Source organism: Ictalurus furcatus, chromosome 25 (genome assembly GCF_023375685.1).
Source record: "Ictalurus furcatus strain D&B chromosome 25, Billie_1.0, whole genome shotgun sequence".
Taxonomy (NCBI): domain Eukaryota; kingdom Metazoa; phylum Chordata; class Actinopteri; order Siluriformes; family Ictaluridae; genus Ictalurus; species Ictalurus furcatus.
The window spans coordinates 7,218,432-7,505,068 of NC_071279.1; the positions used below are offsets into that span (position 1 = coordinate 7,218,432).

The 286,637-nt window shown below is 39.0% G+C and overlaps 4 protein-coding genes across 10 annotated transcripts; 2 read left to right on the forward strand and 2 right to left on the reverse strand.

The window, feature by feature from the left end:
* Positions 1 to 415: 415 nt before the first annotated feature.
* daam1b (dishevelled associated activator of morphogenesis 1b) lies at positions 416 to 79,996 on the forward strand. Of its 5 annotated transcripts, none has more exons than XM_053613591.1 (27): positions 416 to 886; positions 1,615 to 1,739; positions 39,762 to 40,059; positions 50,872 to 50,961; positions 57,364 to 57,435; positions 58,610 to 58,704; positions 59,211 to 59,544; positions 59,638 to 59,748; positions 60,159 to 60,262; positions 60,360 to 60,426; positions 60,518 to 60,635; positions 60,880 to 61,018; positions 61,140 to 61,198; positions 61,320 to 61,507; positions 61,644 to 61,949; positions 63,286 to 63,393; positions 64,550 to 64,579; positions 64,776 to 64,873; positions 70,037 to 70,121; positions 70,401 to 70,507; positions 73,140 to 73,228; positions 74,277 to 74,445; positions 74,631 to 74,738; positions 76,251 to 76,311; positions 76,463 to 76,594; positions 78,844 to 79,014; positions 79,358 to 79,996. In XM_053613591.1, the coding sequence occupies exons 3-27, from the start codon at positions 39,877 to 39,879 to the stop codon at positions 79,568 to 79,570; spliced, it is 3,237 nt and encodes a 1,078-aa protein (XP_053469566.1). In that variant the 5' UTR covers positions 416 to 886; positions 1,615 to 1,739; positions 39,762 to 39,876; the 3' UTR covers positions 79,571 to 79,996. The 5 variants fall into 5 exon arrangements, with proteins under 5 accessions (XP_053469566.1, XP_053469568.1, XP_053469564.1 ...); XM_053613593.1 differs by having other exon boundaries at positions 1,615 to 1,721; XM_053613589.1 differs by lacking the exon at positions 1,615 to 1,739.
* Positions 79,997 to 80,395: 399 nt separating this feature from the next.
* LOC128600872 (trans-L-3-hydroxyproline dehydratase) lies at positions 80,396 to 86,046 on the reverse strand. 2 transcript variants are annotated; one of them, XM_053613596.1, is made up of 6 exons: positions 85,615 to 86,046; positions 83,147 to 83,632; positions 82,871 to 83,040; positions 82,663 to 82,785; positions 82,331 to 82,468; positions 80,396 to 81,704 (listed from the first exon to the last, which is right to left on the reverse strand). In XM_053613596.1, exons 2-6 carry the CDS (start codon positions 83,625 to 83,627, stop codon positions 81,579 to 81,581), a joined length of 1,038 nt encoding a protein of 345 aa, XP_053469571.1. In that variant the 5' UTR covers positions 83,628 to 83,632; positions 85,615 to 86,046; the 3' UTR covers positions 80,396 to 81,578. The 2 variants fall into 2 exon arrangements, with proteins under 2 accessions (XP_053469571.1, XP_053469570.1); XM_053613595.1 differs by having other exon boundaries at positions 85,543 to 86,045.
* A 2,172-nt stretch (positions 86,047 to 88,218) lies between these two features.
* Positions 88,219 to 214,699, forward strand: LOC128601584 (uncharacterized). Its single transcript, XM_053614887.1, has 110 exons — positions 88,219 to 88,474; positions 94,615 to 94,751; positions 97,545 to 97,606; positions 100,494 to 100,589; positions 100,682 to 100,759; positions 100,942 to 101,034; positions 101,525 to 101,718; positions 101,868 to 102,067; positions 102,281 to 102,381; positions 102,903 to 103,016; positions 103,414 to 103,551; positions 103,667 to 103,831; positions 103,929 to 104,041; positions 104,354 to 104,522; positions 105,284 to 105,380; positions 107,627 to 107,808; positions 108,315 to 108,479; positions 108,623 to 108,763; positions 110,622 to 110,723; positions 110,845 to 111,021; positions 111,103 to 111,261; positions 111,346 to 112,296; positions 113,057 to 113,191; positions 114,182 to 114,453; positions 115,430 to 115,651; positions 115,913 to 115,982; positions 116,521 to 116,651; positions 119,724 to 119,850; positions 120,459 to 120,601; positions 120,708 to 120,861; positions 121,339 to 121,940; positions 122,770 to 122,925; positions 123,040 to 123,190; positions 124,097 to 124,255; positions 124,383 to 124,550; positions 127,922 to 128,023; positions 128,138 to 128,341; positions 128,492 to 129,022; positions 129,710 to 129,891; positions 130,336 to 130,516; positions 133,070 to 150,142; positions 151,124 to 151,309; positions 151,661 to 151,816; positions 152,189 to 152,424; positions 153,260 to 155,312; positions 155,651 to 155,982; positions 156,511 to 156,655; positions 156,780 to 156,980; positions 157,106 to 157,359; positions 157,462 to 157,612; positions 158,175 to 158,324; positions 158,611 to 158,751; positions 159,880 to 160,062; positions 160,729 to 160,866; positions 164,264 to 164,449; positions 164,698 to 164,820; positions 164,935 to 165,117; positions 167,125 to 167,214; positions 167,461 to 167,568; positions 168,333 to 168,410; positions 168,512 to 169,015; positions 169,454 to 169,531; positions 169,643 to 170,122; positions 170,257 to 170,372; positions 170,499 to 170,628; positions 171,017 to 171,139; positions 171,333 to 171,467; positions 171,554 to 171,745; positions 171,826 to 171,927; positions 172,054 to 172,254; positions 172,560 to 172,721; positions 173,396 to 173,527; positions 174,278 to 174,462; positions 174,739 to 174,862; positions 174,942 to 175,124; positions 176,180 to 176,326; positions 176,483 to 176,659; positions 176,750 to 176,905; positions 177,016 to 177,171; positions 178,034 to 178,204; positions 178,392 to 178,525; positions 181,068 to 181,272; positions 182,096 to 182,278; positions 182,394 to 182,507; positions 183,211 to 183,365; positions 183,845 to 183,992; positions 184,229 to 184,323; positions 185,469 to 185,694; positions 186,080 to 186,274; positions 188,213 to 188,329; positions 189,853 to 190,008; positions 192,246 to 192,407; positions 193,405 to 193,571; positions 195,632 to 195,794; positions 196,440 to 196,627; positions 196,719 to 196,869; positions 198,448 to 198,630; positions 198,996 to 199,133; positions 199,716 to 199,910; positions 200,430 to 200,685; positions 203,265 to 203,333; positions 203,930 to 204,066; positions 205,375 to 205,504; positions 207,253 to 207,458; positions 208,073 to 208,273; positions 208,710 to 208,838; positions 210,031 to 210,222; positions 211,774 to 211,830; positions 212,085 to 212,119; positions 212,236 to 214,699. The coding sequence occupies exons 2-110, from the start codon at positions 94,664 to 94,666 to the stop codon at positions 212,444 to 212,446; spliced, it is 37,794 nt and encodes a 12,597-aa protein (XP_053470862.1). The 5' UTR covers positions 88,219 to 88,474; positions 94,615 to 94,663; the 3' UTR covers positions 212,447 to 214,699.
* Positions 214,700 to 216,228: 1,529 nt separating this feature from the next.
* esr2a (estrogen receptor 2a) lies at positions 216,229 to 237,542 on the reverse strand. Of its 2 annotated transcripts, XM_053614083.1 has the most exons (10): positions 237,239 to 237,542; positions 229,752 to 230,447; positions 228,240 to 228,406; positions 227,543 to 227,659; positions 226,120 to 226,437; positions 225,100 to 225,238; positions 222,853 to 222,986; positions 222,023 to 222,206; positions 220,581 to 220,810; positions 216,229 to 216,523 (listed from the first exon to the last, which is right to left on the reverse strand). In XM_053614083.1, exons 2-10 carry the CDS (start codon positions 230,138 to 230,140, stop codon positions 216,486 to 216,488), a joined length of 1,716 nt encoding a protein of 571 aa, XP_053470058.1. In that variant the 5' UTR covers positions 230,141 to 230,447; positions 237,239 to 237,542; the 3' UTR covers positions 216,229 to 216,485. The 2 variants fall into 2 exon arrangements, with proteins under 2 accessions (XP_053470058.1, XP_053470060.1); XM_053614085.1 differs by lacking the exons at positions 229,752 to 230,447; positions 237,239 to 237,542 and adding an exon at positions 229,542 to 229,559.
* Positions 237,543 to 286,637: the final 49,095 nt, after the last annotated feature.

Here is a 286,637-nt window from a genome sequence, read left to right on the forward strand (position 1 = left end):
TCATTTAGAACGGATCATTGAACGAGTCCTTTTTGACACTGGGGACAAAAGGTAATGCTGCAGGTTAAATTATGAGCACTGTTTGAAACTGTTTTTTGACCTCGGATGCATGTAAATCTATTGTATGAGACCTTTAAAAGAAAATTTGGCACATTTCAAAACCATAACAGGTGCATTTTAAGACATTGCTGGGGGCGTTTACTATTTTGCATACACTGCCTCAGCACTAGCGCGCGCCGTGTGTGGGTGTGTTCACATCAACCATAATTAACTCAGCCAGGAGAAACTGCGCATCTCTTTAATTTCATAAAGATTACATTAGAATTTTCGTTTTTAACGAGGATTGTTTTATTTAAAAGTAGACATTTCAAGCTTTCTTTAGACACATGCTTCATGTTTGTGTGAGAAGTATTCGCTGAGTTTCAGTTCATTTTTGCGACGTATCTCAGAAAGATTCTCTCCTGTTCATTTTCTTTCTTTCACAAAAGCACGAGGTTTGGTTGTTATTGTGAGTGTACACAAATAAAAGTAGACCCTTTTATAGTTCCTAATGATGTCTTACACTCACCTGTAGGCCCCAAAATGACGGAGAATTGTAACTGGGTGTAAAATGTAACTGCGTCAAAACAAACAATCGGCGCACACCAGAGCTAATACAAACAAAACAAGAAAACAAACAGGTGTAGACTTTAGAACCTACCCGGACACTACATTTCCCAGAATGCTGTTGGGGAGCATGCGCACTCTGTCCTCGCCTAGTAAAAAAAGCGAGAACGATGATGTCAACTTTCATTCGGCTTGGTTCAACACACACACACACACCGGCCGGGTTTCCACATCCAGAAACAATGCAGCGTTTAGGAGGCGCAATGAATCAACACAGGAGGTAAATTCTGATATGCAGCATATGGTTGTGTTTAATTCAGTAAATTCTTCATGATGTGTGTGTTTATGCATCAGTGTGTGTGTGTTCTTCGACTCTGCGCTGATCTGTATCACTGTGTATCAGTTACTGATTGTAGTATGCATGTTAGGGCGATAGAGTCAGTGTGGATTCAGTAGGTTTTATGTTGTCCAACCTGCCCAGACTAGGATCTCTGAGAAGGAGCATTCATTTGAAATAAACGGCGAACCTGTAAGGTACTAGTCAACTTACTGAACAGCGATCGTTAAATCCTTTCCCCTATTTTATTCCGATCAGTTTCTAGCAAACAAACAGTATGAATATGAATGTGCTCGGTGATAATGCAGCTACTTCCGCAGTACTGCACCATCAATACATGCCCGACATTAATGTATCTATAACCAGACATTAATGTATCTATAACCAGGCATTAATGTTTCTATAACAGACATTAATGTATCTATAACCAGACATTAATGTATCTATAACCAGACATCAATGTATCTATAACCAGACATTAATGTTTCTATAACAGACATCAATGTATCTATAACCAGAGATTAATGTATCTATAACCAGACATTAATGTATCTATAACCAGACATTAATGTTTCTATAACCAGACATTAATGTATCTATAACCAGACATTAATGTTTCTATTAACAACAGTGGTTACTTGGCATAACGAAACGAAACGCTTTCTCTGCAGTGCTAGTGTTCATGTGCTGGCGGTTCAAGAAGATCTGTGATCGTCTCTTCCTGCTGGAGAATCATCCGAAAACATTAACATGATCTGTTTGCTCATGGTGCTTCTCTGTGGGTTTGTAATGCTGGGTGTGTTTTCCCTGTTGTGTTGTGTTGTGTTGTGTTTCATGGGGTTCAAAAGTCACACGTTTATTGCTGGGAGTTTGTGTGTTGTAGGTTGGGTTTCCATGGGAATTTCATAGACATAGTGGGAAAACGTTTTAATGAAGACAATTACGGTCATTAGGAAATGCAGCTATTATTAGGAACACCTGTACATCAGAATAGAGAGAGAGAGAAGGTGATCTTAGTGTTTTTAACTGTGGCATGGTTGTTGGTACCAGTCAGGCTGGTTTGAGGCTGGGATTTCCACAGATAACAGTCTGTAGAGTTTACACAGAATGGTGCAAAAAAACAAACAAACAAACTAAAATACACCCGGTGAGCATAGGTCTGTAGGTAGGAATGACAGAAAGTCTATGGTAACTCAAATAACCACTTTACAACCATGGCGAGCAGAAAAACATCTCAGAATGCACATCATGTCGAACTTTGAGGCAGATGGGCTAAAATGCCAGGAGACCACATCGGGTTCTTCTTCTGTCAGCCAAGAACAGGAATCGGAGGCTACAAGGAGACACGGGCTCACCCACACTGGACGTCCAAACAGAGATACACACACTGAATCTGTTTATGATATTGTTTAAAGTGCCATAAACAGTTGCCCGCTAAAGTGAGTGCTTTTAATTGATTGCCGATATTTATTTAAAGAGCGGCGCCGGTGATGTCGGGTCCAGTCCTGAGGTTCCACAGCAGTAGCACTGGGTGATCAGAACTCGGGTTCATATTCTCTGGAATAGAGCAGCCTCACTATGGGTGATGGAACTTCATATATAATATTATAAGCATGTGGTATTTCTGCCTTGTATCCAACCTAGGGCTAGACAATGAATCCTTTGTTGGTCATTATTGAGATATTGACCATTGCAATGCTAATATTATAAAAGAAGGCAATATGCAGATTCACAAATTTTATGTACTGTGAACGTCCCTAGCCATTGTGCATGGTACTTCAGTTCAGTGTTTCTGCATGTAATGAATTATGGTATTAGTTTGGTATTATAATTACTTTCAGTCGGAATAATGTTAATATATAGTGATCTGTACAGTGCCCTCCACTAATATTGGCACCCTTGGTAAATGTGAGCAAAGAAGGTTGTGAAAAATCGTCTTTATTGTTTAACCTTTTGATCTTTTGTTCACAAAATTCACAAAAATATTCTGCTCTGATGGACATGAAACAAATACAAACAAAACACAGGTTTATGAAAAAAATATCTTTGATAAATATGTGTGCAACAATTCTTAGCACCCTTTTACTTAATACTTTGTGCTATCTCCCTTTGCCAAGACAGCAGCTCTGAGTCTTCTCCTATAATGCCTGATGAGGTTGTAGAATACATGGCAAGGGATCTGAGACCGTTCCTCCATACAGAATCTCTCCAGATCCTTCAAACACTGGTGGACTCTCCTCTTCGGTTCACCCCACAGGTTTTCTATGGGTTTCAAGTCAGGGGACTGGGATGGCCATTGCAGGACCTTGATTTTGTGGTCAGTAAACCATGTTTGTGTTGATTTTGATGTATGTTTTAGATCAATGTCCTGCTGGAAGATCCAACCATGGCCTTTTTTAAGCTTTCTGGCAGAGGCAGTCAGGTTTTTATTTAATATCTGTTGATATTTGATAGTCCATGATGCCATGTACCCTAACATGAGGTATGAGGTACCTTTCCATATGGCTACCTCTCTGTGTGCTCCAAAACCACCTCTGGTGTTTATTGCCAAAAAGCTCTATTTTGGACCATAGAACCTGATCCCATTTGAAGTTCTAGTAGTGTCTGGCAAACTGAAGATGCTTGAGTTTGTTTTTGGTTGAGGGTACAGGCTTTTTCTTGAAACCCTTCCAAACAACTTGTGGTGATGTAGGTGACTTCAGATTGTAGTTTTGGAGACTTTCTGACCCCACGTAACCCCAACTAACATCTGCAGTTCTCCAGCTGTGATCCTTGGAGATTTTTTGGCCACTCAAACCATCCTCTTCACAGTGCGTTGAGACAATTTAGACACACGTCCTCTTTCAGGTTGATTCATAACATTTCCAGTGGACTGGAAATTCTGAATTGTTGCCCTTATGGTGGAAATGGCCATTTTCAATGCTTTTGTGAAGCTCAACAACCTTTTGCCGCACATCACAGCTATATTCCTTGGTCTAACCCACTGTTATGAATGACTAAGGGAATTTGGCCTGTGTTACCTCATATTTATATCAAGTCATGGTTGACCAATTGCCTGTTCCTAGTCACCCAGGTGTACGAATTTTTTTTTTTTTTTTTTAAAAACCAATGGAAATATATTTGAAATATATTTTTCTCATATGAATTCATAGTGGTGCCTATAATTGTTGCACACCTATATTTAACAAAGATATATATATATATATATATATATATATATATGTGTGTGTATGTATGTATGAAATATATTTTGTAGAAATTGTTTGAAATCCATGAGAGCAGAGTATTTTTGATTTTTTTTTTTCTTACATAAGATGAAAATGTTAAACAATAAAGACAATTTTCACAGCCTTCTTTGCTCATATTTACCAAGGGTGGCAATATTAGTGGAGGGCACTGTAGATATGACATCACAGTAATTATCACAAGTATTATTGTTTTTGGCATACAGACTGACTCCTCTGTTACTTAAGTAGCTTATTAACTACTAAAATCTGTCTTTGTTCTGAATGTTTAATTTTCCCTCCTTTTCCATGTAATATAATAACATTATTTCATTTTCAGACGTTAAGTAAAGGTATACCTCAAGTTCATACTTCAGTATTTTTTCACACGTTTCTATAAATCCACCACTGTTCTGCTGATGGCACCCTGTTTGTTAACTTAAATATTGTGACACTTATGTCTTATGTCTTTAAGTAACACACCATGGTTTCAGCAATGTTTGTATTCCATTATATGTTGCAATATGATTACAATATAGCATGTGTAGCCCTAATCCATGTTGAAATGGTCCACCCATTCCATAGACTCTTTGTTTGCCATGTGAGTTTGTTTAGCCAAGTTTGAACAGTTTACACACTCCCGTTGTTTACTTTTTTGACCCTTTTACAAAGGAATATTGTATTGAATTTCTGAAAGGTCATAGAACTCTGATGAGTAAAGTTTAACAATAAGACATGTGGGTAAGACATCTTTCTCTTCTGCAACTTCAGTCCCTTACATTCACTTAAATTCCATGCCTTCTGATACACTTGACTGCTGTGGTGCAAATGTTTTCGGTGATATTCAGTAAGGTGTAGCCCATTGTGATAATGCACTGCCTTGCCTGGTGTTCCAGCCAACTCCTACTCTTCCAGTCACTCAGAGCAAGGTCTAGTGGGAGGCTGTACCAGTGCCTCGGCTCAGGCGTGCAGTCAACCCCCTTCCCTGAGGGCTTTTCTGCCAGAACGATGTGTTTGTGAGGAGGCGGCATTCCTTGAAAAAAAATCGCAGGTCTCATGCTGTAACAGCGAAGCTGAACAAGTCCTCTAATTAGGAAGCAGAAGACTGTGATAACATGATGAGTGCAGAGGAATGGGGGAGTCTTTGTAGAACTGTAAACTGACAAACTCAGGCTGTAGATTCAGCACAGAATATACAGAACTGACAGAGGTAAAGATAGACATGGTATCTTCTTAACTAATGTATGGTCTTAAAGGTTGAATGACATTATTCAAACCCCACACATACAGTTGCAATCAGAATTATCCGACTCCCAGTGCAAATCAGGTTTATTGTCAACATTTCTGTCAGACTTTCAGCTGTTTGTAACGAACAAATCAAACAAAAACAATTAAGATAGTTCAACACAACGAATGCTTCAATTGGTTTCCCCGAATTCAAATGGAAATGCAACTGATAATGACTTCTCCAGTTTCAAAATTATTCAACCCCCTGAATAGAATCCCTCAGAGCAGCACAAATATGCAAAACAGGTGTTGTCTCAAGCTACACCTGATGCAACTAATCAAGAACTTCATTAGCTGCACCAGGTGTGCTTGAGCTGGAACACATGAAATACCTGGCTAGGGGTAGAAAATGTAGGAAATACCTGGACAAGGCAGGAAAAAGGAAGCAATTGCACAAAATTGTTTTGCATGGCCTTTCGCAGTGACGTTTGTTGGTAAATGAGACCTTTTAGCTGTACTCATGTTCGACACGCGTGAAACGTAGAGGGCTTTGGCTGAATGCGCGTTGTGATGACATCACATGCCACCTCTTGGCCCAAATCTGCAGAAAATCTGCGGTCATTTTGAAAAATCACAAGCTTCTCTGAATATTGTGGAATTTCCTTGGTTTTGCGTTGATTTCTGTGAACACAGTCCTGGAGAGACTGTTAAATGCTGTATTCAGATTCAGTTTTGAGTGCTGTTTTTGCATTAGAGATAAAACATGCCAATAGCTGTAGTCTAACAACTTTAATTGTTGTTTTATGTCTTGTTTCTGTTGTAACTTTCCCTCCAAACGTATGGATAACGGCTGTTTAAGGTAAAGTATGATTGAAAACTTAATTGTAAATTTAACTGTAACTAATTACAGTTTCATTTAAAGCAAATTTAAATGAACTGTAATATTTATATAGGATTTAGTATATAGGATTTTTATTTATTTTTTTTACATTATACAGCTTCCCTACATTGTTGGTCATCTGTTGACCTTTTAGGGGGAAATGAGCAGTAATCAAAAGTGTGCTAACAGTACCCACAACATTGTATAGGGTTATTATGTGTAACGTTTACTCTTCCTCTTGCAGTCAGACCTACAATGCTCTCATTGAGACGGTGTGTGCAGTTGTTAACCACATGACAGATGGAGCTGTCTCTGGCTTTATTAATCTTAGTCTTCCCGGGCTCAGTGCTGGTATGGAGATTCTTTTCTGGTAAACAGAGGAGTATTTTGGAAAACCATAGGTTTTTAACTCTGTTACCACTGGTAAGAAAAAAAATCTGAAGTGAAGCGTTGTGATGTGTGTGTGTGTTGTGAGAAAGGCCAATTTAATTAGTCAGGTGTTGAGTTACTCTGGCTTGTGCCGAACTGTCGCTGCGTCAGTAGCTCATGTTTGTAAATGAGGTGAGAGGAGAAAGGCGAGACGCCGCTGGGAGTGATAATTGTTTCCGATGTTGATAGGGTGGTCAGGGGACAGCTGGGATACAAACAGCCAGCCATCATGGTCCACCTTCTGCACACATTCATCTCTACTGGGATTAGTGGGAGTGCAGAGAAGTAGAATAGCAAGTAAAGCCAGAACCTGTGAGCATAATATTTTTTATGACCATTCCACCTGAGTTTAAGACACAACCAATAACGCAAAACTTTATTCTTGCTTCTCTCTTGCCATCGTGTCACCTCTCATCTCTTATGTGAAATTTTCTTAGATTTGCTTATAATTTTCCTTCCGTCTAAATATGCTCTTCATTTTTAATCTCTGCCTTCTAAGATCATCTTTGATCATTTTATATTATGCAATCATCAGTACTTTTACCCTAAGTGCTTGCCTGGTAAAAAGCTAAGTTATTCGATTTTTGCCGAATGCACGGATGCTCAAGAGAATGCCTTCTCATTTCAAAAGGGTCTCCTCTAGTTAGGGTGCAGTACCGTGTTACCGAGATCCAGTATTACTCTTGGGGTTATCTGCACCATTCTGTGGAAGTGTATGGGGCACAATTACAGCATTTGTTTGTTTTGTTTGTTTGACTTCTTTTGGACTGGATAAGAAACCCTTTGGTTCAGGCCTTATGAGAGATCGTGGCATGGTAATGCATTGCAGCAGGAGGCAAAGAGCCTTTTTGGTTCTGCCAAGCTTTGAGAGATCGGGTCCCACCCAACCCGCAATGACAATGGGCCTGTGTGGCTGTTTGAATGTCCTATTCTCTGACTGTTGTGGTTCACTTGGAGCACACAATGGTCTCATTTAACATAATTTATTTTCAGAGGCCCTGCTTGTCACCAATCTGATCCTGTTTACTCCTTCAAGCATTTCCCCCACACCTGATATTTCAATTTTGATGACTCCATAATCTATAGTTCCTTTTTGACCCGCATAGGAGAGGAGAAGTGAAACACGCACGTTTCTCTGACCAATACTTTATTTCTTTTACAAGTATACCACAAGCCTATAAAAATTTGAAAGAAATACCAGTAGGATGGTAACGTAAATAATATGTTAAAAATCTAAATATTAGATAAAATATAAATGTGGCTGGGTGTCATGCCTGGAGATGGATCCTGAGATTTGTTGGCTAATGTTTGCCCGTTTTTTCCCCCCACAAAGCCGACATATGGCTTCATCTAAATTTATTGTTTCAGCTCGAATATAAAACGTTCCCAGATTGCCGATGTAACATTTGGTTTCCCAGCAAGATCCATCGCAGCAGCAGAACCCGAATTGAAATCGCAGAATTCGCCTGACTGGATTCTGCCGCGCCCAAACAAACCCGCGCCAAACTAACAGGCAACACCATATAAAGTTTGATTATGATCATGTAAGTTGTGTATTAACACAAAATCTCCCGCTATATGATAGGCTATAAATACAAATTAATATCGTAACTGTTATTATTATATAGTATACAAAATGTTGTACTTTGTATACGATATAATTTTAAACTCAAGCAGAAACATTAACTACCACCGCAGTGGTGCGGTTGTCATGGCCACCCTCACAGCCCTAGCCTGCATACATATTGGAACAGTCAGATATGATTTTCTTTTTGTTTTTCTTGTTTTTTGCTTTTGCTGTGGGGGTAAGAAGATTATGTGCATGGTCTGGTGACTGTAATTACTGCTGATCTCTGCCCTGCCTCATGTTTCTCTTTATTCTTTGTTTTTCTCTTATTGCGATTGTTCTCGTCTCTCTTCATCATCAGGTCCTGGCCTGTATGGATTTATTAAGATTTTCATCCACCCTGCATGCTTGCAAATGTGGGCTGGTTTTTATGGACCAAACATATTAAGACAACAAAATAATTCAGGTTATTCCAAAATAATACTGGCTTCTGAATTCAACACGCACTTCTCCAAGGTGCTGCCTCATCCAAGTCTGGAGAAAAGTCTACTTTAGGAGAATTTGAGAACAGCGGTGCTGCTTTCAGTATTTTAGTATACTGGCTCTAGAGGTGAGTGTTGGAAAGGTCAAATTTCTATTCCTCTGTACCTCAGAGCAAGGAATCCTCAAACTTTGCTGGTGTGTGGTTTCCAGGATGGGACATTGGGAAGCATTTATGTTAAGGATATTTAGTAGTGTGTTCACTCACCATGGCCTTCAGTGTACTGAAATCTCCTCACAGGCCCCTTAACCTACCCTATTCCTCTTGGGTCAAGGAGCAGGTCATTTTCTGCATGTGTTTGAATAGAAGAATTTTCTTAACTTATAAAAGGTTGCTGCTGGTTTCCCCCTTTGTTTATTCCTTTGTATTTCATACAAACACAAGTTTGCTGCTTGTGTTGGTCACTTGTTTTTTTCAGTGAGACTCGGACTTTCAAAGCCCCCCCCCCCTTTTTTTAATTACTTTGTGTTATAAAGTGAAAAGACCTAGCACATGAATGGTGGATCAGAATGATGGATTCAGCCTCTTCCCAAATTCAACCCTGACTGATTTCTTCCAGATTTTTCTTTAAACCATTGCATTGTTCTGAGAGTCAGATTGCTAGGCTTTTCATTCATATCTCTGTGGACCTATGGATTAAGAGGGAGTAGTCAGGTCGGGTTCTTTTGACATGCGTTTTCATATCCTTTTAATAACTCTACAATTTCCTAACTTCGAAATTCCATACTGTTATAGTAAAGTAAATATTTCAGTAGCATTAATCCAAACGTGTCACACCATAAAGAAGTATGCATTTTGTTTAATTTTATTAAGTGTGTCATGTTCATCACTGTTATTTGAATTATAATTTTCATGCCTCTGCCACTAGGTAGTGGAGGTATTATGTTTTCAGGTCATCTGACCATCTGTCCGTCCATCTGTCCACGCATGAGGCCATCAGACATACTTGTTAGCATGATATCTCAAGAACTAGTGGTTGAATGTTTGTAGGATTTATATGGAAATATGACTGTAACCAGCAGATGAACAGATTAGATTTTGGAATTGATCCAAACAGGGTCAAGATCAAATGTCTGAACTAGTTTTTCTCCAATAGGTTCCTTCCAGTTTGAAGGCTATTGTAAGGATATTTCATGCATACAAATTAGTAGCAACAACAACTAGGTTTGTGGCAGAGACCTCCCCGTTAACACCATTGGTCTTGAGTTCTACAAAATTTATTTTAGTTCAAAAGGTAGGTCAAAGTTGTTTAACTTTAATTAACAAGTTATATAATTAACAGACTCTCAACTTACTAGGCATGTTCCCGTTTTGCTGTGTTATACTAAAGGTTAAACGTGTAGCTTCTTGCTTTGTGGCCTTTTCAACAATGCCAGGGAATGGGGTTGTGTTTTCTTGGCTTAGTCCTGTTGATTTAACTATCCTGGCCACATCGTAGTTTTGGTTTCACCTCTATGAGCAGAATCAGTTGGGTTAGAGTAGGGACTCCTGAACATTTGCTGGTATTGAATTTCCAGGTCTGAAGTTGAAAATCATTGATATGAAGGATATTTAACAAGCTGCGGGACTGGGTTTGTGAATTTAGTACCTGTGTGTCCACTCCGTGGTTGTTGAACATGGCCTTCAGTGTACTGAAATCTGAGAGATCTAACCTAACTGTGGGAAGATGGATGGATGCTGTGCTTCCTCCTTCGTCAGCACTGTTAGGGCTGATCAGACAAAACAAGGCAATGGGCCAAAGAAAACAGAGTCATCATCTTCCTTTGAAGCATCGTAATGCCGTACAGTATGCCTGGAAAGCTCAGACACCCTCAGCCATGACAAAAAGCTAGTAAAAGAAGGGAAAGAGAGACACGGATATGGGTTCAGCAGCCAGACCGGTGTTTTGGAAAGTGCCTCATGGAGCATTCCTCTGAAAATTGACTACATGCATAGGTGTAGAAACTGTACAAAAGCCCACTGTGTCCTACCGGAGAGTTTAAAAAGGACCACTTATCCCAGTTGTTTTCAGTTGAGTTATTTTTCAAGGTGTGTTGCAGTTGACATGAGGCTTTGTTTAGACTCCATGCTTTCTTGGCAGGTCTGAACCAAATCTTCTTAATAAATGAAAGTAGCACTTGTTCTTCAGAGATTGCTTTTGGCACACAACTTCATTCCACTGCTGTGTCCGACCTGTCAGCCAGGATCTCCTGAAAAACCTTCAATTATGTCTCGGCAGAGAATTAGGGCCTGTCCAATTCCATCATCATTCAGTCTTTCTGCCATACAGCACATCATAGTCAATCACCATGCTCTCCGTGCTTGTATTTTTCCACTGTTAAGTGACACGCAGCTGTTTTGTCTGTTCTTTTGTTGCTTATATCAAGATAACATAGCCTGAGCATTATCACTAGAGAAGCCTAGGTTGACTGGGTGGGCCAATGCAAGCCCTTGGTGGAATATTTAATGTCAACACACATCATAATAAGTGCACTTTATGGCTTAGTTTTGGAACTGTGAATTTCAGATATTGTTCTTTGTTTGACCATATCCTGAAGCAAGTAGCAACAGAGGGTTAATGAAAAGAAATGAGCGCAAGTGCAGGGGCAAAGTTCAGCTGTCAGGAGAAGCTGTAAAGAAATACGGAAATTCTCTTCCTGAGCTGTGTTTGTGAGAGTCCCATGTTTTATCTTTCTTGAATATTATAGTCAGTGGTGAGTACAGAATGTCAAGCCTTCTTAGTTTGAAAAGGAGGCTTTTAAGGTCAAAAGAGCTCTTGGATATAGTCATTATCTTTCCCTCTAATGGCAAACATTTTTAAGCTAATACAAAAAAAGGAAAAAATCGTAGGTGTCCTTGAACGGATTGCTCTTGCTACGTCAGTCTCTCAAGTTCCCTCAAACAATGGTTGTGGTTCTAATTAAGCAGTCAAGTCCAATAAAAGTTTTCAAACGATAGTATCAGCTGGTTCTGATGCACCAACGAGCTGATACTGGTCTTGCAAGAACTCATTTTTGGCATGGCATTAACTTTCAGTGCAAATGAGATACAAATGACTAAATGCTATATCAGATCCAGTGTCCATGTTGCTAGAATGTAGCCAAGTTTGACAGTCTACCATTTCTGATATCAATGCTCGAACACTGCTCAGATTCCAGTCCAATCAGTTCCACAGTGAAATTGTAGCAGTTCCAGATGTCTTCATAAAACTCAATATGGATAGAATTGAGACCAAGTCCAATGATGTCAATTCAAAATTGAGTCCAACCACAGTTAATGACTCCAGATATAAGACCAAGAAAGCCTTTTTATTGCCTATTGAAATGCTTCCTGGTTCAGCTGGAAAGTTTGGTGACATAAAATTCTGATTGTATTACAAAGTTGCATAGAGCTAATTTGCAGTATGGAAGTCACTGTCAATAATGATTATCATTATAGTTGAAGTTTTTCGTACATTCTTTGATCTCCGCTTGCGCTCGGTTGTTGTTTGTTTGTATAGACATGACAGTTGTGCGGATAACTGACGGGTTTTTCCACTTTATCTTGTGTAGCTTCTGAGTCACTTGTCTCAAATGATTAGAGTGTTACGCCAAACCTGCAGGTCTGTCATGAATTCTGCTTCTCATATTTTTAATTTACAGTCATGTGAAAAAATAAGTACACCCCATGGAAATTGTTGGCTTTTTTTTCTTTTCTTTTTTTTTAAACACATTTCAACAAGTAAACATTTGATCCTCTTTCAAAACAGTGTTTATTAATAAAGGTGATGCACTCTATCAAATGACACAACATTGTAAGTAAACCCCTACATTTATCACATCTTCAAATCCATAAAATTAGAATCAGGTACTGAAGATATCCCTCTCATATCTAGTGTATGGTGTTCCATTTTATTGTAGTGGTTTGAGGTGTTAGTTAGCACATTACTGCATTTTCCTGCAAGGGTGTATTTACTTTTTCCACAGAAGAATATCACGTCTATTGATATTTCTTTTGAATAAATGATTGAAAAAGCTCATTTTCCTTATGGTTTTGTTCAAGTATATCAACTTTATTAATAGGCGCTGTTTCAAAGATGATCGAATATTTGCTTTTGATCAAAAATGACAAAAAAGGCAACAGTTTTCGCGGCGTGTACTTTTTTTTTTTTTTCACATGACTGTAGGTCCTCAACTGGGTTGCTTGAGACGTTTTGTGGAGGTGTCCTTGAGTGTGAGCACATGCTGTTCCATTTCTGTAAAAGGAGCAATTTTTTTTTTTTTTTTTTTTTTTTTGTGCATCTGAACAGAATTTGGGTCTGTGATGTCCTGGGCTGATTTGGAATCACAAATTTTGCAATTAGACATTGTTGACAACTCAGCAAGAATGCAGTCTCTTCGCAAAGTATGCTTTGTATATTTAGTTGGGGTCAAGTGTAGCATTTTGAAGGTGTACCCTGTTTTTTTTTTTTTTTTTTTTTGGTTATGATGGCCATTTAATGTTTTTCTAAACAAATAGAAATGAGTGTTTATTGGGGATCTTTATATGAGCTCTAACCACATCTGCACTCCTAATGTCAAGCTGTCCTATTTTCCCTCCTGAGTTTCCACATGGCCCTGTTTCTCTTTCTTTCCTTTTCTGGAACAAGATTAGCATGATAAGGATGGCATGTTCTCATGAAAGTCTGCAGAGCCCGTACCTCTGATGAGGATGCGGCTAGTTAAGACCAAAACTAAGCCTTGGGCTTTGGCTGTAAGATTTCGTCTGTTTTATTATGTAACCTGTGTAAGTACAGGTTATTGACTTGACTTTTGACTTTTTGTTCTGTTTTGCATGTTGCAGTGTGCTCCTAATAGGACACCCATTGAACACACTGCCCTATGTTCAGGAAGTAAAGCCAGATATGACATATTGGACATGTGCCAAGTCCTAGCGCTGCTGTATGCAAGACGCTATTCTTTAAGGTGGATTGTCTGTCAAGGTTGCATGCCAATCTTGGGTAAATTCATTTTGGTTTTGGAAAAAGGGATTATATATGGCAATGCCTGAGCTAATTTGTAGCTCATACCTCAAAGAAAACATAAATGTTGCTTATAATTCAACAGTTTGTGCTGCTCAGACAGGTTGAATCTGTTGCGTTAGATGCGATCCCCCAGTGCTTTTTTTTATTATTTTTTTTTTATCCAAGTCAAACCCCTGAAACAGGTCTTGTGTAAGAGTTTTGGTCTTGTGTAAAGTGCGTCATTGTTCTTCAGTGTTTTATATACTTAATATAAGTACACAGTGTTCTGTTTCTTTTTTTGTTGTTGAATTTAATTATGCTTTAAAGAGACATTTACTCAGGACAAATACATGTGCCTTTTATAAAGAGTAATCAAAGGGCTTGGGTTAATTAATTTTTTTAATGCACGTTATGTTTTAGAATGAAGGTGATGTTTTGGTTCATATCCATAGAGCTGCTGCTGGTTGCCATTCTGGCATAGCAACAAGACAACATGCAGTCCTGCACACTTCTCCTTAAATGACCTGACACCTGATGCAGTCTGAAGATTATTGCTGCTTTCGACTTGCCTTATAAAGTGGTCATTTCCTGGTGGTACGACGTCATTTTCCACCTTGGGAACGTTCAGCTTGATGCCTCCATGTTTGTCTTCTGTTATATTTTCCTCCTCAAACAGCGAACTGTATTGTCAGTGCTTGTATAGTCATTCAACAAGCAAACATGTCTGTATATTGATTGATCTAATGCAGATAGTTGTATATACAGAACTCATTTAAAGGTAAAGGAAGTGCTGCTGTGTTTATTCCTGATGCCGTGCGCAGCCATGTTGATTTGACGTCGCTCGGTAAATGGGGAACGAGCTTGGTTCGAGTTGAGAGGGTGTTTTCATTGGCTTCTATTGGTTGGAGGTGAGGAATTACAAGTTGCGAGCTCACGATGAACGCCGCATAATTGCTGCAGATTGTGCTAAATATGATTGACATTCCAGTCAGTCTGGATATTCTTCTTTTTATAAGCATTACATGATGATGGATACAAGATGGATCCTCTTCTGTTGATCTTTGTTCAACTCACCTGCTTTACTTACTCTTTCTCTCTTGTTAATGTGCCTGTGACCAACTCAAAAGGAATTTAGCTTTGAAGAGTAATCTGATTAAGTATGTGCCTCATATGTCTTTCCTCTCAAGTATTTGTCAGATTCTGAAGAGGACGTGCTTTCAGTTTGTGTGCGTCAGCATTAGTGTGACTGGTTTGTTTGCCACTTAATGTCTCAGGGTGCTGACACACTGAAACACAGCTGGAATAAGCAAGTAGCCTGTTCCAAAACTTTTACATGTAAATGTACTTTCTATAGAGTTAGCGCACACTGTCTCATTTAGTTACTTTAGTGTGAGTGGGTGCTTGCAGATTATTCGAAAACGGAGCAGTATTTTTCTTAATTGGTGTGACACTGAGAAATCCTAATACCTAAAATACCTACAGTTGCAATCAAAATGATTCAACCCCTACTGCGAATCAGGTTTATTGTCAAAATGTACAGACTTTCAGCTGTTTGCAATGAACAAATCAAACAAAAGCAAGTGAAATAGTTTCACTTGAAGAACGCTTCAAGTGGTTTCCCCGAATTCAACTGAAAATGCAACTTATAATGATTTCTCTAGTTTCAAAATTATTCAACCCCCTGAATAGAATATTCGTTGGGGGTTGAATGATTTTGATTGCAACTGTATCGGCATATCTCATTCTGTAATCTGCAGGCACTGAGGCTAGGCTAAGTGGGTAAAGCACTGAGCTCTTATCAGCTTTGCATACCCAGAGATGAGACTGTGGTTAACATGGCGTGGCAGAGCTGCTGACGTGCCGTTCCCATTGCCAGAATCCTGTATGCAGAAGATTAGTCTAGCGAGGGCTCTGCCATCAAAAAGAAACAGACACATCTGGGGATCAGTGAGTTAAACCAGAGACATTAACCCCCAAATTCCAGTAATCTGTCGTAAGCATGTCTCTAACAGCTGCAGCATTTTCTCATAGCATTCTTTTAGTCTTTAGGTCCTTCAGTCTTGTAAATGGTGGGACTCTTCAAAATTGGCTCACTTGCCCGATTTATATAAAAACTCGACACCTAATGTGACTTTATTGATGTGTTTAACCTTGGATCTAAATTTAACTCCACTGCACATGATCTACATTTGTAGGCTGGACTGGATTTTGTTGGGCAATTGAGGTAACGATAATGCGGTTTCAACATGGCACTCGGTCAACATCATGGCGAAATGCTGCAGATTGAGAAAATGATGTAGGACGTTTGCTCCAAAGCAAGTCTCTTTCTGGCTTCTTTGAGAGGGTGAGGAAGAGGTTAGGTTGTCTATGACGGTTTCACAAGCCTTTATGTCTTAAAGACAAGTAGAGACAGCTGAAGACACATTGGAGTCCAGATCAGATTTTGTTACATTTGTTCATTTCCTTTTTGCTTTTGTTCTCTTTTCATGTCATCTTTGTCCCTTCTTTGCTGGCTCTGTTACTCATCTTATCATATCATTTTTGCTTCCACTCCATTCCACAGTTTGGGATTGTACTCGCTCTAGAAGGCAGGTCCTGACATTATGAATTACTGCTAATACCATTATTCATTTTTTAAATTCTTTTATTCATCATTTTACTTTGGGAGGCATCGTGTTTGGGATCTTCAGAATCATCCTATGTCATTTAAAACACAATCAGACTAGTGTTAACTAAGTAGCAACTAGTGGATTAACTGCACCTAACTTATTTCTGTACATAAGTTGGTAGTACAAGTTGTGAGGTGGTTCATTTTAACTACGGAATGACTTATCAAAATCCTGTGAGACAAATTAATATTATATTTCTTAGGGGACTTTCACATTCAGTTTAGTCTGAAACAGGGTAAAAAGCACACCATGGTACCGAACCCGAACAGGCCATGTTTACAGTACAGTAGTGCATTTTTGTTATAAAACGGTGTTTTAAAATGAAAGCGATCCTCGTCCACACTGGCGTTTCCACTGTGTTTCAGAAACGATCTCCGTCCACACTACACGAAAGAATACGCATGTCACATGACCATTCATGCACACTGGGTATGCGCGTACAAGTGTAAACAAGAAGTTGGTTGCTAGTCACCGGCAGGCACAACAAACCGGAGTTACATGTAGGACTTGAAATGAACGCCGCGTGAAATGAGATTTGCTGCTGATTGCTCCAATCATAGCTCGCCACTTGCGCATGTAGGCAGCTGCAGTATTATAAAATACAGAATTTAACTGCATAATAGCTGCTAAGAATGACAACAAAGCCAGCAAAGTTTGCGGTTCGGTCTCTGTGTTGTTCTGTATACGATCAAGGTAGTGTAATAGTCATATGGTAAGGGCTTGACGAATCAGAGAAGGATACACAATGATCCAGAAGACCCAATCAGGGAGCGAATGTGGGTGAAGCCACGCCTTCGTTTTCAAAAGTCTTCGTTTTGGTCTGTTTACACTGAAACGTGAGCCCGGAATTTTCTAACTAAAACTTCTGCGTTTCTAAAAGTCTCCGTTTTCGAGGGTCGACAACGCCAGAATAGTCTAGATGACGGGCGTAAAAGTTATGCGTTTTAAAACGAAAAATAACTAGTGTAAACAGGGCCTACCTGTAGGAGGTGGTCTGATTTCGGTTGCACTGTAACCTGCTAATTAACCAATTCAGCTAATTAACAGCCTTTCTTGATTCAAAGGGGGTTTGTTTGAGCAGGGAAAACACTAAAGTGTGCAGTATGGGGTACTCCAGGTCCGGGGTTGGGAACCTGTGTTAATGTTGACTGACTAAGAAACAAACAACTTGCTCACATTTCTGTAACATGACTGTTGAAGCAACAGTGACTACGTTTACATGGACAGCAGTAATCTAATTATTGACCTTACTCTGAGTAAGATAATAATGTGATTAAGTCATGACATGAGTCATTTTTAGAATACTCCTTTCATGTACCCGTTTTACACGTTATAGGACATAATTAGATGAACAGCCCGCGTCATTACGTCGCCACGCCGTCCGACATCCCTCCAGAATTTCACGTATCAACATACAGTTCGTCCTCGTTATGGGACCGTATACAGTTTTGGGTGTTTTTATTACATTTTTCTACAGACACTTTAAGTGCGGTTAATCATTTGTCATGCTGTACGTGTTAATAGACAACTGCTTGAAGCCGTGGGCTGCGTCCCATACCGCGTACTTGCCGTCTATATAGTAGCCGAGATGCATGTATTTTTCCCCTCTACAGGCCTATAGTAGGCAAGTACGTGGATTGGGACGCAGCCGTACTCTCTTGTTCGCCGTAAAATGTTGAGCACTGCCGTGTGTGATCGTGTCCTGTCGCAAAATGCGGTGAAAACTCTCACACGACGTTCGTAATGGGATTAAGGCGTTTACATGTCTGTAATACACGTCCATAATGCGACTAAAACAGGAATACTCCACCTGTCTTAATTCGATTAGTGCTTACTACGAGTATGACCTTAATCAGATGAAGGTAATTAAAAATAGCTGTTTACATGGTAGTTTCTTAATCACAGTATTGTCTTAATCGGGTTAATAGTGGATCATTGTTGTCCATGCAAACGCACTGTGTTAGGTCCTGATCAGACTTATGGGACTGTGTATACACCAAGAACAGCACTATGCTACACTATGCTATACTAGCTTCAAATTAGCCACAATATGGCCTCTCAGTAGGCAGGTAGTCTCTGATCGGTACAGAACTACCCAGAAACCTGCATATCCGATTAGGAAGGACTGGTTCACGTATACTGGGACCCCTGTGCTTTGTTTAACATAAACTACACCGGTCAGTAAGCAAAGCACCAGTATCCTGATGATAATGTTATAAACACAGACTTCTGAATGGGTGCCTTTTATTAAATGAAGCCCATGTACAGTGTGACTTTTGAACATTTGCAGTTCCATATGTTGGTTTAACAACCGAGATGCTGACACATCGTAAAAAACATCTATCAGTTTTAACTAGTCCGGCAAGTGTGCTGAACCTGCAAGTTTATTCTTTTGTAAAGCATCTCATTTGTACTGAACAGTTCCTCCCATGCCAAAAAGGCTTCATCTTGCACCAATACCAGCTCGTTGTTGAATCAGATCTAGCTGATTTTATTACTTTAAAAAAAACAAACATGAATTTATTGGTCATTGGATCTGACTGCTTAATTCAACAACATGGCCAAGAGGGAACTCTGAAAACATTATCTGAAAAAAATGTCTAGTGGAAGGATAATTTATATCCGTTTGCTAGGAGGCATTCTGTTTCAAAGCACTTTTTTGTGTGCGTGCTTCTATTGAACCCTTTTATGCCGAGGTGATTTTCTAACTTGGGTATTTGATAACGAAATTATGTATCTAAATTAGATTTCTTACTTAGTACTACTGCCTCTTTCCTCAAAAAAAGCTTAACATAACAATAACCTTTAATGACTTCATGTACTGTGCGCAATATTCAAGTTATTACGCATAATATATGTAATATATTATGCAATTAGGTCTCCATGCAATAAAGGTTATAGTTACTTCAATTAATGAATATGTTGGATGTTAAAGAGCTAGTTTATTAATTTATTGAATATTCAGACCACCACATTGTTACTGTCATGTATGTATGCTACAGTTATTGGAGTAGTGGTAGCTCAGCAGTTAAGACATTTAACTTCTAATCAGAAGGTTGTGAGTTCAAATCCCAGCACCACCAAGCTGCCGCTGCTGGGTGCTTGAGCAAGGCTGTTAACCCTCAACTGCTCAGTTGTATCAATGAGATAAATGTACGTTGTTCTGGATAAGGGTGCCTGTTAAATGCAGTTTAAAAAAAAAAAAAGTTAAACAGCACTGGTCGGTCTTGTTCGAGTGAGCGAGAGTGTTTTGAGGACACCAAAGATTGGGGTACTATAAGAAGAATTTTTTTTTTTCCAATTCAATTTATTTGTATAGCGCTTTTTCCAATGGACATTGTCTCAAAGCAGCTTTACAGAAATATATCAACACAGGATACAGATTTTAAATGTGTGAATTTATCCCAATTGAGCGAGCCGATGGCGAGGTGGTGAGGAAAAGCTCCCTAAGATGATATGAGGAAGAAACCTTGAGAGGAACCAGACTCAGAAGGGAACCCGCCCTCATCTGGGTAACAACGGATAGTGTGAAAGTAAAAGAGAGTTCATTATGGTTTAATATGAAGTCTGTTTGTTGAACTAGTCCGCTGTTCAAAGGAGACCCGAGTGCAAAACTGCGTGTTGTAATTGCAGTCCCGGGGCTTTAGAAGCAACCGTAGTCCCAGCAACCACAGAGAGAAGTCCATCTGGAATTGGGAGTTGATGAGAGCTCCATCCAGAACTAGGGCATCCGAACGGTTCAGGCAGGTCCGGAGAGCAGAAAGGATCAGGATCTCTAGTATCTCCATAAAATCATGTATCTGATGAATCCTGCGCTAAAAGTTTTGGGATGCCGGGCTGTGCCTTTCTTTTGTGGTTTCTTTTGCCTTTCACAGGCGCCTAGAGCAGAAAGAAACTTTTCCATTATTTGTGGTTTTTGTGGATACGACTCATCCCAATCATTCCATGCTTTTTGACTTTGTTTGCATGCACTACATAATTGAAGGCCTTGGGCAGAAAATATGTTTTTGATTGACTGAAACCGAAAACGAAATAAGAAAACTGTTGGTTGGTTATTGTCATTATACGCCTTGAATTGTCAACAGTGCTTGTATTTCTGCCACTGCCACCACCGAGAATTAAACTGGATTAAATATCAGAATGCATTATACAGCGTTTGTGGTGGCCGCAGACGCGATGGGACCACAGCCGTCACATGGTTTTTGCTTTCATCTCATTTAACAAAGGTTCTAGCCTTTACATTTTTCCATCTCGTTCATGACTGCTTGGTTTGTAGAGGGCTTTCATGTATCACATATATCAGATGGCTGTGACTCAGCTGGCTTACAGACATGAAGCCCATAAAAAAGAAACTAAACCCGTTCTCCACCCAGGGGCTTCAGCTGGTGTAGAGCTGTGTACTGCATATCCAGGTGCTCTTATTCAGTATAACCAGATAGCGATCTTTTGATGTATCGCCCGGACAGCACGTCTCAAAACTGGTTCTGCTTTGAATTTGTTATCAGCTACAAAACTGCTGGCTGTGAATTATTTATATGACTGCAGGTAAATTGCCAATTTCTATGTTGCACAAAAAAAAGCGCAGCTAAATCGGCCATGTTGAAATACCGATGTGTTGTGTGATTCCATATTTCTCTGGATTTTTCGTTCTACTGGAAACATTGCTGGCTTTGTGATGACTGTGAATAAAAGTTTTGATAAATTTCATAAATTATGGGCATGTTCAGTGAGATTTCCACAGCCTCACTACCTCCCTTCAGCAGAGCTATTGAAAGTCGGTTGTCCATTCAGAGTCAGATGCTAAAAAAAAACTTGTCTTTTCAATATACCCATTGCAATTTATCTTTATAAGTGCAAAGAAGTTCAAATAATTATGGAACCAACTATATGACAGACATGTATGAAATATCAGAGTCCTCTTTCAAGACACTTGAATGGCAGTGTGCATCCTTACATACATTTTACTTTGCATCTGGGGACCACATCTGCATACATATGCTGAATTTGTAACCTAGTGAGGAAAATACATTTTTTTAATTAAATGTAACTGGAACAGGGCAGGGGGCATGATGGCTTAGCGGTTAGCACGTTTACCTCCCAGGGTTAGGGGTTTAATTCCTGCCTGATTGTGCCCTGTGATGGTTTGGCACCCTGTCCAGGGTGTCCCTCGCCTCGCACCCCGAGTCCCCCATGATAGGCTCCAGGCTCCCTGTGACCTTGATCAGCGATATAGGAAATGCATGGATGGATGGCTTGAGCACGGCAGTTAGCTTCAGAAGTTGTTAGTTAGCTATGTTGATTTAATTGTTAACTACGTTATATGCTAATTTGCTGCTTCTATGTTAAGTCTTGGGCATGTCTGTAAAGTTGTCTCAGGGTCAAGCTCGCACCACCTGCTGCTACACTCGCACATCTCATTAGAAATAAATTGGGGAAGTACGATTGTCTTCTCCCTTGTGATAAACCCTTAACGCAAACAAAATCCCATTTATGTTCAATATGATTCATGTTCAAATTATGTTATATTGGTAAGAACCGACCATATTTAGTCTGTGAGCTTCTAATAGATTAGCCTTGTTCTACAGCATTGCCTGTATTACTTCAGTTTCAGACCTCTAACTGTGGTTGGCTATAATGGGCATGTAGGAACATATTGTAATGCTGAACTGCTGTTACTTCTGTTTTGACAGTGGTATTGTACATAAAAGTAATTATTGCAATTCTCGATTTGTAATCTTTATTCATAAAGTATGGTGACCTCACGTCTGCTGAATGATCTCATTCACCGCTCAACCAGCTGTTGTTTGGCTTAATTATGATGATACAGTTGCTTTGTAACGCGTGATGATGGTTTTGATGTTTACTAGCTGTCACCGTAGTCTTTTTATAAGACAGATACCTCATCTGTAAAACACCCACGTAGGCAGGGGTGCAGATGCTCACATTTGGAGGCATGATGGGACCTGCTTTGACCTTGGGTATGAGTTAAAGGCGTGCTGATTCAGGAAAAGCCTCCTGAAGGTAAATGCTCAATAAAACAACTTTAGGGGAAATTTTAAGGTTCCTCTGTGCCTTCTTGCTCACTGCAATGTAGAATGGTGGTATATTTGAGAAGCTAATGAACTATTACCAAATCTTGCCTTTAGTTTGGTTTGCATTTGCATTGTAGCCTTGTTAGAAACTAGTGTGATGCACAAGGATATGGGAGACCTTTTGCGCTAGAGTCTGTGCTCATTCCTGCACTTGTCTCTGCCTGTTTAAGAGGATGATTCTTTATTCCGTCAAGACATTAGGACACTACATGACTTTCAAAATTAGAATTGTTGTTTTGCTCACACTGCAAGATTATCACTTGTGATCCCTTGTTTTGTGGATGTTGTGGTGTGCACATGTAGTGGTAGGCTCGCACGCTACATCAACTTTCGCCTGTAGAGATCCCTGATGAAACGCACCTGATCCCATCCATCCATCCATCCATCCATCTTCTATACCGCTTATCCTTTTCAGGGTCACGGGGGAACCTGGAGCCTATCCCAGGAGCATCGGGCACAAGGCGGGGTTCACCCTGGACAGGGTGCCAGTCCATCGCAGGGCACCTGATCCCTCTTTCTCATAAAAATAAACACAAGAGCTGCTGATCATGTGACTTTTTTTTTTGAGCGCAACAGACTGTGGTGGTTGTTTCTGTGTTGTTTTGTATAGAAACCAGAAGTAAGAGAAATATGTGGTGGAAAGATTGGTCAAGGTGATGCTGGGAACCTTTTTATATTGTGAATCTCAATGCATGTGATTTAAAAAAAAAAAAAAAAAAAAAAAAATTATTATTCCATATATATTTTGCTATTCCTAACAACCATTTCGGTGAAAATACAAGTCATATCTTATTGAACCATTATCACTGTGCTTACATTTTGCCTTTGATATATATGATATGACTGGATTCGGAATGTCCTCTCACACTCTCGCTGTCTGTTACTCATCGCTGTTTTTGCCACTTTTCTTCGAGGTGCTCACACTGCAGGGTTCATCACCAAGAATATCAAACATGCATAAAAATATCGAAGCTCTCAGACCGAGAAAATTGCATCAGTGATACGCTCACGCTACATGAGATCACCGCAGGAGCGTGCAGTGAATAGTCGGCATGCTGGTGGGGATATCGCAGACCCCCATTAGTCTGTAATGAGTCGGCAACAGGTAAAGCACGGCTCAAATCATGTAGCGCACACTTAGCATTAGTTCTGCAGAAGGTAGGGCAGTTGATCCAATGATTGACAGGTGTCACAGTTGCATCATAACCTCCCTGAAAGTGATTTCAATTTTAATGACATCTAGTCAAATTGGTTAATATAAAATGAATTTTGCTGAATTTGGGTAAAGCATTATGTACCAAATATATTCTAATTAAGCTTGTGAAGAGCTTTGGAACACATTGTGAACCCTTGCTTTCAAATGGGTTTAGGCTGGAACAGGTGGGATTAGTTGAAGGGCTTGTATGCATATTCCAGCCATCTGCAATATCAATACTGCAAAGACCAATATTTCAATAATATACACCCATCACTCATAACATCCAAACCACCTGCCTAATATTGTGTAGGTCTCAAAAAAGCTCTGACTCCTCGAGCCATGGACTTCACAAGACCTCTGAAGGTGTGCTGTGGTATCTGGCACCAAGACGTTAGCAGCAGATCCTTTAAATCCTGTAAGTTGCGATGTGGGGCCTCCATGGATTGGACTTGTTTATCCAGCACATCCCACAGATCCCTGATCAGATTGAAATCTGGGGAATTTGGAGGCCAAGTCAACACCTTGAACTCTTTGTCATGTTCCTCAAACCATTCCTGAACAGTTTTTGCAGTGTTGCAGGGTGGACTATCCTGCTGAAAGAGGCCACTGCCCTTAGGGAATACCGCTGCCATGAAGGAGTGTACAGTACTTGGTCTGCAACAATGTTTATGTAGGTGGTACGTGTTAAAGTAACCTCTACATGAACGCCAGGACCTAAAGTTTCCCAGCAGAACGTTGCCCAGAGGATCACACTGCCTCCGCCGGCTTGCCTTCTTCACATAGTGCATCCTGGTGCCATCTCTTCCCCAGGTAAGTGACGCACATGTACCCGGCCGTCCACATGATGTAAAAGGAAAGGTGATTCATTAGACCAGGCCAGCTTCTTCCATTGCTCCCTGGTCCAGTTCTGATGCTCATGTGTGCTTTTGGCAGTGGACAGGGGTCTGCATGGGCATTCTCACCAGCAAGCTGCGATGCACTCTGTGTCCTGACAACTTTCTATCATAGCCAGTATTAACTTTTTCAGCAATTTGTGCTACAGTAGCTCTCATGTGGGATCGCTCAGATCCTTACACTTGCCCATTTTTCCTGCTTCCAACACATCGACTTTGACAACCGACTGTTCACATGCTGCCTAATATAACAGGTGCCACTGTAACAAGGTAACGTTATTCACTTCACCCGTCAGTGGTTTTAATGTTCTGGCTGATCAGTGTATATACACAATAAAACAATATATTGTGCGACCTCAGAAGATGCAACATGGTAGCAATATGTAACTGAGGCAGTGTATTATAGTAGATGCAGAGCAATAAGAGTGTTAATGTGTGTTGCTGGCTCTTCTCCTAATCTGGATCAGTGGTAGGAAACAGTAATATTCTCTGCACTCCACTAAGCAGCCTGCATGTTAGCCATGATTGAGCGGAATGAAAAACAGATTGTGTGGAGAAACTTTTAGCCTTTATAGTAATATGAACCCAGTTGGTCTCATTTATATTATGAAAGTTTTTCACTTTTCTTATGATGTACATTATCAGGTCTGGGTCTTGTTCTAAATGTGACCTGAAATCCCCATCTGGAAAGTTAGGTAAGTTCTAAAGAAGAATTGAAGATAGCAGTGCACACTTGGTGTATGCTGAGAATTGGCTATGCAATATGTAAAGAATAAAACTGTTTGTGTGATGTGATCCAGTACATAGTTAATTCTTTTTTGATAATGGCACGTCCAGAAGAATTTTATTCTTATTGAACCACATCAAGTTGTTAAGTTGTAGACAATTTGGGCAATGATATGTCGTACATTTTATCTGCTTATATTTATGTATAATGTTGTGGAACATCTGTGAAACAAATTGGTTCTTATCACATATAAGATCTATAAACAGTCATGCCCTCACACCAGCCTCTCTCTCTCTTTTTTTTTTTTCTTCCCCCCCTCTCTCTTGAAGTTAATAAGACAAATACAGTGCAGCTTGTCCTATTACCAAGAAATCACAAAGCCTTCTGTTACAAACACTTTTTCCTCACGGCTTTCGCTCACTGGAGATTCCTTCAACGTGAAACATGTCTCCGTACAAAAAATCTCCACCATATCAACAATTACACGTTTTAAAACATTTTCGTGGACCGTCTGCCTGTGTACGTCGTCACTGTTGAAGTGATAATATATTAGATGAGCGCCTTAATATGAACTTGATTTGTGTTTCAGCAACTGCCAACGCCATGCTGTTATAGAAAATGAATCAACACCTTCTGACCAATCAGAATCGAGAATTCAACAGCGATGTGTTTTTAATGTATCTGTAGGCGGCCTTTAGTTAGCATAGCGATGCGCAGAGAATATTAGCCCAGTGTTTATTCTGCCACTGATCCAAATTGGGACAAGAGCCAGCAACAAAGATTAGCGCTCTTATTGCTCTGTCTCTCTATTGCCTGGGTAAGGAGAGAAGTATTAATTCTCCACACTCCGAAAATAAAGCCTGTCCTGTTTAGAAGCTGTTCTGACTGAGGAATATGCTCTGAAATGTTGACTACCTGTCTTGTAGCTCGTTAAATTGTATACGTATTTTTGTAGCTTGCTAGTCATTTGATTAGTAACATTTAATTGTAATTGGAATGCACAGGCAACATATAGAGTGTAAATAGCAGAATACCAAACGACATACTACAGACTAAATTGTACGTCTAAATAGTAAAGACACGTTTGGTTTACTAATGGTATTTAGTATGTGATATTTGAGTAATTGCAAATCAGGATGTAAGTACTTGTAGGTATCGTTGCTTCCTAATAGTTAGAAGGTGACAAAGTAAACAAATACTAAGATGAGCTGGCTAGATCTCTGCTATGAGCTCTTTCTAAAGCTGGGCTTGTTTCTAATATTATGGTATATGACGTGTGTGTCTGAAAACTCCAAATAAATTGAACTCAAGCATAACGTATTGTGAATTGCTGTTACAGGAGTCCCAGGGTGCAGGTAACAAACACCATGTTAGGACATACAGTGGATATAAAAGTCTACACACCCCTGTTAAAATTACTGGCTTTTGTGATGTATAAAAAATGGCACCAAGATAAACCATGTCAGATCTTTTCCACTTTTAATACAATATAGCAACCAACAATATTCAAGTTAAAAACAAATCTAAATATGTTTTAGGTGGAAGAAAAAAAAAAAAACTTAGAATAACCTGGTTCCACAAATGTGCACACCCCTTAATTAATGCTTTGTTAAAGCATCTTTTGCTTGTAATACAGCAGTTGGTCTTTTGGGGTAAGAATCTACCAACTTAACACATCGATTTTATTCCACTCTTCCTCGCAAAAATGCTCCAGATCTATCCCATTGTGAGGGGATCTCCTGTGCCCCGCCCTTTTCAAGTCATCCCACAGGTCTTTGATAGGATTTTGATCTGGACTCTGACGGAGCCATTCCAAAACATTGATCATCATCTTCAGAAGCCATTCCTTTGTTGACTTGGATTTGGCTTTGGGTCGTTATCATGCCGGAAGGTCAATTTTTGTCTAACAGAGGCCTGTGGGTTTTGTGCCAAAATAGAGTGATATTTGGAGCTATCCATGATTCCCTCTATCTTTACTAGACCCCAGTCCCAGCTGAAGATAAGTAGCTCCATAGCCTGATGCTGCCACCACCATGCTTCACTGTGTGTATGGTGTTCTTTAGGTGATAAGTTGTATTATTTTTGTACCAAACATTTCTTTTAGAATGATTAGTGTTCTACCTTGATCTCATCAGACCATAAAACATTTTGCCACATGGTTTGACGTGCTTTATGCAGGTTTGGATTTAATTTTTTCATGAGAAAAGGCTTCCGTGTAGCCGTCCTACCTCGTAACCCAGACATGTGAAGAATACGAGAGATTGTCACATGCGGTGAGCAACCAGTAGATATTTCTGCAGCTCCTATAATGTTGTCTGAGGTCCTTTGGCAGCCTTCTTGGTAATCGTCTTCTTGTCCTTTCGTCAGTTTTGGAGAGACGTCTTGTGCTTGGTTCATTGTGGTGCTTAATTTTCTCCACTTGTTGACAATGACCTCCTTGGTGTACCATGCTATGTACATCTAATGTTTTGGAAATTCCTTTCTACCCCTCTCCTGATCAGTACTTTTCAACGATGAGATCCAGTACATGCTTTGTAAACAGATCATGGCTTCAGGAATCAGATGGGAACAATAAAATCCTACAGAAACAGCTGCTTTTTGGGAGGTTAATTAAAATGTGTTAATTGATTGATTACATGTGTATGATAATTACATTTGATCATAAGTTTGAATATGATAGGTTAATTCTGATGCCCCATTATAAAAAGGTGTGCACACTTGGGCAACCAGGCTATTGTACGTTTTTGTTGTTGTCGTTTGCTTGTTTTTGTTATTACCCTAAAATGTTTCTATTTATTCTTCTACTTGCATCTTGTTTTGCTAGATCACATTAAAGGTGGAAAAAGTTCTTGCATGATTTATCTTGGGTTCATTTATTTATAACACAAAACCCTGCAATTTTAACATGGGTGTGTAGACTTTATTTTATTTTATATCCACTGTATGACATATGCGTCTGAGATATGACAGGGTGCAGCTTACAAACACCATGTTTTTTATTTCTCCAAAAATGTTTTTGGAGAAATAACACAGTGCAGCTTTAAAAAAAAAAAAAAAAAAAAAAAAAAAAAAAAGATTAAAAAGATGAGTGCATAGTGTTTTTTTTTTCCTAGGCTGGTGAAATTACAAGTAGGCATATATCAAGTGTAAACAAATGTATAGAACTTTTTCGATTCAAGATGATCATGAACTGTGAGGAGAAAGTACATTTTGAAATATAAACATTAAATATTGGCACATGCCTCTGAAACATGTTCACCAGTCCAGTACCCTTTCACATTTCCCATAGAAAGTATTTCCCCACATCAGATCTCCACCTGAGCTGTTAACACTACAGCAGGAGGCCATGAGGGTGTGAACAGAAAAAAAAACAGAGGAGCAGAACGAGAGAACAAGCGGTGGGCTGCGATTCCATTCAGCTGGCATCCAATAAGGAGGCTGGGTGATGAAAAGGGGCGTGTCCTGTTCTGAGTAACATCTGTGTGTGTGTGTGTTTGCAAGCCAGAGACATAAGGAGGTTGGAAGGGCGTTTGTTTGAGAATGCTGGCAGCAGTGTGAGGGGCTGAGAGAACCGGTTGGCTGAGGAGGGAACAGCATAGATGTGAACATTTTGAACACCTTTCTGGATTTAGAAACACCGGAGCTTCATTTCAGCGAGTTTGCTGTGCAGCCGATCATGTTAACTCGAGAGGGATGCCTTTGGCAGATGGAGTCTGAACAGAGATGCAAAGGGTAAGAAATGACGAGCGAAGTCTGAGAGTGAACAGTGACAGGATTTTGTCTGCACTTACAGTAGCAGTTTGGAATGTGTGATGTCTCCAGCGTGGTCTTATCTTCATCGGAGGAGGTGGGGTCTGTCGTCCGTTAAGTGGTGAATGACACATGTGTATTCTGTCTCTGGGATGAGTTTGAGGTGTCTGCTTCTGCAGTAATACTGGGAGGGGATTGATGGACGCTTCAGTGGGTTGTCCATGCTGTCTCAACACCCAGTATTAAAAACCGGCATGATGCAGTGACTTGGTGCTAGTAATCCACCCCTCCTCCTCTCGTATGATCTGTGTATTTGCTCCCCAGAGAGGTGTGTGTGTGTGTGTGTGTGTGTGTGTGAGGGGGGGCTGTAGGCATCCATTTTAGTGTGCATTATTTGGACAGGAGGGAGATGATAAGGTCAATCAGAAGGGACCTTGAAAATGGATGGCCTCGTTTTGCAGCTCACTCTGGCTTATCATCTGTTTTTCCATCAGGGTGTCACGTGCCACGTGGGCTCTTGATAATACACACTGTATTATCTACCGCTGTTTCTGTCTCCAAATTCCCTTTGCTCTTTTTTTTCTCTCTCTGAGCTAGCTGTGTCATCATTCATTCATCTTCAACTACCTTTTTGTTTTTGCTTTCAGGCTTTTTGCTTATACCTGAATTGCATTGCCTTTTCCAGTACCTGAATGGTTTGTTATATTAATAATAGCTCAATAGTCTTTGGTCTCTTGAATATTTAGGAATGCACTGATTTACCTGATTCGGTCCAAAGCAATCACACTTTAACTAAACACCGCTGTCAGTCTTATTGTTTAATCAGATCATGAATGGTTATAACAAGCTCAGCTGACCTGCTTCTGTCTCATTAGCGCAGGTTTTTTTCACAGGGTGTGGTCATTTTTAATTTTTTATGAATTACTGGAATTTGTCACTGCACTGTTTCAGCATTTTAAACAGTGCAGGCGTTTAAAATGTGTCTGATATTTTATCCTGTTGTGCCACAAACAAGAAATCGCAATTTGATGATCTGACACTGATCTGTGAGATCTGATTTTAAAAAAAAAATAAAAAAACAAAAATTTTTTAATGGTGGTCCACAAGCCGGCATCGCAGGTGATGGTCGCTATGGCAACAGCAGCCAGAGGAGGGATGGCCAACTCATTTGCTGTGGCCTCTTAAAGCCATTTCTACACGTGTTCATCTAGACCTTCTCTTTCTCCCGGTTGCTTTGATGAGTATCCACTTAAAATATTTGTTGAAATGGCGTATTTGCTTTCTCTTTCCTCAACTGTGCGCTAGGATTTGTAACCGGGGTGGTCAGTGAGTCCACTCAATTCCTTTATCAGGCTCCATTTCTGATGCACTTCCAAACTCTTAGTCACTTCCATACTCTTAGTCCACTGGATATAATCTGTTTCCTGCCTTAATGGCTTTAAGTGTTTCAGGTATGCAGGCGTAGCATGGAGTTCACACATTCATCTTAGTTATATTTAGGATATATTTGGGATTTTTCTCATTTGTTTTACTGATTTTGCCATCGTGCATGGACGCAGATTGTCTAAAGAACTGCACCATTGTGCTTTTGACATAGTAGAGTTGCTTAAGTAGATGTCAGTATACTGGTATAGTATTAGATATTGAAAAAAAAAAGTGTGATCAGTGCATTTGCAGATAATCAAATGTATGTTCATTAATAATCTAGTAATACCAAGTAGAAGCCTTTCTCATTTTTTTTTATTCATATATTTTTTGCAATTGCATAAACTGAGTCATTTTCCCAAGCGAAAGTTTCTGTTTTAAATGTTATTATATTTGCATCCCTGTACGTGAACAGCGAGCAATTCATTAACTTCTATATTTTTGCTAATAATAACAACCCACTGAACCCATTCTGACCTTGCTTCTCAACGGTGAAGTGTGTGTGAGGGACGTTGTGTTTGGGTGGGTCAGTGGCGGGTGTATGTGTGTGGCTTGTGCAAACGTTAAGTTGGGGGATGGGGCTCATTGTCTGCTGAACACGTTTGACAAGCCATCTGTTTGCAAGAACAGCTCTCCGACCGCTTTATCTTTTTTTTTTTTTCTTTTTCTCTCTCTGCGTTTTTCTCTCAAAGTTCCTGAAGACATGACTGAGGGAGTGTGGAATTTGAGCCTCTCTGTGGGTTCACCTCAGGGCTGGTTGTGTTTGGATCATGCCGCTACTTTAGTTGTGGAGCGTTTGTTGGTCAGCTCAGTGGTTTGTGAGGTTATTATAACACAAGCGGGACACCCAATGGCTAGCCCTTGAGCTACCACCGCCTGGGTGATTAATGAAGGACCTTTCTCATTATAGGTCCGTTACTCAACACCTCTTTTGTAAAAACGCAGACCTTATCTCATTCTTTAGACTTGCCTGCAATCCCCACACCGGGAGGAGCTACTAATGGTTCCCTAGCGGCCTGCCGTAGTCTGTTGATTCAAGAAAGTTATTTTAGGCCTGCCCAGTGTCAAAAATCTCTTATCTGTGTGTGAAATGTTTTATGGGTGTTTTTAAATAAGAGCTTTGGAGTACATGTGGAATTATGATACATGCAAGGAATTCTGAGTTTAGAACCACTGTATTTAAGGGATTTTGTGCTTCCTTCCACTCGCCGGGGCACGTATAGCAAACTGGCTTTCTGACTTTCGTGCCTCAGAGAGACTAATAAAAATACAGACACTAACATGAAATATATATATCCAGTATTAAATCCTAACGTTAACCCACACTATATGTAATCAGCCTTCAGCTACATTCACACACGTATTATTTTACATGGCATATCAATGTTAATTAATCAGGGAGGGGTTAAGGATGAATGAAAGCCAGAATCAAAATCATGGGATGATTTGATGTGCATGTAGAAACCTGACACACCTTTGAGGCGGCCGATTTAAAACATTAGCACAGTGAAGTGACAACAGTAGGATATGCCTAAAGTGAACAAGGTGAGGATGGGGGTGATTTCAGTAATTAAGGTGCTGAGGATAAAATTCTTTGTCGAAAGAATGACATCCCAAGATGCGGTTGTTTTCAAGCATAATTTCCATCCAATGTGTGATTGATTTGATCGAATTAATTCATTAATTCATTCATTTTTAATGTCACATCCTGTTACCGTGAAACAAGATTTTAGGCTGCAAGTTCAAATGATGCAAATTTAAAGATATGTCAATCATGCGCCAAGTTTTCACTTTCCCCCCCTCATACTCTTACAGTTTTCACACTACACATGAAACGGTTGTTCCGTCAGTGAGGATTCACACGGTCACTGCACCATTACCTGCCTTAATCCTCTGCTGTCCGGACTCCACGCTCGATTGCAATGCACATTCAATAGCAGCCATATTGCTTTCTGAAACACCACATCTTTTTTTTTTCTGCACTTTATCAATATTTACAGCCAACTCAACAATTCTTAACTACAGTAACTACAGCAGAATGTGTGTGGTAATTAATGTATGCAGCATACTGCTTATTTACTCGTTAGTTGTTCATCAGTAGCCATTTCAGGGAGAAACTTCTGTCATAAGTAGAACAGGTCTAATGCTGCTTTTAACTAAAGCTCGTAACTTGTAACACCAAGGAAAACACCCCCTCGACTTCGAATTCGTACCCGGAAAGTCGGGAACGTCTCCTTAACCTTGAGTTCAACATAAGACATCACGTCAATGCCCACACTGTCAAGAGTAAATAAAATATTACTTCACAACTTTTAAATGAAGTTTAATGTAGTATTTATTATAAATCAAACATAGACATATTAGTTGGTTAAATCTATAACACTGACCATACAGTATGCTGCTTTGAGAAAGTAAATCCATCATAAACTCTATCATTGTTAGCTGGCTAGCTTGTTGTTCACAAAACACGCCTTTTCGTTGAGATGTCTGTGTTTTATCCACAAATTGTGGCTCGAATGTGTCGAGCTCGAAAAGCCCATAGTTTCAAAATGACGCAGCCTTCCAAGTTCATAATTCATCACATGAATCAGTCAAAGGTTCGTGTTTTTGTTTTCTATTTACTTCCTGCACTGTCGTTAACCTCATCTACCACTGGACTTCTTCCTAATGCGCTACGAATTTTGCTTGTTTTATTTGACAGTGTTACGGTTGTGCCAAAAGCACACATAAGAGGTCCATGGTGAGTCTAATATTCCAGAGAATTCCTATTAAAATAAAGGAAATGTTTGGTGTGAATCATTTATCTTAGAAATAAAGTGTACATGAGGCAGAAAAGGAGCAAGAACACTGATGTGGTTTTAAAAAAGGGAGAGACTGTAGGTCAATATGGACTGGTTTATTGTTAGTGCGTGGGCACTTCTGTGTGCAGGAGACTCTCGCTTGTCACATCGGATAAAGTCATATCGCAGCCAGTGCAGTATTCGTGCTGACACGCACGTCCCAAATGTGAGGCTAAGCTTGGTGTCTTGCTTGTATCTCTTTGTATGCCCACTGTATTTTGGTTTTTCCAATGTCATAGACAACTTGACCAAAAGGATACACGGAGATTCTGCAACCTTTTGAGAAATCCTGAACGAGAATCTGGAACCATGAGAATTTGTGCTTTAAGCATGAGAAACATGGGAATATGAATGCTCAATGCATTTAAAGTATTGAACGCTGCTACTAAGTACCATGGATGGATGCAGAGCAAAAGCTAGCCAACGACTGAAGCTGATGCATTAACTAGCTAGCATATCGCCAAGCAATTATTCAAACAATTGTAATTGGAGAATGACAATGGAAACAAGACAAAACCATTGGGGATATCAACAGCTTCCTCAGATGTGTTCAGTTGAGTAGAACTGGACCAGAAAATTGTATCAGTAGGAAACTGAACATTGATTGGCTGCACCATACTGAGAAACATCAGCATCACACTGCAACACTTGAACTCAGAAGTTTCAGCTTCAGCCATTGTGAATAAAACAAGCTTGATTTGTTCATATTTATCTTCTCATAAACAACATGCAGTTAAATGCAGCAACAGGTTCTGAACAGCTTCCTGGATTGGGGTTCCAAAACAAAGCAGGGTTTGTATTATGTGAAATAACAGACGTTACATTCGTTGAAAGCTTTGAATATTCAAATGGTAATATGAACTGTTGTGCACGATGCACGGTGGAAAGGTAGACAATGGAAATTATAGTAGGGCTTTATAGTAAAGAGGGGACCGCAATTGAAATGTGTAAAATGTATTTTATTAGTAAACCTTACTAGAGGAGTTATCACCATTTGAATTTATTTTGCATTAAATAGTAGCACATGGAGCCTGTGAGCCAATGAGTGTGTTTGATTCGATTAGAGAGTTGATTCATGGAGACTACAGGGTAAACTTTGAGATGAGAGTAGGTTTGTGGTTAAAGCCAGCTGGCTATGTGTGGAATGTGTAGTGTCGAGACACACCTGTGGGACAGATTAGGGCCTCTCTGGGACCAGAAGTAAGCCTGGAAGGAAGTCCCTGTGAAACAGGAAGTCATCATTGAACAATTTCCTGTTCCTAGTCACCCAGGTATACTAAATGTAGAAATGTAAAATATCAAGGGGAATATACTTCAAATATATTTTTCATATATGAATTCATAATTGTTGCACACCTATATTTAACAAAGGGTTTTTATTTTTTATATATATAAACCTGTATTTTGTTTGCAATTGTGTGATATCAATGAGAGCAGAATATTTTTGTGAATTTTGTGAGCAAAATATCAAAAGGTTAAATAATAAAGACACTTTTTCACAGCCTTCTTCGTTCATATTTACCAAGGGTGCCAATATTAATTGAGGGCACTGTATGTCTTGATTTTGAAAGATTTTACAGAGTAAGTTCTCAATATGATGTTAATTGGTGAATTTATGTTCGATTTTTACTATGATTTATGATTTTAGTTTTATTAACTATGCACATGTATCCATGTTTAATTAGGAGGAACATTTATTTGCAAAAGTAAAACAAAACAAAAACTTTTTAAAAAATAATATAAATAAATAAATGATTCTTGCAGAGGACGAATCAGATTGCTGCCTCTAAGATTCTGAAACTTGTGGCCAGAAAAGAGTACGAAATATATGCTGAGACTTGCATGCACTAATTACTACATACTACTGATTGTTTTAAATATTGCCCACAGTCTTTAGACATAAAGCAGTAGTGTATTTGCTGATGGTCAGACAGTGCAAAGTCGCCATTAGATCAGATTTGTTCATGGTATTGGGAGGATCTACAGTGGTGTTTATCTGTGTGTCAAAATTACCATGTAGAACTTGTATGGCCGGTTCTGTACCCTTCATATTAGAAAGTTTCTGCTTTCATGAAATGTTACCCATTGGCATGCTTGTGTTAAATAAATAAATTTATATTCATAACATAAATCAGTATTGCCCAAAGGACGTTTTGGTCACTTTGTTTTAATATTTGTGAGCTTTGGGTAAGTGAGGAGATCAAAAACTTTGTTCTCTTTGGCTTAATGTTCTACTCTTCACTATTGGCCAACACCAAAAATAACTCCAAGAGTCTTTAAGTTATTGAGATACTTGATTTATATGAGTGTGTCTAAGCATGCTGTAGGAAGAATCGCTCTTGAGAGGGAGGTTTAGGGTTCAAGTTATGAGGTTGATGGATTATGTTTCTTTTTTGGAATTTTTCCCCATGGCAAAACTACTAACCAGTGTTCACAGGACAGTTTGTCATCAGGTTAATTTCTGTTTTTCTCAGTTTATGCAGGTGAACAAAAATGTGCTTTCTAGATGTAAAATGTAAGCTTATATGTTTCATATTAGTTCTTTCTATTTGTCTAGTAACCATTGCTTAATCAGTGACTTTAGTCTCAGACTTTCTTAAACGGGTTCATTTTTTGCTTGTACGTTCCATAGGATGCTGTCTCTTTTTGTGTTTTGAGTACCAATACAAAATGTGAAATGCTTCAGCTCCTGCGTAATTCTATGGAAATAAAGGTTCTTTTGTGGTTGCCACATGTATCCAGAAACCTTTAGGCTCTGTTTTGAGGGAAATCAGAGAACAGCTTGGTATGTGGAGATTAGGTGATACAGTATCTTTTGTTTAATGTATTGCAAAGAAATATAGCTTTGCTTATCAGTGCATATCTGTAGGTGTGCTTTTATTATCTTAAGAGAAGTCAGTGTTGGAGGTTGTTGCTCTTAATGTGAAATTATTTTCCTCCTAATAGCCAAAGAAAATAACACTTGCTGACATGGCCTCCTCCTCTTCTCCGTGATGGGGAAATTAACCGCGAGTGTTATTTTTTGCTGATTAATAGCAATTATTTGTAATTAGACATAAGAAATGTGATGCACCTTGGAAGAATGACTAACAATAATTAATATGCGTATGTGGATGTGCTGAGCGTAATTATGGTTGGACTAAATTTTCCGAACCAGAATAGGACCTATCCCTAGTGATCATGAGTGAACAAGCTGGCCTGATTTGAGACTTGTAGAAGACATCAGCTGTTAATTTAATATTGAAATATGTCATACATCTGATGTCTGGTTTGAACATTACCTGAAGTTCTTGAGCCGTATCTGCATGCTTTCATGCATTTTACTGCTGCCACATGATCGGCTGTTTGGATAATTGCATGAATGAGCAGGTGTATAGGTGTTCCTAATAAAGTGGCCATGAGTATATATATGGTCTAAACAGCAGTTTCTCAGTCCAGCCCTCCCAGCAATTGAGACAGGCTGTACCATTCTCTATACTGATTTTGGCTCAGGAGATTGAACTGAATGAAAACAGACTAAAGTGGTCTAATGACTTTATTGGAATCCTCTGCTTTAAAGAGTACCTGTATTTGGTCTCTATTGGTAACCAACCCATCACTTCACTTACTCACAGGTTTCAGCATATATAACCGACCCATGGTTTTCTATTTGTCTAGCTAGATTCAAGATTCAAAAATCAAGAATTTATTTGTCACATCTTGAAAAATGTCCATCTTAAACTCTGTAGCGAATATCTTTTCTTTTTATGCCGAATCCCAATGCTTTTCCTCTCCTTCTGTTGCTCCTTCTGTTTGTTCTCTCCTGTCTAGTTCTTAGTCAGCCACTACATTCTACACATTCTAAGCAATGGATAAAAGCGATGTAAAAAAAAAAAAAGACATGAGCGTCCATAGCTGATTGCTAAATGCAGTGTTTTAGAGCTTTTAGAGCACAAGCATGAGTAGGCTTTAAAAAGCCTCAGGATGTGACGAGTACGATGGTTTGAAAAACAATCAAGGTATGCGGAATTGAGTCCTGTTCTGGAGTCAGGACACTCCCCAGAGTCCCGGGATAGCCTAGCTAAACTTGAGTAGCATTTGCCATTTGATCTGGTGCATTCATTTAGATGAAATCTACAACAACATACTATTCCACTTTATTGGGAAATAGATCACTTATTTATTGTCTCACAGCAATTCTAATACTACCCCCATGGCCTGGACTAATGTGATCGGCAATGTAACCTGATCACAGACTCAGACTCCGAGAGAGGCAAGGCAGCTTGTAAACCGTGAGGCTTCATACTACTTTGTTCTTTATCTGCGATGATGAGGGCTATGCAGATATCAACTCAGAGAGGCACCTCATACCAATCTATTGCTCCACAGAGAAGAGGAATGCAAGCATGCTCATGTTCTCTTGCCTAATCTGGGGTTATCTACTCAACCAAACCTCAGAACCTCTGCCTTACTGTGTATCTCAGTTTGTCTGGTCTTACAGAATCCGTGCACAAACATTAGGATGGAATTTGTACTTATCTTAAAATGAGTTTGCCTATATTCTTCATGTCAGGGTTTAGAACCAAGTGTAAGTGAATGAGAAGTTGGGACCGGATTATCTCAGCCTTTTGGGTTGGGCTCCTCAAGATTCCTTGGTGGCGGCAGACGGGGTAAAATGGTTAGGGTTCAGCTTTGCTCCAGCTGTGTGGATTATATTGGTAACCAACAGCCAGCAGATGGGGGTCCATACCCCAGTCTGTTATTTAAAAAGTGCAAGGAAATATTTCACAACAGTCCACCCATGTTATTTTTGACTTGCTAAAAACACCGCCCTTTTTCACTATATACAAAAGATTGCAAGTGTGTGGGGTTTTTTATCAGTGTGTCTTACATTATTTAAAGTCAGCTTGAGCAAGGTTATAGATTTTCCCATTGTTTATCTGTGGGTCTTGAGAGTGTCCAGCTGTGATAAGAACACTCATAGTCAGCCTGTAACATAACCGGTTCTTCACATGCAATATAGAGGTTTGTGCTGTCCCAGCATGATGCTTCCTGATATTTTTGGAGCCATTTATATCAGTATACGCAGTCCATTGCCTTCTTTTACATCATTTACACTTCTAGAGGTATGTTCTGTGAGTTAGACTATGGTTTAATGAAAGCATATCATCATATTTTCTATTTTATCCTATTGTCAGGCATATCATTTTTCAGACTGGTCTTGATATTATGGTGATTATCTATTAGTTGTAGGGGTTCACTGGTGATGACTTTTGTCTCTGTGCAAACTTATTGTATACTATTGCAGAATAGAGTCTAATAACATAATGGTGCTACAGAAGGGAAAATCTGATTTGCTGCGTTCCTTTGACTAACACCTTTTGATACCAGATTTTGATGAATCACACCCTACTCTGCACTACGCTCCCTTTGAGCTTTGAGCATGGCTCAAATGAACAAACACCCACCCCCCCCCCCCTTTTCTCTTAAGTTACCAGGAAGACATGCATCAAGACTCTTCTCTCTCCTGGCAACCAGGTGGTGGAATGAACTTTCCCTGGCTGTCTAAACAGCTGAGTCACTGGCTGTCTTCAAACTCGGACTAAAGATCTACATCTTCACCAAGCACTTGAATCAGCACTTATTTCATTTCTTTCTTGTATCGTTTGTTTTCTTCTTATTCAGTACTAAATTCTCTCTAATGGTATTCTGAACTTGCATGAGGATATGTTTTGAGAGAGACTATAAAGCATTTCTGTAAGTCCTGCTGGTTAAGGGTGTGTTCTAAATGCTGTAATTGTAAATGATCAAAACAATAGTAGGCTTATGATTAGGTCAGGTAATGTTAAGGGCTGTGATCATTGTTTTTACATTAAGTGGACTCCACTTTGTGCGATTGCAAGCTAACTGAATTGGAGGGACAAATCAGCTCAGGTCCACTCAGCCATGTTCGCACCATTTAATGAGATTTTATATCTGATATGAGACACTAGCACCTCTATTACTTTTCCATCAACCTTTATAAATGAACCTGAGCCAGACCAAAGTCAACAGGACAGTACCCCCTCTGTGTATGCTTAGGATGAATTGTTTGGGACTTCAGACTGGTATATGAATTGATTGTAATGAAACAGACAGTAATCGTTAAGTAGCTCTGAAGAGTTTCCAAGCTAACGGCTGTCTTCACTTCCTGTGCTTCACATATTCAAAACAGCCCTGTTAAGTGATCAATGTGTGGTTGTAAAGTGTAGTAATGCATCCTCTGTAATAGGATAAGGTACACTGGTGTTTCTCAAGTTCATTCATGGACTCCACTGAAACTGACACACCTTTTGACTGGTTTGTGTTATTTTAGATTTACATATGGATTGACCACTGATCAACTTTTTTTTTTGTGTGTAATATTTCTTATCTTAGGTCTTTGTGACAGAGACGGGTCTAGATAGCTGAGGCACTTGAGGGAGGAACACCAGCCCCTTACCCTTTATCCCTCACCCTTGACCCTTACCCCTCCCCCTCCCCTCAAGGAGCCATGGCGCCTCGTAAACGTGGTGGTGGAGGTCGTGGCGGATCCTTTATCTTCTGCTGCTTCCAGAGCAATGACCACCCGGAGATCACCTACCGGCTGCGGGAGGACTTTGTCCTGCAGACCATGGAGCCCACGCTCCCCATTCCCAGCTACGATGAGCTGGACTGCATGTTCTCTGAACTTGTGGTGAGTGTCAGCATGCAACCGAGAACATATCTCCATTCCTACAACTGTGACTTAATCATAACCCTCCTTCTTCTGACGTTTTTTTTTTTTTTTTCACAATACTATATGTTTTCATTTCTGTTCCTGATTATATTGTTGTAAAAATAAGCTTAAAGGCATTTCTGCCAATGTAATGTTGATGAATTTGAGTGCTGATTCTGGGTGCAGTGATACTTGATACACTCCTACAGAGGACAAAAGACGTGAACACAACCCCATAAAAGAAGGACTTTGAACATAATCATAGTTAGAAAGGCAGGCACACTGTGTGTCCGCTATAGTACAGGTCTAACTTCAAAACAACCTGATACAACTTACAGAGTACAGCAGAGAAAATTGTTTGTGTTTAAATGGCAGATTGTTAAAGCCCTATTCAAACAGGAAAACTGAGCTCTGTGTTTTGCAAGTGAAGTGAATAACATTGATTATCTCATTACAGTGGTGCCTGTCGGTGGGATACTGTATATTGGCCAGAAAATGAACTGTCAGTTCTCAAAGTTGATGTGTTGGAAGCAGGAAAAATGGGCAAGCGTAACGATCTGGGTGACTTTGACAAGGGCCAAATTGTGGCGGCTAGACAACTGGTTCAGAGCATCTCCAAAACAGCAGGTCTTGTGGGGTGTTCCCGGTATGCAGTGGTAAGTACCGACCAAAAGTGATCCAAGGAAGGACAACCAGTGAAATGGCGACTTGGTCATGGGCGCCCAAGGCATATTGAAGCATGTGGGGAATGAAAGCTAGCCCACCTGGTCCATTTTCACAGAAGAGCTAGTGTAGCACAAATTGCTGAAAAAGGTCATTCTGGCTGTGATAGAAATGTATCAGAACACACAGTGCATTGCAACTTGCTGTATATGGGGCTACGTAGCTGCAGACTAGTCAGAGTGCCCATGATGACCGTTGTCCATCACGGAAGCCACCTACATTGAGCATGTGAACATCAGAACTGGACCTTGGAGCAATTGAAGAAGATGGCCTGGTCTGATGAATCACGTTTTCTTTTACATCATGTGGACTGCGTCACTTACCTGGGGAAGAGATGGCACCAGGATGCACTATGGGAAGAAGGCAAGCTGGCGGAGGAAGTGTGATGCTCTGGGCAATGTTCTGCAGGGACACCTTAGGTCCTGGCGTTCATGTGGATGTTACCTGTAGGTGATGCTCACCTACAAGACTTTGTCTGGAACAGCACCTTCCTACCTCAGCTCTCTCCTGAAGGCTTACGTTCCCTCACGCAATCTGCGATCAATCAACGACCGACGCTTAGTAGCACCTACTCAGTGTGGCTCAAGGTCCCTTTCAAGAACATTCAAAGTAACTGTTCCCCAGTGGTGGAATGAACTTCCAACCTCAATCTGGACCGCAGAATCTCTCACCATCTTCAAAAAACAGCTAAAGACCCACCTCTTCCATGAACACCTCACCAACCCATTAAAAAAAAAAAAATTACTCTGGCACTTACACCTCTACTCTGCGCACTTTGCTTCTTCTGGAACTCATTTAACAGATCTTGTATGGTAGCACTACTTGTATTGTTCGCTGCTTGATATATTGGATAAAAGCGTCTGCTAAATGAATAAATGTAAATGTACTTTAATATGTACCACCAACATAAACATTGTTGCAGACCAAGTACTGTACACTCCTTCATGACAACAGTATTCCCTAAGGGCAGTGGCCTGTTTCAGCAGGATAATGCGCCCTGCCACGCTGTAAAACATGTTCAGGAATGGTTTGAGGAACATGACAAGGAGTTCAAGGTGTTGACTTGGCCTCCAACTTCCCCAGATCTCAATCTGATCCAAGCATCTGTGGCATGTGCTGGACAAATAAGTGCAATCCATGGAGGCTCCACCTCACAACTTACAGGACTTAAAGGATCTGCTGATAATGTCTTAGTGCCAGATCCCACAGCACACCTTCAGGGGTGGAGTCCTTGGCTCAATGGGTCAGAGCTGTTTTTGTGGCACAATGGGAACCTACACAGTATTAGGCAGATGGTTTTAATTGGCTGATTGGTGTAATATAAAAGATCTTGTTTAGAGTCATTTGAACTTGCAGTACTGTCCCACAAGGAAAAACTTAAATAGGGTTTAAATAACAAATGCTGCATCATTATTAGTCTCCAGGAGATTAGTCAAGAAAATCATGACGGTGTACGTCAAGCAGGCAAACTACATCTGCAAAAAAGTATATGGTTACAAGCAAAAAGCTCACGGATACGTATCCATGGATATATCCATATGTATAAATGGACGCTTTACAGAATAGTTAATTAGAAAATTAGAATAGAACAGGAGAAATTTAATAGAAAAGAAAACGATTAATAAATCAGAAAATTGCATTTAAAAATGGCCACAGAATTTCAGCAACAGCTGTTTGACCAGCTCCAGTAAACATTATGCATTAAGAACCTCAGAAAGCTTGAGTTACTATTCAAACATTGCTTAGTCACTGGATATTAACGCAGAACCTGGCGTAAGACACAAACAACCTAAAGCCTCTGGTATGTTTTGTTTTGTTTTGCTAGCGTATGTGCACAGTCGTACACATAGCCTTTCAAAGTATACTCCATTTGACATGTACGTGTACACAGGCGGTCGACACATGCACTACCTCTCCTGGCCTACAAGAGTCAGTACAGAGCAGTAAAGCAGGTCTTCTGGTGTGAAGGATGACAAGGAAGAAGAATCACAACACCATGAAGAGCAATGTTTGGGCAATCTCTCGCCACAATTAGCACCCATATACAAATCTTTATACTCTTATATTATAGAATTATACAATTTTTTCTAACCTGCTCTCATTTCTGTCTCTTCTGTTTTATTCCATTTTTTTCTTCAATTACCTTGAGAATCAACAGCCCTGGGTCACTGTTGCCACCTTCTGGAACAACTAAATAGTGCAAAAGAATTAAATGCGCACATGTAACCTGCGTGTACAAAGTATGCGCGGTTAGATAAATCGTACTCTGCTGATGAGGAAATTTGCGTCACGCGTACTGTACGCTGTTCCTTGCGTACGCGTAAAAAGTGAAGCGTACTTTCTGCTTAAGAAGCAACTCTGTCCATTTTCTCCCCACACATTTTCCTTACTTCTGGATGTGTCTATGTTTGGAGAAAGCCAATGGATGCCTTCAAATACAATATATTTTACCAACCATTCGATCCCGTTGATGGATGGAGGGTTTTATAGTGAATTACATGGTCGGTATCCAAGACAAGATCAATCCTACGATGTAAACTTGTGAATTTTCAATTCTGTTTTATAGTTTGGCAATGCCTTCATACAGACTGAATCTTTCTTATGACTTGATATGTTTATCATTGAATATTGTGGTGTATATTGTATGAAGTAGATTTCTATGTCATTTGTCCCCCCCAAAGAACTGAGGGTTTTTTTTTTTTTCTAGTTCAGTATCTTTGATGTCAATGATATATAAGCTATTTTGAAAGCAAAGAATAGCTCTCATTTAATATTAATATAGTAATGACTTTTTCTTATTATGCCCTGACCACATACAGAGTTAATGAATGGGAATGTGCCGCGCCATGGTGAATTTATTCAGTCTCAAAGCCCCCACCATCCCCGCCCCCGCTGTGAAATTTGAAGTAATTATAGCAGCGTGCCTAAATGAGATCAAATTGAGATGGCTTGAGGAGGAATAACAGTACCCTGCCAGGACTGGCAATTTATTTCCTTGTCCCTCTCTATCTCTCTTTTACTCTTTCACTCTTTGTTCTGTCTTACACTTGCCTCGTTTCTTCTTTTTTTTATCCCCTGTTCTTCCTTGTTCTTTCCTGCTCTCTGCCAACCCCTGTGGTCTATTGGCTTAGCTTACACCTAAAATGTTGACCCTCTTTGCATATAAATGGGTCCTATTGAGTGTCCTTATGTCTTGGCCTGCTCTGTAGACTAATTGCTTGTTTTTTTTTTTTCTGGCCATCTCTTAAGCCTGCTTTGGTTTTGAATTGCTGTACAGGACAGCAGCTCCAGTCAGTCTTTTCACAGTCTTTACAGAGGCATTTACGGCCTTTGCCACGTGCTGTGCTTTCACGATGCAAGTCAATATGCAGAGTGTAAATTTCATAAGGTTGTTTAGAGAAGGTTTCCTATCAGGTGAAGATCTCTAATTAAATTGTTAACGCAGATGACTATCCACAACGTTAATGCTTCACAAAGGGCTGAAAACGTTTCAAAGAAATAGAACGGATCATTTATAGTGCGCTGCCAATGTGATGCAGCTCAATGTATCCTTGTGATATTCTTAGAGGATACACAACACGTTGATTACTTTTATTTTACTACAATCTAGTGTTCATGCTAAACCCCAAAGAAAGATTGTCCTTTGTCTAATGACTAAATGAAGTTAGAATCAATCAGAGATTGATTTGCAGAGAGTTTTTGGCAGAGCACTAGGCTATCGCTTTCAAAAAGAACTCTTTGTTGTGGGTAAATTCATACTGCAAATTAAAGGCAATGGATGACAGACTACTGTTGATAAATTATGTGCATGATGTGAGAATAATATGTTGCATGTGAATGGAGATTTTTTCACTAAAGGTTCATTTAAGATTTCTTTTTAAAGAACTGAATGGTCTTTGTAATAGTACTGGGTACATACAGGACATTATGTGTACCTAACAATGCTGGGAGCAGACAAAGCCTAATGAGAAACGCTGTTGATTTGATCCTAGGGTCTTTGTATTCCCTTATATGGCTTGGAGATGAAGGTGTAAACCATGACTAAGAAGGCAATGCCATAGAAGGATTCTGTGATGATGTCTGTGCCAAACTGTGTTTTACTTACCAAGGCCATTCTCTTATAAACTTTGCAACTCTAATCACTTTGCACTCAAGTGCATGAACACCAGCTTCCATTAAAGAGCAAATATTTGAACAACTTTTTATTTTTATTAGATAAACAAAAATGGACCGAGAAACCACTTGAATTTTTTGGGCATGAACAATAACGTGTGTTGTGTATGAATAATTTAAATATAAATATAACACATTATTTGAAGCTTAACAGTAGATTACACAAACACTTCCACTGTAGTTGTTTTGTCTCTAGTGCATACCACTGGTGACGTTCTTTCCAGTGCTGGATTGTGATTGAATAGCGGTTATCCAAGCTGGATCTCCATTTTACTTTGCATGCCTGTGTGGCAAGGCACTGCTTTCGACGACTCTTTTAGCTACATCACAAAGAACAAGTAGCAGTAATAAGTAGTACGAAATGTGTGTGGGTATTGCATCATCAAATGTAAATATGCACTCATCAGCCAATTAAATAGCATCACCTGTACTTCTGCTCAATCATGCAATTATAATAATTATTATTATTTTCCTAATCGGATGATATTTTTTTCGATTAATCGGATAAAAAAAACTTTCAATACCATTTTCTCATTTATTTTAAATAAAATTCAGAATCACACCAACTGATCGATAATGAGATTCTTTGACAATGATTTTCATAATCGATTATTTTATCGATTAGTTGTTGCAGCTCTACAATGATCCAATTAGCCAATAGTGTGGAAGCAGCACAATGCTTAAAATCACGTAGATCATGCAGAACTGCTTCAGTTCATGTTCACGTCAAACATCAGATGTGATCTCCGTGACTTTAACCATGGCATTGTTGTTGGTGATGAGTATTTAAGAAACTGCTGCTTGCTTGGGATTTTCTCACGCAAAAGTCTCTTGAATTTACACAGGATGGTGCAAAAAAATAAAAACACACCCAATGAGCGGTAGTTCTATGAGTAGAAATGCCTCGTTGATGAGAAAGGTATAATAATAACAATAATAATCCCAGGAGTTTCTGAACTAAGGAAACCAGCTCATCTAGCTCCAACAACCATGCCATGTCCCTGAGATCACAATGTTCCCCATTCTGATGCTTGATGTGAACATTAACTGAAGCTCCTGACTTATATCTGCTTAATCTCATGGATTGTGCTGCTGCCACATGACTGGCTGATTGGATAATTACATGAATGAGCAGAGGTACAGGCGTTCCTATTAAATGGCTGGAGAGTGACCAATGAGTCTTTTTTCGGTCTAGTATTGTTTAGTTATACACGCTTAAGGTGGATATTTGTTAGCAGGGCGTTAAGGAGACTGACAATGGTGCAGTCCTTAGCAGTGATACAGCTGCTCATGGTGTTCTCTATTGAATGGAGTGAGAATAAAAAGGTGGTTGTAGGTTTGATGAGACTGGTTATAGTCAGACTGTGCAGCAAATGGAGATAATGCTGAGGGGGAGAAGAAAAAAATGGAGCTCTTGACTGTCTCCACAGTAGAGTTGAGTCACCATGCCATTTTAAATTGTGCCCTGGATCTGTTCATGAAAGGTTTATTGAGCTTCTACGTTATGTGGGTTTGTTTCTTGGTAAATGTAGCCATAGCTTCTTTTTTTTTTCTTTTTTTTTAATCCCTGTGAGAGGGTTATGTTTCCTGAGACCTTTCAGGTAGGAAGGAGTTACCCCCATTATAAGCTGTTTTCCATTTTAGGATGAGGATGACGTAATGCCACACAAAATGAAGACAGACTTGACATGTTGTGAAGGCGCCTGGGCAGATGTGTTTAGGTATAAATGCAAATCTCTCATGTAATACAGTAGAGTTAAATGATCTTTATGAGTAACAATGTTTCTCCTAAAACTCAAATAAAAGTTCAATATCATCTTCCTATTTCCACATATAAGCAAATCCTTATATCACCAAATATCTATTTTAAAGAAAAGCTTTGATTTCATAAGTGCATTGATAATGTTCTTATTTCCACATAGAAAATGACACTAAAGTGCTGTGTTCACCATTTAGGAGCTCACTATCCTTTTAGCGAAGATAGCGAGGAAAAACCCTACAGATCAATGTTATGGCCCTATGGATTAATGCTTGCTATGTAATTGGAGTTTGTGTGTGTGGTGAGGATAGAACGCTGCCGAATGCTGAATGTGCATCTCATTTCCGATGAGAAGATTCACAGGAAGAGGAATGATACGGCAGGAAAAGAGATGAAGCCACTCTTCCTTTCTCCTCTTGTCCCTGCTGGTCAAAAGAGACGTTACTGTCACCAGGAGCCACCAGACAGGAAAACATTAGCACCGCTCTGTAGTTGCTGATAAAATTACTAAAGCAAGTGACTGTATGGGAAGGCACGCAAAGATTCCCCACAGGGATTTACAGTATTACAGTGTAATAATGGCAAATTTAAAGGGAGGTTACATGGAATTTTCATATGAACTGAATATTATTTGGGAATAGCTACTGGTACAGCATGATGGGAAGTAAAAGCAGAAAACTGGGCCACTACCTTCTAACACTATCGAAAATGAGAGTAATGTTCTCGAAGTATGTTTATATGTACAAAATAATCTGATAACTGCAGAAGAATAAGAATCTTCAAACAACGTGGTTGTATGCATTTTAAGTGATTTTGCTATAGGTTAGCTCGGTCATTTTCAAAGTGGGGGCCACCTCAACAATTTGGTGTGAAAAATAAATAAATACATGATTTTTTTCTTTCTCACTCTCAGACAACCACACGCATACACAAACAATTCCTATTGTGATATAATGCAAAGCTGTAGTTATTAATAAAAAAAAGGGGGATATATTCAGAAGTCTGTATTTTTAATGTGTTTTAAAGACATCTTGCAAAAGGTCGGCCTCGGTCAAATGTTAATGCCATTTGGGGGGCCTTGCCCTGGAAAAGTTTGGGAACCCCTGGATTAGCTAGCTTTTTTTGAAATTCAAAATCCAGACAGTGTTCTCTCGATAGCCACACCCCCAAAACACATGCTGCTTAGGCCAAAATGCCCAAAATTTAGTGCATAAATGACTGATGGGCAAGTGGAGACATCATCTTGATATGAGTGGTTGGATGCTGGTGGTCCGCATAATTTGTTTTATCTCAACCATAAAGAACTGATGTTTTTATTTTCCCTGAGGAGATATTTGATTGAGAGTTGCCAAAATATGATGAAAACATTGCCAAATATTATAGTCACTGACACCATCTTAAATCATCTGGTAATGAGAAACTCTGATGTATGCGATACCTAATGTATTATAACCCACTAGTGAACCCACTGAAGTGAAAGAATGTGATGTTTAAATTCCAACAAACAAAAAACTATTTGTCTTTCAATCCAAGATTTAACATGAGTACTGAAAGACTCTGGTAACTGCCGAAGTCTGATAATGACCATATTAATTGGGTACGTGGTAACACACTTAATATTCTGATCCTTTATATGCTGCTCTACTTTCGACTCACTTGCCTCTGTCCTAGAAAAGGACTGACCTGGTTTAAAACAGGTTTCTCCTTCCCAAAATTCCCAGACCTGATTTGGTGGTGTGACATGTCTGAGCCTAACTTCCAGCCTCGAACTGAGAATGATTGAATGATAAAACCCAGACAAACTGTTTTGGAGGAAGATAGTGTAAATGTTAAGTGGATGTACTTGATAAGCAATGCATGGTGACATGATTGAATCGAAACCACCTGGGCTGCACTTATTCTCATAAAGCAGCGTCACACTGCTAAAACATGCAGATAAAGTAATCCAAACAGTACACATCTTAATTTAACATTTGTACAGATTTGTGACCTATTACTCTCCAAGTGTGCCACACAGGAAACTTTTTTTGTAGCTGCTCCAGCATTTGGGCTCAGGGTGTGATAAACATGAGAAAGGCATGTTGTTGCGATTTTAGGAGTGTGTGGAATGGTATGTAAAGGCATGTGTGAGGGGGGGTGTTTATCCCGAGGCCTCTGGAGGGAGTGACAGAATGAAGGAAGGTGCTGCAACACATGTAAGCGCATAGGTTTACTCCAACAGTCGTTATGATAGGAGTGGAACTAAAGTGTTATGCTTATGTGTGTGTGCATTATGTTGAATTCAGATGATTGGAGAGTTCCAGAGAAACTATGGTTGTGGACACAAGGGCTTTCTCACAGTCAGACCAATTATCGAGGGCCAAACAGTGTTTGTTGTGGGTGTGCTATTTCCAGGGCTGAATGAAAGGAAATTGCTAGTGAAGATGTTTATTGGGGGACTTTATTGTCAAAAGCATTACAGTGTATTGTGTGTGTGTGTGTGTGTGTGTGTGTGTTTGCTCACACAGCTATGTGTGTGAAGTAGGTGGAATTGCTGTGTAAGTTCTTCAGCATCTGGTGGTCTGTATAAAGTGCTCATGTATATAGACCCACTGTTGTGCAGGACAGGTGTTCAAAAGGCAACTGTATTCAATTCAATTCAGTTCAGTTCAGTTTCATTGAAATTCAGATGTAGATTTAGGTGCGTAATGAGCAAGCCAGAGGTGACATTGGCAAGGAAAAACCTCCTGAGACTCCCTGAGGAAAAACAGACTGAGTGACACCAGATAGTGGAATTAGAAGAAGACGACGAAGCCTTTATTTGTGATATATACATTACAGCAGAGTGAAATTCTTTTCTTGTTAGGAAGTTGGGGTCAGAGTGCAGGGTCAGCCATGATATGGTACCTCTGGAGCAGAGAGGGTTAAAGGACCTTGCTCTAGAGCCCAACAGTGGTAGCTTGGCGGTGCTGGGGCTTGAACCCCCGACCTTCTGATCAGTAATCCTGGGCCAATTATGGACATTACAGTGTAAAGTTGTAGACGAGTAAAGACAAACACTACTAAATGTATTAAGATATGTTCAGTATGTGTAGGTCATTAATAAGAGTCTTGGAATGAGCATAGGACAGGCTTTACAGCATTTTTTTATTTTTTTTTACAGCAGTATTCTTAGGTACACATTTACAATGCACAGGTGTGATTATCCCCTGAAGCAAAGGTGTATTTCACCTTCTGTCTTGTTCCTTGCACTTTCTGTTCTAATTGTGGGTCCACTGATTTCCATGAAGTACTACGCACATGTTAAATCAGAGCGCCTCTCAGTTTGTGTTCATTACAGTCAGAGCAATGGTGTAAATATTACACATTACCGGTGCATCTCTAATATTTTCAGATATTTGATGTCCATGAGCTGTAAGCCGTAATCATCAAGATTAAAACAAAAACTGCTTGAAATATTTCACTTTGTGTGTAATGAACCTAGAATATATGAAAGTTCCACTTTTTTATTAAATTACGGAAAAAATGAACTTTTCTATGATATTCTAATTTTTTGAGATGCACCTGTATATTACACATTAGCTGTGCTGTAAACTGTTTGCCGCCGATGGCAAATGCAAAAATACAACTGGATGGTGAATTTTTAAAGCAAAAAACCTTAATAGTACATTTTTGATCTAATCCTTTTACAAATCAGCTGTAAATATCCACATGGCTGACCTTTCTCTCTGTTCTCTGCTTCTCTGTTAATATATCGCGATTGGCTTCCATTATCGATCTTCCATTTTCTTTTGGAGAAAAACAAACGCTTTGCATATTTTTAAGTAATAACTAGCATATGTTGATGTTAAATTGCAGAAGCCCTACACAGAAATACACAAAGGGTGGCAGGTCTGGTAATGTAATATAATCAGACTAAACAGGACTGGGTACGGTGGCAGTGTAACGTCATGTAGAGACATTATTAATAAATCAATATTTCTTGCAAGCCTAGTGCATGTCATTCATCATCATGGTTTATCAATCATTTATTTATCAGTAAATCAATGATGGGGACTTTCTACTTGTATCTTTTGAGTTTGCTTTGGAAGTCAGAAAGAAAGAACGACACTTATTGATGTATGTAAACACTGACACTTTCTCTTATCTTATTCCAGGATGAGCTGGACCTCACAGAGAAGCACAGAGAGGCCATGTTTGCATTGCCTGCAGAAAAGAAATGGCAGATCTACTGCAGCAAGAAGAAGGTGAGAACAGCTCAGTGCAGATGTGTGTCTGTGTGTAAGATTAAAAAAAAATAAAAAATCTGTTTTATAAACTTGTATGCTTTTGCTTGAGCTTTAATACATTGATACATTTTCTAATATGATGACAAGTTCATGTTCGCCTCAGGTGCTCCGACCGATTGGCCAAAAGTGGCCACTTTTCATCCAAGGTCTGCATGCTAATAGAGCTCCATCTGCATAATGTGTGTTTTTTATGGTCAGCCTTTGTATACATTAAGCCTGTTTTCTGCTTTCTGAAAAGGGCAAGCACAAAAAAGGCTCTTTAGAGGTCCTCTTTTATCCAGTTTAAATGCTAATTTATTATCCAATTAAAAAGTGGCCGTGGGAGAGCGTGCTTTGGAGATCCTAGCTTTTCTATTAAGTGCTCTTTTAAGAATTCAACAGCTACAACACTATCCCTAAATAATGCCATAGAACGTGGAATTTTTGGTCAGACTTTGAGACTTCTCACACGTAGTTAATAGGTGTGAACCCAGCCCTTCTTTCCCATTGCAGTTGCTGTGCTCTTCAACTTTGCATCCTGAACCTCACAGTGAATTTTCATAAGTCTCTCAGCAAATGAGACAAATGCCCTTTTCATACATGCTGAGAATTTCAGTGAATTGTAATGATAAAAATACATTTTTCAGGCCTTAAGGTAACTTCTAGGCATTGTCTTCTGTTATACCATGAGTTGGCGAAACTCCTGCATTTCTTTTTCCTAATTGAACTTGACGTACTTTGGAGAATGGCACAAAGTGCAGTTGCATTATGCCTCTAATCTATTTTAAGAGAAGATTATCAACCACTGACAGATTAACCTCAGTTTCAGCAATCAGCTTCACTAGACGTCCATCTTTTGTTTATCCAACTGGATCAATGTCCGGAGAAAAATCACTCCATGCTCAAGTTGTGACAGTGGGATTGACTTTTCTGTCTCCCTTATGTTCAAATGGGAAAAAAATTCGAAGTAATCATATGTCATGCCCCATATTGGAGACTAAAAGGAGCCGGCACCAGGTTGGTTTCCATAAATCTTGTTGTTTTAGCCTCAAACAAAAGGCCTGCCTCGTGCCCTTGTCACACAAATAAGAACAAGCAGGTATTACTAACCTGTCTGTGATTTAGAAGGAATCCGGTGAGTGTGAGGAGAAAACCATGTGTGAACAAAAGAAGAGCTTGCTCATCTTTACTCTGCTTCTGATTTGTTCATGAGATTTCTCATTCCCAGGTGAGGTGAACCATTGTTATCTGCACCAAATTGAGATGATTTGTGATTAGCTGAGATGATTAATGATTTGTGGTTCATGCAACCTGTAGATGTTTAATAAATCCTGCTTGATACATTTCAGAGAGTGTGGTATTTACTTAGCCAAGCTACATATGCTGTGTCCCAATTACAGACCTAATTTCTTATTGCCCTGGGTATTTGGAACTAAAAAGGGTACATAGATCACCTAGAATAGACCAACCGACGTTCTTATATTTTCTCTCATGCAAAGAACGTTTTTTTTGTTTGTTTTATTTTTTACTGTCCTCCTGTTTTATTTGGAGTACACTACAAGACAAATCTAAACATAGGGATAAATCAGCCAGTTCTGCTTTTCATGTAAATTAATTTGGTGCATTGCTAGTTCAGCATAATTTCCCAGCTTGGTTTATGAGGATAGATGGATTTTCAGAGTACAAGTGGACAGGACGGGTCTTGGCAGTGTAGCATCAATACTGCTAACTCAGCAGAGTGGCCTGCCCAAAAGTGCAAAGGCTTGGCATGGCCTCAGTTTGGGAGAGTTGGGGGTGGATGAGAGGGCATACAGGAAATGCTTCCCAGTCCAAGACAAACAGGAAGATCTCTCTGCAGGTGCAGCCTTTTGTTTCTCAAAGAGGGTGCAGATCCATGCCTGGGCTGCCAAGTTGGGAATATGAGTGGGGGGTGGGCGGTGGACCTTCTCTTTCCTTATTTCCTCCTTATTTCCTCCTTCTGTTGCCCTCGACTTCTCTCCCACATCATTAAGCCCGGTTCATTCAGAAGCAGGGGTGTCTGGAGAGACTTGGAGCCATTCTTGTGATAGTTTCACAGAGCTAATGACAGTTGGTTGTTGCCAGCTCTGGTACTGGAGCAGAATGAATGGCTTGTGTTTGCATTGGCCCTAGACCTGAATTCAGCACAGTGCAGGAAGTCATGACAGAACTGACCTTTTTTCCCACTAAGTGATTCCAATGGTACAGGCTTTCCTTTGCAGCTTAGCAATACCCTTAAACTCATAGTTTGAGCAAAACATGAGTCACTTAATCTTGTTGTATTTGTACAATGACAAAAAGGTATTTGTATTTAACCCAATGCTTCTCAAAACAGAAATTTACATTTTTTTAAAGGTAGTTGTTTTTTTGTTTTTTTTTTTATAATTTTTTTCCTCGTTTTAATATCACTAAAATGAACATATTTAAATATGCACCAGGACAGCAACCGAATACAAACGATTCAGAATGAACAGATATAATGTTCTAAACAGATACGAATAGGAGGCTTTTCTTCTGGTTGACGGTAGTGGCGAAGCTCCACACCCAAATTTTTTTTCTTCTGATCTTGATCTTCCATGTAAGATGCTTGTCTGCTGGCTGTGGATTGACTGTGCACAAAAGCTTATCTGCTTTCGACAGTGGCAGGGATGTTTGCTCTGTTCTGCTTCTTTAACTCTGCACTTTTTGGTGCCATCGTTCTGAGTGGTCTAATGGGGGTGGCTTAATCCTCTGTGTCACAATGTGGCAGTGCTTGCTTTGTGTAATGGTTGTGCAAATATGATTTCAGTTTAACGTTTCTTTTTTTTCTTCTTCTTTTTTTTTTTTTTTTTTTTTTTTTTTTAAACGTTCCCCCGTCAGTTCGCTGCAGAGCCACTGCTCCAAAAAGCCCATGCAGACCACGTTCTGTGCACAGATGAGCATATATCTGTTGGGGTCTCTCAAGTTTATTTGATTAATTAAAAAAACATTAACTTGTATGCATGCTGCACTTTGTTGTTGTTGTTGTTGTTGTTATTCATCATTATTAAATGAAAATAATAAAATATACTATAAATAATTTCTTGTTATCTAACATGTCTTGATGAAACATTAGATTGTTTTTCAGCAGCCTTGTTGTTTGGGGCATAGTGGTAGAGTTCACATCCAATTAAATGGAAAAGAAAAAAAAAATCTTTCCGGTTTAGGCCATGCCCACTTCCAAATCCAAGAGCAGATACAGTTATTTGGAGCACTAAACAAATACAGATAATTGTGTTACACTCCTTGTCTGAACAAATCCACATATCCCCACTTAGCCCATATTTATAAATGGCCACTTACTTTGCCCATCCATTCACAAAAAAATTGTTGTTAGTCAAGAGACAAATTATTTTATCCATACATCACACAGCAATGAACGTTAAAAGGGTTTTAGTCTTAACAGTTTATGCTTAACAGTTTGTTTATTTCATTTCAGCCCAGACATACAGCTGTAACCATTAGTAATGAACCAGTTAGCTGGCTAGTGTTTGCTAATGTATTTTCGAATACCACACACATTGTATCCGTGATGGCCTTAATATTAGCTTCATAGTGATTATATATCTCACATTCAGCTTTGATTAGCAACACCATCACTCTGTGAGCAGGACTAGCCACCCTGAATTCCATTAGCTAGCAAGCTTCACGTTGTAAAATTTCTGCAGTCTTGGTTCTACCTCCTTTAACTTCTCTATGAAGGACAAAGGCTATTTTAGGTTTTGTCCACAGCCCTTTCTGCTGACGTCTCTCCTTGTTCTGTCAGTGATTATTCAGCCTCCTGGTCCCACTGCAGTCAGGTGTGCATGCTACTCCTGGATCTAGGCCATGGCTGGATGTATCAGCTGTCCTTGCCCCGGCCAGGGAGGATTAAAAAAGTTTTGCTTCTTATTTGGGTCCTTTGTGGGGGTGATAAGTAGATGTAATCAGAGCTTTCACATCGCTCTCAAATTAAATATTTAATGTTGTGACACATCTTTTTATGCTCACAATTGTGTTCTGGACTGATGAGATCTTTGGCTTTGGAGTAAAGCTGCTTAATGAAGCTAGATTTCTGGGACATAACTGAAGTTTTTATTGTGTAACTATTGAAGTTTATTCTTTGCTATTTTAACCTGTTTGTTAAGTTGAATGGCCAGATTACATGTTATGCTGTGTCATTTCTCTACATCTTGCTTGGATTGTAATGTTTCTGACAGAACAGGTGGTCTTCAGTGTCATTTTTTTTGTTCCCCAGAGACACAAGCTGGAAACCAGATTCTTATACTGTCAGTGTTGCATGCACTTGTTTAGCCCAAGTTTCTTGGCCAGCTGGCCAAGGAATACAATGGCTCAACACACAAATCCACATTGCGATAAAGCAGACAGTGAGGAGATGGAATGAACAGTCCATATTTTCTCTTGAAACATTACTCATTGAATGTTTGAAATACAGTTCATCAAACATACAGCTGTATTGCGATTAGCCAAGATCTCTAAACATGGTGTGTTCACTATGGACATTTGCTCTAGTCCGCTTATTTTTCCAGAAACACTGGTATGTTCCCCATCATATTAAATGTTTGCTTTTAAGCCTTCCCTGATTAGTCTGTTGTTTACTTGAACTATATTCAAGTGCACCCTGCCTTTGAAATGCAGGGTTAAATGGTTAATACCTCAAATTAATCAAAAACATTAATTTAACAAGCAATTATGTTGATTTATAGCTATTGGCACAAGCTTTTGGCTAAGCTATCTTGTCTTTTGAATTGTTTCTTCTCTTGTTTTGTCTGAATATCCATCATTCTGGGACGAATTTGCCAAATATTTTGATCCTTGCTTGGGTTTCTTGACCTCTGGTAGTCATTACACAAATGCTAGAAAGGATTTCGCCAAGTGGAAAATTAAGATCTCCCACATTCAGTTCCAATGCTGGGTGTGGATTGGGCAGGTGCAGGAGGGTGTCTGGGGTGCTGTGTGCCTTTGGCGCATATCCCAGCATGTCTCCTCTCTCCCCTAATATGCTCACCAGCTGGCTGGCACTGTTCCCCAGAGACCTAGTAGATCTGGGGTGTGAAGTGGCCCTGTGCTGTCTGCAGATTCTTCAGCACCGTGCCAGGATTCTCCCCTCCAGCCTGTTCAACAAGCAAAATATTAATTAAGAGCTAGTTGAACTGCATGGAGGAGAGGAGTGGGTGCTTAAATGCCCTTCTCTCTGCTCCCATAGTGGTCTTTCATCTTCTTGCTTTTGGATGGGGAAGTGTTTTTCATACTTCACCCAGCCCAGTACAGTTTGTTTCTTCTCTCTGAAAATGTTTCACACTGGCTTTGTATTTGTTTTGAGGCCTCATGTTTCTGCCTTCAGAGTTTTGTTATTGCAATATTGCAATCACATTTTTTTGTGTTCTGTTAGCATTTTGAACGATCTTGGATGTTACAGATTTTCCCTGCTGGTGATTTGTTGAATCTACTTGAATCAAATTAATACAGACTAACCTTTAAGTTTAAAGTTCACCCATTTGCTTTAATGTAATTCAAGGTTTATCACACTGGAAATTTGTAGGAAAACATTTGGAATATGCTATTTTGTTTATATTGTCCACTCATAATGGGCAGAATAATAAAAATGTCTCTAGCTTGTGTATGTACTGCTGCATTTCTACATTTGTGGCATTTGCCAGACACCCTATCCAGACTGACTTACATGCATATCATTTATACATTTGTGCAGTTAAGGGCTTTGCTCAAGCGCTCAGCAGTGGCAGCTTGGCGGTGCTTGGATTTGAACTTCTGGTCAGAAGTCCAACGTCTTAACCACTGAGCTACCAGACCTTTCACTGGAACTAAGTGACCAAATATGTTCCAGAATGGCAATGCACCTGTGAAAAAATTGCACTCTAAAAAGACCTGTCTTGCCAAGGTTGAAGTGGAAGAACTTGAGTGACCTGCACAGAGCCAATTATGACACAATACACAAGATTTGCTCAGATTTACTGGATATTGTGATCTTTTTTTATTAATATTTAGCATTAAAAAAAAATCTATATTAAGCAGCTGATTTAATGTTGATACAAATATTTTAAATATAATTTTTGTTTATTATATTTTAATTCTTATAAATATAAAAAGAAATATAAAAATGTATCATTCTTATAAATATAAAAAATAGAAATACATTTATTTTTGTAGACCTTAAACAAAGTGTCATCAAATAGGTTTTTTAATGCAACAATTTGGCAATTTGTTTGCAAAAATAAACATTGTGGTACATATGTATCATAGAATTGTCTATGGATAATACTGATAATATTAAGATACAAGTTTTATCCATACCAATGTGCATATATTCTGTATCTGTTTTTCCAGGAGCAAGAAGAGAATAAAGGTGCTACGAGCTGGCCGGAGTACTACATCGACCAGCTCAATTCAATGGCAGCTGTAAGTACATCACAGCAAAATCTAAACTTGGATCTGTTTTATTGAATGAGGACTTTTATGCATTTTTAGCTGTATTTTCTGCACTGTTTACCGAGACTTTTACAGATTTTGGTCCATTAAGTGCGAAACCATTGTCAGACCCTACTGTGGTGCCAGGAGCTGAACTCTAGTCCAAAGTGGTGGTATGGGTTCTCTTCAAGTGAAATCTGGTGTGGAATACACCATGTAGGATGTGATCCATTCCTGTGGTTGAATTTGATATATTACTTCTCATTTGAAGCTTCTTACTTCATGGTGAGGTCTGCAGATAGACTCTTGATACACAGAATAATAATAATAATTTTTTTATAACCCTCCCAGAACCCTCCAGAAATGAATCCTGGGTACAGACTTGAAATCAGACTAAGTGTGAAAGTGCCCTAACATGCCTTCATTGCTTTATTATCCTCTTTCACCTCAGACTAAGGAGTTCTTTCTAAATTTGTCTGGCCCTTAGAGTCTTCTGTTTTTTGGCCAAGTTTGAAGATATCTTACTATTTAAAAATAAACCAACTCAGAAATTGTCTTTTTGAGCAGATTAGAAATGGGGATTTGAGCCCATAGGAGAAAAAAAATGCAGCGAGTCCAAAAAAAAAAAAAATGCATTAGTTGATAATAATCTTGTTTCCTGCCAATCATAATGCAGTGGGCTCTAAACCTAGAGGCTTTGTTTTGGGTTATAATATCACCATAATGTGTGGCTTGGCAACTCAGGCAGGCTTTTGGAAAAGACCCGAGATGGTAAAGTGATATCAGAGTGATGCCTAAACCAGGGGAAAATCTCTGAAAGGCCAGCCTCCATCATAGACCTAGACAGAACCTGCTGCACTTGCACATGAACCACAAGCCTCAATAGATGTTGTGCTCACAGAGTAATTTTCTAACGCTGTCAAGATGGATAGTCTTTCCATCATGCACTCACATTTGCCTTTATGATTAGCCTGCTGTCGTGTTCTTTGCACTGCTTGGAATACGGCTATCAATGTGTATTTTTGTAGACTCCAATTTTTATATTGTGTTTCACTTATTTGTTTTCAGATCTTGCAAAAGCAGACTGAATAATGTGTTTTTGTGTAGGCAATTCATAATTTGGCAGAGCTTCCAGGCCTATAGCAAATTTTCGTTTACTCCACAGAGGAAGACTCTTCTGGCTCTGGAGAAGGAGGAGGAAGAGGAACGCAACAAGACCATAGAAAGCCTCAAAACTGCACTGCGGACACAACCTATGAGGTCTGCTCACATTACTGCGTTGGACGTAATAAATACAGATCATTTTACATACAGGACATTTAAAATATGAAATGAAAAACTTGGTTTATGGCAGTTATTAACTTTCACTGATGATAAACCAAGCTTATAATAACTGTTGCTGGAGAATAAAGTGAGATATATCTCTTAGTCATAAATAATATGAGCTCACCATCAAAAGATTTTGACGTTTGTTGGCGTTGACTGGCGTTAGTAATGTGTAGTGTAATGTAATGTCATTAGGTTTTTCATCTATTGAGCAGAACATGGCTGCTCGTGCAACATACCCGTGACCTTGGTCTACTCTCTGGGGCCTGTTTGACAATAAACCTTGTGAGGAATACATGCATTTATTTGCTGACCTTTTGACCTCTGGCTTATGTCATTACCGTTTATTCCTGCTCAACATGGATTCTGATATTCCCATTGACTCTGTCAATATAAAAATGTTGATCTAGATTTAAAGACATTTGATTGTTTTATTGCAGGTTTGTCACTCGTTTTATAGACCTGGACGGTCTTACCTGCATCCTGAACTTCCTGAAGAGTATGGACTATGAGACCACGGAGTCCCAAATTCACACATCCCTCATCGGCTGCATCAAAGCACTGATGAACAACTCGCAGGGCCGAGCTCATGTGCTTTCTCACCCCGAGAGCATTAACATCATTGCCCAGAGCCTGGCCACCGAGAACATCAAGACCAAGGTGGCCGTGCTGGAGATCATGGGAGCTGTGTGTCTGGTGCCCGGAGGTCATAAGAAGGTTTTAGAGGCTATGCTGCACTACCAGAAGTTTGCTTGTGAACGGACACGGTTTCAGGTGGGCCATGTTGGAATTTTGTGGCTTCTATAAATGGCGTGATGCTGTATTTAATTTACGTAAGCATCATTTAATTGATTATCCTATGTGTAGATGCTTCTAAATGATCTGGACCGAAGTACGGGGCGGTACAGAGATGAGGTTAGCTTGAAAACAGCCATCATGTCCTTCATTAATGCTGTTCTGAGCCAGGGAACTGGAGAGGTGAGACAATTGCCTTACACACCTTCAGTAACGCATCTGTGAGGTTTACTATGTTTAGATAACTCGCTCTCATATCTTCTGCTCATTATTACAATATAATATTGTGTTCATGATAAAGGATGTGCGTCTACATTTTTCTGAGATATTGCAGGCATTAGTCTTTTTTTTTTTTTTTGCATACAAGCTCTGATTGGAAGCAGGTGATTAGATGTAAAAAATAAAAATTGTACTGAATCTTTAACACAATCTGCAACACTACTGTTTTGCTGTCACACTGTTAGCAAACTTCTATATTGTGATACATATTGTGTAATGTAGAAATGCTTTTGTGTAATTCTTCATGTCAGGAATGGATTGATAATACACTTTCTATACAACTTTGCTTATATATGCATGTTTTTAACCCATAGACCAGTCTTGAGTTCAGGGTACATTTGAGATACGAGTTCCTCATGTTGGGGATTCAGCCAGTCATTGATAAACTCAGGTCACATGAAAACTCTACATTAGACCGGTAAGGTTCATGTGTAAATGATAACTTTGAGTCATTTATTATCACAGCGCCTCTGGTTTATCCTCACATCCCTGTGTGTTGCATTTTAATTCCTTAGGCATTTGGATTACTTTGAAATGCTGAGAAATGATGATGAACTGACTTTATCCAGACGCTTTGAGAGTGTAAGTGGACCCAGTGATCATTTGTGTTTTTCCTTATAATGGTTGGCTGATGTGTAATGAGTTTTACTGATTTTTTTTTTAATGCTTTTAGATACATGTCGACACTAAAAGTGCAAGCCAGGTGTTTGACCTTATACGCAAGAAGATGACTCACACAGACGCATACCCGCACTTTATGTCCATACTGCACCACTGCCTGCTAATGCCATGTGAGCATTTCTTTCTTGCTTCTTTCTTTTTTCTTCATTCCTTCCGTCCTCTTCTCTTATTCCTTTTCCTTCTTTACCTTCTCCTTTTCCTTTTGGTTTCCTTCATTACCTTTTCATTTTCCTTCATCTTTTCCTATTCCTCATCCTCGTCCTTCTTTATCTTCTCCTATTCCTTTTCATTTAAAAAATAATACTGTACATCAGAGTTTTCCTGTCATGGTAATAAAATTATACGTTGTTGCAGATAAGAGGAGCGGGAACACAGTGCAGTATTGGCTGCTTCTTGACCGCATTGTCCAACAGATGGTCCTCCAGAATGACAAAGGTCATGACCCTGATGTCACCCCTTTAGAAAACTTTAACGTCAAGAATGTGGTTAGAATGTGAGTTTTACTGGGGGGGGTCCTCTCTTTTAAGCTTTTTTACCATCTTGCACATGTATTTAACATCTGCCAGTGTTTTCCTATAATGTGATCCAGCGATCTAAGCTTTAAATTTTTTTAGGCTCGTCAATGAAAATGAGGTCAAACAGTGGAAAGAGCAGGCTGAAAAGATGCGGAAAGGTCTGTAACCTGGGGTTTATGAACAATTTAAAAAAAATAAAAAATTCAAAGGATATTCTGTCAGAGGTGCCACAATTATTTAAATACATTTAGTTGAATTATTTGGTCTTACTTTTGGCAGACCACCACGAGCTTCAGCAGAGGTTAGAGAAGAAGGAAAGAGAGTGTGAAGCCAAATCCCAAGAGAAAGATGAAATGATGCAGACGCTCAACAAGATGAAGGAGAAGCTTGAGAAAGAGACTGGAGAACATCGACTGGTTAAGCAGCAAGTGGCAGAGCTTAGTACCCGTCTTCATGATCTCAGCACGGTAAACAGATCTCATCTTATCGGTAGTTTTCAGTCTAATCTGTTGTATTTATTGCATCCACAGTGCAAACAATTCAGCTATTCATTTTACTACCTGGGACACCTTGAACTGATGTGGATTTATCTTCTTTCTAAAGAGGCAGGCAGCTGTTGTACCCGGTGGTCCCCCAGTCGTCCCCGGACCCCCAGGTGGTCCTCTCCCCCCACTTCCTCCTCCACCCCCAGGAGGAATGATGCCACCTCCTCCACCACCTCCTCCCTCTGGTGCCATGATGCCCCCACCGCCACCTCCTCCACCTGGTGGCCCTCCACCTCTCCCTGGACGCCCTCTTGGTGGCCCACCGCCTCCTCCAGGAGCCCCTGTAGGCCCAGCTCTCAAGAAGAAGAATATTCCCCAGCCATCAAATCCACTGAAGTCCTTCAACTGGTCCAAGTTGTCTGAGGTGAGGTTGCGTGAGCCATCTGGCCCGGGTGGTTCTCAAACGTTTTGCAGCCAGGAACCCCTTTAACAGTAAAATAAATTCCCTTATTTTATTGATCTAATCTAGCCATTCAGATATTAAATTCATTATTTAAATTTGTACAATAATATTCTGGCCGTTTATTAGAGCCATGGAGCTTTTTATTCCTGAACTTTCCACTGACGGAGCACATTATGTCCAGTGTTATTATTTATAGGGCTTGCGTTTTGGATTAAACCCATTCATTTGAAGTGACCAGTCAAAAAGGCGAATAACTATAAGAACTTGGTCATAAATGTAACAGCATTGATAATGGTAGGTTGTGCTTGAGCGACCCCTGAGGGTTCTTAGACCTGTCTTTTGAAAATTGCTAATCTAGACTCTCAGTAATGGTTGGGTCATTCTAAATACACGTCAATTACACTATATGGCCAAATGTTTCTGGACACCTGACCATAACACCCATATGTGGACTTTCTACAAACTGTTGCTGCAAAGTTGGAAGCACACAATTGTCTTGAATGTCTTTCAGTGACATTCTCAGTATCATTACAATTTCCTTTCACTGGAATCATGAGGCGCAAACCTGTTCCAGCTTGACAGTGCTCCTGTTCACAAAATGAGGTCCATGAAGACATGGTTTAACAAGGTTGGAGCGGAAGAACTGGAGTTTCCGGCATAGATCCCTGACCTCAACCCCACTGGACACCTTTGAGATTAACTTAAACATTGACTGCACCCCAAGCCTCCTCACCCAACAACAGTGCCTGAACTCACTAATGCTCTTGCAGCTGAATCTGTAAATCTCCACAGCCACACTCCAAAATCTAATGAAAATCTTCCCAGAAGACGGGAGGTTATTATAACAGCAAATGGGGACTAAATCTGGAATAGGATGTTCAAAAAGCAATTCAATTCAATTTTATTTGTATAGCACTTTTTACAATGGACATTGTCTCAAATCAGTTTTACAGAAATATATAAACACAGGGTACAGATTTTAAGTGTGTGGATTAATCCCAATTGAGCAAGCCGGTGGCGACGGTGGCGAGGAACAACTCCCTAAGATGATATGAGGAAGAAACCTTGAGAGGAACCAGACTCAGAAGGGAACCCGTCCTCATCTGGGTAACAACGGATAAAAAAGAAGAACATATGCTATAAATGCTATAAATGTCAATCATAAATGCATGGAATGGCCCTGTTCTCTTAATCCTCTTGCTGTAATTATTCCAAAAGGAGAAAAAAGAGGCTGAATAAATATGATTCGTACAGTATTTTGTAAAGCACTTGTGTAAACATGTTCTTATTCCTGCAGAGTAAGTTGGAGGGCACAGTGTGGGCTGAAGTTGATGACAACAAGGTTTTCAAAGTCTTAGACCTGGAAGACATTGAGAAGACCTTCTCAGCATACCAGAGACAACAGGTTACTAAAAAGAGGACTATCCGTCTGTCTCTCTCTTTCATTCAGGGCAAAATGAGAAAGCGTTTGCAGTTACTCATGCATGAGTATGTGATTTTAATGCTTGAGTTGTTTGTTGCTGTGCTAGCCAGCAAAGTATTACAGAGTATGAAATTCTCATATGTTTACAATGGATAGTAGCCTTCATGATGTCATCAGGCAAAACGGAAAGGTTCTTAATGGAAAACATGCTCTGGTAGTCCTCTTCTGCTGTGCTTATTTGCTTTTGAAAAATCTGGACATGCATACCAAACCAAGGGCACCCTTTTTGTTTTGTTATGGCCAGTGGAGCTGCAGTATGCTTTATTTATTTATTTTCTAATCACCATGATTAAGCTACATTGTACATTAATTTGATCAACTGACTGTTAATAACTAATGCAAATCCATACGCTGTGTGCTGCGTCTGAAACTGTGCCCTATTTACTATACAGTGCACTTTAGTGTCCAAAAATATATTAAAAACATATTTAAAATGCATCCTTGCAGCTATGTAATACCCACAATGCATTGCGTTATTTGGGTTGATTTGCACACACCTTCAATGAGGAACATAGCAAGCTAATATGGCAATGTCACTTCAGCCTTCCTACAAACATGAGCAAGAGATTAATTGTTTTGTAAAGTCATTTCTTTAGTCACGTGTCCTGCATGTTGTGCAGAGTACTGTGACTACTGACGCAGAGTGATGAGCACATCCATGCAATGTGCGTAAAATGTATTCAGTCACGTAGTCTTTTCCCTATAATAGCATTGTTCGCAGTGCTCCTGATTTTCTAACGTAGGGAATAGTGTCTAGGGTACTATTTCGAACACAGCAATAACCTAGCATGTTTAAAAAGTTGAGTTACATTCCGTTCCGTTCTTTATAATCAGTAATGCACTGTAATCGTGTTGATTCATAGTAGAAATGTTAAATGTTAAGATGATGTATTTATTTATAGAACAAAAATGCATGAAACTGACTGTGAACCCCATCATGCACTTCTGCTTTTGTGCATCTTCTCAATCATTATCAATCTCATCTCTTCCACTAGTCTGTTTTGATTTGGCTGAATTCACAAATCACTGCTCTTTCTAACATGTGCTGCATCTACTTTGCTTCTTGCTTGCATTTTAGGACTTCTTTATGATCAATAACAGCAAACAGGTACGTGCTACTCTAGAGAAATCAATTTATTTTGCTTAAATGTTACCTGATCAGTGCTTGATATACTGCCGATAGCATAAATTAATGCGTAGATTAACATCCGTTTCTCAGTATCTGAAGTCGAGTTGTATTGTCGTTGTGCAAAGTGTCATGTGTGTTTGGATACTGTCTAATACATCTATCATTGTTACTGCAGAAAGAGGCCGAGGACGACATGCTGAGCTCAAAGAAAGTCAAAGAGCTCTCGGTTATAGATGGCCGACGGGCACAAAACTGCAATATACTGCTCTCACGGTGAGTCATGCTTTTATCCTTGGCTGTAAGTTTAACTTACGATTCAGTGTCTCCGGAACCTTATGGCTTCCAGACATGAGGTCATATCCTGTATGTAAAACTCACACTTGATTTTATTGTCTCTCTTTTAAGGGGTCATGGAAGCACCTTGCCTTTGCTGTGTTATTTCCTGAGAAAGACTCATTTGCCAGTTCCTTTACTGATACGGGGTGTTTTGCTTAAATTCTTTGTCGAGCAGTTTAATGGTTTGTCTAATAATTTAATGGGAAACTTACCTCAGCATCAAAAAATTCTATATTTATATTTTTATCATCCTGTTCACACAGAGACATAATTGGTTAGACTTGACAACATGCTAGTTTCAGCCAAGAGTGATATTTGAGCTTTTGATGAGGAATAACTGTCATTTCCTCCCCTGGAGCTGTTTTACAATTTCTCACATACACACACACACACTATATAGAGGATAAAAGAAAAGCAAACGTGGATGAAAGATGAGCGAAGGTGTCGTCCATTCATTTTCTTCTTTTGTAACTTCAGCGTATACTAAGTTCCTTCATAGCTTGCCTCCACTCTTAGATGCATTTATATACATTGCCCTCCACTAATATTGGCACTCTTGGTAATATGTGTTGCCTCATATTTATACCCCAATTTCCTGTTCCTAGTCACCCCAGTGTACTAAAAAAAAAAAGAAGTAAAATATCAGTGGGAATATACTTCAAATATATTTTTCTCATATGGATTCATAGGGTGCCAATAATTCGTGCACACCTATATTTAACAAATGTAAAGTAGTGAGTGTACAGCTTGTGTAACAGTGTAAATTTGCCGTCCCCTCAAAATAACTCAACACACAGCCATTAATGTCTAAACCGCTGGCAACAAAAGTGAGTACACCCCTAAGTGAAAATGTCCAAATTGGGCCCAATTAGCCATTTTCACTCCCCGGTGTCATGTGACTTGTTAGTGTTACAAGGTCTCAGGTCTGAGGATCTGAAAAAAAGAATTGTTGCTCTACATAAAGATGACCTAGGCTATAAGAAGATTGCCAAGACCCTGACACTGAGCTGCAGCACGGTGGCCAAGACCATACAGCGGTTTAACAGGACAGGTTCCACTCAGAACAGGCCTCGCCATGGTCGACCAGAGAAGTTGAGTTGCTCAGTGTCATATCCAGAGGTTGTCTTTGGGAAATAGACGTATGAGTGCTGCCAGCATTGCTGCTTGAACGGGTGGGGGGTCAGCCTGTCAGTGCTAAGACCATACGCCGCACACTGCATCAAACTGGTCTGCATGGCTGTCGTCCCAGAAGGAAGCCTCTTCTAAAGATGATGCACAAGAAAGCCCGCAAACAGTTTACTGAAGACAAGCAGACTGAGGACATGGATTACTGGAACCATGTCCTGTGGTCTGATGAGACCAATATAAACTTATTTGGTTCAGATGGTGTCAAGCGGGTGTGGCGGCAACCAGGTGAAGAGTACAAAGACAAGTGTGTCTTGCCTACAGTCAAGCATGGTGGTGGGAGTGTCATGGTCTGGGGCTGCATGAGTGCTGCGGCACTGGGGAGCTACAGTTCATTGAGGGAACCATGAATGCCAACATGTATTGTGACATACTGAAGCAGAGCATGATCCCACCATGTATTCCAGCATGATAACGACCCAAAACACACCTCCAAGACAACCACTGTCTTGCTATAGAAGCTGAGGGTGAAGGTGATGGACTGGCCAAGCATGTCTCCAGACCTAAACCCTATTGAGCATCTGTGGGGCATCCTCAAACGGAAGGTGGAGGAGCACAAGGTCTCTAACATCCACCAGCTCTGTGATGTCGTCATGGAGGAGTGGAAGAGGACTCCAGTGGCAACCTGTGAAACTCTGGTGAACTCCATGCCCAAGAGGGTTAAGGCAGTGCTGGAAAATAATGGTAGCCACACAAAATATTGACACTTTGGGCCCAATTTGGACATTTTCACTTAAGGGTGTACTGACTTTTGTTGCCAGCGGTTTAGACATTAATGGCTGTGTGTGGAGTTATTTTGAGAGGACAGCAAATTTACACTGTTACACAAGCTGTACACTCACTACTTCACATTGTAGCAAAGTGTAATTTCTTCAGTGTTGTCACATGAAAAGATCAATCAAATAATTAAAAGATAATCAAATATTTACAAAAATGTGAGGGGTGTACTCACTTTTGTGAGATACTCTGTGTGTGTGTGTGTGTGTGTATATATATGTGTGTATATATATGTGTGTATATATATATATATATATATATATATATATATATATATATATATATATATATATATATATATATATATATATATATATATATAAACCTGTGTTTTGTTTGCAGTTGTTTGATATCCATGAGAGCAGAGTATCTTTGAGAATTTTTTGAACAAAAGGTTAAGCAATGAAAGACTCTGTAGGTGTGATTGGATCATGAGAATGAGCTGGACTCATGCTTGTTTCATTCAAAGTTCGAAACTTTTACAGAGTTGCCTCAGAGTGATTTACACTTTGGCAAAGTGTAACTTGGGCTTCTGCTATACGAGTCAACTTTCTCAGAGCAAGAGTACAGGTCTGGGATTACTTTCTCCCCTTTATGCTCAATTATAGATACTTGGATATGTTGGATCAGCACTGTAAGTGGTTTAACACATTATAATCATTCATTATTTTTCAAGCAAAAACTTATGGTTGTCACTCAGAAGCGGCTTGTGGTGTGAGAAACTAAAGCCATGAAAGTGTAACAGTTGGCTGCTCTCAGATTTATGAAAGCTCACTAATTGAATGTGGTTTGGCCTCATCTGGAAGCAGGAGGTTTACTCTCATGAGATTTACTCTCAAGTCAGATGAAACAAACCAAAATGGCACTTAGCATTTCCAGTCTGCCTTTTTTTAGGGGGAACAGGATTCCACATCAAGGAGAGGTTTTACAGAAATGGGAAGGACTGATTAGATTGTACCAGTAGAAAGTGGGATTACGGAGTATACGTGTGCACATGCTGGTGCTATTATACTGCACATTACCAAAGGGAGAGCAGATGAACAAGGACATGTAGCAGACTTTACTGTTTATTGAGTTTAATGAAAGTCTGCCTTCAGAAAACATCACCATGTCAATGGGTTAGATGTGATTTTTCACTTTTGTTACTCTGTTTATTATTAGACTTGGATTATGTGGAACGTCTGCCATACAAAAACCCTGTGAATTAGCAGTTACTATGGAAACTATGAGTAAAGTAAAAAATAGGCATATTACAGTGTGCTACTTCATCTTTAATTATTACTACATTAATAGTTTACTAATGATTATTTCTCAAGACAAATAATCAACAAGCTTACATTTTTGGTTCTCTGGACTGTAATGGATGTTTAAAAAGTGCATTTGAATCCACTGCCTGTTGTCACGGAGACTACTACAGAGATTTGAACAGTTTAGGCCATTTCTTATTCCTGAAGTGTCATTCATGGTGTCTGTGTAGTTAAAGTGAAGATATCTTACTAAGGCACCAGAGGAATGAATAGTTGAATAGATGAATAGGATAATAGAATAATTATTATTCTATTAATAATTATAATAGAATAATAAGATGAATAGTTCTCACAAACTGAATGAAATTTATTAGGAAAATATGTCTCAGCCTTCCAGATTGGGTTTCAGTTACTAATGTTTATTGAAACTTTGACTAACTACTCGAAGCATGAACAAAGTATAGCTTGTAATGGCAATGTAGTTTCATGCCATGTGCATTTGTATATACATGTTTTATCATTAGGGAAGATTTTTGTAAAGATTAATGTGTCTTGAACATTTATAAGGAGCTTAAGACCATCAGAGAGATATTTAGATTAGCATTCATTTGAGGTTATAATCATCAATGCTGGAAGTAATGGAAACGGAAATAAATGTGAGCCCAAACACTTTAGAGAAGCCCAAACACACTTTTTTGCTGTTATGCGTTACCATCCTGAAGTTCATTTATTTATCTTAAAAAGCCCATCGTGAAGTGATATAAGAGGTATAAAACACAGCAATCAGCCAACATTAACATATTTTTTTTTATTCATTATAGAATAAACATTTTCATCCATTAAAATATTTTTGCTCTTGACTTTATTAAGACAAAAAAAGCATAGTTTTTAATCCTATTTACTGTTAAACTTAGATTATGTGGAACATCCGCTGTGCAAGTCCCTGTGAATGAGCTCTTACTCTATAAATGATAACGTATTACAACCGGTGCTTTTTTTTTGTGATTTGCCTTGCAGCCAGAACTACTGTCAAACCTGCTGTTATAGCAAATTAATCAATACCTTCTGACTAGTTAGATTTGAGAATTCAACAGCACTATGGTAAAAAGCATGGTCTGGAGGTGTTCCACATCCTGTTGGTGGTTCCCCATCTTCTTTCTCGGTCTCTGGCAGAGGAACTGAGAGTGCTGTCCAATCCAGAGCTCAGGCCTGTCAAACACCTGTTGTGTTTGGCACGTTCACACATGAAGCTAGCCCAATAACAGCAGCACTCCTCACGCTGATTGTGAGCAGTGTGTAGTCTAGCGGGACTGGCCGTGCTGATATACTTTCCTCTATAATGTTGTGATAGCATGGAGCTGTCTCATCATATCATCTTGCTTTAATAAGAATCATTATCGTCAATGGAAGTAGTTTAAATAAAGAATAAGATTCTGTATGTATACTGGTACCATTGCTCTACATGTTTAACCGAGCAGTTCTATCCAGTCATTGTGGTTTATGGGCATACTCGAGTGAGATTCCTAATGCAATACAGATGCCAAACCATAATTATGAACATTGATTCATTAGATGTGACATGAACTCACCTGAGGGGAAATTTGATACCTTTTCTAATTTCTTTTGCTCCAAGCATGAACCGAAAAATTGTTCTGGGAATTGAGGTTATGGTTGGAACAAATATTCATGGGTAACCGCGATAAAGAACATGCATCATTGCTTTATGCCAATGGGGCATGTATTGGTTTTGGAATACCCACATCAGGATTTGAGTGGTCTAGACTCAAGTCTGTACTTAAAACATGTACACTTTTGGTTTTATTATGAGTTCACAGTGATTTAGTGATTCATTCATGTCTGACTGGTTTCTGTTTCCTGTCATTTTATTCAGCTTGAAACTCTCCAATGAGGAAATGAAGAGAGCTATCATGACTATGGATGAACAGGAAGATCTTCCTAAGGATATGCTGGAGCAGGTATGCACCATGGCAAATTTGAATTGTAAAAAGAAGTAAGGAAATGTTCTGTTTCCTGACTTGGAGTAGGTCTTTCTTTAAACAGAGGCTCTTACAGAAGCAATTTCGTACTTTTTCAGTAAATGCAAATTACACTATCGGTTACAGATTTAAATAATTGACTCTAGACCACAGTGGTAGTAGTGCTTCTAATGAGAAATGTGCATGATGCTGTGGAGAGTGCAGCTTTTGTATTGTAGGGGTGATGCTCACTTATTTTGGAGGCTTTCTATCCTGCAGATGTTGAAGTTTATCCCAGAGAAGAGTGATGTGGATCTGCTAGAGGAACACAAACATGAGCTGGACCGCATGGCAAAGGCAGATCGTTTTCTCTATGAAATGAGCAGGTGGGAAAGTTACTAGAGTCAACTGTTTTCCATGGTACAGTGATTTGGTCATTAGCACTGGACTGTAAACACTGATACAATATTGGCTCAAACCACGTAACCCACATGTTAATGATTTAAATATTAAAACTGATTACTGACGCATTAGCTGGAAGAAGCCAAAAAGCAATAAAACTGGGCATTGCTAGATTGTGTCCCTTATTAGTGTCCCACTGGTTTCTGAGCAGTGTTCCTACGTAAAGCTCAGTCTCAGTTAGGTCATCCAAGTTCAAACATGCTTTTGATTGGATCATTAAAGCATAGAGTTAATCAGCTGTTGCTGATCACGTCATCATGTCCTCTCTTGAGAGCCAATATTCCAATGGAAATGAGGCATGATGGAAATCAACACATCAAGTATAGATTTTGAACTGAAATGAACTGCAGTTCTGAGGAAAACGTAACACTGCTGTCTAAAAAAAAAAAAAAGTTTGAAAAAAAATCAGAAGATTATGTACGTGAAAAGATGCCTAGGGGATTAATAAATAACAGGAGCTAATAAAAAGCAGCATAATCCTTAACTTGTAGTTTGGTAATAGTATTTTAACCAGTATGCTCATTAGTAAATACTATACTTAGAATTATTAAACATTTATTGGTTGCCATAATTCATAATTATCATCAATCATATCAATATAATCGCTAAATACTAGTTCATGCTCATTAATTACTGCTATAACCTTTATATATTAAGCATTTGCTTACATTCTAACAAATAATTCTCAACATTTATGCCATTATAAATGGTTTAGTTCTCTTCTTATGTTGATACTTTTTTGTGATGAATAAATTTTTCAAAAATGGCCATTAAATACTGGTGTAATAATAATAATTCATGAATAGTGGTTCATTAATATTTACTATAGCTGATATTATATGTAAAGGTTAATAATACAACAGTGAAGTGTTTCTCTCCTGATGAATGGGTTAAACCTTCCTTTCGCTATCCCTGACGCCTACATTCTGAATCCTCACAGATTTAACATGGCAAAAGTTTCAATTTGGCACTGAATTGGCGTCATGCTGTTCAGCTCACACTACAGCACTAAGTTTCGTGATGTTGGCTCACTATGTTACTGTATATGAATCCAGCCGCTACAAAAGAGCATTTCTCATCCATGACGACCACCTGTGACTTTATAGCGCCTTGTATTAATCTAAGAGTCTCACACTGTACCTCACACATGTAGCTTTCGTCTGTGAATTCTTATTCCTGTAGCAGTAAAGCAAAGGGAATCCCGTGTGACTGAGTCTGGTCTCAGGAGAGTGTTTAGCATTCATATCTGTTGTATCTAAATAAGCACGGTCTTTTTGTATGTACGTAACATTGTCTTGTATTCTGACTGAGGGAAGTGAAGCGAACAAATCTTAAGCAGGTGCCAAGGAAAATGTGTTTTTTTTTTTTTTTTTTTTTTTTTTTAATGAGGCCCCAGTAAAAGTGCAGTTTATTTGCTTTCCACTCTATGTCGATGTGTGGCCTAAGCGTGAGAAAGCAGTTGCGACCTCCAGCTAGGGAAAAAAAAAGCAGTGTTTCTCTAACAATATAGTGCAGTGTAGTCTTTAATTATAGTTGCCAGGGTGACATCCCTGCATCCTACACAGAAGTGCCGAATGCAACACGGGGGTGCTGTGTTCACCGTTCAGGGTTATGATCTGTTTGCTTTTCCTGTAATAATCAGTCATGTCCTTTGCCTTATAAACTTCACGTTCAGAGCATGAGATGGAGGGGAGCAAGTGCGGAGTTCTTTCTCTTTGCTATCAGGGCGTCTGTGCTTGTGCCATTTTATGGTCATATTAAGCTCTTATTGTTTGAGATATGGATAGATATTTATTTTGTAGGCATAGTAGTTAAGGTTTTTAATCTAGGATTTGAATATTGTGCCTTCAAATATAAGGACAAGACCCTTAACATTCGAAGGACATGATTAGATTAGATTATGAAGAGTACATTTCACACAGAGAATTGCATTAGCAAATTATAATGTATTAATATTAATATTTATCAACCACCAGTAAATCCACACATCCACCGAGCAATACATGTTTAGATCAATTCTTCAGGAAATAATGTATTTATCGGGCGCACGATGGCTTAGTGGTTAGCACGTTCGCCTCACACCTCCAGGGTCGGGGCTTCGATTCCCACCGTGGCCCTGTGTGTGTGGAGTTTGCATGTTCTCCCCGTGCTGCGGGGGTTTCCTCCAGGTACTCCGGTTTCCTCCCCCAGTCCAAAGACATGCATGGTAGGCTGATTGGCGTGTCTAAAGTGTCCGTAGTGTATGAATGGGTGTGTGAATGTGTATGTGAGTGTGCCCTGCGATGGATTGGCACCCTGTCCAGGGTGTACCCCGCCTTGTGCCCGATGCTTCCTGGGATACGCTCCAGGTTTCCCAGCGACCCTGAAAGAAGGATAAGCGGTATAGAGGATGGATGGATGGATAATGTATTTATCAGTGAATTTATTCATTTTTATTCACGGATTAAATAGATCAAGGATATATTTAAAGATATTTGATTAATATGATATTTTGTCACTATAAATGATTGGACACTTCTGCTCTCTTTCTTTTTTATTTTCAACTTTTGAACACAGAATAAACCATTACCAGCAGAGGTTACAGTCTCTGTACTTCAAGAAGAAGTTTGCAGAGAGAATCGCAGAAATAAAGCCCAAAGTTGAAGGTGTGTGTTTCTCTCTTCCTTCTCATATTTGGATGCATTTTATGCTGCTATTTATAATACCCATTGCTCATCACTTGGCTCAGTGATGTTTGTGTACCAAAGGCTAACACAATTATTATATAACCGTATAATCACAAGCATTTGAGCAGATCAAGGTTATTCGAGGTGATGATGATTAATCATTAAATTAATTTTATGGTTCCATAAAAAAAAAGTATGTAGTTGGTAAACACACATTTATGGTCAGTTAGTTTCTTGATATAATCATATCACTAGACTATCATATATTAATCTTAATTTTTTTTTTTTAATTAAGAAAGAAAGAAAGATTTGATGCAAAAGTCATTGTAGATCACAAAATTTTATGTGTTCTTATAGAATAGTACTTTATTCATTCTCATAGTTGTAGCTGGTTTCTATTCATTTGCTTGTTCTAATATGTTATCATTTCTATAGTAACATTTGTTTGGTGGACATTCCATAAACCAACTTTAAAACGTGTATAATTGTTGATAACATGAAGGATTCTGTGAGGAGATATTTAGCATAAAAAAAGACTCCAGTGTCAGTGCATTGTAATAGTCAGAGGTAATGCTGTAGGCTTACATTTTCGCTAAAAGTTTTAAAGTTTAAAGGATATTTTTTGTTGAATATTTTGATCTTATTAACTTCAAGAGAGAGAAAAATGAGGCTGTTGAGGGAGCGACTACAAGTGATAACAGAAACTAACTTCATAGATGTTCCACATTATTAAATGCAACTGATAACAGACAAAATGTATAACCTGTTATTCTTCAGTAAAGAAAAATTGGTTAGTGTTGGCAAATTGCCGTGGCATAAGAGGTGAATACACTTCAGGCTTTTATCAGGCTGCATCACACCACCTCATCGTTTGATTCTTTTCCTATAACAACACACCCCATTTTGTCTTACACCTTGCCTATTTCAGTAATAGTTCACTTTGGTGTTTTTTTTTTTTTAAAACTGTCTAAAAACTAAAGCAATAGTTGAATTTGTAAGTGCACTGAATGAGTGTTTTGTTCTCCAGCTTTAATTAAAGCCTCTAAAGAGGTGCTGCACAGCCGAAACCTTAAGCAGCTCCTCGAGGTTGTTCTGGCATTCGGAAACTACATGAACAAGGGTCAGAGAGGGAATGCTTATGGTTTTAAAGTATCCTCGCTCAACAAGATCGCAGATACCAAGTCTAGCATTGACAAGTAAGAGAACTTTGACTACAAAAATATGACGTCTGGTTTTAATCACTGTTCGAAATATAATCGACAAATATTTCTAACCTATAACGTATTTCTCCGAAGGTTTTGATGTGTGTTCGTTTATCTACGTATTCAGCATCACGTCAACTTTGTGATATTCTAAAGGTCCTTATCTCCACGTTTCATAGGAACATCACTCTTTTACACTACCTGATCACCATCCTAGAGAAGAAGTATCCAAAAGTCATGCAGTTCCAAGAGGACCTCCAGAACGTGCCAGAAGCCGCTAAAGTCAAGTAGGTCTAGAGGCAGATGGGTTAGTGTGCTGAGCTGAGATTTATAACTCCTGTAGGTATAAACACAATAAATGGATTTCAGAAATGGTTTTCTACGGTCTCGTTGCCTTCCTTTTCGCCAGGCTCAAATCTACCCGGCGCTCACATATGCAGAGTGAAGACAAATTTATGTCATGAGGAAATTAGGCCCCGGCCTCGGCTCGCGAAGGCGCTGAAATGTGGAAGTGTTCTCGAGAGGGTTAGCAGTGCTGGAGTAATGCAGAGTCACGGCCACCAGGGCAGTGACGAAAAGGCTTCCTGGTCAAAAACACCATGAGTTGAACAGAGATTAAGACCAAATCCTAGCTATTGGACATATGAGTCGTATGAGTTAGAACTTGAATTGTGTCCAGAAACTGTGAAAAGCCCCATTCTAGCAGCTGCCTTAACTCTTTTGGACTTCATGCTTCGGTGCGTCCGTGCTCTCAGCGTAGATCAAATCAAACCAAGTGTGCAAGAAAGCGATTCAATCATCAGTAGAGCTCTAACCCATGGAGCCAGGGTGACTAATGTGATAACGCATGCTTCTCGAGTGAAGTGGTCACAAGACTGCCCACGCTTGATCTCATTTCAGAAACTGGAGAGAGATCATTCAGTGCCTCTCTGTATCAGTTTACCCCGGGCAGAGTGGCCATTGTTCAAGAGATGATGACAGGGTTCTCACAGACTCGCATTAGTCTATGTTCTAAGTGACTCTCATTGCCTCATTTAAACGTGCCTCTCTTTCTACTAAGAGCACTAAAGCATGCACATTAAATGTGCTGATTAACAGACATGTGAATGTAACTGTGTATGCAGGATGTGTTTGCAGTTTTGCATCTGTATGAGACTCTTTGTATTTCACTAAAGTTCGTTTGTATTTACACTAAAGTGCAACTGTGACAGAGGAAAGTCACTAGTGATTGGCCCTGAGGCTCTAAAAGACAGCAATCTGTTCCAAGCAACAAGAAAATGAAACCAAAGAGACACTGTAGACTTGGCAGCTGAATTAAAACCTAAATGTCCTTCTAGGGATGTCTGCACCTGAAGGGGAAATGAATGATTTGAAAGAAAAACAAAGGAAAAAAAAAGATAAGAGACAGAGAGCAAAGTTGATAGGTTTCAGTTTTTAAATCTAATCCAACTGTAATTTTAATAATAATAATAATAATAAAAGATGCTTATACAAATTGGTAACTGGTTTAGGTGAGCTCTACTAAATAATATAGTGCTTAATGCCTAATGCACTTTCTATTTGAATACTTGAAAGTATGCTGAGTTGTAATCATAATGATGTCGACAATTATTAGTGCTCCCTGGCTGAAAAATGTTAAACTTCCTGTATCAAATCAAATCATTGTGGTACTAAATTTTGGGGCTTTTTCTCTCGTTATATTGTACAGTATAGACCCCAATATCAAAGACCTCTTCTAATAACATGCATCTCCCTTCTGTCGTTTTAAATTTTATTTATTCATTTATTTACATTTATAGTATGACCGAGTTGGAAAAGGAGATCAACAACCTGCGCAGTGGCTTGAAGAATGTGGAAAGTGTAAGCACTGATCAGTTGTACTACATGTTTTTTGTTATCTACCAAAAACGTCAGTCCACATCTGTTTCTTGGATCCCAGATCCTATTTACGTGCCCATAAACATGTTTATCTCTGATGAGTACATATCTCTGATCTGTTTATCATGTACAGGAGCTGGATTTCCAGAAAAAGCGTCCACAGGAGGTGGGAGATAAGTTCGTGTCTGTGGTCAGCCAGTTCGTTACACTGGCCAGTTTCAGCTTTTCTGATGTAGAAGATTCCCTTAATGAAGCCAAGGAACTGGTGAGTGTGTGAGTGTGTGCATGCATGTCACGTGTGTGTGTGTGTGTGTGTGTGTGTGTGTGTGTGTGTGTGTTGTGTTGAGTGAGAGGCGATGCAGAGCTCTGTGTGCTTCCTTCAGAGGCCAGCTGTAGAAACAGGCTGCACTTCTGCCTGCTGAGTGCAGGAGCTGACCTCTGACCTCTTGCTGTGAGCACTTCCTATGGAATAACCCTGGCACTCTTCTCAGTCCTTGGAGGCTCTACATGACGTAGAACCCTAACAGGACACACACCTTGCTTTGAGTGCTACATCTGTGCTGAAGGAAGTAATAATACGCTGTTCGTAATCCTCAGACACAGCAGGCTCAAAAGATGTCTAGAACCACAGAACGCAAAATCATCTCAAAATGGGATGAGTCTGATTTTGGCGATAATTCGATCGTCAGTCTGTAATTCTGTGTCTTTTAATAGTTTCACTACTAAGCTGTTGGTACCAGACAATAGTTCAGTATCCCTGAACATGTTATTTTTAAACCATTAAAAGATTCTGTGTAGAATAATAAATTGCTTCATGTCCAAGATCAATGGTCTACTGTTCCAGTCATTCCAAATGGCATGCCTGTGAAAATACATCAAGATGCAATTTGAAAACACTCCTCCACCCCTAACTGCTAGCCAGCTAGCTAACTTGTAGCAAACTATCCCGCATGTGTAGACATGTTTGGGATTTAGTATTATACAAACTCAGACCCCTGAAAAGGACCTAGTGTGAAAACACCTTTAGAGTGTGCCATCATATTTAACTTATTTAATAGTTCAACCTGCCAAAATGATTTTGTTCATCACTAAACTTTAGCAGGCTAGCTATTTGCTACTAGCTACAGGATAGTAAGTGAACACACATTTGTCACAAAGAGGCAAGAGTGGGATTGCAGAGTCATGACAATTTTACAGAAGTAGCCAAACCTGTATTTAAAAACAAAACAAAAAAAAAAACTATCACCATTTTTCACAGCAATTTAAAAAATCTTTTTTTTTTTTCTCAATAGTTTAGGAGCACTTTAAATTATTTTTGGAACTAAACAGAAGAGTACACAATATATAATCCATTATGGTATGTATATCTTTGTCAGTTGGTTGTCTCGAGGTTATTTCTGCTAACAATTCTCAAACTTTTTTTATTTGGTAATATTTTATGGTCCCAAATTTGCATAGTGTCCTCTATTTGGATCCAAAGATGGATCGCAACCATACTTTTCTCTATCCTGTAATGTTTATGCGCCTGTGCAGTAATAGAACAATGAAAGATATCAGATTAACGGTACACATGTACTGAATAACCTGAATATTGACCTAATTTCTACTTGATATCCATTAAGTTGTAGTGTGCTGTCCACATGGGGAATTGAATAATGTTGTAACTACTGAAAGTAACTGGATTATGTTCGTCCATGTAAACACTCACTTTGTTAATAACTTTGGTGCTAAATTCACTTCTTAATCATTTAGTTGAAGCGCTGATGCTCAGTTTAAGTACTTTAATTTAAAACTGTACTGTCTTGACGTTCCTACTAACTTTCTACTAAGACTTGTATAATGGAGGCATTTCCCAGTCTGTACTGTATGCACCTCAACCTGGGCCTCCAGTCTACTGAAAGTGATCTTAAGATAGAAGGAGAGAGTGCGTGAGGGAGGGAATGAAATAAAACCATGTGATATTCTCTGGCTCAGACTCGTGCTGCTTTAGAGAAGGTTAAGCCCATATGGCTGTGATAAAAGCACATCAAAGACATGGTGGGTTGGCTTGGTCTCCTCCCCTGTAGAGAGGCACCACGAGGTATACTGATGCCATGACAGTGTCCCCGTCGTCCTTTCCTCACGCTTTCCGCAGGGTTTTTAAGCCACTGGTAAAATCTGAGCTTAACAAGACTACCGGTACGTGAACACCAGCTGTGCGTGATGGGATTTATTTACCACATGTACATTAGACCCCTGCTGACTGTTCCTCTAATCTGTCAACTCCACTTTAGTTTGTTTTTCTCGTGTTTTACCTGTCCTGTAGTTTCTAGTGTCACTTGTTTAGCGCCGAATTGCACTAAATTGACAGTGTAAACATTTAATAATTTTTTTTTTTATTCAAATGACTCTAGACTAGTGATGACAAACTGATGAAATATTTGTTGAGGGGTCTTGGTGTTTATTTCCTTTTGTTGTAAGAGTCTGAATACATCAGCGATGTCCAGAGCCTCATCTTGTTTACATATTCTACAGTTCGATAAAGCGGTGAAGCACTTTGGTGAGGATGCTGGGAAGATGCAACCGGACGAGTTCTTTGGCATCTTCGACCAGTTCCTGCAAGCCTTCACAGAGGCTCGGCAGGAGAACGAGAACATACGGCGACGCAAAGAGGAAGAGGAGCGCCGGGCACGCATGGAGGCACAGGTGAGAAACTCACCTTGCTCATTATTCAGACTGAGAACATGAAACCTAGAATAGTACAATCATATGAGGTTTATGAGAACAGAATTAAAATTGGTTATGTGTGGTTACTTCACATAGTATCATGATGGTTATAAACAAGTGTACCTCTTGTCTTAACTGGCAAAGAAATGTCTTCTTAGGAAAAGCCAGTGACTGTACAAAAAACCTGTAATTACTGCGGTCTCCCAAAGCATGCAGTTCCTTTATGCAATTGAAAGGGCTTAACTTCCTGTTACACAGTACATGCAAAACCTGTTTTTAAAATCTGTTTTATTCAAGCTCTGCTCTTGTCCCCATCTTGCAGCTAAAGGAGCAGCGAGAGAAAGAAAGAAAAGCCCGGAAAGCCAAAGAGAGCGGAGAGGATAACGGGGGTGAGTTTGATGACCTGGTGTCAGCGCTGCGCTCCGGTGAGGTGTTTGATAAGGACCTGTCCAAAATGAAGCGGAACCGCAAACGGATCAACAGCCAAACCACAGACACGGGCAGAGAGCGTCCCATCACTAAACTCAACTTCTGAGATATGTCCACTTTGGCCATCCACAATGCTTAACCTTCTCACCTAAGGCCCATTCTTTCATATGTGCTATCCAGAACTGTTCTATTCCTTCACTGGACAATACTGCCTCATGGTGGGGGATACTGGAAGAGCACTCATTTGCAACATTTGGAAAGAGGACTTATTGGCCTAAAGGTTTTGCCCACACATTTTGCCCCTTCTGACTCTGAGGACTGAATTGGGGGTACTGGTTATAAAGTTGAAAGATGAGTATATAAATTCTAAGACTATGCTGGTGCACCAAGACTACAGAATTGCAAGACAAGAACAAATTGCTAGTCAAATCTGGATTTAACCCAGGAAGAAAACAAAGCATGGGTACAACAATCTTCATTCATAAGTAGACCGACCTCACATCTTTATTTAAAACAAAAACACACACACACACACACACACAAAAAAACAACCCTATAATTGCAAGAGTCCAGTCATCAACTCATCAGCAAGAATGAGTCATCAGCTCATTCTTGAAATTGAGGCATGGCATGCAGGATAGAACTTTATACGTGTCTGGACCTGTTATCTGGAAAGCCTAGTACATACGTTAAAAAAAAAAAAGACCTCCAGTGGTGAATCCACTGGCAACATAATGTGCTCCAAGATAAAACATCATAAAAATCTTACTGCAGAAAACAGACCTGAAGAGTCCAACACAACAGTTAAATGGCAATGCTTTTTTTCTTTTATTATTAAGGACCATTTTTATATAGTATGCTTTTATTGAATACTAATAACAGTAACCAGGGTTATGGGGTGTTTATGTTGTTTATTACATCATTATAGAATAGCATTGGATATCAGACACAGGCTGGCTGAAGATCATTTTTAAAGTTAAGTTTTAGATAAGGAGTGGAGCCCAGGCCCACGTCGTTTCAAACACTGTGGATGCTCCTTTGTGCAGATTCTATGCAGTGATGTTATTGGATCTTTCGTCAGACACTTTGCAGACTGTCATGTGAAATCTGTAGGCTTATTTAAAAAGAAACGTACCAGTAAGTAAATCAATGCAAGAGACTCTCCCTCAGCTCTTCCTTCATCACTGGATATATTCCAGTATTTTTATCCACAGTGTATGTTGTGACAATGTGATATGCCTACCTTGAACATTTGTAATTTAAAAAAAAAAAAAAAAAGCCTTCCATTGTAAGATGGAGCTTAAAGGAGAATAAATGGGGGAAAAATGTAATATTTTCTGTTGAGTATAAATGTTTTCCAAAATGGGCAACACACTATTGCCTATTTAAATGCTAAACAGTGTGCAATTCAACATCACCTCTGAACGATAAAATTCAACTAGTATGAAGTTTTAACCTTCAGATTGAATAACTCTTGCTAAACCTAGTGGTCAACGGATGTACCTGTTAAAAAGAGAACAAAAAAAAACCCTCTGGTTAGGAATTTAACATACTTCAACAAATAATCAAACAGCTGTTGAATATTAAAATCCATTAGAACTGACAGATTTTCAATTTTTCAAATTTTCAACTGTCATAGGAAAGTAATCAACACTGGGGTGGGGTGGTGTTATTCACATGTCCTGAAGTGTTTTAATCCTCTTCTAGCCAACATCACTTTCATAAAGTCAGTAAGAAGAAAAAATCTTCTTGTCATGTTGCTGAGAAAGCAGAAAGTGCAAATTCCTCCGTAGCAGACTCATGAGATTCCTTCTGTAAATATTAAATAAATTTCTCCACAAACATGGAAACAGCGGATACGTGAACTAATTAAAGAGTTGCAAAAGGATTCAATGTGTAATGAGTTAGCAAGCCTTGTTCTGTCCAACTTGTGCACAATTTAACTGTTACAATATGTAATTGCCATCTTCTGACAAAGGAAATATAAAACAGCGCTAACGTGCATCCCAGCAGTTATGAGCAATCATGAAACACGGAAATGCACTGCCATGATAACAACAGATTTTTTTACTTAGTCCAGCTTGTTAGATCTCTGTTTTAGCATTTAGGCAGGCTCATCGGAGGAGGAAGCCATTCTTCAGGGGATCCTCATTCTCCACAGTAAAACTGGCCGTACCACTGTAGTAAGCATGACCGGCAACCTCCACCACCACTGCACTGAACTCCCCACACGTGGTCTCCTTTAAACACAGATCATTCAGTATGGTAAGGGTATCATACAATGATTGCACATCTAGAAAATCTAACGGGATTAGTGATTTCCCACTTCGGATTCAGCTCAAGAATGCCATTGAAATGATTGAAATGCCCCTTCTGACTCTGAGGACTGAAATGGGGTACTGGTTATAAAGTGGAAAGATGAGTATATACATTCTAAGACTATGGCTACCAAGATGTTCTTTCTATGAGGAAGTTATGAGTTAAGAATGCCACTGAAATGATCTGATTTTATACCTAAAAGATTTTTACAACACTAAGTGGTGGAAGCACTACATGTTTGGGATGTCTGAGATCCTTATGCGATATCTTAAGAATGGTGGTTGTTTGTTTCTGTAGAGTTTATATGGAATTATCATTGTACCAGCAGATGAACTGATTAGATTCTGGAAATGATCTAAACAAGTTCAAGGTCAAATGTCTAAAATAGTTTTTCTTTAATAGCTTCTTTCATGTTTAAAGTATATTTAAAGGTTATTTCTGGCAGGGCTAGTCAAGTTGGTGGCAAAGGCATCCTCATCGTCGCCATTGGTGTCGAGTTCTTCTTGTTTTAAAATTTGTTGGATTAAATACTTTTGGCTTTACATACCTGTACTGCCTTGCCTGTAAATGTAGTTCCTGTGGTTCCGCTCCTGAAGCTCCTGGTCTTGTTCAGCTGGATCAGACCTTTGTGGTACTGCAGAGCAATGCGTGCAGTCACACCTGAGCCAGTGGGGCTCCTGTCCACCTAAAACCATCCAAAACACTGTTGTTTTTTTGACATGGAAGCCTAAAATATACAAGTGACTACACAACCTGAACAGCGTTCCTTTAAAGTGGAATGGAATCGTTACTTACAATGGAATCTTTACGAAGGGTGTATTTTATTTTAGAAGATCTAACATCAATTTAGATGTAGAAATGGAAGATGCAGAGTCCCACCTGGGCATCGGCAAACACACACACATTGGCTGTAGGCTCTTCGGAGAAATCATCTTTACCATCCGTGAGGATGGTGCCATATAGGAAAGCCAGATCTTCACTAACAGGATGGTGGAGCTTCACCTGTCATAATAATGGAAGCCAAAGCACCATTTTCTCTCAGTATAACCTGTGTTTTATGTAAATGTATCTGGTGTTTGTGCTGTACCTGAGATTTGACTGCATTCGTTACAGCAGTGGCTGCATCCACCAAATCTCTGGTTCTGGATGTATTGACATCCAGTCCAAATATTTCAGCATTCACAAAAGCATAGAGAGCTCCTCCATAGCTTATGTCCACTGTGATTTCACCATATCCTGGAACAGTGACTTTCACATCTATAAAGATGACATTTTACAATCGACATTTTAAAATTGTTACCTCCCTCAGAAATGGTATATAACAAAGCCGTTCCTCCATCCCAAGCCTAACAGAAGGTGTCACCTGTGGCGAAAGCAAAAGCTGGGACGCTGTGGAACCTCACTGCTCCCGTTTTACCATTGCTATACTCCACAAAAGCCTTCACCAGGCCGCACGGACAGTGGATGTTTATTTGGGTCTCGGGAGAAGTTGGAGTCTTTACCAAACTGTAGTCTACAGCAAAACGGCCAAGAGCAATGACAGCATGGCCACACATGGTGCTGTAACCCTCGTTGTGCATAAACAGAACCCCGAGATCTGCTTCTGGTATCTCACTTTCAACTAATAAAGCTCCGTACATATCATAGTGGCCACGGGGCTCGAACATTAGCACTTTGCGAAGATGATCGAGATGGTCTCGTACGTACCGCCGTTTGGTGAGTACAGTGTCCCCACTCACAGTAGGGAACCCACTTACGATGACGCGTAAAGGTTCTCCTCCAGTGTGCATATCAACCACAGACAACAACGGTCCATCATGAGGTGGCAGTTTTGGAAAATCCATTTGACCTTTTAAAATAGATCAGTAAGAAGAACGCCGTTACTATGGTGAATCCACTCAAGGTGCTTTTAATTTAAATTCTATGCTTACTGTAAATGTGCTCAATGAATATTACTACTTTTTTAAATATTTGCAGACCACATAAAAAACAAACTACAAAATGCATTTTAGACGGCGCAAGAATCTGGCCATTTTCCTTATAAATTGAATAAATGCTTACATAATAGTGATATTATTAATCATCTTATTAACTACACTTATCAGGTGGTAGTAGTAACCATGTAGTAGATGCATAGTTCTAGGTATACTGACCTATCTGTACACACTGCCAACCTCTCTAAACGGTAAATGGCGCACTTATATAGTGCGTTTATCCAAAGCGCTTTACACTGTGTCTCATTCACCCATTCACACACACACACACACCAATGGTAGCAGAGCTCCCATGCAAGGTGCTAACTTGCCATCGAGAGCAACTTGGGGTTCAATCTCTTGCCCAAGGACACTTCGACATGTGGAGTCATGTGGGCCGGGAATCGAACCGCCAACCCTACGATTAGTGGACAAGCGGCTCTATGCCATCAGTCAGTGGAAAGAGACCAGCAATGACGAGACATTATGTGGGTGATGGACCACTCTCAGCATGTGGTCATTTTTAAACACTGTGTGTTCTTACTGGACACACACCTACCTTGTACATGAGGCTATATACACTATATGCCCCAAAATCTGTGACTTACACACACACGTGAGCCCTCCCCAAACTTTAGCCACAAAGTTGGAAGCACAGAATAGTATAGGATGACTTTGTATGCTGTAGCATTACAATTTCCCTTCACGGGAACTAAGAGGTGGGGCACTGTGGCATAGTAGTTAGTACCTCACACCTCCGGGGTTTGGGTTTCGAATTCCACCTCTGCCCACCCTGTGTGGGCGGAGTTTGCATGTTCTCCCCCTGCTTTGTGGGTTTCCTCCCGAGTCCAAAGACGTGAGTTGTAGGCTGACTGACATTTCCAAATTGTCCATGGTGTGTGAGTGGGTGTGCAGTTGTGCCCTGATGGGCTGGCACCCCATCCAGGGTTTCCCCCAACTTCTGCCCTCACCTGGGGCAGGGATAAGCAGTACAGAAAATGGATGGATGGAACTAAGATGCTCAAACCTGTTCCAGCATGACAACGCCCCTGTGCACAAACCATGAAGACATTCACCAAGGTAGGTGTGGAAGAACTTGAGTGTCCTGCACCGATCCCTGACCTCAACTCCACTGAACACCCTTCAGATGAACTGGAATGGGATGGGGTGCATGGTGGCTTAGTGGTTAGCACGCTCGCCACACACCTCCGCGGTTGAGGGTGAACCTTTGACCATATAGTGTATTTATTGCATGGACAATTTGTATTCATTGTCATCTAGCTTTCCATAGGTGTCAGATTTTGACCATAGTAAAGCATGCTGTTCTATCTGGTGGACTTTTCCCACCCAGTAGTGACAATGAAATGTTTAAAATCCCAGCAAGATAAACTCATGTCAACATCATACACGCACACAACCACGTTGGTGTTGATCTGATAATGATCTAACACTCAAATCATGTGTTCTTGGTAACTTTCTATTGATAGAAGGGGCAAAGGGTAAGAGAAAATCTGTGCATTTACAGTATATGTTTATGCAATAAAGTGAAGACGGGTCAAAGGTCAGCTCTGTAAAGTACAACAGGGCAAAGTCAGTGTTACTAATACAGTTATAGTTCAACCATAAAACATGTTCGAAATGTTCTGCACATTCCCAGAAGTTAACTAGGACATTTTAATGTTGTTTTGAAAGATGGGACACTCGCTACACTCACCACTGACCTGCACAAAATATTGTCAAAGCACATGAACAAACATTTATATTACACAAGAGAACGGTTGCTTACCGTTACTGGTTATAATACTTCAACTAGAATATCAAGTTAAACTTCTGCCTTGTTTTTAAATTCTTGCCTTACAGACGTCGTAGATGTGTTTGCCACAGGCTAAATCCCAAATAGCTCCCTACTTCCTAAAAAAAACAGTTCTCTACATCAGGTATGAATTACTCTAAGGGTTTCTACACACTATGAAGTGCACTATAAACAATCTATTTGGGATTCAGTCTGTAACAGAAGTTCTTTGCTGCCCCCTGCTGGCTTGGATGTAGTGAAAATGCCACCTAACGACAGTCTGCAGCGGCCCCTAGTGGATTTACTGTTTATGACATTTAGTTATTCCTGCTTTACTGCCTCCATGGATGTATGAATAGTTTTGTGAGCTCGTTACTGAATCTTGAAGATATATTTTCATGCATGTAAGCACAGAACAGAAAACATGTATACCAGTAGGCACAACTGACAACAGACGACCGTTCATGTAGCCCATTGTTCATAAACATTTAACTATCAATTAGGTTAAATAAACATTACATGCGTTTGATTATGACGTTTTATTATTTGCTGTGTCAAGCATTTCTGTCTCACTTCTCTTGCAAAACAGAAAGCCTAAAATCTTCTTGTTTTTTTTTTAGGAAAGTCACGTCTGCTCTTAAAGGAGCAACAGTCGATTTTTTAATACCTTACTTTACAAATAACCTGGAAGATGCGTAGAACAAGCTATTAAAATAATAATAATAATAATAATAATAATAATAATAATAATAATAATAAGGGGGGTTAACTCGTAGCCTTAGCAAAAAGTGTACTAATCGTTGGGAGAAACCATTCTGGGAAACAGATTTCCGGCCGGAGTGGTTGAATGTGTTTGGATGTTACTCCTGTCACTCATTTTATAGACACTACAGGGGCCACTGAAGATCTAAGGGGGCGGGGCTTCGTGACCTTGAGCGAGAAGCATTCCAATCAAATTGTCAAAGCCACCTAACCTTTAGAGCCCTAATCTAGAAAAAACAAACAAAAAAAACTAATCTTGCCTAATGCACCATTAATAGGTAACGAAACATGACAGGGCATACATTGATAGGAAAATAATCAGCGGCGGTGTGGTGTGATGCGAGTTGCTCTTACAACCTCAATGTTGATTATTCTACAATAACAGCACATCTAAAGTGTTTTACTCCTCTTATACCACAGCAAATCAATGTGTACAAGTTGTAATTTATTATAAACAACATGTGGTTCTTTTTAATGGTTTATAGCTGCAGTTAATGCTGTGGAACATCTGCAAAACATGTTAATTCCTCTCATCACTTATGTTAATTATAGTCACAGTCATTTCCCCACCAGCCTCTTTATTTAATTAAATAAGATTCATTTTATTTTATTAGTCTGTCCTGAAGACTCTCCTGTGATGGAAAACTTTCTGGGTGTAAACCTCGGGCTTCCAAAAGATACCATACGATTTTAATCCTTAAGGCAGTGATTAAATATTTCACAATACTACTGAATCTGTTATGATAGATATATTATATGATACGATATGATTTGATTTATTAGCTCCAACTTTTTATTTGTAAACTATTTTTTAAAAGAAGGTCTATTTTAATCAATTATCAGAGCTACAGGCAAATCACCTTGCTAGCCTATTGACCCTACACATTAGTTAAAAATATGAATTATTTTTTTACACATCAACTGTCTGTCATTTTTGCATAGTAATCGATTTACCATCAGTTACAATTGATAATCAATTTATAATAAATTATAATCAGTAATAATCAGTGTGATTGTTGCCTCAAGTCATTTCAATCGTTGCCTTTTATGGATCCAAGTTGTCTGATCGTTACACCTCTAAAAACTATTGACTGTTACAAAGCTCTGACACTGGAGACTCCGTCCATAAATGTTAAATAACATCAGTAATGATACATAATATGTAAAAGAACACTGTTTTTAATTTGTTTATAACTAGCATTCGAATATGTGAAGTGTCCGGTGTACAAGTCCCAACTAGGTGTTCCATCCATCCAGCCCTCTTCTATACCGCTTAATCCTTTTCAGGGTCACGGGGAAACCTGGAGCCTATCCCAGGGAGCATCAGGCACAAGGCGGGGTACACCCTGGACAGGGTGCCAATCCATCGCAGGGCACACATTCACACACCCATTCACACACTACGGACACTTTGGACATGCCAATCAGCCTACCTGTCTTTGGACTGGGGGAGGAAACCGGAGTACCCGGAGGAAACCCCCGCAGCACGGGGAGACCATGCATACTCTGCACACACAGGGCCACAGTGGGAATCGAAGCCCCGACCCTGGAGGTGTGGGGTGAACATGCTAACCACTAAGCCACCGTGTGCCTCCTAGGTGTTACTTTAAATAAATAAATAAAGAAAGAAAGAAAGAAAGAAAGAAAGAAAAAAATAAAGTGGTAGAGTGAGCGCAGTAATAGGTTATACACCAGTGAGTTGAATTACAGCTGGCACTATTGTCAGAGCTGCTGGTCTAAAAATGAATCAATACCTTCTGACCAATGAGACTGGAGAATTTAGCAGTTAAGTAAGGTGCATATTTTATTTAATGCATATTTTTTCTCTAAACTAAATTCATGATGTAGAAGGTTGTTTGGGTTTGGCCAGACTGGACTGTGTCCAACCCAACTGGCTATTTTAATCACACTGGACTGGAAATAACTTGTCATGGATTTGGGCTGAATTAATTGGCATGTTTACAGTTTGGACCTGTTTGCAGTGTGTGAGCAGGCTGGAATCAGGTGATCCAATCTGGCAACCCGGTGTGAACGTGTGTGTGTTATGAAAGTGAGCTGAGGTGTAGTCTGAGCTTCATTCCTGCCTATCACAGCGCAGATCTCCATTCAATCTCCACGGGACCTGTTTGTAAATAACTTTCTGCAGCAGCGACTGACATTTTCTGTAAGTAGACTTGATGAAACTGGTTCACTGCTTTGCTCCGGGAATCTTTGGGGTAAAGTTTTGATGCAGTTTTATTGTCAGGTCCGGCTTTGTGTGCGGAAATGAAAGCGGTTAGTTTGTGTGCAGAGACAGTGTCATGTTTGTCCATAATGCATGCTTAAGTTCAGCTGGCACGGATATAATAGTACAGGGAGAGTGACACCTGAATGGCAGAGGACACTATGTCCATTTGTCATAACATTAGACTTTCCATGTGTGTCAGATTAGAGCAGCTCGTGCACATTATTATTATTATTATTATTATTATTATTACTACTACTGCTATTATTATATTGTTGTTGTTGTTTATAGCATGTGTTCAGATATCTGCAGCCAATTAAGACAGAATTGTGCTGTTTACTTTATAACTGAACAAGAGCAGTTTCTTGAAAAATAAGCATATATTGATACATTGTGTACAAAAAGCGTTAAAAGTTAATTAATATTTATTAATACTGCAAGTCACAATATTAATTAACAGAATGTTAATGTTAACACTGTTCAGACCTAACTACAATCTTTGTTCAAGTGCACCTATTATGGCTTTTCAAATATGACCTTTCATGTAGTGTGTTATAGAGCTGTTTGTGAATGTAAAAAGTCTGCAAAGTTTCAAAAATCAAAGCGCACGACAAACGGAGTTATTGACTCCCAAAAGAAGGAACCGATTCTGAACAGCTGAATCGAGTCGTTAGTAATTCCAGACTTTTCTTCCTGTACTAACCTACATAGGTTTGTAACTAAAAGCCCCGCTTCTGGTGCATTTTAGACACACGCTGACAGTGGTAGACCAATCACAACAGACTGGGATATCTGACCAATCAGAGCCGAGTATGCTCTCTGAAAGGAGGAGTTTAGAATGAATCAACTAGAACGGATCGTTTAACGAGTCGTTTTTGACACTGGGGGGGAATGTAATGGTGCAATTTAAATGATGAGCACATTAAAGTGTTTTTTGACCTTGGATGCATGTAAATCTATTGTATGAGACCTTTAAAACAAAATTAGGCACGTTTCGAAACCATAATAGGTGCACGTTAAGGAATATTCATGTGTGACGGAGAGGCTGTTAATGTATTTGCTTCAGTATTTTCTGATGTGCTAAGAATTAGTGCGTGCATTCATTCATCATGTATTAATAGTATTAATTCATTCTCATTTGTGGATCTTGTACACTATCTGGCCAAAAGTTTGTGGATACCTGACTATCACATTCATATGTGCTTGTTGAACGTCCCTTTCCAGATTTATCCCCCTTTGCTGTTATAATGAACTCCGCTCTTCTGGAAAGGCTTTCCATTAGATTTTGGAGTGTGGCTGTGGAGAATTGTTCATTCAGCGACAAGAGCGTTAGTGAGGTCAGGCACTGATGTCAAGTGAGGAGGCCTGGCATGTAGTTGGTGTTCCAACTGATTGTAAAGGTGTTCAGTGGGGTTGAGGTCAGGGCTCTATGCAGGCCACTCTAGTTCTTTCACTCCAACCTTGGCACACCATGTGTTCATGGAGCTCGCTTTGTGCACAGCGGCATTGTCATGCTGGAACAGGTTTGACCCCGTGGTTCCAGTGAAGGGAAATTGTATACATATAAAGACATTCTAGAAAATTCATTGTTTCTAACATTCTGGCAACAGTTTGGGGAAGTATCACATATGGGTTTGATTTGGGAGGGTGCAGTACAGTGGCTTAGTGGTTAGCACATTTGCCTTGCACCTCCGGTTCGAATCCTGCCTCCAACCTGTGTGCGTGGAGCTAGCATGTTCTCCCTGTGCCTTGGGGGTTTCCTGCAGGTACTCCAGTTTCCTCCCAAGTCCAAAGACTGTAGGCTGATTAGCACCTCCAAATTGTCCGTAGTGTGCGCAATTGTGCAGGGTGTGCAGGGTGTCCCCCGCCCCGTGCCCCAAGTTCCCTGGGATAGGCTCCAGGCACCCCTGCAAGATAAGGAGTATGGAAAATGTATGAATGGATGGATATTTTGTGGGAATGTTTAACTGCACAAACAGACACAGCTCACATTTATGTGTCTTATCTGTGCAGTAAAAATGATTCAGGGGAGGATTAGCAGAATGTACACAAACATCCTAGATTATTAATGAAAGTTTATGATCATGGATTAGCATAATGCATGCCAAAATGATCACCCACCTATGTGATACCGGTTTTTAAATTAGACAAGTAGCCTACACAGGTAAGTCCTAGCGTAAGATTTGGATCGATTTAAAAATCCATGCAGCAATCATAAACTGATTATTATGTTTATGCAGGTTATGCAATTGAGGTAGACTTAGTTTGGTGTCCTTGTAGCCACCTTTGTGAATGCTGCAGTATGATTTTAAAACAAGCTGTTGTGTATCAGATTGTTATTATGTCTAATTTTTCTGCATTATATCATGAACGAGCTAAAGATTTACCTGGGTGGAGTATTTAGCTCACCAGACCTGATTTAAATGGTGACCTTTAAACTATATCAAAGCAGGCATGATTATTATTCATTTTTGTCCTAAAAGGTCATGAAAGATTTAAACACATTGCATTGCATGGTGTATTGGGTAATCTATTGAATCGTTCACTGTCTGATTTTTAATCTGCCTCGACATGCCTGGCTTGAACGCTGAACGATTAAGAAGCGTCCTTTGAAGCATGATAATCTTGCGTCCTTACCCATGGATCGGTCCTGCCACACCTACAAGACTTTAACACTAATCTAGTGTTGGAATAGGTTTTCCACTAAGTACTAATCACATACCATCAGTACGTGTTTCGTAGATGTATTGATCTCGACGTAGACGTGCTGAAACGTGTTTTTGTTGGAGGACTGTGGGAATTCTGACTTCAGAAAGCGTGCAGTGGTTTAAGGAGTATAACTACAATGAAATTTTTGATGTTTGGGAAAGAGACTAGTACTGTATTTAGGACTGGATGTCTGAGTGAGAAGAAAATTGTCTCTATAAAATAATAACCCCTCCACACTTCTCAGACAGAAGCAATGTGATTTAATGCAGTTTTATTTTTATTAGTGACCTTGAATTTTAGGAGTCTTTCAAGTTGTGTTAAATGTGCAGTTTGTAGTGTTTGAAAGTGTTCCCCCAGTCCAAAGACATGCGCTGTAGGCTGATTGGCATCTCTAGATTGTCCGTAGTGTGTGAATAGGTGTGCGTGTGTGTGTGCGATTGTGCCTTGTGCCTTGCGCTGGGTTGGCACCAAATCCTGAGTGTCCCCTGCCTTGTGCCCCGAGTTCCCTGGGATAGGCTCCAGGCTCCCCACAGCCCTGTGTAGGATAAGTGGTACTGTAGATCTGGCAAGTTTTTTTTAACTTTCTGCCTGTTTACATTTTTCCGTCCCAGAAATAAGCTCCACCCCCAGAACAGATCTTTTCATTTCTGTCACTTTTCCTTGAAAGGCAGCTTATAAGGTATATGTAGTTTCACCATATAGTTTGAGCTTGGTTGTGGAAAAGGTAAAGACTTGTTTTCATTGCAATTGCAGTTCAGCACTCAGGCAGCCAAGGGCACTAAAATTACAACCTGAACCTTTAGCCTGTCATAATACTAAAGAAATGGTAATTACGCATACATATTCGTGATATACAATTTCAATACAATACCCCTACAAGCACAGGTCAGAAAAGTCATTTGACATGATCAGATCTGCAGTTACACAGCCAAGTTGTACTTTAGCTCTGAAAAAAATCAAGCTGTACATGTATATACTGTACATACTTGGTGAGTTTGGCAAAAGTTTAATCAAATGAAAATAAAAATGCTAAAAGTAAGTAGAGTATAGGTGAAGGTGATCCAGATTCACAAAACACACAGACACACACAATTATTGGCTGCCAGTCAGAGTGCATGTTGTAGACCAATCCTATTTTCAGACTCCACAGATTCCTTCCAGGTCTCACTGTTCCTCTGTGTCTCAGCCTGACCTTTGTGTGTGTGTGTGTGTGTGTGTGTGTGTGAGTGTGTGTGAGAGAGAGAGTGCATGGACTGCAGGTCATAAGGCGTCATGAGGGCTGCATGTGTCCTTGAGCAGTTTTGCCCTCTGATGTCATGGAGCTTGTACTGAAAGGCTGGTAGAAACTGAAGAGTCATCTACCAGACCTTTCCATGGTGACTTGGCAGTACTTGGTTTGTTTAAGTCCCAGGCTACAGCTGGTATGTGTGTGTATGTGTGTGTGTGTGTGTGTGTGTGTGTGTGTGTGTCTTTTAAATAAGTGACCCTATTCTAGAAGACTCAGCACTACTTTCAACTGACAGTGTAAAACCTTTTTTTTCCACCATCTTTTAGAGCCTAAAGGTGGTTTGCTATTAATCTCTTGCTATAAATTAATGCTATTAATTATGTCATGTGACCTTTTCACTCACCTCAGTTCCTAACCCTTGTGAACGTTTTCTCATATGCAGTGTGGCAGAGCTCTGTGTGAATATTGCAGTGGGGTCATACAGAACATACTTCTCTAAGAGCATTCATTTGTTAGTGTTTCAATGAGGATTTAAAAAAATAATTACTCTGTGTTCTGTGTTTACAGATGATTCAGTTAATAGATAAAGTTTATCCAGCGCATGGCTTCATGCACACTCGTACACACATTCATACACTCATTCATATTTAGGGCCGGTTTATCTTCGCTATAAATCTACTGCCATGTTTGTGGGAGGTGGAAACTGGAGAAGCACCACACAAACAGGAGCCTGAGCTCAGGATCAAACCTGGGACTCTGGAGCTGTGAGGCGGCAACACTACCCACCGCACCCCTGTGCTGCCCCTATAACCTACAACCATTTCACCGTATAAACCTATAACCGTTTCTGGCATCAGCCTGCACTTCTATATATGAAGTACACCAAGTGTTTCTATTTAAAATAACAGTATTTACAGACTAATTTTATTTTTTTTAAATTAGTTTTATGTGTGCCAGTTTCAAAATATTCTACACTTGATTTAGCTTTGCAGCATTGTTTCGTAAGAGTAAACACAGAAGCTCCATGTTGTGGTTTGTTGCTTTATTAATAGCTACTTCCCTCCCAAACTATTTTGTGAGGCAGTCATACTTATCTACATAATTATGTCTCATTTTGTGGTGCAGCAGCATGTTGTAGTACATGAGTATGAGTATATAAGACTCCAAGCTGTTGGTTTTTTGAGTGATTGATTTATTTTGTCTTGATATTATTTTCTGTGCAATTACTTTTTTTTCACAGATTGTCACAGGAATCAAAGCTGCACACTGACTCAAAGAATTGTGTATTATTGTATGACCAAATAAAAGGTCATATCAAACACTGCTGGTATTTAATGTGGTCAAGAAATATAATGTAAACGTACTGTAAATCCTAACTAATCCTAATTGTGATCTCAATACTGAATTTACACTGTTTTACACTGCTGTATAGCTGAAATGCTTTTATTTGAAAAGTTTTCTGTCATTAAGGGCAGTTATTTAATGCTAAGTACTGTATATATGATTGTATATATTCTCATTAAAGTAAAGTGTGCTCAATTTGCTAGTATAATACTTTGCTTTTCTCTATGCCATAGAAGAATCGGTAGATGTTTTAATATAAATTTTAATATTAAAACTAATGAATAAGAAAAGCTTGTCTGACCACCTAGTTATAGTAAATAAATCTACTAAATAATATACTAAAACTTGTTCAACTTAATTAATTCAAGTTAGTTGCCAAAAATGCCTTAATTTAAACTGTGCTTTTTCATATTGTTGGCAGCCAGTAAAGAAGTTGGGCTCCCCCTTTTTCTAAATCCAAATTTAACCTCTGTGCATGGTGTTTTCTGTTTACTGAGATCAGATGCAGTTAACGTACTTACTTTATTTATAACTGTGTAATCTCATTTAGAAGTTTGGGGACTTTCTGTCTTCAGCGTGAAAGGGTAATTATTAAAAGAGGGAAAGAAGGCAGGATAAAACACATCCACAAGCACCCATGCGTGCACTTACAAGAGTCTTTCCTCCTGTAGGTCGCTTCCTTTTATTAAGGAATTTCATAATACATAGACCATGTCTGTTCTTGCTGTTCTGTCTTTTCCATATTGAGTTCTGAGAGCCTAAGCTTTTATTAATAATATTTTTTGTTGTTAATATTCAGTATCCAGATCACCATGGTGCATAGGCTTAAGGCCTGAGTGCTTTAAGTCATGGCATTGCAGGGTGGCTCAGATGCCCCCGCTGCGGATGAGAGGGGCGTCCCGCTGGATATCGACGATGTCCACATACTTCTGCAAGGTCAGGATCTTTCATACCTACAGATCTGTTGATAAACTATGATTGCAGAGTAAAGCAGTGACATGTTTTAAATCGCTGGGAGGGCATGGGCTTGTCAGGTGAAAAACTAATTTTTTGTACATATTTAGTGTTTTGTACTAGAGAAAGTTGTTGTGCAATCGGTACAAAACTTTTCGGCACAGTATGTACTTGATCATAACAGTGTGTTCTTGATCGTAGCAGTGTGATCTTGATCACAACAGTGATCATAACAATGGTTATGTATTTGATTCTTTGATTCGTCCTTATTTTCCTTGCCCTCCTCCTTTAGTGTCTGACTCATTGACTCACCTGTAAACGACTATTTAAACAAACACTGCTGAGGGTGCGGCTGCAGTTTGTGTGAGCTGTGTGTATTTGTTGTCATTCTGAGCTAGCTGGATATCACTTAGCAACAATCTTGCCATTTTATTCATGTGCATGTAATAAAAACATAAAAAACTAGTATAATGTAGCTCTGCTACCATTGGTGTGTGAGTGTGTGTGTGTGAATGCGAAACTGTGTAAAGTGCTTTGTAGAACCGCTAAGATTAAAAAAAAAAAAATGAAAGAGAGAGACCTTCAAGACTGTGACATCCTACAGCTTGAATATGGAGAATTTGGCTTTTGTGTCTTTAATTGCAAGTGATTATTTTACAATAAAAGCATGTCCAGAAGAGTTTTATTCCTCTTATAACACTGCAATTTGCTAACATTGATATTTATTATATTGCAGAACAACAGGTCATGTTATTTATTCATTTATTGTTACATTAAATGTTGTGGAATGTCCAAGAAGCAAGTTAAATCCTACATTTTTTTTCTCTTTCTTGAGGTTAATAAGACAAAAAAAATGCAGCTTGTCATGTTATTGAGAAACCGGAAAATGCAAAGCCCTTAAGCAATGTCCTTAAGGCTCTCCCATGTTAGAAAGCCTAAGGCAATAGTCTTACCATACCTTACAGTCTTACCTTACCTTACAGTCTTACCGTACAGTCTTACCCGTCACTGTTACAAGAAACATTGTGGCATTATGTTGCTATACAGTATAATGTCACAAATCTGAAAAGACCGTGTATAGCATGGCTAAAAAGAGGGCTAAAGGCCTGTAAGACTGTGACATCCTACAGCTTGAATATGAAGAAGTCAGCCTTGTTTCTTTGTGACTCTGAGCCAAATGAAAAGTGTTTGAGCTGAGATCAAACTGAAGTTAATCAGTGCATGCTTGAGGGTGAATGAAAGTATGTAGTAAGTCATGTTAAATAGACTTCAAAATAGACTTCAAGTTAAACTATAATGAATTCAGAATGACTCTGATGCTCATATTCATAAGTTGCTCATAGGTTCCTGGTTACACAATTGCACTTTTTGATTATATAGTATACAGTTATAGAAGGGAAATTATTTACAGTTACACTATCCAGTATTAACCAGATGAGGATGGATTCCCTTTTGACTCTGGTTTCTCTCAAGGTTTCTTCCACATGTCGTCTCTGGCTTGCTCATTAGGGATACATTTATGTATTTAAAATTTATATCTGGAATTGATACATTTCTCTAAAGCTTCTTTGCGTCAATGTCAATGTTAAAAGTGTTATACAAACAAAATTGAATTGAATAGAATTGGCTATTACAATGGCTTGACTTTTATTGTTATTAATTCATTTATTTTTCCTAGCTATTTGTTTTCCCATGAATCAATAACACAAATCAGATTAATCAAGTCTTCTTTGAATTCAGTCACCATTTGCTTTCAGTTTATTCTGGTCTTTTAGACCCATCTGCCAACGCTAGCTGGGGTCAGGACACACAGTGAATTTAAGCTAGACATGGTTGGTGTTTGCTTTGACTACAGGAGGGACAATAAAAAAAGAGTGGCTATTTCAGGTGTGACATCTATACTATTTCTGTCTGCTACAAGGTGCAGTGTTTCCCCAATGCTAGATGAACGACGCAAAAAGATACAACGCTAAATACTGCACTTGAACCAGTGCTATGCAATTTCAAGCCTGATTATTTGAACTTCAAGAAAGTAGAACATTATCGTGTTTCTTGTCTGCCAGTTTTTTTTTCCCCCATTCTAAATACCGTATGCAGGATAAAAATACACTTTCACGCTGTGCTGTGTGTAATTAATGCTTTTAGTTGGCCCACCCTAGTTAATAACCTGTAATACAGGTGCCCAGTGTTTATAATGCAACAATTGCCATGTATCAGTGCTCACTGTGTCTTTTGTTAGATGGGTGTTGCTGCTTTAAAAATCTTTTTTTCTTCTCATTAGAGTACACCATGATTGATTTGAATAATAGCGACAGTTTTATATGACACATTGAAACAATTTACCCTTGGATGTGAGCTAGCTTAATTATTTAATTATTTGGTTTAAAGAACCAAAAACATACAATGAGTAGTTACATGTAGCTATTCAAACCTATTCAAAGCTGAAACATTGCAGGGTGTGATGCATGTAGCTATGTGTTTTGGTTTGAGCTATATTTGCAGCCATTTCTAATCTGAGCTTAAAGTTAGTTACTGCCTGAAAGAGCCACTGAGTTCTTTAAACCACAAAACCATAAAATTCACGTTTGGCAAGATATCTACATATTTCTACATGGATGTATTCCATTTTTGTGACAGGATGAAGTTGTTGTAGAGAAAGCCTACAGAAACTGTTTAGTGTGTTCTGCATTTACAGCTTTGGTCATCTTGCTCTGTCATGGTAGCATGTTAGTTTTGTCCTAACTGTGCTTGTACCATTTTTCTTTTCTTCTGCAGTGGAGCAGGAGCAGGTTCAAAAGAGGACATTTACTAACTGGATCAATGCTCAGCTTTCAAAGGTAAACCTTTTAAAAAGCTGTAAATCTGCATAGAGATGTATTTATTAGGGCTGCAACTAACGATTATTTTTCATAATCGATTAGTTGGCCGGTTATTTTTTAGTTATTTATTAATCAATTAATCGAATGGAGGCTGGGGCAAACTTTCAGTACCTTTTTATTTATTTATTATTATTTAAAATAAAATCCACAAACTGAGTGTTACAAATATAAACTTCAGACTAAAACTTTGTCCAATTATATAAAACTGAAAAGAACCCAATACACACAAACACACACCAGAATATATATATTATTAATTTAGGACTGTAATTTATATATATTATATTATAAGCTTATATATAAGAATTTATGCATTACATTTTATGGATGCACAAAAAAAACTGAATAAAACTCCAGTCCTAAATTAATAATAAAAACTCCCTTTCACTGCACCTTGTGGTTTCTGTTACTCGCTGCCTTTAGGAATTTTTTTTTACTACTGTTTACTTTTGATCATAGTGTTTTAATTAGACATTACAGATCTTACTCACACTACACTCTGTATCAGCGCGTCTACACTGCGTGTGAGGAGCAACACGGCCTCGTTACTAACACATCACTTCCGTTATAATAAACGACAGAAGTTACACTGCAGGCGCGCAAATACAGCATATAATTACAATAAACTTCAATTAAACTAAACCTTTTAAGCAACTTGCACCAGTTTCCTGAACCCCATGCACACAGTGGAGCATTTTGGGTACAAACATAGGTTTGTGGTCGTGCATGTCGTGTTTCCGTGCTACACAAACTCCACTTTATAAAGTTTGATCTTCTCCGTGGTGTTTAATATTAAATGCTTCCCTGCCTTAGAGGACTTTCTTCCTCAGTCACATGACGATTTCTCCTCTGTCTGATAGTGACTGAGGTCATGTTGGGTATAAAAGATAATGTTGACATAAACATTAAATTGAAGAAATTCATTGTCGTTGACTCTGGGTATTAGGCTAATGCTAGCTGTGTCACATTCCGTGCGTATGACGTCATGTGCCACTGACTGGGAAATAAAAAAAAGGCTAATGTTCTATTTGAGACAATATCACCTTTCTAAAATTCACACACTAGACCAGGGGTGGGGAATCTTATCTGGAAAGGGCCGGTGTAGGTGCAGGTCTTCATTCCAACCAAGCAGAAGCCACAGCTGAAACTATTGAAAGCCAAGATCAACTGATTACACAGGTAGAATCAGGTGTGGCTCCTGCTTGGTTGGAATGAAAACCTGCACCCACACCGGCCCTTTCTGGATAAGATTGCCCACCCCTGCACTAGACAGTAGAGTACACAGTGAATAGTGTAAGTGTACAGTACATCATTTGAGAGACAACTTAAGTATTTACTCTCCAATGCGTGTTTTCGGTACAGAAGTAACATAGTGAGTAAATGTACCCCATGCCGACTAATCGATAATGAGATTCATTGACCACGATTTTCATAATCGATTATTATCGATTTTATTGATTAGTTGTTGCAGCTCAAGTAGTTATACAGAATTAGTAGTAATTCTTTTTTGGGCTAATCTTGCAAAAGCAATCGTGAATATGGGAGTGTGAGGGGTGACTTTCTCATCTAATTCTTGGTTAGTTAATATAAAGTTAGATAAAAACTAACTAAAATACTAACATGGCAGTTAACCTATTGATTTTTGAAATGGTCATTCATCCAAACAGTTTACCAGTATATAACATTAACATTAATGCCTACATGAAACACAAAATGCAGCTAATTCTGTGTCCAGCTTTCGATCTTACAAAAGCTACAAATATGGGTGGCATGTCTATAAAATGACTGACAGCACTTAACTCTTGAACTTGACTACAAAGTAGGTGTACAAACCTCAGGTTTCCATGCGATGTGATACAATTTTGATTCTTAAGGCAACAATTCAATATTTGACACAACCACTGAGTCTGCAACAATAATTTTGATTTATAGTGATATGCGAGCACCTTTGTTTGAACTCTGGCAATTCACCTTGCTATCCTACTTACACATCAATTAAAAATATTTTTTAAAAAAATTTTTTACACACTAGTTGTTCATTCTTTTTTTAAATTATTTAAAATTGATTCATAATAAATTCTATTTCATGATAATTGATTTATAATCAAATATTATCAATTTATGTTTGTTGCCAAATAGCCTGATGATTACACCCCTACTGCAAAGCACTTTTTAAAGTTAAATTTAGAGCTACATGCTGTGTATGTAAATGAATATGCAGTAAACACAACTCAAGGAGTCTAGAGCAGAACTGTTATTCTCAGTTGCATGAAGGATGAAATATTGACCAGTGCTCCTTGAAGGTTATTATTATTAATGGAATAAGATTTACTCCATAGCATGCATTATCACACTGTTCATTCAGAGAGCAAATGTTGGCCAATACTAAACAAAGTAGTTAATTCAGTCATTCATTCATCTTCAGTAAGCACATTATCCTGGTCTGGGTCACAGTGGATCAGGAGTCTATGCCTGGAATACTGGGCATGAGTGTAAAGTCAGCTCCTCTCACTATGTTAAATGAGTGATCCATTGTGATGGGATATAACTTTGTAATGGCAGCCTCATCCACCTCGAATAGACCCAATTTCAGCTTGCTCTGAGTCTGCAGCTGACTTGAGGTCTGCAGAAGCGCTGCTTCTATATTTTAGCTTTGATCTCAAGCAACAGAACATTCTTTCCAAATGACAGATGTTTAATGATTTCATCACAACTAAATTTTCTCTATTTGTTTATTTATATCTGCACTTTGTATCAGATATTCTATTTCACTGAATTTTTGAAATCCAGAATGCTGTTCCCTCTATGGACTACATCTTCATGATGCAATGGTTGTGTTTTCCAGAGGATCTGTCCCTCCTTGGTGCAGGATCTATTTTCAGACCTCCGTGATGGAGATCGATTGCTGGACCTGCTGGAGGTCATGAGTGGCCAGCACTTGGTGAGTGTCATACCCCCCTTGAATATGTTTGCTAATGCCAATCAGTGTAAGTGTAAAATATTTATTGCCACATTTGTTTGATTTCCCCACAGAAACGAGAGAAAGGCCATGGAGTTTTTCAGCAGAGGGGAAATGTTGAAACGGCTTTAAACTTCTTAAAAAATAAATCAGTGAGGGTTTGGTTATGCCTTTGTTCAATCATATTGAATCAGTGTACATTCTTACTCAAGATCGGGGAGAGTATGAATTTTGATGATGTTTTTAAAGGAATAATCTTCTACTACTACTTCTATTAATATTAATAATAATGATATGAAATATTGTTAGCTTGTTAATATTTTTTTCTTTTTAGATTAAGCTGGTGAATATAAACATCCCTGATATCATAGATGGGAAACCTTCCATTATTTTAGGCCTCATATGGACCATTATTCTACGCTGTCATGTGAGTATCACATCAGTTACAAAGACCTCACATTTGTCTGTGTGTATTTCGGGTATTTTCACATTTTACTTCTATGGATCCAACTGTGTATTTGAATACCACACCATACCATTGTGGTGATGTTATATTAAGCAATGGGGTGAATTTGAAACTCCCGCTGAAATGGTTGCTTTGATTCAACCAAAAGGCGTATTGTGATTCATCCCTTTTAGTGGCATAAATTGGGTCAGGGCACTTGGGATATCTGCCACAGAGAAAATATGCCTGTACTTTATCAACCACAGGAAGGGCATTGAAATGAGAACAAAATAGGTTTTCAAAATAGCGTAATGAGGATTATATTGTTCATCCTCTAAGACATTTGTGTGACATCATCAGACTGTTTGAAAAACTGTCACACCTTTAAATAAAACCTGAACAAATTCATTATGTTTATCTGTGTTGAATTTCATAAGCAGCACTGTAACTGAAAAACTGTGACTTCCTGCAGATTGAGGAGTTAGCCAGCACTCTCTCCTTTGGATCCCGTTCGTCATCTCTGGATTCCCTGTCCAGTGTGGATTCGGCTCCTGGAACCCCTCTTCGAGGCAGCCCTGTTCCACGGAGAGCATCACCCCTCCATGCACGCTTTCGCCTGTCTGCTAAAAAAGCCCTGCTCCTCTGGGTGCAAGACCAGTGCCAGAAGTGTGTTTCTGCTCCTCAGTTCACTGAATTTTATTTGAAGTGGTTTTACTTGTTTGTTTGTTTTTTGCCAGTTTGCACTGACCTACATTACATTTTCTCCATTATACTTAATTGATCCTATAATTTCTCTATTATTCTTCTTTCATCAGAGTGGGCTCTTCAATCAGTGTGAAAGATTTCAAATCGAGCTGGAGGAGCGGTGTTGCATTCCATGCTATCCTCTGCTCCTTGAGGCCAGACCTAGTGGACTTCTCCCTAACCGAGACGAGGAGCAACCTTGAAAACTTAGAGGAGGCATTCCGCATAGCTCAGCAGGATCTGGGAATACCCAGACTGCTTGAACCTGAGGGTGTGTATAATTTCTTCAAGATCTATCAACTTGTAGAATTTCACAAGTTTCATCCAGTTAATTAAAGCATTTATTGAACAGTAAAGAGACGTGTGTTGACACATTATTCAGCAGAATGGTGTATCTAAAAATAAGCATGAGCAACCTTCTTTTCAGCAGGTTTTAATCCTAATACAATCACATGCCACTAACTTTTTATGTATCCAATATCAGATATTGATGTCAGTAACCCAGATGAGAAGTCCATAATGACGTACGTAGCCCAGTTCCTGCAGTACTCCAATGATATGCCTTCAGTTGATGATGATCTTGAGGTGAGACTTCCAAAACTCCAGACAAGCAGAAAAATATTTGCATACACAACGTTCTAAATGGGAACTACTGAGACAAAGCTGTTGTCTTGTAAAATCCCATCTCAAAATCTTAGATGATGCTAGATGTTTGCTGGGTTTTGCTGTTCTTGTAAATTTTTTCCCCTTCTTTTATATTTCTTCTTTTGTGCCTATAATTATAACTTCTAATTCTATAACTATAACTATAACTTCTAATTCTAATCTAAACCTGTTTCTGGTTCTCCTGGCTCACTCCTCCTGTTGTCTGTTGGGCGTAGCTGCAAACTCTTGTTTTTCCTACATGCTTTTCTCCTGTCAACCTTCCAACCTACTGCACACCTGCTGTTCTGGCTTCCCCTCTGCATCAGGTACAGATGCCAAGCTTAATTTATGGTACTTCTACAACACAGTGGTAACCATAACAAATCTGAAAATGCTGTCAAGATGTAGACTTCAACCAATTCAGTCTAACGCTCTGTGATTCTGCTGATATATGTGCATAGGCATCACCCAATCAGAAGGTCAGAGAGATGACTTGTTGGCTTCAGCGAACCTATCAAGAATTGTTGGATGTGTGGTCCTCCACAGAGAAAGAGGGGTATAGCAGACGGTATAAGGTGAAATCAGGCTTCAAGCCTCTTTAAATTTCCTTTGTCAATGTGTATTTTGATTTTGTAAAAGTGGTTTATACACTTTTTTTTGGCAGTGCTCTTAGTGCATTTGGTGAATTTCCATACTCCCCACTCTCCCAAACAAATACTAACTTCTGCTAAGAATACGAAATGTACACACATAAAACACAATACATATTTGACACAAATACAAAATAACAATGGGAACAGCATCCTTGCTGACAACTGACACAAATCCATATTATTGGTAAGCATTTAAGTGCCATATTATCTTGTTCTTAGCGTTGGCTACATAGTAAAGCTATTTGTACTCTTAAATACACACACACACAAAAAAAACAAGTTTGCTTGACCATAACAGGACTTTTTGGATCTGTTATAGGCATTCCAGACATTTGTGGGGTCATTCTATGAGCAGAGGCGTCCAGTGATTCCAATGCTGAGTGCAATGAAACGTAGCACCAAACTCAGCAAGGAGCAGGTTGCCTTAAGACAGGCTTGGGACAATATGGAAGGCAGGGTGAGTTGCAGCTCTAGGGTTAATGTCTCGTCTATAAAAGAGAGGAAGAGAGACAGAGATCTTTGCATTGCACTGTATAGTGTGTCGGAATATAATGACATCCTGTCTCATACAGTTGCATAGATACAGAACTGAGCTGGATGTAGCTTTGCCTGCTCCTTTACACACTTTGGCTCAGTGGCTACAGAGAATGGAAGCAGTACTGGCTGAGGAACAAGGTGATGCTGATGACCACGCAAGTGCCGCCCGAAATGTCAAAGACAAGCAAGAGCAGCTCAAGGTTTCTAAACCATGCCGGTTCAGCCACTTTTTCCCCAGAGTTAACTATTAAGGTTTATTAACACAGTAAATAATAATTAAATAAACATTTCCTCCAGGCATTAATGGTGGACATGAGTGGCCATTTGGATACACTTCATTTGTTCCACAACACAGATGATGATGGTTCCTCTCAGATTCCTGCTGAAAAACTTGATGAACTCAAGAGACGGTGGGCATGTAATTTTTTTAAATTTTATTTATTTATTTATTTATTTTAGCCAGAGTACCTTATTTTAAAAGTAATCCATAAGAAAACACCCTTTAAGTAGACATTTTTAAGTGTCTGATATTATTTGTCCATAAGAACCAAAAGACCATTTGATATTTACATTTACAGCATTTACATTTTTTATTTATGGCTTTTTTTTTTAAGGTGGTAAGGTGAAAATTGGCCGAAATATTTGTACTTGAGTAAAACAGAGATTTTCCCAGAATTTATTTAAGTCTTTAGCATATACTAAGGTAACTATGATTCCTGCAGTTTCACCAATGCCAGAGTGACAGCAAAGTACCATGGCATCAAGTTGGAGTACTTGGAGCACTGGCACCGCGTCTGTGAGCTTTTAAGCCATCTCAAGAGCAAGCTGAATACCTGGAGAGGACCGTATGGCTCTCAGGAGTCTGTGCTGTCCCTGCTTCAGGACTGGGATGTAAGTCATATTGCTATGCTGAACATACAGCTGACACATTTAAGGAAAAGTAACAACATAAAGTGTCTTAGTAAGGTGTTGGGCCACCACAAGCCTCCAGAAGAGCTTCACTGCACCTTGGTATATAGTCTGCAAGCATGTGCTCTGGATATGTACTGGAGCAATGAACAGCATTCTTCCAAATATTCTCTCAGTTGGTGTTTTGATAGTGTTGGTGGAGAGCATTGTTTTAAAACTTCAATCCAAAACTAAAAGTCCCATAATTGTATGTTGTATTGTGTTGTGATCTGGTGACTGGGTATGGCCACCGAATATGATCATTTTCAGTGAGCCCTATGATCTGTAGTTGTGGATGTTGTTATCTTGAAAGAGGCCACTCCCATCCGGATAGACATTTTTCATTATGATACAGGTGACCATTCAGAAGAACTGATTTACAGTGATTAAGAGGATAAGTGGGTCCAAAAGCATACTAACAAAATGCCCTCATAGCTTAAGAGAGCCACCAGTTTTTCCTTTCATTTTCATGCATCTGTATAAGTCCTTTTGTATTCTTTGTGTAGTAAAGATTAGACTACAGTAACAATTTGTTCTTTCCTTGAGAGAGGGAGAGAGGGAGAGAATTAAGACAGAGTATATAACATACTATAATAAACGGACTAAATAATATAAACAGAGTGTATAGATGAAAATTGAGCCTAATCTTGCCATTAGAGTTATGTTAATGACTTAAAGTATTTATTCTTTGCATACTGCATTAGGATACCATAGAGAAGCAAGGCCTGGTGTCCATCTTGAAAGCAACACTCCACAAGCTGAAAGAGACTGCTAGCACATACACTGGCAAGGCAGCCCTGTGTAAGTGAATCCACTGCAGATGAACTTCAATTAAGTCATTTTGGCATCAATTGTCATCAGCACAAACACTTTTAACATTAGACCTCTAGTTGAATACTCAACTTAACTTTATGTCCTGCATTTCTATATGATTACCACAGAAAATATGTTTCCCTGTACTGCAAAAACACATTTACTTGAAACACGTTCAAAGCAAGCTGAGACAGATCTACTGTTATTATTATTATTATTATTATTAGTAGTAGTAGTAGTAGTAGTAGTGTAGAACAAGGATCCATAACTATACATTCCAGACATAAGCTTGAATTCTGAAGTAGTACAGATTTTTCTTCTGGTATGCATGAGACTGAAGCACTTTCATGTTATCTTTGAGCTACAGTGACCGTGTTATAAAGCATATCTACAAATTCTTTTATCTGGAAAAAAAACAAGTTAGAGCAAAACTAGATTTTGTTTGCATGTTGTTATTTTTATCTTCTCGACTAAGTTATCTTCTTGATTGAGTAAATGCTTCTTTTATTCTTCTGTGCAAAAAGTAAGTACACCCTTGACCTCAGAAGCTAGTATTGCCCCCTTTAGCAGGAATAACGTCTTGTAAGCGTTTTGCATAATTGTCCACCAGGCTTGCTAGAATTTCTGACCACTCTTCCATGCAATATCCTTTCAGATACAAGATGTTTGAGGGTTTTCTTGCATTTACGGCGCATTTCAAATCCCAACAACATTTCAATGGGATTCAATCCAGGCTTTGACTAGGCCATTCCATAACCCTCCATTTCTTCTTTTTGAGCCATTCCTTGGTGGATTTACTAGTGTGCTTAGGATCATTATCAACTTCAACTTTCAGACAGATGGCCTCATTATCTTCAAGCACTCTTTGATATGATGCAGAATACATAGTTGAATGCAAGCTGTACAGTCTCTGAGGCAGCAAAGCAACCCCAAACCATAACATTTCCTCCACCATGCTTCACAGTTAGTATGAGGTGCTTCTCCTGAAAAGCTGTCTTTGGTCTGCGCCAAACATGTCTGCTGTTACTGTGACCAAACAACTCTATCTTTGATTGTCTGTCCAGAGCACATTATTCCAAAAGGCCTGGCCTTTGTCTAATGCTCATTGGCAAACTGTAGTCTTGCAAAGGCTTTTTCCTGGCACGCCTCCCATGCAGGTCAAATTTCTGTGATCTCTTTCTGATTGTAGAAGCATGCACTTTGACACCAACAGTTGCAACACTTACTAGCAGATCCTGTGATGAAATTTTGTGGTTCGTTTGCATTAGACGGTCTGCACTTGGGCTGAATTTGCTGGGACGGCCAGTCCTGGAAAAATTGGCATTTGAAATCTGCGCCATTTGTAGATGATTTTCCTCACAGTGCAATGATGCATTTCAAATAATTGGAAGATCTTTTTAAATCCCTTGCCAGACTCGTAGGTATCCACAACCTTTTGTTTCTGAACCCTTATAGAACTCTTTAGATCTTGGCTTGATGACACCACACACCTCAATAGATATGAGAGGGGAATAAATAAGACAGGTTCCACCTGCACTCCCTAAGCAGGTCCTAATCACTGGCTAAACACCTGATTCTAATTATATGGATTTGAAGGTGTGATAAATGTAGAGGTGTACCTACTTTTTCCAGGTGACTTATCTGTTTTTTTGTCAATTTAAATTGTGAAAATTACTTCATAATGTCAGTTTTATGTGTCATTTGATATAGTGCATCACCTTTATTACCATTATTATTTATTCAAAAAGGATCAAATGTTTTCTTGTTCAAATATGTGAAAAAAACAACAATTTCCATGGAGTGTACTTATTTTTTCACATGACTGTATATGGTAGATTGAGAGTAGATTGTACACCTCCAGACTGTTCCTCCAACTAAAGACAATTTCCAAAACATTCCACTGGTTTTCAATGATCCACTGAATTGTAGGGAAAAGCCAAGCCTTTTTTGGATAACATTCCCTTATATGGATAAATTTGTTATGATTTACAAATACCTAACTTGACTCACCTGTTGCAAAAAAGATTGCAAAATAATTCTACATTCAAATGCAATATACAAAGGGGCAGTAGGTTGTAAATCATTGCTGCACACATGTAGTCCTTTTTGAGGTTTGAAGAAAAGTTTCATGATTATGATCAGTTAGTGATAGTGTTGCTTCCCAGTGCTTTCCCTATAATGTGGGACAAAATGTCTTCTCTATAAGATTCACAATGTTTGTATCCTCCCTGCAGCAGAGGACTCTGGGACAGTGAACAGACAGGTGAAGGAGGCTGAGAGTGAAGTGGCAGTGAGCACAGAAGAAGCAGACACTTTAAGGGGCACTTTGGACCGTGTACTGGCGGCATGGGAGTTATACAAACACCGCTTACACCTACTACAGGTCTTCTTGGGCCAATCACAGGCAGGGAACAAGGTAAAATCAACCAGTACATAGACTATACATTTCTTTGGTGATTCTGAAAGGCTTCCAATTTAATACATGTGCATACTGCATAGGGGATAACCTAAATGTGTTTGAGATTAAAGTTTGACATAATTGACACTCATTTTAATAATAATGTTTTTTTTTTTACATTTATATTTATGGTATTTAGCAGATGCCCTTATCCAGAGCGATAGATGTGCTTTGTAGTCTCTATCAAAAACAAATCCTTCCCCTGCTAGTTCACTAGGTCACTGACTAACTACATACAGTATCAAGAAAAAAAGAGAAAAAAACCCCACAAGACAAGTATTTTAAGCAACATAAGCATATTTGTCCCGAAAGTTTTGAAAACTTGTGTTACATTAAATGTGTTAAATGACTAAAAATATACAATACTGTAACAACTCATAGGGTCAGAGGTGCAGGATTATTTGGATTTGGACCAATCGATAATGTTATTTAACTTGCTTCTGTCATGCTCTTGTGTCACGCAGCAGGTCCCTGATAACCTGTCAGAATGGAGCTCTCTCCAGGCCCAGCTGAATGAAACAGGAAACTTTTTGATTGAGATGACGGACAGCTCCACCAGCTCCTCTCTAGCAAATGAGCTTGGTAAACTTAACAGAAGATGGGCAGATTTCATCAAGCAGACCAAGTTTGTGAGTACACAGGAAGTGATCTGAATATTGCCCATTGCAGATTTTGTCTATCATAATAGACCTTTAATATATCATTTGATATCAGTATCTGATGTGGTACATTTTGTGTGAGCAAAAGCCTTTTATTCTTCATTTATTGTCAGGCGGTGCCATCGCAGCAGGTTAGCAGCACAGCCCCGTGTGCTCAGGCCGCACAATGCCTAGTGCAGGAGGCCGGTTGGACACTGAGAGAGGCCATGGAGGTGTCCTCTGAAACACTGCACGCATACAGGAAGAGACTGCAGGTACATCAGACCTTCAATCCTCATCTAACACGTATCACACAAAACCCATTTCTAACAGTTTGAAGAAAAAAGAGAGACACGTTTGATGTTTTTTGAAATTATGAAACAACCATGGGTTGTGGGGCGCATGGTGGCTTAGTGGTTAGCACGTTCGCCTCACACCTCCAGGGTTGGGGGTTCGATTCCCACCGTGGCCCTGTGTGTGCGGAGTTTGCATGTTCTCCCCGTGCTGCGGGGGTTTCCTCCAGGTACTCCGGTTTCCTCCCCCAGTCCAAAGACATGCATGGTAGGCTGATTGGCATTTCCAAAGTGTCCAGAGTGTATGAATGGGTGTGTGAATGTGTATATGAGTGTGCCCTGCTATGGATTGGCACCCTGTCCAGGGTGTACCCCGCCTTGTGCACGATGCTCCCTGGGATAGGCTGCAGGATTCCCTGTGACCCTGAAAAGGATTAAGCAATATAGAAGATGGATTGATGCATTGTTCTCCACTATGCAGATAAATCTCACTGTGAATGCCAAGTAATACGCATTCAGAGAGAACTCAGTGTACCAAACCACACAATGCACACTATGTAGTATACTTACTGTAAATAGTAATATATTTGGATGTATTTATCGATAGAGAACTCAAAGCACTTCTGTAAGTCATTCTGGGTAAGAGCATCTACTAAATGCCATAATATGTAAATGTAATGACACCAATAGTGTACTGATTAATTTAGTGCAGTAGTATGTGGTTTAGGATATGGCCCACATAGTACTCTAAGGATGTAATTATCTATTGCCATTTCCTCAGTATTACAAAATAATTGTAAGGATAAAATAAAATGTTATTGTGCACATCAGTGTGGTAGTTAATGATTACCAGGTGAAAAAGGAAAGACTCTCAGTTGCTCTGTTGTAATGTCAGTGTGCTGCTGTGTTGGCACAGTCTACTGTGTAGGTTTGGGTCTATCTGCATCAAAGAGGACACTAAACACAAACTAGCCCACTCTAGCTAGCTAGCTAAAATAATCTGTAGAACGCAAAACTATCATCTTTATTTGCTTCCGACGTGTGAACTTTAATTGCCCTGTTTGTGTTCTCTGTGTATTTTATTATGACTTTAAATATATGAACAAGGGCAAGCAGACACCGTGGATGACTCACTTTTGCCTACAGATATGACAATATAGAGAACCTCTAATTTTTTAATAGCTGGCTGTCATTAGTTCTAAACAACTTCACAACTAGGTAGAAATACAAAAAGCATATATTGGCTCACTATCAGTCACTAGGTCTGCGCCAAATAGTGAACAAATAAATGCTTTACCTGTTCAGCAAGAAAAAATCGAAACTCCACCACCTGAATCCATTTTACTCTTACAGCATGATATCGAACTGTCTCACTCCCATTTGGATTGTTTACTCCCTCACATTCTTACTCCTGCTCTCTCCGCTTATTGGGTGCTGTCTCTGGCCTTTCGCTGTGTAGTCGGACTTCTTTTATGCCTAAAGTTGGGGCATGCTGACAGTTGATACATCTGTGTACATTTTTTCCACCAAGTCTGACGAAGTTTTTTTGCACTTGACTCAATAATAATGTTTTTTCCCCCTTTTTTTTCTTCAATTTTTAAAAACATTTTTTCACAAATAATTCTGAGAGTTCTGCAGCCTCACAAGATGATATATAGTGATTACAGAACACAGGAGATAAATAGGAAAGATTCTCAGTGTTAATTGCAGATAATATGCTGGTTATTATAACTAAGTGAATGCTTTTATGTTTTCTTCAGATTTATGGGTGTAGATGCCCAAACCTTGTTTTATTTCTCTTTTGTCATTGTGCGTTTGTCTTTTCTCACAATCCATACAGGCCATGGTAAAGAAAATTTCAGCCTTAGACCTGGACCTATTATCTCCATCTCCAGGATTTACTGAAGAGACACTGCAGAAGCTGAAACACACACTTCCAGAGGTGATAGCAGCTGCTTTTGAAAGACTTCCTCACACTATTGAAGACTCTCTTAAGGTCAGGGTATGATTTAAATAAGAAGCATCTGGCATCTGAGGTTTTGTATGTATATGTGTCTGTACAGATGAGGCAGGCTCTGAGCGAGGCAGATAAGGCATGTGGGGGGCTGCAGAAGACAGCATCTCAGCTGGAGGGTAGACTTGCTGAGTTGGATCACTGGAGCATGGAGGCCATGGAAGTTTGCCAACATTTGAGAGAATGGCAACACAGGGGCCACCTAGGGCCTCACCCTAGAGCCAAAGTGAGTATGCAAAGCACATTTCAGTGCCAATAATACGCATTTCTGATTAGAAGCTTGATTGTGATGTGCTCTGGTTCCCAGTCACTTCTTAGCAGAGGGCTGCAGCTGGAGGCACAGTTGGTGACGGAAGGACAGGATCTGCAAGCTTTGCTGGAAAAACTGCAAGAGAACTCCACCCTGCCCTTTCTCAGTGTGCATGCCCTACAGGGCAGAGTGAAGCACACTGCAAAAAACTCTAAGGTAACCACAGAATATAGCTGTCAAAGCAAACAGATCACATCTTCTGTCATGGTTCCAACTAATTGTGTCTGTCCTGTCTGTTAGGAGATCATCGAGATGCTTACTCCTATAGGACTAAAGCGTGAGGGAGAGACTGAAGCTGATCAACCACCTCCAAAAGTTATTGTTCGTGCTTACAATGTACCAGAGCCCCAAGCAGGAACCTTCCATGAATATGAAACTCATGCCTCCAAACCTAAGAAACCCTCACAGAAGACACGAACACAATCTCAGCACCAACAGAGTCCTGGCTGTTCTCGCCATACAGCCAAAACTGGCATTAAATCCCAGGTGCTTTTGCAGGCTGATCCTCAATATCAGCCACATGGTCAGCATAGTGTCCTGCTGAGAGCTGAAGACATAGAGATCATACAGAACCTGCCATATCCCCCTGGAAAAGAGATGCAGATGGAGCTTCAAACTGAGGATCAGGAGTTAACTGTACACCCGAGTCAAACCAGGACCAGGACGTCATCAGAATGGCCTCAGCAGTTATCAGAGTCATCCAGCAGCACTGTCATTAAGTCAGTTACCTTACACCGACAGCATCCTGCCTCTGAATCTAAAGCCAAGTGTCAAGCTGTAAGTGTTAACCCACAACAGCATTATGGGCTCCTGGCCAAGGCTCATAGCCTTCCTCAGTCCCTGGAGACATCACACACACATGTCAAGACACCAGCACAGGCTCAAATTCAGCTGCACGCACAGGGAGACGCACAGAGACACACCCAGCTTGCTATATCACCCCACACTCCACAACAAGCCCAGGCTTTGCCCAAAGTTCTTATCACAGGCATACATCAGAGACAACAAGGCCAAGGTAATGCCCCAAATCCTCGCCACGTCCCTGGGCAGAGTGAGGTGTTTTCCCGAGCTCAGGCTATGGCTGAGAGCAGGATGAACAAGGCCAAACAGCATCTGAATCAACACATAGAGGAGGTCATCACCATATTCAGCAACAGAATCATATCTAAAGAGCAGGCCAGGAGGAAGCAGGTGAATCTAAATATATTATATATTCATTTTCTGTTCATATTTACTTATCTGACTTAATTGTTATGCTCAGAAATAGAATCACAATGACAAAAGCAAGTCTTTTCCCTAACTGACCCCACTCTCTCTGTTAAAACTATGTATCCTTCTTCATGTTTGACTTCTTAAGTAAAAAGGGCAGATTCGAGCAGCTCTTTTCAAGTTTTGGTGCAATGATAATTTCTGGTCTATAAAATATAATCAGATACCTGAAACGAATAAACTGACTAGCTCATTTACATGGCAATATAGCCGTGCTTTTTTTTCTAAGATGTCTTTAAATATCTATAATTATTTCAGATCTAAAAACACTATAAACATTACAAACTGTACCTTTTTCTTCAAGACTGAGCAAGTAAAAAGGAACTGTGCAAATACCATCACTGTATGTAGTTTTGCCCCTCTGTTTGTTGTAAAGGTTAATTTATACTGCATATGCAAATCTGTGAACATGTGCAAGCAGCATGTGCAGACATTTGCATAGATGTCTGTTTAGTTACTTGCAGTGGGCTGCTAGCTTTTGTACTACTAGATATACCTGATTCAGAGCACCTCAGATGCACATGGCGTTTAGTTGAGATTATGGTGGTGTGCACATTGGCTCCTCTCTGAACCTCTGTGAGCCATGCTTACCCATAAACCCGCTCTTTACACTTCAGTACAAGTACATTTACCTACATCTTAGCCTTAATGTATTGTGAATCTTTTTTTTTTTTACTTCTAGGGTGCATTACGAAGACTTAATCCAACAGTGCTAGATGAATTCCTGGGAGCTGTGGAAGCCCTAGGGGCATTTTGTTCTGAAGCCCAGATCCAAGACCTGGAAAAACTTTCTCTGTCTGTCAGAGCCCAGTGGGAGGTAGGCCAAAATAATAGGCCTTACCTGACTGAGCGTTTGGTATCTGCATGTTGCTCCTGACTGTCAATAATAGAGTACTTTCACTCAGTGCTATGATAAATTTCTGTTTTGATATAGTGGAGCTCTCACATTTCTGGCAGCATTGTTTATACTTATTAGTACAGTGAGAAAGCAACTTCTCTTTTAGGTTTCTCTAACTATTATTTATTTGTATAGGAATTTATGAGAGTTGTATATGAAGTAGGTATTTCTCACATTGACGAAGCACACAGTTTCTCCAACTTGCTAGAAGGGCCTTTCAAGTAATCTTACATATCTGATGAACAATGATGTTCATTTTTCTTTGGGAGCTATTACAGAGCTATTACATGGGAGTGTTTATGTAATGAGCCCATTCTAACCAAATGGTTCAAAAGGGTGACATACTAACTGACTGAATCTAAAGTGGTCAATAGATTGTTGTGATTGGGTTAGGTTTTGTATTTGTGACTAGATACTATTGTATTATTGTACAGTACACCTAACTCTATGATGTCGTGCCTCAATGTTTAAGGCTTTGGGCGACTGCTCAGAATGGTGTGGGTTCAAATCCTGGCCCTGCTAAGCAGCCACAGTTGCGTCATTGAGCAAGACACTTAATGTTCAGTTACTCTGTTGCATTCCCTCTCAATTTTAAATTCCTTTGGATAAAAGCATACAACAAATGAGTAAATGGAACTGTGAAAGGCCCTTAAAGCAAGAGGTGAAGGAACCAGCGCAAGCTGATGGTTAGTTGAGTAACATGTCTCAAAACAGTTACATAAAACATTAACACTGAGACTTCCCAGGTAACCATAGAACCCTAAGATTGATTCTGGTCTGTACATCTCCCAATGTGAATGGGAGAGACCTGCAGTAGCTATAGGTTGCTGTCATGTTTATTTGTATAACTCCCATTAGCTGGATGGTTAGGTAAGTCTAAAAGTCTCTACTATATGTCTTACCACCTAGGATGTCTGTTCAGCAATAGAGTCCTTTCTGCCTGAGTTGTGGCGAGAGGTTGAGCGAAGGCAGTCAATTAATGTGGCTCTTGTGAGGCATGGCATAGACACTAACACAGAAATCCCAGCCTGTGATCCAGACAAAGTGTGCTGTGAACAGGTACCTCTAACACCACACTCCCTTATCTGCATAACCCTGTATGTATGCATGGCTACAAATATTCACCCCCACTACCTCTCCCTGCTTATTGATTTAGTAGGAGTACATGCCAAAAAATGCATGTACTATACATGCATGTATCGGCTTATTATAACCTAAATAATACAATCAGCATGATTATTTATTGGGTTAATTATATTCTTCACAAAACTGAAGTCATCCTTCTCACCAGTTAATAGATTGATCAAACATATAGAAATATTAATGTATAAGAAAAGAAGTAAGAACAAAAGTTTACATAGCTTAAGAGTAAATGAAGAAAGGAAAGAAATTTATACCAGCAACACTTGCAGTGTATTATGCTTAACGTCACCAGACTTTATACACTGCCGTCTTCATGCCAGGTCTGTTTTCTTGTTGATCTGGCCTTATTTTTTGGATAGTGTTGTTGTTGTAGGATACAGTTACATTTCATTTTTAACTGCTTGGAGATACATTTACAAATTGAGGTATGTTTCAGTTCTTTTCACTGAAAAAAATAAACATTAGGTGATGCAAACGTTTGCACTTTATGTCTGAATTCTTCTTTTTGAGTGAAGGAAGTATCAAAAAATGAAGTATGAATTAAAAAGAAAAAAATATTTATGGGATACCACATGAAGCTAATCAGTTTGGTATAGTTCCAAGAGATTTCTGATGTGTTCAATCATGCAGTCATAAAAAAAAAAAAGAATCAGTGCAGTTATGATTCATGGCTGTTGTGCATGTTTGGGCAGCCTGCAGGGTGTAACCATAAGGCGTTGCCTCTTTGCAATGGTAAATGCTTGAGCATTGCTTTCATTTGGAATCACTTTTACTAATACATGGTCCTACTGCCTGTAATCAGAGCTTCACCTAGCGTGGAAGAAAAGAAATGCATGGTTACGACATAAAATGAGATGCATGGAAATGAGATCCTACTGCATCACCATGACTTAATAAGGAGATATGAGGGAACAAGATCATAAAGTTATGGCCACAAGTTAGTAATACAAGTTCACAAGCAAATTAAGTGCAGCAATATATATCAATAAGGTGTGATAATTGTCTAAATTGCAGATTTCATAATGTATATATTGTGCTATGCTCCTATCTCCAGGCATGTTCCTTAGTAGTTGAGCCTCAAGAGCGTCTGAATGCACTTTCTCAGCTCAGTTATACTCTGAGATCCCCAGCAAGCTCCTCTGTGACCACCACCCAGTTGACAGAGTGTGATGGCAAACTGGAGACTGTCCACTACCAAGTTATTCCAAGCAGCAACATACCACCTTGGCAGCACCGGTGAGTCTTGAAATTGTGTTTTAGTTTTATACTGAGTAGTACTGAAATTGTTTTAAAGAGAAAATGAAACACTTGAATGCTGTGACCATCACAGCTGACAGTGATTCTATGTATCATTCCTACACAAATACCCTTACTGTTCTTTCCAGTTCTGGTTATGCTCTCACTTGCACTTTGTTATGGTCTGCTTATTTCTGATGGCCTTAAATGCTTAATGTGTGTGTGTGTGTGTGTGTATGTGTGTGTGTGTGTTCTTATCAGCAGGGAGGGAGCACTGAGGAGAGAGCCTGAGCTGCCTGCTGACCAAACACTAAGCCAGGCTTATTCACAGGTACATGTGCATTAGCACTTCAGTATACTGTACATACGTGTGTGTGTGGTGTGTGTGTGTGTGTGTGTGTGTGTGTGTGTGTGTGTGTGTGTGTGTGTGTGGAGGGGTTGAATATGTATAAATCTGACGCTTTTAGGATCCACATGTTTTGATCCAGACCAAAGCCTTTTAATTATCCTATTTTTAATGTACACAAAGCAAAGAAACCTTTTGCATACATTACTCTTATATTACTTTTTATTACTGTATTATTTAGCTTATAATACTCAACATGTTTGTTAGCTTTGTGGCATAGGTCTCAGTTTGCTGTTAGAATATGTAATTATATGTAGACCGCTTGTCTCCCAGTGTCCAAACACTCTGTTGCACCTTCTTTTGATGAATTTACACTTCTGATTGGCTGATGTTGCTCCTCTTAAGCTTAGTGGCTTGGTGAATTTAATCTGCTGTAATTGGAGGGGAATGTTGAGTAGCACACTCGGGTGCTTCAGGAGTCAGTGACCCTGTAACACAGCCTCATCTCTCATTACTCTTGCAGGCCATTTTACATACTGACCGTGTGGAGACCAAACAGACAGCAGAGAGGACGGTCATCCACACTGTGGAAAAACCGGAAGTGGAGGAATCCCTACAGGAAGTGGGGGAATCCCTACAGGAAACTCACAACAGGTTTGCTATTTTGGCATCATGTCTATATGCACCATACATACTTTTTAAAATAGCTTGTGTTTTAGTTTTATTACTAGTATGTATTCTCACTGTCCACTTTAATAGGAACACTTGTACACCTACTCATTTTTGCAGTTATCCATATTATTCAATCAAGTAGCTGCAGCACAGTGTATAAAATCATGCAGATAGAGGTCAAGCACTTCAGCTAATGTTTACATCAAACATCAGAATGGGGGGAAAGTATGATATCTGTGACTTTAAATGTGGCATGGATGTTTTTGCCAGACAGGCTATTTTGAGTATTTCAGACGCTTTTCTGCTCACCCTGGCTCTAAAGAGTGCTTTTTTGAGTTACTATAGACTTCCTGTCAGCTCAGAATAGTCTGGTCATTCTCCTCTGATCTTTCTCATCAACAAGGTGTTTCAGACTGCTGACCCTCCGCTCACAGGATGTTTTTTGTTTGTTTGTTTCTTTGCACCATTCTGTGTTTACTCTAGAGACTGTTGTGTGTGAATATCCCAGGAGATCAACAGTTTCTGAAATACTCAAACCTGCCCATCTAGTACCATCAACCATGCCATGGTTAAAATCACAGAGATGAATTTTTTCCCCATTCTGATGTCTGATGTGAACATTGCTCTTGATCTTTATCTGCATGCTTTTATGTATTGTGCTGCTGCCACATGATTGAATGATTAGATAACTGCATGAATGTGTAGGTTTAGAGGTGTTCCTATTAACGTGGACAGTGAATATATGTATGTATGCATGTACAGTATGTATGTATGTATGTATGTATGTATTTAAATTAATTTAAGTGTTCAAAGTTTCTCTCGAAATTTGGTCATTTGGCAATTCCCACCTACTAGCCAGCTCTCCCCTATCACACAACAGCTACCAAATATCTTAACCCAGAGGTTCTCAACCTTTTGTAACTAAAGCCCACCCCCCAAGCCCACCCTATCATGTGCCCCCCCCCCCCTATTGGAGGAGACCAGGTATAATGATTATCTAATATATAAAATCTATCTATATATAACCTAATTTATCATCTGTTTTTGATAGATAGATAGACAGATAGATAAACAGATTTTTTTGCTTTTGTTTTTTTGTACTTTTTTAATTACTTTTCATAAGTTATGATTTGTTTTAAATAACTTTTATAAAACTATATAATGGACAGGTATGGAACATGAATGATATAAAATGTTTCTGAACACAATAACTAGTTTGAACAAGAAAACTAGGCTGTAATAATGTGGACTATTTTACATGTAAAACCTGTTGCACTACATTCGTCTTGCGTTCTAAAAACATCCACATAAGAATGATGTACATGTGGATGAAGGGCGCGTTTCGTTATCCATGATATTGTTAAATCTCCGTCTCTCAGTCCCTCACTGAACAGAGCAGACGCAGAGAGAGGTGAGAGTGCAGCAGGAAAGCAAGACCTCGCGCTTGCAGGATAGCACTGGTGACATTTGTAAAGTTCTAAGGTTTGTCCAAAAAGTCACTAGATTTTTCGCTAGGCGCTTAAGTCACTTAAGAGGTCTGAAAAGTCACTAAGTTGGCAACACTGGTTTGCACTGACCAGTGATGTGTCGTACATGAACGATTCGTTCATTTTGAACGGATCTTTAATATGGTTCGGGAGCAATGAGTTGTCTCAGAGAGTGATTCGTTCATTTTGGACCACGCATGCGCTGCAACATCCCCATAGGTTCTGTACCGAAACAGAACTGATTAGTTCACCTCTCGAGTCTTCGGGTTCGAATCGTTCGTTCTTCCGGTGACCGAATAGGCAATGCACCATGCAGTACCGGAAACGGGATAAATGAACGACTTGAACCCGAAGACTCGAGACGTGAACTAATCATTACTGTTTCCGGGGAACAGACGTGACAAATGTGACGTGACACAAGAAAGAACGACTCGGCTCAGGAGGTGAAGTGAACTAACAGACTGCATACCCTGAACACCCAGCTAAGCTATTAATGAATCATTTCTGTTTCTCATAATTCAGCGTCGGCTGCATTCGCCTGTAGTTTATTGTATAGTTTATTAAGTACTAGATGTGTTGGGGAATTTAACATGTAACATTTTAATTATATTTTGCTGAAATGAACGAAATGATTCGAAAAAAGATTTTGTTGAACGAGATTCAAATATCAGAGTCAGTAAAATGATCCGAACTTCTCATCACTAGCAATGACAGCTAGGTAAAAGGCAGGCTAAGCTCCGCCTCTCCCCAGAAAAAAGAAAATGTAGAGGGAGAGAAAACATGGGGTTTTTCAATAAAATACACCGAGTACCCAAAAGATGCCCTGTCTGTGTTTTTCCCTTCCTATCTCTCCGCGCTTCCTGGGTTGAGAACCACTGTGTTAACTCATGCTTCCTCAGAGACATGTAAAGACATCTACTGTATCTTGTTGAACTGCTGCTCATGTTTTATCAAATAGCAGCTGAACACACTTGGATAAAAAAAAAAATCTAACTGCCCTATTCTGCATACTTGACTTTACAGATGCCTGTGATTGGCTAGTGTAGTGGTGATTTGCAGGGAAAGAAATTATACCATCCTCCCTCACAGATAACACAGACAATTTTGCTCTCTAGGCCTCTAGGAATGGCTGTGGCATTGTCGGAGCTGGTGCATATTTGTAGTTTTACCTACATTAAATTCCTAGGACGCAGGTTCAGACTTCATCTCCTTCATTCTTAATCTCCAATTAGCACGCTCAATCTCATAATGACTTACATTTCCTACGTACATTAGATCTACAGTAATTTCTGAACAATTTGTAGTGGTTGCTGAATAATATGCCCTCATTTGAACATCTGTATAATAACCTCAAATTTTAAGGAATTAAATAACGTCATCCAACTCAAAATAAATTCAGTTAACTCTGAGTCGGTTCCCTCTAATGATGATATTTTGATTGCATGATATATTTTGTTTGCAATGACAGTCTATGAAATCGCAATTGGACCTGTTTTATGTGTGAGTTCCTCAGCAAAATCCATGTGTCTTTGGTTTTGTTGCAGTGGTTTCTTTGTTTTTATCTTAGTTACACGGCTTCCCGCTCAGCATTCAAGCAGCAGCTGCAGAAAAACAGTGAGCAGCTGAGTGCAGATTTCTTTACAGGCTCCTGCCTCTCACCTGTCACCATGAACAAACACCTCCAAGATCTCCAGGTGAGTTTCTGGTCTGTGTTCACTCTTTTTATGTATTTTTACAAATAATACCATTGGTTTAATGATACAAATAGAAGCTTCTGTATATTTATCGAATTAGGAATTTAGTCTATGTTTGCAAGTATAGTTCAAATGAATTAATTTGGCCTTTTGTTTAAAATTAATATTGTAAGGTTTTCGATAAAATCTCTCTTTACAGTATTCTCAGCTTATAGACGTTTATTACGGATAAGACATTAGAGATACAGAAAACCTGGTGACTTAACTCCATTTACAATGCAACTATATATCTATATAAGTATTTCACTTGAACAATAAAGGTCTGAGACTGAGAAACTTCCATATTTATGTGTTTGTTGGTTGCACATAAAAATTCTTCCTTCTGAAAATGTAGTCTCCAACAAACTGGTTTTCTGTTGTTGCCCAAGTGCAGAGAAATGTTTATTCTTGTCTATAGTACTCAGACATTTGCTTGCTGTTAAGTGTAACATAAAATGCAGAAGGAATCTAGTCTTACTTACACTTTGACTAAACCGTTTAACGTTAATTAACTGCAGAAGAAAAAAAAAAGTCTTTGGGATTGTTATTGAGTGCTGTGGTGTGTTTAGGTCCTGAGGCAACAGACGGAAGTTTTATGGTTTGAATTTGAGCTCCAGAGCTCTTCACACATGGAGAGTGGCAACAGGGTTGAAACAGACAGGGTAGAGCTCATTGAGCAGTGGAGGGGACAGCAGATCTGCCTTCATGCCAGGTTTTACACTTACACACACACACACACACACACACACGCACATATATCATAATGGCCAAATAAACTCTTTTGCATTTCACTGCTTAAACTGTTCTTGATTATGTAGGATGAGGTCACTCAAGCGTGCTTTGGAGTTGTTAGAGCCAACTGATATTCGTATCAAACGGATCTCTGATCAGCTGGACCAGAACGTTATAAAAACTTTGGACATCACAAGCTTTGCCCCCGCTGATCTTAGAGCAATATATGGAGACGCAAAGGTATTTTATGTTTTTTTAAAATATTTTTTTATTTGACTTCAAATGTTATTTGGGTCAAAAGCCATTTTACTCGACAGATAATCGATATGGGTAAAATTTTATCAGACACCAATAGTTTAATTTGAATACTACTATGAATTTGATTTACTAATATCTTCACAGGAAGTAAATCACAGAAGATTTCACAACCTCTCTCAAACTCTCTGGTGGTTTCTTAGTGGTGTAACTATATAAGAGTTTCGCTTAGCATCAACAGTTGCAAGTTTGAACGTCACAGCCGTCCAAGATGCCACAGCCATGCAAGAGAGTGTAATTGCAACTTACAAATGAATTAGCTTTTCATGAGTTATTAGCAATAGACATCAAATCCTAATACTATGTGAACTGTGTGTGTTACTACCACTATGTAGTCTTATATCCAATATTCTTTGATATACTGATCATTTACTGATTGACTTACTGATTTGATCTCATCAGCTGGTGGGGGAGAACATTCAAAGAGAACTAACGCTCCTTTCTGAGATGGAGAGTAAGGTGGCCATCTCTGCAGACCTGACTGAGACTGAGCTTCAAGCCCAGCTGCCTCTACAGCAGATCATCCAGAGCTGTACACAGCGCCTGCAACTGCTGAATCATAGACTGGCTGGAACACAGTCAGTGCTCGGTGCTCTGGAACGCTTCCTGAGTAGTTTACACCAGCTGAACGATGAGGTTTCCACAGCTGACGGTACATCTCCATTAACAGCAGCACTGGACTCCACGTCCAGACTGGCATCCATCAGGGAGAAGCTTCAGCATGCTACAGAAGAAGCTGCACAGATTGATTGTATGCTCAAGGATGCTGGGATGAGTGTGACTCTGGACAAGAAACCAGGCTGCTGTCAGGATTTGGTGGCCAGGTGTGCAATAAAGATCAAGGCTCTGGAAAGTAGAGGAGTGCAGAGCAGCAAAGAAGAGGAGAACAGGGCGCGGGTGCTGAGGAAGAAGAGGAAAGCCCTGCAGGTCACACTGAATGAGTTGCAGAGATCAGTGGAAAGACAGAGCCTGAAGGAGCCCACTCTTCCTGCCCTTCAGCACAGGTTAGAGAGAAGAACGATGGAAACTGTCCTTTATGCCTGTTTTAGCGTTTTACAGCATTGCAGAGGCAGGTAGAGTAGCCAAAAAACATGCTCAAGTAGAAGTACTGTTACTTAAAAAGAATAATGGTGAAGCAAAAACTATTTCAGTAGAGTAAGAAAGTATCCAGTAAAAACGACCAAGGGGATGTTATTGTTATGCAGGATAAATGTGGACAAAATGAACAGTTTTAAAACCTTTTTAAACTTATAGTACCTTTCCCATTAGCCTGACTGTAGTTACAAAATAATTCATACTATTTGCTGAAGAACATGATGGGGAATAAATGACTAGATATTTAGTCTATATATATATATATATATATATATATATATATATATATATATATATATATATATATATATATATATATATATAGTATAATAAATAGTAGATATTAAATGACTTGAGATGTTAACAAAAACAATAATACTTTGTTCAGTATTCAACAAGGAATACCCTGTCTCCACTCCATAAATTCATCCATCTTACTGATCCAATTTTGTTACCTTTTTCCACCAGTTACAATTGTTTCCCAAACTATTTCTAAAAGGCATATAGATTGCGCAATAAAACTGCACAAGGAGTAAAAGTGATGTTCTCACATAGCTGGGAATATTTGGGAATAAACAGGTTACTTCTGTTACAAATAATTTATAATGTATTCAATAAAGCAGCTAATGTAAATGCGATGTGTTGCTACCTATCTCTGATTGCACATATTTGTATTCATCCTGTCTCCTTTTTTGTCTGTTTTGTTGAATATGCTCTTTACCTATATGATTCTTCCAGATTGCGATGTTTGTCAGACATGGAGAGTAAACTAGCTGCTGTGCACTCAGACATCCGGAATCTGCGGGACACATCTGCTCAGGCAAACACTTCAGAGGAAGGCTTCAGAGAGCTGGAGGACCAGTGGGAGGAGATCCACAAAACACTCAGTGAAAGGTGAGAACGCTGTGGGGGGGAAAAAATTCAAATGGTTGGTACAGTATGAGTATGTGAACAGTAGAAGCTGTCTCTGTTTATAACTAATGCATGTTTATGTCTTTGGATTTGTAGTCAAGAGGAATGTCTTTCCCTGACCGAGTTGCTGAAAAGGTTTCAGAGCTGCCGTACCCATCTTAACAACACCCTGCTGATTAGCGAGCAGACTATAAGTGAGCAGGCCTCCTATATGGGCAAAGAAAATCTTCAACGTCTCATCTCCAGGGTATGAATTTACAAATGTGCTGTAAATTCGTGTGTAAGGACAGTAGATGGCAGCAACATGTCAAACTTCAAGCTCTACAAGCCCTGTTAGTGTATTGGAGCAGTCAGTGTGTGGTGTTCTCTGAAAACCTGTTAGATGTCAGTGTGAATTCTGGAAAACAGCCAAAAATGGCATAATATTGGGTTTTGACCTAAATTGACATTTCCTACCAGAAATATAATTTGACATCTTGACTTTAGAGAAAACATATTTCACCACAACAACATGGAAATGTTTTCATTTAGGCTACTGCCTGCAAAAATCAACAAAGATTTAAACGATGTTGAGATATGTGCAAAAAAGCCACCAATATCAGTTCAGGAAAGTATGTCACTTTTATATATAGTAGAAAATTTTGAAATTTAACCATGTGGATATTTTGTCAGGCCCCCACAGATACAGTATATAGCAGTATAAACCAATGACATTGGCAAAACTTTGTAAAGAGAGAAACAAAGCAAGATATGAATTATCTAATGGTATGGACCTGAGGACAAGTTAGTAGAAACCCAGCCAGAAATGGGGATGAGCTGGGATGTGACGGTTAATTGCGGAGGACTAAAAGTGATACTTATTGGCCCTTATGTACCATGGCCCCTTAATAATCTCCATCCCTGAATTGGCTACATCACTCTCCTCTCCGCCAATAGCTGCTGTGTGGTGGGTGTTCTGGTGCACTATGGCTGGTGTCACATCATCCAGGTGGATGCTACACACGTGGTGGTTGAGGAGATTTCCCCTCATGCTATGTAAAGCACTTTGAGTGTCTAGAAAAGCATTATATAAATGTAAGGTATTATTACTACTATTATTATTGCTTTTCTGATGTCATTATTTCCTCCTGAGTCTTTGTGCATGTGTATGCAGGTAAACAGCATTAAATCAGACCTGAGTGCTCTTGGAGATGGTGTGGAGGAGTTTAGAGCTGTGTGCAGACAGCTGCACTCTCAGATCCGAAATATCCCAGACTGTCCAGATGCTCCATTCGAGAGTGAGGCGGATGCACTCATGGACCGCTGGCTAGATGTACGACTGTTTATTTGCAAATCAAAACTAATAGTATTACTTACCTGTTAAGAATGGCACTGCTATTTGGAATGACTTACAATATGGGTAGGGTCTGAGAATGTGTTTATTTTCATGTGCTTCTCAGGTGAGTGAGAGGACAGACTGCCACTTTGAGAATCTGCAGATTGGGCTCTCGCTGTGGGATAAACTTCTCTTGTTGGCTAGGGAGGTGGAACTCTGGACTAACAACAAACTGAGGACATTTGCACAGTCATACTCATTTCAGACAGAACAGGAGGTTCTTGATATGCAGGTAACTTTTTCAGACATTAGTGATGAACAACTAGAATACATATGCCAGTAATTTAGATAGTTCCAGAGAGACCTAAAGACTTTTTTTATTGTTATATATTACATTTTAATGTGGCACAAAACACTGCATCTGAATATGTAAAAGTACCCAAATTCTTCAATGGAGTAAATAAATACTTATGATATACAGCTTCAAATTCTTCACTTACGTTAAAATTTACACACATTGCTTTTAGTTACTGGTAGTAAATTAGTGGCCCTTTCATCAAAATCCGTGTATTTTTTTTTTCTATTTTCACAAAACTCTGCGCCCTCGGCCTGAATGCGTCAGAGAAAGCTTTTATTTTTATTGGAGTGTTTGTGCACTTTTGTTTTTCCCCCTCGGAATAAACCTCAAAGACGGAGGGGGAGAAGACTGTTTCGGGGGCACCTGCGGAACAAGGGCCACTCTCCTGTGCACACTGGACACTGAACCGTGTTCACATTTTTCACCCTTCTCCTTTTCCCCGGAGAGGGGTATCTCTCTGGAAGCTTGAGACAGAGAAACCCTGAGTGTTGTCTCTGAACCCTTCCTGTTGCCCAGGCGACGTCTTAGGTCACCCGCCTCTTTTTGCTGCCCTAAGGGTTTGTCGGCCGGTACTTTGCAGCTGCAGCAGCGAAAGACTGTTTTGGCTGCAGAGCCGTGTTTTTTCTGACTTCTGTGATGGAGGAGGGTTAGAAGGCAGATATTCAGACTGTCCTCCTTTCCTGGAGGGCCTGAAATACGGCCAGCTTGGATGATAAGGCCGAGCCCATGGTTTTCTGGGGAGACAAGCTTCGAATGCCTCTCCCTCCTTCTTCCACAGGTTGCTGTTACTGTTGTGCCTTCGCCTTCTCGGAGAGTCCTGACAAGCTCAGCCACAGTGACCTCTCACCCATAACTGCCAAGCCCATACTCTGGCCACAGCTTTGAACTGCTCCACAAGATGTGCGCAGGTTTAAATCTGCAATAACGCATATCTTCTCCCAGAGAGTTGGGTTGGGAAATCCGGAGTCTAGCTGATGACCCATTTCCTCCAACAGCTCCAACAGATAAGCTGTGTGGAGAGACGTCGCATTCAACGCTCGCAATGCCGAATCTGACAATTTATAAATCTTCTGGAAGACAGAGGCAGCGACGCACTCTGTCTTTCCTGGCAGCAAGGCTCTGGCTAAGAGAAGGCTGCTCTACAGCTCGGGTAAAGGTGGTGTGCCACCGACATTTCAACAGGGGGAGGGACCACCATCCCTAAATCTTCCATTCCCTAAACGTCAAGCCTCGAGAAACCCTTGACGGGCACCCGGTGAGAAATTGGCTTGTCCCAAAACCTCTTCATTTCACCCACACAGGCCAGGACAGCCAGAGTAAGCTGTCTTGCTGACGGGAGCCTTTTTCCTTCATATATATCCCTCTCAGACCCTTTTCCCGCCGGCTGGGAAGGCCAGTCGATGGATAATCTCGCTGCGGCCCTGCGACAGACCTCGAGCAGGTCCATGTCTGTCTGCACAGTCATGTCTGACTCCTCCTGCATGCTTGGCGGCCGGGACTGATTTGGGGGAAGGATAGCGTCTTCGTCGTCATCGAGAGGACCTCATCATCCTCATCTTCTTCCTCTCCCTCATCAAACAGAGGGAGGAGGATAGGTGGCACACTGTCCATCATCTCTCCCCATGTGTTTGGGGCTTGAGGACACTCCATGGGCTCCTCTCTGGGTTGAGAAGAGTGGCATGGGTCCTTATTTCCCGCGACTGCAACTCGAAGTCTTCATTCCCAGGTTTTAGTCAAGAAAGAAGCACACTGGGGGCAACCGTCAGGGTTAGATAGTGCTGCTTGGGCATGTTTAGCACCCAAGCAAGAAATGCAGTCGCCGTGCGAATCCTCGCCTGAACTCGTTAGTTATCCCATTTTAAGCCTGACTCTCAACAGACCCAAAGAAGGAATAAATCGTGTTCTGATGTTACCGTGAGGCTCCATCTGCAAACTGTTGAGCAATAATTCCCAATGAGACTGCTGAGGACAGCATCCAAAATCTTCCTCGGAGAAGAGAGCCAGAATGACAAAGCAGCAGGCAGCGGCGGCTTATATTCAGTGAGGCAGGATTCCCTGATCGCTGCAGTGATTAGTCTGCCATATCGGCAGACATAGTGTCATTGGTGCTTCCCCAATCGGTCACGCCTGAGGCGTTCCCATAGTGCGATACCGAACGAATGTTAGTAAGAGAACCCAGGCTTAAGTATAATAACAAAGTAATTGTACTTCAACCCTTCCAATGTGAAATTAAAATCTAAAAATCTAAAAACTTTAGACACTCTACAGATAATAATGTGTCACATTCAAAATACATTTGGTTGTGCCATGAGTGGGAGGGTGTACTTTCTCCCTTGTCAATCACAGCCAATCGTGATCATATGTTAGTTCATCTACGCGGCAGAAGACACCCTCTGCCCTATGTTTTATCATGAGCAGCAGTGCAAAAATATGCAGTAGCTGGCTTCACATCTTGGAAGAATCATGTGGAAATCTTCACCCTCCCTAGTTGGTAGCCGTTGTGGGGGAGAGCTGGCTACTTTGTGGGAATTGTCAGGTGACTGTATTCGACCAAAAAAGTATTGTGCAAAAGTCTTAGTGCACCCTATTTTTTAATATAAACTTTGTTATAGATTTTTATTTCTTGTCTTCTACATTATTGCGTCAGTACAAAAATTTTTTCTAAACATTCATTTTCCAGCACAAAAAAAGTTCGTATGTCAGTAAAGAAACGTAAGCAACCACTTTTCAGACAAAAAAATATAATGAAGGCTGGATTTTGCTGCAGAAATAAGAAGGGAGTGCAACTCCAGAGCAAGTCTCCAGAAGAACCGTGGCTGGTTCTGCAAGATGCTCAGTAAAAGTTACCAGGTCATTTCTTTATCAAACTGCACAAATTGTAACTGAGACCATGTGTTTACATAAATGTTGAAACTGCCCTTAGACATTTGTTATCAGTGAGATTTGGGTAAACAAGTTTTCTTTCCTTTTCTCAGTGCAGGGAATCCTATTGAAATTGTGTGTGTTAGTCACAAATATGCTACAAATGTAGTAGAAGGTTGAAAAAAGGCTTTCTGTTAATCAAAATAGTAAAGTCACCATAATAATGAAAACTAATTATGTAATTTATTAATTTATTCAAAACATATTCTTAGTTACCATTAGTAAGTTAAAGAGACCCCTTTAAGAAAAAAGCTAGAATTGGTAGAAAGTATCATTAAAAAAAAAAAAAATCCCCCCTTTTGCTTTGGTCTATGGCTGGCCAGGGATCTCCTTATTTTACAAGTAGCCTGTTAATATCTGAGGCTTTATCATTGCTTCAACAGGAGGAGTTGAGGAAACAGGAGGAAAATGTGGAACATATCCATCGCCGGTCGGCCGAGATCAAGGAGATTCTGCACAGCAGTGAACCCCCCCTGGAGCTACAGGTAAGTCTGCCTGAGTTTACACACACATGCACAGAAATGCTTATTTCCTGCTCTGTTTACTGTGGCTAATTGCACTATGCCTATACCAACTATGTATGCTGTTTTTTGTTTCAGGTGATTGAGAGTCAGCTGAGGAAGAGAATGGAGGAAGTGAAGGAGCTCTTCACTGAAACGAGTGATGTCTTTAGAGAGCTGGGGGCTGCCAAGGCTCAGCTGACAGCTAGGATGACAGAGTGCGTGTCTTCCATACAGATGATAAATGATGCCCTGAGCACACTTGCTGCATCTGAGGGCCCTCAGCTCATCCGGGATATCCAGGTGACTATATAAGCAGAAACGTTGAGAATGCAATAAGGGTTGTTCAACATATATACTGTATCATCGAGTGATTTAAATAGTGAAAGCATAATCTGAAGTTGGGATTGGATCCTTGTGTTTTGACTGCTCCCTGACTGTTTTCTCCTACAGGTCTTATCAGAGAAACTACAGCTAGAAACTGAGCAGGCAGACACTCTGCTGCATCAGGTTGCCTTGTTGGCCAATGTGGCCAGACCAGAGAGCTTGTTGTCTCTTATTGAGGATGGGGCTCAGCTGCAGGAAAACATATCTGCCATCAAACACATGATCATTCTGAAGAGAGAAGAAGCAGAGAGCCTTAATAAGACACAACAGGTCAAATATGCTCAAGTCACAGAGTCAGAGGATCTTCATTCCCAAGTCACAGTCCAGAAGGTCCAAGATCCTCCACCAAAGAAACATGATGTCAGCAACAGTCAGGGACAGCAGGGTCAATCTTCATCTCACATCTATCCCAAAGCAAAACAGTTACATGAAGATGTAGCAGACCGTGAACACTTGCTTAAAGATTTAGAGAACTTCAGACACCTGGCAGAAATGACAGAAGAATGGCTTAAAAGATTACAGCAGTCGATTGACACTCAGGAAACAGATACTCAGAACATCCCTGCTACAACTGAGGAGAGACTGCAGGAACTGCAGGTGAAAAAAAGAGATCTATGAATAATGCTTAAATTAAATATCAAGGAAATAAATAAGGGAATTAACCTTTAAGTTCTTTTTTTTTTTTTACATTTTTTTTTTTTTTACAGCCAGGTCTATTTGTATACTTGCTATCAACATGCAGGATAGTAGGGCTTCCCCGGCTAATAATAAATAAATGAATAAGAAAAAAAAGATCGCCCATCAAGGTTGATCACGGAGCATTGTTATTTTTGTAACAGTCAGAAAAAGAGCCTTGCAAAAAGGTGTCCCAGTTTTGAACTGGTAAAAAAATAACTTGAACACATATAGACCTTACTTGCCCAAGGAATGGCACTAAAATGGCCAATTTAATACAAAAGATGAAATTGCATTGAAAAGGTTGAGCACATGAAAAGCCAAGGATTAGACCCACATCTAAATTGCATCTTAGCTCTTTTTTCCCCCCCCTTTAAATTTTGACTTCCAATTTGCCAGCCCCTTTACATTACTGCTCGGATTGATTTGCAGCTGGCTGTTTAAAAGAGCTAAAGATACTGGCAGAAACGTATTTCATCTCCCAGTTCAGGATATTATCACTACCATAGTCATGTCAAAATTGGATTTCAAAGATGATTTCTATCACCTGCCTCACATTCTTATTTCTGTTCATAGTCTGTTCAAATGTAATGACTGATGTGTGCTCAGGTGGTGTTGGACCTGAGGGCTGAAGGAGACAGCAGGTTGGAGAAGCTGAAGGTCAGAGGTCAGTCACTCCTCCAGAGACACAGTGAGAGAGGGGGAAGAGACTTACAGGATGTCCTATGCATACTTAGGGATGCGGAGTGCCAGTGGGATTCTGTGTTGCAGTCTGCAGTTAAGCAGTACAGGTACAGTATACAGTACATGAGCACAGGTCACGGATCACATGTCCATATAGTACAGTATATATGTGTGTGTGTGTGTTTAAGTATATGGCGAAATTTTATGCAAATAAAATTATGCTATCTGTAGGACTGGTTTTCATTTGCTTTTGAGAAGAGGGATTTTGACAGTTTGTCTCCATAAATAAGATAAGATTAAGGTTATGAGTGCTAAATCTCTTATTGCTTATTGCTCAATAATTTGAAAAAGTATTCATACTTAGTTTTTAAATTTGCATTATTTTAATAAAGGGTTTCAGTCATTTAGGCTAATCGATTAGTCAAGGTGAATGGATTTTTGACTGCAGGTTTTTTCCCTTTTTTTTCCCTTCAGCCAGTCAGTTCCAGAATTTAATTTAATTCAAATTTGATTTGCATACACATTATAGACAGCATGTCCCTGTGTTTTAGATTTCTACAGGGTGTTATGGAGCCCTTTTCCTCCATTCAGCACCAGCGACAACTGGAAGGTCAGACAGCCCTGTCTCAGGATGTTCAGACTCTGCTCAATAAGCCGACAACGCTTGAGAAGTCCATTCACAAACAGCTTGATCATTTACAAAGCCAAAAGGCCAGAGAAACGGGTTTTGAAGTAAGTTTTTAAGTTATTTAAGATCCTGTGTCCTAGTGAACGGGGCACCTATAGATAGCACTTCTTTGGAATAAAACAAGCAGCATGACAGATTATAATCTTACCATTTGTTATATGATGTAACTGCAATGGTGTCATATCAATAGGGTGTGTGCTAAGGAGGCCTTAGGCAAAAACGGTCCTAGCACCTTGTTTTGTGCTCTTTTCCTTTAGTGTGATTTGAATAAAAATAAATTTTATTTGAAATAAAGCCAAAGGAGGTATCTTAGTCAAACTTAAAGCAGGATTTCACTCTAAAACTATTAATGAATAATAATAATGAAATGATCTAAACCACAGTTCTGAGGTGGTTATTGAACCTTTGTATACAACATTGTAGGCTTCTTATTTTTGTTTATAATTTAGCACAGCAAAGAGACCAGACAGAGCAGGGTTCATTTGTTCATTTGCAGAGTTGATTCACTACATATTGTAGTCATGCAAGTCTGTTACCATGGCAGTCTCAGAAGTACACAGTGTAATCTTCTAAATAACACAGCCACTTTAAATGAGTAACTCTGCCATTAACCTAGACTGCAGTTCAGCCCATCAAGGTTAAGTGCTTACGTTGGTTGTCCATTTGGAAAATATGACAAAGATTCCTACATGAGGCTTTACTTAGAGATCACCTGTAACATAATTTATCTAAATGTTCTATAGTTCCTGTGATTTCTTATTCAGCATTAAACTGATTAGAATATATATATATATATATATATATATATATATATATATATATATATATATACAGTATCTCACAAAAGTGAGTACACCCCTCACATTTTTATAAATATTTGATTATATCTTTTCATGTGACAACACTGAAGAAATGACACTTTGCTACAATGTAAAGTAGTGAGTGTACAGCTTGTGTAACAGTGTAAATTTGCTGTCCTCTCAAAATAACTCAACACACAGCCATTAATGTCTAAACCACTGGCAACAAAAGTGAGTACACCCCTAAGTGAAAATGTCCAAATTGGGCCCAAAGTGTCAATATTTTGTGTCAATATTTTGTGACTTGTTAGTGTTACAAGGTCTCAGGTGTGAATGGGGAGCAGGTGTGTTAAATTTGGTGTCATTGCTCTCACACTCCCTCATACTGGTCACTGGAAGTTCAACATGGCACCTCATGGCAAAGAACTCTCTGAGGATCTGAAAAAAAGAATTGTTGTTCTACATAAAGATGGCCTAGGCTATAAGAAGATTGCCAAGACCCTGACACTGAGCTGCAGCACAGTGGCCAAGACCATACAGTGGTTTAACAGGACAGGTTCCACTCAGAACAGGCCTCACCATGATCGACCAAAGAAGTTGAGTGTACATGCTCAGCATCATATCCAGAGGTTGTCTTTGGGAAATGGACGTATGAGTGCTGCCAGCATTGCTGTAGAGGTTGAAGGGGTGGGGGTTCAGCCTGTCAGTGCTCAGACCATACGCCGCACACTGCATCAAATTGGTCTGAATGGCTGTCGTCCCAGAAGGAAGCCTCTTATAAAGATGATGCACAAGAAAGCCCGCAAACAGTTTGCTGAAGACAAGCAGACTAAGGACATGGATTACTGGAACCATGTCCTGTGGTCTGATGAGACCAAGATAAACTTATTTGGTTCAGATGGTGTCAAGCGTGTGTGGCGGCAACCAGGTGAAGAGTACAAAGACAAGTGTGTCTTGCCTACAGTCAAGCATGGTGGTGGGAGTGTCATGGTCTGGGGCTGCATGAGTGCTGCCGGCACTGGGGAGCTACAGTTCATTGAGGGAACCATGAATGCCAACATGTACTGTGACATACTGAAGCAGAGCATGATCCCCTCCCTTCAGAGGCTGGGTCGCAGGGCAGTATTCCTGCTTGATAATGTCTGTTGCTTTGCTAAAAATGCTGAGGGTGAAGGTGATGGACTGGCCAAACATGTCTCCAGACCTAAACCCTATTGAGCATCTGTGGGGCATCCTCAAACGGAAGGTGGAGGAGCACAAGGTCTCTAACATCCACCAGCTCCGTGATGTCGTCATGGAGGAGTGGAAGAGGACTCCAGTGGCAACCTATGAAGCTCTGGTGAAGCTCATGCCCAAAAGGGTTAAGGCAGTGCTGGAAAATAATGGTGGCCACACAAAATATTGACACTTTGTGCCCAATTTGGACATTTTCACTTAGGGGTGTACTCACTTTTGTTGCCAGCGGTTTAGACATTAATGGCTGTGTGTTGAGTTATTTTGAGGGGCCAGCAAATTTACACTGTTACACAAGCTGTACACTCACTACTTTACATTGTAGCAAAGTGTCATTTCTTCAGTGTTGTCACATGAAAAGATAATCAAATATTTACAAAAATGTGAGGGGTGTACTCACTTTTGTGAGATACTGTATGTGTGTGTGTGTGTGTGTATGTATATATATATATATATATATATATATATATATATATATATATATATATATATATATATATATATATATATATAATGTATATATGTATGTATATATTTATATATGTATGGTAATATTCTATGCAGATGGTTGCTCACACTATAGAGGATGGCAGTGAAAGAAGAGATACCAGAATTACACCTAATCAAGTTAGCAAAATGGAACAGCATATGAAATGTTCATCAAGTCAAACTGAGCATCTCCTGAACATCATGAAAGACATGACAGATTATGGACAGTCCACTGAGCTAAGTAGCTTGCCCACTGGTGCAGATCGTCAACACACAGCTGCTGCTCCTAAACCTGTGTTTAACATTGTTCTGCAAACTGAACTTTCTACATCCAATAAAGAAAGTTCACTGTTCGATTCTGTAGATTCTATTTCTCAACAAAATGTAACCAAGCCTATTTCATTTATTGCTATACATTATGATGAGGCAACTAAAAAACAAGAGGAAATTGTTAAACACAGTAATGACATTACTCTAGAGGGAATGCAGTCATCCTCACGTACAGAATCAATTCATACCAGAAGTTCTCTTTCTCCACTCAAAATCATTGTTGGTGCAGAGAGTTCCTCTGGAGATGCAGATGTGTCAAGTCAACAGACTTCTACATTACACATGGACAGTGACAAGCGAAGTAGTACTGAGACTGCAAAAGTTTGTAAAACTGTTCTGGATATTGATCACTCTATACTGAAACCTCATGGGCAGCAGTCAGTGGAGTCTCCCAAAGCTGGAGATACCAATGTGCTCAGTTCTGACATGCCCACTGACAATGCAATAGACTCTAAATCAAGAACAACAAACAGTGAAGAGGATCTTGTGAAGTCACTGGACTGTCTAGAGGAAATCCAGCCAACCTCCCTTACAGAATCAGTGCAAACAGGTCAGCCTGAAAATGCTTATTTTCAACAAATCCAAACCCCTGTTTGTGCAGGAAGTTCCACTGGAGATGCAGATTTGTCAAGTCAAAAAGCTTTGATGTTATCTGTCAGGCATATTACAGACATGGATGTGCTGCAAAATCAGGAAGTTGATACAATGACAGAGATTAATGCTAGATCTGTTTCCTACCAAAAATCTCCTGCATCTCCAGATCAGCACCAACAACAGGGACAGGAAAGAGCAATTCCAAATGACAGAAATGAACCAGATACTGAACAGGCAAAATCAGAAGAAGACTCTTTTGGGTTCAGACAGGGAACTGAACACACACAAGGAGAAGTTGATTTTTCACATACTGCAGTAGCAGATGTTCATGAAAATACTACAACAGAAACTGACTTGTCGAATCAGACACCTGTTGTAACCCAGCCTGATTCCTGTATGGTACACATGGACAGTGACAACCAATGTAGTGTTGGTGCTGCAAAAGTTTATACCACGATTCTGGATGTTCTTCAACCTGTATTAAAACCTGAGACGCACCAGTCAGCTGATGATAAAGAAATTGGTACTGAAAAGTCTACTGCTAAATCAGAGGACTTTAAATCAGAAAGAACAAAATATAATGAGGCTCTTATGCAGTCACTGGACATTCTAGAGGAAATGGAGTCAACCATACAGACAGAATCAGTGCAAACAAGTCAGACTGAAAATGCTGGTCTTCAACCCCATGTCCAAACCCCTGCTGGTAAAGACGATTCATGTAGAGATGTAGATGTGTCACATCATCAAACTTCTACATCATCAGACAGAGATTCTATAATGGCAGATGTGCTGGAAAATCAGAAGGTTCATACAAAGGAACCTAATGCACTATCAATTTCCTATCAGCACAATACTGGATCTATAGATCGGGGCAGAAAAGAGAGACAACTGAGAGCGATTGGAAATGACAAAAGCACAAATGAACTGGACACTAAACAGGCCAAAGCAGAAGATGGCCATTGTTCCAAGCATTCCAGTTCTATTAAGAAAAGAAAGAAGAAAAAGAGGGTGCTGAACACAGATCAGATAGTTACTAAAGAAGACCAGAAGAGTGAAACAACAATCTCCAAACAAATGAGTGAAGGCAGATCTATGCATCATCAGACAACTAGCACAAGGCACCTTGATGCCACAGACACAACACAGGGTGCATTCACAGAAGAGGATGTGCTGCAAAATCAGGGAGTTGATACAACAAAAGATCTTGAAGGCAGGAGTGTTTCTTACCAGCTACACACTGTATCTATAGATTGTGGCACAGAAGACAGACAAGAGACAGCAAACCCAATTGCCAAAAGCACAAATGACCCAGAAACTGAACAGCCAAAAGCAGAAGAGGACACCCTCAAGTTCAGACAAGAAATTGAATCCACACACACACAAAGTGATATTTCACATGGTCCAGTACCAGAGGTTCTTCAAATTTCTAGAACAGAAATAGACCAGAGAGCGGCAAATACAGAAGAAGATTATATTACATTCAGACAGGGAACTGAACCCACAGACAGAGAAGCTGGTGTTTCTCATGGTCCAGTATCACAAGTTCTTGAAATATCTACAACAGAAATTGACTTGTCGAATCAGACACCTGATGGAGCCCAGCCTGAATCTAGGACACTACACATGGTCAGTGACAACCAAAGTAGCACAGGGATTGCAACAGTCTGTCAATCCATTCTGAATGTTGATCAACCCACACTGAAACCTGATGGGCAACAGTCAGTGGAGTCTCCCAAAGCTGGAGATACCAATGTGCTCAGTTCTGTCAGTCCCACTGACAATGCAACAGACTCTAAATTAAGAACAACAAAAAGTGAAGAGGATCTTGTGAAGTCACTGGACTGTCTAGAGGAAATGCAGTTATCCTCACTTATAGAATCGGTGCAACCAAGACAAGCTGAAAATGTTTGTCCTCAGCAAGTCCAAAACCCTGCTGATGTAGAAGATTCCTGTGGAGATGTAGATGTGTCACATCATCAAGCTTCTACATTATCAGACAGAGATTCTATAGAGTCAATTGTTGTGCAAAACCAGGCAGTTCATACAAAAGATCCTGATGCCATAACCATTTACTATCAAGAACATGCTGTGTCTGTAGTTCAGGACAGAGAAGAGAGACAACAGACATCAACTGGAAATGACAAAAGCACAAAAGAACCAGACACTGAACAGGTCAAAGAAAAAGATAGCCATCGTTCCAAGCATTCCGTTTCTGTTAAAAAAAGAAAGAAGAACAAGGGGTTGCTGAACACGGATCAGACAGTTACTAAAGAAGACAGCAAGATTGAAACAACAATCTCCAAACAAACGAGTGAACGCAGCCCTCTGCATCATCAGACAACTAGCGCAAGGCATCTCGATGCCAAAGTCACAACACAGGGTGCATTCACAGAAGAGGATGTGCTGCAAAATCAGGGAGTTGATACAACAAAAGATCTTGAAGGCAGGGGTGTTTCTTACCAGCTACACACTGTATCTATAGATTGTGGCACAGAAGACAGACAAGAGACAGCAAACCCAATTGCCAAAAGCACAAATGACCCAGAAACTGAACAGCCAAATGCAGAAGAGGACACCCTCAAGTTCAGACAAGAAATTGAATCCACACACACACAAAGTGATATTTCACATGGTCCAGTACCAGAGGTTCTTCAAATTTCTAGAACAGAAATAGACCAGAGAGCGGCAAATACAGAAGAAGATTATATTACATTCAGACAGGGAACCGAACCCACACACAGAGAAGCTGGTGTTTCTCATGGTCCAGTATCACAAGTTCTTGAAATATCTACAACAGAAATTGACTTGTCGAATCAGACACCTGATGCAGCCCAGCCTGAATTTAGGACACTACACATGGACAGTGACAACCAAAGTAGCACAGGGATTGCAACAGTCTGTCAATCCATTCTGGATGTTGATCAATCCACACTGAAACCTGATGGGCAACAGTCAGTGGAGTCTCCCAAAGCTGGAGATACCAATGTGCTCAGTTCTGTCAGTCCCACTGACAGTGCAACAGACTCTAAATCAAGAACAACAAAAAGTGAAGAGGATCTTGTGAAGTCACTGGACTGTCTAGAGGAAATCCAACCGACCTCACTTACAGAATCAGTGCAAACAGGTCAGCCTGAAAATGCTTATTCCCAACAACTCCAAACCCCTGTTTTTGCAGGAAGTTCCACTGGAGATGCAGATTTGTCAAGTCAAAAAGCTTTGATGTTATCTGTCAGGCATATTACAGACATGGATGTGCTGCAAAATCAGGAAGTTGCTACAAGATCGGAGATTAATGCTAGATCTGTTTCCTACCAAAAATCTCCTGCATCTCCAGATCAGCACCAACAACAGGGACAGGAAAGAGCAATTCCAAATGACAGAAATGAACCAGATACTGAACAGGCAAAATCAGAAGACTCTATTGGGCTCAGACAGGGAACTGAACACACACAAGGAGAAGTTGATTTTTCACATACTGCAGTAGCAGATGTTCATGAAAATACTACAACAGAAACTGACTTGTCTAATCAGACACCTGTTGCAACCCAGCCTGATTCCTGTATGGTACACATGGACAGTGACAACCAATGTAGTCCTGGTACTTCAAAGGTTTATACCATCATTCTGGATGTTGATCAACCTGTATTAAAACCTGAGACGCACCAGTCAGCTGATGATAATGGATTTGGTCCTGAAAAGTCTACTGCTAAATCAGTGGACTTTAAATCAGAAAGAGGAAAAAGTAATGAGGCTCTTGTGGAGTCACTGGACAGTCTAGAGGAAATGCAATTAACCTCACTTACAGAATCGGTGCAACCAAGACAAGCTGAAAATGTTTGTCCTCAGCAAGTCCAAATCCCTGCTGATGTAGAAGATTCCTGTGGAGATGTAGATGTGTCACATCTTCAAGCTTCTGCATTATCAGACAGAGATTCTTTAGAGGTAGTTGTTGTGCAAAACCAGGCAATTCATGCAAAAGATCCTGATGCCATAACCATTTCCTATCAAGAACATGCTGTGTCTGTAGTTCAGGACAGAGAAGAGAGACAACAGACATCAATTGGAAATGACAAAAGCACAAAAGAACCGGACACTGAACAGGTCAAAGAAAAAGATAGCCATCGTTCCAAGCATTCCGTTTCTGTTAAAAAAAGAAAGAAGAACAAGGGGTTGCTGAACACGGATCAGACAGTTACTAAAGAAGACAGCAAGATTGAAACAACAATCTCCAAACAAACGAGTGAACGCAGCCCTCTGCATCATCAGACAACTAGCGCAAGGCATCTCGATGCCAAAGTCACAACACAGGGTGCATTCACAGAAGAGGATGTGCTGCAAAATCAGGGAGTTGATACAACAAAAGATCTTGAAGGCAGGAGTGTTTCTTACCAGCTACACACTGTATCTATAGATTGTGGCACAGAAGACAGACAAGAGACAGCAAACCCAATTGCCAAAAGCACAAATGACCCAGAAACTGAACAGCCAAAAGCAGAAGAGGACACCCTCAAGTTCAGACAAGAAATTGAATCCACACACACACAAAGTGATATTTCACATGGTCCAGTACCAGAGGTTCTTCAAATTTCTAGAACAGAAATAGACCAGAGAGCGGCAAATACAGAAGAAGATTATATTACATTCAGACAGGGAACTGAACCCACACACAGAGAAGCTGGTGTTTCTCATGGTCCAGTATCACAAGTTCTTGAAATATCTGCAACAGAAATTGACTTGTCGAATCAGACACCTGATGCAGCCCAGCCTGAATCTAGGACACTACACATGGACAGTGACAACCAAAGTAGCACAGGGATTGCAACAGTCTGTCAATCCATTCTGGATGTTGATCAACCCACACTGAAACCTGATGGGCAACAGTCAGTGGAGTCTCCCAAAGCTGGAGATACCAATGTGCTCAGTTCTGTCAGTCCCATTGACAATGCCACAGACTCTAAATCAAGAACAACAGAAAGTGAAGAGGATCTTGTGAAATCACTGGACTGTCTAGAGGAAATCCAACTGACCTCACTTACAGAATCAGTGCAAACAGGTCAGCCTGAAAATGCTTATTCTCAACAACTCCAAACCCCTGTTTGTGCAGGAAGTTCCACTGGAGATGCAGATTTGTCAAGTCAAAAAGCTTTGATGTTATCTGTCAGGCATATTACAGACATGGATGTGCTGCAAAATCAGGAAGTTGCTACAAGATCGGAGATTAATGCTAGATCTGTTTCCTACCAAAAATCTCCTGCATCTCCAGATCAGCACCAACAACAGGGACAGGAAAGAGCAATTCCAAATGACAGAAATGAACCAGATACTGAACAGGCAAAATCAGAAGACTCTATTGGGCTCAGACAGGGAACTGAACACACACAAGGAGAAGTTGATTTTTCACATACTGCAGTAGCAGAGGTTCATGAAAATACTACAACAGAAACTGACTTGTCTAATCAGACACCTGTTGCAACCCAGCCTGATTCCTGTATGGTACACATGGACAGTGACAACCAATGTAGTCCTGGTACTTCAAAGGTTTATACCATCATTCTGGATGTTGATCAACCTGTATTAAAACCTGAGACGCACCAGTCAGCTGATGATAATGGATTTGGTCCTGAAAAGTCTACTGCTAAATCAGTGGACTTTAAATCAGAAAGAGGAAAAAGTAATGAGGCTCTTGTGGAGTCACTGGACAGTCTAGAGGAAATGCAATTAACCTCACTTACAGAATCGGTGCAACCAAGACAAGCTGAAAATGTTTGTCCTCAGCAAGTCCAAATCCCTGCTGATGTAGAAGATTCCTGTGGAGATGTAGATGTGTCACATCTTCAAGCTTCTGCATTATCAGACAGAGATTCTTTAGAGGTAGTTGTTGTGCAAAACCAGGCAATTCATGCAAAAGATCCTGATGCCATAACCATTTCCTATCAAGAACATGCTGTGTCTGTAGTTCAGGACAGAGAAGAGAGACAACAGACATCAATTGGAAATGACAAAAGCACAAAAGAACCGGACACTGAACAGGTCAAAGAAAAAGATAGCCATCGTTCCAAGCATTCCGTTTCTGTTAAAAAAAGAAAGAAGAACAAGGGGTTGCTGAACACGGATCAGACAGTTACTAAAGAAGACAGCAAGATTGAAACAACAATCTCCAAACAAACGAGTGAACGCAGCCCTCTGCATCATCAGACAACTAGCGCAAGGCATCTCGATGCCAAAGTCACAACACAGGGTGCATTCACAGAAGAGGATGTGCTGCAAAATCAGGGAGTTGATACAACAAAAGATCTTGAAGGCAGGAGTGTTTCTTACCAGCTACACACTGTATCTATAGATTGTGGCACAGAAGACAGACAAGAGACAGCAAACCCAATTGCCAAAAGCACAAATGACCCAGAAACTGAACAGCCAAAAGCAGAAGAGGACACCCTCAAGTTCAGACAAGAAATTGAATCCACACACACACAAAGTGATATTTCACATGGTCCAGTACCAGAGGTTCTTCAAATTTCTAGAACAGAAATAGACCAGAGAGCGGCAAATACAGAAGAAGATTATATTACATTCAGACAGGGAACTGAACCCACACACAGAGAAGCTGGTGTTTCTCATGGTCCAGTATCACAAGTTCTTGAAATATCTGCAACAGAAATTGACTTGTCGAATCAGACACCTGATGCAGCCCAGCCTGAATCTAGGACACTACACATGGACAGTGACAACCAAAGTAGCACAGGGATTGCAACAGTCTGTCAATCCATTCTGGATGTTGATCAACCCACACTGAAACCTGATGGGCAACAGTCAGTGGAGTCTCCCAAAGCTGGAGATACCAATGTGCTCAGTTCTGTCAGTCCCACTGACAGTGCAACAGACTCTAAATCAAGAACAACAAAAAGTGAAGAGGATCTTGTGAAGTCACTGGACTGTCTAGAGGAAATCCAACCGACCTCACTTACAGAATCAGTGCAAACAGGTCAGCCTGAAAATGCTTATTCCCAACAACTCCAAACCCCTGTTTTTGCAGGAAGTTCCACTGGAGATGCAGATTTGTCAAGTCAAAAAGCTTTGATGTTATCTGTCAGGCATATTACAGACATGGATGTGCTGCAAAATCAGGAAGTTGCTACAAGATCGGAGATTAATGCTAGATCTGTTTCCTACCAAAAATCTCCTGCATCTCCAGATCAGCACCAACAACAGGGACAGGAAAGAGCAATTCCAAATGACAGAAATGAACCAGATACTGAACAGGCAAAATCAGAAGACTCTATTGGGCTCAGACAGGGAACTGAACACACACAAGGAGAAGTTGATTTTTCACATACTGCAGTAGCAGATGTTCATGAAAATACTACAACAGAAACTGACTTGTCTAATCAGACACCTGTTGCAACCCAGCCTGATTCCTGTATGGTACACATGGACAGTGACAACCAATGTAGTCCTGGTACTTCAAAGGTTTATACCATCATTCTGGATGTTGATCAACCTGTATTAAAACCTGAGACGCACCAGTCAGCTGATGATAATGGATTTGGTCCTGAAAAGTCTACTGCTAAATCAGTGGACTTTAAATCAGAAAGAGGAAAAAGTAATGAGGCTCTTGTGGAGTCACTGGACAGTCTAGAGGAAATGCAATTAACCTCACTTACAGAATCGGTGCAACCAAGACAAGCTGAAAATGTTTGTCCTCAGCAAGTCCAAATCCCTGCTGATGTAGAAGATTCCTGTGGAGATGTAGATGTGTCACATCTTCAAGCTTCTGCATTATCAGACAGAGATTCTTTAGAGGTAGTTGTTGTGCAAAACCAGGCAATTCATGCAAAAGATCCTGATGCCATAACCATTTCCTATCAAGAACATGCTGTGTCTGTAGTTCAGGACAGAGAAGAGAGACAACAGACATCAATTGGAAATGACAAAAGCACAAAAGAACCGGACACTGAACAGGTCAAAGAAAAAGATAGCCATCGTTCCAAGCATTCCGTTTCTGTTAAAAAAAGAAAGAAGAACAAGGGGTTGCTGAACACGGATCAGACAGTTACTAAAGAAGACAGCAAGATTGAAACAACAATCTCCAAACAAACGAGTGAACGCAGCCCTCTGCATCATCAGACAACTAGCGCAAGGCATCTCGATGCCAAAGTCACAACACAGGGTGCATTCACAGAAGAGGATGTGCTGCAAAATCAGGGAGTTGATACAACAAAAGATCTTGAAGGCAGGAGTGTTTCTTACCAGCTACACACTGTATCTATAGATTGTGGCACAGAAGACAGACAAGAGACAGCAAACCCAATTGCCAAAAGCACAAATGACCCAGAAACTGAACAGCCAAAAGCAGAAGAGGACACCCTCAAGTTCAGACAAGAAATTGAATCCACACACACACAAAGTGATATTTCACATGGTCCAGTACCAGAGGTTCTTCAAATTTCTAGAACAGAAATAGACCAGAGAGCGGCAAATACAGAAGAAGATTATATTACATTCAGACAGGGAACTGAACCCACACACAGAGAAGCTGGTGTTTCTCATGGTCCAGTATCACAAGTTCTTGAAATATCTGCAACAGAAATTGACTTGTCGAATCAGACACCTGATGCAGCCCAGCCTGAATCTAGGACACTACACATGGACAGTGACAACCAAAGTAGCACAGGGATTGCAACAGTCTGTCAATCCATTCTGGATGTTGATCAACCCACACTGAAACCTGATGGGCAACAGTCAGTGGAGTCTCCCAAAGCTGGAGATACCAATGTGCTCAGTTCTGTCAGTCCCATTGACAATGCCACAGACTCTAAATCAAGAACAACAGAAAGTGAAGAGGATCTTGTGAAATCACTGGACTGTCTAGAGGAAATCCAACTGACCTCACTTACAGAATCAGTGCAAACAGGTCAGCCTGAAAATGCTTATTCTCAACAACTCCAAACCCCTGTTTGTGCAGGAAGTTCCACTGGAGATGCAGATTTGTCAAGTCAAAAAGCTTTGATGTTATCTGTCAGGCATATTACAGACATGGATGTGCTGCAAAATCAGGAAGTTGCTACAAGATCGGAGATTAATGCTAGATCTGTTTCCTACCAAAAATCTCCTGCATCTCCAGATCAGCACCAACAACAGGGACAGGAAAGAGCAATTCCAAATGACAGAAATGAACCAGATACTGAACAGGCAAAATCAGAAGACTCTATTGGGCTCAGACAGGGAACTGAACACACACAAGGAGAAGTTGATTTTTCACATACTGCAGTAGCAGAGGTTCATGAAAATACTACAACAGAAACTGACTTGTCTAATCAGACACCTGTTGCAACCCAGCCTGATTCCTGTATGGTACACATGGACAGTGACAACCAATGTAGTCCTGGTACTTCAAAGGTTTATACCATCATTCTGGATGTTGATCAACCTGTATTAAAACCTGAGACGCACCAGTCAGCTGATGATAATGGATTTGGTCCTGAAAAGTCTACTGCTAAACCAGTGGACTTTAAATCAGAAAGAGGAAAAAGTAATGAGGCTCTTGTGGAGTCACTGGACAGTCTAGAGGAAATGCAATTAACCTCACTTACAGAATCGGTGCAACCAAGACAAGCTGAAAATGTTTGTCCTCAGCAAGTCCAAAACCCTGCTGATGTAGAAGATTCCTGTGGAGATGTAGATGTGTCACATCTTCAAGCTTCTGCATTATCAGACAGAGATTCTTTAGAGGTAGTTGTTGTGCAAAACCAGGCAATTCATGCAAAAGATCCTGATGCCATAACCATTTCCTATCAAGAACATGCTGTGTCTGTAGTTCAGGACAGAGAAGAGAGACAACAGACATCAATTGGAAATGACAAAAGCACAAAAGAACCGGACACTGAACAGGTCAAAGAAAAAGATAGCCATCGTTCCAAGCATTCCGTTTCTGTTAAAAAAAGAAAGAAGAACAAGGGGTTGCTGAACACGGATCAGACAGTTACTAAAGAAGACAGCAAGATTGAAACAACCATCTCCAAACAAATGAGTGAACGCAGCCCTCTGCATCATCAGACAACTAGCGCAAGGCATCTCGATGCCAAAGACACAACACAGGGTGCATTCACAGAAGAGGATGTGCTGCAAAATCAGGGAGTTGATACAACAAAAGATCTTGAAGGCAAGAGTGTTTCTTACCAGCTACACACTGTATCTATAGATTGTGACACAGAAGACAGACAAGAGACAGCAAACCCAACTGCCAAAAGCACAAATGACCCAGAAACTGAACAGCCAAAAGCAGAAGAGGACACCCTCAAGTTCAGACAAGAAATTGAATCCACACACACACAAAGTGATATTTCACATGGTCCAGTACCAGAGGTTCTTCAAATTTCTAGAACAGAAATAGACCAGATAGCAGCAAATACAGAAGAAAATTGTAATACATTCAGACAGGGAACTGAACCCACACGCAGAGAAGCTGGTGTTTCTCATGGTCCAGTATCACAAGTTCTTGAAATGTCTACAACAGGAATTGACTTGTCAAATCAGACACCTGATGGAGCCCAGCCTGAATCTAGGACACTACACATGGACAATGACAACCAAAGTAGCACAGGGATTGCAACAGTCTGTCAATCCATTCTGGATGTTGATCAACCCACACTGAAACCTGATGGGCAACAGTCAGTGGAGTCTCCCAAAGCTGGAGATACCAATGTGCTCAGTTCTATCAGTCCCACTGACAATGCCACAGACTCTAAATCAAGAACAACAGAAAGTGAAGAGGATCTTGTGAAGTCTCTGGACTGTCTAGAGGAAGTCCAACTGACCTCACTTACAGAATCAGTGCAAACAGGTCAGCCTGAAAATGCTTATTCTCAACAACTCCAAACCCCTATTTGTGCAGAAAGTTCCACTGGAGATGCAGATTTGTCAAGTCAAAAAGCTTTGATGTTATCTGTCAGGCATATTACAGACATGGATGTGCTGCAAAATCAGGAAGTTGCTACAAGATCGGAGATTAATGCTAGATCTGTTTCCTACCAAAAATCTCCTGCATCTCCAGATCAGCACCAACAACAGGGACAGGAAAGAGCAATTCCAAATGACAGAAATGAACCAGATACTGAACAGGCAAAATCAGAAGACTCTATTGGGCTCAGACAGGGAACTGAACACACACAAGGAGAAGTTGATTTTTCACATACTGCAGTAGCAGAGGTTCATGAAAATACTACAACAGAAACTGACTTGTCTAATCAGACACCTGTTGCAACCCAGCCTGATTCCTGTATGGTACACATGGACAGTGACAACCAATGTAGTCCTGGTACTTCAAAGGTTTATACCATCATTCTGGATGTTGATCAACCTGTATTAAAACCTGAGACGCACCAGTCAGCTGATGATAATGGATTTGGTCCTGAAAAGTCTACTGCTAAATCAGTGGACTTTAAATCAGAAAGAGGAAAAAGTAATGAGGTTCTTGTGGAGTCACTGGACAGTCTAGAGGAAATGCAGTTAACCTCACTTACAGAATCGGTGCAACCAAGACAAGCTGAAAATGTTTGTCCCCAGCAAGTCCAAAACCCTGCTGATGTAGAAGATTCCTGTGGAGATGTAGATGTGTCACATCTTCAAGCTTCTGCATTATCAGACAGAGATTCTTTAGAGGTAGTTGTTGTGCAAAACCAGGCAATTCATGCAAAAGATCCTGATGCCATAACCATTTCCTATCAAGAACATGCTGTGTCTGTAGTTCAGGACAGAGAAGAGAGACAACAGACATCAATTGGAAATGACAAAAGCACAAAAGAACCGGACACTGAACAGGTCAAAGAAAAAGATAGCCATCGTTCCAAGCATTCCGTTTCTGTTAAAAAAAGAAAGAAGAACAAGGGGTTGCTGAACACGAATCAGACAGTTACTAAAGAAGACAGCAAGATTGAAACAACCACCTCCAAACAAATGAGTGAACGCAGCCCTCTGCATCATCAGACAACTAGCGCAAGGCATCTCGATGCCAAAGACACATCACAGGGTGTATTCACAGAAGAGGATGTGCTGCAAAATCAGGGAGTTGATACAACAAAAGATCTTGAAGGCAGGAGTGTTTCTTACCAACTACAGACTATATCTACAGATTGTGACACAGAAGACAGACAAGAGACAGCAAACCCAACTGCCAAAAGCACAAATGACCCAGAAACTGAACAACCAAAAGCAGAAGAGGACACCCTCAAGTTCAGACAAGAAATTGAATCCACACACACACAAAGTGATATTTCACATGGTCCAGTACCAGAGGTTCTTCAAATTTCTAGAACAGAAATAGACCAGATAGCAGCAAATACAGAAGAAGATTGTAATACATTCAGACAGGGAACCGAACCCACACACAGAGAAGCTGGTGTTTCTCATGGTCCAGTATCACAAGTTCTTGAAATGTCTACAACAGAAATTGACTTGTCGAATCAGACACTTGATGCAGCCCAGCCTGAATCTGGGACACTAAACATGGACAGTGACAACCAAAGTAGCACAGGGATTGCAACAGTCTGTCAATCCATTCTGGATGTTGATCAACCCACACTGAAACCTGATGGGCAACAGTCAGTGGAGTCTCCCAAAGCTGGAGATACCAATGTGCTCAGTTCTGTCAGTCCCACTGACAATGCCATAGACTCTAAATCAAGAACAACAGAAAGTGAAGAGGATCTTGTGAAGTCTCTGGACTGTCTAGAGGAAATCCAACTGACCTCACTTACAGAATCAGTGCAAACAGGTCAGCCTGAAAATGCTTATTCTCAACAACTCCAAACCCCTGTTTGTGCAGGAAGTTCTACTGGAGATGCAGATTTGTCGAGTCAAAAAGCTTTGATGTTATCTGTCAGGCATATTACAGACATGGATGTGCTGCAAAATCAGGAAGTTGATACAATGACAGAGATTAATGCTAGATCTGTTTCCTACCAAAAATCTCCCGCATCTCCGGATCAACACCAACAACAGGGACAGGAAAGAGCAATTCCAAATGACAGAAATGAACCAGATACTGAACAGGTAAAATCAGAAGAAGACTCTATTGGGTTCAGACAGGGGACTGAACACACACAAGGAGAAGTTGATTTTTCACATGTTGCAGTAGCAGAGGTTCATGAAAATACTACAACAGAAACTGACTTGTCTAATCAGACACCTGTTGCAACCCAGCCTGATTCCTGTATGGTACACATGGACAGTGACAACCAATGTAGTCCTGGTACTTCAAAAGTTTATACCATCATTCTGGATGTTGATCAACCTGTATTAAAACCTGAGACGCACCAGTCAGCTGATGATAATGGATTTGGTCCTGAAAAGTCTACTGCTAAATCAGTGGACTTTAAATCAGAAAGAGGAAAAAGTAATGAGGCTCTTGTGGAGTCACTGGACAGTCTAGAGGAAATGCAATTAACCTCACTTACAGAATCGGTGCAACCAAGACAAGCTGAAAATGTTTGTCCTCAGCAAGTCCAAAACCCTGCTGATGTAGAAGATTCCTGTGGAGATGTAGATGTGTCACATCTTCAAGCTTCTGCATTATCAGACAGAGATTCTTTAGAGGTAGTTGTTGTGCAAAACCAGGCAGTTCATGCAAAAGATCCTGATGCCATAACCATTTCCTATCAAGAACATGCTGTGTCTGTAGTTCAGGACAGAGAAGAGAGACAACAGACATCAATTGGAAATGACAAAAGCACAAAAGAACCGGACACTGAACAGGTCAAAGAAAAAGACAGCCATCGTTCCAAGCATTCCGTTTCTGTTAAAAAAAGAAAGAAGAACAAGGTGTTGCTGAACACGAATCAGACAGTTACTAAAGAAGACAGCAAGATTGAAACAACCACCTCCAAACAAATGAGTGAACGCAGCCCTCTGCATCATCAGACAACTAGCGCAAGGCATCTCGATGCCAAAGACACAACACAGGGTGTATTCACAGAAGAGGATGTGCTGCAAAATCAGGGTGTTGATACAACAAAAGATCTTGAAGGCAGGAGTGTTTCTTACCAACTACAGACTACATCTACAGATTGTGACACAGAAGACAGACAAGAGACAGCAAACCCAATTGCCAAAAGCACAAATGACCCAGAAACTGAACAGCCAAAAGCAGAAGAGGACACCCTCAAGTTCAGACAAGAAATTGAATCCACACACACACAAAGTGATATTTCACATGGTCCAGTACCAGAGGTTCTTCAAATTTCTAGAACAGAAATAGACCAGATAGCAGCAAATACAGAAGAAGATTGTAATACATTCAGACAGGGAACTGAACCCACAGACAGAGAAGCTGGTGTTTCTCATGGTCCAGTATCACAAGTTCTTGAAATGTCTGCAACAGAAATTGACTTGTCGAATCAGACACCTGATGCAGCCCAGCCTGAATCTAGGACACTACACATGGACAGTGACAACCAAAGTAGCACAGGGATTGCAACAGTCTGTCAATCCATTCTGGATGTTGATCAACCCACACTGAAACCTGATGGGCAACAGTCAGTGGAGTCTCCCAAAGCTGGAGATACCAATGTGCTCAGTTCTGTCAATCCCACTGACAATGCCACAGACTCTAAATCAAGAACAACAGAAAGTGTAGAGGATCTTGTGAAGTCACTGGACTGTCTAGAGGAAATCCAACTGACCTCACTTACAGAATCAGTGCAAACAGGTCAGCCTGAAAATTCTTATTCTCAACAACTCCAATCCTCTGTTTTTGCTGAACATTACACTGGAGATGCAGATTTGATAAGTCCTCAAGCTTCTAAATTTTCCAAAAAGGATATGACGGACATGAATGTGCTGCAAAATCAGGAACTTAACACAACAAAATTGATTAATTCCAAATCTGTTTCCTACCAACAAAACACTGTATCTGTAGATCAGGACAGAGAGGACAGACAAGAGACCACAAACCTAGATGACAACACTGAGCCAGACAATGAAGACGCAAAATCAGAACATGATTATATATCCAGACTGGGAACTGATACAGCACACAGAGACACTGATATTTCACGTTGTCCAGTTACAGAGGTTCTTCAGTCAGAAACTGACTTGTCAAATCAGATACCTGATGCAAACAAGTTTGAATCTAATATGCCATGCATGAAGAGTGAAACTGAAAGTAGACCTGGGACTGATAATGTCTGTTCTATCATTCTGGATGTTGATCTGCCCATGCTGAAACCTGACGGGCAGGAGTCTATGGAGTTTCCTAAAGCTGGAGATGCTAATGAATTCAGTTCAAATTCCACTGCTAATGCAAACTACTCTAAATCAGGAACAACAAAAAGCAAGGAGGATCTTATGAAGTCATTAGACAGTGTTGTAGAAAGTCGGACTGGAAATGATCATTCACAATCCCAAACCTCTGTAGATCCAGAAAGTTCCTTTGGAGATGCAAATGTGTCAGGTGATCAAGATTGTATGGTGCTATGCAAGGATATTACAGAAGTACATGTTCTGCATACTGAGGGTGTTGTTACAATAGAAGAGCATGACGCCACTAGTAAAATTATTAGGGCGACGAAAAATTATTTGGGTGGGGAAGACTGGCAAGAAACCAAAAATATAAATGAAGCGCACACTGAACTAGCAAAAGGAGGAGATAATGAGTGTCTGAAGCTTTCCAGTGCTATAAAGGGAAAGAAGAAGAAGAGGTCTTCAAACTCAGATCAGACAAATGATGATGAAGAAAAAAGGAAGACTGAGACATCTAGTTCCAAACAAATGAGTGAAGCCAGCTTTCTGCATTATCAGACAACTACCACAAGGCATGCAAATGCCCCTGACACAACACTGAGCACATCCACAGAATATATTCAGAAAGATACTCCCAAATCAATGCATGTCTTTAGTTTAGATGGGAACGCGGTGGATGCTATAGAAATCAGAGATGACTTGGATTCCCCAGAGAATACAGATAGACAGCTGAGTGATACAAGTACTGCCCTTGTATGTACTAGCCATGCCAGTGCCATAGGCAGTCATTCTACTTATATAAAATCAACAGACTTTAAGTGCACCATTGAGAAGCAAGTTCCTAATTCAGGGGACATTTCAGAGACATCCAGAACTGAGACTGAGTCAACGATAACCACTGCAGTACCATTACAGCTTGAGTTCAGCATCCATGCAAAAGCAGGCTCAAAGGAGCAGGCTGAGGATCCGGATAGCAGTGACTGCTTACAGGTATCTTCACATGCATATTTTTTTTCTTTGCTGTACATTGCATTAATTCATTGTCAGTGTGGTCCTCTATGACACAAGTCTAGAATAGTTGTGTTTTGTCACTGAGTGTGGGATCAGACTCATGTCAGCACTTCATGTTAACCGTTCTGGGTAAAACTTAAAAGCAGTTTTTTCAGAGCACAGAAAAATGTTGCCCTTTATTGGTTTGACATTTCTAAGTCTTTTTTTTAAAAGTCAGAATTTTATTAGGTGATGCTGCAGCTACTGTATATTTGAATAGTTTTCTGAAAAGGTCATTTGCAATAAATTACAAGAATTTAAAGCATGAATACTCATTTTTCAGACGTTCACACGGAACTTCCTATTAAAAAAATCTCTCATTGGCATTTCTTGTGGTAGTTTGGCCATTTCTCACTGTGTCACTGATAATGCCAAATATAAAAGTATAATGGCTTGATATTTAATTTGTAACAGTTGGTAAAAGTAGAAGGCGCATGCCTGAGTTTTTCTTCTCTGACGTGCATAATTTCATGTATTCATTCTTTCAATCGTACTCCTTTTCTTTTCTTTTCTTTTCTTATCTTTTTTTTGGTTGTTTTGCATTTCTGTATTATGTTTGTTGTGTAAACTCATGTGCTTGTCACATGTTTTTACTGTAGCATGCATTTGATAAAACAGTGCTCAGTTTAGTGTTTGTTGTGACTTTGCAGCTGTCAGGTATTTTTTTTTATGTATTATATTGTATGCAACAACTAGTTGTACAGACCTGCAGCACAGCTGCTCTCTAGGTTTGCTCAAGGCATACCACGCCCCATGGGGAAGAGCCAACTCTCAAAAACGCTTCATTCCTGTTTTGGTTTCAACGGGAATATACTGTACGCATTTACACGTGTTGAGCTGGGACATGATTTTAACCAAAAACAGCAATGAACTTTACTGTTTTATTCAAACTGTTTACAATTATTTTTTTTAAATGCTTAGCCAAAAGAAATGTCCAAAGCCAATACAAAGGTGTCTGGAAGTGAAGGAGATGAATGTGAACATTTCAAGGACAACAGCAAGAAAACGAGGACAGCAAACCAGCCTGCCCAAGCATCAGCACTGGACACCTTATTGGATATCAGCACAAATGTTCACACTGTAATGGATACCTGTGATGTTCCCACAGTAAGTGTGAAGGACTGTTGTAGAAACATAACTATACATTAACTATTTTCATTGTGTTATTACACTTGTTTTTCATGTTTGCATATACGTACTTAATATATCCTACAATATACTAATTTGTTTTGCTCTAACATATTGTAATGAGAGGTAACATCATGATGTGGTTATCAGATAACACTGGCAGGCTTTGAAATGTCTGTATTATGATGATTACATATCTACTTGTAGCTCTGGGAAGTAGACTGCACAGGAAGTAAATTGGCACTGATCAAAGATTTCCTGACTCAAGTAAATTCAAGATTTCAGTAGCCATGTTTGTCATTACATTTTGAATTTTTGCTGTTTTCTCAGGGATATAAGCCTAGGGAGGTAACCTCGCTTCTAGAGTCACCACTTACAGAATTGGAGAACCAACTAGGAAGGGCTGTTCTTAGGATTCTGAAATGTCGATATCAGCCAGCCCAGCTTAGCACTGAACTAATGAGCAAGCAGCTTCAGGAAGCAGAGGTATGCTTGTTTATGTCATTTTCTTGTTTGTAAATCAAGGATGTGATAAGACAAGGCAACTGGGAATAGTAGTAAGAAGCTCCTCCTTGCTCTGCATGTTTCAGCCTTTGTGTCATTTGATAGAATTACCCAAAGTACCCAGTACTGAAAATCGAGCTTAGCCACACAGAGAGGCAGCTTAACTGGTACAGGCAGAGTTGTGCTTTACATATATAAGGTTGACCTCTTTTAACAAGAAAATCCTTAACCAGTTACAACCAAGCACAAAAGTTGTCACTTTTAGTTTGTTCATTGATGCCCCAATTAGTGACCAATGTTATATTTGGTATATCACTCTAAATGTTGATTTCACATTTTGTTGTGTTTCTTTAGAGCTGTAGACAGTATGTTGGGGAGCAGTTGGCTTCACAGTCTCAATGTGGAGGCTCTGGTTTCTCCCAGGTTAACCAAAGTATGGTGGAGAAATGGAGTTCAGCAATGTTGGATGCTACAGCCACAGTACAGGTTAAAGAGGCCCAGCTCCAACAGGTCACAAAATATCACCAACAAATACAGGCCCTCCAAGATGTACTTCAGGAACTGGAGGAAGAGTTGGAGTCACTGAGCCTGTGAGAGATTATATAATGTTCAAATAATGTATAGATGCTTGTGCATTCATGTGAAAAAATAAGTATACCTCATAGAAATTGTTGGCTTTTTTGACAGATTTGGTCAAGCAAACATTTGATCATCTTTGAAAGAGTGCCTATTAATGTGCCTATTAATACATTTGATATACTTGAACAAAACCACATCGAAAAATATATTTTTCAATCATTTATTCAACAAAAATAAATAGTGATATTCTTCTGTGATAAAAGAAAGTACACCCCCCTTTAGCAGAAATAACTTCTGGTAGGCGTTTTGCATAACTGTCCACCAGGCGTGCTGAACATTTGGACCACTCGTCCATGCAATATTCTTTCAATATTCTCAGTTGCAAGATGTTTGAGGGTTTTCTTGCAGGTACTGTCCGTCTGAGGGGGTGGGGGTGGGAGGGTTTGTTGCCAGGGAAATTTATATTATTATATAATATAATATAATAATTATATATAAAATTATATATATATATATATATATATATATATATATATATATATATATATATATATATATATATATTGTGTAGTGTTTTGCTACTAGGAGTAACCAGGCAGGCTCTTTCTCGTTCTGAGACTTTATTAAAGAACCGCATGGTTACTGTTTTGGCTGTACATAACTACAAAATGTCAATTTTGTGTCATTTGATAGTGTGTCAACTTTATTAATAGGCACTGTTTCAAAGAGGATCAAATGTTTGCTTGCCCAAAAATGCCAACAATTTCTGTGGGGTGTACTTATTTTTTCACATGACTGTAGATGTATCATGAAAAATCTTTTTCCTCTATTTCTCTACCTATATAGAGTTTCTTTGGAAAGCAGTGCTGTTCAAGCAAAAAACCTGTGTGCATTTCTCGAGCACATGAAGCAGAAGAAGAGCATGCTGGAAGAACTGATGACCACATGTTGCCATGTGTCACCCTATTTAGGAGAGGCTGATGGTCCAGTGGCATGCCTCATCCAGGTTAAGAATTTGCAGAAAAAGTGGCAGATTTTGGAGTGGACAGCAGAGAGAAGCTTAAGGCATGCCAACCACTGTATGTCAGAAGTGTCTATACTAATGAAGGATGCTAAGGCCCTTCTGGTTGAAGTAGAGTTTCTGCACACAGCTTCTTTCTCACCTTCGACACAGATAAAAGACTGCCAAAGGGCAATACACAATATGATAACATTCTTTCAGTTTATGGAAATAAATGAACGATACCTGTACCTCCATGAGCTCTCACAGGCTCTTTTCCAGTGTCCACTAGGGGAGAAAGAGAAGGAAGACATTAGCAATGTTTTCCAAAATCTGAAAGCTCAATTGGATTGTGCTCAGGAGAAACTTTGTATTGATGCTACCTGTCCCAGAGACCACTTACTGGCAGAAATCACTGATACTATGAAAAGCTGGTTTGCTTGGGCAACACAAACAGAGAGCACAATCACCAGGAAAAAGAAGTTATCTCTTTTTCCTGAGGAAGCCAGTCAGCAGGTTAACAGCATGAAAAAATTGCAGTCAGAAATATCCTCCAGGCAATTAAAATTGCCCTCTGTGGTTATGAAAATAAAACAGGAGATTGCAGGACTTAGCCAGGTGGAGCCTTCTCTTATGTTATCTGCACTCCAGACCTTAGAGAACATCTACAGTAAGATCTCAGAGAAGGCAGAGCGTGTTTGTGCAGATCTGAACCAAATGTTGCATGCTAGACAGAGACTGGACATTCAGATTACAGATAATAGCACATGGCTGGCCTCACTCTTCGAGAAAGAGTCCAATAAAGCTGCAGCAATCCTGCTTGGAAGCTCTATCACAGACTTGCGAGTCTGCCATCAAAAGCACAAAGCTACTTTAAAAGAAGCTGAGAAGCGGCTATCTACCATTCAGACACTTCTGGATAACACAAAGGACATGATTCATGATCTTAGTATTATAGACAGTTTCCATCTTATCAACAGACTTACCACCTTACAAGAAGAGATCAATGGGGTTCTAAAATATAAGCGAACCACATGTTGGGAACTAGAGGAGATCTTGCATGCCCAGGAATCTTCCACAGAAGAATTTGCTACCATCCAGAAGAGTTTACGTCAAATAAAAACTGACCTTGAGAAGCAAAGATATCCTGTAACACGAGACTCACTTGCTGCTTTTGACCCTATAAGACGTATGCTGATGGATCATCTTTCTCAAGTGCTGGAAGTTCCGCATTGCCAGGAGAACCAGAGGAAAGAACTTCTACGGACCATTCTGAACTTACAGGAGAACATGAGGGTGCTGGATTGGCAGAGCATGGAACATGAAGAATATCTGACATCCAAAAAGCATTTGGGAACCCACTTTGAGGCAGTGAAGATGAGAGTTCTTGAGATGTCAGATAGCAGCAGAAATACTGATAAACGACTCCTTATGGCTCAAACCCTGCTAGTGAAGATACCCCTGGTGAAGATATCCTTACAGAAGACAGCAGCGCAACTGGAGGCAATTTCTGGTGACCTCTTCCCATCACAGTTGAACTCAGAGAGGCAAAAGATTCGCAGCATGCTGCAAAGTCTTACTGCCTGGGAAAGTATTGTTAGCAGTGATGTTAAAAACCAGGAGGATTCCCTATTTACTAGCAGCCTTAACAATCTAAGGGACTTGACTCCATTAACTGAACACTTTATGAGAGTTGAAGAACTGCTAAAGCAGAACAGCTGCTTGGATCCAAGTGACCAGGCCATTACCATAGCACTACAAACATGCTTGACACTTGAGAGGTCAGTGGCATCTGGACTGCGAATTTTGGAGAGCTGCAAAGACTGTACAGCTATTGAAGGCCATGGAAAAACCACCAACATAGGAAGAAGAATTTTGAAAGACTGTAAAATGCAGATGGTAAATGTTTTTATATTATGCAGAGATTAACTTTAGTCTTTAATGTATTATGCTACATATTGCTTTTTATTTTATGGATTCCATGTACCTGTATTTGTAGCAGCATGTTTTATGTGTGTATTATTTAATTTGTGTAAATCTGGGTTAATTGCACTCAGTGGCCAGGATAATAGGCACACGTAGCTTATAACAGTTTTGTTAACAGTGGTCCTATGGTGGTCCCTTACCACTAATTTGAGAGTGGATAACACATTTTGTGTAGCAGCAGATAGACTACGGGTAATATTTCCCACGGAGTATGCAGTATATTGTGTTCTAATTTGTGTGTATTTGTTTAGGAAAACCTTCTCGAGGCTAAGGAGGCCCTGAAAGAATATCACAGTGCTGTCCGACGAGCTGTTGGTTTCCTTCAACAGATTGAAACTAAACTCTTGGTTCCATCTGCCAGCTTCAAAGACTCTAAAGAAGAATTTAACTGTACTGAACAACTTAAAACTAGTCTGACTAAAGGATTCCAGGATCACATGAATGAATTACAGGCCATATTGCCCTCACAAGCATGTTTTTCTCCGCAAACTAAGAAGCTCCATATCCAGGTTGTCAGCTACCTCCACGTGACTGATGCCAAATTGGAAGCACAAGCTCAGCTCAAATTGGAAGCCCTTCAGAGGTAACAACATTGTTTCTTTTTTGTTACCTTAGATTTATAAACTGTAAAAATCTACCTATGATTACAAATGATTAAAAAGATTGAGCTAAATGTTATTGCATAATGAGTTAATTGAAACAGAATGGTTGACAGGGCATCGGGTTGATATTAGGGATGTGTGAGCAGGAGGTTTTTACTTAATGATAAGGTGTGTGTAGGATACGATAAGGTGTGTGTACCTTAATGATAAGGTGTGTGTATGTGTATATACAGTGTGTATATATATATATATATATATATATATATATATATATATATATATATATAATATAAATCTTCTGGTTTAGGCCATTCAATTTAGAGTTTGGGTTTAACTTCCATTTCAAACACAGATATGGATATTTGGAGCACTAAAGAAATACAGTACAAATGCAGATACAGATAGTGTCATTGTGTATGGCGGAGTATTAGAATGAATAACACACCCATGTTTGATCACAATCCAATTGTGGGTATCTATAATTGTTGTTGTCTGGGCCTCATTTTCAGGTACTTAATGGAACAGGCCACCTACACTAAACAGCATGATGACATGAACTGCCTTCTTCGAAACTTTGATTTCCAACTTTCAGACAGCTTCAGTCACAAACCGATTTCTGTAGATGAGTGCAAAGACCAGCTTGAAAAAATCAACGTGAGTTAAAATTGGTTTTTAAGCTATCAAAAATGAACATTATCCAGGACAAGCTATTCAAAACTTGTGTACAGAAAATGATTGGACAAATAATGTATATGTGGAATTTCACTTAAATCTGTAGGCGCTTCAGGAGGAGCTAGTTAACATGGGTACAAGGCTGGAGGAGCTGAAAGACAAATGCCCATTGCTGAACTGTAATGTAGGTGCAGAGAAGACACTGGGACAACTACAGAGGCATTGGGCCTTGCTGCAGCAGCGGCTGGACACACTCAAATCCAGAGTAGCCCATACAGAAACACAGTGGAAGGAAATTATGTTAAGAGTGAGTTCCAAAAGCAAAGAACAATGCAAAACTATCTTAATAATGTTCTTAATGCTTAGTTAAAATTCTACTTAAAGGAGTATTAGTATTAATAGTACTGTGTTGACACGAGTTTTTGCTGTTAGACCAAGAGATCCAGGGACGCTCTTGATCATCTTCAACATAGCATCTCTGAGATCTCCAAAATGAAGGGATCTCTCGGGAAGCTTCAAGAGATCCTGGGACAAACCGAACACCTCCAAAATGAACTGGACCAAGAGCGACTCATTTTAGTCTCTCTTCAACGCTATGCATCACGACTGCTGAGTGCCTCAAACCTTCATAAGACGCCTAGTCAGATAAACCAGGAACTGCAATCACTTCTGAGTCGTTGTCGAAGGTAGGGCCATGCACAACCATACATGTTTCACAACAGTGTAAAAGTTTATTACCTATAAATATCACAGTCAAAATAGTGCCTGATGCACATTTGTATCCCCAGCTTAAGAGAACAGAGCAGTGAGGTGAGACATGACCTGCTGTCTGAGATCCAGGAGTGCGGTCGCTCTCAGGAGGAATTGAAGGGATTGCAGCAGAGCGTTCTCTCTCTGCTGTCTGTCCTGCAGGGCCAGTCAGATCCCAGTCATATACGGGTTAGTGTTCCCTTTGTGAATATCATTCTGCTGCTCTAGGTTTATGTCCACTCTAAATTTGTAACAGCTCAACCACTATATAATAGTACACAAACCCCCATATATACAGAAAATAAACATTTATCTTAAAAAAAATAACCATGCAGTTGATTAGGCAAAACATCAAATACCTTGTCTTTATACATTTTTTGTTTAAATACAATTGAAAGAACATTTACAAATCACCCCTTTTTGTTTTTATTAGCATTTGCCATACTGTCCCAACTTTTTTGGAATTGTTGTTGTAATTTATGGTGTGGAATTACTTTATACAAACAGTCATTTAATACAAGTGGTAATTACTTTGTTAACATTACTTAAAGCATACTGGTGTTGAAGTTGATTTGTTAATATTAACCAATGACATGAACTGTTTTCAGGTTTAGATGAAAAAAATTGTTTCTGATTCTAAGATAAGATAAGATAATACTTTATTAATCCCCAGATGGAGAAATTAGGGAATCTGTTCATGGCCAATTCTATTGATGGCCAATGCTTCATCTGTCTGTCTCACACTCTGTAGGAGGTTAGAGCAGAGGTAGACTCTATGAAAGTCAGACTGCAGGACATTATGGACAGGGTGAGGATGAGGATGAGGAACAGTGACCCACCTCAAGAGATCCAGAATCTATATGACCAAGTCACTCTGTCCCTGAAGGAAATTAAGGACAAGGTATAGTGAAATCTTTGTATCTTTATGCTTATTTGGGAGCCATTACCCTATAGATGATTGCATGCCTTTTGTATTAGGTACAATTTTAGCCAAACTGTCACTGTAATGTGGAAAATAGTTTTAAAATCATTAGGTTATATCCTATACAGTATATAGAAATAAACATTTTTAAAAAATGATTTCTGGATTGTTCATGTGCTCAACAGTGCATATCCTGTATAGTCAGAGACATGGCTAAGGTTACAGTTAACAGAACAGAAATCATTCAGGGTTTTTGGTATTTTAGGTGGGACAGGCTATGGAGAGGAGTGGCTCTCTTCAGAAAATGAATGAGCATGTGTACAAAGTGACTGAGGGTTTAAGCCACGTCAAGGCCTTGCTGCAGCAGAAGAGTCCCACTGTAAAAGAAGCTGAGAGCATACTGAAGGTGTGTGGGGTGTGCTCATTACATATTAACAAGCAATTCAGCCTTATAAATAATACCTGAAATGGTGAAATTACACACTGGAAGGTAAGTTATATAAACTTATGGTGCCCATCCAAAATAAAGGTGTGTTTATACAGTGGTGCTTGAAAGTTTGTGAACCCTTTAGAATTATCTCTGCATAAATATGACCTAAATCATCATCAGATTTTCACACAACTCCTAAAAGTAGACAAAGAGAACCCTATAAGCCTAGAAATATTTTGGAAGGACCTGAAGCAAGTAGTTCATGTGAGTAAACTCACCAACATCCCAGAGCTGTGCCGATGTGCAGGACTGATCCACAGTTACCGGAAACGTTTAATTGCAATTATTGCTGCACAAGTGGGTCACAAAAGATACTGAAAGCAAAGGTTCACATACTTTTGCCACTTACAACTATGTAATATTGGATCATTTAACTCAATAAATAAATGACCAAGTATAATATTTTTGTCTCATTTGTTCAATTGGGATCTTTTTATCTACTTTTAGGACTTTTGTGAAAATGTGATGTTTTAGGGCATAGTTATGTAGATGTATAGAAAATTGTAAAGGGTTCACAAACTTTCAAGCACCACTGTAGCATATAGTATGTGAGACGGTCTGGGAAAACCTGTCGGATGTCTCTGTGGCTGAATTCTGGCAAAGGCAAGCATAAAAAAAAGTAAAAATTAGTGTTTTGGCCAAAAGAAGCTTTACTGTGACACCTCACCTGCAACAAGAAACCTGAGATCACCTGAGAATCAAATCAGGTTTGAAGAGGAAAATGATGAGGAAAAGTGAAATAAATAAAAAATAAAGTGTCAGACAGACCATTTATGTTCAAGACTGTCATTGATATGAGGACAACAAGATAAAAACTTATTTGTAGAATAATGAGTGAATTAATAAATAAAATAATGAATTTGTTTGTAGCTTGCATATATATTTATAGTTAGATTTGTGGTGATAAACATTCGGCTACTAAATTAGTTAAATTATTTTCAAGCCCTGTACACTAATATATGAGAAATCACTCAAGCCAGTTATTCATGAATATATTTTAAGCATGTGGGCATGTGTTATGTGGATGTGTGTCTACATGTACAGCGGGTATGGGATGAATTGGACCAGTGGCACTCACGGATCACTGAACTAGAGGCAGAGGTTCAGGAGCTGGCTGAGGAGCAGCCTGAGAGAGCTCACATACTGATGGATGAACTCACCGAACCCCTGCAGCTCTACCAGGCTGTAGCCAAGCAGGCAGAGCAGAGGACTGCCTTCATTAACACAGTGAGTGCAGTTACATCCTGTCCTGTCATTATCCAGTACTTCAGATTTCTCATGTCTCAGAAGACCTTGTTGTTACAGTATTTTATATATATATATATATATATATATATATATATATATATATATATATATATATATATATATATATATATATATATACATACATATTTTATCATGGAATTTTTATTGGAAAATCGCATTTTATATATTATAAGACCCCATCCAACAACCCCACCATACCCGGCCCCAACAAAATAATCACAGCCAAAACCAAAAGAAAGGGGGCAACAAAAAACAACAACAAACAAACAACCAGAAAAACAAAAACGAACAAACAAATAAATAATAATAAAAAAAAAGGTAAGATGATTAGTATTTACCGTCTACCTTCCCTCAATCCTTCCCTCAAACCTCCAGGGTGCGTACATCATTGAAGTAGGTAATAAATTGTTGCCATTTTCCCAAAAATTATTCACCCCTGCCTCTGATGTTATACTTGATTTTTTTAAAGTTTTAAAAAGAACATTAAATCTTTAAACCAGACTGATATAGAGGGGGACAGGATTATAATTTAAGTGGTTTCTTCAGCATTACTCAAGAAAGGAACATTGACATGGTGTTTATTTTTTAATTATGTGTTAATTTGTGTCCGTGTGATGGATTTAGATCCCTACATGCCTCCAAGAGTATGAGGACATTCTGCGTAACTCTACATGCTGGCTGGCTGAGACTCAGTCCTGGCTAAAGACTCCTCAGACCTACACGACTGCCAAATGTCTGCACAGCCATGCCAACTCCCTACAGGTCAGACCACTGGGACATTTAAAGTGCCTTCTGGTTAAATTTTCTCAAGGCATACATCCAGATATGTCCATGGGTATTCCACTAAAATTTGTGCTGTTCTAGCTACCAAAATGGTTTGGTCTGGATTAGCAGCTAACATGACTGAATGTCAACAGCATATATCTTTTAATGCTTAATGATTAATTAGTGGCTATAAATTGATAAGCATCTCTTTTGAAGTGCTTATGCTTTGTTTTGCATTGGTGCTTCATATTACTCCTTTTGTATAACACCACAGACTCTGAACATCTGTTTTACATATGTAGAATATGTATACTTCTCTATGCAGTCATCTTTAAACATTCTGTTTTAGTCATCATTTTTTTTTTTGTTTTAATAAGCTATGTTATCATTTCCCTAAACAGTTTAGAGAGTGTAAATGGAAAAAAAAATTCTCTAAGTCTGTGCACTGCAAAAATGTGATTAGAAAGTGAAAATATCTTCAATATAGACCAACTTATCTAATTTTTCTTATTATAATGTTACAGTAAACCAAATATTAGATTCTTTAAACTATTTCTCAACATTTTTATCAATGTCATGCTGTGAGATTTCTTATTCAATTGGCAGATAATTTTGTTTCTAGAAATAAATGCTAAAAATTAGCAAAAATATTTGGCAGTAGAGCAAGACTATTTCAAGCTTGACATTAATAAATAGGGCTAGAAATGGGCTTAATATTCTTATTGTTTTGGTTTATTATTATCCTACAATAGAAAATAGGAGATACATATGACTATATTCAGAAGATTTCCACTTGCTAAGATGTAATGTTTTGTAGAAATCTTTTCTTTCCTTATGAGTGAGCTGTCTTCAGTTAAATAATTACATGTGTGTACGTGATTTGGCTACAACAGAAGATTTCCTACATTTTACAACGGCTCATTTAACTGATAATTTTATCTGAAGCAACTTGCAATTGAAATAGGATATAACTGAGCAGATGAAATTTAAGAGTTTTACTCAAGGACCCAATCATTGGTGGTGCTCGGATTTCAACTCACAGCCATCTGATCTGTACCTCATCGCCTTAACTGAACCACCACTTCTCTTGTCTATCTGCCACAGAACCTGCAAAGGTTCATATTTAAAAATCTAGAGTCACTGAACTACAGTGGTGCTTAAAATGTTCTATATATCTGAATAAATATGGCCCAAAACATCATCAGATTTTCACAAAAGTCCTAAAAGTAAACCAAGATATCCCAATTAAACAAATGAGACAAAAATATTATACTTGGTCATTTATTTATTGAGGAAAATGATCCAGTATTATATATTTTTGAGTAGCAAAAGTATATGAACCTCTAGGATTAGCAGTTTAACTGGAACATAAACTTAGAGTCAGGTGATTTCAATCAATGGGATGACAATCAGGTGTGAGTGAACACCCTATAATAATTAAAGAACAGGGATCCATCAAAGTCTGATCTTTACAAGACATGTTTGTGGAAGTGTATCATGGCATGAACAAAGAAGATTTCTGAGGACTTCAGAAAAAGAGTTGTTGGTGCTCATCAGGCTGAAAAAGGTTACAAAACCATCTCTAAAGAGTTTGGACTCCAAAAATCCACAGTCAGACAGATTATGTACAAATGGAGAAAATTCAAGACCATTGTTACCCTCCCCAGGAGTGGTCCACCAACAAAGATCACTCCAAGAGCAAGACGTGTAATAGTCTGTGAGGTCATAAAGGAGCAAGCGTAACATCTAAGCAACTAAAGGCCTCTCTCACATTAGCTAATGTTTATATGTCCACCATCAGGAGAACACTGAACAACAATGGTGTGCATGTCAGGGTTGCAAGGAGAAAGCCAGTGCTCTCCAAAAAGAACACTGCTGCCCATCTGCAATCTGCAAGCTCACGTGGACAAGTCAGAAAGTCATTTGGAAAAATGTTTTGTGGATAGATGAGACCAAAATAGAATTTTTGGATTAAAAGAGATGCGTTTTGTTTGGAGAAAGGAAAACACTGCATTCCAGCATTAGAAACGTATCCCATCTGTGAAACATGGTAGTGGCAGTATCATGGTTTGGGCCTGTTTTGCTGCATCTGGGCCAGGACTGCCATCATTGATGGATCAATGAATTCTGAATTATACCAGCAAATGCTAAAGGAAAATGTCACGACATCTGTCCATGAACTCAAGAGAAAGTGGGTCATGCAGCAAGACAACGATCCTAAACACAGAAGTCGTTCAACCAAAGATCGGTTAAAGAAGCATAAAGGTAATGTTTTGGAATGACCAAGTCAAAGTCCTGACCTTAATCCAGTAGTACTGTTGTGGAAAGCAGTTAACCAAGCAGTCCATGTGAGGAAACCCACCAACATCCCAGAGATGAAGCTGTTCTGTACTGAGGAATGGACTAAAAGTAACACTTATTTTTCCAGCCTTTTGTTGCCCCATCCCAATATTTTGTTGTGGCCAAATTCAGAATTGCCTTATTTTTTTCTTAAAATTTACTCAGTTTAAACATTTGATATGTTTTCTATGTTTTATTGTGAATAACAGATAGGTTTATGAGATTTGCAAATCATTGCATTCTGTTTTTATTTACATTTATTTATATTTTACACAGTGTCCCAACTTTTTTGGAATTGGGGTTGTAGAAAATTCTACTTTCAAGCACCACTGTATGTTCTTTCATACGTTGATCGGTTTTGCTACTGTACACTATTTTTAATGCACTTGGTTCAGTCTGTGGAAAGCCCTCACTGGGCCACTAAGAAATCTTCAGTATAATTTAGTGATTAGTCAATCCAGCAGATCTCATGCTGCCATTGCAGCACAGTGAGGGGCTTAATTTTTTTTCTCACACATGCTCATTTAGTCATTTAATGTGAGCTAAAAGGTTTTTTTTCTTCTTCTTCTTCTTCTTCTTCTTCTTCTTCTTCTTCTTCGTTTAAATCTCACAGCTCATGCTCTCAACACAAAGTGCTATTTGTATTTGTGCTATTATTGCATAAATCAAGGCAAAATAATGATCACGCTCTACTCCTGCTCACAGTGACTGGCATATTTTGAACTTCCAGAAGTAAAACTGCTTCCACCCACTAAAACCTGTTGATCAATGGTGTATAATTGTATTATTGTTTAATCAAACATGTAAGGCATTTTTTCCGGTCCCAGTTAATGGTGTAACAGTTAGTGTCATCATTTTGATTCTCCTTTTGGAATGTTTGTGACTAGCATGATTTTTTTTTAAATACATTTTTCTTACTTACATATGTAATTTGTAGTATCAAAAATTCTGTGAAGGCCCCCAGAAGAGAGTTTTTGTCTGATCACGCTTGGTATGGAGGAAAAATATATATTTTCTCATCAAATTCTAATGTCTAATTTTTTTTGGTTGGCAGATGATGCTGGATGAGTCAGAAGGTATGCAAAGGACTCTGGAGGCTTTTGGGCCTTCACTCCAGGAGATATCAGCTGTATATGACACCAGTACTGAGGAGCAGAATCTTTTCCAAATCCGCACCAACATTAGCCACATGCAGCGCAGTGTTCTCGAGCCACTTTCTCAGCTCCAGCATGCAGCAGCAGTAAGCACCAGAGTCACTGGTTACACTTTCATAAAGATTTAAGACTGATTTAAACAGCATACTTATATTAATATTCAGCAATTAATTACGGTGATATACACGCAATGGAAACTTTATTAGGAACATCAGTACACTTATGCGTTCATGCAGTTGTCCAATCGGCCAATCATTTGCCAGCTGCGCAGTGCATAAAATCATGACGATACCAGTCAAGAGCTTCAGCTAATGGTTTTCTGTTGCCTGTTTAGGAGATGGATGCAATTGAAGCAGAGGTGAAGATGATGGAGAAGAGTATCATGAAGATCAGAAGCATCTTATCTACTGTAGAGACAGAGCACATACCCCCAGAGGAGCATCTTCTAAACAGACAGGCAAATCCAGTCACAACTATAAAATAATAGCAATAGCAATGTTTATTATTTCTAGTGAAAATGTGCTCCCTACTCAGGATATCTCCTCATAATGATTTTCATTTTGATTTTCAGGTAATCCTAGAAAACCTGCAAGCCATGCAAAGGACCTTAGCTGAGATTGAGAGGTGCAGGGATGGCCTGGGTCTGCCTACAGGAGCCGAACTTAGTCTCTCAGTCTTCCACAGAGCCGAGCAGCTTCATCCCCATATCCATGAGCTCCAGCAGCTCACTGAGGAGCAAAGCACTGCATTCAGGGTCTGTACCATTCTACTGATCATTGTGTGTGATTCCTAGCGGTGCAAAATATTATTTGTTTGGCACACTATGGCTACATTTATACGTTTAATCTGGTCATATTAGATGGGAGAGAGAAAATCTAATATCTATAAAATGCTTGATTATTAACTATTAAACATTCAAGCCTGTAAAGCTTTACTGGGTTCATGCTCCATTTCCTCTGGATATCTAACACAGTAAACAGCTCTATTACTCCATCATTTTCATTCTAACAAAAAACACTAAACTTCCAGTTTTGTCATCTGTTTTTTTGTGTAATAACTGTCAACTGTTAGTTTTGCTTCCAAAAACATTTTAGGGGAAAAATATGCAGGAAAGAATCCTCTTCTTTCACATTACACCCCAACTGCGTCTGTAACACGACTGCTGATCATGTATAGCAGAGCCTCACCAAAGCAGGCTTAAATATATTATATTATATTATATTATATTATATTATATTATATTATATTATATTATATTATATTATATTAAACAGAATGGAGATCAAATCTAGGAGGTGCGAAACGTATCATGTAATGGGGTTGGAGACAGATGCAAATGCAATTTTAAAAATAATAAATCGACTGTGTGATGTGTTACTGTAAATATTGTGTGTAAAAGGGACCTTAATTTACAGTGTTACCCTTTTTTTTTTTCCTGTTAGGTTGTGCAATTATCCTTTTAATGTGATCTATGTCTGACACCAGTCTGAACAGTTCACACTCCTACTGATCCATATGTACAAAATAATGATGATTTTGGCTAGAATAGCGCTGCAGTGTAAAGAGCGATGAGGAACTGAATGTTTAAAAAGTGCCTTGAAGTGTGTGAAACAAGTGAATCACTTTGTTCTAAAGTCGCGTTGAGTTTTTAATGCGTGAAAATTTCACAGTCTCTGTGGCCGACATATATAAATCATGAGAGCTTTGGTTTTTTTGTTTTCTTTTGTTTTTTCACTTCACAAATCAACAAAATATGTAATTTGCTGATGGGTACCCAAACTGTGTGTATCATACGGTACATGATTCAACTGATACCCTATTGTACTGATTAATCATTCGGCTGCACGTGCCATTCCTGCTCATTATGGCACAGTGATTTTAAATACAGAACTATTGGGCGTCTTTATTAAATGAAATATCCCATGTAAAAAACAATATTTAATTGCATACAAATTTTATATTGCACAATTCCACAGTTCCTCTGCCAAAAGCTTGTTAAGTCACTGGAGTAATTTCAGCCCATTATTACAGATTCTGACGAATATAAAACACTCTATGATAATGAAGCTCTGAAAGGTCATAACTTTTTTATGTTAACTATGTTTATCTGTTGGCGTTAGCTCAGACCTTTAAACCACATTTCTCTGTTCTTGGCAGTTTTATAGCTGCTGGTAGTGTTTGAGTCTCTTATCGTACATGAAAGCACTTTGGAAAGCTCTGTCCTGAGGGCTTTAATAATGTTTTTCGGCCATTAATGCATGAGTGATTGAAGAGATTCAGTGAAGCACATCTCTTACAGCAATGATAATTACAAAATTACCATGGGAACCTGGTACGTAATATCTGGTATAATCATTGTTAAAAAACATTTAGAAATTAGAGACCAAAGTGTTTGTCTGTTCTTTCAATAATAATAGCTCAAATGATCAAGTCTGTTATCAACAAATATCTGAATCTACCATGTTCCTCATGACCTTTAGCTCTGTTTGACATGTTGGGCCATGGTATATCATCTGATGAAAGTACATAAAATGTCTCAACGCTTAAATTTACATGTTATTCTAAATCTTTCTCCAAATCTTTTATGTCTGTGGGAATAAGAGGAATGAAGCTTCCCTTGGGCTCAGAACAAGTTTAGTGAAAAGAAATCTGTAGGAATTAAGAATATTTGCTGGAGTACGCATTTTACTTATTAAAATTGATGTGATGTTATCCTACTTTGTTCATATAATAAACCTTGTGAGCTGTCTTTTTCTCCTAGGCTGCTATTGGTCACTCTGTGGATCTTATCTCTCCCACTGATGGAGGAATGGTGTCCAGTCTTGCCCTTCACTGCTCTGAGGATGTGATGGTGAGTTCAGCACCCAGTGTCACACATCTCAATCAAATGCATGGCTAAACACATTTCAGATATTCTCAGATGTGCTTTGAATAGACGAATACAAATCAAGTGCAATCACAAAAACTCAAAAAGCAGAACAATTTCTGTGAATTGACTTCAAATGATGAGATATTTTAGCTTAGGGAAAAATGTAAGACACTGAGGTTGGTGAACCAGTTAAACTTTGGCCGCAAAAAAATTCTTGGAACTGTCAAGCAGGTGCCTATGGACACAACATACTCAAAGGAAGAGGATGATGATGATTATGAGGATGAAGGCAGTCACTCTTCGTCCTCTGAGACTCTCACTTGCAGTGGTCCAGAGGTACAGGAAACATCACTCTTTATGTTGTGCAGGGTGGCTCTAGTTTCTCCGCCACACCTAACTAAATTGCTAAATTGCTTTTCACTTTCTAGAAGTCTTCCATTTTTCACTGCAAGTTCTAGACTCCATTACACTATTCAAGTCTGAGTCGGCTTTTTTATGCTTATATTCTGTCTATGTGGGTACATAAAATAATACTTTATATTAATGTCTATTCCTGCTTAGCTAACAATCAGATGTACATATGCTGTCTTTCTCTTTATACGTGCACATCCCTTGTATTAATTTGTTTTTGTCAAGTTTAAAAAGGTCAAGTGTACTCTCAGACTTTTTTCCATCTCTTAAGAAGAGATATTACATTTGAACAAATTGCATTTCTTCAAAAATATGATTTATACATGATTTATCACTAATATACTGTAAGCAGAATAGCTAATGCTACTTTTTAAAGCCATGCATGAATTTTTAAAATCTTTTCCGACAGCCTTCCTTTGCCTCCCTTTAAAAGATCTCTTCTTGAGTATCACTGTTTGAATTTAATATATGCTGAGACTCATTTTGAATACTATTGTGTGTGTTGTTTTTTCCTCACTTACACCAGTGATTTGTGATTCTAATTACTGGTGCTGTCAGATTCAGATGTTCAGCTCATCTCTCTGAAGTATTCACCACTTCAGAGATTTTCCAATCTATATTCTCCCATTCTAGCAACCTGTTTCAATTGTATTGCTTTACTTACTTCATCTAATTAATCCTAAACCCAGGACCCAGATGAAATTTCATTGGGTGAAGATCCTGGTGAAACCAGTGCTACCACTGTAGTCCAAGTGTCTGTCACTAAGGTAGTTCTCATATGAATTGTGTGTATTGAATATTATCACCTCTCTTGTAGAGATCTGGGTTATGTGCTCTTAGTCTTAACTCCTGAAACTTCAATCTACAGGAATCTTTACTTGGAGCAACAGAAAGGCCAGTGGAGACCAAACTAGAAAGTGTTACTTTACTCACACAGCGTCAAACTATTTCAAATACAACAAACAGCAGGTCAGCTGATGATGATACAGCTCATGTACCTGTGATAACTCCAGAGATGTTATTACCACTAACAGTTGATCCTGCTGTGCAACTTAAAATACCAACCAAAGAAACTGAGGACATTAAATATACAGAAACAACAGAGATGCCAGAAGGAGTGACACATAAAAATGAACTACAACCAGAGCAGATAGGGACATCTGCTGTAAAGCATGGACCGGTTTGTAAAAACGACAATGTTGTGGACATGAGGACTGAGTCCGGCATTCACGAAATATTAACTGAGCAAGTCGAAGAGTCCAGATCCAAACCTACTGAGGAAGAAAACATTATATGTGTGGACCATAAGGCAGTTGAGACTACAGTCTCTACACTGGACACAGACACTGTATCTCAGAAGGACAAAGCACTGGTAAACTATTTTATTACAAGCACCTTGCAGCTCTTACTGTCTGACTTATTAATTTAAAAGCTTCTACATAGAGTGTGTTTATTGCTAAATTATTACTCTTGGTCCAGTCTGTGACAATAAGATACAAAATCGTACTGAATTGCTCATATTAAAAGACAAAGTCAGTGCAAAGTCTTCAGTCTCAGTTTTAATTACTATATTATTTTGTAATAAATGGCAACAGAATAACATTTTTGTTAGTGTTTCATTTTCCTTCATTATCTGACTGTAGACTGCACATACAACAGTAATTTGCTCTATGAAAAAAAAAAAACTGCTTGGAGATGTCAGATTCAGCTGTGCAGCTCTCCTGGACACAGGAGACTCTTCAAGAGCTCTATCTTCAGCCTTCCAGTCTGTTTTTAACAATCTATTACTGTTTTATTCCATTTAAACCAGGACTCAGATGAGTCTCCAGTGGATGAAGCTCCTGCTGAAACCACCGCTGCCACTGTGGTCCAAACATCTGTCACTAAGGTACAGGTTACCGTCTTTTTTATATTGCATTAATTGAATAATAATTCATATCTTTTAGAGAGCCCTGTGCTCTATGCTTTCACATCTGAAATTCAGTTTTCCAATTTACAGGACTCTCCTCCTAAAGAAATCGAAAAGTCAATGGAGTCTGTACCTTTGAAAACTGAGACTAAACCTGAAAATGGTACTTCATCTAGACATGAGTCAGTTGCTAAAGATGCTGGTCCTGTATCTGCCACTGTTTGTCCACAATATCTTGATGCATCAATACCTCTGACAACTGATCCTGCTGTGCAACTTAACATACCAACTCAAATAACTGGTAAAGAGACTGAGGAAACACTGAAGGACATCAAACCAGCACTAAAACCAGAGCAGACTGGGGCATCTACTGTCACACCTGGACTAGTTAGTAAAGACAAGGAGATTGTAGACATGGAGTCAGACCTTCAGGAAATGTTGGAAGAGTCCAAATTCAAACCTATAGAGAAAGAATCTGCAGTCAGTGAAGACCAACAGAGAGCTGTCTCCTTCTTGGCTGCAGTGCCAATATTGGACACAAACACTAGTCCTCCGGAGGATACAGTGCTGGTACACTAATCTATTACATATAATATCTCTGATATACCAAGACATTAACATGTACTGCATTGCTTATAGTAGAATACTTTAATTACAGAAATTACGAACATATAAGTAATCTATTTCTTCTGCTTTTTCTACAGCAGGAGGTGCAGAAGGAGCTACAAGAGCAGAGAGATCTGATAGAGGACATTGCTCGCCAGAGCAGTAGCTCTGATCTGGAGCAGGAGAACCAGACACAGTCTCAGAAACCAACAGGGTATGACACCAATCTATTCCCTTTCCAAACCTGTCACATGGTTGCTTGGCTATTTTTCCTACAAGCTGAAGAAAGGTAGATCACTGTGGAACCACATAAACAACAATTCATGTTCTCTGTGTTTAGATCCATTGGTGGGAGTCTGTATGTTCCTCAGCAGCCAGCGGAGATGGAAGTGACCTGGGTCCAGCTTCTTCCGAGACTAGACCTTCTGCTTGACTCAATAAACACTGAGCAGGACAGAACTAGATCAGAGGTCAATGTCAGTCCTATAGAAAAACTCTAAATGTGTGGAACCCTAGACTGGTTAGGTTGTAGTAAGACCACAATTCAACCCTGATTGGACCAATTTGAGGGACGTGGACCCCATATTGTCTGTGCTGTCTACAAACATTTGTTTACATTTCCTGTTCAATAAATGAAAGACTTAAGCTTTTTTCAGGTCTGCTAAAAATTATGCAGTGTTAAACTGAATTGGTCCATAGTAGAAAACAGAAATAAAAAGTATTATTTTCACTTATTTGTACTAGGCAAACAGACTAATTTGTCATAAACCAGCATGAGCACAAATTTAACTGTGTTTTTACTAACTAAAAAAAAAGCTGTTGTGTAGCTAAGGTATTATTTTGTGTCTTTCTCTACAGGTGAAAAGTATAGCTGAGGATGAAGTGGTTAGTGATGCTGGATCTTCTATCACCCAGGAAATTAATGGGCATACTAAGCGACTTCAGCTTATCCATCATAAGCGACTCACCCTGGCCACTCCAGTGAGTTTGAGACTGTCCCATCGTAGAGCTAAGAACAATGTCATAAATTATACCTCATTAAGGGGACATACGATCATTTGGATTGGGTCTTAGTTGGGTCTTAGTCAACTGCATACCTCACACTTGATTGCATTTGTTGGATTAGATATGCGATTATGTTCATCTGTAGCAAAATTCTGATTATTCCATTCAGGCTGGTATTGTTCAGTCTGAGCTGTGTGAGGCCTTGACTGGTCTGAGTCACTCACTCTTCAGAATCACACACACACTTCAGTCTCCATCAGAGATGAATAGAGAGACCAGCCAGCTTCATCTGCTCAATAATAAGGTATCATGATACCATCTCAGTTCTCCCAATTCTACTCAAAGTGTTATTACCATATTACTGTAGTTTGACTCCACTCTACTTTTCAGCGTCTGTCAACACAGCTGGCTTCTTTAAGCAGTATGATAAGCAGTATGGGCCCAGAAATCACTGCCTCTGAGGTCTCAGATGCAACTTCCTGTCTAGAGCGCGTCAGTAGCTGCATATCCTCCATTCAGAGAGCCTTGTCATCACAAATGTTGCTGCTGAGTAGGCAGCTAGGGCATACTCCACAGCTTCAGGTTTGTCCCTGACAAGCACCTACAGTGTTTTAGAAGTCTATATGCTTCAGTATGAGTAATTTCTATTCCATTTCATATAGATTGCAGAGCAGCTGCTTGAAAGTCCAGTATCTGTACTGGAGGCCAAAGGAGCACAGCATAGTAAATCAACCAGCTTCATTCGAGAGCTGTCCAGCCTACAGGTACATTGTCATTCTCCTTCCCACTTCAGTAAGGGAAACATCCTGTAGTGGACACTTGTCTTCTCTTACAGCACAAGGTAATCATAATATTACTGACTAATCTGTCCTCTTGTTCTGTGCTCTCAGGGTGTGCAGGGTAAGGTGTGGAGTTCCATGCGAAAGGACAAGAGGACAGGACAAGAGGTTTCAGCACTACACCGCTGCTATCAGGCTAATCTACAGAGCCTGAGGGATCTGTTGGAGCTGGGCTCCGAGCGACTTCAACACAGCCAGGTCATGCATCAGCACAGCTGCAGCCAACTCCAGAGCCTTCTCAGAGGACACAAGGTACACACACTCATGCACGCATGCATGAGCATCTATCAACCTAGAAATCGTATTACAGTGTAGCTCACAGGTGTCAAACTCAAAGCCCATGCTTTGAAAGTTACAGCCTGTGTAAATTTGCAGAAAATATATTGAAACAATTCATAGTACCTTGTAAATATTTTCAGATTAGACCATTATCTAGGCTTCACACCAGACCCCAGTATAGCAACTGCCTGAGGTTTATATATATGGTCCACATTGGGTTCAAATCAGTCAATCACTTAATTTATCTGACATTTAAAGTCTAATAATTGTTCTGACAGAGGTACTTCATGGAGTTGAGATGGTACCATGCGATGATCCAGCATTTATCCAAGCAGATACCAGAAGGACCACTGCAAGATCAAGAAGAAGTTGAGCAGTTGGTGTCAGAGCTGGTTCTGCAGGCTTTAGGACAAGGAGTTCACATACAGCACAACTTAGAGGTACCTACGTAGTAGGGATGTAACCCTGTAAATATGAATACATTATTTAGAATGAACACACAATGCGTTCTAAACAGATATAAATATGAAGTACACTTTTTTGGACAGCTTTTCTGTAAGGTTTAAATTAAAATAATTCATGGATTACATTAACATATATCATGGATTTAAGCTAGAAGTCGGAAATATTATGGACTTCACAGAGGAGGACCCCCTCCTCTTTATTTTGGGTCCTCTTCTACAACCTTCCCAAGATGGGCTTTGTTTAGCATTCACAGCCCCCATTTGCTCATAGATGCTCATGTTGTTCATAAGAGTAACTAACTGTATTAGGCTCTTAAATGGCACAACAGAAAAGCATTTGCTTTATCATTAAAATAGCACAAGTTTGAATCTTGTTGATGCCACAACCACCTGAGGCCAGGAGCCAAAGGAGGAAAATTTAGGGGAGAGCTAACTGGTGCGAATTGACAAATGACCAAATTGCAGAGAAAATACAGAGATTTTTGTGGGAATTTATAGTCTTAATGAATGAATGAATTAATTAATGTTGCTTAAAACATTCATTTTTAAACAATATTTAACTGACTAACTTGTCAACTTTTCACTAGTGTAAGACCAGGTGAATCTCACTTTATGTAATTAATGTAATTTCGATATAAACATCCTTGCAGGAATGCGCTCGGTTTGAAGAGATGAGAGTGAAACTGAGGAGGCAGCTGGAAGAGCTGGAGGCAGCAATGCCCAGTAATGACCTGAACTCAGAAACTGAAACACACCTACAAGACCGACTGCAGGCTTACCAGGTAAGATGTACTCTTTAAAATTTTCAAAAGAAGAATGGGCAAAATCCCATTTCTGTAATTACTATCTGGACAAAGTCCTGCAAATGTAGATTGTTCACACAAATCCCACTTTCAACAGACACTGACAACTTGATTACCTAGTTATACTTTCCCTGCTTTCCCTTCATGGTTGCCTACCTCTCATTATTGCGTTTTTATCTGGTGATGTTAATCTCTGTCTGTGCCAAACTCATTAGACTTGATGATATGGAGGACATGAGGAGGTCTGTCCTGTTCAGACGAGTTATTTGGCAAGCCCTCAGATGAACTAGCACAAGCAGCTTTGGTACATGAGGCATGAAGGAGATGGGGGAGAAAGGCCTTCTCTTTGTGATGGATTCATTGGCTGTGGCTTGCATGGGACCCTTTTCAGCACACTCTATTCCAAATCAAATTACTTGGATAGGCTGTTGCCATGTCTGTGGAACTCTATGTTCTCCCAGCCGCTTTGAATGCTCTTGTATTATTTCGTTCCCCACAATTACGGAAGCTCATTTCTCAGCCCAATTGACTCATGCATAGTGGTGAGCAGTGCCTATTGGACATCAGTAATAGATTTATGCTGAGCTTTATTCTCATTCCTCAGTCCTCAAGGGGGGGAGGGGTAAGGGGGAGGGGGGCGGCAGGGCTGAGTGCAGGTGATGAAAAGACCTTTTTTTTTTTTTTTTCTCACTCTCTCTTTCTATTCATCTCCTCACCTTTCACTGTCAGCGGCTGCAAAGGCTCCTTGAGGACTACAGGCCCCAGCTGGAGCTGCTGCAAGCCCTGGTTTTGTTTCCTGAGAGAGTGAACCACACTGGTCCAATTTCAGAGCTTCAGACTAACTGGCTAGCTCTCCACAGACAGCTGGAACAGGAGATCCAACGCACAAAGGAGATGCAAGTCAGCTATGACAGGTGTGGGTCCTAGACTAATACCAGCTTTAGGTTCTGTGGTTCTCATTCTCGTGCCTAGGGGTCACATAAACTGCTTGTGGTGTCTCTGCTCTAACACAGCTGGATTAATACCTAAATAAATTATGTTAGAGAGTAAAATTGAGCAATGTGCAATGTCTCCAGATCTCAAATTTAGAAGTACTGCTTAATACGATGCTGTATCATTATGAACCATTATATAAAACATATGACCTTGTTTACTTCATGCTAATGTTTGTGAACAAATGTTTTCTGTAGGTTTCAGTGCAGTTCTTCTGAACTAGAAGTGTGGATGGCTTCTGCACTTGCAAATGTGCTCATGTGGAACAATCTCTGTGATCCTAATCCACAGGATTCAGAATTTCTTCTACCAAATATCATGGTGAGTATCAGTCTATGTACAGTGTAAGTGAAAACAGATGGTTTCTTAACTGGGTTTAACTATATGCTATATGCTGTAGAACTTCTTTAAGGAGCTGGAAAGCAGGTCTGTACAGAAGGCCACTGCAGTGAGAGCAGGTACGCAGGTCCTGCAACTGTCAGACACAGAGGCTCCTGAACTACGGCAACATTTGTTTCAGCTTGAGCAAGACTGGACAGAGCTCACTAATGCTTCACCCTCTGTTCAGCACACACTGCAGCAGGTAGGCTTCACTCACACCCTGGTTTTCTAGGCAAATATCTGTCTACTGTTATAGGGAGGAGATTCTGGAAGTAGGTTAGATTTCCAATGTGTAGACAGTTTTGAAAGAATTGAGGATAGCTGGCATACTGTTACCCGCTTGTATTACCAACTTGTTGGTAACTGTACTAAAGGAACACACCACTGAATGTGTAAAACTGAAAACTAAACATATTACCCTGATATTAAGATCCCTCCACTGGCTGTCAGTCAGCTACAGGATTGTTGTTTTTTTTTAATGCATTGCTGCATGTCACAATAAATCACTCGGTTGCTTAATACCAAGATACATCTCAGATCTACCTAAACAATACACACCTAACAGGCCTCTGAGATTACTAGGGACAGGTCATCTAGCAGTTAGGACAAAGCATAGTGAAGCTACATTTTGCTTCTATGAAGCCCAAAGCTGGAAGTAGCTGAAAGAAAATTTCAGACATTTGGGCATCTTTAAATCCAAACGAAAAAAAAAGCCATCTCTTTTCCTGTGCCTTTGACACTTAGTACTTCTTTTTATTTATTTATATATCCATATCTATTGTATGTCTTTAAATACACCTTACAAAAGGTAAGATGGCAGACATTTTTCACCAATACTTTATTACGGTATCTATGTCTTGTAGGAGCATGGAATTTAATGCTCAGTCCATTTGTATTATTATGAAGTCCCAGTAACACATCTCAATCGGTCTACTCATACTGATAATTAATGTTTGTTGTTTTCTTTTCCATGTAACGATGAAGTTGCATAAAACATCCAATATCATCTTACATGTTTTGACACAAACCATAAGACTTTATAAAATATTCATACAATGCTTATGAATGTGTTATAAAGGCACTATATAGGTACCCTTCAAATAAATTATTACCCATAAGTCTTTTACTGTATAGAATTCCACTTTGAGTGCTTTTATGACCAACATGTATTTCGCTAAGTATGTGTACAGTTCAGAATCATTCTACTCTGTGTCTAATGTTTCTGTATTTTATCCTCGTGCTCTGCTTCCATGTTAGCTGCTAACCGGTATAGGCCAGAGTGAGGTCAGGGCTTATCTGTCTGCCTGGCTGGAGAAAATGAAGAGCAGACTGGAAGAGGAGAGCTCCAGAGAGTATCATGTCCAGAATTCTACCGAACTCACCATGCTTCTACAGCGTCTGATGGTATCACTTTATTCCGAATACTTTTCTTTAATTCAGTCCCATTTATTCCAAGACCCTATCTGTAAACAGCAACAATTAGTTTAGTAGCAGTAATGGTTTAAATGCAGTGTGTAGTCTCATAATTGCACTATGAGAACCATTGGTGGTATTCCTCAGGACTGTAAAGCAGAAATGACAAGCCGGCAGCCATGTATAGACTTCCTCAACCACTCGGTAGAAGAGACAGGCTTTGTGGATGACGCAGCCAATCGTAATCAGCGTTTGACCCTTGCTGAGCAATTGGGTGCTCTCAATCTCGATTGGGTCCTGCTACAGAGAAAGATTGACATCAAGGTAGGGATTTCATCCTGAGAGTGGAATTGGTACTTCTCATTGGTTATGTTTAAAAATCTCTTAGCACAATGCCATACTTTTTGTCTCCAGATGCGAGAAATAGAGCACAAAAAGCAGGACTGTGCACAGAGAGAGGGACGTCTGCAGCGACATCGCAGTTGGATCTCAGTGCAGGAAAAGAAGATGAGAGTGAATGAGAGGCCAGCTGGCTGGACACAGATACAGCAAGCTTTAAAGGATTCTGAGGTCTACATTTTAATCAAGAGCATTGAGAAAACTACTTTTTAAAGCAATAGTTGATCAGTAAATTGCGCAATTATGCAGAACCATAGAGGAACTTAATCATTTGTTTGCAGGAGGAGGAGGAAAAGTTCAATCTAAAATCCACTGAGCTGCTGCAGTTGAGAACTCTAAACATGTTAGGGCTGAAGGATGGACAGCACCCAGGAGATCAGACATTCTCCTCGCAGGTGGAGAGCACCAGTGAACAGTGCCAGACTCTAAGGCGACAGGTGCGTCATTTTCTGACACCACACATGGAACAGTGAGGGTGAAAGCTAGTACATGCTTCCGCCAAGAAACATGAAGCCAGCCAATCACAGCCTTTAGAACTGCTGCTCATGCTGTGTCACAGCACAGAGTAACACACTCAAAGGAAAGTGCTGTCTGCTGTCTTCCATACACATGTGCTCACAGACACCCAAGATTGGCTAGTATCTCTGTGATTGATAGGGTACAAAGAGTATGCCATCCCTCCCATCCAGTTACCTCATAGTAATAAGGCAAATGCTTTTCCGTTGCACCAATCAGGAGCCATAAAATTATATTTCAGTTATAGATGCTACTTTTACATTTTACTTGCAACTTTATTTATAGATTGACAGCTGACTGATTGTGTTTTGTGATGTGTGAACAAATTGTGTTTTCTTGTGTCCTTTTGCGTGAGACCTTTATTCAGTTCATTGTATAATGATTTATGTGTGATTATCTGTGCAGTGTCAGTGATTCACATTTAGTGGGCATATCTGAGTTGTAATTTGTATAGACAAAAAAAATGTCTTGTATTTAGTTTAGATATTGAAATGGGATCACTCCAAAAAACAGGAGTGTAAGACTTGGAAAAAGTTGGCTTACAGCCTGCCAAGTTGGAAACTGTTCAGCATTACACCAGCATTTTAAACTTGTGTGTCTTATCTCAGCTTGTTGTCGATCGTGACATCTTTGAAAGAGAAAATAGAGAACTCCGCAAAAGAAAATTTGGCATTTTGCAGGATATCCATTGTATTTCACAGGTTGGGATATGATCTTCATGTGGGATGCTAATGGAGTTAGATATTCCACTGCTATCATATGTCATGATCTCTCCTGCTGTAGATGAGTGCTGTTCGGGCTGTTCTGGTCAGGCTGAAGGAGCAGTGGGTGCAGTTGGATTCAGCACTAAGGGATGCAGCCCTGCACACTGTCAGCATGACCTATAAGCTGGAGTGCAGCAAGATCCCCATGTTGTCACTCCAGCAGAGCAAAGAACATGTAGATCAGCTTCAGGTAAGAACAAAGTTTACTTGGCGAGTGACTAAACCTTATCACCTAAATGTAATTGCCATATATTTTACAAAAGAATGAGTGAAAAAAATCTAGGAGTAAACTTGAGCTGTTATTTAAGGTGTGATATTTGAGAAACTCCAAATATCTCTCTAAATAGTAGTGGTATGAAGCTGTTTCTTCTCCACAGGAGCTTCAGACGGAGGGAGAACAATCAGAGCAGACTTGGACAAACTTGGCCAGTCTGTTTTTAGAACTGAAAGACAAAATCCACCCTGCTGCTGCTGTACTTCTGTCTAATGAATTGGATAAAGGGAAAGCACGGTCAGTAAGCTAATTCTACACCATGGTCTCTTCCACTTGGGCCACTTTATGTAGCTTTGGAAGTTATCGTACGGCATTTAACTTAATAAAACCACGGACAATGATGAAACTCTACAATAGAATGACATGCCATAAGGACCTTTTGGAATCAGTCAAAAATAAACCTGTTGCCATTTCAATGAGAATAGTTGGCAGCCAGCGCACAACAACGCATGCCATTGCATAAAAACCCTGTTCTATGGTCCATTCAGAAAATTAAATGTTGAACTTGACCATACATCAGCCAGTAGGTGACGCTTATGGGGTGCAATTTAATCATTAATCGTGAAATGGTGAGGAAGATGAAGGAAAAATTTAAGGTTTACATATTAAGGTCTGTACAATCCAGTAGTAAAAATCTACAAGAGCAGCTCAAGGCAAGCCTCAGTTTGCCATTATGTGGACAAAAATCATGAATTCCACCTAGAATTAATCTCTACCCACAAACACGACAAAAGAGCAGTGCATATCAGTGCATTTTCTGAAGAATCAAAAATTGTTTGTGAGTGTAGCCTTAATCTCTAAAGCTGCAATGTTTTTATGTGATGTACACTGAAGGACGTCCCATATATCTCTGTTGCTCTGTTGTTGTAGTGTATCAAGCATATTTGAAAAAGTTATTTGGTCGTTTGAAGTTGCTTTTCTGTTCTTTCATTTCCCCTCGTTCACTCAGCCCACTTTCACTCTGCAGAGAGTTTCTTGCCGTGTTAATTTATGCGACCAATGGGGGATGCTAGTTCCTGGAAACAGTAAATCTGTCAGTGCTGACTCACATAGAGAACATTGCGCACCTCTGTTCATATTAGGTTTCTAAAACTATTAATGAATACTCTACACTTTTATAATACAAGTACAAATCAGTGTATTTTTGCACTATATGTTTTCCTCCTCTAAACAGTGATCTGTATAGTAATTTTTTTCTGTAATCCATATTATTTTTTGTTGCGATTGTTCTTTTGAGGGACAACAGGAGAAATCTCAGAGAATACAATGCATATGCTGTGTATATATACTACCAAAACAGCTCTGACTCATTGAGGTATGGACTCCACAAGACCTCTGAAGGTGTGTTGTGATATCTGACACAAAGACGTTAAACAGGCAATCCTTTAAGTCCTGTAAGGTGCGAGATGGGCCCTCCATGGATTGGACTTGTTTGTCCAGCACATCCCACAGATGCTCTTTTGGATTGAGATCTGGGGAACTTGGAGGCCAAGTCAACACTTTGTCATGTTCCTCAGACCATTCCTGAACAATTTTTATTATCCTGCTGAAAGAGGAGGGAACATGAAGGGGTGTACAGTACTTAGTCTACAACAATGTTTCGGTAGGTAGTACATCTAAAAGTAAAATCCACATGACTGCCAGGAGCCAATGTTTCCCAGCAGAACATTACCCAGAGCATCACACTGCCTCTGCTGGTTTGCCTTCTTTCCATAGTGCATCCTGGGGCCTTCTCATCCCAGGTAAGAGACACGCACACATCTGACCATTCACGTGATGTAAAATAAAACGTGATTCATCAGACCACGCCACCTTCTTCCATTGCTCCCTGGTCGAATTCTCATGCTCAAGTGCCTATTGTAGGTGCTTTTGGCAGTGGACCGGGGTCAGCATGGGCGCTCTGATCAGTCTGCAGCTATGCAGCCCCATATGCAGCAATCTCTAATGCACTATGTGTTCTGACACCTTTCTGTCATAGCCATTTGTGCTAAAAAACCAACCCTACATTTGTGCTACAGTAGCTCTTCTGTGGGATCAGACAAGTTGGGATAGCCTTCGCTCACCACATGCAATGAGCCTTGGGTGTCCATGACCCTGTCACCAGTTCACTGGTTGTCCTTCCTTGGACCACTTTTGGTCGGTACTAACCAATGCATACCGGGAATACCCCACAAGACCTTTTGGAGATGCTCTGGCCCAGTCGTCTAGCCATCACAAATTAGCCTTTGTCAAAGTCGCTCAGATCCTTACGCTTGCCAATTTTTCCTGCTTCCAACACATCAACTTTGAGAACTGACTGTTCACAGACTAATATATCCCACCCCTTGACAGTTGCTACTGTAACGAGATAATCAGTGTTATTCACTTCACCTGTCAGTGGTTTTAAGTGGTTTTGATGTAGCTTGTTGAACTTGAAGCAACTCCAAGGACCCAGACCTAGAAATGCCAGCACTACAAGCATGGTCTGTGAAATCTGTCTCTGACTGTTCCTCAACCTCATATCACTCAAGACGTATGTGTGGGGTTATTATTTGTGCCACCACACATCATTTAAGCCATATTGTGGTCATATCTGACATCTCGCTCACGCCTGCATAAAAGTAAAAATCCCCCGCTCACATGACATTTTTTCTCTCTTTTTAAAATATAGTGGACCTCCTACTTGCTTCTGTATTTGTGTCCATCTAGAACGCATTATCTTTACAATAATGTATTCATATTTGGTTGGATCCCTAGTGTAAAGTGAAATAGCCTGTGGTACTGTATGTTTGTGTATCAGGTGGGCAGCTGTGGTTCATGACGTCAGTTTGGAGCTGCAGAAGGCGCAAATGGAGCTGCGTCTCTGGCAGGAATACAGGCTGCTATACGAGGGCTGCTCTGAGCATTTGACCCATTACTGGGAGCAGTGTGAGGCTTTTCTGAGCCTTCCAAAAAAACAGGAGTATGACAGAGAGCTGCTTCACAGCAGGATCAACAACATCAGCGTGAGTGATTCAGAAGCATCTACATCACAACCACATGAGGGAAAACAACACCTACTGCTCTATAGACACCAGTAGGCATGATGATGTTTAAAAGTAAAAAAAATATAAATAAACCCATGTAATTTACGCACTGAATATTAATAGATAAATTTAGAATTATATGCATCGCATAAAGAGCGAGCGAGACTGAAAGAGCTTTGAGTTTTAAGGACGTAATGGATTTTGGGTATACGGTGTATTAGTCTGCTTTTGAACCTGGGGAACATTGAGTTCTGAGTTAGACCATGGCATTGCTTGCAGGACTAAATATACCTCCAGGTTCTCTAGCACTTCTTCAAAGAACAGGGAGACTAAATGTTGTTTTGGACTGCAAAAACAGGCTTATGCCTCTCTAAAAGAGAGACTGTAAAAATGTGTACTGACTAATACCTGATTTTTTTTCTTTTTTTTTTTTTTAATTGCAGTGGTCTCTGGGGTGGTAAACAGGATACTCTGTAATAGTTCAGACGGGAAAAACATTACTTGCTAAGCTAAAAATAACCAAATGGGAATGAGGATAATTACATTTACACAATGTCTCTGAAATAAAATGGACACGACCATTAGTATGTAAATGAACCACCATATTAATGGTGCAGTGTTGTGTTGCTGAAAATAATGTTTCTAGTCATTACAACATGTGTTTTGATTTCAGTCAGAGATTTCCAGAGATACGAAAGTGGGGAAAATTTTAATTATTGCTCCCTGCCCTATTTTTTTTTTTTTTTTTTTTTTTTTTTTTGCGTTCAAATTTCTTTATTTAATTTTTTTTATATTTTACCAGGAGTTTGAGGACAAACTGGAAGCATTGCGGGCCAATGTTGGAAATGTAATAGAGGCTTCTAAGCTTCTCATGGTACAGTTAGAGCCCCAGGCAGCCCCTGTGATCCAATCAGAGGCCAGGCTTCTCTCACGTGATCTTGTGCATCTGAGCCAAGCACTAGTTAAAACACGGGAACAACTCCAGGTAACAGATTGAATTGCAATTCCAAAGTAATACAAATATTGATCTGCGTTGCCTAGAAATTGTCAAACCAATGAAAAACATTAATAAGTGCACTTGTTTACATATGCATGTCCAGGAGGAGCTGGAAGATCGTGTCTGTTTCAGTACTGATTTGGGATCACTAATGCAGTGTCTCAAAAGATCTGAAAGTGTGTTGACCTCCCCCACTTCAAGCATTGAGCACCTAAAGGTGAACCAGTTAACTCTTACAGGACAGTTATCAACTTTTGAACTTGCTGTAATTTACTTACATCTTTTATTAATAAGTAACTATAAGTCCACATAAATTAGTATACATACCAAATGCAGGCTTATTCAGTTTAAATATGATTGGATAATAATGTGAATAATTTGTTAAGACACATCAAAATAAACTTTCATTTGAACTTTGGTTGTTAACATTTCTGAGGGTTTATTAATGATGAAGTTTTTGGTTTGTTTATTGCTAATTAAAGGAACCTGTAAAATGATGTAAAATGTCTAACAAACATGCTTTTTTTTGTAATTCCTTTGTGATTTTTCAAGCTTGCATAAACATTAAATGTTAGAATTTAAATGTGGACCAGTACCCTATGACAATTGTGACTTTATTTCCGTCCTAATATTTATTTTCTTGTAATCCTCTTCATGAGGCAATATAGAAGTAATTTAAATTTAATGTAATTCTATTTAAAAATGTGTCTATATATTGATAATTTCCTGTAAAATGGGTGTCTGTAAATTTTTCTATAAAAAGCTTGCAGAGGCAAAAATGACTTGTTTTTGATCCAGAAAGGAATTATTTTCAAATGCACCGTATTATTAGATTACATGTTAGAAAATACAGATATTCTCACCTAATCCCTTCCACTCTGTGAATTTACATTTTTCTTTCTCTCCTTGTGCTCTGTAAGCTGGCTCTTTTGGAGTTGAGTTCTCTGACCCCTGCCCTCGGAGCTCTGAATCAGCGGAGCCTCAGATTAGCACTTACTGCTTCTGAGGCTGAACAGCTGCAGGTCCTCAATACACACTGGGTACAGGTCTTCACCCAGGCCATGAACAGGCACAGGTGTGTGCTGCAAAGATCATCACTTTTAAAACATATTCATGGATTTTGTTTCATTTACCTTTGGGATCTAGGGGGTATTGGTAGTGATTGGTAGATTGTATGTTCAAATCATAGCACTGCCTGACCATTACTGTTGGGTTTAATTCAATCCTCTTCAGTAGAAGATTGAGCATGAGCCGAGAATACACCCTGGATGGGGCACCATGCACACAAACACACTTCCACAAACACTCACTTACACCTAGGGGAGTAAACTTTCCAGCATGTTTTTTGGAAGGTGGGAGGAAACCGAGGTCCTCAGTGAGAGAACATGAGGAACTCTACATAGTAACCTCAACTCAGGATTATAAAATCATTTGCCTAATGAATAAATGTAAATCTTAGATGTTTTTTGTACCTTCTTATTCTGTGATAAGAGAACTGTGAATGTGTGATAGCCCTTTCTGTGATGTAGTGTGTGACAGTTGTGTTTTTGTTAGGGAAATGTATAGTGCACAGTTGTGTGATCAAAGCTTCCAGCAGAAGTACCAAGCTTGGATGGTTCTACTGGAGAAATTGGAATCCGGGCTCTCAAATGGCATTTCTGGAAATGATTTTTCTGTGAGAGAACAGCTTGCTGTACACCAGGTTAGATGTCTATTTATCTCTATTTATCCTCTGGGCACTTTATGTGCACTCACTCACTCACTGCAGTGTCAGGATGCAATAGTAATGTTTTAATCGGTGTCCACTTTTGACTTGCTCCTTGATGCAATATGTGGCTACTCAAGAATGTAATTATGTCATCATCGCTGATTGGTAAAAACAATGAACTTTTAGGAGATAGGTCCTTATTTTAGATTTATGTCATTGTATTTCTGCAGAAGCTGAAGATGGAAGTGCTGATTGGCCAGCAGCTCCTGGATGCTGTGGTCAGTGAGGAATTGGGGCATTTGGATGAAAGTCAGGTAGAAGACAGGTGAGATGCACAATCCCTCAACCTACTTTATACTTACTGATTGAACTCCTTCAGACCCTGCACCCATTGCAATTTACCTCACATGATAACAGGACCTTTATCATGTGAGGACCTTTATCATGGACCTTTATCAGGACCTTAATCATGTGATAATTTACCTCACATGATAAAAGAAATTTTAGCATTTCTTCATTAAAATGCAAAAATTAAGTGAAAGATTTATTGATTATAAAAATATAGGGTTTACATGACGGCTTCTGAACAGCAATTTCATAACCGTTTGTTTCTTAAAAACTGGGTGTCTATCACAGTGGACATTTGGTCTTAACTGAGGATGATTTCCTCGAGCACATAATGAAGAAAGACATTTCACCCAGTTCTAAAAAAAAAAAAACAGAAGTGTTTTTAATGTGCTGTATCGTGTTGTCAGCCATGTTTTCTTTTTCCCTTCATGTGAGCTTTGCTCGTCATATGTCGATGTATTTAATAACTTTTTCTATGTTTTTAACAACCTTTTTTGCTCTATACTCATGAATATTCATAACCAGACTCACAATGTTCATTAATATTCATTATAAATAGCTATTAGCTGATAACAGCTGGCTTTCATGATGAATATGAGGAACAAGGGAAGCAAATTGTTTAGTTTTAAGGGCAAGAAGAAACTCCAGATCAGTGAGTTTATAATACAGTTAAACACCATGGCTCTGGTAGTATTTACGACTGTAATTCAAACAATAGGATTATATTAATGTACTTGTTCCAATGCAATATCATTTCTGTAGTAGCAACTGACTCACATGGAATTGTGTGTAAGACGATCTACTGTATATGATCTAAGAAAATAATACATTAAAAATGAATTTAAAAACATGCTGTTATTTAACAATAAAAAAGTCTGATGTGATTGATATGGTGAAGTTTGAAGACAGAGTTTAGTTTCTGTTCAGGATCTTCTTTTGATGTAGTCTCTGATTTTGAACATCATTTAGAAATAAAGTGTTTTTCCACAGTGACTAGACTGAAGAAACCACACTAAAGCTTGACACTAAATCGGATTTTCAAAATAAATCATCTTTAATAGGTGTGCAGCTTTGACCAACATTGTTTCCTAAAGAATTCATCTTGGTTTCTGTGATGTTCAGGAAAGATCAGAGGTTGACCCAGTTGAAGGAGCGATGGCAGGGAACACTGAGTAGGGTTCAACAGCGTAGCAGGTGCCTAGAGCAGCAAACTGAACAATGGAGACTGTATAGGACAGGCCTGAAAAGACTTTGGAGACTTCTGAAGAACTTAGAACCTTTACTGTCACCTGCTGGATTGGCATCTTGCCGCTTTCAACAGCTTCAACAGTCCATTCAGGACTATGAGGTAAGACTGCACAGGATCATTTGTAGTGTGTCAGACATCTTTCTTTCCATCTTAATCTTGCATCTAAATTCAGTGGTCTATAGCAAAGTATCTTTACAGGAAGTGTTGCAACAGGTCATGAAGGTCTATGTGGCTGGGTTTTCATGTTAACTCTAAATGTTAAGCCGAAATATGTGTTTCACACCATCACAGCTGATTTATTTCTCAAGTTTATTGCTCCTCATCATACTGTGGGAGCAGGGAAGGAGAGCAATAGTGGTGCATTTAATGCATGTAGATGTAATTGAAGTGCCCTTTCTAGATGGTACACCAGACAGCTGCCTGTGTTCCCTATGCCTAGGAAATTAATCAAATTATCTAGTAGTTTCATCTTTGTTTCCCACAGAAGGCTCAGGAGAAGCTGAGCGATCATGAGGAACTCTACACCCAGACTGTGCAGGTGTACAGGCAGATCTTACCCCTTGCAGATGTCCAGACACAAGCTGAGCTGAAGGCCGAAATTGGGGCTTTGCAGGAAGCCTGGGAGCAAAGTAACGGTCTGGTTGAGAAGAGGAAGGCTCTCTCGGAAACTGTCATTAAGGTATGCAGGCATTCTATGTATGAACAATGGCTTAAGTGTAAAGGTTGTATTTTTATTTTTTAAACCTGGAGCATTAATTCAGAATTAATATACTGTGATGCAGTCACAGGTTGTTTTTTTTTTTTTTACAGCAGCAAACAAAGCTGAGGCAATTCAGCTTCTTATATAACATGACAGAATTCACAAAGAATAAAGATATCTCTAAGGTACACCAAATATAAAAAACATGACCGGGCTTTTATCTACCTCATTAGTGGTTAAACTCTCTATGCACAAAATTCATCACTGACTCACTGAATCCTTTGTTCACCCAAAGCATGAGTCTGCCAAGCTAATGGTTTTTGTAGAAGGTTTATTTAGCTGTCAGTGACCTATATACTCAATTATAGTGCATTTCTCTACAGCTGTGTGGCAAGCAGAGGATAGAATATCCCTTTAATAATGTTGCACTGTTTCACTCAAGAGCCTGATAGAAATGGAAACCACTTGCAAGACCACTTGCAATCTCATATTTTAATTAAACGCACCTATGTTCATCTACGATCATCACATGTCTGCATATAAACCCTTTAGTTGGGTGAGATTTGCACAATTTTGCTAGATGTAATCTCTCTATGCATTCAACACATTTTTCTGAACTATTATGGTTTGTATTGTACAGATGTCATTATCACTAAGACTCTATTTAATGAGTTTAACCTAAACTATGGCATGATTTATCTAATTAGTTTTTGTTGAGCATACATATTTTACTTAAATGTAAATTTTGCCATTCATTTAAATATGTTGATCCATGAAACTTCTATCTAAGGTTAAGAGAAGATGTACAGTGCTGATGGTGTGCTCATGACATTTCCATAAATTATAAATAAAGCCTTTATCTAACATATTAACCATTATGTGAAACACTAAAAGTACAAAGTAAAGTCAGATGTCATACAGTAGGTCAGTCTGGAAAGTGTCAGAACACAACCTTGTTTTAAAACCCAAAATTGTGTTGGTTTTTTGTTTGTTTTTTTAGGAATAAGGCTTATGAATGATTTCTGTAGATTTATGCCAGTTGTCATGAAGGTCTTAAGTATTGTAGCTGTCATAAAGCCCTATTAACAACAACTTTAAGTCAAGTTTTTTTTAAAAAGCATGCTATGGTTGAGTTTAGAAATCAGCCCTGCAGGATGGTAGATTTGTGGGAGCAGCTTTGAGCATCAGTATGTTTGTTCGTTTCTAGAATAGAGTCCCCCTCTAAACCTGCTGGAAGTGTGAAAATGATTTTATAAGGTGTAAATATACAACATTACTACCTCCATTTGGCTGGACTGATTAAATTCACACATGTAGCTATTCAGAGCATGATTAATTGTTCAAGGTGTACTATTAGTGTAATAGGAAATTATGGCTATTTGGAGATTATAGTAAAATGATAGTAATCCTGCCTGGTGTGTTAACATCATGAAGAACTCTCACTTGAACTCTCTCACTGGACTCTTACCCCATTTCCATGTGTAAATATGCTATGTTTATATTCTATATTCTGTGTCTTGGTATGACTTTGTCAAACGTGCCAGTCACTTTCACACCTAACCAGCTCTGACTGGTTCTTCTGTTTGGGGAAAATGGTCAGCAGGAATGATGACCTCACTTGATTATCCAAGGGGAACCAGAGATCACTCCAGCCAGTTATAATAACCTCAAAGAGGCACATGATCTCAGTTGAGTCTGGAAATTTCATAACAGGTTCAGTGACTGAGAATTTCCTCATCTAAATGGCGTGCTTAGGTCGGAATTCCCAGACACTTCAGCTCCTTTTTGTAATCTAAGTCTATGTCCGATAGATTGTAATCTTTACGCTAAATCATTATGTATGTATTTGGTAGGCAAATTCACAATGGTACCCTGTACCTTCCGCATCCTGAAGCAATTTCTTCTGCTTTGTTTTAGAGCTGGAGTTGCTGTGAGGATGGACTTGCTGATAGCGCACTCCATCTGAGAGAGATTGCTGTCAGACTAAAGCAGCTGCCACCAGACAACATAGAGCTTCAGGAGAAGCTCTTCAAGGTACTTTTTAACCCTTGTGCGACAATTAAAAAAAGTTACATATATATATATATATATTTTTTTTTTAAAGCTACAAAAAAACCCCTACCACTCAGGTCCATAAAGGACAAAAATGTCCTTGTCAAAAATCTGTCAGAAATATTAGATGTGAATATTTTTTTTCCTCTTTCACTGACTTTTTTTGACCAGCATCAGTTCTGATCATAATTACCAAACATTCATTCATTTTCAGAATTTTAACCCTTGAAGTGCCGGTTTCTTTACATAATACAAAAATCTTCAAAGCTCTGTAACCTTCTTTGACTCATATACATGGGGTGGGATTTGTGATTTCCAGTACAATGTAATTTATTTCTTTCAAACTGTTCACACACACACACACACACAAAATTTTCAGTACACACACACAAACCACAACTCTGATATCCATACAAACACCCACACAATTATATCTGCATCATTTATTCAGTTGGTCTGCAGCGCTCTATAATACAGCAGAATCAGAAAAAAAGCATGTATTTTCCCCAGAGGCTAAACCTGAGAAAATACTACATATTTCAGAAAATCTTTTTAAAATTCAACATTTTGAAGCCTTGTCAAAAAAAAAGAGAAAAGCCTATAAACACAGAATGCATGATTTTATGCGTAAACATCACAGGGATTAAATATTTCAGTTTGAATGGGTTTCAATGGGGACATTTTTGTCCTTAAGGTCCTGAGTGTAACTATTTTGTTTACCTAGTTTTAAATAGATTTATGAAAGCAAATGAGGGTGAAATATTAAAATTCCATTACAATTACCCACCTTTTGCAAAAATTTATGCTGTTTGCATTAACACAGACAAGGTGATTGAAAATGAAATAAAAAAATGAAAAAGACAAAAATGTCCTTAAGGATGCACAAGGGTTAACTGAAATAGAGTCTGTGTGCTTTGGTGTTGGACTGATTTGCACTGAGAGTTGCACCTGCAGGAAAAAAAAACAAACAAACCTGTATTTAAAAAAAAAAAAAACAAACAAAAAAAACATGCTCAACATTAATCAGCAATAAAGAAACTTCATTTGCATTTTTGCCTGAACAATTCAAAGATTTTCCTTGAAGTTTTCTAACAACCGTTAGCACATGCTATGGGCATTTAGAGGACACTTAAATTGATAGAATTACATACAGTAGTTTTGGAGTTGATCTTATCTAATTTTCCTGAGTGATTAAAGGTGGAGTTTTGTCACTATGTGACTCAACAGAAACTCAAAAAATCAGCTGGAGCACCAAGAAGTTGAATCACCTCCCCTACTGGGCTAATATACATTTGTAAGCGTCTCACCCTCCTCCCCTGCCCCCTCGTTCTACACTTCTCCACTCACCCGCATTTCCCTCTTTCCGCCTCCTTTTCTCCCCCCCTTGAAACTAGCAGGCCTTAATCCTACACACTAGTGACCGAGTGACAGATAGAGAGAGGACTAGGCTTAGCGTGCAGCAGGAGCAGGGATTCAGCTCAGTGTCGGCTGCTGTGTTAATGCAGGAGGACGAGAACTCTTTGGAGCTGTGGGCTGGAGGATTGAAGAAGCTGGTCGCTATGAAGACGGATATCTCGCAGTATGTGCTACCCACAGACACGGTGCTTCTCCAGGGACAGTTGGAGGAACTGCACAGCCAGTGGGAAGAACTTTGCCTGAAGGTGAGTGAAAGAGAGAGGGAAAAGAGAGGAGGTGGTGGGGCAGGGGACTGGTGTTCTGGCACACAATGCTTTCACCGTTGGGTTCTATGGAATTGAGGGGGAAAGAATGCACAGGCCACACACAAGAAAAGAGAGGGAAAGTCGTAAATGTGACTTATTCTGAAAACATTTTTTTAAGCCAATGGTGATCATTTTTGACATGTTGACAGCTATGTGTTAGCTTTTGGATCACTGCAATTTAGTTAAAGTACAACTCCAACTATGTCTGTGCTACAGGTTTATTTTACAGGTTTATTTTATTTTAAAAGCCAGGGTTGGCCTTAGAAGTCTTTACGTGTTGATTAATGTGTTGATTAAAGTTTGTACACCCTTGTGACAAAATAAAGAAGGCAAAAATGTTTCGTTATTATATTTCACAGTTCCTTTGTTATCACAAGTATCAAAAAGGTGAAATAGTGTTTGTTATTATAATGATATTACTGCAAAATTTTTCATCTCCCTTTCTGAATATGATATAAATATTTTCTAATAATATGTGTGCCTTATAATTGCCTCCAAACTCTTTGATTACTCCATGAATGGCTTTTGGATCTTCTTCCTTTTAATATTCACCACCTATTCTTTCTGACATCTGCTTTCTTCACATTTGCCGGTAGATGATTAGATGATAACAGGTTGCAGGTGGACTCAGTCGCTGGAATTGGATACCAGATGGCTAAGCAGGGCCATGCTCAGGCTGTTAAGTCTAGATCTTTTGTGTGTTTGAGTGGACAGCACAGGTCCTGCTGAGCCAGTGGAAATCACAATAGATCTCTCCCTCAGGGGAATAGAGTGGAATCTGCTATGTTAAATTATGTAGCCCCAGCTCATGAAATTGCACTAAATGCCAAAATGATTACAACAGTTAGTGTAAAATGAGCCCGATGCTTTGCCCCTGGGGGAGCTTGAATACTTAGCAGGAGACTCCATTCACTAAGCAACGAGTCATTTAAAAAATAGACCTGGTAAATTTCACTCGAAAGCTCTTAGTTGCTTATAAATATATTGGCAGTTAGATGGCAGACAAAGATCCTGCCATTTCACTTTCTTTCAAGTTCCCAGGTGTGAAGTTAATGGAATTCTGAGAAAAAGATGCACTTAAGACTCAGCGATATTTGAATGACATAGGGACTGAGGGAACTGAACCGTTCATGTTCCCTACTGTGCTATGGTGTTTTAGAAACTAATAAAGGAGCCCTTACTGTCAGGCCAGCCTTGTAGCTGTTGGAGCTACACTGGCTTTAACTTTTATTTATAGCTTAACTGCATCTCATCCATCTCACTTCAAGACATGCGTGTATTTTTTTGTTAAAAGCTCCTCGTACATAAGGGTTTTTGAGCTTTTAGTAAGAGGTCGGCCTCACGTCGCTCCCCCCTCCCCCAGAAATACTTTGAAATCTTTGTGTAAAACCTTTGAATTGGGGCACATTTTTTGACCTGTCCTCTTAAGTGGAGCCTTTCGAGGAGACAAAGAATTTTCTTGAAACCATAAAGATTATTCATTTAGCTTTGGGTAAGATTAGACATGTAAACATTACATTGCCCTAACATTGTGAAATTTCTTACTCTGCATGAAAATTTTAAATTTAATAAAATTTCTGTGTAATTAATTTTTGTTTTTATTTGTAAATCGCTTTTAACAATAGACCCAGAGCACCTCTATAGAAATCCGGAGGTCAATTTCGATCCCTAATGAGCAAACCAGAGATGACAGTGGCAAGAAGAAACTCCCTAAAGTGACACGAGGAACTAGACTCAAAAGGGAATCCATCCTCGTCTGTGACACTTGATAGCGGATTCATAAAAGCATTACACTTCTAAAAATATGTACTATACGGTCAAACATTACAGAAAGTGTGTTGAAAGGATGTTCACTATGAGCATGTTGTATAAGAGGCCTGGGATGAGCACAGGATAGTCTTTATGATTACAGCAGCAGCTCTTATGTAGTTCTTAAGTCTAAAGCATCCAAGTAAGATTTTCCCTGTGATGTAAGGGTGATACTTGGGCATAAATTGTTTTGGAAATCTTTATGGTGTCTATGTGGGACCATGCACAACGGCAGAAAATTTGTAACTAGTCAGATTATTACATATTGAAAGAGCAATTTCAACAATCATTTTTCAATGTTATTTTTTTTCTGCTTGTCACACTTGCTGAAAAATCTCAATTCACACTAAACTTGTCTCTGTGTGAAGGTGTCCAAGCGCAAACAAGAGATTGCTGACCGCCTGAATGCATGGACCATTTTCAATGACAAACACAAGGAGCTTTGCGAGTGGTTAGCACAGATGGAGAGAAAGGTTATGCACAGCAGTGATTACTTCAGCATCGAGGAGATGGTTGAGAAACTGAAAAAGGTAACATCAACCATCTTGGAACATTTCTACATTGTCATTTTGTCTCTCTTCCTGTGTGTTTATAAAGAAAATAATATGGAAACTGGAAATAGGTTTAGGACATCCTGAGACAGGACTGGGTACAGGATGGTGAATCTTTTTGAGTTCAGGTTTTCACAGTGCTGCTATTCTACCATAATCTTTCATGGAAAGAAATATAAATAGGACAAATTTTACATGTAATGAAATGTCTATGAAAGTATTGCTAAGGAACCTAATTAGCCTCCTTTCTTGTGAGACACCTCACACTTTCATCTGTTTTATTTAACCCTTTATAAAATAAATAAAGTATGTTCTTATTTGCTTATCATTACACAAGCTGAAAATAAAAGTGATTTTTTTTTAACAAAAATACATTTTCATTTATTTCCTCACTATCATTTAGGTAGACAGAACAATGTAGGTAGTTAGGTCAAACAACTAAATATGTCAAATTATAGGCTCAGCACTAACCATTCATGTAGTACATGGGACTCTTTTGTTCTTTCACAACAATGTAGTCTCTCTCTCATCATCTGTAAGTGTTGCATTATACTCAGGACACTCATTAGCACATAGTTTACTCAAGAGTTCTTTCACTAGGTTCGCAGTGGCCCAGTGATAATCAGAGACCTGAAAACAGCCATTGTTTTTCAAGGGAGTCTTTATTGTCAACAGCCAGTGGATGGCTGATCAAAATGAGCGAGGCCAAACTGAACAAAACAGGTGAAGCCACAAAAGCTCGCTAGCTATAGAGAGAAAAACTGGAAGGGTAAGCGGGAGTCTTTGCCTACCAAATACAAATGAAGGCACCTTGAGATGTTCAGTCTTTAATAAGAGACCCTGCTGAGAGCAGAGCCAAAGTTTTGACAGCTGCTAGGCCGAGACCAAGGCTTTGCTTGATATGGATTTGTTAACAAGTAAAACATCCCAGAGTTCTTTTGAAAGCAGATGGAGCTCACTGTTTGTATCTTGCCAGGACTGCATGGAGGAGATTAACCTCTTCAGCGAGAATAAGAGCCATCTTAAGCGGCTGGGGGAGCAGCTCCTTTTAGCCAGCGACCAAGCCAAAGAGGCCAACATCCATGGCGTACTGCAAGATGTCAATGACCGTTGGCAGCATCTGTTTGACCAGATTGAAGCCAGGTGAGAAATCCAGGGTCAGAATATGAGAAGAGGTGCATAATGGATCTTATGTATTTCTGTAAATAGAACACCCTGGCTACTCAACTGTACAGCTTCCAGCAATTACATGCTACTCTTATTAGATGGTTCTAAATGATATTATATGATAAGACTATCTTGACTAGTAGCTTGATTCATATTTATTCATTTTTCACAGAAAACCCTAAGGATCTATGCAAAATGTGTTTGTGAGTTAGCTTAGTCTTGTAATTTAAATGGAACTAATTCATTACACACAAGTCAGGTTATGAATTTTAAGTTGCTTGTCTTATGCAGTATACTGAAAGCTGGTTATCCACTAATACTAAATGGTTAATCATCTGCTAGCTACCTAGCCACTAGAGTACCAATGTTAACTTTGCCATAGTGGTCACTACAGTGGACAGTTATTCAGAAGCCATTTTCTGGCTAGTGCAAGGATTTCAATAGAACAACTGCATAACAGATACTAGAAGCTGTGAAAAGTCGCCGAACCTGTAATAAATATTTTATATTATTTTAGTTGAGCACTGTGGTTGATTTAGTGTTTCTTTAATGCATAAAAGTTTTATATTGAATGAAAATCTACTTTTTTGTGTCTTTGTATCCTGTAGCCTCTGTGACCAAATAGGCAATTTCACAAAGAGTGGACTTTAGTTGTGTTGTTATTATGCCCCAGAGTTAATGGTTTGCATTTGTGAGAAATAGATCTAGGTGTTTTGTCTTTGGCAGCCTGAGAGATTTCTACTGAGGTGTTTTCCTCCTGTGTATCACTTCAGTGATGTACTCAGACAATGTCTTGGACAGATTCAGACAGATGGTTCTAGCGGTGGAGGCAGGGAGATTTAGCTAACCTTTACTCGTGTTGGCTTTGCCATATGGCTCACCTGGATATTGCGGTCACTCCATGGCCCTGTGTGAGGCCCCATTCTCGTTTATGTGTTTCTATGTGTGTGTTTGTATGTGGTGAAGAGGGGTGGGGGGTGTTTGGGGGGGGGGCATGTCATGTCATATTAGCTATTTGACACAACTGTGCAGCAGGCCATGTTCACGAGACCATGCTGTCAATTCTGCTCACAATAGCTTCTGATTGTACCATAGAAATGCACTTTGGTATAATCCCCGTGAAGCACAAAGCAGATGGCAGAGATGTTTGGGTTTGAGCAGAGATTATCAGACACCTTTTCCGGTTGAGATTAATGACAGGCATAGCATTGACAAGATTTTCTTTGACCTGATTTTCATTATCTCTCAGATCTCAGCTTCCAAAGAATCCAAACTTTTACAAAATGTAGAAATTTGCCAGTTAATATTGTGAAAAAGCTTTTCAAACCATTATGTTAAAAAAAAATAATGCAAATTCTTTTAGTTGTATTTGTCTTTTTAATTTCCTTTTGACGCACTTTGAGCTGCATTTTATGAATGAAAGTTGCTATATAATATGATGATGAGGATTATTATATTTTATAACAATATCATCATCATTCATATTCCTTCATCCTTCTCCAAAATCAGTTAAAATTCACTCAAATAAAACATTTGAGCAAAATCCGTCGATGCTTTGAATTCATGCAAAATTCCCATCAGATCAGGTTTAATGTTTTACATTATATTTTATGGGTAAATAATGTGCTTCTTCAGCAAAAATGCTTTTTGACAATTTCTAATTAGGTTATAATACAGCTCCATTCATGACCCAACTTTTGAACTGCAGTTTTTGTCCTCTGTGTCTGAAGTGAGGGTAACTATGGTTACTTGTTTTGAGTCTGGATATTAGTGGTAGTGCGTTGTCATGTTGCCATGGTGCCTTTTGAGAGACGGGGAGACACCTTAGTCTGTGCAGGAGAGATAAAAGCCTTTAGGAGGACAATGAAGAGACAACAGCAGTGGACATGCTCTCAAATGTACCACTTTTAGAAGTGAGAATGGAACTGTTTGCACATGTATTTTTGTTGGTAAAATGGTAAATGGTCTGCACATATATAGCGCTTTTTTAACCTTAGCGGTTGTGTTGTATCTGCCTCCCTTGTATCTGTTTTCAGAGTGAACAAGCTGAAAGATACGCTGGCCGCTGTGCAGCAACTAGATAAGAACATGAGTAACCTGCGGAGCTGGCTGTCCCGCATCGAGGCGGAGCTGACCAAGCCTGTACACTACAGCACCTGCAATGGAGAAGAAATCCAGAAGAGACTGGAAGAGCAGCAGGCAAGCAAATAGTTTTAGCTTTTATGTCCTGAAAATATGGACAGTAGGGGTAACCAATCTTATCAGCAAAGGGCCGGTGTGGGTACAGGTTTTCATTCCTGCTTCAACAGGAGCCACACCTGATTCCACCTGTTTAAACAGTTGATCTTGGCTTTCAGTAGACCCAGATGTGGCGTCTGCTTGTTTAGAATGAAAACCTGCACCCACACCTGCCCTTCCAAGATAAGACTGGACACCCGTGTTTTGGAGTTTATTTACCAATCACCAGAAGTGACAGTCGAAAAATCATGCAAGCATGTATTAACTGCACAAGAAAAGGGTTAATACTGAAATTTTGCACCACAGTAATCACAAGATACAATAATCTATTGATTTCTCAGGCAGTTGCACATTTGCCAAAGTTTGATCAAGACAAAGACGTGGATAAATAACCACTGTTCACAAAGTCACTGCCTGACTACTTGATGTAATCAACATGAAATGTACATAAATGCATACAAGAACTATTGAATGCCATTTGAGGGTAACGTTAAATATATAATTATTCCAGCCACAGAAACAATGTTTTTAAGCCTCAGCTTAGTGTCAGTACTGTCAGTACCAAACAGTTTAGGCCCTTTAATACTAATACATCCATGTGTTCAGGAGCTGCAGAAGGACATTGTGCAGCACACAGAGGGCATAACATCTGTCCTCACTTTGTGTGACATGCTGCTACATGATGAGGATGCCTGTAGCAACAACAGTGAAAATGATTCCATCCAGCAGACCACTCACAGTCTGGACCAGCGCTGGAGAAACATCTGCTCCATGTCCTTAGAGAGAAAGATCAGGTAGGGACTAAACCTGTGTCCATACTATATTCACATGCAAAAGGTTTATTATATTACATTAAAAAACATACAATATCATCTAACTTTGCAGGATTGAGGAGACATGGAGGCTGTGGTGTAAGTTTCAGGACGATTATTCGCAATTTGAAGACTGGCTAAACGTAGCTGAGCAAACTGCTGCTGAACCCGAGTCATCTGATGTTCTTTACACCGTGGCTAAAGAGGAGCTCAAGAGATATGAGGTGAGATTCATCTCTTACGTGTCTTACAGCACATTTTAGACATCCTAGTGACATATTATACGCATACAGACACAATGTAGTGTATGATGAGAGTCAAGACTCAGTTGTGCACTTTATTGTGTATTTTTAAATCAAAGAATCATAATCCAAGTGCATAAGTGGAGACAAAACACAGGTGGGCAAAGTTAAACAATGAGAACCTTTAATGAGAAACGAGGGAAATTGGCAAGCAGGGTTTGGGAGGGTTGCTTAAATGTATTTTGTTACAGTTACAAATTACAGAAAAATATAGTCAGTAGTGTAATCAAAGTGTCACAATATGAAAGTAATGTAATCTGATTATTTTTTGGATTACTTCAGTGTCACGTATGTAATTAAAGTCAAAAGAAAAGCAATATGATCTCAAATACTTTTATTTAGAGCTTATTTTAGAGTTTCCAAACATGTTCAGACTTTGGATTTGTTTTAATAAAATAAAAAAATGCAAAAATCAAAGATCACTGTCCGTGATGCGGGTAATGATTGAGAGGGAGGAATTTGGCCAGTAGTTGCTGCAAGCCTTTTATAATCGACCAATTGATGTGCGAGAAGGCAGGAATTACAGAGAGGGGTTAAAGCAATGCAAATATGCCCACACATGCAGCAGTATTATACCATAAGCGCATCACAATGAAACTAAAGCCGAATCCTAAACATTTTCTCAAATTTAGAAATCCTGACCGGACAATTTTTTCGAAAGGTTCGAAAAAGAGGACATGTCTGGGAAAAAGAGGACGTATGGTCACCCTAACAAAAGCATTTCAGAGAACAATTTGTGTTAATTTCTACCAAATTAACCAGGAGGTTGCTCGTGTGAGTCACGACTGGCAAGAGAGAACCAGAACTATAATCAAGCAGCTTAGAAAAAAAGATGAATTTCTTTGGCTTTAAATGAAAAATATTGTAATCCTGATAGTATTCCCATTTTTTTTGTAAAATGTACCTGTAATCTGATTACTTTGTTTTTTGACGTAACTGTAACAGATTACAGTTACCAGTTTTTTGTATCCTGATTACATAACGCTGTTACATGTATTCCGTTACTCCCCAAACCTATTGGCAAGGGACTAAACCATAAAAATTGACATTGAGAGTACTGTGATTCAAGGAAGCACAAGCAAGGCTTGGACTTAAAAACAGTAATTCTCTACACACAGAGACATCGACAAAACATGGTATAAATATGTTATTAATATTTATATATATATATATATATATATATATATATATATATATATATATATATATACACACACACATACATATTTATGCAATCAGAACTAAACACAGAACAGGTTAACACAAGCAGGCAACAAACCAATGACAGGACAGGGCTAGAACAGAAACCAAAGCAAATACAAGCACATGGTGTTTGTCACAATAGAATCCATGACACATGACACACAATATATTACAAGCATAGAGAACTGAGACTATAGCAGAACTGAGAATATTCCTCTTACTGGCCAATGCAATGAGGCAACATTTTTTTTTTGTACATTTTTGAATGGTTTGCTATTGTACATACTTTTCTCTCAGGCATTCCAGAGAGAGATACATGAAAAGCTGGCCCAACTAGAAATGATTAATAGCCATTACCGACGACTGGCCCGGGAGAACCGCACTGACTCAGCTAACAGGCTGCGAACCATGGTGCACCAGGGCAACCAGCGCTGGGACTCTCTGCATAAGAGAGTGGCAGCCATACTGCGCAGGCTGAGGGTGAGTCCAGCACATGGTATTACTTTTTACAATTGATTTCTCTTATTAATGTTAATGTTACACACAAATACCGATCACTATATTAATAAACCTTTTAGCACCTTCCACAAATTCCCCTTTCCATTCTTAATTCTTAAATGCTTGGATGTACAGGGTTATTAGTGAACCGACACTTTTATGTAATACATATTTCATAGGATGAGGAATACTATGGTATAATGATATGGTATATGGTAATGGTGAAATGATAATGATAGAGGTCTAACTGCTAAACAAAAAATGATGAAGTAGGGGCCATGAATCACTATTGATCTGAGGTATGCATGGAACAATTGTGGGATTCACCACTTCCTCTGTCCCTGCAGCACTTTACAGCTCAGAGAGATGATTTTGAAGGGACACGGGAGAACCTGCTGGTCTGGCTGACTGAGATGGACTTGCAACTTACCAATGTGGAGCACTTCTCAGAGAGCGACATCGAACACAAGCTGAAAAAGCTCAAAGTAAATGTCAAATTCTATTGCATATCTATTACAGGTCTGTTACTCCAGACCTAGAAAAGGCATTTTCGGTGACTGATATCCTGGACTGATATTTGTCGAAACATCTTTGAGCAAGAGTTGCTCATGACAAAAATCAGCTAAGAGAAGAAGAGCTGCAAGAAGCTCCATTATCACACTATCTGTATTCCTGTAAATTTCACTACCTGCACATCAGTGACCCGTACCTCCTGTAGTTCTTACTCAGCTTGTGAATAACAGAAACAGATACTTACCCTCACTGCAGTATATTTGCAGTATACAGAGAAAAACAAGTAAAATGTCTCAACTTCCATGTTATGATGTCTAGTGTTGTTAAAATATATATTGTTTTATATCTTTTCTATGAAAAAGGGTTCCTTAATGGGTCTTTGGCTAGTTAAAGGTTTTTGGCTTCCTAAAGGGGTTGTACTTGGAACCCTCTGTTGTGAGTTTTACACTGAATGTTTAGGATTACCTTGATGGGACAACCCAAAGAACCATCTAGGGTGTGCACGCAATATTTTATTCATACAGCTGTACTGCTATGTCTGTCCATGTTTAAAGGGTCTCAAGAAGAAGATAACTCAGAACACAGATAAGATCGATGCTCTGATTGTGTTTGGCGAGGGTCTGATTCAGAGAAGTGCTCCCGAGGATGCTGCACTTATAGAGGATGAGCTCGAAAACCTGCATTCCTACTGCCAGGAAGTGTTCAGCCGAGTGGGCTGCTTCCACCAGCGCCTCACCAGCCCTCAGCATGTATGCTACACTTCACTCTCTTCATCTGCATTTCATTCTCTGACCTACACATCACACAGAGATGTGTTTACATATCCTATTAATTTCTCATTATCTGTTTTAAATAGTGTTATATGATATAATGGTATAATGAATAAATCAACGTGACTTACAGTGGGAACAAGTCCACCATAACTAGACAGGTGAAGATTTCAAAAGCATCGCTTGGTCCTTTTTTGATCTTCAACTGTACGGTTTAAGTGAGTCTGTTCCCACTGTAGTCTCAGATTCCTGTTCTTGGCACTGACAAATATTCCATTGTCAGAGTCACTGATACACGTTTTTCATCATTCTGATATTTGATGTGATCATTAACTGAAGCTCTTGTCCTGTATCTGTACTGTTTTATGCATTTCACTGCAGTCACAAGATTGGTAGGTAATTGTATGCATGTAAAGGTGTTCCTAATAAAGTGGTCAGTGAATGTATAATAACGCTCTTTCATAGGCCCACTCATTTCCCTCTCTGCATTGTTTCCAGCTGTTGGACAAACCCGAGCTCTGTATCAGCGAAAGACCTGCAGGGATGGAAGATTCTGATGTAGCAGAACAAACCCATGACACAGCCACCAGCCAGGCCTCCATGTCCCTCCTGGTTGCCCCACAGGAACGGTCAGGCTGCGAGACACCACTGAGTGTCGACTCCATCCCCCTGGAGTGGGACCACACTGGAGATGTGGGTGGTTCCTCCTCACATGAGGAGGATGATGATGCAAGCTTCTTCAGCTGCCTCTCAGGTAACTACTGAATACTAAGAACACTGATGGCTAGCATGCTGTTCAAAGCCAGTGATTGGCTCTAACTAGTATTGAGTGACCAAGAAATAGTTGTTATGTATAAAATTCATAAGCAAAATACTACACAATTTTATTTTAATTATGTGCTCATGGCTGTCTTCTTGAGCATGAGACATGGCTGGTTTGTTAGCTGGCATTTATCACGATGAGGGCAACAAGACTTATACATGATTGTTAATAATTGTAAATATTTTGAAGAATTTAAAGTGCATACTTGCAAAAGAAAAAAAAAAAAACCCACACAAAACAAGTTTGCACGACTCGGGACTTCTGTTAATAAATTTCCAACTAAATTATTTCAAATGGAGCTCTATATATATAGTTATACATCATTCTATAACCTCATTAAATTGTACAATATGTAGTGAGCACTTATGGTGAATGCGAAGCTATTTGGTATTCAGCCAAACTGTATTTTGGAAGTGCTCACCGGGGTTGGGAGGGTTACTTTAAAACTGTATTCCGTTACAGTTACAAATTACTTCATAAAAAGTGTAATCAGTAACGTAATCCAAGAATCACAATATGTAATGTAATGTAATCTGATTTCTTCTGAATTACGTCAAGGTGACATATACATATATATTGACATAAATTCAAGAGAAAAGCAATACCATCTAAAATACTTTCATTTAGAGGTTATTTTAGAGCTTGAAAACCTGTTCAGTGTTTGGATTTGTTTTAATAAAATAAGTACATTTGCTGCTCATGTGACTCACAACTGGCAAGAGAGAACCACAGCTATAATCATATAGATATCTATATTGTGTTATGTTAAAGATAGGGCTCCAGAAAAAAAATCAATATTGGAGCCTATAACAAAAAAATCCATGCACAAAAGAATTTTTTAAGTGCCACATAAGAATGAACTTACGTTAAAAAATTTTTAAAACACTTACTTTCAGTCATCCTGTCGTGTGTGTACAACCGGCCTGCTTTTAGCGTCAGCATTTTCATACAAGTTCACTTAAAGTGGGAACTGAAGGTCATGTAGTTCACATGCACATGACACTGTTTGTGTTAATGGTTGTGTTGTTTTTTTTTTGCTTTTGTGGAGCACTCTGCAATTACATAGTCACAAGCTTTTTTATGCTTTTGACTATCGCCCAATTTTCTCAAGAAAGTCTCTTTCTTGAAATGGTTTGTTTCGGTAATGAAATCCGTTTCCCCTGCTATTTCTCTGCCCGCTTTGGAATAAAAATCACAAAACATTTTCTGTGCGCGGTGATCATACCTGAGCCATGCAATCTCTTGAATCCAAGAAGTCTTAAAATGCCTTTCTGCACTTTTACTTGGGCGTTCAGTGATAGACACGGAAAGATGTCTCTGTGCCTCGGTCGTTTTCTTTCTCTCTCATGCTGGAGCCTGCTTTTTTATTAGCATGTGTGCTATCAGCATTACTCCTCGACAGAGATGAAGATTGTTTGAAAAAGTCTGATATTTTTCGTTTTGACGTGTCTTTCTGAGACGGAAAGCTAATCCTCGCTTTCCCCGTGCGTATTTTGGCGCTCTGGATGAATTTTAACTTTTTTTTTTTTTTTCCCTTTTCTTTTTTTTTCTACTCACAGAACACGCAATTAAAAATATATTACATGCACATTTTTTAATCAAAACATGTCATTTCTTTGGTTTTAAATGCAAAAAAAATTGTAATCCTGATAGTATTCCCATTTCTTCTTCTTTTTTTTTTCTTTTTTTTCTTTTTCTTTTTTTACATAATGTGCCTGTAATCTGATTACTTTGTTTTTTGATGTAACTGTAACGGATTGCAGTTACCAGTTTTTTGTATCCTGATTACATAACACCGTAACATGTATTCCGTTACTCCCCAAGCCTGGTGCTCACATATAAAAGGATTCCTGCGAGAGCGATGGATTTTTGCAGGGATGCTGCGCTGCATTTTTTATTATTATTATTATTTTTTCTCCTCTTCAGGTCACCTGAATTTCTACTCCTTGGCCTTTGGTTTTAGTATCATTTGTTATCTACAACACATGCTATGGCGTGCACATCATTTAAGGATATAATTAAGTATCTTAGCTTTACAGGCTTTTACCTCACAAATCAAAGTAGTCAGACTTGTGTATCTACAACTGTGGCGTCCTTGAGCAAAGCCATACTTGCAAATCAGTTTAGATAAAAGCATCAACCAAAATTAATCAAATGTAACTGTAATGTGTAAATACAACAATCAGTAACAAATAGCTGCTTCACAGTGTAGAAAAAGGTGCAACCTAAATCCCATAATGTCACTGAAGTTTAACTCGCCAATAGCCGTTATGCTTCTTGCCACTGGAAGTGGTAATTTTCTGCTCTCAAATATTTTAAGTTTATTGCAAATAATTTTTCATATGTAAACATTAAGTATCAAACTCTTAATGTTTTTGTTTCTGATTTTTGGCTATCAGATTGTAGTTTTTTTTTTTTGTTTTTGTTTTTTTTTAATGTGTTTGAGTACTGTACTACAAAAATGCCTATGACTACTTCCAAGACTGAAATAATCTACTTCATTCCCTCAGGTGTGGAGGTCACAGAGAGCTCTGAGGCTTTTGTAAACTTCACAGTGCAATCTCTTACAGTGACCTCGGGTAGGCATCAACCATTTCCACAAGTGCGACCTTAGCTGGGCATGCTGCACACTTCCACTGCTACTCACACCTTTGTTCACTACTTTACTTTCATTTAATTCTTAATACTAATACTGAGCCTTGTGTGTGTGAATAGACAGGCACACAGGGCATAAAAAAAACTCTTTTTTTACTCCTTCTGGTCCTGGGCTCTCTTTGTCTTCCTCTCTGTTTCTCGTGAATGAAAAAAAGCTTCTTCCTATCCTCCCCCCGGCCCAGCTGGCTCTGTGCTCAGAGCATGAAAGCTTTAGCTGAGTGTAGAGAGGGGGAGCTGAGAGCCCATCTTGCCCACAAGAAGGAGGGGAGGAGAGGGCATGGAGAGGTTAGACTCCTCGCTCTCAGCAGACTCAGGCCGCCCACACCCGCTCCCAGTCCACAGCTGCTGCATGGCATGAGACTGATAGGCATGCCATGATAACACTGATGATACTGACACTTTTTCACCTCAGGAATGAAGAGGCAGTGCACCATCAAAGCATCCCTACTTGTCCACGTGTTGCTGTTTATGCAGTGATCTAAGCATAATTGCTTTCTTTTCTTCGTTCTTTATTTCCCAGCACCAGGACGAGATGTGGAAGCTCAGAGCTGGCACTCACAAGCTGTTCCAGATAAAATCCTCTTTCCCCTTTCAGATGCAAAAGAACACACACCTGATCTTCCTAAGCATGAAAGCACACCTTATAAACAAGGCTACGTGAGTACACACATACAATAAATATAAAAAAGCAAAGTCATCTCCAAAATTATTGACACCCTTGGTAAAGATGAGTAAAATGGTTATGATAAAAAAAAAAACAACAACTTTTGTATAGGTAATTAGCTTCAGTTAATGTTCACATCAAAGATCAGAATGGGGGAAACATGTAATCTCAGTGACTTTAATCATGACATGATTGTTGGTGCCAGATGGTTGGTGTACTGTATTTCAGAAACTGGGAATTTCACACACAACAGTCTCTAGAGTCTACATAGAATGGTGTAAAAAAGTAAACAAAAACAATGATTGAGTGAGAGATTGTTGATAAGATCGTTGATCAGAGGCAAATGGCCAGATTGGTACAAGGTCAGAGGCAAATGGCCAGATTGGTACAAGCTGCCAGGAAGGATATAGTAACCCGAATAATCGCTCTTTACAATCGTGGTGAGCAGTAAAGCATCTCAGCATTGAACACCTTGAGTTGGATGGGCTACAACAGCAGAAGACCATGTTGGGTTTCACTCCTGTCAGACAAGAACAGGAATCTGAGGCTATCATGGGCACAAACTCACCCAAACTCCCAGCACCGCCAAGCTGCCACTGCTGAGCCTTTGAGCAAGGCCCTTAACCCTAAACTGCTCAGTTGAATAAATGAGGTTTTTTTTTATGTAAGTTTCTCTGGATAAGGGTATCTGTCAAATGCTACAAATGTAAAACTTGACGGAAACAAAATCACCTGGTCTTTTTCGAGTCTTCAACTGTCCATTTTCAGTGAGTCTGTGCCTCAGATTTTTGTTCTTGGCTGACAGGACTGGAACCTCATGTGGTCTTATCTCTAATCTCAAGGTTTGATGTGCTGTGTGTTCTGAGTGCTTATTTGAGTTACTATAGGCTTCCTGTCAGCTCACACCAATCTGGTCATTCTCCTCTGATCTCTCTCATTAACACAGTGTTTCAGTCAGTGTGTTTTCTTTCTTTAACAAAACCACATATCACAATTATTGGCACCATGAGAAATTCTTGTATGTTAACTTAAAAAACAGTCCTAAGATTAAGGGTTTCTGCTGTTTTCTAAAAGGAAATCTAGCTGATGTATGGTTCTACAAAGGGGGATAAAGTGAAAAACCCTTACGGATACAAAATGGAACCCTTTTTTAAATATTGCATTAAGTTTTTTTTCTTTCTCTTGCTGTCTCTGTCTTGTGCTCTCTGTCTGAAAAGTGAAATAAGTACTGAGACGTGTACTTCAACATCCCGTTGACACTAATTACACTAATATCCCATTTTCCCAATGATGGCCGCTAGGTTCAGCTCACGTCCGAGTGCAGCAGCAGCATTAAGAATGTGAAGAAGGTCTCACTCATCCTGGATGATGATGAACAGCAGGAGGACCAAGGAGGTCTCACCAGCCTCACAGCTGCAGACAAACAGTCAAGTAAATAACACACACGCCCTTTACAATTAATTAAAGAAATAATAATATGCTGGATCATAAAAATTGCATTTTATTTTTTTTATTTTGTACTGCCCGGAATAAGGTAATAACAATTTACACCGATCATCCTGTTCAAAAGTTTACATCCCCCTGGCGCTTAATGTATCATGATACCTTCTTGAGCATCAGTGAATGTTTGCACCTTTTGTAATAGTCGTGTACGAGTCCCTCAGTTGTCCTCAGTTTGAAAAGATGGATCTCAAAATCATATAGTCGCTGTTGGAAAGGGGATAAATATGCAGAAGTTGCTGGAAAAGCAAAGAATGTGTAGGACCTGGAGGATTTTTCTGAAGAACAGTGGGCAGTTTAACTGCTCAGGACAAACAAGTGACTCATGAACAACTCTCACAAAACATAAACACAGTCGCTGATCATCCAGGTAACGACACACGGTATTAAGAATCAAGCGTATGTAAACTTTTGAACTGGTTCATTTGTGTAAATTCAGTTATTATTGTGTCTTGTGGACTATATGTAAACATCTGTTATGTGAAATAGCTTATTCAGGGCAGTACTAAATAAAAAAAATTAAATGTAATTTGTAAGATCTTATTTATAAAAATTAACATTTTGCAGATTCTGCAAGGTCTACTATAACTTATGACCTCAACCATACTTCCACCATAAGTAATGCATGTAGAAATTGTATCATCATTAATAGTTTAATACACACTACACCATGCAGTATGTGTGTGTGTGTGTATATATATATATATATATATATATATATATATATATATATATATATATATATAAAAACTGATACAAAATCTGTTTCAAGGTAAAGTGAAGACACACTTTTAGACAATATTTATATTATATTCAGAAAGGGAGATACAAATGTTTCAATCATTTTTTCAGTATTAATATATTAGCATACACTATGTACACTATACAATTCTTGTTACACATCTGTGAATGAACATATGTATGTCAAGTCTTACACAGTAAATATCAGTAAATATTGCTATAAATAAGTTTTGGTAGCACTTTACTTAAGTCCAGTGCTCATCGGACAAAGTGGCGCAATATACACATACGCCCTAATTGACAACTGACGACTTACATAAACATTTATAAAGGCATATTCTAACAGACATCAACTGTCACAAATAATATTTGATCGTTTTGCTATCAAGCTGACTTCTATTGGAATAAACCTGTATACATTTTCATGTAGTATTATGTCAGGTGTCAAAAAAGGGCTTATGTAGTTGTCATGTAGCCCTTTGAACGCCACTCTTAAATAAAGTGTTAATGCAGTTTTATAACAGTTGATATCTGTTAGAATTTATAATAGTTGTCATAAAGGTCCTATGTGCATGTAGGTGTCATGTAGCCTTATGAACACCACCCTTGAGTAAAGTCTTACCTACATTTCTTTGTCTTCATTGTTTAATACTAAGGCTGTGCAAAAGGGCTGTGCTGTGTACTTAATTGTACATATTTATTACACATTTTACTTCCATATGTTAGTATACTGCAATGCATTCTGCTCATGTTGATCCCTATATATGCAACAAACTCATTTCTCAAACAGTCTGTCTGTTTTCTCAAACAGAAAGGCACTTGGCACTTAAATCCAGTGCAAATGGAAAACCTTGACGTAATGCATCACATTGACCCAGTCTGTGATTTATCCACCCCTCAGTCACCATTAGTATGCTTCCTTGTCCTGTCCTCTGCAGGAGTGATCGAGCGCTGGGAGCTCCTCCAGGCGCAGGCAGTAAGAGAAGAGCAGTGCTACAGCAGAGACCGGGAACAGCTGACGTCTGACCTTCACGACATCACTTCCTGGCTGGGCCAGGTCATCCCTGAAATTGAGAAACTCCAAAATGCAGAGACAGCATGTGTTAGTGTGCAGATCATGGAAGCCAGGGTCAAACAGCTAAAGGTGTGAGCTCATGAAGGATTTGCATGATTAAATGATGTACATAATGATCTCCAGAGTTACACTATTCTCTATAAAATGTGTATTCAGAGCACAACTCGTAATGAATAGGGAAATGTCAGGTTAAATCATAATACACTTATTTTTTTAATCATACACTCTTATATTATAGAGTTGAAGTGCTGTTCCAGCTTGATTACATCAGAAGATGATATGAAAAGTTGACTCAGTTGACACGTATCCAGGAATCAATTTAAAACTGAGTTAAATTACTTATTTAAATTAATTACATTAATGTTGTTTATTTCATTTAAAGGGTAACATATTTGCACTCTTAAAACAGTATTAATTGTTATTCTCTCTTTATGAACACATCTGATGCAGTTATAGTTGTCATGTGTGCACTGGTATTGATGTTAAGTAAACTTGATTTACTTGGTGTACACTACTATAATCTAGATTGAAAATAACAGTAATTGATAGTGTACTCGGGTGATATACTCCTCCTCAGCCTCTCTCATCTTTATATTAAAGCATTTTCCTTCACTTGCTGAAATGTATGTAGACCATCTATCCATGAAACATCCTCTCAATCTACTCTCCTCTATATCTTACAGGACATGCAGAAGGCTTTTGCACGCTATAAGACATTGATGCTGAGTCTGAACCTAGGTGGGCGGGAGGTGAAGTGTGAAACGGGTCCAGAGGTACAGCAGGTACAGGAAGACTTGTGCAGCATGAACGAAAGCTGGAACAAGGCCTGCACGAGCCTGGATGAGTGGGAGGACAATCTGCGAAAGTCCTTCATGCATTGCCAGGTGAGAAGCCTAAATTAAGTGTAAGATAAGAGTAAAGGGTGCTACTGAAAAAAAAGCAGGTTCTTCAAATTAACACATGTGGTGTGAGAGTATATTTTAGGTAAATATAGGTTGTCATGCAGTCTTGTCCTTTACTTCTTTACTATGGGCACTATAATATCTTTTGTAGTGTATCAGTGTATTACCACAGTTCTTTGCTTAGTCTGGTAGTTCCATCACTATGCCATCTCTCCCACCAAGTAAACATAGCCACTATTGTTCCCTTGACTCTTGGTCATGGATGGCTGTGGCATCGTTGGGATTTGAACTTATGATAGGACACATGCTTTTCTGTTGTGCCACACAGGAGCCTATATGTAAGATTTAAGTTCAATCCATGATTTAGACTTTCAGAAGATGTTCACCTAGGACATTTTGAATTTTCCCTCTCTATTAGGAGTTCCATGAGACATTGCACTCGCTCTTGCTGTGGCTAGCTCATGCTGAGAGCAGGAGATTCACCGTTAACATCCATGATCCGTCTGTACTGCCCTCCGTGCTGCACGAACACAGAACTGCACTGATGGTGAGACTGAGAGCAGTTCTGATTTAAAACCTACATGAGCATTAGTTTATGTAATCATAAGGCTCTTATATATGACGTACAGGCCTAACCAGTAGCATTAGTAGTGGAAGATTTTCCCTCACTGATGCTGAGTAGAATTAATTGAATATGAGTAACAAGATGCGCTTGAGTATTATGTGTTGTAGTGGCACAAAACAGTTCTGTGATAGTGAGCAGTGTGAGTCTGATTAATTGTTTTAGTTTTGAGCATTATACACAGACAAACAAGGCTTTAAAGTCCCCATGAAATCAAAAGTTATGTTTTGTGGCTTTTAGTATGACTATGTTAGCCTTAAGCTTATCTGTAAGCTAGTGTGCTCCAAAACAATGACCCCAAAATTTGCATTTAGAAGATATATGCATTCAAAATTTACAGTCTCTCTCTACCACCAATACGGATCAACTATTTTGATGACATCATTCTGCACTTCAGCTTCTCATCGGCTTTTCTGTCCAATTAAATCTTCTGTAGAAACGCAAGTGTCCTGCCCCCAACATAAAAAAAAATACCTTGCTGAAGTTGCTGTTGTTGAGTGGTTATTTAAAAAGGGGGAGGAGCCACCCAACATGTCCTGCCCTGACTTCCTGTTTCAGTGGAAATTACATCAACACATCAAATAATGCTGCATGTTTCAAAGCACTTCACGGGGACTTTAAATAATGTCTATTTGATTCGGTAGAAAGTGATGCACTTGTTTTAATACATACTTAATTCCTCTAAAAAACTACTGCCCTAGGACATGTTGCGATAATACTGTTACTATAGATTAATATACCTGTACATACAAAATAAATCATACTTGATTTCCAAATATACTCATTTAAGAAGACCATATAAACAGGTGATTTTGACTAGTAATACACATCTTTAATACATTTAATATGTCATTAAGTGACTATAGAATATTAACAAATAAAAGTTAAAATCTTTAAACAAATGCAGCACTACCCCAGCTTCCAAAAACCTTATGCCTATCTTAAGCACAAACATCCGAAGCAGAGTTTATAAGTAGTACAAATATACTAATAATATAAGTAATAAACCACAAAGTAATATCTGCTTTTATTGGGTCAGATTATTGGGAATCATCATTTTCTGCATGTTCAGTAATAAATCGTGTGTTAATGAGCTATACTGCACTGGTGATGGTAGGGTCTGGAAGAGGATCTGAAGGCCAGGCAGGGGCGAGTGTCATCTCTGCAGGAGATCACCAATGAGCTGCTCCCTGAGTCAGGACCAGAGGACGACTTTGAAGTTACAGAGAAGCTCCACGTCATCCATAAGAAATTACGGCTGCTGCTGCGTCAGGTCAAGCAGGACCTCCAAACTGTTCAAGAGCGCTTGGTAAGAACAAATTAGACTGATTTAAAATAGCTGCTACATTAGGGACTTGAAGTTATATTAGAAATAAATGCTGCCCTACTAAGGAGGCTAACTGCATATTGAAACTGGAGTTTAAAAACCCTAGTAGGTAGATTACTTTAAATGGGGCTGTTAGTGGTCTAATTTAGAATGTATAATAACAATTATAAATGAATGGCGACCTTGGAGTTATGATAAAATGTAGAGCTGGTTTTACACCATCCTTTGTTTGACACATGGTCTTCTACTCAGAAAAAAGCATCACACTGATCAAATTGTTAATGTACTGGTGATTGCTGGAAAGCATAGAGCTAAAATAATTTTCCAGAAGAGGAACTTCTCAAGCTCTCAAGGGTTTTGTTTTTGTTTTGTTTTTTGGTGTTTTGCGATTTATTATATGTTGGCGAGAGCAAAAGCCAAAACAGGAGATGTCTTGTCTGTTATTAGTATTATTTTTAACAAATCTTGGATGAACAAATTGAACAGATCCACCTCCATCTATAGCCAGTCCTGTCACCTGAAGATTTCCTTTATTTTGGCCAAGAAAGTTTACAGACTGGTTTTAAACACAATTCATGCAAAATTAAGGAGTCTTTCCATCCTGACACATTTGTTGTAACAGTTCATTCATTTGTGATGAATCATTTTGCTTGCTATGGGGAATACTACCACCATTCAGGAAATTAATGAACAAACCACATTTACATGAGCGCCAAATAGTTTTGTCACCTAATAAGTATGCTAATAGTGTCATTCTTCTAATGTAACCTAGTGAGAGTAACAATACTGGCAAGCACAACCTACTGGAAGGCATGGCAGTACAGATAAGAGTCATAAAATGTACAAAATAGAATTTCACTGTTCTGTACTCATATATGTGACTATAAGGACTGACTTCTTAAGAATTAGCGATGGTTCTTATTGATGTAAGTCAAATACCTTGGTTTTTAATGGCAAGAGTTAAGAGATTATAAATTAATAAATGTATATACACATTATCACATTCCCTTCATAAAGTAAAAAGGTGCTGGGGGCTCAGTTTCTGAAAGAGTATAATAAAGTTAAAAATCATCTTAACCAGTAAAGAATGTGATGCTAACTCTAACATTTAACAATGATGTTACAAGCTGTGATAATTTTGTGAAACTTGATGCAAGTCCTGAACATTTTAAGTGTTAATATAAATTGGTGTAGAGAATCATTCATAGGATACTGCAGACATGTGTTGTATTTGGGGGAAATAGTCAGCTCTGGGCCTAAAGAATGTCTTCCGCAAAAGATTGTGCCCTTTTAAAGTCAACACTGATAGACGTCATTGTTCAGCAACCTTGAGTGTGAGAAAGATGCTATATAAATGCAAACTATAGGTAGAATTCCATTTTATTTCCATTGCACAATAAAGAGCAAGTCAGTTACAAAGCAAAACAAATGATCATGATGAGATCTTCAGTTCAACTGAGTTTTATTTATGTAGCACGTTTAACAATGGACATTGTCACAGAGCAGCTTTACAGAAAATCTTCTCTGCTACAGGACTCCTCTGAGGCATTGGCTGCAAGTGAAGGACAAGATCCTGGATCTTCCTCTACGGTAGGCTAGAGCATATTGTAACCAGTTTCCAAAAAGCAGAAAATTTTACTTACACCTTAAACACTTATTATTCAGTTATTAATCTTCAATAAATCTAATATGAAAATCTGTTTATTTATGAGTATGAAGGTAGAGGTTGTGACCCGTTGACAGGTCCTGGGAGTTTAAGGTGTGATACACATAGAGTAAATGGTGTATATTTAATGCAGCAACTAAGTTGATCTGTGTGTATGTTGTGGTTTGTGTGTTTGTAGGAGCTAACAGCAAGCAGATCATCCGGTTCCACCAGGTACTGTACAGTTTATTACTTTATTTCCTAAGATAGCTTCGTTGAAGTCACGTAGCCATTTCCACTGATTGTCAAGAGGAGAAAAAAATGTCTTAATGAGACACTTTTTGTTCCAGGACACAGAATAGGGATTCATCCCCGCCGCGTTCATTCTTCTACCGGGTCCTGCGAGCTGCCTTCCCGCTCCACGTCCTCTTCCTCCTGCTGCTGGTTTTCGCCTGCCTGGTACCACTGTCCGAAGAAGACTACAGCTGTACTCTATCTAACAACTTTGCAAGATCGTTCTATCCTATGCTGCGCTACACTAATGGACCTCCTCCAACTTAATACACTCGCGCGCACACATAAATACTGACCAACTGGTCTGCTTCCAAAGGTGACTCTAGAAGCACTCGGTGTGGGAGATCATACTGCTACTGTCCAAAATGTTTTAATACGTGTATTTATAAAATTTATTTTATTCACCCTAAGAAAAGCCATACTACTGAGAACGTTTTAAAAGATAAATCAATTCCTAATTACTATTACACTGTATGTATGTTCTTTTACTAATGCGACTGTGGGAATGTTAAGGCACATATTTATCATCCTAACAGAACCCCGTTGATACATTTGGCTTACAATCACTTTTCAGGCTTTTAAGTTTCCCTGAACGGAGAAAAAACATTGTAACCAGTTGGGTATTCCATCTTAAACGTAGATAGATAGAGAAGGCCTGGCCGATAGATAGAGAGAATGGTGACTGATGATACCATGTATAACTGTATAATTGTGTTTTATGCTAAACAGTATGTTTTCTTCACAGAACAAGCATGTTTAAATGTAATATCCATATTCCTCATTTGTGTGTATTTTGTTACGGAATCATTTTTAGGGGCACCTAAGCTTATTTTTTTACTTTATTATGCCATGAAATGCTACAGTACAAAAAGCTATCATTTGTATATTTGTTGCTCCAAGCTTTATTTTTAATTTGCATTAGCATAAATAGACTGTCGATCATTAAGAACATTAAGTTCACTGTACCAGGCATTGACTCCAAGAACTTATTCATGTGCACTGCAATTCAATTCTGAACTTCTAAAGTTCTTGCTTATTTCATGTTATTCGGTAATAAATATTATCTCGCACAACCAAAATGTGAACGGTTATCTTTTATGTCAATTTATCCATTATTATGCCAACTCCAGAATTATTGGTACCCTACAAGAGAATGGGCAACAATGATTGTAAAAAATTTTTAGCTACATGATGATCAATATAATGCAAAAACACAAAATTATTGATTTCCCTAAACATTATTTAAATGGACGCATGCAAAATGTCATCAGTAAAAAAAAAAAATTAATTGTTCTCAGTATTCAGAAACTAAATAAGATGACCAAGTAAGGTTGAGTTTTTTTTGTTTGTTAGTTGTTTTTGTTTTTTTTGGGGGGGGGGATACTCCGTTTTATTTTTTTACATTTTGCTTAAATCCACAATATTTGTTCATCTTCAGGAACGGCACCAATAATTCTGCACGCGCGCACACACACACACACACACACCAACCATGCATTTAAAAGAATGCCAAAAAAATGCTCTTCATGAACAAGTTTATAACAAGATTTGTAACTGATACATAGCAGTGCACTGATGCTACTGAACAACAGTTGTAACACCTCTATTTACTGGCGACGTACGATCACCAAATTACAATAGAAAATGATTACAGACACTAATGTGAAGATGAAAACACATCATTCATTTGATTCTTATAAGGATACACATCTGGTATGTGATCCTGTAACAGTTTACATAATCGTGTCTCCAGTTCAGTTCAATAAAAATCCATGTTTGGCTACAAAATAATGCAGTAAATCAAAGCAGATTTCAAACCATGACATGTGATACTGAATTTACATATCTATATAACATGGCAACTATAGCCATCTAAATACTACTACATTATGTTAATTCTAATGATAATTGGCATTTGAAGCTGTCATACTTTGTTCAAAACGTGTGCTGGTGCTGTTGATAAAAACACTGAAGCTACAGCAGGAATTAAGTATAGGAGAAAAGTGTTTTTTTTTTTTTTTTTTAAATATAAAAAAAGTGTTGCAAAATGTTTGCAATGTCTGTACAGTCACCTTAGGTGAACATTACAGTGTTTTGCTTTCAAAATTGCTGCATGATTTTACCTTGAATAATGTACAAGTGTATTCATTTCTTTTGGTTTGTAATGTCAGCCATCAGTGTTTTGGTGCACATCAGCTGAAAAGAGTGTTGCAGGATCACTTTACAAACCAAAGTTAGCCTAGAAAATTGGAAAAAATATTTTGAACGTAAATGCTTTGGAGCTAGAAGCTGCCTATAATCAAGCACTGGGAAGCCATGTGCTAGACTGTTATCAATAAATCTGGCTTTATATATACATTCACAAGTGCAAATGTAATTGTGTAAACTGTGGCAGTGCATTTCATCGTATCACTGGTTGCAGTGTTTTAGCGCTTGTCTTACTACCTGAACTTGTCTTTTTGGCTAAGAAAGTTTGGTCATTAGTAAATATGAAACCAGCTGTCCTGAATTAAGTTGACGTGTTTTGTTAGCGGAACATACAGACAGTTGACAAATTAAAGGAAAAAATCGACATTCACTGCCTCACTTAGGTGTTAGGTCACCACAAGCCATAGATCAGTTTCAATGTGCCTTGGCATAGAGTATACAAAACTCTGGAACTGTACTCAAGTGATGAACAATTCTTACAAAAACAATAATAAATTCTCTCAATTGGTGTTTTGATGATGGTGGTACAGTGCACTGTCTAACACATCTGTGCAAAATCTCTTATAGATGTTCACCTGGGTTAAGCTCTGGTGACCGTGAACTTCAAAACAAATGATTTAAATTATTTTCACCCTCATCAAAACATTCAATGAGCCCCCCCATGCCTTGTAAATCCAAGCATTTTCATCCTGGATGAGACCACTCCCATCAGGATAGGAATGTTTCATCATTGTATAAAGATGATCAGTCAGGAGAACTTTGTATTTATTTGCAGTGACCCTTCCCTCTGCAAGGCCAAGTGGATTCAAACCAAGCCAGCATAGGCACCGTTTTTTCCTTTAATTTGTAATTCATCTCTATGTTTCCTTTTTGATATACAATGAGTATATGATTTTTGTTGCATGTTGCCAGCTGGTGTAACACAAAATCTATCATTGTAAATATATATGCGTTTAGTGTGAATTTGGCTGTAGACTTAGTTGACCTGTTGGCTTACCATTTGATCTTACACCAAACAAAAGGCATTATGTGTGTGCACAAACACTCAGAAGCAGTAATTAATACAGGCACAAAATGGTGTTTACAGTTGATCATCTTTCTGGGGGACTGGGAATGCCAGTTCAAATTTTACAGTGCAGGAGTGACATGTGTCACACTTTTATTAAAGCTGTAATTTAAACATAATCACAGTGGAAAAGTCTTGCAATTGTCCTCTAACAGTATCAAGAAAGAAAAATCTCAGCGTATATCAACACACAGTTCCCTCCACTAATATTGGCACCCTTGGAAAATGTGAGCAAAGAAGTCTGTGAAAAATTGTCTTTATTGTTTAACCTTTTGATCTTTTGTGCAAAAGATTCACAAAAATACTCTGCTCTCATGGATATCAAACAAAACACAGGTTTATCAAAAAAAAACTTTGTTAAATATATGTGTGCCACATTTATTGGCACCCCTTGTGAATTCATATGAGAAAAATATATTTGAAGTACATTCCCATTGGTCCTGCCATGGCCTTCCCAGTCTCTGAAACCCATAGAAAACCTGTGGGGTAAACTGAAGAGGAGAGTCCACCAACATGGACCTCAAAATTTGTATCCAGAGAGATTCTGCATGGAGGAATGATCTCAGATCCCTTACCATGTATTCTCCAACCCCATCAGGCATTATAGGAGAAGACTCAGAACTGTTATCTTAACAAAGATTTTTTCCTTGATAAAACCTTTCCTTGTGTTTGCAGTTTTTTCATATCCATGAGAGCAGGGTATTTTTGTGAATTTTTTGCACAAAAGATCAAAAGGTTAAACAATAAAGACAATTTTCACAACCTTCTTTGCTCATATTTACCAGGGGTGCCAATATTAGTGGAGGGCACTCTATATAAAAAGAAAAAGCTCAGAAAAGACACAATAAATGCACTGGGTTTTGCAAAACCACTAAATACAAATTCCAGGAATGCTTACCTGTGACATCCTTATTTTCACAAAGCTACACATTTTAAGGGTTTATACAGCTGATTTGGTCCAGTTCTTTGATTCTTCAGGTCCAGACTGATGTCCTTGAGATGCATGGCTGCTCTGGGTAAAAACATCTTGGTTCAGTCTGTCTTCATTATGCTAAGGTCACTTTTGAGCACTAACAGTAAAAGAATGATAAAAACATTTCCATTTAACACTTAAGTGAAAAAACAAACAAACAAGCAATTTATATCAGCCACTGGACAAAATAAAACAGCAACATACACGCACACATGCCTGTACAGATGTGGCCTTTAAGAATGCGCGTTTTTTCACGCGGTATCACGCAATTCGTCAAGTGTGATCCCGCGGTATAATGCAGGTACGGCTCTAAGAATTTTTATTAATTTGTTGCGCTTCACACAATAACCACCAGGTGGTGCATGGAATAGCATTCTGTAGCTGAACACAGTACTATAAAAAAGATGTATTGTGTGGGCAAATGGTTCACATAAAAATATTACGTTTCTCATCAAAACTTAGGATAAACCTAATTTAAACAAGTTTCTAATTACAAGATTATGCAAAATATAAAGTGAGCATGATTGAGTCGTGTAGTACAATTACTATAGTATTAAAGTTAAGGAGGTTTTGTACGTGTGCTAGGATAGTGCAGTGGTAACATGCAGGTTTGGTATTCCAGTCAACACAGTTTGAGCCTCAGCTCAACTACCTTTTTTTTTTTTTTTTTAAATGAGTGGGGTTTTCCCTAAACAATAAGTATGCTAAATAAGTATGCTTTAAAAAAAAGAGGTTGTACACAAATTAAATATATACACAAAGTTTATATGCATACATAAAAAAATAAGTATGCATACTAAAATTATAGAGGTGGGAGAAAACTGGAGAACCTGGAGGAAATCCACACAAGCCCAGGAGGAACCGTGAAATACTACATAAGTGATTCATCCTGGTCAGAGTTGCACGAGCCAGCTAAAGTTTAACTAGCTTACCCTATGGATTAATTTAATAAGCAATGTTTACCTAATTTACTAATACATATAAATCTTTAAGCAAAGAAATATGAAAGTACAAATCAGTAAAAATAAGTACAAATACTAAACAATAAGTATGCAAAATATGCATGCTTTTTTAAAAGTTGTACACAAATTAAGTATGGACACAAAGTTAATATGCATACTCAAACAATAAGTATGCATACTAGAATTTTAAGTATGCATACTTAAAATTCTAGTATGCATACTTATTATTTATTTATTTAAAAATAAGTATGCATACTAAAATTTTAGAGGTGAGAGAAAACTGGAGGAAATCCATACAAGCCCAGGAGGAACCGTGAAATACAATGAATGACAATAACTTGCTAATAGTCCATCACATGAATCTTTCTAATTGGCATGGGCCTCCAATCAGTACTGTTCATGTGGAATTCAATCAGTGTTACCTCGATGTACTTTCTACAGTGAAAAAACCCCAGCTCATTTAAAAAAAAGAGTTAGTTGAACTGAGGCTCGAACCCCGGTCACAGGCATAGTAAACCTACATGTTACTGCTGCACTAATTTAGCACACATACAGTAGCCACTTTAAGGACCTGTAATACGAGACTTATTTTTTAAGTATGCATATAAACATTGTGTCCATGCTTATGTATGTTTTAACATAAAAACACACTGGATTTTGCGAGTATATTTATTTTGCAAACTTATTTTTAAGTATGTATATTTAAATTTTGGCATGCATACTTAAAATTCTAGAATGCATATTTATTTTTTAAGTATTCATATTAACTTTGTGTCCATACTTAATTTGTGTACAACTTTTTTTTTTCACTATTTAGCTGTCTTTATATTTTAAGGATCTAATAAATTGCATATATAAAAGTGTGATATTTGTGATTTTTAGGTTATTCAACATTTAGTACAACTTCTGACCATCAAATCAAAACAGACTTGTGATTTGATGACATAATGCTTATTTATTCTGAAACAGAAGAAACTAAATAGAAAAATGCTACTGTAAATGTTAACTCTGACAGCGTGATTTCAGTTGATGGACGCCCCATTTATATTTTTGATGAGCTGCAGAGATATTCAAGACAACTAATATTAATATATTTTTCAATTTAATATATAAAATTGTTTTATTCACAAGTGTCATGTTTGTGATTTTTATTTGTTATGTAGAATATTTAGATCAAGCAATGTCCAGAAATAGGTGCATTTTTATAGCCTACCATTTAATTTTCCAGTTTAACTTTTATTTAACTGTAGATAAAAAAAAAAGAAATGCTTTGTAACATTATTTTACAATGACCGAACTCACTGTCTATTCCAAATGCAGTTTGATTTTTTCCATCTTCAGTACACTGAACGAATATTGTTCATGCTAATTATTAAAACTACATATATTCATTAATATTTAATAGTAACGGAGGAACGGCACAGAATGTAGCGAAGTTAAAGTACATTTCTGTGATTAAAAATGAACTTGAGTAAGAGTATAAGTATGGCCAGTTAACTATTCCTTTTCACACTTCCAACATGTAGGTTGGTTGGTCAGGTAGAGCTGAACCCTCATAGAGCAGTTGTTCAGTGGGGATAAAGATGTAGTGGTGGAAAGTAAAAGTAACAGTAATTACTTGAGTAAGAGTAATAAAGTATACGATAAGAAGACTACTCAAGTTACTAGTTACTTCGAATCTGAATCTGATTAAAAAAATCTGATTTCAGTGTGTGGACTTCTGTGTTCACTTTAAACCAGTTTTTAAATAACTTTTAATCTAAGAAAAGAACAAAAGTTTCCATTGGCAATAAAGGAGAAGATGGAATTCATTCGACGTTACCTTGAGGAACTTTCTACAGTGGAAAAAAACCCGCTCATTTAAAAACATTAAACTGAGCTGAGACTCAAACCCCTGTGTCTGGTACATGAAACCTGCATGTTACCACTGCGCTACACAAATACACATACCGCACATACATTAATATAGTTACCTATACTATGTGACTCGACCAATCTCACTATTGTAATTAGAAACTTGTTTAAATTAAGTTTTTTGTGAGAGTTGATGGGAAACGTAATATTTTTTCTTAAAGTTAACCGACCACACATTCCATTGTTTTCAGGCTCGACAATATTTAATGTGCTCTGCTGCTTGTTGCAAAACGGTTCGGAGAGGTTCACAGATCCACAGGTCAAACACAAGCAGATCATGGGCTTCAGTACAAGAAACAGCAACCGTTTGATTGGTAAAAGAATATGTGTATACAGTATATGTCCAGGCAGAACTACTGTATCTATTAGCAAGCCGTGTTTATTCAAGTGAAACATGACTGCCCCCGATTGGTCCTGTATTTCCGGTGCCCACAGCACGCGCGTGATTCCACGTGAAACCGCATGAAATCGTAGGATCCCTTTTCCTTTGATGCACATTTTACATGGACACATCTGTAAGTTGTACCGTCTGTACGTGCCTGTAACTACTGTGCTGTTACTTTCATTAATGCGCTGCACTACAGAAGAATTAATGCACAACTGTCTAGTGTGAACTGGAGAAGATACAGACAAAACTTTGTAGTGTTCAGGAAATTTCAGGCTTGTGCAACTGAACTCTGACTGCTTGATGATAGCTCATCCATTGCTATAACAATCCCGATTCCAAAAAAGTTGGGACACTGTCTAAAATGTAAATAAAAACAGATTGCAACGATTTGGAAAGCTCATAAACCCTGTTATTCACAACAGAACACAGAAAACATGTTTAAACTAAAATAAGGTAATTTTGAATTTGATGGCCGCAACACATCTCAAAAAAGTTGGGACAGGGGCAACAAAAGGCTGGAAAAGTAAGTAAAATCAATGCATCTTCAATGGTTTTTAATACAAAAAAACCCCATGTATTACACATTCAGATATTGTTGTGTCATCTGGGACCATTTTAGCCTATCTGTTTTATTTTTTGCAATAGATTGACAAACTCAGATTCAAAAGCTATGGATCTCAGCACACACACAAAAACTGAGTAAAAGATGAGGTTATATAAGAGGGAATGTTTTGTTTGCCTACGTTGCCTGTTTTATTAAAAGTCGTTCCTTTACTGGTGTTACAGCTAGGAATGTAGTGGAGGTTGTGCTTGCAAAAAACGCATGGCAGATTGGGAAAACCATTTGGATGAATTTTGGTCATCAAAATTCTGGCAGTTTTTTACCTTACCATTTTGGTTGAGCTCCACAGGCCCCTCTATGACCGACTGTGCCCAGTGATGAGCAGAGCAGCTGTAGGGTCCCGGTGCACCAGGGTTCTCCTCGGGCACGATGGCCACAGTGGGCTGGGGCAGACGTGAGCTGTGCATTATGTGTGCATCGAGCATCTCCAAAAGCAGGTCATACAGAGGCACTACCTTCTTCATCTTCATGCAGTGCAAGTGGTCCATACCTTTGTTACTGAAGCAAGAGAAAACGGTGTTAGCATGATGGCAGAGCAGTCAGGAGGTGCTGTGTCATATATCACCTCTCTGCTACAGTGAAAAGCCATTAATTCTTATTAAACAGCTAACAGTTATTAAACAACTAAACAGTTGTGCTTCATGTTTAGTCTGGCCTAGGAGAAATGTTACTAAATTACACATTTACAGTTGTAATAGAATCATAAGCCTAGTTGTATTTGATTGTTTTAAGTCAAGTATACGGGCATATGAAGACAATAAATACTGCACTGATGTATGAGATATTCAATTCAAATAGGATTAAATGCAAATAAAAATGCAACAGATTTAATAATTAGATTAAATAAATCAATAAAATATATTGAAGACATTAATTAACGGTTATATGGTAGGACATAAGGAAAGAAAACCCAGACAATTTAAAGAAATTGAGAAGACACGAATGTCTGGGAGAATAAATTTAAATTAGATTTAAAATGTCTGCTGCCACTATAATATCATGTTTTTTTGTCTTAAATGTTTTGTATATTGAACTGCTGGCCATTGTGCTTCCAAGAATTAATAATAATAATAATAATAATAATAATAATAATGCATCCACCCATTTTCTGTACTGCTTATCCTTACTGGGTTGCAGGGAACCTGGAGCCTATGCCAGGGGGCATGGGGCACAAGGTGGGGGACACACTGGGCACAGTCACACACTACGGACACCTCTGGACATGCCAATAAGCCTACATTGCATATCTTTGGACTGGGGGAGGAAACTGGAGTACCTGCAGACACAGGGCTGCGGCGGGAATCAAACCCTCAACCCTGGAAATGTGAGGCAAATGCGCTAACCACTAAACCACCGTACGAAGAAGAAGAAGAAGAAGAAGAAGAAGAAGAAGAAGAAGAAGAAGAAGAAGAAGAAGAAGAAGAAGAAGAAGAAGAAGAAGAAGAAGAAGAAGAAGAAGAAGAAGAAGAATTTGTAAATGATTGCTGAAAAACCACTACAGACCTTCAGTATATGTCCTATATGTCTTACACTTGATTTAAAGCAAAACTGCTGACATTACAGCAAATAATTATTATTTTTTTAAATCAAGCAGCTTAATTTTTAAGTTCCTTAATATTATATATTATAACTGAACAATCACTTCACATACAGCATATGTATTACTCATATACCCTTTAGATTTTCATGCAGTGTGCTGATACTCTATACCTGAGATGACGTATGTGTGAGAGCAGCATGAGCAGGTGGGCCAGGCGCGTGGAGCGCTGCTGAAAGCTCAAGCCCATCTTCGAGATGGACCAGACCAGGGCATCTGTCACAGAGTCCAGCAACTGTATCAGTTTGGTCCTGCTCTGAGGTTCATCATCTGCCTCAGCTGAATTCAGACACATGTCTGCAACAAAACACAGTCCCACAGCACATTACTCCACAACTCCGCAAAATCGAAACTTAAAAAGACTTTTTATGTAAGCTGTAAAACATATAAAGTGTTCTACTGATTCTGAGGAGTTCTAGTTAGTGTAATTATAAGCAGATGTTGAGGCTTTTTGTTGGGTGAATTACAAATGATTTTCCGATATTCACTAAGAGAAGGAGAGAAATCAAAGCTTTACTGGAACGAAATGCACAGTCCTGCTGGCAGACTTAATACCACACCAGCACTCCTTAATAGTGCATTTGAAATGAAATGGATACATGTGCTGAAAGAAAGCGTGACTCCCCAAAACAAGTATGATGTTCCTTTTAGCCATTTACAGTGTAAGCAATACTCTTACCAATCCTTTCTAACACTCCCATCAGTTAAACACGGTAGAAAAGTGCAATGAACTTGACTGAAACCCATTTATTGAAGGGTCATGAAAGAGTGCCAGATTTAAAAGTGCAATGTCTGCAAACTCAAACACAGACCAAAAAAAAGAAAACACACAGACACACACACACACACACACACACACACACCTGCAAAACCTTAGGGGAAATTACAGACAGAAATGTGCATTTAAGGGAACATTGCAGCTCTCACACTCAAGCACACTTACTAGAGTTGAGGAGGATCATGGCCTTGAGACAGACATACTCCTCTCTCTGTAACTTCAGCTCTCTGAACCGGGACGTCGCCGCCAGCAACATGTCAAAGATTTCCACAAAGCCTTGCACGCAGCTGCCCTCATCCCTGTGGAACAACATAGGAATTATAACCCTTCCAAATAAACTTCCAAATAAGGATGTCATTCTGAATCATTTTGTTAGTCAGAATCACAATTTTGTTAGTTCATAGTATCTGTGAAAGTTAATGAATGGAACTTTGGGTAACCACATAGAAAATAAAAGTCTTTGTCGTATGTAAATTGCCCCCAAAAAAAGCTTTATTGAATTACACAACAACCTTTTTATGCACAAACACAGTAAACTTAACTGTGGTCCATAAGCCAAACTGTGACTCAGACTTACTCTTTCGTTTCATTAAACAAAACTGAAGAGCAGCACACGTGCGCAGCATGTTTTCAGGATGATTTCACCTTTTCAGTGAATCCCATTAATGACATTTGCTTCAGTCTCAATGGACCAAGTGATTGTGCAGAATGTTTCAAGCTTAGGTAGGTCAGTATTAAACTAGTATAAACTACTATAATTAAATGGTGTTGCATAACTTGTACACCCTGACATAGCTGAGATTGCTGACATTGCTTTTTTTAAAGACCATTTTCCCTCTATGCTATCATAAGCAATGAAATAAAACATGACAGAGCATGATGCTATAGGAAAATAAAAAATTACATGACAAAGTTGATTATTTCCCTATAACACCACATTATATATGTATAATGTATAATGACTTATACTTATATTGCATCAATTTGCCATCGATTTTTTATTAATTTATTATTATATTATAATGGTTTCTATTATGTAGAGTACCTGCCATACAAGTACCTAAATCCTGATTTCATTATCTGCATTCTGTAAATGTACTTGGAACTATTCACCAATTATTCGATTGGATTCTTGGAATAAAGCAGAAACCTTGCACTAGGTTTCTGCTTCATTTGAAAGAATCCAATACAGAAAAATGAATTCCTGAGTCACAACTTATGATATGATTGTTAAAAAACATCTTAAAGAACATTAAGTTCTTTGTAGTATGAATTGTTCAGCAGCTATACTGATAATAATAACAAAATAGATTTGATTCTTTGATTCCTTATGAATGAGAAATATAAAGCTGGGACTGTCTATGGCTCCTGGTAGTGTAAGGTTTTAATGCTGCTCTTGTTTGCTTTCAGCATTTCCAGTTAAAGTTCTGGGTTACTAATCAGAAGGTCAGCCCCTACACCGACAAGCTGCCACTGCTGGGGCCTTGAGTAGACCCTTAACTCTCTCTGTTCCAGGGGTGCTGTTTCATGGCTGAACCTGTGCTCTGACCCCATCAAGCTAGGATATGAAAAGAAAATAATTTCACTGTGCTGTAATATATATGTGACAGAGAAAGGCTTCTTCTTTTCTTTCAGGATTTTTGCTTGGAATCACGTGTTGTGTGCATTTTTTAAAAAAATTTTTTTTATTTTTATTATTATTATTTTTTTTTACGTCTAGTCTTATTCAGAAGTAAATCTTGAAATAAATGACACAACCATTAAGCACTAGGCCATTAACAAACTGGATTTGAGTAGAAATGACCAGGTTTTAGCTGTGTATTAGAATCAGGCCTGAGAGCGCTCATTAGGAAAGCTAGAAAGATCTAGGCTTTTTTTTTTTAAACAAAGTTCATCAACCAAAAAATAACGTGAGTTGCTCTTTGACTGTAGGATGAACTTTTAGATCCAGTTTTACTTATTTATTGCCAACTTAGTGAGTTGACTAAAGAACAAGTGATGTTTTTTTTTTTTTATTTCACACTTAATCCAAGCAGAAATGATGTCCTGAGGTGTATAATCATGACACATAACCACATGGGTAGAGCATACACATGACCCCACTCTGTGTGTGTGTGCGTGTGTGTGTGCGTGTGTGTGTGCGTCTGTGTGTGTGTGTGTGTGTGTGTATACTGTTTCACCCACTGCCTGTGACCTGCTTTTGTTATGACCTTCAACCATTCCACTATTTGACAACCAGATAAACATTTTTATCCAGGTGCATGGTTGGACAAGGAGTTTACATGGTTCTGCCCATAAGCTGGTAAACTGTCTGAAAGTAAATGATTGGCTACACAAATAGAAAGACTGGCTCATGTCAGAGTTTTAAACAGACAGTTATAAGAATAAATGGCGGTGCATGAATAACTGCACCTGCTGAGGATAAGATCTGGGGAGAAGATGAGCTTTCCAGGATGATTAACAGATCTCCACATCAGCCCCAACATCAGGACCTCCAACCAGCAACACTCCAACAGGTGCACCTGGTCAAAGAGGCTGAGCTCCACAAATCCTGCAGACAACAATACGTTTATTTTAATATTTATGCAAAGACAGCACCTGTGTAAAACCAGAGAGAAAGCACACAAAACATTAAAGGTGCATTAGGTAAGATTAGTCTCTTTTGGGGTTTTTTCAAGTCTAGGTCTCTAACAGTTAGGTGGGTTTGACATTAGACAATGTAATGTTGATTTAATTAACCACCAACATGTAACTCTAACAGCCCTCTGTTCCAGATTCACACTTCAGTTATAGCACAATGCTTATAGCTAAACTAAATGCAGCACAATGAGATCAAGCAACAACACTGGCACCTCACACCATAAATCATCACACATACTGGTGCCTAAAATGGCACTCAGGCCTCAAATGAAACACCTCCACTGCGGCAAAATAAAAACGTGCACGAGTTGAGCAGAACTGCCAGGGTGTAGAGATATAGCGACAATATTATTTAATCAAAGACAATGACCTGCTGGTTAATTTGTAAGGAAAAAGAGAGAACCTTAGAGACTGACAGAAAAGGTTCAAATCAACTTGCTTTGTTTTTGAGCTTTAACGGATCTGAACGGAGAGAGGAAGGAACAGTGCTGTAGTGAAACAGTTGTACACTGTATTACTGCCTGTTGAGAAGCTAAATGTTTTCATTCGCTTTCCTATTCAATTTTGCAATTAAGGTCAGTTGGCTTTCTCACACAGACATTTTTTTTTTCTATTTAATAGGGCTGATTAAGTAGTCAGAAATATGAGACTGAACACATAATTACTGCATGAAAATATAATTATATATGCATAAGCATTGTTATACAAACATGTTTCTTTGTAATACAATGAACAAGTGCCGGTCAATTTGAATAAAAGCAATTACACAAACAAACAAACACATAGACACACCTGGGATCTTCTTGGCCCAACTAATCATGTGGACAAGCTCTTTGTCAGCCAAGTTGGTGAGTGACATCATCACGTTGGCCTCAGTAAAGGGCTTTTTCATGTCATTCATAAGATAGATTTCTGGTGGCTCTGCTTCCATGATGCGAGCTATCAGCTCCTCTGGGCTCAGTGTGGCAGTAAAAACCTCCTTTACCCTGGTAGGTGCTGCTTTCTGTTCTGGCTGTCTTTGACTGCTTGCTACTGCTCTGGCCGGAGAGCGTGCCACTCTCCTCTGCTGTGAGCCTCCACGACTGTAGCTGCCACGGTCCCGGCGCATACCTATACAATACGGGATTAATAGCTTAAATAGACTCTGACAAACTATCCCTGTCAACATGCTTTCATTATTAGCTTTTTATTAGTGGAAAACCTAATATTACTGTACAGGAAAGAATCATGTTGGTCTCGATTTTTGTTGTTCCTTTTTCTTTTGTCCAGTTTGATTTTTGAGGGACTGTTTTGGAAGTTAGTAAGATCAGCTAATCCCATTTACAAATTAACAATCATTTTAAAGCTGAGAAAGAAAGAAAAATGATCCAGAGTGGCCAATATAGTCCAATGTAGTCCCGTGCAACTCTACCTGTACCCACCACCAGTATTAGAGTAGGCAGTTAAAGAAAAAACAACTAACTGAAAGGAAGTTACGTTAAAGAGCTGAAAAGACACTATCTAACTAGCAAATGTTTTAAATGCAACTTCATTTTACAGATTCGGGAAAAAAATGCACAGGCTGGAGAAACAGTCAAATGTCCTTGTAAATAAATTGTGCTTTACAGAAAGGAACTTTCTTGAATATACACTCAGTAAATACTTAATAAGCAACAGGAAAATGTTGGCCAAGGCTTTTAAAGGAGTAAAGGAAAAACAGCCTTCAGGACTAATGAGACTTTTATATAGATGCAGTGCCTTGGGTGACATACAGGTTTGATTTAACATTACTAAAAATTAAACCGGGCAGAAAAACGTTATTGGAGAGTTATTGTGACAGACAGCAAATCCATCTCTACAGCAAGACAATTTTAAGTTTCCATGCAGCTAATTAGCTAATTATGCATTTGTTCAGTAGTGAGTAAGTAATCTGAAATATTGACCTCTGACTGTATGTTTACAAAATGTTCTGTCCACCCACAAAAAAAGTAGAAAATAAAAAAATATAATAAGACTAACAAATGTGTGTGTGTGTGTGTGTGTGTGTGTTCTTATTGCTTTATCAGATCATTACTCCATAATAACACAACATGACATGATAGCTGACAAAGTCCAGAGCAAGGGTATAAAACAAAGTCCAAATTTTCAGTTAGGACTTGGCAAAGCATGCTAGGTTTTTATGTCATACGAGACAATGAAAAAAGAGTGAAAGAGTGAATGGCAAATAATTATGTACCACATTTCATCATCCCCACTTCATAACACTTGCGTAGCCGACAGGCCTGGCAGCTTTTCCGGCGGTTCTTATCAATGGTGCACTGGTTGGTTGCAGGACAGATGTAGTCGTTATGTCCTAATCAAGAGACAGGACATGTGTGAGCAGCTGTTTTCATAGCTCACTTCACTCAGCAATAAATTCACAAGAAGAAAAGGATTATGTTTCTTATGCAGCAATCTAACCAGCAGATGAAAACTGATGGAACATATCTCAAAATAAACCACTAAATGTCAGTGAGAAGGGTCACTGTCTGGCTTCAGTGAGAGTCCACTGAGAGAACAGATTTGAAAACAAACAAACAATTAAACTCTTAATCGGGAACATTGTGCTGTGCTCCTGAAGCCTCTGAGGCTGGAAACCACCTCACTTTTAGGACCTGGAGGGCAGAGGCAATTCCCATTAGGACGAATGAGGTCAAAAGGCATATTAGGGCAATGAGATTAAGTGTTTGTAGGTGGTAGGTGAACACATGGTTATTAATAGTTTTAAAACCCATTTAGTGTCCGAGTTACCAAACCCATCAGATTAGGAAGTAACAGAGTTAGTACAATAAAACTGAAATCTGTAACTGTAAAAGTATGTGCACGCATGTAGAATGGTGCATGTCCAGATACCTGGACCAGTCGATTACGAGAAGCCTTTGGGGACTTGTTACCTTGGATACTCCTTTTAAAGAAGGCTTTGCATCCCTCACAGGACCAGACACCATAATGATAGCCAGAGGCATAGTCACTGCACACAGCGCAGAAGTGCATGTCTGTTTTGCTCCCTGAGGAACTGAAGTTCTCATCACACTCCACCGGCCGTTTCCCCGTGGGTTTGCTGAAGTACAAGGAGGAAACAAATCAGAGAAAACACTGTTGCATTACTATTTTAACCCTAATGTTTAACTTGGGTATAAATGGCTCTTTTATATTTTTACCTGAGGCTAGAAATCATATTTGCAATTTTGGCAGAAGTTAGCTCATGCTTACTTTTCTCTTCAGCATGCCATCAAAAGTCCAAACCACCATGGCACCCCACCAACCCCTGACCCCTCCGCCAAGAAGTGCCAAAGGGGAAGCTTTTTGAATCAACATGCCTGACAGTCAAGTACTAGTGGTCCACATTATGTGATTTTGGTCTAGTTTTAAAGTGCTGCTAAGGCTGAGGAATTTTGGTTGGAGATGAAACCTGCAGGAAGGTAAATCTCAAGGAAGAGTTTTGGTGGCCATAGCTGTAGTGCAAAGATGGCATTGAAAATAATGAAATTAAATGTCTACATTTTATACACACTATAGAGAGCAGTAAACAGTAATAAATGAAACAAAGACAATATTTGTTGCAACGACCCTTTGCTTAAAAAAAATAGTAGTCACAGGTAGGAAATTAGCTGGTAAGTTTCTTTCAGAACCAGCCACAGTTCTTCTGGAGACTTTGACTGTCGCACTTGTTTGTTACTTTTGCAGCAAAACCCAGAAACCTTCATTATGTTTTTATGTCTAAAAAGTGGTCACTTACGTAATATACTGCTTTCTTTACTGACATACAAACATTTTTCTGTAAGATTTCATTTTATGCTAAAATGTATTGACTCCATAATGTAGAAGTTGTAAAATAAAAATCTGTAAGAAATATTATACTTTTTTAAAACAATAGGGTGCCTAAGACTTTGCACAGTACTGTAATATTTTATGATCAGCTGAGGGTCTGTGACAAGAACTCACAAAATATGACAAAAAGGGCTCTGACTTCAAGATCACTCACACTAATTTGTAAAAAAAAAAAAAAAAAAAAAAAAAAAAATTCTAATAAACTAAAATAAAAGGTCCATTTGTATTTGAGGTTTGATGTTTAAGTTAACATGCTCATGGTTAAGTCTGTGCTAAAAACATGGAGTAAACGAGTACTTTTGGTTTACTTTTGGTACACGTTTACCCCATGTACGATTTGCACTCACACCTGTGTAAACACACACCTGCCATTAGGAGGATTAGCAATGAAGGTCCATTTCCATAAATAGCTCACACTCCTAGTAACTGATTCAAACACAGGAGAATATGGATATTTAAGAAAAAATATTTTCTACAATTGTACTGCTATAAAATTTAAAGAGATGCATTGACTTGCATTACTTGGCAGTGAACACTACAAGAAAGTCAAACAGGAGATGGAGGAAAAGATATACCTGTTGTCATTGGCTGTGTAATTGCGTGACGTGAGCTCCTGCCAGGTGCCATTGCTTGCTTGGTTTTGCTGGCAGTGGGATTGTGGGCGATGCAGAGCCAGAGGTGCCGTGTGGCTCTGGGAGGGCCAGAAGAGTGTGGGGCTGACTGAGGGGCAATCAGGAAGTGGGGGCCCGCTGTAGCCGAGCAGAGTGGGGCTGTAGAAAGGCAGGGTGGTGAAATCGTGCCCAATGTCCACATAGGGTGAAGGAATGCAGATCGGGTGGCTCTCCATTGTCACGGGTGGGGAGGAGGAATTCATTCTGGATGAGAGATCGCAGCCTCCTACTCGGCTGGAATTAACCTCCTGGAGCTGTAGCAGAGGGGCGTCTCTCTCTGGAGACTCTGACATTTCTAAATGTTTTTATATGTTATTAACTAATCACGCCAAACCCTTCAGGAAGCTAGGGTCAAAGTGCAGGGTCAGCCATTGTGCATCAGTACGGTAGGGGTGAAGATCCAAATAAAATAAGCACTTGTAGAATTTCAGGACTTTGAATAATATTATACTCACTAGAACACAATCTTAACTGAAGAGATACTACTGAGGCAGGTTGCAGAGTTAACAGAACACCATTGCAGGACTGCATTAGCAGTAATCATCTGGGACTCAGTGCAGATTGAAGAGTTTCTTCAGGATATCTTCCACATCACCTACCCTGCATGAAATGATGACATAATTTAAAAGGGAATTCTGACATAAATACCATGCTATGAAGTATTCTGTAGTATAGTATTACTACATATCTTGCCTTCTTTTTGTATCTTCGTTTTGTGTGTTCTATCCCTACGGTTGCCAGCACGTTAAAGCAGATATATTAAGCAAGTACAACCACTGGAAAATCCTCACCATGAATTTCTTTACCAAGGAGAACAATCAAGTTGAAGAATGCCTACAGAATACAGCATGACTGGAGTGGTACATAGGAAAAAGTGTTTCTTTGCTATTCAGAAGTATGTTATGTTGCATATTTATAGCTGTGGAGCCAGAACCCTCAGATTGGAAAACATGGAGAAGAACCTTCACACTATCTGTCCCTCAGTGGTGAAATACACCTCCAACCTCAATCCGGGTCTATGGCTGCTTTGAAATGCTGTGTAACAAACATGAATTTGGGAAGACCTGCATGTTGCTTTCCTGCTAGTTTTGCTGCCTAATTAGGTGCTAGGAAAAGCTAGATAGTTAGAGAGTACTTCACTGCAGATGTGACTAGACATACTTACACCAAATATATTGATTATTTATTTATTTATTTATTTTTATTTTGACCAGTGTGTCTCTTTCAGATTTCCTTTTTTAAAGAGAGTAGTCTGTGTACAAATGTAACTACTATAAGACACAAAGAACAGAACAGCCCAATAACTGTTACAAGCATGAGGAACATTGTCAAAATGGTGTGTATAGAACAGGCTGTTTGACAAGCACAGACTGCAATGCATCCCACCTTATTCATATGAACAGAATGACTTATAATAAACCAATAACTACAGTGCCCTCCACTGATATTGGCACCCTTGGTAAATATGAGCAAAGAAGGCTGTGAAAAATTGTCTTTATTGTTTAAACTTTTGATCTTTTGTTAAAAAAATTCACTAAATACTCTGCTCTCATGGATATCAAACAATTGCAAACACAATACAAGTTTATTTTAAAAAATATCTTTGTTAAATATATTTGTATAACAATTATTGGCACCCCTATGAATTCGTATGGGAAGAATATATTTGAAGTATATTCCCATTGATATTTAAAAAAAAAAATTGTACACCTGGGTGACTAGGAAAAGAAAATTCGTCAACCATGACTTCCTGTTTCACAGCGGTATAAACACATAGGCCAAATTCCCTTAGTCATTTATAACAATGGGTAAGATCAAGGAATATAGCTGTTGTTGAGCTTCACAAAATGGGAAGTGGCTATAAGAAAATAGCACACGCACTGAAAATGGCCATTTCCACCATCAGGGCAATAATTAAGAAGTTCCAGTTAACTGGAAATGTTATTCAACCTGGAATTGGATGTGTGTTTATATTGTCTCAACGCACTGTGAAGAGTATGGTTCAAATGGCCAAAAAATATCCAAGGATCACAGCTGGAGAATTACAGAAGTTAGTTGTGTCTTGGGGTCAGAAAGTCTCCAAAAACTACAATCTGAAGTCACCGACATCACCACAAGTTGTTTGGAAGGGTTTCAAGATAAAAGCCTCTACTCTCATCCAAAAACAAACTCAAGCGTCTTCAGTTTGCCAGACACTACTGGAACTTCAAATGGGATCGGGTTCTATGCTCAGATGAAACCAAAATAGAGCTTTTTGGTAATAAACACCAGAGGTGGTTTTAGTGCACACAGAGAGGTAGCCATATGGAAAAGTACCTCATGCCCACGGTTAAATATGGTGGTGGCTCTTTAATGTTTTGGGGCTTTTTTTCTGCCAGAGGACCTGGACATTTTGATAGGATACATGGCATCATGGACTCTATCAAATATCAACAGATATTAAATGGAAACCTGACTGCCTCTGCCAGAAAGCTTCAAATGGGTCATGGTTGGATCTTCCAGCAGGACAATGATCCAAAACATACATCAAAATCAACACAAACATGGTTTACTGACCACAAAATCAAGGTCCTGCCATGACCATCCCAGTCCCCTGACTTGAAACCCATAGAAAACCTGTGGGGTGAACTGAAGAGAGTGCGCCAGCGTGGACCTCGAAATTTGAAGAATCTGGAGAGATTCTGTATGGAGGAATGGTCTCAGATCCCTTGCCATGTATTCTCCAACCTCATCAGGCATTATAGGAGAAGACTTGGCAAAGTGAGGTAGCACAAAGTATTGACTAAAAGGATGGCAACAATTTATTACCTACTTCAATGATGTACGCACCCTGGAGGTGGATTGAGGAGAGGTAGACGGTAAACACTAATCATCTTACCTTTTTTTTGTGTGTGTTTTTCTTTGAATGTTTGTTTGTTATTGTCTTTCTTTTGGTTTTGGCTGTGGTTGTTTTGTTGGGGTTGTTGGGTATGGTGTTATAATGTGTAAAATGCAAATTTCCAATAAAAATTCTATGATCAAAAAATAAAAGGGTGCCAATAATTGTTGCACACATATATTTAACAAGATTTTTTTTTTTTTTGATAAACCTGTGTTTTGTTTGCAATTGTCTGATATCCATGAGCGCGGATAAAGCAATAAAGACAAATTTTCACAGCCTTCTTTGCTCATATTTACCAAGGGTGCCAATATTAGTGGAAGGCACTGTAATAATTAACCAAAGCGGGGCACCAAATATGAGTGAATCTGTTGCCTGCACATTATTTAATATGTGACAGCAATCTCTGGGATATAATCATTGGTAAGTTTGTTGTTTTCTTTTCTGAATCACAACTTTCTTCTTTACATTTTTTGTGCATCACTAAGTTTAAAAAGCTGCATAAAATGTGCAAAACTATTCTGCAATTATATAATAATGTGACACTGCCAGCTGTAGGTAGTGAGCTCTTATGAAGTTGCAAGGGCTTCATGCTTGTTAGTTGGAACATTTACTTTTCCGTTCCTCAGAGACATGACTCACTCAGTATACACAATTATAACAGAATAATAATAATCAATGTTTTCTCTGACAACATATAACACAGTTAGAATCGAGGACAAACTGAAAATGTCTCCATGCGTGTTCAATATCCCCCGTGGTGTGCCGTGAATCCTAGCGTCTAGCTGCACTGCCTCAATTAAACAAAAAGGAATTACATGGTGCGCCATTGTGCTGTTATATTACAGAATTAGAGACGGTTTCCCAGGACCTACTCACCAGCAAATCTTCACATACAGACTTCACCAGCTCAACCAAAAGTGACCAACTTGTATGGGCCGAGGACTTTTGAACCCGTAACAAAGCACCGAGAGACACTTGGCCGAAGTATCTAGTATTCAGTGCAGGCACAGAAAGTTTCATATTGGACACACAGCAAGATACAAACTGAAAGCAATTTCCTGACAACTGCTTTAAGAATGCAGGTAAGCATGTGAGTTAACTGAGTCTGGACACACAGCACACATGAAAAAAATCTACACGTTCTATGTCTCTGTGAGTCTGGAGAAATTGTTACAGCTTAACTATACTGATGTTAACCATAATTAAAGTAACTGCAGTTTCATGACAAATTATTTGGGTCTGAATGGTTACAGTACTGTCTAAGATATTAAAAGTGGTATCTGAGCAGGACACACAATGCTGCTTTTCCATTGAAATTGAGCAATGACTTGCATATGACAGGATTAATAAAATTTTTCAATTAAATCACTACACATTGTGACAGAAATAAATGCTGTGAGCATTCATGGCCTATTTTGAATCTCAACTACACCGTGCGTTCTTTACGGTAAGTACCGCAACTCCCTATACGCAGAGTACGCAGTTTGCGTAGGGCACCAACTCCCGGGAGCTGGGGGGGGGTTGACCATGTCTGTTGCTCAAAAAAAACAAACACTTTCATTCTATATTAATGTTAACATAAACGTAATTCACGCAAATATAAATATATACATAAACATAAATATATATTTTTTAAATGCATTTTTCGGCATCCGCCCCGCCCCCACCTCATGTTTGCGCTTGTCTGACTGCAAAAGATCATCATCATAATTGATGGACAACTATGCCCGTGAAAAGACATCAGCTGTCTGGCACTGAGAAAAGAAAAAGAACAAAAAGCCCAAGATGAATCCCGTGCCTCACTTCCAGGTATGTTCACAAAACTGTGAAACGTTATATTTGTGTCTTTTGAAGTTAATGGGTGAGATTAAGAGATTAATTAAACATGTTTAACGCTGTTAATCATTTCACCAGAACCAAGGCATCTGATTATTCGCTCTGAGTTTGCACATTTTGATGTCCACACGTTCTTGTTCAAGAAATTACAGTGGCTGTAGCATTTCTATCACAAAGAAGTGGCCAAATATTAAAGGTTATGTGGACATTTGAATGAAATGTTTGGCCAATATTAAACAAGGATTTGAGCTGTAAAGCGTAACAAAAACAATCACCGGGACGTTGTCGCCCTCTGCAGGTATTTGATATAATACATAATGAACACAAATTGATTGTTTATATTATGTATATTACGTAATGTATTTTAACAGTGTTAGTTCAATAAAAACCATAGAATTGGCACAAGAGCGCTTGAGTGGTCTGGCAATAATCAGTTTCAACTCTGAATTAGCAAAGACATCATCATATGATGAACACATGGATGACTTTGGAGTGTGACTTTGTAAATTTTGAAATTTGGACTGCTCCAGCAGAAGACATATGTCAGTGTTCATTTTTGATTTAATCTATTGTTTCATTTTTTCTATTATTTATTATATACTTTATTTAATATATCTAAGTTTAGTTTGTATTTGATGCTTTAGAGCTACAATTATTAATGATTAATATTAATTTTGAAATATTTTATTAAAGTTCTATTCTGACCAGTAATGTAGTTGCGTGTGGGTGTTTTATATATATATATAAAAGGGAGGGGGTGTAGGGGGGCACAACAATACAATTCTGCTTAGGGCACCCGATTGGCCAGCAGCGGCCCTGTTTACGGCTGGGGTAAACTTAAAATGTGAAAATAGGATGGTCAGGGGTTTTTTTCACTGTTGATTCAAAACAATTATTGCTGACCATTTTGCTATTCAACATAAACACTCATACACATGAAGATGAGATACAACCCATAAACAGATGATATTACTAAAACTAAAAACTCAAATTAAATAAATAAATAAACAAAATTTCTATTTAATAAGCCAAGATCAAGTTGAGAGAGAGAGAGGACTTCTGGCCAGCAGTGCATACCAGAAACAAACAGCCCAAGGCCATTGGTGCAATCCCCCATTCCGGCTTCCCTCACTCCCTTTCCCAAGGCGGAAAAAGGATAAGGGAGAGGCAACGAGGGAAACCATGCCCTGAAGAGGAGGACTGGGAACCAGGGCCAGAGCGCTTCCAGGCCTAATGAGAAAGGTTTATATGTTCCAAAAAAAAATGAGGAGATCTAAGATTTCTGCCTACAGTTATGCCATGTTTCACACCATTCCGCTCAGCACTATCTGTGCATGAATTCAGTGTTAATCAGAAAGGTAGCAACAGCTATGCTCTGATGTGTATGCTCTGATACGATTCTGAATTAGAGAATGTCGGGCGACTGTAGCACTGAAACCTAAAGCAGTCACAAAAAAAGCATCTGGAGCAAATGGTTTCATCAACTTCATTCAGCCGCTTCATTCAGTGGCTGGAAGTGCATTTTATTTCCCATTTTACTGCAGATTAGATAAAATGACCTAAATCACAATGATGCACTTTATAATACTAGCTCAACGACAGTTATTACAGAATACACAGTGCGCACAGTATGGCCTCTGAAGTTGATGTACAATTGACAAAACTATGATTACGTCTAAAATGTGTTTCTTGTACTGGACAATAAGTCACGGAAAAAGCAACAGCCACAATCTTTAAAAGTTTTGTTTTTAAAAATGTATATGCGAGTAATGAAATAAAAGAAGACACGCCTCCTGGGACATTTCCATTGTGTTATTTCCTTAATTAACTTTGTTATACATACACCCGAAAATAAACCAACCCCCTCCTAATTTTAGTTTTCTGGTCCGGTAAAACATCAGCTGTTGTTGAACTGAAGGATATTCATCATTACATTACAGTAAGGTGTGCTACACTACCCATAAAACCAGAGGAGCCTAAAGCAGTTGACCTTCGGGCTACTTCAGAACAGACACCCCTATGACTGCAATAACTTAACATCCAAGGCAAAAGTTTTTGTTTGTTTGTTTGTTTGTTTGTTTGTTTTGTTTTTTTAAATGTTCACACATTTACACAGCAATATGGCCAGCTGAAATCCAGGAATAATGCATGAATAATGCAGCAAACAGCATTTTTAAGACTTTACATATTTGCTCTATGGTTTGCTCGCCTGTCTACATTCCACTGCGGGGTTGTCTATTAAATCCCGTAATCAAATGCACTAAATTTAAAACTAATAACAGCCCACGTGATGAGTGCATTATGTATAATGCAGTCAGCAATCATTTGGTCTTATTTACTACCATGTACCCTAATGTATAAATAATTAAGCTTTTCTAGAGCATGCATAAAAATGATGCAGCGGTTATGTAGAGTAAAGCACATCTGGAGAAATGCACCAGATGATTAGAGGGTGAAGTGCCAAATCCTGTCTTCCTGGTACACACATTATTTTCGTTTGACTTTATATTTTATCAAATGGCTCAGCTGGCAACATCCAGTCAATATATTAGACTCTTAAGATAAGAGCTCTATTTGAATCAATCCATTTGCAGATACTAACTGATATTTGTGCAAAGATGAAAATAATAATAATTAAAAAAAATTTAATAGTGCATGGTAATAATCCTCCTACCTGCAGGGACGAGTTCAGAAACACGCAGCACCAGGTTTCTCCTCAATTCGGGCTTTTAAAAACGAAGTTATTTGTTGCTGCCTCTATAAAGGCAAAAGAAAAGTCAACGCGTGGAAATCTACTCTAAATTCACTGCTTCAGTGTCTAGGTACTTGAGTCAGTTGAGCGCTGTTCGGTGCTGCTCTGAGACAACTCGCCTGTGCACATATTACACGCGCATACTTATCTGACCTGCGCCTACGTCATCAACCCTACCCTGTCATCCAATCAGCTGCGACCTTCCATGTCAAAGATTAACTTTCGATAAACATTGCTCCTCAGTTAGCATCCGTCGGAGAGGAATAATGAGACTGGGAATAAATGAGAGAGAGAGAGAGAGAGAGAGAGACTGTCCTAAACCAAGTGAAAGACAGAATACATTCGCTTATCATAAGAACTGTTTTTGAACTATTCAACTGTCCCTGCTGAAAACAAACAAAAAACAATAGAAACCATTACAGAAATTCTAATGGTTTCCACTACAGATACCATTACAAACCATCAGCTAACCATTAAAACCATTAGCATTATTGATCCTTAATGGTATCCTCTAGACATAACGACATAACATACCAGACACTAGACATAGAAGGCAACAAATTATCAGTAGAGACCCACAGGGATTATTACAGTTTCCATTAAAAGTCATTCAATTCCCATTATAACCATTACAAATTCTATGAGGGTTTCAACTGTTTTGTTTTGGGGGTTTTTCAGCAGGGGTAGTCGATACGAGGCTGACATTCACAGTCTTACAGGCTCTGAGCATCTGCCAGGAAAGTGGAAAACATTAGTCTGTTTACGTCACAAAAACAGACCCCAGTTATTGATTTGTTGATCCTGCAAGATGTTTTTTGAGACAGACCTTCCAAATTGTTTAAACTGGGCAGTTAAATGATTATTCAGATTTTTCTGGGATATTAGAGGGGGGTGACAATATTCTTGTGAACAAAGCAAGCTCCATAAAGACATGGTTTGTAAAGGTTTGTCAATATTATTGTCCAAAATGCTCAAAATGCTCTTGTGGTTGAATGACCAAATCCCCATAGCCACACTCCAAAATCTACTGAAAAGCCTTCCCAGAAGAGTGGAGGTTCTGTATGGTTATGAGAGCAGAGGGGGACTAACTCTGGAATCAGATATTCAAAAAACACATACATATGTGATTGGTCAGGTGTCCACATACTTTTGGCAATGTAGTGTACATTCTGTTATACTGTATATGACTGATATCACTTTTAAGGCTGCCTGTCTTGTTGCAAAAAACAAAAAGATACTACATTTAACATAAGGATTAAGTTTAGTTAGAATGTGGATTTTATTCATTCATTCATCTTCAGGAACTGTTTTATACTGGTCAGGGATCCAGACCCTGTTCCGGGAATATTAGGCATGAGGCTGAAATACATGGAACTGGCATCTGATTCAGGGCACCATGCACACACGCTCACACACATACTCATTTACACCTATGAGCAATTTACCGTAGCCAATCTGCCTACAAGCAATATGCCTACATTTTGGACAGTGGGAGGAACCCGGAGAACCCAGATGAACCCCATGGGGACACAGGGAAACATGAAAAACTTCACACAGACAGTAAATCCAACTTAGGATCTACCCAGTGACCCTGGACCTGTGAGCTTGCACCACTGTATTGCCCTCAATATGGATTTGAGACCCATTTATTTCTGTTTGGCTAGACAAAAAGCTCACTCACTTTTAATATAATATCAGCCAAACCATATTATTAGCTAAACCTTTTATTGCACTTTGTTAGGGTCTAAAGGAACAGCTTTTTTTTTTTTAATGGGTCACATCAGTTCTGCTTCCACTCTGTGGAACATATTGTGACTGCAATTTATTAACCATTGAGCAGCTATTCCATTAACCTGTCAACTCATGGGTTCTGTTCTTTTTGACAACACAGTTTGACCAAGTTTAGTATATGTTACCATGGCTTCTTTTAAATATTATATTCTAGTCAGTGAATACTGGGTGCGGGAATACTGGGTGTGTGGCAGGAATACACTCTGGGTGGGACTCCTGTCATTGCAGGGCACCATGCACACACACATTCAAACACTCATTCACACCTAGGGGTTAATTTGGTATGGTCAATCAATGTACTGTCAGGTTTTTGGAAAGTGAGAGGAAACCAGGGAACCTGGAGAAAGCTCACACTTACACACTACTTGACATTTAAGCTACCGAAACTTTGCAGTAACTCACTTGAGTTACTGCAAAGTTTTATCACTTTGACTAATCTCTTTGTAGATGCAACAAATTATGTAATGGATGGTAGAAATCTCAAATGTGCTGCTAAAAGCAATGCCATGGATCTAAGTTTGATTTACCACCATAATATTTCATAACCAATGTGGACTACTATGTGGTCCACATTAATCTAATTATGTCCTGTGCTATTACATTCCAATTCTTGCCATGTTCCATTTTTTTGTACTTTGTGTCTGAATACACGCCCCTCAGTTTTTTTACTCTGAGAACTTTCTCAAACTGGAAATTGTCTTGTTATCCTAAAGCCAAAAACAAAAACAATAAGACACACTCAAGAGTGCAAATGGAGGATAAACAACAACATTAACCAAAGCAGCATTCTATAATTGTGTTGGCTTCTCTGAAGCTCCAGCTCTCAGCACCGTAAGGCTCATTTGAGCAGGTAAATGGCCGCAAATTGTGCACCTAGTGCTTAAAGATGTACTGTACTGTCGTTACTGTCGTTCGGTAAATGCAGCCGGGCAAAGTACAAACCGCAGGAGAGCCATAGTTAATGCAATGGCAGAGAGAAGCTGCTGGATCCCTCATCATCCTGGCATTGAAGGCGTCCAATAAGTAGACACCTGCCTGCTGGGATGATTGCTCTTGTTACCTGTGCAACTTCCAGGTCCTGTGCTTTTAGAGCTTAGCAAATACACCACTGGTGATGGCCACCAACTTTTCTAACCATGGAGGCCATGCTTGTGAATGTTATGAATTAGATAAGATGTGATCATTCAGAGTCTTCTCTGAGCTGACAGAGGACTGAGATAGATGTCAGCTATAGTGAAAAATAGTGAAAAAAGATCATTGAATTTGTGAGAAAGGCTAATGAAAAAGAATTTGTACTAAATCAGTACAAATAAATTTCATTACATGTTATGGGACTGAAGTCTCTACTAACATAAATGCAATGTAAATTGAATGGAGTAAGTTTAGATGGTGTGAGATTTTGCATGATTTTCATTACTACCGGTGCTGCAGTTTGTTCTGAAGAAAGAAGAGACGTTCAAAAAGGGATAATGGACTCCATATTTTAAGGACCAAACTATCAAGTCTCAGCAATAAAGGCATAGCTCCTACAATTAAGCTAAGTAAATGAGTCACTGGTAAGACAATAAAATAGTATTTTCCAAGGTTTTCTGCCGCTATACATAAAACACTATGTATGTATAAACAGTCATGTACATAAATATTTGGAGTCTGACAAAAATATTTTAATGTTAGCTGTCTAACACAGTGTATTGGAGTTTAAATGAAATTCTTTCAACTTTAATTTGAGAGTATTTACATCCAAATCAGAGTAACAGTTTAGGAATTACAGCACCATTTATATATATGGTCCCCCGCCCCTTTTTAAGGGACCAAAAGAAATTGGGAAAATTGGCTTCTCAGTAGTTACATGGCCAGCTGTGTGTTTTTCTCTCATTATTTCACATACAACCAAGCAGATTTCAAGTGTGGCATTTGGAAAAAAGTGTGGCATTTGCTAAAAAAAGTTTGAATTTGTTGCTGTTCACTCTCAACATGAAGTCCAAAGAGCTGTCACTGCCAGTGAAGCAAGCCATCATTTGCATGAAAAATGAAAACAAACCGATCAGAGAGAGCACAAGTCCAAAAGTCCAAAAGACCAAGGATAACAACTGTGGTAGATGACAGAAAAATTATTTTCCTGGTCAAGAAAAACCCCTTCAATTGGCCAGATCAAGAATACCCTCCAGGAGGTACGCATATCTATGTCAAAGTTAATATTCAAGAGAAGACTTCACCAGAGTAAATATAGTTGGTTTACCACAAGATGTAAACCATTGGAAAACCTCAAATAAATGACAACCAGACTAGAGTTTGCCAAAAACATCTTTTAAAAAAAGACTATGAAGTTCTGGAACAATATCCTATGGACAGATGAGACAAAGATCAACTTGTACCAGAATCATGGGAATAGACGAGTATAGAGAAGGGAAGGAACCACTCATAATCTGAAACATATCACTTCACATTATGGCTTGGACATGTATGGCTTGTACAGTTATATACTTCATATACAGTTATATGCTTCAAATATGCCACTTCACAGTGCAGATAGACAATGACCCAACGCATACTTAGAAAGCAATGCAAGACTTTTAAGGCAATGAAGTGAAATGTTCTGCAGTGGCCAAGTCCGTCACCTTAATCCAACTGAGAATCCAACTGAGCATGCATTTTACTTGCTGAAATCAAAATGCCCCAAGAACAAGTATGAACTGAAGATAGCTGCAGTAAAAGCCTGACAGAGCATCACCTGACAGAAAAAAACAGCATCTAGTGATGTCTATAAAACAGTGCTATATATACTACACCATTCACCCCATTTGGATGTAAAGCTAAAAATCTGCACTTTGATCTCATATTCATTATTTCATTTCAATTCTGTAGACAACTAAAATAACAACAACCAAATATTTATGGACATTATATACACACATTGCTAAATTTCCAGTGTGTGCTGAGTTTATAAGTGCCACCAAATTGCTGACTCAGTAAGTGCCAATGGAAAAAAACAATAACTAGTGCCTTCCCTAAGCAATAGTGCAATGCACGTGCCAAATTAACCCTATAACATTGGTGACTTCCCTCTCTCACTTCTACAAAGTGGGCTGTTGACCTGCAGGGGCACGGTGGGCCAGAAAGCCAGTACATAAAGTACTGCTCCAAACCCTCTGCTTTACAGTATGACCATTTGGTAGCATCCAAAGCCTTGTTTTTGTATATGGCAATGACATTGGCCCCTTCCGCTTACTTAAAAACACTTCTTCTGTGGAAACCCTCAGTTCTTCTTTCTCTGTGCCAGCTGTTTCCGGTTCTGGGGGCACATATGGCCCTTGGAGAGCGGGATGTGTATAGGGAAGAACAGCTTAAGTTGCTGAAATGATCTATAATGGCCCTTTGCAATAATCTCCTGCTCCTAATTACTAAATTCTATTCTTAATCCATAATATTTAGTCCTACTGTTTTGCATTAATGTTAGTGACTATTCTGCAACACCAACCACTATAAATATATAAAGCGAGATCTTTGATTTGTGATATGGTGATATGGCATATTGAAGATGATCTCCACCAGAGATTGAGGCAAAAGCTACAGATAGAAATACATGACAAATTCTGCAGAGTTGCAGCAGAAGCATTTTACTGAAGAGCAGTGTTCACAGAGCTACATGACAACTGATATAAACCTGCATAAAAGGCATATTCCAGTTGGCAGCAGCTGTCATAAAAGCAGATTTCATCGCCGCTGATGTCAAATTTAGACAACATCTGTGTCAAGTAACAAACTTTTGTTAACATAGAACTGTGGTAACTCAACTTTATGTTGACAAAATGTGTCATCTGACTCAAATATTGACTTGTTTATCAAAATTGACAATCTGAGTCTGCGGATGGCTACTGGAATAAGCCATTGAATTATATGCTTATTAGTTGGTAAATTCCGCAAAAAAAGAGAAAGTTTACCTTTTTCAGGAGTGTGTATTTTAAAGATCATTTTGTAAAATCCAAATAAGCTTTACAGATCTTTATTGGAAAGGGTTTAAACAATGTTTTTCATGCTTGTTCAATGAACCATAAACAAATACTGCACATGCACCTGTGGAACAGTCCTTAAGACACCAACAGTTTACAGGCAGTAGGCAATTATGGTCACAGTTACAATAACTTAGGACACTAAAGAGACCTTTCTACTGACTCTGAAAAACACCAGAAGAAAGGTGCCTAGGGTTCCTGCTCACCCTCGTGAACATGCCATAGTCCTGCTGCAGGGAGGCATGAGGACTGCAGATGTGATTTATATGATGTGATTTATCAGTGACTGCAGATGTGAGCTATAATTGCCTTATATTATGTACACCTATAAACACTACCCTTAAGTAAAGCATTACTGGTGCAGCAATAAACTGCAATGTCTGTAATGTAAGATGCCTAAGACAGTGCTACAGGGAGACAGGAAGGAGAGCTGATCGTCCTTGAAGTGGAAAATTACATGTAGTCATGTGTCCCCCCCAGACATGATCGAGAACTTTTAAGTGCCTTGGTGGAAGAGTGGAGGAACATCTCACAGCAAGAACTGACATATCTGGTGCAGTCCATGAGGATGAGGTGCACTGTAGTACTTAAAGCAGCTGGAGACCACCAGATACTGACTGTTACTTTTAATATTGACCCCCCCTTTGTTCAGGGACTCATTATTCCATTTCTGTTCGCCAAAAATCTGTGAAACTTGTTCAGTTTATGTCTCAGTTGTTGAATGTTTTTATGTTAATACAAATATTTACACATGTTAAGAAATTTGCTGGAAATGAAAGCAGGTGCATGTGAGAGGCCTTTTTTTTTTTTTTTTTTTTTTTTTTGCTGAGTATATTTTAATTGCCTTATATTATGTACACCTATAAACACTACCCTTAAGTAAAGTATTACTAGTGCAGATTTAGCAGTGACTTGATTAAGACATAACTATAATAAAAGACATAGTGGATCATAATCATATCAGAACATGTTCCTGAGATGAGGTTGAGAGGTTTTAGACAGTGAGTGAATACATGGAGCTGAAAAGAAAACGAAAAAGATGATGAGAGATGGGGCTAGTTTTGTGTAACAGTCCCAGCTCCGTCTAAGGCTAGCTAGTTTCCTCTAAGAAGCCAGGAGGATTTATTGTTGTGCCGTGCTTTGCATTCTGCGCTGGTACACTCTGTTATGTGGGAGTGGAGCTCTCATTGCAAAAGCAATTAAAACCACCCACCAATCCCTTTCCAAAAAAAATACACAAATAAACGGAATACAAGCTGCAATTTCTCAGAGTTGCTCTTTCCTACCTCTTACTAACATCAATCATTTACTTTGAATGTAGCAAAAATGCAGCAAATCGTTTTGTATCCACAATCAAACAGTGGAACCCAGGTCATGGTTCTCTCAGCTCATAAACTCCCCCTATCTCCCACCTGGGATGGATTATTAGCTGCTCTATAAGCAGGTGTTTATCTGCTCCAATATTCCAACCGTAATTGAAAATAAATAGGATTTTTAAAAAGACTTTTCTTATAAACAAGGCACTGTGGCTTGTATGTGAGTCTCTACAGATACTAAAGGCATTACAGTCTTGTGATACTGTTTCCAATAAGCAAAGAGTATATTATAATTATTCAGAAAATAATATAACAATGCCTGTTATTTCCCAAGTTCATCTTAAAGCAAAAACCCAATAAAAAGCCATTTGCTAATAAGGCCCTACAACAGATGAAATGATAATAATAAAAGGGCTTCAATGTAAGTCATAAATGAAGGTGCAGAGTGCTGCTGGAGAACTCATTAAAATGAACAAAGCGCTAAAAAAAAAATAAGCCACTGCTTTTAAAGTATCCATCAAGAGCATTTAATCTAACCAGGTGACTTGGTGTGTGTGTATGTGTGTACTGCAAAGGAAATTCAATGAAAAGGAACAGCAGTGAATTGTCAGAGCAGCCTGTATATCCATGATTTTGGTTTACTGCAGTTTGACAGATTAAGTGCCTGTAAAAAGGCATATTGATGGTCTGGCGATGGCTGAGGCCTTTGAAGTGATCTGTCAGCTGATATTCAGCTCACTATGGGTCCACAGAAGTTCACCAATTCCCCCTAGTCATGTATATTAGCCACTAGAACAAACATATCCAAGCTGTACAGTGCCAAAGATTTTGACAGGAGCATTACTCTTCATTGCTATTACATAAAGTCACAAAAACTCTGGAATGCTAGCAATAAGCAAGTATAGTTACCTTATTCAACATGTCAAAGAATACTATGGGGCATTTGAGACGTAAAATTGTATTTCATTCATTAATTCATTCATCAATAGCCACTTCATCCTGGTCAATCTTGCTGTGGATCTGGAGTGCAAAAGCAAAAGCAATGTGTTAAATTATATATTTAACACACACACACACACACACACACACACACACACACACACACACACATACATATATATATATATATATATATATATACACACACACAGTATCTCACAAAAGTGAGTACACCCCTCACATTTTTGTAAATATTTGATTATATCTTTTCATATGACAACACTGAAGAAATGACACTTTGCTACAATGTAAAGTAGTGAGTGTACAGCTTGTGTAACAGTGTAAATTTGTTGTCCCAGCAAGATGTCCAAGTCTAACGAAGTATGCCTCGTATTTTGTCCCAGCACCTTTTTCCAACTTGCAAAACTATAGCTAGCTAGACAGTCACTTGGCTCATCCACCTCAGCACTTTACACTTTAGCTCAACCAGTTCTGTGGTATTCTTGCCATTTTATAACCTCGTAAACCCAACATATTAAGATTTCACACATTAGTTGTTAAAATGATTGATCTGTCTTCTGTGAAATTTTGTGTAATTCATTTTTCATTTATTTTCTATACATATTTTGGGGAGTATATGTAATACAGTATCTCACAAAAGTGAGTACACCCCTCACATTTTTGTAAATATTTGATTATATCTTTTCATGTGACAACACTGAAGAAATGACACTTTGCTACAATGTAAAGTAGTGAGTGTACAGCTTGTGTAACAGTGTAAATTTGCTGTCCCCTCAAAATAACTCAACACACAGCCATTAATGTCTAAACCGCTGGCAACAAAAGTGAGTACACCCCGAAGTGAAAATGTCCAGATTGGGCCCAAAGTGTCAATATTTTGTGTGGCCACCATTATTTTCCAGCACTGCCTTAACCCTCTTGGGCATGGAGTTCACCAGAGCTTCTCAGGTTGCCACTGGAGTCCTCTTCCACTCCTCCATGACGACATCACAGAGCTGGTGGATGTTAGAGACCTTGTACTCCTCCACCTTCCTTTTGAGGATGCCCCACAGATGCTCAATAGGGTTTAGGTCTGGAGACATGCTTGGCCAGTCCATCACCTTCACCCTCAGCTTCTTTAGCAAGGCAGTGGTCGTCTTGGAGGTGTGTTTTGGGTCATTATCATGCTGGAATACTGCACTGCGGCCCAGTCTCCGAAGGGAGGGGATCATGCTCTGCTTCAGTATGTCACAGTACATGTTGGCATTCTTGGTTCTCTCAATGAACTGTAGCTCCCCAGTGCCGCAGCACTCATGCAGCCCCAGACCATGACACTCCCACCACCATGCTTGACTGTAGGTAAGACACACTTGTCTTTGTACTCCTCACCTGGTTACCACCACACATGCTTGACACCATCTGAACCAAATAAGTTTATCTTGGTCTCATCAGACCACAGGACATGGTTCCAGTAATCCATGTCCTTAGTCTGCTTGTCTTCAGTAAACTGTTTGCGGGCTTTCTTGTTCATCTTTAGAAGAGGCTTTCTTCTGGGACGACAGCCATGCAGACCAGTTTGATGCAGTGTGCGGCATATGGTCTGAGCACTGACAGGCTGACCCCCCACCCCTTCAACCTCTGCAGCAATGCTGGCAGCACTCATACGTCTATTTCCCAAAGACAACCTCTGGATACGACGCTGAGCACGTGCACTCAACGTCTTTGGTCAACCATGGCGAGGCCTGTTCTGAGTGGAACCTGTCCTGTTAAACCACAGTATGTTCTTGGCCACCGTGCTGCAGCTCAGTGTCAGGGTCTTGGCAATCTTCTTATAGCCTAGGTCATCTTTATGTAGAGCAACAATTCTTTTTTTCAGATCCTCAGAGAGTTCTTTGCCATGAGGTGCCATGTTGAACTTCCAGTGATCAGTATGAGGGAATGTGAGAGTGATGACACCAAATTTAACAGACCTGCTTCCCATTCACACCTGAGACCTTGTAACACTAACAAGTCACATGACACCGGGGAGGAAAAATGGCTAATTGGGCCCAATTTGGACATTTTCACTTAGGGGTGTACTCACTTTTGTTGCCAGCGGTTTAGACATTAATGGCTGTGTGTTGAGTTATTTTGAGGGGACAGCAAATTTACACTGTTATACAAGCTGTACACTCACTACTTTACATTGTAGCAAAGTGTCATTTCTTCAGTGTTGTCACTTGAAAAGATATAATCAAATATTTACAAAAATGTGAGGGGTGTACTCACTTTTGTGAGATACTGTATGTATTATTATGTTGTGCTCTTCCCTAAATGCAGGAATAGTAATGCACAAAAAAGACAGCCTTTGTGCAGGGTCACGGTGAATGAAATCATGAGAATCATGCCTTCTGAGTTGTCCAAAAAATAAACAAAAACATCCATCCAACAACCATCCAAGAGTGAACAGTCCAGGGGTGAAACCTGGCCTGGGCATTGGGGGCTATAGCCCTGAAGATATTTTCTTTAGCCCTGAATAATTCTTCACTTGGAGGGGGTTGTCACTATGTAACTGAACGTCAGTAAAAGAAGACGGCCTGTAATTTTATATCTTCAGTGAATGGAGGTGAGATCAATCAGACAGGGTTTACAGGAAAATATGTGGAAATACTCGTGTCTTATTGGCTGACAGTTCTCAATTCTGCCAAACGCTAACTCAGTCAGTGTGAGGAAAAATATAACCAGTAAGAGATTGAAACTGAAACACTAATATCCTCTCATGCTGTGCAGGAAAACAAGGTGTGTAAATTGCCAAGTTTCTGTCCACTTTTTGCACATTTCTGTTGTCAACAAAGTGACAGTGTGTAAAAAACCCCCCGCCTGTTTCCATCCAATTGGCCTTTTACCTTTATAATGGTGTGTGTAATGATGTCATCCTTTAAAAAACAAATTGTCACATAAGTTTTGATGTATCGCAAAAGATATCTGCCCGTCTCGCCATCTTTGTCACCATTTTCACCCGTGATGAGTTTGCATCCCTGATTCAAATGACCTTTAGAGGTGGCCTATGAAGTTTCAAGTACTTGTTCCCACTCCTAATATAAATCTTCTTTCACAGTTTAATGAATGTCACAAAGTGAATGTGGCAACCTCCTAGTGATAGTAAGTCATATTTGGACAAATAATCTATAGAGCTGCAACAATTAATCGATAAAATTGATAATAATTGGTTATGAAAATCGTTGTCAACGAATCTCATTATTGATTAGTTGGTCTTTGCGCGGCGTGAGATACATTTACTCACTACGTTACTTCTGTTCCGAAAACACGCATTGGAGAGCAAATACTAAAGTCGTGTCCCAAATGACGTACTATACACTTACACTATGCACTGTGTACTCTACTGTCTAGTGTATGAATTTTAGAAAGGTAATATCTCAAATGGAACACTAGCATTTTTTTTACTAACCGGAAGTATAAACTTTCACTGTCACAATTACTAGCTTGTTTGGTTAAATACTTTTTCAAAGTTCTAAATACAATAAGTCACCAACAAACAGCAAATGTTTAGCATATTGACTTTTTTCCCCCTTTTTTTAATATGATGGTTGTTTGACAGTAAATAACTGTACGGCACACCTGCATACTTGTTTTTGTATTTTAAATAAAAACATCTGAACCAAGTTTTGTCTCTCTTGTCTCTGTATAGGGGGAATAAAATTAGAAGGATTTCTACCTAATAACTTATTTTCCAATTAAATGTTTGAATTTGACAAGCATAATTTTTTTTTACTTTAAACGTATCCATTTCTTTTAAACTGTATTTGATAAAAATAAGTTGGACCAACTCAATTATATCTCATTGTATGAATCAGTTTTTTATGAGTTGAGGCTATACATATTTACTGGATGGAAATCCTGCCCTCAATTAAAATGTTTATCCAATGAGTTGTTTTTTTGAGTGCAGGGCCAGGGCACTTGTCCTCAAGTTCCACACTTCAGTCTTGTGACTTATTCATATTCAGACGCATGTATCGTTATAGCACTAACTACCTTGTGTATCATGAGAAGATCACTGCAGATGACAATTGGGCATGATTCTTGATTGTTGTTTTACAGTAATGAACTTGATTGGATGCTTGAAACTGAAATAATTGGCTGGTAAACTGAGCCCATTTAATTGATGTGTAGTGTCATTGACTGGATGATAGAAGAAGCCTTTGACATTTGTAACGAGAACTTTGTAGATCATTTATACTTCTAAGTAAAGCAAAAATACACTAACATAGTACTTAAGTATAATAAAAAAGCAGAGTTACTCAAATATTTTCCACCCCTGGCAGCAACCCTACCCACTGAGCCCAAATTATATTCCTCAAATTATAATTACATCAATCTTCACTGATATAAGACCTTAAATGTATTATTTGTTGAAAGCATAACGATAGATATAAAATAAAGCACTAAGCCATTACTACCCCAAATATAATTATTTTCCTTTTATTTATTAAAGGACATTTTCTACTTTTAATACTGTTTTTACTGTAGTTATGTTAGTTGTGGAACATCCTACAAACAAGTTCCTGTTATCACTTACATTATTGCAGCTCTAAACAGGTGTCCCTTATCAGCCTCTCAGTTTTCTCTCTTTTGAAATTAATAAGACAAAAAAAAAAAAATGTAGCTGGTCATGTCACAGGGAAACGGAAACTTTTCAATTGAAAATGTAACGGAAACAGCCTTACCTCTGTTGCAAAGCGCTGACATTGGAAACTCCTTCTAAAAAGGCTAAATAAATGTTTCCTCACAGAGAGCTTCAACAAATGAACGACTATACATGCTTCTTTGTTGTTGGTTTTTTTTTAAATCAGTTTATGTGGCACATACACCATCCACCATCCAAGTGTCTGTGTAGGTTGTATAGAAACAATAATGTATTAAAATGAGCACATTAATATAAACTTCACAGCCTGAACTACTTGAGAATTGAGAATACAACAGTACTGTGGTATAACAAGCAATAATGAGTATAGAGGACCATACTAAGCATGAATAATATTCATAAACTAAGTAGGGCAGCTGTGGCTCAGGTGGTAGAGCGGGTTGTCCAGTAATCGTAGGGTTGGTGACCCACATGCCGAAGAGTCCTTGGGCAAGACACTGAACCCCAAGTTGCTCCCGATGGCAAGTCACCGCCTTGCATGGCAGCTCTGCTACCATTGGTGCCTGAGTGTGTGTGTGAATGGGTGAATGAGACACAGTGAAAAGCGCTTTGGATAAAAGTGCTATATAAGTGCAGACCATTTACCATAAATCTTACTACTGCATCATATTAGAATTAATGATAAACTGTTGGAGCTGGATACTCTACTCTTTGGACCATATTAGCATACCTCAACATAGTATACATTCAATATCATTAATAACATCCAAAGTCTTATCTTAATCATTTATTGAGTGCAGCAGATTGGTGTGATTGCACATGAGAAGCAATCTGCTCTGACATGTGTGATGCAACAGCTCCCTCACTTGTTCCAATACTGGGAAGAAATGATTACACTAAGGAAAATCTGCTGACCGGTTTAGATCTGCCTTCAGGTATTTATGGAATACTATGTTTAAAAAAAAAAAAAAAAAAAAAAATAGACGTAAACATTTTAAATGGTTCATATTTTTCTTTTTGTTTCGTAAGCTATAGATTTGGACAAAAATGAATCTACTAGACTTGATCACCAAAAATCTATGGGGAAAGCAAAGTAGCTAAACAAAACACAGTCTGCATATCAACCGATCAAACTTAATTTTTTACTGACAAAGATATGGCACCACGCTTGAATTTTCAAGTTCAACTTGAATAAAAATAAATAAATAAATATATATATAACATTATGTTTATTTCTAACTAAACTTCACTGTTCATAAAGTTCACTTCACTGTTCAGAGTGAAATTTTGCCACAAATCAGGAATTGCTTGACAGTATACTTTCTCACTGACGTTCAGAGTTGAAATGTATAAATGGAGTTTTGAAGAAGAAGGTGGGACACACTTTTCATACAGAGAATGCAAGAAACGGAGCACGAGTGAGATGATGTGGTCTAGGCCAGTGGTTTTGAAAGTGGGGGCCGCGATCCCCTTGGGGGCCGCCAGGGGGCGCCAGGGGGGCCTCAACAATTTGGTGTGAAAAATAAATAAATACATGATTTTTAAAAATATATATGTATGCATTACTATAACATGTTATTTGTAACAATACATATTAAAATCACATTTGCTATACCTAACTTTCTAATTGCTAAACAGGCAAAACATCAACGTAATTATTAATTAAAAAAAGGGGGATATATTCAGAAGTCTGTATTTTTAAGGTGTTTTAAAGACATCTTGCAAAAGGGGGGCCTCGGTCAAATGTTAATGTCATTTGGGGGGCCTTGCTCTGGAAAAGTTTGGGAACCCCTGGTCTAGGCCAGTGACCAGCCAATCACTGTAACCTTCTTTTATTGATAGGCTAGTATGTATTACAGCATGTCAGCATTTAAAATGGAGAAAATGAACAGTGATAAACAATTACCTTGCATTTTGAATACGCCATTTATATCAAAATGATTTAGGAAGTTATTCAACCATGTATAATATGCAAATGTGATACTATAGTATAATATATAGGATTACAATATAATGCAATCCTTCACACATTCCCAAGTTTCTCATGAGAACATGATAAGCAATTTGGTAGATGTTTGTATGTATCTTTATATTTGAATGTCTATCGTTTTATTTTGTATATATTTAACATTTGAATTTTGAAAATAGGCATGTAGTTTAATTCTGTTTAATTGGGTATTTTGTCATACATAATTGTCATCCAATCAAAAGTCAAATCAGAGACACGGGGAAAAAAATATTTTGGAAAAAAAACACTATTTTATTTTAATTCCACACTCTCAGAAATAAAGGTACAAAACTGTAACTTTTCTTGTCACTGTTTTGTTCCTTTAGTGTATGTCTTTTACCTAGGAAGGTGGATTTGATATACCTTTTAAATAACCTTCTGAAAAAAGCTTTAAAACTACATCAGTGCCCCCTAAGGTCCAATTCTTCATCTTCTTCCTCTTTTAGCTGCTCCCGTTCGGGGTCACCACAGCGGCTCACCCGTCTGCATATTCTGATTCTAGCACAAGTTTTACGCTGGATGCCCGTCCTGATGCAACCCTCCCCACTGGTCCAATTATATATCTTAAATCATTTTTAAGGGTACACCATATTCACATTTTTCAGGTAAAAATACACACACTACAGGTACAATAGATGTACTCTTGATTGTACCACCCCTATAAAATGGAGGATGAAGAATTTTATCTGGTTTCTTCTCAATTGCAGTCACAGGAAATCACCTGGGGAACACAATACAATCAGCTCATCATCGTGCTGGGAGCGGTGTTGGGATATGTTTGTGCATGGAAAAAATACAATTAAACAGTTATGTGAGTGTAGAAGAATGAAATTGATAGTACATTAGACATTAGATATTCTAATGCCCTATATTCATGCAACAACTTGTCAACTTTTATTCATTCATCTACACACTTTACAGTCTATTGAAACATTTTACTGCGTTAAAATCAATAACACTTTTCTCCCAGGAAACAAAAAAAGGTCCATAAAACGAGCAGGAAGTGGAAATGGCTGCATTACATAGTATCATCAAGGAGCATGCCTGTTAATGATGTCCCGTGAATAACGTTTTGAATGAAGTCATTAGTGCTAAACATGAACATTTCCGTTTGGAATGTTTTTCTAAACCTATAATAATCATAATATTCAAAAATATATTTGCAATGCAATTGATCTGACTACATTTGTTCATTTAAGGCTTCTGTTTACATTTTTCTCACCCAGAAATTACGCTCCTCAGGCCTGCAGCCTTCCCTGTTTTCACTGCAAATTACAATTCAGCTCACATGCAGTCAGGGACTCTAAAAGTACAAACAATTTGTCCAATTATTTTAGTGACACTTTGGATGTGATGTGATGTGATTTCAAAATTCACCCCTTTCACCCAGTATACATGACATACAATCATTTTAAATTAAACACGAACAAAAACAAACAAAAAAAATAAACCCGCACCTTTTTGCTTTTGTTTCATTTTAAATTTAAAATGTCGTGGTACACAGACAACACTACAAAAAATGAGCACAGGCAAACACTTTATTATTCTGTATTATTGTGTATGAACAGAAGATGGCATCCTTTGTCAACAAATGGGGTTATTCATGTGCTGATTCCATTTACAACCTGAGAGCTGCAAATCTGGGACACATTTCTTCTGGGAGTAACTTTAGAGAACAGAAAAAAAAATTGATAAAATTTGCAAGGAAATTGATCTCTCTCTCTCTCTCTCTCTCTCTCATGCATACACATGCACACGCGTATTTGTCTTATTGTCCTTGACCTTCCATTAACGTAATTATTAATGCAACTAATTGATGCTATACCTATACCTAGATCAAACCCTAACCAAACTTAACCCCACATTGTGGGGGCATTTGGTACCCACCATGATACAAAAACATGCCCACACACACACACACACACACACAAAAACACTGGCATGGTGCCTATGTATCTGCCTGATATCTGTATCTGCTGGAAGGTGTGAGCCCTTGCCTCAAAGAATGTGGCTGACTTAGCACTGCCCCCGCCAGTGAGAATACCTGCTTAGTGCGTGACAGCTGATGATTTGTTCAGGAAAGACAAGCCTCTTTTTGAAATGCAGCTGTAGGGAGTTTCTCTTTCGTGTAGAGGCAAACCAGGCTTACATGAAGGAAAAGGTGTGCCAATACGGTGCCTCCAAACCCAAGACAAGGTCGGCACGTGTCAGTTTAACCACAGCCGCTGCGCCCATGTAAGACTGGGAGTGTTTAAGTTTCAAAGAACAGAGCCTCTGGCACTCAAAACTGTCCTCAGACTCTCCATTATATTTGGCATAATAATGCGAATCATTTATGATGTCTCTGGGTGGATCGAGCTTTCTGACTGATTGCCTCAAGATCTCCTTTGACATAAAAGTTCAGACTGATGATGTCAGAAGACTGAATAATAAGCAGAGGAGCCATGGTTTGGATGACATCCATCTTACTAGTAGTATGACTGTGCTTTTCCAGGATTCAGAAGACAGGATGAAGTGATGAAGAAGCAGCTGAGATGGAAAAATAAGGGTTCACTTGAGGTGATCGTGCCATCGATGGATCTCTTAGTACCCCCCAAACTGAACACCGCAATCTCTGAGGCGTAATGGAAAGCAGCCGACCGCCTTCCATGGTGCACCATAAGCCTCTCTAGAAAGCATGAACTCTGTCTAATTTGAAAATGTCTGTTGAGTTAACAGGCTATTTAACGAAGTAGCCTGTTTTCTTTGTTAAACAGCCATTTGACTTTGACTATTATCATTAACATAATTGACAAGGCAGCAATTCTAGCTAATAGAAAATTTGTTCGAAAGTTATTTACAGGATATTTTTTCACCAGCTACTTTTAAAAACTTTTGTAGTAGTTGAGTACATTTTAAAGTAGCAACTTTTTTGGCTGGATACTTCCACTTCAGCAAGATTTCAACACACGTTATCTATATGTTAACTAAAGTATAATTCCTCATTATTTTTCCCACTCCTGACAGTACCTTCAGTCCTAACGCCTGGCCAGGGGCCTTTTTAAAGACACTTATGATGAAATAAGAGATCTCGATCTCATGCCAATTCATTAGAGGGAGGCGTTTTTGGAGGAGTACCAACACAGGCACAGGTCAGGCCTGCCACTGCATGGCTTCAGCATGAGCAATTTTACAACATACTCCACGGGAGAGAAATAAACATTCCTCTAAGGCATAAAAACTAGCTTAAATGCTTCAGCAGTTGGTTGCATAAGCGTGATACCTTTCCCCGGCTGGTTACAAATACATTGTTGAAATCTAGTGAACGGGGTAGTACCTCTATAACAAATAAACTAAAGGAGCCTATAGATAATCAATTACAAGCACTGCATGGACATGATATGATGAGGACTATGTTCCTTTCATGGGAAATGTGGCACTATGTGCCATTAATGAATAAAATGCTGTATATAACGTTTCATAAAGAGTAAATAAGGACAATTATTTTTACTAGAGCAGCTCACAAAAGAAGTATACACATGGGTGGGCCTCAGTGCAAAACACATTTTTGTCAAGTAATCCTTCATTTATTTGAGCTGCAGTTTAGGGAACAGAAGGAGATCCACACCCTCCATCTCAGTGCCTGACATTTACCCTGGCAAAGATTTGGATGCATCTGGTAATCTGGCCAGGCAAAGTGTAATGAGTTGTGATCAAGACTTCAAACGATGACACAAGCCTGTATGCTACATGGATGATTGTTTGGATACATGTTTTTATTTCCTGTCTCCAGTCATCAGCGCCAAATAGACAAATACTGTTTCACAGTTCCAGTCCGGTAAACCTATTTTGTAAAATACTACAAATGATGGACAGATTCCTAATGTTGTTATTCTAATACTTTAATATTAGGTTCACTTTACAAAAACAATGTCTGTTACAAAACCTGAATTCTTGTATCATCATGTCAAGCTGAAAACGATTCTGCCTAACTGCTAGCAGTCATAAAACCAACTGGAGTGTGACTGCAAAGCATAGACATAACGGTTTGAAAGTTCTAATTCACGCTTTTATGATCCAATTCAAATAAAAGAACTAATTCAACCCCCAATTATCTTAATTGAAAATGGTCTTCAACCCACTGGGTCACTGACTGGCTTCCATTTAGCTTCATTGAGTGGTCGCTCAAACGGGTTGTCATAGAAATGACCAAATATTGTGCCATGTTTTGCCTTCTAGTGAGTCATATTACACTTTGCCATGGCTTCCCTTACCAGTAACCAGTGATTTTCTCTTTTAAACGTGTTGACAGACAATAAAGGTGAGCATTATTTTCTTTTTGACATCAATAGACATTTCTACTACATATGTACAAAAAGGAGACCTCAGCTTATAAAAAGCCATAAAACATTTATGAATCATGTATGTATTTCATTTTGCTGTATGTCTGGATGTCCTAAGGCCCCAAATGAATAACGTCACAGCCCACACTCAATCAATTCCCCTGCTGCCATATAAGACAGCTCCTCGTAATAAAAACCAGGTTTGATGGTTGCAGTTAGGCTTGTGAAAACAAATCCCTCTATCACAAGGAGAATAAAAAGTACAAGGGTTTCTCCACATTGTCCCACACCCTATCCATTCCCTAAATGTCTCTTTCCCTATTTTGCAAGCCTTGGTTTTATGCTTCTCCAACATACATGTGTAAGATATTGTAAAACCCCATGACATCACCCACGAGTTCCCACATCATAGTGTGAGAGTGATTTCATATGTCACAATGGCACCAAGATGTGGTAAGTCACACAAACATGCATCAGGGTATTGCACAATGTCTGATCCCTTCTCAGGAAGTCTGCCTTTGTATTAAAATGAGATAATGAGGAAAAACTGGCCTATACGGCTTCACTATAATATTTTGTTAAAGAAAGCAACAAAAACTCTATCAGATAATAATACAGAAAGAGTGAAAAGATGTATCTGTGTCAAATGTGGCTGTTAAGTAAAACCAGTGTGTGTATGTGTGTGTGGGCAGATGGTGGGCTGCAAACAAATTCATAATAAACCACTGTCATCTGCTGCAAATACAAGAGCTTTTCTGTATTATCCCACACTGGGCTTTGAATGGTGCTCTTGAAGATTTGTTAAGGCAATACAAAGGTGCTATAAGCACTCTGCCTTATATTATTGAATCAAAATATGGCACACACAAACAACTCAATAGCCATAATCTTGTAAGGTCAGGCCCAGACAGTAAAATTGCAATGTTCCTGGGCTCTGATTGATCACTTGATAAATGGCCAGTGCATGCTGTGTCAGTAAGTGTCGGGTGCAATTGGTTTAGAGACGAGTAGTGGTTCACTATTTCACATAACTGATGATATTGAGCTTAGTGCTGGCAGGTTGGTGAAGACAGAGCCATTCATCACCTCCAGACATGAAACCTCCACCCTGCCACAACTACCCAGGCAGACATGAAGCCCACTGGATTGTTTGGATATTAATTTATATGTCAAATGAATAAAATCTATTCATTAAAAGAAGAAAAGGTTTACAAAGGTTTAGAGTTACATTAGAATTCACATTTAAATGTGTAAAACATTTTTTGAAAAAAACCCATGGGTAATTACAATTGGGATAAATTAGGTTGACTGTTAAAGAGGCACCGTAATTGCTTTAAATTTTACTAGATGTCAGGTTTTATGGCGTGGCTAAGATGACCTTAGCTATTGCTAACACTAGCCTTTCAGGAAACCAGTCCTGCAGCCAAGCAGAAGGAGGCCTAAAGGGCAAGACAACTGTGAAAGCAACCTTTGACCTCAGCACAGGCTGTATCGGACACGAAAAGATCAGATTTCGGACTGTGATTGTGCATCTGTCCTTCTCTCAATCTCCCAAACCTTTTGTCTTAGGAAGACAGCCCCCTTGAGTCACCATGATGTAATATATATATATATATATATATATATATATATGATGCATTGCTGCAATGCACCTTCAGCTATTACTGTGCCACATTACATCTCTTGACCTCTATGAAGATGTCCTTAGTCACTGCTTCGTACACTGAGCCTATACAGGGATACATTGATTGAGCCAGGTCTCGATTTCAATATGTGTTTGACAGATGTGATTCATCTTAAAAAGTACAGAACACATTAAAAACTTTAAGGACATTAAATCCTTTTGATGTACAACAGCATCACAACCTTCCTTTCAACAAGATCATCTATATCCAGTATATACAAAATCCCAGACAAAATCATACAGACGAAACATGATATCTTGCTGTCCCAGACAGAATGCAGTATGCAATGATCATTATTTCTTCTCTGCTAACTCAACTGCCATTTATGTGTGACTGGTGTTAGTTAATGATGTGTGTCAACTATCAGACAGTAGTTATCTTTGGCTGGGAAAACATGCTTATTGCACTCTGGAGCTCAATAGAATTATAGAGCACAAAGCTTTCTGCCTAGATGTCTAACCAATAGCATGATGTTATTTAATTTATGGGGACCCTTCTCTTTCAGTTTGGGGCTTTGAATTATTCTGAAAGTCTGTTGGAGTCCCTTTACTTTGCCCCTAGCACTCTGTAGGACAAAGAGGCGTACTCCCGGGCATGTGTGTAACCTTCACTGCAATCTGACAAGTTAAAAGTGCTCCTCTTCAAATGCCCCATTGCTTGATTGATGGCTATAGTGCCTCTTAGCTGAGATAGTTGAATCATCTGCAACAAGGGCAAGACTCTGAGGGAGATGAGAGGTCAGAGATCATGCTGTTTTCCCTGCACTGTCACACTTCAGCTGTGTTCTTCAGAGGCCCTGTGCTGTATGAAAGACCACACCTCACCCTGCTGGATCACGGTGAGACTTGATGAAAAATGCAGACCTTAAACTGACATGAACATTTCTTATAGTATTTCTGAGTGCAAGGTTGTGACCAGTCATTACATATCGGTGAGGAAGCATGGCACTCAGTTATAAGGTCTATAACAGACCTCCTGTCACTTCTAAACTGTCAATTACCATGTGGATGACATGAAATCTCTAGTGCTAACTGCTGCATGTACGATAAACTAAGAAATAAATTTGACCCTTCAATCTTAGCTTTACATAGAAATCTACTTAAAGTTGTTATGGCCATGTTTAATTGGCCTATTTATAATGATTTATTAACGAACACGCTTTAGTTAATACAAGAGGGCAAGCATGTGCCACCCCTTCAGTCTACCACAGACCTGATGAGGCTTGTTTGGATAGGAAAGCTGGAGCTGAACAAAAAGAAAGCCTTTTGTTTCACCAGTGACTGGATAGCGAAAGACCTGGACAGCAGAAAGCAACTGTGTGAATGCTATAAGCCGACAGGAAACCAAGATCAGGAATGAGATCAGCAATCACAACACGATGCGCCGAGCCAGCAGGGAAAACTGCACTGACACAAATCCTACGAACAATGTGCTCACTCACAAACACATAGCACCAAGACATGACTCCCTCTGCCAACAAAGGATGCAGACAAAAACAGAAGCTTAAAATTGTGTCATTATTTAATTACGTCATACTGATTAGTGAATTTATTAAAATCTATAGATATAATAATATTAAAATAGCCTGCTGTTATCTATAATTTTTTTTTTATTAATGTCCAATCCCAAAATTCAGGTATGGAACTTTAGTCAATAATATTTTCAGTCAATCATCAGTCATCTTCAGTAACATCATTATCCTGGTCAGGGTCATGGTGAAGCCGGAGCCAATCCTGGTAACACTGGGCACCAGGCACAACTTACGCCGGATGGGACACAGTGTATCACAGTGTAATCACTCAACTCAATTAACATTTCATAAAAGTGTTTATTTGGAAATGGGATGATATAGCTTATTAGTCCTGTCTATATAGCTATAAGATCTGGAGGAGATAGACTTCCATTATTTTATTAGTTGCATTAAACCCATAGCTACAGTGCAAAACTAAAGAACCAAATGCTGGACACTAAACATGCCTTGGCTGATCACATTTGGGGTACCTGTATAAATTTCCCCAACTTTTTAGTAGATTTATATCATTTCAGAAAACATCTAAGTAAGGTGAACGTGTCAGCAGTTAGCACTGATAAACTGACAAGTCAAAATTCAATGCACATTATATGGGAAATTACCCATGCTTTGACTGCCCAACCCCCAGTTCATCTCAAGTGATTTAATAGGTAGCTCAAGCTGCTCTGGGAATAGAAGGGAGGACAATGCGGATCTGAGGCTGATAATGATGGGATGAAAGAAGAGTGGCAGATGAATGTCAGGTATTGTAGGAGACGATAAAGGGAAGGGCCTTGGACCGTGAGGAAAAGGTCAGTCATTAGCCATGTGGAACCTTGATCTATAGAGCAGGCTGCAGGGGTTGGGAGGGGACATTATGCACAGGTCAGTACCCTTCCCCACTCCAAAATCAGTCCTACACTCATACAAGAACCCAAAGAAAAAGACAAACAATGCCAGTGGAGGTACTTGTATTGTGAAGGAGAGGAGAAGAGGTCAGGGAAATTGATGTTTCGGAGATGTAGAGGGACAAGAACCCATGGACAGGAGCAGAGATAAAGTGAATGTTGAGGAAGGTCAGAGGTCAGACAGTGAGAGAGAAGACAGAGTGAGTGGAGAAAGAGAGATGGAGGGAGGGAAGAAGAATAGAGAGAGAGGAGCTGTTGTCATCCTTCCATCAACCTTGCAATGTAATTAATTTATCAGTGGTCCCATTAGCAGGTTTGCAGATCAGTTGATTTTGAATACCTCCGTAAATTTAAATAATAAAATTAATTAATTATTATTAATAATAAAATCATAATCGGTATCATATTGCCTCCTTGCTATATATATATATATATATATATATATATATATATATATATATATAGCAAGGAGGCAATATGATACCGATATATATATACACACACACACACATGTATGGCATATATATATATACACACATACCCAGGTGCATCTCAAAAAAAATTAGAATATCGTGGAAAAGTAAATTTTTCCATTTTTCCATTGTTCAAAGGTCGACATTTCTGTATTATAATTTCACTATTCTAATATTTTGAGATGCTGGATTTTTGATTTCCATGAGCTGTAAGCTGTAATCAAGATTAAAACCAAAAAAAAAAGACTTGAAATATTTAACTTTATGTGTAATGAATCTAGAATATATGAAAGTTCCACTTTTCAATGATATTCAAATTTTTTGAGTTGCTCCTATATATATATATTTTCTTCAATGGGGAAGCTGACATTTTTTAAGCATTTACATAAATCAGTTTCATCTAATAAATATTTAACCAGAAAAAAGTCACAGATTTCAAGGTAAATGTGTATAATTTCACATTATAGCTATTTAAACATTATGTTAAGGAACTTTTGGATACCTGAGTTAGGGTTAGGGTTGTAAAACTTGGTCAAAAAGGTCCCCCAAGGTCAATAAACTGATAAAACTGCTGATATGGACAAGAAAAAGTAAAAAAAAAAAGAAAAGAAAAAGTAATAACGTAAGGATTCACACCACTATGTTCTAGAAATTTAAACACACCCATTTTAGAAATCACACAACACTTTAATGTTGCATTTCACTTCTGTACTACTGTATTATTGTATACTGTTTTGAATAATGATAGTGTGCCATAACATATGCCACCCTATGCACCTTAAGCCTTGATTGAAAGTAGCCTACACAGCTGAAAGCATTTTTCTTAATTTGAAGTGCAACTTACAACTGCTATTTAGCATACAGTATGGCAAGTTCTACCTAAATGTATGGCATGGTTTGGTTTGACATATAACCTATAGTACATTTGCAGGATATACTCATTGAATTCTTAATGCTAATATTTACTCTATATTGAAAACCAATCAAATAATAATCAGTTATGTTTGAAAATATGATCATTTCCTTCATTATTAATATTAAATACATCACAAATAATTTTAATAAATATCTAGTTGTGTGGTTGCTGTATTATTTTCATTGTTTCGAGTGTGCTTAATCAAAGGACCCAGACATACATAGAAATATGACAAAGGATAACTGTAATATAAAAACAACAGCTATGAAAACAAAAGTCAATCCCTTCTCCATCGCACATGCACACACCACCCTGCCAAAATTCCTGTCACCTTTTATCACCCCATGTAAAGCTTTCTAAATCCACCACTGTAGCAACTTCTAATGTGTGTACATTTAATGATAAGAAACTACTTAACAAATTATTCATGCTCATTTGTGATTCTTTTAATAGTGAGAACATGCACTTTTGTACTGAGTGAGCTCAGATGCAGTGAGTAAGTAATGCCTCAGCTTTCCGAGCTTCCTGAATCATGTTCTAACCAGCCTTTGGTACTCTTTCTTGAGAAAGCTTTTGAAGTGGATAAGTATATTATTAAGCATGCCATAGTTCAAAATGTCTTGTTTCAACCTGTGTATTGAGAAGATACTGTATAAGGATGGTTTTTGGGGAACTGGGTTTCAATTTCACATCTACTATAATCCTAACTGTTTTTGATAGATACTGTTTTTCTTTATAGTATGCTTATCATCATAGATTAATGTGCTACTTTATCAGCAGAGAAGTGTGAATCCCAAAACAAGCAAACACCGGAAAATGTGAACAACCAACTACAACTACCATCATCTCCAATGGCTGTGCTGAATCAGCTAGTAAGCCTTGACTGTTGGCAAACCACAACATCCAATATTAGCCCCTACCCTGGTGCCAGCACCACAGGGTGCGAGAGACCAGTGAACTCCCCCGCCTTCTGTGATCTACAAGCTGAGCATCACACTGCCACATTGTCCTGCAGTGTCACTAGATGACAACACTGGCTGATTTATAACACAAACCAATAAATGAATTCTTTGTGTGTACACAAAAGGCTGTAAATGTTTGACCCCAAATTAATTGGTTTGTTCACTGTCCCTGGCAAAGAGGCAGTGATAATGATTAAACAACATGCACCATGTCCTTCCTTGGTCAATCTTAGGACAGGGCTTCAGCCTGGATGCAAAAATCTGGTCCTTGGGTTCCTTGGATAATTAGCATCATTCCATTCTAACCTCAGTTCATCACAAAGTGCTTAGTTTTCCTAACATTCTGACTCTGCATGTATATACATTTCTCCTGTTGGCAACTTTACAGGTATAGTTTGGCTACGTTTTCTAGTAAGCCTTGAGCAATGCGTGTCCAAACATTCATTAAGCAATTCTTTATTCCAATCTCTTTAAGAACTTTACCCATATTTCATGCAATGTTCCAATTCTCTTGCTACACTGAATCATCTTGCTTCATACGGCAATGCTTGTAGTAATTCTTCTTATTATTACTCAATTGATGAAGTCTTAACTCCTCATCTGACTTCTGATTGCCGTTCTCTTGCTGTGAAGTACTAGATGCTTGTGCTGATGAATTGCAGGCCTACTGGGAGACAGTAGGCGGCAGTGTATGTGTGGGGAGCCTGACAACCAGTAGCACATGACTGCCACTCATACAGAAACCCAATACTACACACTCAGAGACAGAGCAAGCAGTTTATACAGATGGGACACACAGTGAAGACACTGAAATATATTCCTCTCTAATGAGTTTAAATGACATTAATTTGCCACTAAGCTGATCTATGAGATGCACTAATATACAACAATATCAGTTATCTTTGTATCAGAATTGTTGAAACTATGATGATGAAAGACATCTTCAGTTGATGGGATTTTACATAGAATTTAAGAATAAATAGGAACAGAACAATCTCCCACCAGCCTCAGAGATACTATTTGTACTCTTCACCCAAACCAGTTCCAACTACTAGGTTCCATGTTGACCATAACTCTTCCGTTTGGCTCTAGCTACTTCCTCCTTGGTACTTTGCTGGTACTTTCAGGGAGGTTCATATCCTATTCTTATCTTTTCCAAAATACCTGTCACACCCATGACCCAATTGCACACTTTTGGCAAACCACCAATAGCCAAACCCAGACCCCTGGCCACCTCCCATCTTCCAGACGAGCTATACAACCAAAGTCAAGATCTTTTTCAGCTCAGCCCAAGTCACTTGCAGGACATTTGATACAGGGGCTGTCACCCTGAACACCGATCCCCACCAATCCCCACTGCCAATCCCCCCTCCCACCGCCACCCACTTTATGGGAACATTGCTTTATTTACCCAGTTATTTATTTATCAGTATTTCCGGCCATTCTTGGCTGCAGCGAAAGTGGGTACATGATATTCCTCTTCTTCAGTCATGCCAAGATCTTACCAGTACACAGTTACATATGTCTTGATCCCAAAGGCTAAAATCTATGTTCTTTAAGAAGAAAGAACACAATCCCATTTCTTCACTTTAATTTATAGAGAAATTTTGTTCAGATGGAGCATTTTGGCCTTAGTCCTGAGAGAAATCTCACTGGTGTTGCACAGATGAATGGATTTGAAAATAATATGCAGCAAATCAGTATATTAATATTTCTCAGTGAGACAGGAATGGGATTTCAATTCAAACTTTACAAACTGTCCCAACAATGGAATGGTATCTTCCTGATGTCCTGATGTCCTCCACCCTTATTTGTCTGTAAGAGACCTAGAACAAGCTGAACGGGCCTCCGGTTTCTGATACCTGAGCTTCAGGCAGTAACTAAGAAGTATAATTAAGTTGTATAACCTTAACAATGATGTATAATTAACACAGTGCTCACTCAAGCACTGCACAGCCTATAACGGTTAATCAAGGATTGAAACACCCAGTTACAAACAGCTGCTACACATATGGTTTTAAATTAAAATAATTCTTGTAGATTACAAAATCAGATTGACTAATACATTAGTAAAAGTGAAAAAAAATTCTTGAGCAGAAGAATCAGGGCTAAATTTCTTTGGATCACTGTTTAAAGATAGATTGAGCATGACAGTGAACACTCTCTCTACCACGTAAGATAGTCTTAGCTTGTGATGCTTTTGGGAAATTGATTGAAAGACACAGGAAACAGAATAAGTATTCTTCTGCACTTTAGATTGTCATGACTAATCTCTTACCATGGTTATCTGTCGGGGTGGTGAGAGAAGGATGTGCACCACTGTGAGAGTCTTTGACACTTTGGCTCTTCATGCTGGCCTGCCTGTCACAGCTCTATGTGAAGGTGGCAGCCTCAAGAGTCCACTATGTCAAATGGGTGAGAGGAGAACTCTGTCAAGAGAATAAGGGTTTAGTGGACCAAGAAAGGTGTCTTGTCACACATCACATCCCAAAATGTCTGCTGCTTGAGAGGTCAAAATTAGCATCAGAAGGTGTGAGATATGAGCTGCATTCTGTGTAGTAATGGCTGCTTAGCACTGTTGTTTTAAAAAATTCTATTGCCATTTCCTAGTGATTATGCTATGTTTATACCTGCCTATATGTAATATGAGCAGATCAGTTATGGCAAAGTATTAGACAAGGGTCTATATGTAAAGCAATGGTTTCTTAGATCCAAAGGACTCTCCCAAATCTGTCATTCAATTCCCTCACTATAAAAGTGCCACTGTCAAGTGGCCCAGGCTACAAGCACAGCACCAACACACCAACATACACCTCTTTATCAAGTGTGAGCTGAAGAGCTGGCGTCTGTCTCTCATAGAGACATGGCACAATCGTCCATTCTTTCCATACAGGCAGTGTTTCACTGCTCGGTGGCTCATCTGAAGAGACACAGACATTGTCTGCAACATCCGAATGCTCACTCCCAAATCTCGTCTCAGACGTCTACTACCTACTCATACGAGTTGTAATTTAGTAAAGTGACGAGAGCAGCTGTGATATAGATAGGGTGGATTTTGTGGGGTGGGCAACGGGGGGATCAGAAGACAGCTGTAGTAACAGGACAGACGGAGGACACTAACTGGCCCCAACAGACAGCAACCGGCCAGCACCAGGAGCACCGTACATTCTGACAACTGGTACTGCCATGCCACAGCCATGTTGATCTCAAAAGCAATGGGAACAAATCCATTTAGGCTAAAATTTCAAAATGATAGATATTGATTTCTGTACATTGAGGGGGAAGAAGAGGTGTCTTCCCTGTAAGGCAGTATTCATTCATTCATCTTCAGTTACTGCTTTATTCTGGTGGGCCTGGAGCCTATCCTGACAACACTGGTACAAGGTAGGAGAATTCACCCCGAAGTGGACACCAATCCATCACAGGGCACCATGCACACACAGACTCATTTCACATCAAGGGGCAATATAGCATAGCCAACCCGACTACCTGCATTTCCTTGGACGGTGGGAGGAAACCAGAGAACCCAAGGAAAACCCACATGGACACTCTGCACAGACATTAACCCAAGCTTAGGATCAAAGCCCAGACCCTAGAGCTGTGAGGCGCAATGCAACGCCCTGCACCACCATGCCACCTCAGGATATGTGTTTTGGTTTGTAAAGGACACTCAGGTTCTACACTAATACCCTCTGGTTTATACTCTGGGTAACCATTTTAAGGTTCTACTGTATACCCTATGACATAGAGGGTTCTAATAAGTACCCACTTCAGGAAGCTAAGAAATATTAACTATCCAAATAACCCTTGAGGAACCCTTTTCTGTGTATTGCATATAATTCAGAACCACAAAGTTGTAAGCCAAGTAGGGCAAGGTGAAAAGTATCATTAAATGGCACTTCCTCAAGGATCCACTGCATAAATAAAAACAAAAAAGGGGGGTGGGACATGTGGACTTCCCTGACAACCAGCCTAATATCACCTTATCCATGGGGAGATAACCTTTAATGTTCTAATTTCCTGTAATTCATGTCACCCGGAGGGGGAGACCATGCAACCACCTAATCCAGCATCGTCTTTCATGTCTCAGACACCAATTACTAGCACTGATTTGAAGCCACACATGCTTAGAGTCACAGACTGCAATGCTGATGGGTGAGGCTTTGGACAAGCGTGGGAAAGCGGACTTGAAAGGCAATGTTGTGTAGTTCATGATTATGGCCTTGGACACAGCATAAGTGAATCAGGGGTGAGGGGAGAGGGAGAGGGGATGAGAGAAAGAGAAACAGAGACACAGGCTTCTTACAGAGATCGTGTTCACTGCCCAGACAGGTTGTTTCGTGGACTGAGCTGCTGACCATTACTGGCAATTAGCCACTGATAATAGGCCAGGAAGGCCACCAGACTGTGAGGCAGGCCACTAAGAAGAGCAGATCATAGTTGATGTGAGAGGATCACACTAAAGGCACACTCCTATTACATTTGGAGAGTATTAGTAAAAAGCAGTAAAAAAAAAAAAAAAAAAACGTGGTTTGCATAAATACCTATTTATCTGAAAGGTTTTATGTACTTTGAGAGTTCTGTGCTCTTAGATAGTGAGTGAAGAAGCTGTATTCTTGACTTCAAAAATCCTTATTTAATTGTGTGTTTGGTGCAACACATTATTTGCTTAACTGTATTATTGGGACACACACAGTAATATTTAAGTGCTGAAGCTGGTACACACCCACTGTAATGTTGTGTTACTGTGGGCGATCATTACATCCCCCACCTGTGCCACTACCTCATGCTAATAGCAACCCTCCGTAGGGGCTTGTCAACATTCTACCAAGCTGACAATAACCCAGCCATTGTCAGTGTAGAGCCATAATAGGTGTGGAAAGAATCCAGAATTTTGACTTAATTATCCCATAACCTCTACTGTGGCAATGTGCAGATTATCAACAGTGTGTCAGTTTGCCAGTGAAATCACTAGCAGCATAACAATATCAAATCTATCCAGTCAACAGTGTAGAGACATTGAACAAGAGCACTCAAGCATTGTGTAGCCTATACACTGAACTCCATATGAGAATCTGAGTGCAAATCTGAGAGAAAATGTTTTGTGAAGTGACTGATTCATGTATTATTGCATTAGCAGATAACACATGAGTTTTTGCCCAAGTAAACATTCTAGGTGGATATCTCGTTACTAAAATGTTAGTATTAAAGGAAGGTTTGTTTCTCTGCTCTGAAAAGGGAGGTTTAAAGACAGGTATTGGGGCAGTAAATGTATGTTTAGGGTAAACATGCAAATTTGTGCAAAGCTTTAATGAATTATTTGGCCAAATGTATTATTCAATTAGGCTCTAAAGCTATATATTTCATTCTTTTAAAAAGGAGGAGTTGTTTTCTGGAGGAAAAACCAATTGTGGGTGCTAATAACCGCAGATAAGCATAACTAGAATTAGTTGTATAGAACTATACAAGATGATACATTCTCTAATGTCTTATCCTAACAACATCCTTGTTAAGATATAACAGTTGTATTTTTGCATTATGTAGTCACATCTTTTAAATGTTATTTACTTAATTTAATAACAGCCCCATAGACATCCATTATAATTTAGTTTCAGGCAAACTGATGTTCTGTTATTTTACCAGGGGAACCTGGGGAAATTATTGTTTGTGGTAAGAACACATAAACGAGATCAACATTAGGTTGAAAGTGCAGCAGTATTCTTTTAAAAGGGTACATCTTGGAAGTTACAGCCACTGAAGTGTGTTTGCTTTGCACAGTGATAATGACAATGAAATCCATACAGTGGGGGAAATAAGCGGACTAATTCACTACATAGAGTCGCAAGAGGCCTTCTCATCGTTTAATCAGTCATAGTGACACATGCAAACCTGTATGCAGTACACACTCATCAAAGAGGATTAATCATGCTTAAGGCTGAGACAGCAGTCATTTATTCTGACTGCTCATACCCTCGTACTACATACACATTTGGCAGTGTGTGTGTGTGTGTGTGTGTGTGTTTGGTGGGTAGGGGTGTGTTTATGTGAGCCAACAGCTAAGTCCCAGAGAGTACTCCTGTTGTCGTGGAAATGATGAGTGACGCTGACGGGCGGTTTCAGCGTTGCGTGAAGGGATCAGACAGCTGCCCTGGGAGCCATTCTCTCACACAGCTACTCTGTCACTGGGGTTTCGCTCCAATCAGCCTCACTAATGCTTGGCTGCTGAATACACCAGGCATACATGTTTTAATATTCTCAATTTTCTGGGTGTGGCATTGATCTAAGTTTAGTGGTTACATTTCAAGACACAGAACTGCCCAATGCAGAAGAAGCATGGAAACTGTGGACAACCTTCTCATCAATACTTAAGCTGAATGAATAGAAGATAATTACATTTCTGAACTTCATCCAATGTTTCGCATTGGTCATAATGTGAGTATTGTCCAAAGAATGCAGAAATCACGTACACAATTGAGTCTGAGTTCAAAATTCAAAAGTCTTAGTTACTCAGTAACTCAAAAGTCTGAGTTGTTCAGTTTCCTGGCAATCCAACTAGAGTGGTTCTACAGTCGTCAATCCACCACCCCTCCAGACCCTTCCACGCCCCCCACCCCCACCCCGAACCTCCCTCCCCCTTCGGTCATATGATCAAGTGTTGAGGGGGTGCAGTAAACATCCAGTCGGGAACTGTGGCTATTTTTAGAGTGTCAACATGGAACACATTCAAGAACATACTCCAAAGAGATCACTGGCCTTTATAGTTCCAAAGAAGTCATCCAGTTGCAGATGTGACCTTCAAAGGAAAAAGAGAACAAATAAGGTCCATTAAAATATTCAGGACAGTGCAGTAGCCTAGTATAAGTATCAACATGCCTGATGCATGGTCACCTCAGCATACACAAAAGCAAACACTATACGGCTATCAAGCTATGTATGTCTGACAATATTCACAGCAGTTATCTATGTGCTAAGCAAAGGAACAAGACTGTAACACAGCCGGAAACTGCAGGCATAGACAAGACCTCCAGAGCGGCTTTCTATGGCACCATTCAGTGGTCCATCACAGCATGAAGCCCATCATGTAGCCTCCAGATACAGACAAACTACTTGGATTCTCCATGATTTGCTGCAACAAGTCTGCTGTGAAATACTACTAGAGAGAGTTATGGGGTGACCAATCCAGGATCTGGTCCCATTTCTTTTAGCATCACTGGTTTATGATGACTGTTTGGAGAGTAAGTTGAGAAGATTGTGACTTCAGGTCTGTGCTTGTAGTTATACCAATGCCATTGCAAACCATCTTCTGTATTAGTGGGTATTTGTGAGGTACAAATAAAGATAACTAATCATTAATCTACTGACAATTACCCCTGCTTGGAATCAATAAGAGCACAAATCGTTCAAGCTTCATGTGATGAAAATGAATCAACATTTTTTCAAAAGTTTCTAAGGTTGAGGCTGGGATTATACGACTTTCTGTTTTACTTCCATCATACTATTGTAATACCACTTTAGAACGCAATTTTACCCTAACTGTCCAAAGAACCCTTTTTTTTCTCTAGTGTACACATGCACAGAATGCCAGCATGAATGCACAGAATGATGAGTCTTGCATACATCCATCTCAAATCACGTCTTAAGATCCTGTTTGCTGGGAAGAATTTTCAGCCCTTTGAAGCTTATCCATGCTTGGCTATTTATACACCAACGCTGTTGTCCCCTTCGACTGAAAGATTGTTTTCACCCAATGTCCAAACGCACATAAACACCACTTGGCTACGAACAGCCGACAGCTTATCAACAGGAACCCAGAGTTCCTACTATGGAAATGACATTGTTCCCTTGCTACAATACACATTATGGAACTTTCTGTAATCAGTTATGAGAACTTAGAGGCTGGGAGAGAATTTTCTCCATTCAGACATAAGGGTGGTTTACAATCATAAACTTTGAGGGTACTTTAACTAAACCAAACAAAGACAAAATGAACAATGGCTCATATCTGGAAAAGAGTACAGGGGGAAAACCCTACATTATTAAATCCTGAATAAATACTCACACTAAGTTCTTAATTTATCATTTTCGTCTGTGTAATGTTGTACAAAGATTATCAATGCATCCTGCTTCTTTCTGCTGCCTGAATTATGTTAAAACACTATGAAGGTAGTAAACAATAACACTTGATAAACTTGATAAAAATATGTTATTATGAAACATTATGAAAAAGAGCACACAATAGTTAGCAGCAGCTTTAAATCACAATTTTATAGATAAGGCAAATTATTGATGGAAAAATTGCTCCTGGATTACATTTGAATATATTCTATTTAAAAGCAACAATCCTAGAATGGCCTCCGGTACCTTTGAAACGTGAGTTTGGAACATTTTTAGTGGCAGGGTGTGTACAAGACAAGAAGAGGCTGCGTGAAGGCTCACAATGTCCTCCCTTTCTAATTATTTACCTCACAGCAACCCTCCAGCAGGTTTATTAGAAATGAATGCTGTTTTGGAGGCCTTTTATTATTAAATCCATTACATCTCAACATACCTATATCACATTTCCAGAATCAGAAAAGACCGCTCACTGTACTAAAGCTTTACATGATCCTCCCCTAATTCTGGGTTCTCTTTATCCTTTGCTTTAGGCTCACCGTATCAAATTATTGGAGTTAGACACATGCAGGATTTACACACAGGTCAAATGGTTTGATGTAGAACTTGAGAGAAGTGCTGTGGTTTCCCAGACAGACAGAACGGTGTGACTCTAATTCAAAAGATTAGCAGTAAAAACAGGAAATCAGTAGTGGGCTTTTGTGTAGTGAAAAGACACATTGAAGGGTGCATTATGTAAAAAAAGTAAACATAAAATAGTCTTAAAGATGTCTAGTATTTAGAGTAAGATATCCTTATTTACTATTATATAACAATGTGAATTAGTTTAGGAGCCATGTCCTGATTGACCTGACTACAATCGAGCCATACATTTTCTGTACCTCTTTTCCTACACAGGAAAAGAGCCTGGAGAGCCTGGAGCCAATCCCATGAGACTCAGGGCACAAGGTGGGGGACACCCTGGACAGGGTGCCAACCCATTGCAGGGCACAATCACACACACACTACGGTCAATTTGCAAATGCCAATAAGCCTACAACACATGTCTTTGGACTGAGGGAGGAAACTGGAGTAACCAGAGGAATCCCCGAAACACAGGGAGAACATGCAAGTTTCACGCACACATGTCGGAGGTAGGAATCAAACCCCTAACCATGAAGATATGAGGCAAATGTGCTAACCACTAAGCCACCATACCCCCCACAGCACTCACATTGTATTCTCTGTTTTGTAGTTTGTGAATTGTGTCATTTAAACAAATGAACTCTAATGGATGTGAATCAATGTTAGTAGCTTACATCACATAAAACTGAGGCATTTACACAGTTCCAGGTTAGAGCTCCCTTCATTCCTTCATGTGTTATTCACATAACAGATCACCCTGCAGAGGGGTTGCAGACTGGCCATGCCCATATTCTGCTAAGCTCCTCCTTCAACTCTGCAGGCAAACTGAAGATCCAGAAAAGCTTGACACACATCTCTGTCCTCGTTATTTGACACTGAAACTCTGGGCATCAGTGTGGAGACATTTTAGTGGTTTGAAAACCCATTAAATAATTGCATTAATGCTGCAGTTTGTGATGGCATATCAGAGACCAATGAACACAGTGTGATCATACTACTGGGTGTAGAAGGCAAGGCAGCAATGCAGCTGGAGAAACAGAGAGAGAGGGTGAAAGAGATACTGTACTGGAGATTCTGTAAAATAAGGAGAGAGAGAGAGACCAAGTTGGAGAGGACAGCCAGGCCATTGCCCCTGCAGGAAGTTTATCTTTAGCACTAATCAATGGCAAAGGCCTCCTGATGTACTATGAAGCTACTACAATTTGTCCACCCGATGCATGCAGTGTGACATGGTAACAAATCTATGCTCTAAAATTTAGTTCTTATTTAGTGGTAGCAGCAATTTTAAGACAAAGTTGATAAATTAGTTAACCATGTTTAGATTGCATCTATTTATTTTAATGACATTACAGCCATGGCAAATGTTATACATTAGAGGGCAGGACCATCAGTCCATTGGCTAAATGTGGGCCTATTTATTTCTACTGCCAAGTTACTTGTACAGTAACTAAGGGCGTTTTCACACTTGAATACTTGAATCTGTTCCGGAGCAATTTTGGGCTTGTTTTGGGGAAGGGCTCATAATCATAGGTTTGCTTTTACATCTAATAAGTTCCTAGTGCCATCATTAGGCTGTCTAAGTGAGACCATCCACAGTCTTCTTTAGGGTATTCATTTATTACCATCCACAACAAATTCACAGCAAACTTGAGGCTAGAGAGAGACTGCAGAGAGAGATAGGGAAAGAACACAGAGTATTGGGTATGCTCTTATCCTGTACTGATATGAGTATTTGTACATTGTGCTTAGAGTGCAAGCAGGGACTTCAAGAGGACTAGCTATGCCAGCATGATTAAAAGGTCGAGTCAAAAGTAACATAGGCATGAAGGAACCATGGGACATAAAGCGACCAGACACTCCACTGACAAAAAACCTGCATCCAAATATCCCAATTTACCAAAACACTGTATGCCCATAAAACCCTCAAAATCTGTGCCTTTACCCAAGAGAAAACCTATTAACAAAAGACGCCACTAAAAAAATAGGTATTCAGGACAGCCTTAAAGATTGAGACTACGTCTGAATCCCAAACACTAAATGGAAGGTGGCTCCATAGCTGTGGGGCCTGATAAGAAAAAAAACCTTATGCCCCCTGCTTAAGGCGGTTCACACCGGGAAGTTTTTCGCATCGTTTTTTTGTGTTCACACCCAGGCGTTAAATACGGGCGATGAGTTGAATGAAAGTGCAAATTCACTCCCTGACAGTAGATAGCGCTTATTGCAAAGCAGAAATATCCCGGTACACAAGGTGGCGCTTTCTGTTTTTGACCCTTGTTTATCACACAAGACAGACAGTATTTATGTCTTTAAGACGTTCACACACTTTTTGCAAGCTCGCTAAAACACGTATGGACTTTTGAAATGTAAGGTATTTGGGGATTTGGCCACTGCAACAAATACTTCTTTAAAGCTAAATCCTTAAAATTCTAATTTTAAACAATATAAAATTAGACATATTATATATAAAATTAGGTGGGTATAAGGAAACTATTGTTGTGCCCAAAAACGTTAATGTTCCTGCAAATTGTTAACTATGAATAGTCTTTTTTGTGGTCAATATGATAATACAACAATGCAATAATGGGACACTTAGTTATTTGAATAAGAGGTCAAGAATACTTATATGCATATATATGCCAGTTGCAAAATAAATACAATGGACTATCAATCAGCGGATTATCATTTGCAGGGAAGAGACAAAGAAACAAACATTGCTATTTAGTGTAGAAAACAACACTGAAAGAATTAAATGGATCACTTAGAATATATACCACAACATAATAAATGAGTCATGAAGTTCTCATCAGTTTTGAACTAGAATATGGCCCGACTTGAGGCTTTAGCTCCTTTAACTCCATTGTGTTGCTACTCATTCATTCAAGTTATCTATCTATCTATCTATCTATCTATCTATCTATCTATCTATCTAAAGTGCAAATCTCATTGGTCGGCCAGTTTTTAAAGCGAATCTAGGTTCTAGGATTTTTGTTAAATAGATTTCTGTTATCTAGCTCTGCTCTATCTCTTGCTCTTTCCTCTGGATCCGACTCTCTGGTAAAAAAAACAAAACAAAAAAAAAAACCAACAACAACAACAACCGGATTTTGTAGCTTGCGAAGCGACTTCTCCCTCCGTTATGGAGAGTCAACCCACCCTCTCTGATTCCAAGGAGCCAGAGGGGGGAGTCATGATTTATTTTGCGGCGGAGAGGCACCTATGGCTCAACCTCTTGGGAATGGGGATAAAGATAGATAAAGATAGTCTTCCTTCTGGACACCGTTGTTACACTTTCTGGCCTGTTCTGTGGCCCAGTTATGCCATCGTTAGCAGGTTTCCGGAGTTTGAGTTTATCAGGGAAAGGAATAATGAAACTTAATTAAAACATAATCAAAATCTCTTTCTCTAACATGCTTTAATACATCTCTCACACACATGCACACATCTCTTTGACGCTGGCCAAGTCTAAGCCTGCTCCTCACATCCCTGATCAATGTGGACCTGCATTACCACACTTTACATAATAAGTAATGTACTGTAATGTTCCATGGCAGTCTGCCATCTCACTTCCTTTTGTCTTCCTCCCCTTTCTCATTATCACCTTATATCTATTTAACTCCAAGGTTTTTTTCTAATGTTCTTTCTATGATGTATGATGTGCCTAAAACATAAATATGTCTGGTGAGACATGATTAAGAGGCAGAGGTACTAAGACTGTCAAATTGTCTGAGAGAATAAATGTAGACCCACTTTACATGGACAGGAACAGGAATGAAACCGGTGTCATCTGTGGTCAATGCATCCTGCAGCAGCTCTATTGAAATGCCTGTAAGATGACAGCGACATTTCTTATAACATGATATGTGGCCAGCCCAAAACTGGTAGGATTTGGCATTACAAAGAGATGAACTGAAAGGTAATGCTCACCCCTTGCCTATATACCCATGCATGGATCACTGGCCCCTGCTTGACAGTGTTTCAGAGAGTAAGATGACGGCACTTCCTCAGTTAGAATCAATAACTGGAAAGCATACCACTTTTCAAATGGGATAAAGAACTGAAAGACAGATCAGATGTGAGAGAAATCTGAAGCATATGAGAGGCAAATTGAAATGCAAGCAGACAGCTGATGAGATGGGGAGTCAGGGACCTGATCTTGTGCCAGGAGGGGAAGAACACCTTCCACTCAGCTCACCGAAGATAGCATTTAGACAGCAGCAAGGGCCACATATGAAGGCAAAGTTCAAAGGGCTGCACCTCTGGAAGCTGGACAGGGGACCAGCCCACATGTACATGAGGACCTGCCAACCCCAGCTGTTTGTGCCACTGTGATTTCTTTTGAGAGCAAGACTAACCTTTCACATCACAACCAGTAGCCCAGTGTGGAAGGTTTTTGTTGAACATGCTGCCAAAAAACTCTATTACATTATAACGTCCTCAAGTCCCATCTGGATATCCATATGAAAAGCCATTAGCTCATCACAGTCAGGACTAGAGTAGCGTGTAACCTTTGGTGGATTTAGGTTACTTCGACAGAAAGATCTCCTTCCCTCAGAGAGATACCACTCCCCAACCTTTTGTAGAAATAGGTCTGAGAAAAAGAAACATCTGTTGGAGTCTCAGGAGTCCAGAGTTAGTGAAGCCCAACCCTGCTTTGGCATGCAAAAAACTCCTTCATCTTAATACATCTCACACTGATAAAGTTCCCTCTGAAGACTTTTCACTCTCTCAACAGAGAAGAGGGTGTAAGAGGACAGAAAAATAGCCTTATGACCAGAATTGCAAATTGATACTTTACATTCTTAGAAAAATTGATTCTGTAAGGGTTCTTTGGATAGTTGAGGGGTATTTCATTTTTTTTTTTTAACAATTATACTTGGATCTGTATGTGATAGAGAATATTCTGCTGTAGAGCTCTACTCAGAGTGTACCATTCTGTGTACTATTATCAAATAAATTCCTTGCATTTTGAACTGCTTTCTGGGATGCATCATGGCTCACAGTTAACTAGAAAATTAAGCTAAAAAACAGTAATAATAGTAGATCACATGACAAAAACAAGCCCATATTATCTAAGAATGTCATTTATCACTCAAATTTTTGTTTTTATTCTCTGCTTTTTGGAAGACTTAGTTTACTGGAGCACGGGATGACAGAAAGACGTGTCTAAACTGATACAGGAATGTGTTATTACAAAGTTATTTGTTTAAAGCCTCATTTAGATTCCTGAATACTGCATGAAAAAAAAAAACAAAGAGGGAAAGAGCGATGTCAAGCATAAATTGTAGGATTTTCTTAGCTAATTTCATTTGTAGCTTTATGTGTTTGCTAGAAAATGAGTTCTCTACTTGAAATATATTTACCTGTTATCACACTATTCCACTGAATTCACTTTCAAAACAAAATATACATGACTCAGTCCACATTATGCAATAGCTCTATGAATATTGCATTTGTGCTTGAGTTGTATTTGCTATCTGATATTTCCAGCACATTTCCCCATACCTCACAAGCAGGTATGGACATTGCTGTACTGGCTGACAAAACTATAAGATCTATTCAAAGCAAACATGTTGTGACCACAGAGAGAGATTAGATTACCATTAGCTCATCACAGCCAAGTTAATTGTGGACTCTCACAGACATATAACAGAAACAGGGAACATGAATTCCTATTTTTAGGCCCAGTGTGTGGTGTGCAGTTGTACATGCTTGAAAATGTCAAAGGGTCTTTAGTGTGTGCTGAGAATCGTGTAGGCCAGTGTATCTATTGCTAAATAAATTTCACTCAAATGCAAATTTGAAAGAATATATTCTTTCCAAAAATGTCTTGTACAACAGATCATGTACAAAGTATACTGATATAGAATGACACTCTCATTTGTCACTGTCTAAACTGTCTGTGTGACCTTGTTCAAGCTTAAAAAAAAAAAAAAAAAAGTCTAATCAGACAAGAGAAACAGAACTAGGCCCACATATGGTTGTTAAGATGCACTGAATCCTAAAAAGAAACTGGAACAGTTACTGAATAAGTTACATCAGGATCGCCAAATCTCTTTCAAGTTCTTTTTGATGTCCAGGGGAAGAGAAAACCTGTGGATATTTGAGAGCCGAATCTGACACAGAGTGTATATTTTGGAAACTCCTCTCTTTGATGTCCGTTGGACTATTTCCATATTCTAAGACAGTGGTCCCCAATTGTTCCATTTGGATTTTGAGAAAAGCATGAGATCTGAATGTTAGTTGGTCATAAAATGGATAGATATGGCCTGATGAGGAGGAAGCAAAGCAGACCAAAGTCAACAGCTCAGTATGGTGGGCGAGTGGACAAGGGCTTTAACACTGGCCTTTCTGTTCTTCTTTCTTTTTTGTTATTTATCTCTTCAGCTGGAACAATAACATCTCTGCAGGTTCTTGGGACTGTAGTTCCCACTAGCTGTTAGTCGTTTGGCTTGAAATCATATTCAAACCAATATTCTGCTTTTAATGAAACTGAATGCACAATTGGCCTTTTCCCTTTGGGAGTTGCAAAAAAAAGATATATAATCTATGGTTGGTTTTTTTTATTATTATTGAGGAAAAAAATTTAATGAGATTACATACAGTGTGAAGACATCATTGAACTTTTATTTTGGAGGTGACAATCATATGACCTTTATCATGCTGCCAAAACCTGAACCCATGAGGCTGAGCAGCATAATCCATGCCTAATCTCTGGAGCAGAGGCCCCTAGGTGGGGTTCATCTGCTCTGGCCCATATTATAGTGGAGATAATAGGCAATAAGCATAACACCACATCTGTTTGTTTATTTATTTTTTTAAATGGCCTTCAGATGAGGAAATCAATCTTTCCAATCAATCTCAAACAAACATTTATTTCATTTTTGGTATCATTAAAATATGTATTTATATTAATTATATTATATTACTAAAACATATACACATCAAGACACAATGACGCAAAAGTAAATAGTAAATAAAGTAAATAAAGCTGTGTGCAAGATCTTTCAAGCACTTTCTCTGCTACACTACATCAAGATCTCACTGCAGCAGGCACAGCAGTTGGTTTACGTAGACAAACATCCAATACTATGACGAATTGTAGGACATGGGGAGAGGTTAAAAGCCAAAAGGGGCACCTAAACACGTTGTCAATGACCACCACTGTGGGCAATCTCCTCCCTACTGGCTGTGGGCCAGCACATGTTTGCTAAGCCCTGACAGGCCCAGCTCAGAGCAGATTTTTTCAGTGCATCTTAAAGGTGAAGTAAATTCATATGCAAAGAATGTTTCAACAATTTATACCAAAAATGTATGCTGTCTGTGTTTGGCTTAATAGGTCAAGTGAATAATTTATTAATACAGCTGGACAGTCTGTAGGATTGTATATAGATAGTATTGCCTTTCAGTATCTAATAAATATTATACGTGTGTGGTTTACAATGTTATAAATCACAAAAAAATTATGCAGCTTCTGTTAGTGTTTACATCTTCAGCATAAATGTTGGACGCATGAGTAACTGGGTCATCAGTGTAATATACTGTACTAGTGTAATATGAAGCCTGGCAGCCAAGTGATCAGCAGTGTCATTTTCCACTCTTTTGGTTGGTTATAGGCAAGAACTTTGTACAAAAGTAGAATGATCCAGAGACAACCCAAAAACATTTCCTAAATAAAATAATTTCATGGAAATCATTACAGAGTTCTTTAGTCCCTGGTGGTTTTATAATAGTTTTATTTAAAAACCAACAGCACTTTTAAATAAACATGAACAGCAAATCAAACTCTAATGGTGGATTGTGATTGATTCTGGATGTGCTTGGTGAGTTTCTAATAGGATTCAAAGCATTCGCATCTTTAATGATCCTCCATTTTAAGCTACCTAGTAAAGAAGAAAATTAGCTATTTATATCAATCTAATTCAGATTAAAACTCAATAGGAACTATGATGTGATATCATGAAAACTATGCTTCTGCTTCCACTAGATTATCAAGATAAAACATGGAAACGCTTACTTAACAACATAAAGTGTCTTTTTAAGTTGATGCCAGCAAACCAGATTCACTACATCTTGGCATAGATCTGTAATGTACTAGAGATTCTGTAGTGTACTGGAGTAATAAACACCATTCTTCCAAAAGATATTCCTTTTGTTGGTGATTTGATGAAGGTTGGTCCTAAGTGCTATCTAACACGGCCCAAAATTCCCCATAGGTGTTTTGTTGGTTTAAGATCTGGTAATTGAGAAGGCCATTGCATATGATATACATCATTTCTATATTCATCAAATCATCAAATTCAATGAGCCCCCGTGCCCGGTGAAGTCCTTTGGGAGTATTGTCATCCTGGAAAAGACTGTTTACATCAGGATAAAAATGTTTCATGCAATCATAAAAGTGATACATTTATCACACCCTTAAATCCATAAAATTAGAATCCGGTGTTCAAGATTGGTAGCCAGTGATTAGAACTTGCTTAGGGAGTGCCGGTGGAACCGGTCTTATTTATACCCCTCTCATATCTAGTGTCTGGTGGTGTTCCCTTTTCTATTGAGGTGTGTGGTGTCATCATGCCGAGATCTAAACAGTTCTGTAAGGCCTTCAGAAAAAAGGTTGTCGATGCCTATAAGTCTGGCATGGGATTAAAAAAGATCTCCAGATTATTTGAAATACATCATTCCACTATAAGGAAAATCATCTACAAGTGGTGCAGATTTCAAACGACTGCCAATTTGTCCAGGACTGGCCGTCCCAGCAAATTCAACCCAAGAGCAGACCATCAGATGCAAAAAGAAGTCTCCAAGAACCCCAAAATTACACCATAAGATCTGCTAGTTAATCTTGCAACTGTTGGTGCATATTTCTACAATCAGAAAGAGATTGTACAAATTTGACCTGCATGGAGCCATGCCAGGAAAAAAAAGGACTTTAGAGAAAGACTACAGTTTGCCATTGAGCATATAGGCAAAGACAAGCCCTTTTGGAATAATGTGCTCTGGACAGACAAATCAAAGACAGAGGTGTTTGGCCACAGTAACAGCAGACATGTTTGGCAAAAGACAGCTTTTGAGGAGAAGCACCTCATACCAACTGTGAAGCACGGTGGTGGAAATGTTATGGTTTGGGGTTGCTTCACTGCTTCAGGGACTGGACAGCTTGCATTCATTGATTCAACCATAAATTCTGCATCATATCAAAGAGTGCTTGAAGATAATGAGGCCATCTGTCCGAAAGTTGAAGTTGAACTTAATGTGGACCTTTCAACAGGATGATGATCCTAAGCACACTAGCAAATACACCAAGGAATGGCTCAAAAAGAAGAAATGGAGGGTTATGGAATGGCCTAGTCAAAGCCCAGATTTGAATCCCATTGAAATGCTGTGGGGGGATTTGAAACTGGCAGTACATGCAACAAAACCCTCAAACGTCTTGCAACTGAAAGAATATTGCATGGAAGAGTGGTCAGAAATTATAGCAAGCTGATGTCAGAGACTGATGGACAATTGTGCAAAACACCTACAAGGAGTTATTTCTGCTAAAGGGGGGCAATACTAGCTTCTGAGGCCGAGGGTGTACTTACTTCTTCCATAGAAGAAGACCTATTGATATTTATGTTGAGTAAATGACTGAGAAAGCTCATTTTCCTTGTTGATTTGTTCAAGTATATCAACTTTATTAATAGGCACTGTTTCAAAGATGATCAAATATTTGCTTGTCCAAATATGGTTAAAAAAAAAAACAAAGTCAACAATTTCCATGGGGTGTACTTATTTTTTCACATGACTGTATTGGTCAGAAACAAAAATATATTCCCTAATTCTAATTCCCAATGAAAAAAAAAACTTTTTTTCAGTAAAGTCTGTAAATTAAGTGATTTGGGTAGAATTAATTCTCAAAAAACATCAAAACATCAAAAAATACAACAATAATAATAATAAAAACAACAATAATAATAAGAGTAAAAAGAAGTTACTCTTATGAAGAAGAAAAGTATGAGTATGAGGAACAACTGAATAGTGCTCGCCAAAGAACATCATAACCAGACTGCAGATGCTAATGGGATAAAACCGTTAGCAACAACCTGAACATAATGGAAGAACGTTTAATAAAACCCCTTAAAACCATTAAATATTGATTGAATATAGTGAATGGACACAATTAGCCTAGTCCCTATTAATAAATAAAAACCCAAACATTGTACTGTAATATTTCATTCTTTCATTTCAAGAAATCTCTTTATCCTGGTCAGGGACTGGAGGCTATAAGCCCTGGATGGGATGCCATAGATAGCATAGCCAGCACAACTACTGGCATGTTTTTGAAATGGGAGGAATCTGGGGAACTTGGAGAAAAACCACAATGACAGAGGGAGAACATGACAACTCCATACTGACCGTAGCCTGAGCACAGCATCAAACCAGTGACCCTGGAGCTGTGAGGCAGCAATACTACCCACTGCATCTCCATTCGGCCGCCTTAATATTTTTAATGTCTATTTTAGCAGAGTAATCAAATACATTCACCTCTGTTGTACTCCATAACGTAATTGATCTTTATCTCAAGTTAATCTTTTCTCTTCGAACACTTGAACTCATAGCCTATATGGGTTTAGAAAACCCATATATCTGTCAGTTTGAACATTCTGCTCTCTAACCCCTTGGGCTATCTATTCTCCACTGCTACCCTTGTTCATTCCACAGGCCACACACATTTCTAACTCAGGAAGCTCCTATACTAACTGGTCTAACAGTTCATTTACTCATCAGATCATACCACAACCAGTTATGTAATCATTGTAGTGTTAATGTGGATGTAACATGAGTCAAAAGAGCCTGGTTCAAATATCTCTGCATGGAACTACAACTCATTGAGAAAGCAAACTAGTGTAGTATTTGCTGTTAGCTTGCATGCAGACAGCAGGAGTGTGTTACACAGTATTTTACAAATCCACGATAAACCTCAGAGTCAGGAATGGGGTGGGGGGGTTGTTTAACAGATCCTAGAGTTTTAAGCAGATGCATCCATAAAAGTCTGTCATAATGTATATTTATGTACTGAAAAATATCTAGCAATATGACGGAATCATGCCAAGGGTAAGGTGAGCTATGAGCGATACAAACACTACTGTGCAAAAGATAATTTGCATTTTTTAAAATTGATCTTAACAAACATTTGATCACTTTTGCATTAGCATTTCTGTAGAAAAACAGTTTCATTTCCAAACATTTATTTTCCAAAAAAGAAAGTTTGCATACTAATTTTTAGACACAACAAACATTATATATATTATATAGGTGTTTTTTTCCTGTTAAATTTGTAATGTTTAATCAGCTTTTCCTACACTGCATTTTGCATAGTACATTATTAAATCATTTATTGACTATTTTTTCTTTAAAGTTGTGTGAAAATCCTATTCAATTAAAAGAAAATAACTAGTCAAAAATTGAAGGTCAAAAAGCTGCTATTCTTAAACATACTCAAAGTAACTGTTTTAACTGGTGAAATTAAGTAATGTCATGTTTTTATGTGAACAAGTACCTTATATTACTTTTCTAAAACTGTCACTTTAAAGCAACAATGTTTTCCCTCTCAATCTATACATTTGCAGGTAACCATTGATATCAAGTTTGCTTTCCTGATCATGTTTACTACATGACTAATGCTACATAGTTTGCTAATGAATGACTCTGAAGTAAAATATCCTGTGAATACATATTTACCATTAACTTGACTTTACCATTATTTGAATTGTTGTCTAGCAAAGTATGTTAGCTAAAGGAATAGATGCTAGTCTAACCTGGCAATAGACCAAAACAAAACAAAACAAAACAAAACAAAAAAAAAACTCCTAGGTAAATATAGCAAGTTAATTAGCAAAGCGTACCTCAACATGCGTTTTCAAATTAAATGGAGATGCCTCTTTTTATACAAGTCTCCGTTTACTCCAGCATATAGAAATATTTTACTGAGGAAGGACCAGGGGCGTTAATCCTCAAGGTCAACACTGCAGTCTTGTGGCTTTTACACACATACACACACACACACACACACACACACACACACAGATAGCTGTTACTCCATTTTGTAGCATGAGAAGGTCACAGCAGACAAACTGACACGATTGTTGATTTTAAAAAACAAAAAAACTCCACACTGATGAATGTTAGATGCTTTATATATATATATATATATATATATATATATATATATATATATATATATATACACACACACACACACACACACACACACACACACCCCAGTAAAGGTACCCCTTGTTCCTCCCCTTGACTAGCGACACTAAACTAGCCTAGTCTCCTCTTAGGTAGCCAAAAAGTTTTATATTTTAGCAGTCTGTTAATCCTATAAACAATAACACCCGAGGCAAGTTTTAAGATTTATGATAAATCCAACTTTTTGTCTGATCATGTCTTTCTTTCTAATTGCAAATAAATTCAGTCATTTCACTTCATTTTAACCTTACAGTCTGTTTCCCGTCTCATATTGCAAACTGAACAAGTTGGGTTGTAACATTACTTAAGTAGGATAAATTTAACCAGATAATATAATTTTAAAAGACAGAATTCAAGCATTGCCTTCATTTTATATTTAACATTTTCTCATGTTTTACTACCTGTACCACTGAGGTAGTAATTGTGGTTCACATGAGGTAGGTCCATCAGCAACCACATTATGAAAGTTTACTCAGTCACTTTGAGTACTTAGCCATTTTCAACTCTCATTCAAGAAATTGCCATTATGTAGTGGGTTTTGAGGTTTTTCCATCATGTAGGCCAATAAGAATGGTAGTAGGTATCTGATATGACGCTGGTTTGAGACGAGTGGCTGGATTATTTGAGTAGATTATATGGTAAATCAAATCTAAACCCTTCCTTCCTTCTTCAATTTTCAGATTTTTTAAGCAATTAGCTCTCACATGCAAGAAAAAAAAAATGCATAGACAGTCTACTTAGAAGTACATTTTAAAAGTTTTTTTGATGGAGAAGAATCTGGGCTCAGCTCCGGATGATTAACAGTCCAGCTAACACCCCTGACCTTCAACATTTGTAACACGTACTTCCATCCATCCATTTTCTATACCGCTTATCCTACTGGGTCACCGGGAAACTGGAGCCTATCCCAGGGAGCATTGAGGACAAGGACGAAGGCAAAAACAACACCTGTAATTTACACTTAAAACACTTGCAACCCAAAATTTACTAGGACACATTGTCTAAACCTGTGTACCAACAGTAAAGTTTCAATACAGAAGATTTATATTTGTATCACAAAAAAGGTTATTAATCCTTACTAGGACTTGCCTATGTTCATGTTATGTTCTAGCTGTTATAGAAGCAGCAATATGGCGTAGTGAAAACTAGTCTAGTTAGTCTAGGCAGTTGATGAATGGGAGAAGTGTGGCTGTTTGATCGGCCCTCAAGTTTAGTGTCTGTGTTGCATCAAAGCTTCGCTAAAGCCTGAGTCAACCTAAATGGATTTGACTCTCCAACAAACTCTCATTCCTGCACTTCTGACAACCTTTTTCTTGCACCAACCTGCCAGTGTGCCTGGGCAGACTTTGAAAAGCATAACAGACTGTAATCAGTCAAATAGCCAATTTTGGTGCTGCTTTGAAATGGAAAATAGGGAAAGGAGGGAGCTTGTGATGGAGGAGTGGCCATAGCAACCGAAGGTTCTGATAGCAGACATGTGGCTGTTTGAGATGGGTGTACCTGGCATTTCAGGTCATCATAGACACACAGTGTTTATAAATGTGTGAGGGTCAGACGTCCTTGACTGCTGGGAGACGCTCCAGGAATCCGGTGTCAGCTTTCAGCCACATGCTGCAGTCTCACACAGCGAGACATGGAGCAGCTTTATGGCTCTCAGCTCATGTGGGACAGTGATAGTAGACAAAATTCTGAATCGAGTAAATGACTCGATTTGATTGGAAGCAGAGCAGGAAACGTTCACGTAAATGCAGCATCTCCCAGAACATGTGTCTGGTCTGTGATAAGCAGTGCTGACGGTGAATGATGATGATGATGATGTCGGTTTTAACCAAGCACTCCAGAATTATTGGCACCCTTCTTGACAACCAGCAGAAATGAATATGTTGAAAGAATACCACATGCATTAAGTGATATTTTGAGCTCAAACACAGAGGTGCATTGTATAGTTTTATTTAAACATGTTTTCCTTTTTCCAAACACACACAAAAAAAGATTTGTTTAAGTGGTCCAGTTTTACCCTGGAGAGAATAACAGCACTGAATCCTCTTCCTGTAATGTCTAACATGGCTGAAAATACTTGTACAGGGATCTTGGTGCACTCCTCATGCAGAACATTTTCTTCTTCATACTACACTTGTGAATGAGGTCTTCCCTCTTTAATTCAGACCACAGGTTTTCTGTAGGTTTCAAATCCAGAGAGAACTGCAAACCGCTGTTTTTGTGCTATGTAAGGCCAAGTCTGGAAGGGGGAACCATGCAGGTTCTGGACTTCAGGTTAGAGCCCCTGAACCACCTTAGTGGTTAGCGATTCCCACCGTGGCCCTGTGTGTGCGGAGTTTGCATGTTCTCCGCATGCTGCGGGGGTTTCCTCCGGGCACTCCGGTTTCCTCCCCCAGTCCAAAGACATGCATGGTAGGCTGATTGGCGTGTCCAAAGTGTCCGTAGTGTGTGAATGGGTGTGTGAGCGTGTATGTGATTGTGCCCTGCAGTGGATTGGCACCCTGTCCAGGGTGTACCCCGCCTTGTGCCCCATGCTCCCTGAGAGCTCCAGGTTTCCCCGTGACCCTGAAAAGGATAAAGCGGTATAAAAGATGGATGGATGGTATAGATAAACCACCAGCCCTTGATGTGAATGACCAAAAGGTTTGATTTTGGCCTTCTCCGCCTACAAGACACTAGGTCAATTGTAGTTGTATAAACGCTTGGTGAATTTCAGATGTTGCATTTTGAATCAAGCATTCAGAAAAGGCTCCTTTCTCATTGTTAAAAAAGTAGCACCTAACAGTTGGTTTTGAAACAACCACAAGAATCAATTCGCTTTTAATTTCTAAGTGACAAACTTTCACCTAGTTTAAAACATGTTTATTTAATT

Excerpts from the sequence above, each read along its gene's own strand:
- daam1b (XM_053613591.1), top strand. The coding sequence starts at position 39,877 with ATGGCGCCTCGTAAACGTGGTGGTGGAGGTCGTGGCGGATCCTTTATC. Across the intron at positions 61,019-61,139 it reads GTCAAGAATGTGGTTAGAAT|GCTCGTCAATGAAAATGAGG; the intron begins GTGAGTTTTACT and ends AAATTTTTTTAG. Across the intron at positions 64,874-70,036 it reads TGCAATATACTGCTCTCACG|CTTGAAACTCTCCAATGAGG; the intron begins GTGAGTCATGCT and ends CATTTTATTCAG.
- LOC128600872 (XM_053613596.1), bottom strand. The coding sequence starts at position 83,627 with ATGGATTTTCCAAAACTGCCACCTCATGATGGACCGTTGTTGTCTGTG. Across the intron at positions 82,469-82,662 it reads GTGTGTTTGCCGATGCCCAG|GTGGACAGGAGCCCCACTGG; the intron begins GTGGGACTCTGC and ends GGATGGTTTTAG. Across the intron at positions 81,705-82,330 it reads TTACAGGCAAGGCAGTACAG|GAGACCACGTGTGGGGAGTT; the intron begins GTATGTAAAGCC and ends CTGTGTTTAAAG.
- LOC128601584 (XM_053614887.1), top strand. The coding sequence starts at position 94,664 with ATGGCATTGCAGGGTGGCTCAGATGCCCCCGCTGCGGATGAGAGGGGC. Across the intron at positions 119,851-120,458 it reads AACACCTCCAAGATCTCCAG|GTCCTGAGGCAACAGACGGA; the intron begins GTGAGTTTCTGG and ends TGGTGTGTTTAG. Across the intron at positions 200,686-203,264 it reads CTTCTTCAGCTGCCTCTCAG|GTGTGGAGGTCACAGAGAGC; the intron begins GTAACTACTGAA and ends TCATTCCCTCAG.
- esr2a (XM_053614083.1), bottom strand. The coding sequence starts at position 230,140 with ATGTCAGAGTCTCCAGAGAGAGACGCCCCTCTGCTACAGCTCCAGGAG. Across the intron at positions 225,239-226,119 it reads TTGGGCCAAGAAGATCCCAG|GATTTGTGGAGCTCAGCCTC; the intron begins GTGTGTCTATGT and ends TGTTGTCTGCAG. Across the intron at positions 222,207-222,852 it reads CATGATCCTCCTCAACTCTA|ACATGTGTCTGAATTCAGCT; the intron begins GTAAGTGTGCTT and ends GTTTTGTTGCAG.